At 41.8% G+C, this 288358-nt stretch overlaps 8 protein-coding genes across 15 annotated transcripts; all 8 read left to right on the forward strand.

Moving 5' to 3' along the window:
• Positions 1-14453: 14453 nt before the first annotated feature.
• LOC133414840 (homeobox protein Hox-B9a-like) lies at positions 14454-22927 on the forward strand. The gene is made up of 2 exons (XM_061700510.1): positions 14454-15116; positions 22421-22927. Exons 1-2 carry the CDS (start codon positions 14528-14530, stop codon positions 22654-22656), a joined length of 825 nt encoding a protein of 274 aa, XP_061556494.1. The 5' UTR covers positions 14454-14527; the 3' UTR covers positions 22657-22927.
• An 11346-nt stretch (positions 22928-34273) lies between these two features.
• Positions 34274-41248, forward strand: hoxb8a (homeobox B8a). Its single transcript, XM_061701277.1, has 2 exons — positions 34274-35073; positions 40132-41248. The coding sequence occupies exons 1-2, from the start codon at positions 34641-34643 to the stop codon at positions 40524-40526; spliced, it is 828 nt and encodes a 275-aa protein (XP_061557261.1). The 5' UTR covers positions 34274-34640; the 3' UTR covers positions 40527-41248.
• A 28187-nt stretch (positions 41249-69435) lies between these two features.
• Positions 69436-164433, forward strand: hoxb3a (homeobox B3a). Of its 8 annotated transcripts, XM_061701257.1 has the most exons (6): positions 91386-91484; positions 100248-100442; positions 110228-110510; positions 139168-139234; positions 148681-149378; positions 160229-164433. In XM_061701257.1, exons 5-6 carry the CDS (start codon positions 148802-148804, stop codon positions 161089-161091), a joined length of 1440 nt encoding a protein of 479 aa, XP_061557241.1. In that variant the 5' UTR covers positions 91386-91484; positions 100248-100442; positions 110228-110510; positions 139168-139234; positions 148681-148801; the 3' UTR covers positions 161092-164433. The 8 variants fall into 8 exon arrangements, with proteins under 8 accessions (XP_061557235.1, XP_061557242.1, XP_061557241.1 ...); XM_061701251.1 differs by lacking the exons at positions 91386-91484; positions 139168-139234 and adding an exon at positions 69436-69732; XM_061701249.1 differs by lacking the exon at positions 139168-139234.
• LOC133415303 (homeobox protein Hox-B6a-like) lies at positions 79922-83006 on the forward strand. Its single transcript, XM_061701260.1, is given in 3 exon segments — positions 79922-79957; positions 79959-80454; positions 81905-83006. Coding segments are annotated over 3 exon segments (807 nt in total). The 3' UTR covers positions 82180-83006.
• LOC133415302 (homeobox protein Hox-B5a-like) lies at positions 85415-88937 on the forward strand. The gene is made up of 2 exons (XM_061701259.1): positions 85415-86110; positions 88087-88937. Exons 1-2 carry the CDS (start codon positions 85483-85485, stop codon positions 88332-88334), a joined length of 876 nt encoding a protein of 291 aa, XP_061557243.1. The 5' UTR covers positions 85415-85482; the 3' UTR covers positions 88335-88937.
• Positions 104618-108285, forward strand: LOC133415304 (homeobox protein Hox-B4a-like). The gene is made up of 2 exons (XM_061701261.1): positions 104618-105150; positions 106878-108285. Exons 1-2 carry the CDS (start codon positions 104757-104759, stop codon positions 107120-107122), a joined length of 639 nt encoding a protein of 212 aa, XP_061557245.1. The 5' UTR covers positions 104618-104756; the 3' UTR covers positions 107123-108285.
• A 5516-nt stretch (positions 164434-169949) lies between the features above and the next one.
• hoxb2a (homeobox B2a) lies at positions 169950-173087 on the forward strand. Its single transcript, XM_061700281.1, has 2 exons — positions 169950-170530; positions 171826-173087. Exons 1-2 carry the CDS (start codon positions 170047-170049, stop codon positions 172602-172604), a joined length of 1263 nt encoding a protein of 420 aa, XP_061556265.1. The 5' UTR covers positions 169950-170046; the 3' UTR covers positions 172605-173087.
• Positions 173088-207566: 34479 nt separating this feature from the next.
• Positions 207567-211425, forward strand: hoxb1a (homeobox B1a). Its single transcript, XM_061700895.1, has 3 exons — positions 207567-208359; positions 209229-209575; positions 211213-211425. The coding sequence occupies exons 1-3, from the start codon at positions 207567-207569 to the stop codon at positions 211423-211425; spliced, it is 1353 nt and encodes a 450-aa protein (XP_061556879.1).
• The last annotated feature ends 76933 nt before the right edge of the window (positions 211426-288358 follow it).

The raw sequence follows: 288358 nt of genomic DNA on the forward strand, positions 1-288358 counted from the left end.
TGCCCAAGCGGAATGCAGCTTTGGTGGTCGCTGAAGCAAAAACTTGGGCATGGGAGGAGTTCGTTGAAGCGATGGAGAAAGACTTCTGGACGGCTTTGAGGAAATTCTGGTCCGCCATCTGGCATCTCAGGAGGGGAAGCAGTGCACCACCAACACTATGTATAGTGGGAATGGGGCGCTGGTCACCTCGACTCGGAACGTTGTAAGTCGGTGGGAAGAATACTTTGAAGACCTCCTCAATTCCACCAACATGCCTTCCCATGAGGAAGTAGAGTCTGTGTTCTCTGAGGCGGGCTCTCATATCTCTGGGGTTTAGGTCACCGAGGTGGTTAAAAAGCTCCTTGGTGGCAAGGCCCTGGAGGTGGATGAGATTCCTAAAGGCTCTGGATGTTGTGGGGCTGTCCTGGTTGACACGCCTCTGCAGCATCGCGTGGATATCGGGGACAGTGCCTCTGGATTGGCAGACTGGGGTGGTGGTCCACCTTTTTAAGAACGGGGACCGGAGGGTGTTCCAACTACAGGGGGATCACACTGCTCAGCCTCCTTGGTAAGGTCTATTCAGGGGTGCTGGAGAGGAGGGTCCGTCGGGAAGTCGAATCTCAGATTCAGGAGGAGCAGTGTGGCTTTCGTCCTGGCAGTGGAAGAGTGGATCAGTTCTACACTCGGCAGGGTCCTTGAGGGTGCATGGGAGTTAGCCCAACCAGTCTACATGTGTTTTATGGACTTGGAGAAGGCGTTCGACCGTGTCCCTAGGAGCTAAGAGTAGAGCCGCTGCTCCTCCACATTGAGAGGAGCCAGATGAGGTGGGTGGGGCATCTGATTAGGATGCCTCCCGGACGCCTCCCTGGTGAGGTGTTCCAGGCACGTCCCACCGGGAGGAGACCCCAGGACGACCCAGGACACGCTGGATAGACTACGTCTCTCGGCTGGCCTGGGAATGCCTCAGGATCCCCCCGGAAGAGCTGAATGAAGTGACTGGGGAGAGGGAAGTCTGAGCGTCCCTGTTTAAGCTACTGCTACCTCGGATAAGCGGTAGAAAATGGATGGATGGATATAAAATAAAATACAAAGATTTTCCTGATTTACTTGTGTTGCTTTGCAATAAAACAAAGGGGGAAATAATTTACATTATTTCATCTATGGTTTTACTTGTTCGGCCAGTTTTTTCATCGAAAAGATAAAAGAAATGCTTAATTGCCATTAAGATTATGAGGGTGTACTTTAACAATGACTCCACTGTAAAGAATCCCAAGCTGGACCCAAAGTTTGAGAATCCCTGTTTTATACGGTTAAATACTAATGGCTCGAAAGGAAGCACTGTGAGGTTTTCATGAAAATATTCTTGGAATAGTTTTTATAATACATTGTGCGATAAATAAATCAACATACCTGCTCTTTGTCGCACAATCGTGAGCCTTGGAAACAGCATCCAGTAGTTGACGTTGTCGCTCGTTCCCTCCTTGTACGCTTGTTATTGTTTTTTTCAAAAGCTACACATATTTCTTCGACAGCCGCGCTTGGTTGCGCATTCAGCAACGCTCTCAGCATTTCTACTGTCCATATTTTGACACGATAATCGCATTCACAACACTTTCCACGAGCTCCTGAACGATGTGTTGAAACGCACCCCTTCTCTGTTTGCGGCTAGTGAGCTTAGCTGAGCTAACCAGCTTTAAAAGCTTCAACATGCATGGTTGAGTGAATGGTTGAGTGCCGCGTGTCACACACACCATCCTTATTGATAATTCCTCACTGGCCTTCTTCTCATCTGCCATCCACCAGACAGATAAATATGCTAAATATGCATCAATAAATATGCTTAGAAAGCAACACACACACACACACACGAGCGCAAGCACACACACACGCTCGCACACACACACACGTACTGTGGTGTCTCGTCCAACCACTACGGAAAGGAGTGACGAGATATGTGGCACAGAAATCAAAAGGAAGAAGAAAGTAGCCTTGACAATGTTAATTTATGAGGGGTTGTTAGCGACATTATTCTGGATTAGCTCTCACATTTACTATTCAATGCTTTCACACACACAAAAACTACTGAAAGGCTCTCATAAGGACGACTCAAACACTCTCATCTGCACGAGTCTTGCTCTCATTAACACGACTCAAATGTTCTCATTAACACTACTCAAATGCTCTCATTAGCTTTACTCAAATGCTCTCATACGCACGAGTCTTGCTCCCATTAACACTACACAAATGCTCTCATTAACACTACTCAAATACTCTCATTAACACTACTCAAATGCTCTCTTACACACAAGTCTGGCTCTCATAAACACTACTCAAATGCTCTCATACACACGAGTCTTGCTCTCATTAACACTACTCAAATACTCTCATGAACACTACTCAAATGCTCTCATATGCACGAGTCTTGCTCTCATTGACAGTACTCAAATGCTCTCTTACCCACGGGTCTTGCTCTCATTAACACTACTCAAATGGTCTCATTCTCACGAGTCTTGCTCTCATTGACATGACTCAAATGCTCTCGTTAACATGACTCAAACACTCTCATACACATACATCTTGCTCTCATTAATGCTACTCAAATGCTCTCACACGCACGGGTCTTGCTCTCATTAACACTACTCAAATGTTCTCATACACACGAGTCTTGCTCTCGTTAACACTACACAAATGCTCTGAATAACACTACTCAAATGCTCTCATTAACCCAACTCAAACGCTCTCATACGCACGAGTTTGCTCTCATTAACACTACTCAAATGCGTTCACGCGAGCACGTCAATCACATTCTTGCACAAATCACTGGCACTGTTCATATCAATCATGCTCACACTTGAATAGTGTAAATCTTTTATGAGGTAGTTCAATGCATAAAGTGAAATTATAGAGACGAACTACACACTGCACACAATCAGAGCGAAGTATTTAATGTTTAAAATGTGTATTATTTTGATGATTGTAGCACACAACAAATAAAAAAAAATTCCCCATATTGAAAAAACTAAAATATAACGTCAAACGAAATAGTGAATTAATTCAAGAAATAAAGTGGTTTTTAACGTATAAATTAGGCTGGAATTTGCCCTCTGAAAAGTATTTCAGTGTTTAAGCACTCTATGAGTACTAAAGACAAACTTTTCAATTATATTCTAATTTATTGAGATGTACCTATATTTAAAAAAGTCATGAAATATTTGACTCTGATTGTGTGTAGTCTGAAGTGCATATCTTGACACGAGTTTCACTACGACAATTAAATTCCTTCATTCCCTTTGGTCACCTCATTAGGTACACTGGCACAGGGGAGCTTAAACGCGGCTATCCGGCCATCCTGCCTGCAACGAACTGTATACGTTTCAGACTGTAACGCAGCAGTGTTGAAACTCTGTCTTGAATCCAGGAGTAAACACACGTCAGCTTTAGCCAGAAAGGCACATTTATTCGGCAGCATCCGCGTCCGAATAATGGCATCTCGCTCTTGATTGACGAGCCAGCCTAGCCCTACGTCATACATGACACGGCTTGTGATGGGCCAACCATTACGTCATATCCTACAGCACTTACACATTAAAAGCAGCCATTTTAAATCAATGAAGAAAAGCGTTATTCTAACACAGTAATCAACAAGTATATGACATATATACATTAAAAATATATCTTTGTACTATACAGTATATTTCTATGTAACGCTACTGCTTAAGTTAGGCTTACGATTGTACTTTATGGCTGTTGGTCAATGCCATATTTTATTTTGAAACCACTTACTTTTCAACTCATATAAATACATGCTCACATTCACGCATCAAATGTCTGCACACATACAGGTGAAATACACTCGCATGAACACACACTCACATACCATCCTCAAATCCATTCATAAAATATACTCAAATCCTTTCACATTTCCATCTCAAATGCTCGCATACATGCTTGTGGAAAAAAAAATCTTGGGAGATCTATTTTAAGATAGATAGATAGATAGATAGATAGATAGATAGATAGATAGATAGATAGATAGATAGATAGATAGATAGGTAGATAGGTAGATAGGTAGATAGATAGATAGATAGATAGATAGATAGATAGATAGATAGATAGATAGATAGATAGATGGATAGATAGAGGATTTGAGTAGTGTTAATGAGAGCAAGACTCGTGTGTATGAGAGCATTTGAGTAGTGTTCATGAGAGCATTTGAGTAGTGTTAATGAGAGCAAGACTCGTGCCTCTGAGAGCGTTTGAGTAGTGTTAATGAGAGCATTTGAGTAGTGTTAATGAGAGCAAGAGTCATGTGTATGGGAACATTTGAGTAGCGTTAATGAGAGCAAGACTTGTGTGTAAGAGAGCATTTGAGTAGTGTTAATGAGAGCAAGACTCGTGTGTATGAGAGCATTTGAGTAGTGTTAATGAGAGTATTTGAGTAGTGTTAATGACAGCATTTGCATAGTGTTAATGGGAGCAAGACTCATGCGTATGAGAGCCTTTCAGTAGTTTGTGTGTGTGTGAAAGCATTTGAATAGTAAGTGTGAGAGCTAATCCTGAATAATGTCCCTAACAGCCCCTCATAGTCGTGTGGTAACTGAAAAATACAGCGAGGTAAAAGGAATTACAGCCATGTTTCTTGGAAGTACAACAAATACACACCTCCATATAAACTGTGCCGTGCGTAAATCCAATGCGTTATTTCCTAGTATCGATACAATTGATTAGTTACATTTTTAAAAACAATTTCAATCGATATATTTTTGTTTGGAAGACTACCTTGCTGAGCACTGATCGACCCAGTTGGATTTTAGGAATATGAATTGATATATCGATATAATGAATGAATATTTTGCCTCGGGATATTTTTCATTGTTTTTCTATTGTTTTGTATTGAAATGCAATTAAATGCATTTTCCCAAAGTTAACAACATTGCTGTCTGTGTCAATTATTTGATTCAGTCATCCACTAAAATCCATTTAAATTAAACCATGTTGCTTTTTAGGACAAATATTGTTCTATGATTGAAATACAATTAATCAAGATTAATTGTATTTAAGATTCTATTTATTAGATCCGTTTTTCTAATGGAGTTATTAAGTACTCTTAACTCATAAAACATAAGGATCATCTACTGAAAAAAATACATCTGGATCCAGATGATTTTATTTTGTGCTAAATTTAACAGAACATGTTCCTCAGTGTAAAATATTAGAAACACCTCACAGTGTAATGCAGTACATTTTTACACATTCTCCAGTGTAAATGTTTTGTTTCTTGCCAACATGAACCATTTCAGTAAGCTATTACTGGATATTACATCTTTCTCAAATGTTGTTAGTGTCATGTGTGTGTGTGTGTGTGTGTGTGTGTGTGTGTGCGTGTGTTCCAGGTTTTGTCTTCCTCTCTCTTGTTTCTCACACACCTGCTCCTGTGAGCATCTTCACCACCTGTGCCTCGTTCATACCTAATTACCGATTGTATTTAACCTCGTGTCTCATTCCCACTCGTTGCCAGTTCATTGTACCTTGTCGTCACGTTCCAGCATTCCTTGTCACAGACTCACAGTAAGACTTTGACCCTGTTCCGATTATCGACCTTGCCTCTTTGCCTCATGTTCTTGGATACTGTTGCCCTTCTTGGATTGCCTGCCCGTGTACCGACCTATGCCCGTCTATTAAACCTCTCTTTTTGGAAACTGTCCATTTGTTTTGGAGTCTTGCATTTTTGGCATCCTATCCTCTGTTCCGTTCATGACAGTTAGTCTGGTTTGGACTTCTGGACAGTTTCAGTTTTATCTATGATAACTGCCATGATTTATATATTCATGCATGGTGATTGATAAAGTATTTAATATGATGTTACATATCGAAAGACTGTGGATTGGGCCAAAGGAAACAAAAGTAATGGTGAATTGCTACGGTCTGGCCGCCTTCAAATGCAAAGATTACATCACTTAGCTGCAATACTGTTCGTCAGTGGCTATCCAGGTGGTGCCCAATAAACAAAACAGATAATAGATTATTGTCTGACTTTTTGTGGAAAAATCAGATCTCATTAAAACAGTAGATCACTGAACAGTTAAAGACAAGGGAGAGCACACTTTTTCCACCCGCTTCAATTGTTAACGACACACTAAACCTAATTAGTTTTAGTGCAGTATGATGGTGGTTTAAAGCTAAAGCATTTGACCATTCGTTTAAATTGACAAATATTTTGAATTTTAAATCCACGTTTCTGGCGGAACGGTGGATGACTGGTTTGCACATCTGCCTCACAGTTCGTGGATCCTGGGTTAAAATATGGCCTCGCATGTGTGGAGTTTACATGTTCTCCCTGTGCCTGCGTGGGGTTTCTCCGGATACTCCAGTTTCCCACATCCCAAAAACATGCACGATAGGTTAATTGAAGACTCTAAATTGTCCGTTGGTATGAATGTGAGTGCGAATTTATTTTTATTTAAGGTTTAAAATAATTATCCTGATGAGTTGTTTCTATGTGCCCTGCGATTGGCTGGCGACCAGTTCAGGGTGTACCCTACCTCCTGCCCGAAGATAGCTGGGATAGGCTCCAGCACTCCCGCGACCCTTGTGAGGATAAGCGGCTCAGAAAATGGATGGATGGATGGATAGATGTGCCCTCCGATTGGCTGGCGACCAGTTCAGGGTGTACCCCGCCTCTCGCCCGAAGATAGCTAGGATAGGCTCCAGCACGCCAGCGACCCTCGTGAGGATAAGCGGTGTAGAAAATGGATGGATGGAAATGCATGTTTCTGAGTATATATTCTCAGCAAGCTCTCTTATCACCACATATTAAACTAAGGATACACTTCAAAAGTTAAGTAACACTGAAGTTATACAATTTGGAATTTGGGAAAAATATGCATCTAAAGTCAACCAAAACATCAATCTACCGTCATTTATGACCGATCAGCGAGTTTAAAAAAACGATAACCGATCACCGATCTGATCACAACATGGAGCAATGTGTCTATTTAAATGACCTGTTCCTTTGCTGTATATACTTGTGTAATTAATTGCTCCAAAAATTATATTTACAATAAATAATGTATCTTTGTTCATCTATTAATGCCAGTGAGGCATAGTGACAGACAGAACAAATGAATGGTCTTCTATTAAATAGCAGGATGTACATACAGTAACTAGAATGCTACATAACGTTTTGTTGCTTGCTTACGAGCCGTATCATATTAAAGGTGCGTGAACATACCTCGAGCAAGCCTTAAACGAACGTCCTCTCCTGTCCTGAATACCGGTGACCACCAACACACGTTTTTCCCCATTTTGTCCCTATAATACAGTCATCGCGATCCACTCTTGTTGTCACGCGTGTATCCGGTTGCATTTGACAATATAAAGCCCAATTATCGTAAAAAAACGGGATGCGGTGGTATTGGAATATAAGATTTTATTGCAGTCGTCTGACATAGTGCAATCGGGAAAGAGCAAATTTGTCTTGTATCTGATTCGGGCATTACATGTTGTCTGTCTCGGACCAGTTGTCTGTCTCGGACCAGTTGTCTGTCCCACACCGCCGACATCATTGATCGGATCGGCGAATTATGACATTAAAGCCGATCATCATAAACCCCAACCCTGGCCCTAAACCTAACCATAAAAAACTTTTTTGTTTTTATTTTGTACAAATGTGATACACGTTTGGGATGGTCATCTTGTTACATCAGCGGAGCCTGCCCTTCCCTCGACACAGGAGCCAATCATGTTGCAGTGGAGCATGTCCGGCCTAGAAACTATGTGAGAATCCTAACAATGTGTGTACATCTTGTCAATCCCCATGAGCATACCTCAACAAATGCAAGCTACTTACCAAGTCCTTATGGTCACAAGCTGTGGGTCGTGACCGAAAGAACAAGATCGCAGAATTAGTTAGAATTAGTTTTCCTCCGCAGGGTGTCCGGGCTCTCCCTCAGAGATAGGGTGAGAATCTTGGTAATCCAAGGCAGTCGAGCCGCTGCTCCTCCGCATCGAGAGGAGCCAAATGAGCTGGTTTAGGCATATGGCCCCTGGGTGCCTCCCTGGTGAGGTGTTCAGGACATTTCCCACCGGGAGGAGGCCCTGAGGATGACCCAGGACACTCTAGAGAATATGGGCCAATCCCAATTCTACCCCTTAGCCCTTCCCCTTCATTTTAGCCCTTGGTTTTGCGCTTGGGCGTAAATGAAAGGGTATCCCAATTCCTATGGAAAGGGCTAAAGGCTGTAAAGCCTTTGAAACCAAGTGTGGTCGGGGAGCTCACTTGAAAGCAAGGGGTGTAGGACTCCACCCCCACTGACATGCGAAGAGCTTGCTTACAATACAACCGTTTTCTACAACAGGACACAAACTCCAGAAATAAAAGCCCAGTGCCAAAATGACCACCGTAACAAAATGCAATTATAAAATTCCTTTTTGAGAAATATGAACAAAAACGGCATGAGACTGAAAAATATATATATATATTTTACAGCTTTCCAGTTAAAATCTAGATACTGTTTAAATTTGTAGTAGTAGTAAATTATATTATTTCTGTTTCTTATATATGTACTATATTTTTATTTGTTTGATACATTTCCTATATACATATTTTAAATTTAGCAAATAAAAAATCTGCAATACATAAAAGTAAATAATCACACTATTAACATTATTTCATAATATGGAAATTCTCCCAATAACTGTATGTTCTGTTAATAAGTGTCTTTTTGATAATTGCATGCTTCCGTTTTACCTCCACACCGTAAATTATGAGTTGCCTAACTGATAATCATTGTTCCAGTGACAGTGACAATGAAGTTTTTTTTCTACTCTATTCTTCCATCCATTCATTTTCTGTCCCGCTTATCCTCACTAGGGCGTGCTGGAGCGTATCCCAGCTATCTTCGGGCGAGAGGCAGAGTACATCCTGAACTGGTCGCCAGCCAATTGCAGGGCAAATAGAAACAAACCATTTGTGCTCACATTCACACTTACGGGCAATTTCGAGTCTTCAGTCAACCTACCACGCATGTGTTTGGGATGTGGGAGGAAACCGGAGTACCCGGAGAAAACTCACGCAAGCATGCAGAAAACATACAAACTCCACACAGGCGGGGCTGGGATTTGAACCCCTCAGAGCTGTGAGGCAGATGTGCTAACCAGTCGGTCATCGTGCCGCCCTATTCTATTCTGGTTGAGGTATTTTCTCTTTTGTGTGTGTGTTTACAAATGTCTGCATATGTGTTTTGTGATGGTTTTTGTTGGTGTTATTTATTGGCCGACATTAGGCCATAAAGTTAGTTTGTCAAAATATTTTCCTTCTCTAAAAAATATTTTTCTCGAGCAGATAAAAATATAATATATATATAAAATATATGCAACTTGTCATGTGGTAAGAAATATTTATTATAACCAATTTTAAAATACTAGTCACCAGTCAAACAGACACATTTTATTCACATTCATTTGACACAAGATGGCATCTTGGAAATGTAAACAATTGTCGCATCTGCCTACGATACAGCCAGCAGGAGCTAAGGGGTGTTGACATGTCGTCCTAATTCATAGGGCTAGTTACCCCTTCATCTTGTCCCTCCAAATGAAGGGCTAAGGGGAAGGGGTAAGACGAAGGGGAAGGGATAGAATTGAGATTGGCTCTAAATCTCCCGGCTGGCCTGGGAACACCTTGGCATCCCCCAGGAAGAGTGCTGGACGAAGTGGCTGTGGAGAGGGAAGTATGGTCTTCCCTGTTTAAATTGCTGCCCCCGTGACCCGAAGTGGGAGAAAATGGATGGATGGATGAATTACAAGATGTATGTAATTGTAATCCATTACATTACTGGAAGAAAATGTGAAATTAAAATATAGTTGCTTTTGGAAGTTTCCATGATTACAATTTTAGTTACGTTTGAGAAATAGCCGCAAAAGCTCAATTTTTTTTTCATATCACTTCCTCCTTCTAAAGCCGATGCTTGTGATATGTGTCATTCTACCATCGTCGCAAACATGACATAGTTTTTCCAAGTATGACATTGAAGCGCCATCTTGTGGTGCAATCTTTTAGTTTGTCTGAGATTTTTTAAAAGTTTCTTTGATTTTATTCCACTTTTATTCCCGAAGAAACATCCAAGGGTACTGTTGATGCATTAATTCAAAATGAAATGGTCAATGGTAAATGCATGACGAAAAGTAATCCAAATGTAATTAGTTGTATTACTTTGACAAACTAATTGAAAGAGTTACAATACTATTACATTTCGAACATGGTAACTTTTAATGATAATCAATTACATTTACATAGTTACACAATGCACATAGTTAGCACAATGGTCATTGCACCGGACTATTGCAATATTAGTTGTTCGAACTGCTCTAAGTGCTAGAGGACTCTGCATCTTTTTGCACAATTGTTTTTTGTCAATGTCTTTATGTCCCCAAAGTGTTCTGTAAATTGACTGTTTGTTGTACTAGAGCGGCTCCAACTACCGGAGACAAATTCCTTGTGTGTTTTGGACATACTTGGCAAATAAAGATGATTCTGATTCTGATTCTGATTAATTAATTAATGTATTTATTTATTAACATCGTATTATAAAATTATAGGTTTACTATTCATCAGCACTTCAATATTTGCACATGGGTTAAAATGCTGAATTTCCAAGTATATTACAAACAAAGCGGGTGTGATATATACTAATTCTTCCTGCAGTTCATTGTTGTTAGGGTTTCCCCTCACATGGCCGTTATGACTGCAAACCATGTAAATATATAATCATTGAATCATAGTATTACATATCCACAACAAACTAATGAGCTAGTTTTGAAATTCGAAGTCAAGGAAAATAGTTTGTTCGGTTTTCCAATTTGGTGATAAAGAGTGCTTGCAATACCTCGTTTTTACAAGTGAAGGCAGTTTTAAAGTTTTGGTACAAATTTATGGGAAGAAACGCGAAGTAGACGCACATGATAAACTGTAGCCGGCCACATAAAATGATACGGCGGGCCAGTTCTGGCCTTCGGGCCTTGTTTTTGACAAGGTTGATAACTATAAAGGCAGATACAAACAGGGACATTTTGCTGCAGAGAAACAATGCGATAAGTCGGCCTATTACATTTATTCGTATATAGTGTTTTAGCCCTAACAAAGTGGGACCTGGAAATTATTCTGTCAACATGACAATATATTGTAGGCTACCTTTTTACATCATGTTCACATTTAAAATGTCTTATTATGTATGTTAATATGTCTTATTTATAATTATAATTGTCATAATGCCAAACACTAAAACCGCGACAGTATACAATTTTACCGCTTGAGAAAAGCATTTAAATTAAACGTGAAACCTCCGAAAAATTCTGATGACATTTGAGCGCGTCGGCAATCTGAGGGTTTTATATATATATATATATATATATATATATATATATATATATATATATATATATATATATTTTTATTTTTTATTTTTTTTATTTTTATTTTTTTACGGGGGTCCTTGTGACATCTATTTTCATTAAAGGAGACATTTGAGGGAATCATGCATATTTGACCAATCTGTGTTTTTACAGGTCTTGCGAAAACGAAATATATTTCCTCTCAACTCTCAAAATACTTTCCAAAGTTGAAATAAAAACCACGGTCACCTCCGTTGTTTTGAAAGGCCCAAATATAAATTGATGATGGTTATTTCTTTTTCCTACCTGATATTTTCAATTTCGTCTTTGTTCTTAAGCCATGGATTCAGCTACTAATTCTACTGTAAAGATTCGGCCACGCGCATAATTAAAATAAAAAGCGGACGAAAATTGGGATAATTATTTCAGTTAACAGCCTCCTGCCCGAAGATAGCTGGGATAGGCTCCAGCACTCCCGCGACCCTTGTGAGACAGTGTTCGTGTCACATTCAAATATTCATGATAATACTCAAATATGACTATTTTAACACAGTTGTCTTAATTTTAATAAGCTGATATTGAGATTTTAAAACCGTAATATAGTAACATCCAGCTACCGTATTTTAATAAATTATCTGATCACTTTCTTTCGCTTTCTCTCATTCTCTTCATCTCTCAACGTGCGCGCGTGTGTGTGTGTGTCCTATAAACTACCAGCATGATGTCCTATTAGCCAGACTGAAAATGTAAAATGGTTGCAGAACATTACATCACTTTTCGTAGTAACTTTAGAAAAAAGGGTGTTAACTATGCATCCTTTCTTTTTTAAAAACAAATAATTATATGAAAGTATAATATAGTTACTTTTGTTAATTGTCAAATATTTTCATCAAACATGCGAGGTAACCAAGGGAGCAGGAGTAGAAATATCTTGACTAAATCCCCATAAACCACCGCCTAGGTTAGTAAGATTTTGAATTCGCAGCCCAGCCTATATGTGGTTTGGAGGATGCCATTCATATTTAAATGTCGACCCGAAAAAGAAAATTTTCTTTGGGAGACTGCAGCAAACAAATGTGTCATTATGTGGTATATTTTTGACCTACGTGTTTCCCCCCCCCGTTGACTTAAGCTCGCAAAACCTATTCTTCCTCGTTCATATGGACAAGATGCATAGCCTACCACATATCAAGGGCAAAAGTGTAAATTTCTTCGACTTTCATTTGAGCTTGCCTACCAACGGAAGGTATCAACTTGAGGTGGAAATGGGACTACTAAATCTGAAGGATAGATGCATGGAACGAATTCAATATCAAAGCTAAACGCTTGGAATCAGAAGCGCAACTCACGTTTAACTCGGGCGCCATGTTGCGTTCAATGTCCACTCCTCCTCCTCAAAGCCATGCGTGCCCTCTTCCATTCCCATCATCTCCCCTCGGCAGATCTGAAAGTACCCTCAGCCTTATACATAATAAATAACCACGATGGTCCAACGAGATATGCGGAGCTCACATTTAAGGGCGTCAGATGTAAATGAAAGCCAACATTAGATTTACTGCACAGATTAGCAGCCTGTCAAGATCAATAATTCAAGACCGATCATTTGAGAAAATACGAAGATTTACCATTCTCCTTTGATAAGAAGTCAGCAGCAAGTCCAGAATCAAGTGGGCCCACTGGTCCGATCTTATTGCCCGGCACCAGCACCAGCACCATCACCAAAAAGAAAAAAAAAGATTGTATCCCTTGAATCGGACAGTCAGCGTGATTTCGTGGGCCTTTTATTCCCTTCCACGGGAAAAAAAAATGATATCCCGAAGATTTCCACGGAGATCCCACACCCAAGAGGTGTTAACACGTAGCAGCCTGACCGCTGAGTGAGATGTGCCCTTTTCCCGAGCAGAAATAAGGCTGCAACAATCCCAGTACTAGTGTTTACAGTCTGCACTAGTGCAAGTCATATATCAGCACTATAAAACCTTAAGCAGTCGCCATGAATTTTATTATGGTTTAAAAAAAAAAAAAAAAAAAAAAAAAAAAAAGTTGAAGAAGTGGGTTGCCGGCAAAGGCAAGGGCATGACCACGTGGCCTGATTTAATGGTGCTCGTTAACAAAAATTACTGTTAATATGCCAATAAAACAATGTCCGGGAATTTTTATTTTTTATTTTTTGAAATGCAGATGGTGATAAACCTTGTTGAAGAGGAGAAACAACTATCACGGAAAAAATATATATTTGAATTTTCTTAATTCGAACATGTTCATCGGTTGTATATGAGTTAAACTAACGTATATTATTAGATTTTTTAAGGAAAAGAAGAGGAAATTATGTTAGTTTACCATATTTGAATGACGTGCAACCGAAATTTAAATGCTTTTTATACGTGTATTTTGCCGTGCATTGGTAGTAAAAAAAGTCGTTTTGAAAAAGACTTGTATGCTTCCGAGTCCACTCCGAGCATGCTGTGAGTGCATTTGTTTTGATTTGGATATGAATTAAATAAATCATGAATAAACACGTGGCGGTAGATTTTTAAAAACAACATCAACTGCGCAATTATCCGCCGTCACCCTGAAAAAAAGGTACTTAATTTTCGGTTACACGTAATTAAAAAAAAAACTGATGTAATTTTCCTGTCTTGCCCTCGAAAATAATAAAATAAAATATATTTGTTTAACTTATTTTATGTACAACCCACATGTTCAAACTAAGTAAATTCATATGACTTTTTTTCAGTGTACTCAGTGAAAAAGTCTTCATTTTACCTAAATATTGAAGACGAACTGCCAAAATATTTTGTATATTACATGATATAAACGCGAAAATCTATGTGGGCATCGAGAAGCCAATGTATTCGAGGGGGGTGTGAGAGGGGTTGATTTACGCTCCACGGAAGCTTTAACCCTTTGTCGGAATCGGCCAATCAGTTTCTCTGAGAATGAAAGCTGCAACACTTGTTTCACTGGAGAGCAACTTGCTTAGAAAAAAAAAAGGGGGGGGGGCGAGAGTTGCAGAGAAGGGGGGGGGGGGAGGCAACGAGAGAGGCGAAGTAGCAAAGGGCAGATGAGGAGAAGAAGGGAGAGAGAAATCTCCGAATGTCTATCTCCTTGTTCTCCATTTAGTGAACTCGTCGTGTTTCACAGATAATGTCCGAGAATGTCTATTTCTGGGACTCTGAGCAACTATTACGTGGACTCCATCATAAGTCAAGACAGCGGTGAACTCCCGACCCCATCTCATTTTCCCAGCGTCCAATATTCCGGCTCAAGCTCTGCAGCTGTAGCGGGTGGAAGACAGCCCGGCTCCGCAGCACCGTCGGAGCATCCGATCCCCGACTCGTTTCCATCCTGCAGCTTCCAGCCAAAGCCTCCGGTCTTCTCATCACCCTGGAGTCCCTTCAGTCCGCACCACCATGGCGCGAGCGGTCTTCCGACGGTCTTTCACCCATACCTGCAGACGCAACACGTCCCTTCCACGGACAATCGCTACCTCCGCACATGGCTGGAATCCGCACCGCGAGGCTCCGACGGCTTACCGGGCCAGCAGGGTCTGAGCGGCCATGTGAAACTGGAGCCCCAGATCAGCCACCTAGGCGTGGAAACCGCACCCAAAATGCAGCTGGAGAGCACCACATACATCCTGGAGTCCAGATCCACGGCACCACCGGCCGCCATCCCCGGTGCGGGATTCGGAGAAAACAACGACTCTTGCGAAGGGAGCGAAGACAAAGGGGGCCTAGATCAAAGTAAGTTATTCGGGCAGGAAATAGCACTTTGTAGAAAGACACACGGGGTTTGGGGGGAGAGATTGTAAATGCTTTTAATCCTGCTGTAAAACAAGAACAAAGAGCCAAAGCCACTTTGTGCTCTTTAGGTTTACAGCTACTCACAGCTCATGGCTACAGGAGTTGGTCGCGTGGAACGGACTTCTTCTATCCTATAGAATCGCGACAAAACATTACATGTGATGATTAGGTGCAACATTATCCACCCGCAGAAAGCCCAAACTTCTCAAACTAGAATCTACGATAAATTTAAGATGTATTATTATTACAGATGAATTATTCAATCGCTCGCTCTATCGATGTTTTGTGTGTCTGTGTGTGTGTCTTGTCTGTCTGTCTGTGTCTGTCTGTTCTTTCTGCTTCTCTCTTATTCTCTCCCTGGAACATAACATAGTTCTTGGGAAAAAAAGTAAATAAAAGGTATTTTTTAAATTATTATTATTATTACTAGCAGCCTGGATATATTATTATTATTATTATTATTATTATTATTATTATATATTTTTAAACTAAACCTAATACATCATAACTTGACCCAGGTTCTGTACCTGCGTCAAAGTCACCTGACATTGACAATGTAGGCATAGGAAATGAACAGACAGCAGGTAAAACGCAAAAGTTCGAATCTTTTAGCTTCATCCTGTAGAGTTTGTACAGAATCTCAATATTTGTTCCTTTATCACAAACTATTTTTATCTTAAATATGCATTTTACTCCGTAAAAATAATCAGCCAATTATTGCAAAAAATGAAATGCCCATGGAAAACTTAAAACTTTAAAATGTCAATATTCAAATTTTTGTTTTCAAATATTACCATTATTATGACTATGATTTGTATTATAATGATTGTTAGTGTTATATTATTATTTGTTGTTATTGTTGTTGTTATTGTAGCAGCAGTAGTATAGTATAGTAGCAGTAGCAATAGTAGTAGTAGTAGTAGTTGTCAGTGTTGGGGAGTAACTAATTACATGCAACAAGATTACATTATTTAATTGGAATATTTATGTAGTTGTAATTCATTGTATTACTGGGAGGAAATGTGCAAGTGGCTTTTGTAAATTTCCATGATTGCAATTTTAGTTACACTTGAAAAATAGTCGCAAAAGCTCATATTATTTTTCAAATCACTTCTTCCTTCTAAAGCCGTTGCTTCTATTTGGCTCTCTCTGGTCACAAGACATTCTGCCGTAGTATCAAACATGGCATATTTTTCCAAATATGACCACAAAGCACCAGTTTGTGATGCAGGCTATTAGTTTGAGATTTTGAAAAGATTGGACTCTTGGTTATATCTTTGAACATCCATCCATCCATCCATCCATCCATCCATTTTCTTCCCCGCTTCTCCTCACTAGGGTCGTGGGCTGCTGGAGCCTTCCCCAGCTATCTTCGGGCGGGAGACGGGGTACACCCTGAACCGGTTCGCGCTCACATTCATACCTACGGGCAATTTAGAGTTTCCAATTAACCTCCCATGCATGTTTTTGGGATGTGTGAAGAAACCGGAGTGCCCGGAGAAAACCAACCTAGGCACAGGGAGAACATGCATATATATACATATACAATATGTGTATATATTTATGTATATAACAAAGACACACGTTTTTTTAAATTATACACTGTATTTACATGGTGGCACGGAAGTCGACTGGTTAGCACATCTGCCTCACAGTTCTGAGGACCGGGGTTTAAATCCCAGCCTCGCCTGTGTGCAGTTTGCATGTTTTTGGGATGTGGGAGGAAACTGGAGTGCCTGAAGAAAACCAATGCAGCCAGGGGGAGAACATGCAAACTCCACACAGATGGGGCTGGGATTTGAACCCCGATCCTCAGAACTGTGAAGCAGGTGCTCTAACCAGTTGTTCACCATGCCACCAAAATGTAATCACATGTAATTAATTATATTAATTTGAGAAAGTAATTGAAATTACAATTATGTTTTCAACAGGGTAACTTGTAATTGCAACCAACTACATTGTATATTTTCAATTGGCCATGCTTGTTTGTGTCCTGCAACTGACTGACAACCTCTCGTCCAAAGTCAGTTTGGGTAGACTCCAGCTGTGAATCAAATGAGGACAAGCGGTAGGGTTGAATATTGGATGGATGAATATTGGGAGGTTGATCAGTCAGGTCATGGATTATTTTTTATACTTCTTCAAGGCCAAATGATTTTCAAGCATCTATTTGATCCATTTGATCCATCCATCCATCCATCCACCCAGCCATCCATTTTCTTCCGCTTATCCAAGGTCGCGTCATGGGGGCAGCCGCTTTAGCAGGGAGGCCCAGACTTGCCTCTCTTCAGCCACTTCATCCAGCTCTTCCGGGGCATCCCGAGATGTTTCCAGGCCAACGGAGAAACGTAGTTCCTACAACGTTTCCTGGGTCATCCCTGGGGAAGACCTCACCAGGGAAGCGTCCAGGAGGCATCCTAACCAGATGCCTGAGCCACGTCATCTGACTCCTCTCAAACGAGGAGCAGCCGCTCTGACACTGAGGCCCTTTTTTTTCTTCTTAGCAACATAGATCGACCGGTAAATCAAGAGCTTTGCCTTTCGGTTCGGCTCCTTCTCTCCACAATAGACCGATACAGAGTCTGCATTATTCTGCAAAATGTAATTATTATTGGTGGATCAAAACCTAGCCCCTGGAATGATACACTGGATGGGTCCTGCAGCGTCTTAACCATCAGAAAATGGATGGATGGATGTATTTAACTTTTAAGTTAAACTGATTTGCATTTAATCTTTAAGAACTGTTTGTTTTTACAGATAGATTTATCCATCCATCCATCCATTTTCCGAGCCGCTTCTCCTCACTAGGGTCGCGGGTGTGCTGGAGCCTATCCCAGCCATCATCGGGCAGGAGCCGGGGTACACCCTGAACTGGTTGCCAGCCAATCGCAGGGCACTTACAAACAAACAAGCATTCACACTCACATTCACACCTATTGGCAATTTAGAGTCTCCAATTCATGCATGTTTTGGGGATGTGGGAGGAAACCGGAGTGCCCAGAGAAAACCCATGCACGCACAGGGAGAACATGCTAACTCCACACAGGCGGGGCCGGGGATTGAACCCGGGTCCTCAGAACTGTGAGGCTGACACTCTAACCAGTCGACCACCGTGCCGCCCGGATAGATTTAAATGTCCCATATTTTGGCTATTTAGACATTCAAAGAGTGACTACCATGGCCCTAGCATATAAGTGTCAATTTCATTAAAAACAATAAAATAAAATAAAATAAAAAATAAAAAACACCTTAGTTTTGTCCAGAAAAGGCATCTCTGACAGCTACTTCTGTTTGACCCAGTTTTGTATGCGCTTTGTCCAGATTTGGCTAAGACCACCCCCTTTCCTCTGATTGGTTGCTTCCTTGTAGAAGAGCCACTTGTCAGAGCGCACGTTTGTTATGTTAACAGTGCTGGCTCTGGAGCGGAAAAAGAAGGCGGAGTGACGTAGCTAAGATCGAGAAATTCAAATGACCTGATTTTCTCTTGTCAGAAAAGCGTCTGGAACTCAGGAATGCAGGGATGTTTTTAATTACTGAGGAACCATAGAGACAATATTACATCCCAAATACTAGAACAAGTTGGTCTGACAAAATATGTCCCCTTTAAGTAAAATTTTTATTCAACCATTATGTGCCTTGCATTTTAAAGTACAGTTTTTCACATTTGTATATTTAAACACAGTGGTGGTGTTCAAACCGAATAATGGACAGTGCCGTACAATATTAGATATTCTTTTTAGGAATAAAACGTCTGTCTCATCTTGTTGAACACTTAGACCTTCTACGCTACTATATTTTAATGTGGGTCATTATGGTGGTATTACTCAGTGTAGAAAATTTGAGAACCACTGGTCCAGAAGCGTTTTTCACACACACACACCCACACACGCCCACACACGCACACACACACACACACACACACACACACACACACACACACACACACACACACACACACACACACACATATATATATATATATATATATATATATATATATATATATATATATAACGACACAGTTCTGAAGATCGGGGGGTTCCAATCCCGGCCCCGCCTGTGTGGAGTTTGCATGTTCTCCCCGTGTCTGCGTGGGTTTTTCCGGGGAGTCCGGTTGCCCCCCATCCCCTCCCCCCGCATCCCAAAAACATGCATGGTAGGTTGATTGAAGACTCTAAATTGCCCGTAGGTGTGAATGTGTGTGCGAATGGTTGTTTGTTTATATGTGCCCTGCGATTGGCTGGCGACTGGTTCAGGGTGTACCCCGCCTGTCGCCCGAAGGTAGCTGGGATAGGCTCCAAAAAAAGGTAGCTGGGATAGGCTCCAAAGAAATTATGACTCCACTACTGTGTTGATGTAGGGTCATGAGAGAGACTACAGAATGTTCCGATTTAACATAGCATCGGTGTCATACAGAAACGTTATAGGTTTGGTGATTTCCCCAAAGGTATAGCACTTCTCAAAATGGTCACTATACGAGTAGAACAGACCATAAGCAAAGAGCTACCTTTCAATACACCACTCTAATTAAATTGACAATTTGCAACAGATTATTTTCATGTTACTGGTGCTGGGCAACCATCAAGAATAAACTCCAATATTCCACTTCAATCTTTGTGCTGCTGTTACTGTTGCCGGCAGAGCTGGGGAAATTATTATCTCTGAAGTTTATTAAGTTATAAAAGGGTGAACAACCCTATTAATAGGCGTGCTGCCGTTTGTGGTTGGGTGAAATGTACAAGGGTTGGGGGTGGAGAGGGAGCATGATAAAATACGACAGAGAAATGTAATAACATGCCTTGGGATATATGAGGGGTCAGTTTCTCGAATTATTAGGGTGAAATTGCAAGTGGAGGGAGAAAAGAGGCGAGAGATAGGATGCAATGTTAATGCGATCTGGTCACTGTTTCCATGCAAGCTGCATCCATCATGGTGGAGACATGCAGATAAAGAGACATTGGTCAGCAATTGAATTGTTCATGTTGCACAGCCACAGGCTATAGCAGGCTGGTTTATGGGAGTATCGGTCCTTCTATCTACTGTATGTGTCCGTCCATGCCGCATCTCAGCTGGAAATAGGCTTTACTAGCTACAAGAACCTCAAGACACAAATAGAACATCATATTCTCTCTGTCTGCCTGTCAAAAGATTTCCTGTCCTCTCATCCTCAGAACTACACCATCCTCAAAACCGTTCTGTCATCCTGGGTGACAGCCACAGTTGTGGCACAGTTTACACAGTAATGGATTGTTCTAGAAGTGATTATACACAGCTGAAAGCACACACTTTACAGAGCGACACAAGTACTGCACACCCCAGTCTCGTTATCTATCTTCTGGTCACCTCCCTACCAGGCATTATTTTCCCCAAGAAAAAATCAATAACTTACGTTTTCGCCATGTCGGAGGAAATTGATTACGCACCGTATTACAGACGTATTAACTGATTGTGGCCACTAACTGTTGCGGAAAGGTTTAGAGTTGCAACATGTAGCAGAGATAGGAGGCTTCTCTGAGATGTTTCACTACAGTGTGATGAAATTGCATGTTGATTTGTTAAAAACATTTTTAATCCATACACTCTTCTCCTGTTAGGTTGTGTAGTTGACCAATAATTTGTTTTTCTTTTCCTTGCTGTTTCCACATGCATCTTGCCAGTAAGGAATCAATCCTTCAAAATTCTCTAATACTTGAATTTACTTTACTAATCTTCCACCACATAGTTATTATAGAGCAGGGGTGTCAAACTCAAATTTACAGTGGGACAACATCACGGGCCAAACTCAATATTTAATGAAAAATCACTGCGATGTGCATGTTTCCCTTCTCTCCGGAAATGTAGCGTTAAAGTTTATCATATGACAAAAAAAATAAAATTTTGTTTAAATCGTGAATCTGGAATAAACAAACGTTAATATTATAAACACGAGAAATCAAATTTGCGATAGATGACATCAGTGGTATTTCTTTTGTGTATTTAAATAGATAACATAAATTATTCTGTCTCTCCAGCTTATATTTATCTATCTTTTTTCAAAGCCCAACAACAAAACAACACAAAAAAATGAGAATGTTCTTCAATAAAAATCCAAACTTCAAACAGTCCCTGCCTCGGAGTTGATAAAGGGCAATTCAATTATGTTATATTCTTATTTACAGCCACGTTGCTCCGCACACGACAAACAAGTCTGTCTTTTACATTAGTGAACAGACAATCTGCCTCCCACCTGTCTTGTAAGTTAACCGTTTTCCATCTTTTGTTTGGCCATTTTTGGGAAGGGGAAGTGTAAATTTACTCGAGGAGACTGGTAGCATAGTTGCTAACGACTGCAACAGAAAGGGAAGGGGTGCTCGCCGGTGGGATGGGCCAACACACTAGCAAAGCATTCTGGGATTTGTAATATTAGTGGCGCATGTGCTATATACTGGCGGGCCATCTCTAATACACATTTGATCTGGTCTTGTGGGCCAAATATAATTACATGGTGGGCCAAATTTGGCCCCAGGGCGTGAGTTTGACATATATGTTTTATAGGGATAATTGCCTGGACTGGTCGCCAGCCAATCGCAGGGCACATATAAACTAACAACCAGTCGCACTCACAGTCACACCTACAGGCAATTTAGAGTCTTCAATTAACCTACCATGGATGTTTTGGGATGTGGGAGGAAACAGAAGTACTCAGAGAAGACTCACGCAGGCACAGGGAGAACATATTTTCAGAATATTTTCAGAAATGTACACCCCCCCCAATAACACAGTGTGCATTATCATTTGTGTATAAAAGACAAATATCACTTTAAGTATGATTTAAGACTGCTATCAATGGCTATATACTACTGCACATAGTTGATTTAATTTTCTGCTTGCTCTGTTTGAATTCAGAATTCCTTTCTGAATTCAAACAAAGACAATTGGTGTCTTGCAAATATCAAGCAATGGGTGAGAGATCTAAAGGAAGACATTAAAAAACACGGGGACTTATGTGTTTCATTCAAGCTCCAGTTTGAATGCAGTGGTCCTCTAGTGGTGTCAAATAAAACAGCCACTGATATGCTTCTGTCAGAAATGTGGCCCCATTGAAACAATAGTAATCAATTGTAAATATGATGTGTTGTAGAGGAAAACAATGTTGTTGTTGTTTTATCTTAAAGGTGATAAGATGGCTTTCTGCTTTCTTTCAATGCACACATGCAGAATAAGTCTAATGACTTGTATTCCTTGCATACATGTTATTCCTCCAGACGACCCCTCCGCCAACTGGTTACACGCACGCTCCTCCAGGAAGAAGAGGTGCCCGTATACCAAATATCAGACGCTGGAGCTAGAGAAGGAATTCCTGTTCAACATGTACCTGACGCGCGACCGGCGTCATGAAGTGGCCAGAGCACTTAACCTGACTGAGAGACAAGTGAAGATCTGGTTCCAAAACAGGAGGATGAAAATGAAGAAACAGAGAAAGGATCAACCCAAGGATTAACATAATTTGCACAAGCGTGTGCATGCACTTAAACTACCGTACAGATGGACTTGGTCCACGCTCACACTTAAAGAGAACGCACAGTCAACGTTGTATGATTAGTACACTCTAATAACAGTTGGATGAAAAATAACCCAATTTGGTTAAATTCTAACCCAATTACTGGGGCAAAAAGCGACCAACTACTTATTCATGTTATTCATTTGGCCCAACTTCTTGGTTTAAATGAGAAACCCAAATTGGATAAATTAAAATAACCTGACATTGCAGTACAGACCAAATTTTACAGGTGGTGAAATTATCCTTTAATATACTGTGTACTACCAAAAGTTTAGTTACAGTATACTGACTACAATGTAGGGTTACTGAAAAAAAAGCATATTGAACACAGATCTGTTGAAAAGAGGTGAAATGGTCCTTCACCGACAATTACAGTTTTAAAGCACTTCATCCATTTAGACTCAACCAATTTAAAAAACAGCTTCCCAATAAATCCTAAAATTGAAAAATTATGTTGTCGACTGGACTGCTGTACAACAGTATGACAGTATGTGCTGTGTACGTGTGTCATGGTCGCCCACCATACAACTTTTTCAGCGTTGCGCATGCGTGATAATATCCAATTAGGTAACTCAAAAACTCAACAATGGGTTAATTCGACCTATCAATTTGCTGACTCTCTGAAACTTAACCCAAGCAATATGACCTACTCAAAATAACCAGGAATTGGGTTAACATACAGTATTAGCCGTATAACCCAATAAATAGTTAATTTGACCCAACAATTTGGTTACTCCCAGAAAATAACCCAGAAATTCGACCCAACACAAACAACCCAGGAACTGGATTAATGAAATAACCCAAGGGTTTTTAGATTGTAACATGACCCGCAACCTCAAAGGAAATAAGAAAACATGACTGCTGATTCCTTTCTGTTTCATTTCCACCAATGATAATTTTTGTTAGCTATGCCTTACAGAATATCAAGTTTGCAAAGCTTGTGAAAATTTTGAATCATTATGTTCTTGGAAATTGACGGGTACAGTATATCCTCATGGAAAGAGATCATTTGATCTGGATTTGGACAGAACATGACACGTCCATGCACTTTTAGTATTTACTGTCGTGTCACTCGCATCAAGGCGCATGAGGAGCTGAAACCAGCGTTTCACGTGGTCATCAATAACACACATGCAGACTGTGACACTCACTAATGCGAGTGTTTATCTTTTGCATGGGGCTTATTCTTTTTCTAATAATTCCATTAGAAGGGACCAGTTGGCACACGTTGATACATACTCTCAGTTTAGTCTTTGCAATGAACAGATTTTGTGTTGTATCATCTTACAAATGGACAGCTAAAAAGCTGTTGTAAATGTAATCTTAACGACCCGTTCTTGAGTCGCTGCGCCAGGCACTCATTTACATAAATTATAAATTATTGATGTTTCATTTGTTGGAAAATGTAGATTTAAAAAAATCTCGTTGTTGTGAGCCACAGAGGTAATGTGTCAGTCTTTGGTTTGCCCAGGCCACATACAAGGGCTGTTATGTTTGGGGCCTGTCTTTAAAAGGAGATGCTAATTTCACATTGTAGTACAAATGAACCACACATTGAAATAAATGAAATAATCTTTATTCAATGTCACTGTTGCATTTTAATAAAGGCGCTCTATTTTTATACACTAAATATGTTACATCTGCTATGCAAGTAATTTCAAAATGCACCATCAGACTGAAGAAAGGGCCAGTACTTTTAAAGTATATTTATCAATCGCCTTATCAATGTTATTTTTCTGATAATGTCATGTTTGGGGCTGTATAAGTCAACATCATTCAACTAAATCTACACCAGTTTTATTGATCTGAGAGCTGATGAAAAAGGCCATGTTAGAAGGTCATCTTGTTTTATGATATTTGAAGTGTCATCGTATTTAAATGGCATTCGGTGGCAGTTTTACGGGCGGACCATAAACAAGACATTGCAGCGTTGAAGAAAAGGCTCTTGTCCATTACAAGTCTTTACAAAGACAAGCGCTTGATACAGACACTTGATGCACAGCGTCACATCCTATTTCAGGTTTAAATGTTTATGTTGTTGATGCATGCTTCAAATCGCTCTTATATCTCGTCAACTCTTTGTAAGTGGCGGAAATTCGACAGGAAAATGCTTGCAAAAAATTTACCACATTAAAACTGTTTAAGAATGTGATTGTTCTAATTTATTGTACATAACGTGAGTAACTTCTCTTTTTGAGAATGAGTCAAATTGTCTAAATTTGTCCTCTTGAGAAACCGAATCCTAATTTCCTCTTCAAATTGTCAGATTGATTTTTTCTTTTTTCTTTTTTCTTTGGTCTTTTTTTTATCTAAACTATCTGTTCTCTAGTCAGTCATGCTTCTGCATGATGTGATTGAAATTTGAACACTGAGAAGACGGTTTGACTGACATAAAACATTTATTTAATCTAAAGTATACTTTCAATTATTTTCTCCCCTTTAACAATGAGTCATATTTCAACTGTTATGACTGAAGGACAACGTTTACACTTTTTGATAAATATGGATTTCGCCATTATAGTTTTCAATGGGGCAAATGTAATCTATGGTTGACAAGTGTCCCGCTTAATCTGGAGTTAGTTTTCAAGTCCCTTCATGAATGTCATCGTCTTTCCTTTTTCAGTGTTGTCACTTGTTTCTCTAATGCTGAATTTCTATTAAAGAAGAGACTTAATTACGTCAGTGTTTCCTTTGATTGCTTTGCACACAGCTAATTTAATATACAGTAGCTGAAAAGAAATGGGAATGGATTGAGTGTGATCTTTATTAACAACCGGGGGTTGCTATAAATATACATTTCAGAAACCATACAATTGCTTGGTTGCAAATTGAAACAGCCAGTGAAAATAATGCTGCTCCATTTTCTATTCCTCATCAGGTTTTATTTGGTATCTTATCTGTGGGAAGAAATGAGGGGGAGTGGAAAGACGTGGCTGTAAACGACCGCAAGTAAGAGGGAAGGAGAGGATGAACCAGCATGTGTTTAAAATATGTCTCCTCGGTTGCACACTAGAGTTTAAAGGAGAGGGGCGTCTGTTTGGCTGCAACACGAAAAGACTGTCATAAACGCAGCAACCCCCACACGCAGATTATCGGTGCATTCATTCGAGGCATCGTCACCCTTCCACTGGGAGCTTGTGGAAGGACTGAGGTTGTCTCTATCTTGGCTACTGAATTTGGAAGACCTCATCACTTGCAATGATAAGGCCCAAGCAGTGAGTTTCTTGCACATTGCCAAATTATTGCAGGTATTGTAATGAATCTGGGCGAATATTCTTATTCTTATTCTTAGTGTAGAGTGTGCTGTGTGGAGAGATTTTCTCCTTGAGGGATTAAAACAATTAAGTTAATAAAAATGTACAATTATTTTTGGGGGGAATTCAGATTTTATATGAAAATAGTGACTTTTTATTTGAGGAAGCGCATGAGTATACATTTTCGATTCTGTTAAGTCTTGTAAATCATCTTGTGTCATCATCAAGTGCTGGTAAAATGATTAAAATTTAATGCCGTGGAGGCACGGTGAACGACTGGTTACCACGTCTGCCTCACACTTCTGAGGACCCAGGTTCAAATCCGGCCTCGCCTGTGTGGAGTTTGCATGTTCTCCTGGTGTCTGCGTGGGTTTTCTCCGGGTACTCTAGTTTCCTCCCACGTCTCAAAAACATGCATGGTAGGTTGACTGAAGATTCTAAATTACCCATAGGTGTGAATGTGAGTGCGAATGGTGTGATTGGCTGGCGACCAGTTCAGGGTGTTCCCCGCCTCTCACCCAGAGTGAGCTGATATAAGCTCCCGCACGTCCGTGACCCTAGTGAGGATAAGCAGTATGGAAAATGAATGAATGAATGAATATAAATGATTTTATATGGGCAGCACATTGGACTACAGTGGGATCGTCTGCCTCTCAGTCAGGAGATGGGTTTGCTTCCTGTGCTTGCTGTTTCTTCCCACATCCCATAAAAACATGCTTCTTATGTTAATTGAAGACTAAAAATTTTACGTGGGTGTGAATTATTATTATTATTATTATTTTGTCTATATATACCACAATAGACTGACGACAAGTCCAGGGTCTCCCAAAGTCAGCTGGGAAACGGCCTCTTTATACTCGCGCACTCGCGCGGGTGCGACAGCGCCCGCATTGCATCACGTGACCGACGCATTGGGCCGTGCGAACTCTGTGCGGCCCCTATACGACATTTGATGCACACATTGCACGCCTTCTTGATCGATTTTGCAATATAATTAAACGCATCATATGGTCATCTTGGTCCATTGTTCTAGCAGGCACTGTTCCACAGTCGCCATTGTTGTTGCTTTGTTCCTTCTTCCGGAAAGTAAAAACGGCTACCAGAATTGGCCATAAAATGCAGAGGAAACTTTAAGCATGGGAGACATTTATCCATACAAAAACAAGTCGGCTTAAAAAAAATGCTAAATAAGAATTTACCGTTATTGGTAAAATTATTTGAAAATGACCCATGTCGTCTGTGTGTGTGCGTGTGTGTGTGTGTGTGTGTGTGTGTATGTGTGCCTTCTTGGCCCAAAGTTGCATAACAATGTTGGTGAACAACAGACTCTATGTAACCCCACAATGTAAGGCTCAACCAATCAAGCTGCAGCCTTTGAGCGGATTTGCTCCGGTCCCAACAAAGCTATCCCATAAACCATCTGTGCACAGGACAGCAGATGATTGTGATACTTCACTGAGGTCTATAGCAGGGTTGGGGTTTCATTAAATCCAGAAAGCCTTTACTCTGCAGCTGCAGGCCTCCCTCCAGCCTCAGAACAGTGACTGCAAGCTGCTTCACCCCACACCGTGTGTGAGTGGGTGGTTTACTTTGACACATGGCACAGTAAATCTAAGAGAATTCAGCTTCTCACAACAATACACATCCATTTTGAATTAATAAATTGTTGTTATAAAAGCACATCGAGAAGCATAAGAAATACATTGTGGGCATCCAAGGGGAGGGCAGGTCCAAATAATTGTGAGCTAAAGTACCAGGATGAGGCAGCCATTTTGCAATCACACAATAGCAGATAGACAAATTGCATTTCTTTACCGTTATTACAATTGTATAAAGACAAGAGTGTAAAAGGTTTAATGAGTAGTTAGGATCATTTATGCATTTGTATCCGCAGAGTTTGAAGGGCAACACATGTAAATTGTGCAACTGACACAATTTGTGTCTTTACTGTTATGCACTTTTGTCTTCACCGTTATAGATTAAGCATATTTCAATACTGCACCACCATTTGCTCTGTCAGTAAGGATTGCCTTTACCATGCCTAAAATTTTAAATAATCAATGACGTTTTGAAAATGGAACTTTAAAAACTTGCTCAATTAGATTGTGTCTTTACTATTATTGATCAAATTATATGAAAATGACCCGTATGCTCATTGATGATTCTAAAATCTAGACAGCGGTCCATGGTCCCAGATCAACTAAGGGACTAGTTTTGTTGTGATTTTTAAGACATACATGATGTAATATATGTTATTGAAGTCATCATATTAATATAGTCCCTAAAACTGCCTTTCTCTCAAACATGCACACGCTGCCTTTTCTGTAATTTAGTACTAAAATCCATGATGTCCACCATGTTTGGTATCAGGAGCATGCTTATCATCATTTTGAGAATCTAACAGGTCTTCATATTAATCCAAATCAATATCTCTGTGTGTCTACTGATAGCCAGTGTGTGTGGTGTGTAAGTCTTCCTCTTCTCCCCAAACTCTTTTTACGCTTCAGCATCAATAATCCAACAAATATAGAATATTGGCTGTAAAAAATCCAACATTCTGGACTACGTAAACCAAATACTGCTGGCTGCTTTGCACGTTACACCTGTAGTGACACGGACAGAGGAAGGGGTCGGATGCCGTCAAACAGAAACACTACGAGCGCATGTACCAGCACCCCCACATAGCAAAGAAAAGTGTGACCTTAACAAACTTATGTACTAATTTAATAAGTAGACAGCAGTGTATTTGTGTTTTTATTTCAAATTGTGCGTGTACAATGACAATAATGATATATCCATGTTATATTATAATATTATCATATAATTAAATGTACACAATACAAACAAGACAATATGATGAACTCTGTGAGTCTTGAATTTTACTTAATTCAAACATGTCGGTTGCATATGGTTAAAATGTGTTAAACTTACAAATATTGTTTTCGGGGAAAAGAGGGGGGGGGGAATTATGTTAGTTTCCCACATTCATGTTCAACAAAAAAAACTAAAAATTTCCAGGGCAAGAAAAAATAAAATTACTTCATTTGAACATGTATATTGGTTACACATGACTAAAATGTGTTCAACTAGCAATTGCTATTTGATTACTTCCTCGGAAAAAGAGGGGCAAATGACATGTGTTTACCACATTTTAATCATATGTAATAGAAAATTAAGTACTTTTTTCCCAGTGTATAAGTGCCCTGAGATTGACTGGCGACCAGTGTGTTGTCCACCTGCTGGGCTCCAACTCACGCGTGACCCTGAACAGGGTCAGCCCCGGTATAGCAAATACCGCATGACGTTTCACGTTTGGAAAGTTGTGGAAGAGAATCTCGAGATTATTCCTTGTGCGGAAGATTATGAGTTTAATAAATCATACAGTAGGTCTCTGTTGATGACGAACAGTGGCACGGAGTTCTACATTGGGCTTTTGAGTCAAATGAATCCCACTCACGTGCACGCATCTGAGACAGATGAAATTCCGGCTATGAGACACCCAAAGAAGTTTTTTTTTTTTTTTTTTGAAAGCGTTTAAAAAAAAAAACTAGTGCTGGTTATATTTACAATGTATCTCCGCTGACTCATAAAGCGCTGCCATATTTCTAGTCCCCCTCCTTCTTCTCTTGTTTTGCACGCTTCCTATTTTCAAACACGGAAACAAACAGCACGAGAGGAGAAGGAAGTGCAGCACGCACCAGGGGTCTAAAAGGGAGGGGGGGGGGAAAGGGGGGGGGGGGGTATGAAGGTGATGAGGGATGCAGCATTGGATGGTTGGAAGAAGCCGCCGCCGACTGTCGTAAAAACAGGAAGATGGCAGAGAAGAGCAAGAGAGCAGAGAGAAAGGGAATTCAATGCGGTGTGCCGCAATAAAATGATATGACGGCAATAAAAGTTTATAGCGTATAAATTTCTGAAGGTTAAGAACTAAACGGCTGTAAAGCAAACACGCCGAGAGAAAGGGGAAGGCGGCAGTATGGAGACAGACATCAACTGAAAGTATTAGACGAACGCAAAGCCCCTTCTTGATCAATTTTTCCGTGATGAGATTGATGGGAGGAGACAACAAAAATCTTGAGCATGTCATATAGATTCTACACATTCCACCCACTGAAATACACTGCTCTTCATAATGGCAAAGACAAGTGCATAACGGTAAAGACATAAAGAGCTTTATAAAAAAAAAAAATCATGTGAATTGCAGAATTTACGTGTGTTGCCCTTCAAATTGTGGATACAAGCGCATAAATGATCCTAACTACTCATTAAACCCATTTCACTCTTGTCTTTATACAATCGTGTACCGGTAAAGACCTGCAATAGTTGTGACACTTTCATAAATTCCTACATATGCATTCCTATCGCTGAAACACCGTTTATTTTGCTGTCTGCTATTGTGTGAATACAAAATGGTTGTCTCATCCTGGCACTTCAGTTCACAGATCCCTCCGGTGCATTGCAACAACATAATGACAATCTCGTCAGCGGCACTGATGGTGAAGACAACAACAACAAAAAGGACCGTTTGTGAAAGAAGCAAAAATAAGAAACTCTGAACTCTGTTGCGGAAAATGCATATCAAGCAATAGGATAAAAATATCTATATATTCAAACATGGAATTAGTATCTTCAGAAATCATCTTCAACTTCATTTTGGACACCTAGCGGTAAAGACATTTTGGTATTTAAAGTTTTAAAAATATTACTTTTCAATATTTTTTCCTTAGAAACAATTATTTACCTTTTGATAGATAACGGTAAATACTATAGTCTATCAATAAAATGTATTGATTTTCAAAAGGAAATTCCACGGGCCATGTCTTCACTGTTACTGATCAAATGATATGAAATGACCCATACGTAAAGCAGTCAGTGTGTTGCTGTTGTTGTTTTAGAAAAAATACAAATAAAAAACGATGGTCCAATTCTGTGCTGAACTTTTAGGTTGCAGCAGAATGGAGACAAGAGAATCTACTTCCTCCTCTCCCCGTGCTTTCAGTTGGGGGTTTTATGGTTTTGCTGCCGTTTGGCTCTGTGGGGATATCTTTGCAGGCCGCTTGTGTCTGTACGAGTTGCTGTGTTGTGTCTCATGTCCGACCTCCCTTTGTCTACCTCAGTTGCATCCTTACACCGCGAGTCATAAAATCCCCCCCCCCCCCCCCCCAAAGAAAAACAGCCAAGACAGCAAACCCTGAAAGACTGAAACACTGATTGTGCTGTACACGACCCTCACCTTCCGGCCCAGAGGACAGGACGGGCCCCGGGCAAATTCTGGTGCTGCTGCAAAACATGGAAACGTCAGAGGCCATGTCGGCTTTCCAATACATGTTTGTATTTTTGCTATTTTATGTGCTGCTCTTGTGCTCTCTGATTTCACTGTGCTCGTCTGACAAGGACGTAGATTTCCAAAGGCTGAAAACTGCAGGCTCTTCAGATAATGGTAACAATTGCTTTTTACAGTCCGTTTGCAGCCTATAATTTAACAGACTGGCACGTACACGCATTCATGCGCGCACGCGTATAAACATGCACGCGTAAGGTAATCGAATGCGACATATTTTGAATTAAGCACAGTTCTGATTGTCAATTTAAACATGTAATTCGATTGTCATCTTAATATTGTTATTATTCCCATGCTAAATCTATCTTCAAAATTAATTTTAAACAATACTTTGAACAACGCAATATTAGTATTGTAATATTGTTGTTGTTATTATTAGGTTTAGCAAGAGATATTTATATTTTATTTTATTTCATGGATTATCTAATTTTATATCAAATCCATGTAATGCATAAATATTGATAAGATACATGAATTCGTGTTTGAAACAAAATATTGACATTATATAATATATGTATTAATATGCATAATGAGCTAAAAAAAACTAAAAGAAATAGTTAAATGCATTCTCAATGTTTAGGATTTACTTGCATTAAATTATGTATTTCATAAGCATCAGTTTGGCTTTTTCTCGTCATTTCAGAAGTGCATCATCTGCAGGATTAAGGCATACTTTTTGCATGTTAAATACTACTACTACTACTACTACTAATAATAATAATAATAATACATATTTGTTCGATTACGACATTATTAATTATTATTTAAACTTCACACTACACTTTTAATTGAACTGATTACATTCGCAATCATTAATGTAATTGACTGAATCATCTTTTTTCTCTTGAGACCCAAATCACTGGTACTTATCGCCTGCAATCGGAGTAAACTATTTTATTTTAGAGTCGTTCGCGTGATGCATGGAATTGAACTGAAGCAAGATACGGACCCGACTTTAGGGCTCAAATATTAATCAGCCACTTGATGGCGCTCTTGTACCATTATTAAGAGAAGACCCATACCACCCACATTCATACGTTGGTTATTGTGAACGTTCAAACACACGATAATCTTTCTTTCATTTATGTACACAAATCACATTTTTTTCTTCTTTTTTTAGGAGGAGCCGGGGGTGGTAAATAGTGTGCATGGATACATGTATACTAGTATGACACAAAAAAAAAAGAACACTGCAAAATATATATATTTTCTTTAAGTATAAATGGGGAACTGAGAGGAACTGAAAAGCAAATGTGGTGAAATTGTCTATGATGTTTTGTTGTAATGTGTTGTGTTTAATTGTAATATATTGAAGAAACAAACTAACGAACATAAAATCAATTTTCTCCGAATGCTTTGAGGTAACCGCGGACTTCATTTTTTTTTTTGCTGCTGCATGATGAAAATGTGGCAAACTGGCGTAATCGCCCCGCTTTTCTTCGAAAAAAAAATCTAACACATTTTATGCAACCGCTGTACATGTTCAAATTAAGTCAGTTGAAATGATTTTTTTTCAGTGTTGAGAAATCTAGCGTATACTATTGCGATTTACACAGTGCTTATTTCAAATGGGTGTTTGCGACCTTTTTTCCCGTCAGAGCTATATAATCTGCAGTAGATAGATCCACATGTTCAAACTTCCATTTGGACTGATATGAACACAATATAGTGTCACAATGACAATCAACAGAACATTGTAGGGAACACGGATGCTCAAAGAGGACTACATTCAGATGTTGATGAACGATTCAAAGTCTTCCATAATAAATTTACTCCACGCTAAATATTGGGCACTTGACTCTTGCTATCAAGTCAGATGATCGAAACGAAAGGCATCTCACAGCGTCACCCTCGTTAAGGAAGCATCCCTTCGACCACGGCTCACACCTGGACAGGAGGGACGACATCTGCAAGACGAAACGATCATTCAAAGCCGTGGTATTCTTGCTCGGTTAAGGGCATTTACGGCCTCCGCTCGCGCAAAGGGCGCTCCTAACCCCACTTTGTGCTTCTCTGACGTGAGGACGTAAACAAGCAAACACTACCCGGTCAGCTTTATGGGACGTTATAGTTGCTTAAACTGTTTACAGCCGTTTCTATAGCTTATTACCCACCCAGCCCCCCTTCCTGCATGTATATGAAGATCGTATTTATAAAATTAGCAGAATGCAAAATCCAGACCCTGAAGCTCGTTTGTTTCCAAAGCAAAAGCCACACTTGCTGACACATGGGAGAGAAAAGAGGTGTTTGGCAATTAATGGGGACGGAGTGGTCTTAATGATGTAATGCATAGAATACAACCTCTCATCTCCCTTCAATTATATGTTTCAGATTGTATATGTGTGCGCAATTGGTTAAAACTTTGATGAACGCGCGCGCACATAAAATGACTTAATTTTCGGTGGCGCATGATTAAAACTGACGTAATTCCACCCTCTTTTCGTCGAATTTAATCAAATAATATAGTCTATTTAAACACATAAATTATGTTCAACCTACTTGAATGAACTAAATTCGAAGGCCTTTTTTTAATGCACACATTCACGCACACACAATTCTCCTCATTCGCTCTTCTTGCGTCTCTCCATCCTCCCGCTCTCTTTGCATTAGACGCGAGTCAGCCGACGCCAGCGGGGAACTGCAGTGAGTGTGCGCACGCTCGTGCATGTTTGTTTGTGCACGGAGAAGCCAATGGGACGAAGAGCTGATAATAGATGCAAATTATCCTGAAACACACACACTACAGAGGGAGATAGGGAGAGGGGGGATGGAGAGTGACTGAGGGTGTGTGCGTGTGTGTGCGCACGCGCGCGTGTGGTGGTGTGTGTGTGTGCGTGTGAGAGAGAGAGAGAGAGAGAGAGAGAGAGAGAGAGCGAGAGAGAGAGAGAGAGGGGGGGGGGAATATGAAACAAGTCATTTGCAGAAGAGTAAATCACAGAAAAGCCGTTTGAGAGCACGACAGGGTTTCAGCTTTCAACTCTAACGCCGGAATTGTGATGCGCACCAGCCTTTCCTCCTCCGCTTCCCCTTCTCTGGTTTCTCCATCGCTGGATATTTCATGGAATCAGTGTGAAAATTGTTGTTTTTGTGGTGGCGGCATTGTCTGCTCCCGCTCTGGCTGCTTGTCGTCACCGAGCTCAGCTCGTCAGTTGTGGCCGTGAGAGGGAATACCACAACAGACTCTCGCTCACTTTCTCCCTCCCCTCCGTCTCTCTCCGTCTGGTGCTCTTTCTCTAGCCTGAAAACACAACCGAAGCAGACAAACATAACTGAGCGCCGCCGGTCACTTAGACTCTGACTCGAACGACGCGCAAACAAAAGAGCGAAAGATGAGTTCGTATTTCGTCAATTCACTCTTCTCCAAATATAAAAGCGGGGACTCGTTACGCCCAAATTACTATGAGTGTGGCTTCGCGCAGGACCTCGCCGGTAGCCGGCCCACAGTAGTGTACGGTCCGGGCTCCGGTGCCACCTTCCAGCACGCTCCTCAGATCCAGGACTTCTATCACCACAGCGCCTCAACACTCCCCAGCAATCCCTACCAGCAGAGTCCTTGTGCGGTGACGTGCCACGGCGAATCTGGTAACTTCTATGGATATGACGCCCTGCAACGGCAGACGCTCTTCGGGGCGCAGGACGCAGATTTAGTCCAATACAGCGACTGTAAACTGGGAGGCGCGCCGGGACTCAGCAGCGAGGACGCGGAGGGAACCGACCAGAGTCCTTCACCCACGCAGCTGTTTCCCTGGATGAGGCCGCAAGGTGAGAACTTTCTTTCTCGATGTTTCGAAACATTCTCATAAAGTAGATAGGAGAAACTCTAAGACCTCCTTCTCTGGAGGAGAGAGCAGAATATTTGAGAGTGTATGGGAAACAGTGGACAAAACTTGGAAATTCACTATTTAATTAAGGTAATTGGGGCTTCCTGTGTTCAAAGCAGAACACATAGACATGTTTATGGTTTTATTGCCAGCACCGAAACTTGTGAATGACTTCAGGGTTTAAATTGCACCAACCATTCTGTGCTGCCTGGGCAAACACAGAGAAGGGAAGCAGACTATGGAAAGAATGGTGTGTGTGTGTGTGTGTGTGTCTGTGTGTCTTTGTGTGGGTGTCTGTGTGTCTGTTTGTGTGTTGGGAGCAGACCAGAGAAGGGAGAAGTGAACCCCATCAGAAAGTCCCGTCTCCAGCAGATGGGAAATAGTTGTTTGAGGTACAGTACTCTGGAAAACAAAGTCATTTGCATTTACTTAGGTTGAACATGCACGTCGCTTGCACATGATTAAAAAGGGATAAACTGACGAGATTTACCCCACTTCCCCTAAAAATATTACATCATTTTACCACATTTTAATCGTGTGCTACTGATGCATGTAGTTCCAGTTAAGTAAATTCAAAGGACATTTTTGTCAGTGTCAGTACACTGGGGGAAAAGTCCTTTTAATTTATTTAATTCGAACGTGTACATCAGTTTCACAGTATTAAAATGTGTTAAAGTAACATATTATTTGATTGTTTTCGTGGAAAAGACAAGACTATTACGTCAGTTTACCACATTTTAATCATATGCAATCGAATATTAAGTACTTTTTTTTAGTGTATTAGCAACCTTCAAAGACTTGCTTTAGACATGCGGCTCTGACCTGGGTTAAACCTTTACTGCATTTTCCATTTTACGACTTACTTGTGGTTTTCTGAATTATTCAGCTACACGGGGGCCATGCTGCCTGCATGAGAGAGAAGGACGACAGGGAGAGAAAAAAAAAGAAATGAGGTTCCCTTTTAGGTCAGTTTTAGCACACACACAATGTGTGCATTTTTTGTGTGGAAAAAAATCAAGGGGAGCCTCGGAGCTGTAACCGAACTGAATCGTTCTATCAAACACATTGAATAAAGTCATTTAAATCTATTTAATTCGAGCATCGGTTGCACATGATTAAAATGTGTTGAAAGAACATATATCAATTGATCATTTCCGAGGAAAACAGGGGACATTACTTCAGGTTACCACAGTTTAATCATGTGCAACCGAAAATTAAGTACTTTTTTAATTTATAGGAACGATGGCACACTGCCTTTATTGTGAGTCTTTCTGCAAACACTTTGTTTTGATATTATTTGGTTTGGGAAAATATTTCAAGTGACCACCATAATTTTACAGTGTGTTCACTATAGTCACACAAAAAAATATTAATAAAAGCTAAACACAGCATTTTTCCCCTGTTGCCCCAGCGGCTATGATTCATCACTGCTGGTAAAAAAAAAAAAAAAAAAAAGAAGAAAAAAAGCAGTATACAAGCTCACTTACGTTTCCGCGCCCGTTTCACAAGCCTGTGTAAACTGCAGCGCCTTCAAGCAATGTGTTAGCACTTTGTGTCTATTGCCAGGGTTCTCGGTTGTGTGGCTTGTGCTTACGAATTGTCCGGACACCACACGTTTCACGGCTTTTAATATTGATCAAGCAAAGACCGGATTCATTCGAGGAGACCGTAGTTACATTATTAGTCCAGTGATTAATGCTTCAGTGGTGAGAATCAAAACAGGAAAAGGCGCGACATGCTTGCAGCTCCATGCAATGCAGCTTTAAAACGTTCCTGAACTGTGGTGGGAAATTTCACCTTTACAAAATCATAATAATAATAATTCATGTAGTGTAGTAATAACAGCAGACGGGATTGTTGTCTTCTTTGCAGTCATTTTTTTTGTGTTCAATAAATAAGCGCTAAAGGGAGACTTGTGAATGTGAAGACGTCAGTGAATCCCTTTCAAAACTCTTGAGAATGTTCCCCTATTCGCAACCACAGGCTGTATATTTTAGTCAGAATTTGCCATAACGTTAGAACGGGGATAGGGCAACATGTATTCGGTTAGTGTAATGTGTGAGGAGTTGTCCATTCATTGCCACATAAAACATGTTGTCCATCACTTGTACAGGCAATTCTATTCGGGTTGAAGAATTTCTCTTTATTTAATATCAAAAGTGATTGATACTGCACGTTTTGTTCACCAAAACTGTTTTAATGTTAGATCTTTATGATCAGTAGCATATTTTGTCCGTGTGGCGCATTCATTCCCTTTTATGGTAGGCCATCAAAGCGTAGGACAAACAGTTTTATGGAAATATAATCACTCACATAAATGCCCCGTGTGTGTAATCTGTCGGGAGTCGGACGCCAAGCATTCACTGCATGTGTTAATATTCTTTTTTAATATATCCTTTGATGTTTATCGAAGTTGAGAGGGTGTTGTATGAGAAATCATGTTGCGTTTTAAAATTAAAAATGTATATTCCATTTTTGTTTCACTGCCCCCAGTTGAAAAACTGCTCTGTTTAAAATTTACATGAAAGTATCACTGGGTGAGTTTAATTATAACGGGGAGTATTTGGAGTGAAAGCGTATCAGTCCTTAATGCACGTGAATTGTGGGCTCCAGTAAGTAAATTAGTAATTGAAACTAACTGAGAAAGCTTAGGTTTATTAATCATTTACGACCTTAATCTGAAAGTTGTGGTGAATTTAACAGCTTTTCTGCCAGCGCAACGAATCTTGAAAAACCTTCCGCCGGTGGAGAGAAAACAAACCAAATTCCCTCAGCTGCTCATACGTTTTTCATCAATCCGTTTATTACATATGTTGCAGATAGCCCCTTTGTTTACATTTGGAGTACTGTACTGCATTATTTCCACTGGCTGCATGCTGAAAAAAAGTACTCAATATTCGACTGCACAAGATTTTAAAAAACGGTACACTGACCTAATTTCCCCACTTTTCCTGGGAAATACCCAAACAATTGATGTTAGTTTAACAAAAATGTTAAACATGTACAAATCATGTTCGAATTAAGTGCATTCAAAGGACTTTTTTTATCCAGTGGTCCGTTTCGATGTATGGTGTAATGCATGCAATACACAACAATAATAATAATAATAATAATAATAATAATCATGTTTTTCCTCCCACATCCCAAAAACATGCATGGTAGGTTAATTGACAACTCAAAATTGCCCGTAGGTGTGAATGTGAGTGCGAATGGTTGTTTGTTTGTATGTGCCCTGCGATTGGCTGGCAACCAGTTCAGGGTGTACCCCGCCTCCTGCCCGATGATAGCTGGGATAGGCTCCAGCACGCCCGCGACCCTAGTGAGGAGAAGCGGCTCAGAAAATGGATGGCTGGATGGATAATCATCATCATCATCATCGTGAAAAATTAGCATCTTTTGAAGCAAGAAAAGACTGACAATTATTACATAAACTATATATCATTTTAAATAATACAGATACGTAAAAAATATCGTCTTTCATAATTTTAATTCTGCTGTGGACTGATCTCATCTATTAGTCAAAAACGCACCATAGTCTTGCTTAAATAGTCGCTCATGTTAGTTACTATGATGGTAATTTTCATATGGTTTGATCAATAATGGTAAAGACATGGTATATTGAATTTCCTTCTGAAAATAAATTAATTTTACTGATGTGAGTATTTGAATTATTGGCAGTTGTTATCCATCAAAAGGTCATAATTGTTTCTAAGAAAAAAAGTATTCTTAAAGAATATTTTTCAAATTTTATTGCCAAAATGTCATTACCGTTATGTGTCCGAAATGAAGTTTCATGATTTGCAACATTTTCTGAAGATGCTAATTAAATTTTTTGGTATATAGGATTTTTCTCCATCCATCCATCCATCCATTTTCTTCACTGCTTCTCCTCACTAGGGTCACGGGCTACTGGAGCCTCTCCCAACTACCTTCGGGCGGGAGGCAGGGTACACCCTGAACCGGTCGCCAGCCAGCCAAACGCAGGGCACATAGAAACAAACAACCATGCACACTCACATTCACACCTACGGGCAATTTAGAGTTTCCAATCAACCTAATACGCATGGTTTTGGGATGTGGGAGGAAACACGAGTGCCCGGAGAAAACCCACCCAGGCACGGGAAGAACATGCTAACTCCATACAGGTGGAGCCCTGATTTGAACCCCCGTCCCCAGAACTGTGAGGCAGATGTGCTAACAGGTCGACAATCGTGCTGGCAGGATTTTTCTCCTATTCCTTAATATGCCTGTTCCACACACACGCGAATTAATCTTGGATTTTTTTTTTTTTTTTAGGGGGGGTGGGGGGGGTTCTTTTACAAATAGTCCTTCTTTGTCACTCAAGCTGTCTTTACCGTAAATGCCACCGGAGAGAGCCCCGTTATGCTGCTGCAATACACCAGCGGGATCTTTGTGCTGAAGTGCCAGGATGAGCAGCCATTTTACATTTACACAATAGCACTGACGCAATTATTCAATAGCAAAAGCAATTATGTTATTTCCAAAATATGAATGAATATGTATGAATTTGTGAAAGTGTCGGAAGTACTGCATGTGTTTACCATTATTACAATTGTGTAAAGACAAGAGTGTAATGGGAGTACTTAGTATCATTCATGCACTTGTATCCGCGGAGTCGGAAAGGCGACACATCGAAATTGTGCAACTCACTCAATTTGTATGAAACTTTACCATGATGTACTTTTGTCTTTACCTTTATAAAAAGAAGTGTATTTCACCATTTGCCACCACCATTTGCTCTGTCAATCAGGATTGCCTTTACTATGAATGCCTAAAAAAATTTTTCATCAATAATTTTTCAGCATGGGAGTCATTTGCCAATTTAAAACCAAGGCAGCATTAAAAAAAACAGCAAAATTTTATAAAATTTTTTGTACATTTTTGATCAAATTATATCAAAATGACTTATATGGCTTGGAGCATACAGTCTCTAATAATATGTCTCAATTTCTTGTCTTTTTCTCATCCTCCTCCCCAGTAGCTGCTGGAAGGAGGCGAGGCCGGCAGACGTACAGCCGTTACCAGACTCTTGAGCTGGAGAAGGAGTTCCTGTTCAATCCATACCTGACCCGAAAGCGCCGCATCGAGGTGTCGCACGCGCTGGCATTGACGGAGCGACAGGTGAAGATCTGGTTCCAGAATCGTAGAATGAAGTGGAAAAAGGAGAACAACAAGGACAAATTCCCCAGCAGCAAGAGTGAACAGGAAGCGGTGGAGAGGGAGAGGAGGGAGAAGGAGCTGCAGGATGGCGGGGCAGTAGGTGGAGGTGGAGGAGGTGGAGAGGGTGGAGGCGGCGGAGGCTCGGTGCCAGTTGCGGGAACAGCTGGATCACAGGCCGCTTTGAGCGATGATTGCTGTGAGAAAATTCATTAGCAAATGTAGGCTCAAATTGATAATTTGGTTTGAGAGGATTGGGCAAGATGGGCTGAGTTGGGATGGGGTTCTGCCATTTTGTCTGAATTGGGGATTTGGCTGTCCTGCTATATCCACGTTTCAATCGAAGAGACCGAACTTTAGTTTCCAAAACAGCGACTGGCTATCTGATAGGACTGGAAGGGCCTCAGTGCCCAGTTCTGCTGACTGTAAAGAATGGAAAAAAAATGAAAATAAAAGGGAAAAATAATCTAATGAGGGCAGGATTAATCAATCCAACATAGTCTACTTTAGTGAAGAAAAAAAAAAAAAAAAAATGATACAACAATGATAGCTTCCTTTTTTTGTTGAACACTTGTCGTGGAAACATTTCTATATTGTTCGAAGTTTATCATTAACAATTTTATCTTTGGCAGCTGTATAGTTTTTAAGTTAAAATGATGATGGTGCACTTTTTACTGTACTTCTCACTCCTATGTTGTTGTTGTTGTTATGGCGATTGTTATTAACTATGAAGTTGATGGCGTAGCAATTTATGAAATGTCCAACAACATGAAACTGCCTATTTATGCCGCTTTAGTAGGTCGGGTCTCTTTTTTAAAACACTCTAATCGTCGTTTATCGTTTTAGTTGGTTTTTGATTGATGGTGTTTGTTTATGCTGTCTTCCTTTTCTCTTTAGGGATTAAAAGCATGCGCACAGTGCGGTTAATAAAGGGAAAGTACTTATAAATAAAAATGATTTTAAAATATACAAAGTTAATGCTTGGTTTTATATTTGTTTTGAAATTTGGTCACTGTCTTTGATTGGTGAATAGCCATCCTATTTTTAGTCTACTTTAGTCATTAGCTTGTGAACTCAAAGCAATTAACAGTAGAAAAATTGTTCCTTGTCCTTTTTATAAACTCTCATTTCTTTATTATATTTTCTGTCATAACACAGACTGATAAAACTGCAGTTCAAGCCACTTTTAAGAAAATATCAAGCACACACGCACACACTTCTTCCTATTCAAACACAGTTTTATTTATGGCACACTCCCCCAATTATATCGTTACAAGTCTATATAGTCACAGATTTACACTGCCCTCAATCATCATCATACCAAACACTTGCAGCAGGATTGTTTCCATATGGAAGGCTCAAACACAAAAAAACGAGTCGGCTATAGGTTGAAGCATAAAAAAAAAAAAACAACTCCCGATAGTTTAACATATGCAGTAATAAAAGCAGGTATAGAGGCAGTGATTTGTAATTATGCAGGGCTGTACTGATTGTAAAAACTAGTGTACAGTATATTAATTAGTGTGGAACATTTGTTTAAATTTGTAGAAAATGTGGGTGGTCTCAATAAGCACATTATACGAAAATCATGCTCATTTAGCTAACGAAAAAGAAAACGTTACCTTCCAGACCCTCTATCTGAATTGCATATATAGCACAGCATAATGTGTAATTCCAAACGGGTCATTACAAAAGAGTTCCGTTGCTACGGCACCAACATCACCCTATTTTGTACATTGGAACACATTGTCATCTCCCTCTCTCTAACCGGTTTCCACACTGTAGATGGTGCATATTTTATTTCACACTGTTCCTAACGAAACGTTGTAGAACCCCGGTAGGAAAGAGTGTACAGTACACACCAGAGTCCAGTTTTGCATGTGGTATTAGTCCTTCCAATATACAGTATATCTGTGGTGAGCAACGCCCACTTAAATGCTCGATAGTCGCAACACTGAGCCATAAAAACTGATGAAAACCCACTTTTTACACCAACATGTATCCATCTTGTGCAAGGTAAGATGGATGGCTCTATCAATTTGATTCCTACCTTCTACCAAATAGTTAAAGTAATCCTAACAGAGTATTATGGTGCCAATTGTGCCATATGGGGTTTTAAAAAGCAACCAAGTAAGAAATTTAAACCAAGGGAGATCTCTGTTTACAATTAACCACCCATTTTTAAGGATTGCAAAACAATTTTTACCATTGAAAACATGAAAATAGAATAGAAAGACTATGTTTCAGGGCCAAACTGTTACTATCCTAATACCTTCAATAACTGTACAGACAATTTTTACCAAGAGCCTAACATTTTTAAATGTCAACAAATGTGAAAATGGTGACTCGTTAATTGTGTGGCCAACGTAATTTGAAATAAAGATGCACCTCACACATCTAATTTTTAACATTGTTAACTGTCACTCAAGTGGAAAAAGAAGTTAATGACTGTAAAATGTAAAAACAAACCCACAAACATCCAACCATCCATCCATCCATCCATTTTCCGGGCCGCTTCTCCTCACTCGAGTTGCGGGCGTGCTGGAGCCTATCCCAGCTATCATCGGGCAGGAGGTGGGGTACACCCTGAACTGGTTGGCAGCCAATCGCAGGGCACAAAAAACAACCATTTGCACTCACATTCACACCTACGGGCAATTTAGAGTTGTCAATTAATGCATGTTTTTGGGATGTGGGAGGAAACCGGAGTGCCCGGAGAAAACCCACTCAGGCAAGGGGAGAACATGCAAACTCCACACAGGCGGGGCCGGGGATTAAACCCTGGTCCTCAAAACTGTGAGGCTGACGCGCTAACCAGTCGTTCACCGTGTCGCCAACCAACAAACAAACAAAAAAAAACAAGCAAGCAAGCAAACAAATAAAAACTACTATGTCTTCACTTTCACAATACTTCAAATAATTTCGGCTCTATGCGTCATTCCAGAATTGGAGGACAATTTAGGCACCAGCATTTTTGAAAAACGGGACAATTTATGGCTGAAATAAGTATTTTACACATCACTATTTTTCTCATTAAATATATTTCCAAAGGTGCTATTGATCTGAAAATTTCATGAGATGTTGGGAACAACCCAAGTAATCCATAGATACAAAGATATTAGAACAAATAAGATCAGAAATTAAGTTGTGTCTAATAATGTGAAATGACACAGGGAAAAAGTATTGAACACACAAACTCGTAATTATTTAAAGCTTTGTACAAAAGCCTTTGTTTGCAATGACAGCTTGAAGATGCCTCCTGTATGGAGAAACTAATCACATGCATTTCTCTGGTGTGATTTGGGCCCATTGCTTCACACAAGCAGTCTTAAAATCTTGACGGTTCCATGGGCTTCTTTTATGGACCTTGAGTTTCAGTTCTTTCCAAAGATTTTCGATTGGATTCAAGTCAGGTGATTGGCTGTGCCATTCTAGCAGCTTTATTTTTTTTCTTTGAAACCAATTGAGAGTTTCCTTGGCAGTATGTTTTGGATCCTTATCCTGCTGAATTGTTCACCCTCATTTGATTTTAATCATCCTCATAGATGGCAGCAGATTTTTGTCAAGAATGTCTCTGTATATTTGTCTATTCATCCATCCTTTAATAATGTGAAGTTTACCAGTACCATTTGCTGAAAACCAGCCCCACACCATCATGTTCCCACCTCCGAACTTTACTTTTGGTATGGTGTTTTTAGGGTGATGTGCAGTAAGATTTCTCTACCAAACGTGGTGTGCATTATGGCATCCAAACAGTTAAATTTTGCTCTCATCCGATCAGACACTATTCTCTCAGTATTTAACTGGCTTGTCCAAATGTTGTTCAGCAAACCTTAAACAAGCTTTGACATACTTTTTTTCAGCAATGGTGGCTTGCGTGGTGAGCGTGCATACAGGCCATGGCGGCAGAGTGTATTACTCACTGTTTTCCTTGTGACAACAGTACCTGCTAATTCCAGGTCTTTTTAAAGCTCTCCACAGGTGGTCCTTAGCTCCTGGACAACTCTTCTGATTATTCTTTGCAGTCATCTGTCAGAAATCTTGCGAGGAGCACCAGATCGAGGCAAATCTATGGTGGTATATGTCATGTATGGGGAGTAGCTGGATCCAAGAGCAGGTGGAGGCAGATGATGAACAGTTTATTGAGGAAAGGTAATGGCGGTGGTCCTTGGTGGGTTGGCGGTTGTGTGGACAGGTGGCAGGCAGTGGTGAGGACAGGCGGCTGGCTTGGCGGCAGGAATGACGTGGATCAGGAACACGGGGGGAAAACACTGAGAACAAGGAGAAAGGAGTCAAAAAAGGGAATGATGAATAGAATGACTTAAATGAGGTAAATGGGCCTTAGTACCGCTGGAAGTAACTGCAATACTTTGGCGAGGATTTCCTGGAACAGGCAGGCTTATATACCGGTGGTGATGAGGATGATGCGAGACAGGTGCTGAAACCAGACAGGGGAGGGGGGAGAGAGAGAGGACACAAAGCGCCCTCCCTGCTCCAATAATGGAACTGCAGGGCAGTACATGACAGTAACACCCTCTCAACGGACGCCTTCCGGCGTCCTGCCAGGCTTCCCCGGGTGAGCCGCGTAGAAGTCGTCCAAAAGGGTATGATCGAGTATAAGCTTCCGGGACATCCAAGACCGCTCCTCCGGCCCATACCCTTCCCAGTCGACCAGGTACTGGAACCCCCTCCCCCTAGGCCTCACGTCTAGGATGCGCGACACCGTGAAGGCCGGATGGTGGTCAATAATCCGGGGGGGGTGTAGGGTGTTCACCCGGAGGGCTTAGGGCGCAGGTGGAGACAGGCTTGAGAAACGAGACATGGAAGGTTGGGTGAATATTTAAGGACTGTGGAAGCTTCAACTGGACGGAAGGGGGATTGATGATTTTGGTAATTGGGAAAGGGCCAATGAAATGGGGAGTGATCTTACGGGATTCAGTCTGAAGCGGGAGGTTGTGAGAAGAAAGCCAGACAGATTGCCCCACCTTGTATTCGGGCGTCGGGGAGCGATGAAGGTCCGCGAGATGTTTATTGCGTGCGGCGGACCAGGCCAACGCCGCACGGATGTCTTTCCTCACTGCCCGGATTCTCTGGAGATGATCCTTGACTGCGGGGACTGCCACTGGCTGCTCCTGTTCTTTGAATAATGGCGGTAGGTAACCACAGCAAGCCATGAATGGGTACATACTGGTAGCGGAACTGGTGAGGGAGTTGTGGGCGTACTCAATCCACGGGAGGAATGAGCTCCAGGAGGAGGGGATGCGTGCGGCAACAGAACGGAGGGCTGATTCTAGGGATTGGTTTGCCCCCTCCGTCTGGCCGTTGGTTTGCGGATGATATCCTGATGACAAGCTGGCTGCTGCGCCCACCACTTTACAGAATTCCTTCCATACCAGGGATGAGAACTGAGGACCTCTGTCAACAACATCGATGCGAATACCGTGAAGTCTAAAGACTTGCTGGACAAGGGGGTTAGCAGTTTTGAAGCCGGATGGTAGTTTGGGGAGAGGTATGTAATGGACAGATTTGGAAAAGCGATCGACAATAGTGAGAATGATAGAGTTACCTTCAGAAGGAGGTAGACTGCTAACGAAGTGCAGAGCGATATGGGACCAAGGGCGGCTAGGGATAGGCAATGGACGCAGCAGCCCAGCTGGGGGCAGGTGTGAAGACTTCCCTCGGGCACAGACGGAGCAGGCTTGTACGAACTTCCGGGTGTCTTGAACAAGGCTGGGCCACCAGAAATGTTGCCGGATGAACTGAATGGTGTGGGTGATGCCAGGATGACAGTTGAGTTTGGAGTTGTGAGCCCACTGAAAAGGTCAGAGCGTGCAGAATCTGGTACGAACAGGCAGTTTGGAGGCCCAGTCTTGGGATCCGGGTGAGTCTTTTGGGCCTCCTTAACCACCTGTTCGATCTGTCAAGTGGCTGCTCCAACGAAGCACGAGGAAGGAAGAATGGGTTCCGGTTTGTCAGGGCTGGTGGGGGGTGAGTAAAGTCAAGACAGGGCATCTGGTTTGCTGTTTTTGGAGCCAGGACGGATGGAGAGATTGAAATTAAACCTGCTCAAGAAGAGAGCCCAGCGAGCTTGTCGAGGGTTAAGGCGTTTGGCAGAACGGAGGTAAGAGAGATTGTGGTCTGTCCAAATGATTGAATGGTAGTTCAGTCTCCTCCAGCCAGTGTCTCCACTGTTCCAAGAACCATACAATGGCCAGTAGCTCTCGGTTGCCAACATCGTAGTTCCTCTCGGCAGGGGACAGACGATGGGGGGAAAAAAAGGCACACGGGTGAAGTTTCGGTCGTGGGGTCTCGCTGCGAGAGGACAACCCCTGCCCCCGTGTCCGAGGCGTCAACCTCGACCACTAACAGGAGGGAGGGGTTGGGCTGGCAAGAATGGGCGCTCTGGTGAACAGGGTCTTGAGTTGACTGAATGCTTGGGATGCTGCCGGGGTCCATTGAAAGAGGGAGGTGGTGGATGTGAGGCTAGTAAGGGGAATAGCGACGATGCTGTAATTACGGATGAATCGATGGTAGATATTGGTGAATCCAAGGAAACGTTGGAGTTCTTTGTGGGTGGTGGGAGTGGACCACTTAATGACTGCTTGGATCTTGGCAGGGTCGGGTGGTAGCTGTCCTCTAGAGATGCCGTAGCCCAGGAAGTGTACAGAAGAGGTGGAATTCACACTTTTCAGGTTTAACATACAGACGATTTTCAAGGAGCCGCTGAATGACTTACATAGATGTGGTGTTCTTCGGGGGACCGTGAGAAAATGAGGATGTCATCGAGGTATACAAACACGAACCGGTTGAGCATGTCACGGTGGACGTCAGTAATAAATGTTTGGAAAACTGCAGGGTCGTTGGTTAAACCGAATGGCATGACAAGATACGCGAAGTGTCCGAGAGGGGTATTGAAGGTGGCCTTCCATTCGTCCCCCTTTCGGATACGGATGAGGTGGTAGGCGTTTCGTAGATCCAATTTGGTGAATATCTGGGCGTCACAGAAGGGTTCAAACGAGGGGTCGATGATGTGAAGTAGAGATTTATTCTTCACGGTGATATCATTGAGACCATGGTAGTCGATACATGGGCGGAGCGTGGTGTCTTTCTTTTCAACAAAAAAAGAAGTTGGCCCCAACTGGAGAAGAGGAAGGTCGAAATGAGTCCAGAAACCAGAGAGTCATGGATTTGTTCCTCCATGGCCCCTTTTCTCAGGTCAGGAAAGGTTGTAGAGTGGCTGGAGGGAAGAGGGGCCCCCAGCAGCAGATTAATTGCACAGTCAGATGTGCGGTGGGGGGGTAGAGAAATGGCCAGGTCTTTACGAAACACCGGAGAGAGATTATGATATTCTTCAGGGACTCTGGAGAGGTCGACAGGCGTGGAAGAGGGTGGCGGTTTACCAGAGGGAGGAATAGCTGAGAGCAGGCAGTGTGAGTGGCAGTGAGGGCTCCATCCGGTGATGGCTAAGTGTGTCCAGTCTATGGTGGGGTTATGTTTTTTGAGCCAGGGAATTCCAAGGACTAATGGGGTATCAGGGGAATGGATAACAAAAAGTGAGATGTTCTCACAGTGATTTCCTGAAATAAGCAAGATGAATGGCACAGTTTGGTGGGTAACAGGGAAGATGATTCGACCATCCAGGGCTGTGATCTTCTTCGGGGACGGAAGTGGTTGGAGAGGGATTTGGAGCTGGCGAATTATGGCTTCATGAATGAAATTGTCATCGGCACCGGAATCAATCAGGGCAGTGATGGTGTTATGAGCAGAAACTATGATGCAAGCGGGGAACGGTCATGCGAGAAGGAGAGCTTGAGGGAATGGAGGTTTGGCTCACCATGATGCTATCGGGTCTCGGTGAGCCTGGTCTTTTGGGGACACGAGGAAATAAAGTGACCGGATTGTCCGCAGTAGATACACAGCCGCTGGGTGATACGACGCTGACGCTCCTGTGGATCTAGCCGCGTCTTTGCAATTTGCATGGGCTCTTCGGTGTTACGGGGGGTGACGGAAGTGCGGAAGACGGTGCGGGAGGCGGGTGTGAAGGTGATGGCGCGGCGCTTAGAGTGAGAGGGCTTTTGCGAGAGCCTAACTCCCCTCTCTCATATTCGCTCTCGCAGTCAGTTATCCAGACGGATGGAAAGGCTGCAGAGATCTTCAAGAGAGGAGGGCTCGTCCCGGACTGCTAGCTCATTCGTTGGAGTCGGAGTTCATTGGAAAAGGAATCGAATGAGTGGAGTACCGGGGAGGAGTTTTGCCATAAGGAAGTGGACCATTTAGCTGCTTTGCCGCGGAGGAGGTTAGTGACATATGCTACTTTGGATTGTTCGTTGGGATAACTGTATGGTTGAAGGTTGAAAACAAGTGAGCAATTGAGTAAAAACTGGCTACATGCCAGTTTTTACTCTTTGTACAGGAGGCAGGGTGGCTCTGAGGCTGCGGGCTCGGAAGGCGTACTTACAGGTGGAAGTTTGGATAGCATCCTCGAGGAAAGGAGGGATACTTGTTGTGTTAGGGAGTGTAGGGATTCTTGAAGGGTCTTTTCTTGTCTTCCTATGTGGGCTCCTTGGAGAGTGAGTGCGTTCATCAGTGCCTCCGGAGTTGCTGGGTCCATAATGGCCAAAGTATTCTGTCACGTATGGGGAGTAGCTGGATCCAAGAGCAGGCGGAGGCAGATGTAAAATGATGAACAGTTTATTGAGGAAAGGTAATGGCGGTGGTCCTAGGTGGGTTGGCAGGCAGTGGCATGGACAGGTGGCAGGCAGTGGTGAGGACAGGCGGCTGGTTTGGCGTGAGGAATGACGTGGATCAGGAACATGGGGAAAACACTGAGAACAAGGAGACACAGGATTCAAAAAAGGGAACAATGAATAGGGTGACTTACGTGAGGTAAATGGGCCGTGGTACCGCTGGAAGTAACTGCAATACTTTGGCGAGGATTTCCTGGAACAGGTAGGCTTATATACCGGTGGTGATTTGGCTGATTGGAGACAGGTGCTGAAACCAGAGAGGGGAGGGGAGCGAGAGCGAGGACGCAAAGCGCCCTCCCGGCTCCAATAATGGAACTGCAGGGCAGTATATGACAGTATGATTGGATTTCCACTTCCGTATTATGGCCCCAATCGTGCTCATTGGGACATTCAGAATCTTCGATATGCGCCTGTAACCAATGCCATCGTTATGTTTTGCAACAATTAGTTTACGATGGTCTTGAGACAGTTCTCTGCTCTTACCCATCATGAGATGTGTCTTGACTCATACCTTGGCAATGAGACCTTTTTGTAGGCCACCAATTAGGACTGAACTAGGTGATATGCATTTGCACTGACAAGGTGCTGGATTGCTGTTAGATTTTTGATAGATTTTATGTGTTGTCTTGGCTTTCCATGCCTTTTTGCACCTCCCTTTCTTCATGTCTTCAATACTTTTTCCCTGTGTCATTTCACATTATTACACACAACTTTATTTCTGATCTTATCTGTTCTACTTTTTTGCATGTATGGATTACTTGGGTTGTTCACAACATCTGGTGAAATGTTCAGGTCAATAGCACCTTTGGAAGTATATTTAGTGAGAAAAATGGTGGCACGTTAAATTTCAGCCGCTCTATATTACAATTCTTTGGTATGTTTTCAAGAAAAAGAGGTAATAAACCACGATATAATTTGATCTGTCGGGATCAATGATCACTGGTACATACTGTATATGAGCTATTTTACTTTGCCAAATGATATACAGTATTTTGCTGTATTTGGTTTTGATACTCAGGCACCTGTTGATTACATCTACCCATCCATCCATCCATTTTCCATACTGCTTATCCTCACTAGGGTCGCAGGCATGATGAATCCTATCCCAGCTGACTCTTGGCGAGAGGCAGGGTACACCCTGAACTGGTCGCCATCCAGTCACATGGTACACATAGACAAAACCATTCGCACACACATACACACCTATGGGCAATTTAGTCTCCAGTCAACCTAGCATGCATGGTTTTTGAATGTGGGAGGAAACTGGAGTACTCGGAGAAAACCCAGGCACGGGGAGAATATACAAACTCCACACAAGCGAGCCCGGCTTTGAACCCTGGTCCTCAGAACTGTGGGGCAGATGTACTGACCAGCCGCCCACCATGCTGCAAAATAAATCCATCCATCCATCCATTTTCTGAGCCGCTTATCCTCACTAGGGTCGCGGGCGTGCTGGAGCCTATCCCAGCTGTCATCGGGCAGGAGGCGGGGTACACCCTGAACTGGTTGCCAGCCAATCGCAGGGCACATAGAAACAAACAACCATTCGCACTCACAGTCACACCTATGGGCAATTTAGAGTCTCCAATTTATGCATGTTTTTGGGATGTGGGAGGAAACCGGAGTGCCCGGAGAAAACCCACGCAGGCACGGGGAGAACATGCAAACTCCACACAGTCGGGACCGGGTATTGAACCGGGGTCCTCAGAACTGTGAGGCTGACTGACGCTCTAACCAGTTGGCCACCGTGCCGCCCAAAATAAATCCTTTACATTTAAATAACAAAAGTTACATTTAATCTGACTGCAAACTTAATTTAACAATTACTGTAATTACAGTAACAGGGTTGTAAATCAATGCTAATGTAAGAGTTTTTGCTCAAGAGTACATGCTAGCTGTGTTAACTGCAATGCTAACTAATCAAGAGTAATCTTAGCTAATGAATAAAAAAGAACAACTTTGATACAAACAAGATAATATGAGGGACACAGTTGCTTTGGTTTGAGTGACACACTTTCTTCTACCACTGAAAACACTGCAAAAAATAGAACAATGTGAAAAATAAAGGCAGCACGGTGGACGACTGGTTGGAGCGTCTGCCTCACAGTTCTGAGGATCGGGGTTCCATCCAGTTTGGATCTTCTCCCCATGCCCGTGTGGGTTTTCTCCGGGTACTCCGGTTTACTCCCACATCCCAAAAACATTCATGGTAGGTTAATTGAGGACTCTAAATTGCCCATAGGTGTGAATATGAGTACGAATGGTTGTTTGTTTATATGTGCCCTGCGATTGGCTGGCAACCAGTTCAGGGTGTACCCCGCCTCCTGCACGATGACAGCTGAGGTAGGCTCCAGCGCTCCCGCGACACTTGTGAGGATAAGCAGTTCAGATAATGGATGGATGGGATGGTGAAAAATAAAATAAAGGACTTATCTGTAGATCTACCCACGGTCAGAGTTATCCACGGTCAGAGTAATTAGCTTGATGATGTCTGCTGAGTCATTTAGCTCACTTGTTTTCTGTTCCTCGAAATGGCTAAAAACATTCTCATAGCAGGGCTGCATGTATGTTGAGAGACATAATTTTGGAAACAATAGGCACCAGGATACTTCCAGATGGCAAAACACCACTGACCTGAACTGAAATGATGACAAAAACATGTTTGTGGTTATGCTGCCAGATGCTCCCCAAAAGGTTATTTTTTTGTTTTCAGTCCTTCAAAAATTAAGATATAAATTAATTCAGTGGAACCTATGGATGAGGAGGATATTGTGAGTGGATGCTGTAAATAGCCGTTCCTGAGAAGATAGCAAGAGTTGTAGCAACTTCTAAATTGGAACCAAACCTCTATCATCAGGTTTAAAGTTGAAGCATGAAGTGTGTGAAGTTTGAAGTGAGTTTGAGTGAAGCTGAGTAGGCTCCAGCACGCTAGTTATTTCATCATCAAAAGAGCATGTCTGTGCCATTAATCCAAGCAACAGAAAACTTGAGCTAAAGCGATCATAGCCTTCTGAGTTAGATAATTGGGAACGAGACCGTCTACCATTGCCTATCAGATTGTAAGTCAAACTGCTTCATTCATCAAAATAACTATTCAATCATAGGCTAGGCTGATTTACAATTTAGGCCTGCACTAACTGATTAATTTATTATCTTTATGGGACCTCAGGTGTGCTGCATGTGGGTTTTGCTCAATTTGGCTCCAACATGACTCTAATGCTAAAATGATGAAAAAGTGGATACAGGCACTCAGGCATCTTTAATACATAATGGTTATGCCTACATGTTTCGACCGATTGGTCTTCATCAGGACAATGATCAAATGTAACAGACAAACACACCTTTTAAATAGCAGGTGGACAATCAATTGATCACTTAGCCAATCAATCTATGTAAGGTAGGTCATATTGCAAAGAAGGAGCTGTAGGGATCATCAGATCATACTGTGCCAAAGGGGGAAAATACACAATTCACAAAAAGCATAGATCACAAAAAGAAAGATGCATTAAAGAAAACACATGAAGTCAATGTCATCGTTTGAGCCTGGAGCATTTAGTGCAACAAAAGTCTGGATCCAAAAAGTTTCAAGATGTGATCTCCTGTCCTGATCAAGGGTTGGACTTGTTCCAAACCTATGAAATGTAATTGAGAATTGTTATTATATTATGAAATAAATAAAAAGGTCTTGCTTCAGCAAAATCTTGATTGTTAGTTCTGATTGTATATTTATGCAAAGCCAGATTGTCACACAAGCCACGCTTAGTCAATATAAAAGACACCAGGACAAGTGGAAGTGAGACGTTAGACAACATGTGTAGTGTTACAATTGACAGTCTTTCATCTTGAAAAAAAGATTTTGAAGTCAATGAAATAATTTGTATTGAAGACATTACCGAAGTGTGAAGAATTGATATATGTGAAAGTTCCAGTAGATCTAGTGAGCCATTTTTTTTCCCAAGAAGGATGAAGAAGGCTGTGAACCAATTTATTCCTTAGGGTAAGGGCACATTTAACAGAGAAAATCAGTGGTTCAAAAAATACTTCTTTAAGGCTCAGGTCACTGTCATGTGACACTGTAATATCACAAATAAATCGGATGATGCATTGGATGTGTATAAAAGACTGAGTGACAAAAATTGGGCAAGGTTGATAAGTATCCTGATGTTTATTTTTCCTCAGAAGCGCAGCGCGATCAAGTTTCTGTAAGAGAGTGTATGCTTTTGCAATAATGCTGAGATTTTACCCTCTGCTAATATAACACATAGAAATGTCAACTGCCTGGTCTTCAAACACAGTATCACTAATGTTGGAACTGAGACTAACACAAATGGTGCAGCATCAACTGGTGCATGGTGCAGCATCAACTGGCAGCTTCTTCAGATCCAGAATCAGGGGTTTATTTGCATCTCAAGAAGGGGCATTCCTTCGAGGACAACAATGTCCAAATTCTGGACAGGGAGGACCACTGATTAGAAAGGGGTGTGAAAGAAGCCATCTATGTCAAACTAGAAAAGATGTCTCTAGACAGAGATTTGAGAGATCACCTATCACCTGCCTATAACAATGTCCTGACATCTCTCCGTCCAAAGCTCTAACGAGTTGTTTTGACACAAGACAAGAGAACAACTGATTGGTATGCAGGACAATTGTTTCACTAGCCATACGGGGCAACAACAACGCCCTATTGTTGACCTGTGACGTGCACTCTAAAATAGTGGAATAAGGATTAATGTGTGTGCCTGATGGGTGCTTTGTTTGTGCTCATGAAAATTGCACATGAGTGAGTGTTGGAATTTATTTTTATCAAGTATATTCATGTTGGCTGACAAGGTGGAGCCTGATTAGATCATCTGCCTCACAGTTCTGAGGTTCAATCTCCGGCCCCGCCTGTGTGGAGTTTGCATGTTCTCCCCGTGCCTGCGTGGGTTTTCTCCGGGCACTCTGGTTTCCTCCCACATCCCAAAAACATGAATGGTAGGTTCATTGACAACTCTAAATTGCCCGTAGGTGTGAATGTGAGTACTTCTTGACTACATTAGGTTTAGGGTTGGGCTTCGTTTGAATTTAAGCGATTCTGGTCCCGATTCCGGTTCCAAACAATTCTCGATTCCGATTCTTTTAGGCGGCTGGGTAAAAAAAGTTTGCATGGTCTAAATAAAGGGTTTTCAAATATGAACATCCATTTTCTTAGCAGCCCGCAGCATAGACTCAGGGTTCTTGATAACCAGTATCAATATCAAACCGATGAACTAAAAGGCAATGTGTGTAGAACTAACCCAATTGACTTAATATTCCATCCATCCATCCATCCATTTTCTGAGCCGCTTCTCCTCACTAGGGTCGCAGGCGTGCTGGAGCCTATCCCAGCTGTCATCAGGCAGGAGGCGTGGTACACCCTGAACTGGTTGCCAGCCAATCACAGGGCAAATACAAACAAACAACATTCGCACTCACATTCACACCTTACGGGCAATTTCGAGTCCCCAGTTAATGCATGTTTTTGGGATGTGGGAGGAAACCGGAGTGCCCAGAGAAAACCCACACAGGCACGGGGAGAACATGCAAACTCCACACAGGCGGGACCGGGGATTGAACCCCGCTCCTCAGAACTGTGAGGCTGACGCTCTAACCAGTCGCCCACCGTGCCGCTAACATATATAATATATATATATATATTATTTATCTACTTTTTGTGTTTTCCGTTCGTCTTTGGAGACATTATGCGACTCACTTACACAAGGGAAGACTTGCTAAACATTAGGGAGTCTACCCCGGACTTCCTTTCACCAATTTTTGCAAATCCGCTCAGTTTTTTTCCAAGTTACTCACCGGTGGGGCGGCCGCGGTGTACAGCGGGTGGAGGCAAAAGCGATGAAGGGGGAAGCGCGCTGGAATCCAGCTGAAGCTCCATAAGAGAGGATTTCGAATGGCGCTCCTGTCGATTCACCACGTGAATATACGCTCCCTACCCAACAAAATGGACAAGCTTCATCTTCTCACAAAGACCAGTGTAGCGGACACCCCATGAAAAGATGACACCCAGCACCCCAGTCTCCGGCGAGACTCGCTCTTCCTCCCGAGATAGACAACCACGGAGTGACGAGACTCAATTCACATACAGATGCTAAGTGAATCACCAGCCATGATCATCAGAAGCAAGACACAGACATTTGCCTTGGAATGCCAACGCTTAGTGAATTACCAGCACTCGTAGCATCAAAGCGGAGACCAAAGATACCTAGTTCGCACTGGAATGCTAAATTAATTAACTACCACCCCCAGCCAGCCTGGAGAGCCTCACCAACAAAGGCGTCTCCGTACCGCGCCACTTGACCAGTCAAGCTGGGAGTTTGGACAGAGCAACAGCAACACCAACAGGTGTCAGGGAGCCACTGCAGATGCGGGTTCATTAAACAGTCTTTACCGGACTTGGCTGGGAGTTAATATCTTAAGAACTTTACATGAACGCCACTAGTGACTGTATTTCTGGAAACTTGAATGTCTGATGTCGAATCTGTTGTCACCTGAATCGGATGAAATGTTTATCTCCACACCACACAAACACCACACACACAAATAGTAGTGTTCTCAACAATCACATAACATTTGAAACATTCGTTACAAGCATGAAAGTGTCACGTACGTGGTTAGGGCGAGGGCGAGTAACGCAAGGCAAGAACATGTTGGACCCAATTGCAGGGAAGCAGGGAGGCAAGGCAGGAGTGCGGGAGTCTCAAAATAATATTTAATCTTCAAAAAGGGAAAACTGAACAAAGTCCCACAACAGATACCAAACCAAAGTAACAAAGAAACACTTGAATATCTAAAACTGGAAACAAACTATGACCTGTGAGTAAGACGTGGAATAGATCGGGAAAATTACACCTGACAATGACATACCGCAATGATAAAGACAACTGACGACTATGACATGGCAAAGACATGTGACAACGACAATGAACCGACAAGAACTGAAAGAAACCAGGGAACTAAATACAAACAGATAGACGAGACAACGAGGAACACCTGGACAAGACATGAATGGCTGGAGAGAGCTGATTGGTCGACACAAAGTAGACGAGAACAGGTGGACACAACAACTTCATGAGCACACGACAAACATGGAACACAGGAAAACATGGAACAAAACTAAACACAACCCAAACCAAAACACAGACCATGACAGAAAGGGGATGGGTGTGGGACAATGCAAAGCGGGACAATGGTCTCGTTATCTTAAATCCAATAATTAATATTTTATTCCACTAGTTTTAAACCACAAAATAATCCCAAAATGGAAAATTAACACTCAGAGGCGGTGCAGCTCCTCTTTTGGTCCCAAAGGTTGTGGGAAAGGAAGCAGGGAGGGGGTAAAGCACCCCCTTTTGGCTCACGTCGGCCATAAAAAGGCCAGAGCTATGATCTCTGTGTCAGCGCTTGTCTCACCCAACCAACTTGCCGAAGACTGGCCCAGGCAGGACACCCACCTCACCACGAGGTGACGAGGACACATCGGACCATCCCTGACTGCAGAGCATCATGCAAGCGCTCCAAGCTACCCTTTTTGGGGGCCTGAGCTCACCCCGGGGGGGACAGAAGCGGGCACAACGCGCCCGTTCCGAACATCTGGCGAGCCGAGACACCCGGGCTCCGGCCGTCCTGCCTGGGAACGTTTTGGGCTCCTTGTTTCCTTTTTCAACTTCTTTTCCACCAAATCCACCTGTTCCCGGTGCGTATCGGGCTGGCCTAACACTCTGAAGCTTGACCTGCCTGCCTCAAACATGTTCAAGACACATAAGTCCAACATTGTGGTCTACTAAAAGTACAGATTGGTGCATATTTGGGTTTAATTTAAATGAGAACAGGAATCCCCAGCGATATGCATTCACTACACGCTCATTCTACCAATCTCACATCACAAGTCAGTTTCCTTTGCCAAAGTTCGTCTGTACTTTGTTTGTTTTGTGTTTTTCTGTGTTGTTTCCCTGTAGATTCCCCATTAAATTTTCCATAAAATTCACTACCTGCATTCTTGTGTGTGTTTGGATTTGAGGAAAGGGACCCTCTGGCCGTTTAGAACGCTTATCAAAGTTTCATAAAGTGTAGCAACCTACAGATTACGAGACTGATAACAAGGTTTCTCATCGCTTTTCCGAAATTTGATCCACATAAAAAAGTGACGTGGTGCCCCTCTTAATAGATGAAATAGCTTGATTTATAATGCTGTAATTTAAAATTACGCTGAACCGGAAGTAACGCGGGCATTGCTTCCAGCCGATTCTTTTCTCCTAAATTAATTACATTTTTATTTAACCTGTATACGCTACACCAGTAAAGGGTGTTCTCAATGAAATCAATTATATTTTGAACCTTTTATTTCAAAGTGAAAGTATTGCATCTCTGCTTTTTGCAGATGATGTGGTTCTGTTGGCTTCATCAAGCCGTGACCTCCAACTCTCACTGGAGCAGTTCGCAGTTGAGTGTGAAGCGGCTGGGATAAGAATCAGCACCTCCAAATCTGAGACCATGGTCCTCAGTCAGAAAAGGGTGGCGTGCCTTCTCCAGGTCGGGGATGAGATCCTGGCCCAAGTGGAGAGCTCAATTATCTTGGGGTCTTGTTCACAAGGGACGGAAGAATGGAATGGGAGATCGACAGTTGAATCGGTGCAGCGTCTGCAGTGATGCGGACTTTGTATCGATCCGTTGTGGTAAAGAAGGAGCTAAGCGGAAAGGCGAAGCTCTCGATTTACCGGTCGATCTACGTTTCTACCTTCACATATGGTCAGGAGCTGTAGGTCGTGACCGAAAGAACAAGATCCCGGATACAAGCGGCCGAAATGAGTTTCCTCCGCAGGGTGTCCGGGCTCTCCCTTAGAGATAGAGTGAGAAGCTCGGTCATCCGGGAGGATCTCATAGTAGAGCCACTGCTCCTCCACATCGAGAGGAGCCAGAAGAGGTGGCTGGGGCATCTGATTCGGATGCCACCCGGACGCCTCCCTGGTGAGGTGTTCCGGGCATGTCCCACCAGTTCCAGACGTTTTTCTTCCAAGAGGCCCTGAAATCAGGTCATTCAAATTTCTCTAGATTATCTACATCACTAGCGAAGATATCCGCCTTCCCTTTCCGTCCCCAACGCTGTCAACAAACACGTGGGCTCTCACAAGTGGGTCGTCCACATGGAGGCAACCAATCAGAGGAAAGGCCTTAGCCAAATATGGAAAAAGCAGATCGAAATCTGGGTCAAACAGAAGTACATGTGAGAGGGGCCTTTTCTGGACATTAATGACAAAACCAAGGTGTTTCATGAATTGAAATTGACACATATACAAAATCCATGTTAGAGAGTCACTCTTTGGAGGTCTAAATAGCCAAAACACTGGACCTTTAAATGTTTGCAATGTATTTTTTTTTAAACACAAGCTGTGAACCCAGAGATAACAAAGATGACAATGTTTGGGCTTCGTTTAGGTGAGGCACCAGACAAAGCACGGTGAAAAGACCCCTATGATGAACAACACAAATGGATGTAGGTTTCCCTTGCCCGGATTCGAGTCACCGGGGCCCCCCTCTGGAGCCAGGCCTAGAGGTGGGGCTCGAAGGCGAGCGTCTAGTGGCCGGGCCTGCACCCATGGGGCCCCGCCGGGCACAGCCCGAAAAGGAAACGTGGGTCCCCATTCCCATGGGCTCACCACCTGTGGGAGGGGCCATAGGGGTCAGGTGCAGTGTGAGCCGGGCGGTGGCCGAAGGCAGGGACGTTGGCGATCCGATCCCCGGCTACAGAAGATGGCTCTTGGGACGGGGAATGTTACCTCTATGGCAGGGAAGGAGGTCGACCTGCTGTGTGAGGTCAAGAAGTTCAGACTAGATATAGTCGGGCTGATCTCCACACACGGCTCGGGCTCTGGTACCAGTCCTCTCGTCTCTCCCAGTGGACGAGATGGTAGACTCCCCCTTCTTTAGGTGGGCTGACTGTAATTTGTGCCTATGCACCAAACCGCAGTTCAGAGTATCCACCCTTGTAGGAGTCCTTGGAGGGGTTGCTGGAGAGCGCTCCTGCTGGGTACTCCATCGTTCTGCTGGGGGACTTCAATGCAAGCTGAAGAAGGAGTCCTATCGGGCCTTTTTGGCCTGTGGGACTCCTGAGGTAGCTGATGGGTACCGGCTGGCCAAGCGGAATGCAGCTTTGGCGGTTTCTGAAGCAAAGACATGGGAGGAGTTCGGTGAAGCCATGGAGAAAGACTTCCGGACGGCTTTGAAGAAATTCTGGTCCACTATCCAACATCTCAGGAGGGGGTAGCAGTGCACCATCAACACTGTGTATAGTGGGGATGAGGCGCTGCTGACCTCGACTCGGGACGTTGTGAGTTGGTGGGGAGAATACTTCGAAGACCTCCTAAATTCCATCAACATTCTTTCCCATGAGGAAGCAGAGTCTGTGGTCTCTGAGGCGGGCTCTCCTATCTCTGGGGTTGAGGTCACCGAGGTGGTTAAAAAGCTCCTTGGTGGCAAGGCCCCGGGGGTGGATGATATTCGCCCGGAGTTCCTAGAGGCTCTGGATGTTGTGGGGCTGTCCTGGTTGACTTGCTTCTGCAACAACGGTTGGACATTGGGGACAGTACCTCTGGATTGGTGGTCCCTCTTTGTAAGAAAGGGGACCGGAGGCTGTGTTCCAACTACAGGGGGATCACACTCCTCAGCCTCCCCGGTAAGGTCTATTCAGAGGTGCTGAAGAGGAGGGTCAATCGGGAAGTCGAATCTCAGATTCAGGAGGAGCAATGTGGTTTTCGTCCTGGAACAGTGGAACAGCTCTACACCCTTAGTAGGGTCCTCGAGGGTGCATGGGAGTTCGCCCAACCAGTGTACATGTGTTTTGTGGACTTGCAGAAGGCATTCGACCGTGTCCCTAGGAGAGTACTGTGGGCGGTGCTTCGGAAGTATGGGGTACCGAACCTCCTGATACGGGCTGTTCGGTCCCTGTACGACCAGTGTCAGTCTTTGGTGCGCATTGCTGGGAGTAAGTCGGACTCATTTCCGGTGAGAGTTGGACTCCGCCAAGGCTGCCCTTTCTAGGCGCAGCCGAGGCATAGAGGGGGTCCGGTTTGCTGGCCTCAATATTGCATCTCTGCTTTTTGCAGATGATGTGGTTCTGTTGGCTTCATCAAGACGTCGTCTCTAACTCTCACTGGAGCGGTTCTCAGCCGAGTGTGAAGCGGAAAATCAGCACCTCCAAATCTGAGACCATGGACCTCAGTCAGAAAATGGTGGTGTGCCCTCTCCAGGTAGGGGCTGAAATCCTGGCCCAAGTGGAGGAGTTCATGTATCTTGAGGTCTTGTTCACAAGTGAGGGAAGAATTGAATGGGAGCTCAACAGGCGGATCGGTGAAGCGTCTGCAGTGATGCAGACTTTGTATTGGTCCGTTGTGGTGAAGAAGGAGCTAAGCCGAAAGGGAAGCTCTCAATTTACCGGTCGATCTACGTTCCTCCCCTCACCTTTGGTCACGAGCTGTGGGTCGTGACTGAAAGAACAAGATCCTGGATACAAGCGCCCCAAAATGAGTTTCCTCCGCAGGGTGTCCGCGCTCTCCCTTAGAGATAGGGTGAGAAGCTCGGTCATCCAGGAGGGGCTCAGAGTAGAGCCGATGCTCCTCCACATTGAGAGGAGCCAGATGAGGTGGTTCGGGCGTCTGATTAGGATGCCTCCTGGACAACACTCTGGTGAGGTGTACCGGGCAGTTCCCACTGGGAGGAGACCCCGGAGACGACCCAGGACACGCTGGAACGACGATGTCTCCTGGCTGGCCTGGGAACGCCTCGGGATCCCTCCGGAAGAGCTCGATGAAGTGGCTGGGGAGAGGGAAGTCTGGGCATCCCTGCTAAAGCTACTGCCCCCGCGACCCGACCTTGGATAAGTGGTAGAAAATGGATGGATGGATGGGCTTCATTCTTGTTTACATGCATGATATCATATTTGTATTAAAAAAATTATATACATATATTTAACTTTGTCCGAAGACTCCAGCCATAAAGAAATTATAAATTTTACACAGGAAGTCCACTATTCCGTGTTCCACGTTTGTCACGTGACGTTCCGCATAGAGTGAATTGCCATACATCTCAACAGATGTTAGCAGGTCTACTATTAATTACTGTAAAAAATATTAAATACTTTTAACCATATCTTAACCTCAGTGACTAATGACGAGGGGTAATAAACATTGTGTTGCTGATTAACTATTTTCTATTTTAATAAAAACATTTACTGTCACATTAGGAAAAATGGAATCAAACATGAATGTACAGTAATATATAAATGTTAAAACATATTTATAAAACACTCAACCTTTTTCATAAGTGCCAACAATATGGCAGTTCAGCATTTGGTGTCTAGCAGTCTTCATCTTCCCTTAGTGCTGCGTGTCAAACATTACAAACACTTGGATTAGAATTTGCCACACCAGTTAAACAGATACGTCAAATAAAAAACAAAACCTCTTTACAAAAAGCTACAATGAGCCATCTGAGAATCCTATCAAGCCAAAAATAATGAACAAAAAATAAGTAGTAACAAGCTCCCAAAATAAAAGGGGTAACAATGCTGATTATCATTATCATTGTGCTGGGCGATTTATCGCTTTCATCGAATAATTCATATTAATTTGCCAGGATTATTTTTTCTTTTTTTTTTGTGGCTTGCGTAGTTCAAAACATGTAACCACTGACGTGTACTGCTTAAACTAACAACATGGCTGTGAACAGACAGGAGCTAGTTTACAAAAGCACAGTTAGTGTTGTCAAGTTACCAATTTATTTGCCATATTTTCCAACCCCTCTCCTGTCTAGTTTTCAAAAACATGACCCATGAGTTTAATTCACACTGAGAAGCAGACAACATCAGCAGAACCCATGTTTCCATTCTCAACACCGCTTATCCTGGTTAGGGTCGCGGGGCGCGAGAACCCATCCCAGCTGACTTCGGGCATAAGGCAGACTACACCCTGAACTGGTTGCCAGTCAGTCGGAGGGCACATATAGACATGGCCAATCATTCACACTGTCACTGAGTGGGAAGTGAAGCCACACTGCCCGCCCCAAAGTCGGGCAAGTGTACGACTAAACCATCTGTGACTCATCAGCAGAACCATTTTGACATTGTCTTCCATATGACCACAAAGTCATGGAGTCTACCACGCTGAACATTGTCAAAGACATTTGGTGTTCATTTATACATACCATTTTTTTTTCTTAGAGTGCTATGAATTTATTCTAGTGGTTTGAAAACTCAAATTTGTAAGTCAATTTAACTGAAATAACAATTGCCATAACAGTAAAAGTACAAGTTGGATGTCATCTAGCCTTTTAAAGTCACTGTTTTACTTTTACGTTACCATATTTTCACGACCATAAGGCCCACTTAAAAGTCTTAAATTTTCTCCAAAATGGACAAGGGCGCCTTATAATGCGGCGCGCCTTATGTGTGCACTGAGTTCCAAAATCTGTAAATGTTGTTGTGTGACGTTGATGAGCACTCTGCTTGACTGACTGGGAGCATTTCCTGCCGACACGCTGCTTATATAGAGGAAAGGCGGACGTGACTGAGGGCAGCATGCGGACGTTCAAGGGGGAAGGTTGCGTGTGAAAGAGGACGCTAAAGGCAGTAGGTATATAGTGCCGGTATGTAGATTGTGCAAAACAACATTGGTTTGGCTAAGGACCCCCGAAAATGGCACCTACGAAGAGACATGCTTACGACGCACAGTTTAAACTGTAACCTATCAGTTACGCGGATGAACATGGGAATTGATCAGCCGCGAGAGAATTCAAGATCAACAAATCCATGGTTCGGAAGTGGAGGAAGCAGGAAAACGAGCTTCGCCAAGTCAAGAAGACGAAGCTGAGTTTCCGCGGAAACAACGCGAGGTGGCCCGAGTTGGAAGACCGACTCGAGCAATGGATTAATGATCACAGAACAGCCGGGAGAAGCGTCTCTACAGTCACCATTTGACTAAGGGCAATAACGCTTGCAGAAGAAATGAATATCGAACATTTTCAAGGAGGTCCGTATCTGCTTTGACTGTTGCAATGATGCCGGCTTTCGCAAAAGCCGGCATCATTGCTGAACAGCCCCCCCGGCAACAAGAATGACTCCGACAATGACGAGAGGGTACCCGCCATGTTTGATGGAGAACTTGCCCAGCTGTTAATTTCGGATGCAGAAGATGGGGACTTAGATGGATTTGTGGATGAGGGTTGATCAAAAAATAACGTGAGTACATTGTTAAATACTTCAATAAAGTACAACCGAACTCAGTTTTGCTCCCGCTGCCTTTTTAAAAACATACGCTAGAATGCATACGACCATATGTTTTAAGCTAGTTTTACCATGCCTGCGTCCAATAATACAGTGCGGCTTATGTATGTGTTAAATACAGAAATAGACCCCGTAACTGAAACTGCGCCTTTTAATACGGTGCGGCTTATGGTCGTGAAAATACGGTAATCAACTAAAAAAAAGTGAAGCAATCGATTATCTCACTTTTTTTTTTTTCTTTTTCTTTTTTTTTTGTAAGTTCAGGTAACCTATTTGGGTTTGCAGTTGTGGATTGCAATTTAAGTACAAATTCTATTTATTTTGTCACCTTAGGAATGCAAATCACCAAAAAAAACAGGAACTTCTGTAACATAAATAGTTATGAAATCATCAAATTGCCATATCTGAAAACCATTATTAACTGTACTGCAATGTTTTAAGTAAAATTTTTACACTCTTAACAGTATATCCATCCATCCATCCATTTTCTGAGCCGCTTCTCCTCACGAGGGTCGCAGGCGTGCTGGAGCCTATCCCAGCTATCATCGGGCAGGAGGCGGGGTACACCCGACCTGGTTGCTGGCCAATCGCAGGGCACATACAAACAAACAACCATTCGCACTCACTTTCACACCTATGGGCAATTTAGAGTCTCCAATTCATGCATGTTTTTGGGATGTGGGAGGAAATCGGAGTGCCCAGAGAAAACCCACGCAGGCACGGGGAGAACATGCAAACTCTACACAGGCGGGGCCGGGGATTGAACCCCGGTCCTCAGAACTGTGAGGCTGACGCTCTAACCAGTCGCCCACCGTGCCGCCTTAACAGGATATATTAATAATATGTAGAAAAAAATAAAACACTCACAATTTAAACACTCTTTAACCACTGTAAAACTTGAAAACAAAAAAACACTATACCTTAGCATGGATGCTCTGCAGTGGGAGAACAGATGGCTGTGTTAGTGAGAGCAAAGGGGAGAAGAATGTTACTGTAGTTCAACCTAATCATTTCTTTAAACATTTTCTACAAGTGTCGCCTTGGTTGCGTAGCGGTTACTGTCAGTAGCTCAAATATGCCTTACTGCTTTTTTTTATACAACCTCTCCTCTCTTGTGCACACTCTGGGAGATCTTTTATAGCTTTGTGACCTCCATAAAACAACAATTTAGGACTTAGTGAATATTCATTAGTTTGTATTGTGTTTAAAATTCGGGCTTGGGAGAACTCGGGTGGCTCCAACCCTATCCAACCATCTGAAATTGAGTGATACTTCCAGCTCCCTGCAGTTATTACTCATATTCAGTGTTTTACTCAACCCTACTCAAACACTGTCAGCACAAGTCTAAATACTATAGCTTGTGTGTGATCTCTATGGGGACCAACTACTTTTGTAAAAGTTGGCTTTGTGCAACAACAGCTGGCTGGTTGGCTCTTAGAAGTGGGAGCCATATTTACAGCAAAATGAGAGGCACAAGGTCTTGTCACTCTAAGAAGTATCTCAAAGGTACACTGCTTAATAACATTGGGAAAAGTGGGGTAAGAAGCTCCCCTTGGTGAGATGCCCATCCATAATTTCCTTCTGACCACTATGTGGAGCTCATTTTAACCTCAGCTCTTACCTCAGGTCTTTGTAGCCTTATTAAACATTGTTGAGCATAGAACTCATTTTACTGGTCGGCGGGAATCCAAATAACTGGTTTTGAGGTAAGTTGATGTAATATTTTGACCCTACAAAAGAAGCATCTGTGGTGTTTTTCTTTTTTTTGAAAGTATATGAATACACAAACTTTTTTAAAATATTAACTTGACAATTTTATGGAGGGTGATCAATTAATTTGAACCAAAAATATGAAATACTTTTTTTCTGCAATATGTGAAACTGTAAAGGTTTGACTTCATGGGGATGATGCCCCTCACCCATAAAGGGTAAGATACTCCCATGATTTTAAAATAGAACTATAACCTGTGTACTGTACGTGTGTGTGCGTGCGTGCGTATGCATGCACGTGGTAAGGTGTGTCAACTGTTTATGTGAATTAAAATAAAATAACAGTATAAAAAAAATTCAACATATCTTTGTAATTGTGATTTGTCACAGGCCTATAAAAGTCATTTGAAATTGACAATAGTCAAACGGTTGTTTAAAGAAATCAATAATCATTTCTGTATGTGTTGTGTAACATTTGTGTTTCAGTTTAAGTGAGAATGATGTCAAAATTTTAAAATAAAGTTTGATATTATGCATAAATTCCAAGTTTGGATATGACTTGTTAGGGGTGTCCTCCCCTATCGGGGAGGGCATCTTCCTCTGGCATTTGGGTCAGATGCGCCTTTAGAAGATTTTAATTTTGTTTTATAATACTTTTAAAAATAATAATAACTAAGTTGCTGTAGTAGCCCACACATTACAACCATTTTTGTTATGGGCCCCAGATAGACTCTGGTACAAACAGACAAAAAAAATATTACTCAGAATCAGAATCAGAATCATCATCTAAAGGCAAAGTTGTTATTGTTGGCAGCTGAGGTTTTTATTCATAATTAGACATTTCAGTAGTTCACAGATTACCTTTGAGGTGTCAAACTGAGCCTTGATTCGGCAGCAAAACAGAATAGCCAACAGACTTCAGAATTAATCACCATTATCTTTTGCATAATTTTCAATTTTCAAGTTTTGAATGTATTGCTTCCAATCATAGTCACCTAAAAACACATCAACAACACACCAAAGACAAAATGACAAGTTAAGCCATGTAGATCAAATCTACATAGTGGTATTTCGCATGACAGTCAGATTAGTTTGCTGGCAAGAAGGAGTGGGCATTCTATTTAAGCCAATGTGATTTAGCCTGAGTAGAACAAACACATCTCCAACAGTTAGATATAATGAATTTATTCAAAGTTAAGTACCTTTTTTAGTGTGGATGGCTAAAGTCGTTTTAGTAACAGGGTTGTGTGTAAGTTAAAAGACACAATTTAAGATCCTGTGATGTTCAATATACCACTGAGTTCCTTTTTGATCCCATAGTGACTCAAATTCCAGCTAGTATCGGTGATACTAATCCAATATCGATACTTCTGTGCAAATACACCTGTGTGTCTGGTTTTGTGTATTTCAAATCATAGCTTCATAAAGAACAAAAATCATCAAATAATTTTGTTGTTGTTGTTGTTATATAATATATAATATAAACCCATAAGTATACTGTGGCAGCAGTCAAACACTCTTGATATTATTTGGTGACTCAAATTGAAGTTGCCAGTAAATATTAAATAATGAAATGCAATGATAATTACATAAATTTGTCAATACCTACATTTTAGAATAGTAATTTAAAAGTTAAAGCAAGTGTAATAAAAAAATGTGTTTTGCAGATAATGTTATTTTTTTACCCATCTTTTCTAGTAAGTCTCTGTATATTTTTCAAAGTTCACCATGGCTGTTTCATAGGAATTGTTCAATTTAATTTAATGACGCCTATAATCTTTGTCATTCACTTTAAATGATCAATTCTTTAGGAACGCGCCTATTGCTTTGTGGCCGATGGGATGGATTGTAGCTACCAGTAATGCAACCATGCATGATCGATAGAGAATGGTTATTAAACGCATGTGTAAACGCGAGCAACATGTAAATGCATGCATCTGACAGAGTCGGTGACTTGGTGTCCCGGTATGTGCGCCGGAGCTCCAAGAGTACCCAGAGAAAATTCACGCAAGCACGGCAAACTGCACGCATGAGCTAAGATTCGAAACCAGAAACTCTGAAACGTGAGGCAGACCTGCTAACAATCGTGCCACACCCATAATAGGCCTACTGGAGCAATGTATTTTGTCTCTTAGAGTTTATGCATTGCTCGTATAAGCTTATTAGTCTCACTATCATTTCGTTATGTGATTATTGTTATTTTGCGTAAAATCCACTTACAATTGCGAACATGTTGCCTGAGGACCATGGTTTTTCATTTCCCAATTCGCCGTGTTCTAAAATATATTATGAAAAGGGATGTAAGATTCCTGCAACACGTTTTGGAATGGTATTGTTATTATTATTATTATTAGTATTATTATTGTAGTTGTTGATGCTGTTAACTAATATAATGTAATATTAAATTATTATTTTTGTTTTTCATGTTCTATATTTGAAATGTTATTCTTATTCTTATTCTTATTGTCGTTGTTGATTTTGTTAACTAATATAATATCATGTTTAATTGTTATTTTTTTTTTATGTTCCATATTACTTATGTGCAGCAGTTTGTTTCAGCTGCGGTTGTTATTTTAAGAGCTCAGAAAGACATTTCAGGTGAGTTATAAATAATGACTCTGCAGTATATAAAATATGAATACAAGCCAACAGAATTTCTGAACTTTAGTTGTTCAGTGCGGTCAGAGAATGTTACCTCTGCAGAGCCAATCTCCTTGCAGAAACCAGACGCTTTTCCTTTTCGTTGTCTAGCTCCTCTTCGTGTGGAGTTCCAGGCTGCAAACGTGGTTGTTAGCTGACAAGCGGAGAGCGTGGGGGTTTACAACATGTCCTGGCGACTTTATTGCACCCACCAAAGGGCCGTAAACCCAAATAAATGCCGAAAAGGCACAAAGAAACCAAACGAACAAGGCATCGAGTGGCCTGTGTGCGCCTTCTGTGTTGCGCTTCCACTGGTTTAAAATTTAACCTGCTGAGACATTTGCTCGAGGAAGTGTGGCGTCCGTTTTTATACTGACTATCAGATAGGAAAAGTCAACCACGGGTCTTTGAGGAGTCACGGCACAAATATGTCAGTGAATATGTTCAAAGATACTGTAGGCCTACGTGTGTTTATTTTATGATTACATTTAATTGTGGACTGAGCAAATTAAAACGGAATTAAGATGAAAACAGTCATTGAGGCACACCGAGGATGGTAGAATAATAAAGGCGCGGCCTAATTCTACACACAAAATCATTTTCGGACGCACTCCATTAAAATGTGGTAAACTGACATAATTAAATATTAAAATGTAGTCGCATCTCCAATTTGAGGGAGTCCACTTTCTATCTAATGCATGTAACAGTCAAGAATATATGAAAACGCATTGAACCACTACAGATCGCGTGGCGATAGGCCTGTGGGAAGTTAAAATGTTGACGCAGTGCCGCAATGCGAAACTACCTTACATTTACGCGTTACGTGTTTGTAGCTGCAAGCCTGTTTTGACACCACGCACACTGAACTCGCTTTTTAACGTAATGCTTCCCGCCTTGACAAACATATGAGAGGAAAACATTGAAAGAAAAAAAAGACGTTGTTGATTCATTATGCACCAAGAGGCGGGTATATGAATTGATTGGGGAAATTTTATAACGGAGCAACACACTGCTTACATGTTACTGACTACATGTATCGGTCAAGTCGTCCTTTAGTCGCAACAAGCACCGATTTAACCTACATGAATGCATGAACGCCACAACCCTGAACTGACAACACAGCTACATTTTCTACTTTTGTCTTTGTATATCTATTTTCACCATGTGCTGTGGTGTGCATTTTTTTAAACGAATACAAGCCCAGCAATATTTCCACCGGGAGAGAACGGTGACACGCGTCTCTTTCAAGAGCAGAAGATGAAGAAAATGGTGGAGAGGAGGAGTAGACGAGGGAGCAAGAGCATCAACATCGACACAGAATTGCTATAAATTCTTACTTGTTTTATGAAAATTTACAACTTTGTGATACAAGTTTATGAGTGGCCGCGCGCGGGGATTGGCCAGTAGAGTGGTCATGTGGACGCCCTTAACGTGAACATGAACTTTTTATGATTTCCCAAGTGGCTATATTGCTGCGGCAGCGCTCTCCGGCCCGAAACAGCCACCTCTGCCGAGCTCGGCTCCGCGCGTTACCGAATGTCGAACCTAGCTTTGCTTTGAACGCATGGTGCCGATTAAGAATGCTGTGCTTGGAGCCTTGAAGAGATGTTGGCAACAACCCGTGCTACTCCAGACAGCCCTCCTCCTCCTCCTCCTCCTCCTCCCCTCCCTCCTCATCTTGCTCTTCCGGATCTTTGCTCCTGTGTATGGCTCCGCTTACCGTGTGGTCCCGTGCTGTTGCTGCGGCGCAGCGACTTCGCAGGCCCCGTCGGCTGCGATGACAGCGCAGAGGACTTGAAATCCACTCGATCTGAGTCATTTTGTCAAGGATGCTGCTGAAGATAGCGGGGGCGGAGATGTAACAGACAGCATTTTCTGACTAGTGCTCGACAACGTCCTCGTCAAGCTCACCTCAATTAGCATGCATCCGGTAGACATGCGCCACGACTGTCTGGTCTGGTTCCCACATGGTTCCGGGCTAACACGCTTGAGCTGCAGGTGTTTCGGACGACCAAAGGTAAGAGCGCTTGTGTGACTCGCAGCCATGTGTGCTGCATTCACGCTGCTGACTGCCATGTTAAATGAGCAAAACAACCACATAGGTTTGTCCGATTTTTCATGCTTGTGTTTTTTTGCAGCGTTGTGACACATTTTCTGAATTGTGATTAGTGGGATTATGTGCCACCAATTAAAACTGCAATGCTATTTATTTATTTTTACATTTACGTTTTACATACACACATTTGCTGTGCGTGTGTTTTCTAGATTGGCTTCAGATGAAGTAAGTAGGGTTTCTTCAATAACATTGTGCATTCAAACGTGAGACAATTGTTTTGCCGTTTTCTGTCCACAGTTGTGTCTTTTTCAAGCTGCAGCCGTCTCTTTGTCTTTCCATCGCACGTGCGCGTGCGTGGGCGCGACCAGCCCACTTTTATGACTTTGCTTCCCTTCTCATTTCCTCCCAGCAGGTGGCTGGTATTTTATTTTATTTTTTTTACAGCTCGCCCCTCCACCCATCGCTAATAGTCCCCTCATACGCATATCCCACACAAACGTGTGCACAGATAACTCCAGGTTCCAGGTTGTTGTTGTATTTTGCTGGATTAAATATCAAGCCTGTCCTTTTGGCGTGACAATTCCTTTCCTTCTAGTTGTACATTCTGCGGCAATGAAGAAGGATGGCGTCACATGCAGCGCTGTAATATTTGGTATACAGCCAACAACCTTACAATGGTATTACTTACCAATATTGATAAATGCAAGGTTCTTATTTAGATTTTCTCTCTCTCTCTCTCTCTCTCTCTCTCTCTCTCTCTCTCTCTATATATATATATATATATATATATATATATATATATATATATATATATATATAATGCTCAGAAAGATAACACAAAAATATCATATGGAATAGTTCGGTGTATTTATTGAAACGTCAATGTAATATTATAAACGCCACTATCCTGAAAACTCGTTCAAACTGTGAAAAAGAAATACACTTAGGGCTTGGGTGGCTTCAGATTTAAGATAATAATATCAGTGGTGTACAGTTCTCAGCATCATTGAGTATACCTCAGATTTGCAAGAACATCTTGAGTTACTTTCACCATGTGCGTCATTGTTTGCGAATGAGATTCACACAAAAATACTTTTTAACGAACAAACAAACCAATGTATTTACGGCAAAGTTGCAAAAATTAGTACTCTCCAATAAAAGTCATAGGAGCGATGTTTAGACTATATATATATATATATATATATATATTATAATTTTAAAAAGGCTTAATTTCCAAAGGAGTTTCATTTCTGTTCATGCTTTGATGAACACTGTATTTTTTTTAACTCAAGAAACAATATCCTCAAATCTTGTATGCAGTAAAATGAATATATATTCATAAAATAATAATTAATGTCCGTTTGTTGAGATGGAAATCCTAATCACAATGACGCAAACTCATCTGTTGAGTTTACTTTGGATTTGTAATTCGCTTTATTATTAAGAATATCTCTTCACAAGGCTCAAGGATAAATCATGGCTATAAATAAAGGCCTAAATGGTGGCAGGATGTGTATGTATGTGTAAAAATGTAGTTCAGAGCAGTTATGGAAATATAGCAGGTTGCCTCTTTGTATCCGTCATTCTTTCGCCTCTCCAAGGGAAATAGTCTTTTTTTAAAAAAAATGCATTTTCGTTTAGTTTTATGCACACATTGCATCATGCATACCGTAAATAATAACATAACATGAATGCTGGTATGGCCTAAATAATCTCCTCAGATTTGACGTGTTGCATCAAAGAGCATGCAGAGATTTAGTCAAGATCACCGTTTTATTCATATGCACATTCGTACAACCAATATTCATATATCGTCAGTAGACTTGCGTGCACTGAGACAAAACTATCAAACAATACTCCACGTAAACGGGTGCAGAGGAAATGTAACATCCCGGAGTGAGTTTAATCGTATATCACCGGTTTATATTACAGTGGAGCAAACACGGTCTACATGCAATTTTAGAAATCCACGAGCGATGGTCTCACGGACAGCAAAACAGGAAAACGTCACACTTGGCGTGGTAGGCTCGTGAGTATCCTGCAAAATGCTTTGATGCCATCTAGCGTCTTGCTGGTGACAATGTTTAAACTCCTGCACAGACAGACTGCACGCCACGCATTACTTGTGCACTCATGATGATTCAAAGGAACGCTTGCTATGCGGTAGTGTGTGTTATGTTAGTGAGTAATCCGAATTGTAGCGTGTGCTCGCGCGCGAGTGCGTGTGTGTACGGGTTTGCCTGTGTACGCGTGTGTGTGCGTGCGTGTGCGCGTGTAAGCGTGTGTGTGCAAGCGTGTGTGTGCGTGTGCGGGCGCTCGCCTGCATTGTCTCGTCTATGTTGTCAAAGTGATGTCTCTGTTTCAGCCCTCACCGTGGAATGAAGATATTCTAAAATAGGCGAGTATGTATATGCTCATCTAATTTGATTAATAAATAGTAAAGAGATGGCCCACTAAATTTATTTTTGAACATCAATTAATTTGACAGGGTGTACCCCGCCTCTCGCCCGAAGACAGCTGGGATAGGCTCCAGCACGCCAGCGACGCTCGTGAGGATAAGCAGTTTGGAAAATGAATGAATAAATGAATGAGTATTTGAGGGCGGCACGGTGGACAACTGGTTAGCACATCTGCCTCACAGTTCTGAGGACCGGTGTTCAAATCGCCTGTGTGGAATCCCCAAAACATGCGTGGTAGGTTGATTGAAGATTCTAAATTGCCCATAGGTGTGAATGTGAGTGCGAATGCTGTCTTGGTTATATGTGCCCTTGCAATTGGCCGGCGACCGGTTAAGGGTGTACCACGCTTCTCGCCCGAAGAAAGCTGGGATATGCTCCAGCACGGCCGTGATCCTTGTGAGGATAAGCAGTACAGAAAATTGATGGATGGGTGGGTGGATGGAGTATTTGAGTTATTGGCAATTGTTATCTATCAAAAGGTTACAATTGTTTCCAAGAAAAAAAAATATTCTAAAGTAGTATTTCTCAGGCTTTTAATATTTACATTTCTTTACGATTCGGTGTCTCAAATGAAGTTTCATGGTTTACAAGATATTCATCCATCCATTTTCAACGCCACTTATCCTGGTTAGGATCACGGGGCGCTGGAGCCTATGCCATCAGACTTCGGGCGAAAGGCAGAATACACCCTGAACTGGTCGCCAGTCAGTCGCAGGGCACATATAGACACGGACAACCATTCGCACTCACATACACACTGTCACTGAGTGGGAACTGAACCCACGCTGCCCGCACCAAAGTCAGATGAGTGTACCACTACACCATCAGTGACGTTTACAATATATTTTATGCTAATTACATTTTTGGATATAGAGGATTTTTTCACATTGCTTAATATACATTTTCCAAGAAAACTAACACAAATGGACATTAGTGTCTTCAGAGTTTCTTATTTGGTACTTTTACAAATGGTCTTTCTTTGTCACTCAAGCTGTCTTTAGTGTATATGCCACTGGAGAGAGCTTCATTATGTTGTTGTAATACACAGTGGGATCTGTGAGCCGAAGTGCCAGGATGAGGCAGCTCTTTTGCATCCACAAAAAAGCAGACAGCAAAATAAATTGTATTATTTCTGAGATATGAATGAATATGTATGAATTTGTGAACGTGCCGGAGCTATTGCATGTCTTTACCGTTATTATGATTATATGAAGACAAGATTGTAATGGGTCTAATAAGTAGTTAAGAGTCATTTATGCACTTGTATCTGCTGAGTTTGAAGGGCAACACATGGAAATTGAAATTTACATGACATATGTACAATTCACACGATCTTTATTAGCTGATTAGCTCTTTACCGTGATGCACTTTTGTCTTCACTGTTATGAAAGAAGTTTATTTCAGTGAGCCACCACCATTTTGTCTGTCAATGGGGATTGCCTATACTATGAATACCTAAAATTTAAAATCCTCACTGACTTTTGGAAAATTGGATTTTAACTGTGGCTTCTTTAGCATAGTAGACATTTATCCATATAAATCCAAGGTGGCATGAAAAAAAAACAGTTGTCTTTGTTGTTATTGATTAAATTCTTTAAAAATGACCCGTTTATGCGCATGCACAAGGATCATGGCGGTGATGTGTACCCGCTAACCTTTTGTCTTGCTGTTACAGGCCTCTTTCAGTATTTGTTTGAAGTAGACACAGCTAAAGACAGATTGGTGCCTCGCCAAGGTTAGGCTTGGCTGCTGTTACATTATGTTGAATGGGGCGTGAAGCATGCATACATAGAGTGCTCTCGTGGACTGTGGGATTGCGGGCCCTGAAATACAAGTTTAGGGTGGAAAAGTTTCTGCTTGATGGTCAGGGTCGCTGTTTTGATAAACAGACCCAACCAAAGCTCCTGCATGCATGCGTGAATCTTTGCGCACGCTTACGCGTTTGTGTGAAGGGCAGCATGGGGTGGGGCCCTCATAATATCAGAATCAGAATCAGCAGAATCATCCTTATTTGCCAAGTATGTCAAAAACACACAAGGAATTTGTCTCCGGTAGTTGGAGCCGCTCGAGTACGACAGCAGACAGTCAATTGACATAGAATACTTTTGCGACATTAAGACAAAAAACACAGTCACTGAGCAGTAAAAGGTTAACAGTAATGTGGTAATGCCGGGACTATTTATTTTATTTTTTTTGACAATTGTGCAAAAAGATGCAGAGTCCTCCAGCAATTAGAGCAGTTTGAAATGACTAATAGAACAATAGTCCAGTGCAATGACCATTGTGCAAAGGGCGCAGAGACTTCAAGAAATTGATGCAGTTTAAAGTGACAAGTAGTGCAATAATCTGGGACAATGTCGCTTGTGCAAATGTTGCAGATGCTACTCAGGTACATGAGTGGCCAGTATTGGTCAACAACAGATATTGCAACTAGTGCGGCGTGGCGAGACTACTACAGTGAAAGCATGAGTAGTGTATAATTGGCCTGACATAGACGTGACAACATTCTCTCCCCCAAAAATTGGCCGCATGTTGCAATGGAATTTTAAGTTAACTGTTTAAGAAGTTAATGGAAAGAGGGAAGAAGCTGTTGGAATGTCTGCTTGTTTTAGTTTGCATTGTTCGGTAGCGCCTACCTGAGGGAATGAGATGGAAGAGCTGGTGACCAGGATGTGGAGGCTCCAAGAGGATTTTGCATGCTCTTGTCTTAGTTCTGGCACAGTGCAAGTCCTCAAGGGTGGGTAGAGGGGTACTGACAATCTTTTCACCAGTTTCGATTGTCCGTTGCAGTCGGAGTTTGTCCTTTTTTGTAGTAGCAACAAACCAGATTGTGAAGGAAGAACACAGGACTGATTCGATGACTGCTGTGTAGAACTGCCTCAACAGCTTCTGTGGCAGGCCGTGCTTCCTCAGAAGCTGCAGGAATTATATCCTCTGTTGGGCCTTTTTGAGGATGGATTTGATGTTGATCTCCCACTTCAGATCCTGCAATATATGCATCCAAATTCACGTGAGCATAATTTATGACTCGGGATTAAAAATCTGATTTTTTTAACATCAGCATTGAAGACAAATGAATATAAATCCTCGCTTTCCTTTATTTATGCTTTGGTCAGCAGCCAACGCTGCCAGTGGATTTGCTTTGTAATTAGATTACAAGTGTGCAATACATCAAGATACACCGTTTAAACAAATGAAGCCCACGACCAAGCCAGTCTTCAGAGACGAAGGAATATAATGTAACATTATTATTACTAGAGTACTACTACTACTAATACTACTACTACTACTACTACGTACTACGACTACTACTACTACCACTAATAATAATAATCAGCAATTGACTGGTTGACCAACTAGGACTAAAACGTGTCGTATACTTATGTTATCATGAAATATTTTATGTATTTACACGCATCCATTGCATGTCCTCTTGTGGTAAGAGAAACAGAAAAAAACGCCACCAGGCACCTTTGTGGTGCATTGAACGTCCCTTTAATTGTTAACGTGCCCTGGGGTCGGTTTGGTGAGCTGACACAAATACATGTTCATGGTACCGTGAAGGACCTGGAAACGATCAGTATATTACAGAGCAAAAATTCAAGTCAGTAAGTTTTTTTCGGTTTGCTATTAACTGCTGCTACAGGGGGCGTTCATGGCATGCACAAACGCTCGAGCACGAACACACAGGTTTTCTTCTCAGGACCGTTATGCTATGTTGGTGAATATCAAAAATAAAAAGTTCAATAAAATATAAATTGATCACAATAGCCTGTAAATGATTCGTGGCATATTAAAAGAGTTTAGCTCAATGTATCTTTCCCACACACATGGTTGGCAAATCAACATAGAAAAGTGGGATTAAAATGTATTGTGTTGGATTAAACAAAATGGAACAAGTACAAAATATTAGATATACACCGTTTTCGCCGTCGGGTGTTGGGCATGTGAATAAATCCTTTTTCGCTTGCAATGTACAGTAAATCATTTGACAATAATTGTTAGTAAATAGCCTGTCTAAAAGGCGTCGTGAAAACTGCTCAGGGCCACTGCGCAACGAAAAGAGAGTGTGTGTGTGTGTGTGTCTGCGCGCGCGCGCGTGCGTGTGTGCGTGTGTGTGCGTGTTCCACTATTTTTACTGCTTTATGACTGTTATTGACACCTTGTAAAATCCAAGGAATGGGGACAAGTTAAAAAACAGGCCTGTAGCAAACAGCAGACGAACAAATGCGTTGTGCAGCACAAAGAACAACACGCGCGCGCGCGCATTTACACTCACAGACACGCGCGCGCGCGCACACACACCTAGCGACGTGGTGAAAAGAGCAATAAAGCCGTAAAGAAGACCCAAAAGTTTGACTCCGCTGGAATTCAGTGGTCATTAAAATTCTTAGTGTATCTTCCGATGCTTTGAAGTTTCTCTCAATCGACGTTCAACGCATCTGTTTCAAAAGTGAATCATCCTGACAAAATCCAACTGTATTTTCGTAATTAGTTTGGATTTAAATTAGTTGATTTGTTGGATGATGTTTTGTGTAATTGCTGTAATTCCCAAATATATTTTCTTTGATGATTGTGTACTTTATTCAACAAACAAACAAAATTAAATAAAAAGGAACACTAATAACTAATAGTAACTATAATAGGTCCAAATAAATAAATGTGTATTTTTACGTTAGCTGTATAGAACAGGCCAAATGCATGACTATTGTCCTTTTTTCAGGTCTGTCACGTAATATACAGTATATGGTGTACGTTTTCACTCCAATTGATTAGCACAGGCATATTACTTCATATTACGAGTAAAATAAAACAACATTTTGTCTTTTCAAGACGGTTGTATTTTTATTATTATGTCAAAATGTTTTCGTGTAGACAATCGACAGTCTAGCTCTGGAACTTTGTCAGAACCACTTTTCACCCACACAAATGTATTGGTTATTAGCCACGTCTTATTTTTAATTGCGCTCCTTACTTTGACGTGTCCCCCGCCCAACGGGCACTATCCCGCTTTTTACTGTTTTTTTTTTTTTTTTTTTTTAAATGTGGGTGATATTTTACCATTAATGTCATACTCATTACTACTAGTATTTTCTTATGTCATAATGGAATGGTAATGGCACTCGGCCTTTCTTTATCCTAAATTAATTTCCCAAACTCAACTTACTTCAAAAAACACCGGTCCACAGCAGCATATATTTGGAATACTTTTTCAAAAAATAATATACTGATGCACATGTGCCTGCAAATGTCTATCAGCAATGCGACTGCGTGCTACTCAGAAGTTATCTTTAACACTCCACCGTCAAAGCCAGAATGACTTTAATGGCTGTACAGTACTGTATGTAATAGCAGAATGAGCATATAAAAGGCCTAGCCTGTGCGGTCCTCTGCGTGCAGCGTTGGTAGTCATCAATGATTAAACCGCAGTCAGCGCCAACACAATACTGCTGCTTCCCGTTCCCACAAACCAGAGAGGAAACGGAGCGTCCTGCCGTTGCAGGGAGAAAGGAGAGGGAAAGATCGCCAGAGGAGCGAGAAAGGGGTGGGGGCGAGGGTGGAAATGAAAGTTAAAGAGAGTCCCTCCATCTGTCTACATGTGATCTTCCACAGAAAGCAAGGTTTAAACTTATTATCTGACACTCGGCTCTGGCCCGTGTTACTTCGCAGAGCTGCGAGAAAGCATGAAGATACGCAGGAATGGTGGGGGTAGCACACAGTCAAGTAAATGTAAAAATAGAGTCTTTGTCTCTATTTGTCAGTTGTACTGTCTGCAGTACAGCCATTCAGACAAATCGGGGCCTGTGGCGGAACAAAGAGAACGAGACGCAGAATGAGACTGGCTGTATTTATTTCAGAACACGCAGTGCACAGTATTCAGTCACTTTGTAAATGGCAAGAAAATGCACACTGGCTCTTTTGGCTTTCTTATGAACAATGGAATTAAGATATAAGCCATGCCATAGACCCGTAATGGTTATGGCATTTTAATCTATTTCTGAAAATTCTGCATGTGTATTTTTTGACTTGATGCTCAAAACAGAATTCTGACTGTTTTGTTCTTTTACTCGGTTGTCTTCAGTCTTTTTAGCATTCGATCGGTGTCACATATCATCACAATAATTCACTATGGACATAAATCAAACCGGGCGTGCTTCTGTAAGTATAGCACCACATCTGTGGTATATGTGTCAAAGGAGATCCAAACGCAACAATATTTCTCTTCGTGACATTAAAAAACAAAAGAAGCGCCTCACCTGATTCATACACTTCTATTATTTCCTTGTTTACTATAATGGAAAGTCTAAGGCACCCATACACTTTCATGTCGATGCAAACCGACCACAGATGAAGTCCACTTTTATATATTATCACCGACTTGCGCACATCGGGTCACACGCGAGCGCCTGCGTGATATAGTTTCGCTGAAATCCTTTTAATGTGCTATGTATTATTTGCAAAGTGCAAGGAATATGTTTTATTATTCCCATTAAGAAATCCCCCCCTCATCACACACACACCTCGGGGCTGCAGTTCGCTTGCGCTGCGCATAAGTGCGTTTGTCAGCCGCCGGTTGTTATGGGGCCCAACAGACGGGGAGACACAGGGACAAAGAGAATCAATTTAACGCCCCAAAGACGCCGAGTCTGATTGCGCAATGTCACCGGGAACCAGATGACGATTGTAAAAGTAGATTGGAAGAGAATTAGCAAGAGAGGAAGGGAAATTGCAAAGTGCAAATAGAAAAGAGGCAATAGGTACCACCTGCACACACACACACACACACACACACACACAAAGTACTTCATTTTCAGTTGCACATAATTAAAATGTGGTATACCTACGTAATTTCTCCCTCTTTTCCTAGAAAATAATCAAATAATTTGTTAGTTTAACACGTTTTAATCATGTGCAACCGACATGTTCGAATTAAGTAAATTCAAAAGGACTTTTTGGGGCGCGCGCACACACACGCACGCACGCAAGCGCGCGCGCACACACACACATCCTCTCCTCCGCCTTTGAGTATAATGAAAACGAGTGAACGAATGCAGCACGGGAACCTTCCCATTGGTCAAGGTGTGGTCAGGTGTTGCCTGCTTGCCTCCAACTCCCACACCAAAAAAAAGTACTTAATAGTCAGTGGCACGTGATTTAAATGTGGTAAATGGACTTACTATTCCCCTCGTTTCCTCGAAAAAATATCAAATAATATTACTTTCTCACATATAATCATGTGGAACCGATGTGCATGTTTGAATGGAATATGACTTTTTTTCAGTACATATGCCTCTCCTCAGCCAATACCGTTTTACTCGCACGCACACACACACACACACACACACGCTGTCTTTCTGCGTACTCCACAGCGCCCAGACTCCCCGTGTCCCCTCTAACCCTCATCAAGCTCACCCCTCCTCCCAATCTGCGATCAACTAAGTGATAGCAGCAGCCCGTCGAACTGTCGGCTATAAAACACAACAAATCATAAAGTGCAGGCTGGGGAAGCAGATGAAGGAGGACTGGAGGGATAAGCGTTAGCTGTTAGCCGATAGCCCCTTTCGCCTCCTCCTCCTCCTCTTTTTTTTTTTTTTTTTTACCGCGTGCACATTGTTGTTGTTTCTCGCCCCCCTGTCCTGCCCTCTGCTCCTTTCCTCCGTTATTATCCACTTTCTTAGCCTACAGACCTCATGAGTTCCTATTTTGTCAACTCCACTTTCCCCGTTAGCGCTATCGGGAATGGGCGGAGGCGGGCAGGCGGCTGAGTCCTTCTTGGGTCAAATCCCTCTCTATTCCTCTGGATACGCCACAGATCACCCGATCAGACAGTACCCGGGGGCTGCGGCCGTCACCGCTGCAGCGGCGGCGGCGTTCAGCGCGAGCGGAGGTGGCGTGCAGGAGAAGCCCTACCCGGCTGCTGCCTATTACCAACAGGCAACCAACGGAGTGTATGGGGGGCATCGGGCGGCGGCAGGGGTCGGTGTAGGTGCCGCAAGCGCGTGTGACTATGCTAAAGCTGCAGCGGCGGCGGCGGCGGCGAGCTTCTACCGGGACAAGGACTACGCTTGCAGCCTGGAGGAGCATCCAATCGCGCTGAGCCAAGACGGCAAAACGGACTGCGCGAGTTTGAGTGGCAAGGGGGTCTTCGGTGACACCGTGGATGACAAGCAGACGGGATCAGCCCACATTTACCCGTGGATGCAGCGAATGAACGCGTGCAATGGTGAGCTTCCTTTTCTTACTCCAAAGAATCTCCCTTGCACATTTTATGATCCAGGTCATAAAACTGACGTTTGTTTCCTCTTTCAGTTTCTCCCTTTCCTCTTCCTCCTCCTCCTCCTCCTCGCCTTCCTCCTCCTCCTCCTTTTCCTATCCCACGAGTTGTTTTATGATCTCCGTTTGTTGGCCCGTCAGTCACTGCTCGCTATTTTTACTGTCCATCGTAAAACGGGTATGTTTGGGTTGGAAGTCAAAGTGGACACCAAAGCTGCTGCTATACCGAGAAGACGAGAAGAAAGAAATCTGATGATGAAAATGGGCATGTTTTATACGTCTTCAATCAGGCATTATATCTGTCTCTTTTTTTCCTCAGGCGCAATAATAATAATAATAATAATCACCATCATCATAATCTGAACTCAATTTCATATAAATGTCACAACTGAAAGCTACAACAGCTTCTCCCTAAAAATATAACGTTCTGATATAAAGTGGACAAACACGGTGTTGAAAAAGCTTTTTGACAGTGTATTGAGGTATATCAGGAGATGCTGAGCTTCAGATGTTGTCCAAAGCACACGCAATAGAATTTATCCAGTTAGAGTAACTACGAGATATGGGAAAATCTAAAAAAAAAAAAAAAAAAAAAATGTACTTAATCGAATCATCACATTGGTTGCACATGATTAGAATGTGATAAATTGATGTAATCTTTCCCACTTCTCCTCGAAAATAATCGAATAATTTACGTTAGTTGACCACATTTTGTGCAACATGCATGTTTGAATTAAGTCAATTTAAAAAAAATTTTTGTGTGTGTACCACCGATCCAATACAACGAGTGAAAGCCAATGTGTTTGAAAAACAAATGAAAATTTAAGAAACAGAGAACACATACAAACAAATAATTATGAAGTATTAAGAACAATCTTATTGCACACCTCAACTCCCATTAGCACATAAAATAAAACTGCTAGACTGATTAGATAGTGTATATTTTATTGTTCAACATGCCTTCCCTGTTGTCTAAATGCGACTGAGGCCACTGGTTATTTTGGCCTGATTGTTTACTTCCTCATACTGTGCGTATGAAAAAAGGGTTTAATATGATCATGTTTCACATGATTAAAATGTGGTAAACTGACGTAATTTCCCACTCTTCTCCTCGAAAATAGTACAATAATATTTGTTATTTTCAAACATTTTAATAACTTGCAACCGACATACATGTTCAAATAAAATAAAATCAAAGAACTGTTTTTTTTTTCAGTCAACATAGTTGACAATAAGTTATAACCTGAGATCATAATAAATTGTTTCAGATCAGTATAAAATATTTCTGACAACCTCACATGGATCCCAGCCCGACAAATTTAAAGAGAGCTCATCATGTATTGAATGGATTCACTCTCGTCAACGTCCTAACCCTTTCTTCAACCCTCCTTCTCTCTCAGGGGGGTTTGGGAGTCCTGGCAGACGTGGGCGGCAGACTTACACCCGCTACCAGACACTCGAACTGGAGAAGGAGTTCCACTTCAACCGCTATCTCACGCGCAGGAGGCGGATCGAGATCGCACACGCGCTTTGCCTCACTGAGCGCCAGATTAAAATCTGGTTCCAGAACCGGAGGATGAAGTGGAAAAAGGAAAACAAGCTGATGAACTCGTCTTCATCCTCTTCTTCATCCACAGCGAACGGGGTTGAAGAAGAGGAAAAACGGACGGAATAAGCATATGAAGAACAAAATAGACTCATAAAAGGGCAAGAAGACATGAAGACAAATCCATTGTCATTCTCTTTCTTAAAGATCATTCATTCCTCCAACGCCCTTGGTCTGAACTTAAAACTCATGGAAAGTGACCTGCGTTTAATTGCATAGTATTGTTTTACACGAGAAGAAGCAAAGAAGAGTCATACGAACCCCAACTCCCTCATCATGTTGTTCAAGTCCCTTAATACACATCATTTGTATCTGTGTGATCTGAAAGGAGAAAAGGGACGATGCCTGAGATGGTACAGAGAATGTCTATGGGCGAGATGGTGCGTTTTGCATTGTGCGTTTTGATGGTTTAAAACCAATTCGTAAATAAGTCGTCGGCGCAAATGTGCTGTTTAACAACACATTTCATGTTACATTCCAACAAAATGTTATAAGTTATCCCTTTTTATCGTCCTCTCTCTCTGCTAGGCACTTGAATTTTCATCATTTTACTGTGATTATTTATACCCATTATTTACATAGACGTGTGGTAAACTTTTACTCAGACCGATACACAAGATAAAGTGAAGAGACACCAAATCTTATCGGTGTTATGCGGCACTCACATTTAAGATGTACTATATATATATAAAACAAGCAGCTTCAGAATTCCTATACATAATGAGCATATAAGCATCATTTTATACTAACACTTCATGGTTTTACTTTTTTCAAGCAGGGGTGGCAGTGTGGGGGAATAACAAATTGTAGTTATTCCTGAAACTACCTAAAATATTTAGGAATGTGTACATTTAGAAGTTGTTTAATTTATGTTTTTTTACACTGTTTGGTTATCATGTCCGTGTTTGTCAAGTACTTACCAATACTACCTATATGTCCAATAAAGTGTAATGGAAAGTAAATTCAAGTGTGCAAAGAAGTTGCTTTTGTCGAGCATTAATAATAATAATAATAATAATAATCAGGCAGCATGGTGACCGACTGGTTAGCACATCTGCCTCACAGTTCTGAGGACCGGGGTTCAAATCTGGTCTCGCCTGTGTGGAGTTTGCATGTTCTCCCCGTGCCTGCGTGGGTTTTCTCCGGGTACTCCAGTTTTCTCCCACATCCCTAAAACATGCGTGGTAGGTTGTTTGAAGACTCTAAATTGCCCGTAGGTATGAATGTGAGTGTGAATGGTTATTTGTTTTTATGTCCCCTGCGCTTGGCTGGCGACCAGTTCAGGGTGTACCCCGCCTCTTGCCCGAAGATAGCTGGGATAGGCTCCAGCAGGCCCGCGACCCGCGTGAGGATAAGCAGTACGGAAAATGAATGGATGGATAATAATCACAGATATACACCTGAAATATATATGTAGTGGGGGTCTGATCTAATTGATGAGCTGTCCGATGAGGCGAAAGTTGACCTGGCCTCGAGCCGACCAGGCAGACACGTCACCCATAAACACACACTTCACCCAGACAAAGTGGACAGTGTCCTTCTGACCCTTTGAACCATACTTGTCCCCTGCGTGACCGGCATACGTTCCATCCCGCAGGACAGGACGCTCGAGTTTAATTAGTGCTTGACGCATTTTTCTTCCTTTTTTTTGGTTTGTTTTTTTTTGGTTTGTTTTTGTTTTAGTTTTAGTTTCATAGTTACATATCATCATCGCCATAACGAGATGAAAATGAAACGCAAGTTACTTGCAGTCCACTCCACTGTCATAAGTATAAGCGGTATGCGAAAGTAAATTTGTTCCCTTAAAGAGCGCGCGTCCAATTGGTGGTCTGCTTTGGACATGCAGCTCATTTAATGTCTCAACCCATCGAGAATGATGTATAGTCTTGTTCACTTGAAGGATATTGTACATGCCAGTTAAAAATGTAAAATTTGTCAAGGGAACAAAACGTCCGAAGTATGAGTCAGACCGACATTAGGCTACCATGGGCAAAAACAATTTGCAAGCAAGAAATAAGACTCAATTCATGCAGTGAGTTATTTTTATTTGTTTTTAATGGTAAAATGTGTAGGCCTGTGGATCTGGTAAAAACATTTACGTCAACATCAGTGCATATATCTTAGATCAATGTTAGAAGATTAAGAGCACGAATGTGCACAGTTCACAAAAATCTAAATCTCCCACTGGTAACAAGAGTTAGGCGGCACCAGTTTTGGGAATTGAACTCCCAACACACAACAACCCACCATAAGGACTTTGTACAGGATATTTCTGTTAATATTTTAATTCATATTACAGTATATGGATTATACTTTTCTTTTGATTGGTTCAGTCTGGGCTGTCCAAACTTGGGAAAATAATTCTTTCTCAGAAAGGTATTCCACGTGATGTGGTATTCTCGATTTCATTCAGGGAAGCTTGGCCTTCGCCTTTCGATACATAAACTTCAATGACCTGAACCAGTTTTGTGCGTATGAAATTTCTGGCATGGAATTTGTTTTACACCTTTAGGATTTCCATTCTAACTTTCAGTATTTGTGATAATAGACGTCAAATGATCTGAAAATCTTCATATGCTCTCGCGTTTGAGAAGATGACACACATTAATATCAGAGTGCAGATTGCGGGTTAGTTAGGATACAGCTCCAGAGACTCGAAGGCTCTGGGATTGAACTGAACACATTTCCATCCGTCTGGGTGTCACAGATCAGGTTAAACATTTTTCCCTCCGTTGCGGCAGCAGACACAAACAAACCAAATAAAGAAAGACGGACTGAATCTCTGACTAAACAGACTCCATGCGGTAGTGAGTCACAACTATACAAAATCAAATTAAAACAGTAACAAATATAAAACAATAAAATTTTCCTTACTCGTTTGGCAGTCAAGACAAGCAAGCATTTTTAAACTTATTTTACCCTTAATTCTATCACTAATTCACGCCTAAAGATCAGTTAGCAGAATATCCCTTTCATTTTAATCGCTGCAATAAATTCTAAGAGCAGTAGGTGGCACTCGGAGCTCAGCAGCAGCAGAAGCGTGAGAGTGACAGAGAAGGAGGGAGCGCTTGCCCCCGCCCACGCCTTTATCATTACAAACCTCAGAACATGAATTACCTATCCACAGTCATCGGCTAGAATTTACGAGGGGTCAACAAAACCACGTGACTGCTCTCTGCACCCTACCCAACCCATTCTCTCAAACACGGACTCATCACCCCACCCCCATATTTGGACGGCGCATACAGAGCTAAAAACCAAGTACAGTGCATCGCCATAATTCACTAATACTGTACATCATAAATCGATGAAAGTACCCGCGCTATAAGGACCACGAGGAATCCCACAAATTAAGACCCCCAAATCACCTAAATGAGCTCTTACTTTGTAAACTCGTTCTCAGGGCGCTACCCAAATGCCCCCGACTATCAACTGTTAAATTATGCACCCGGCAGCGGTGCATTGAACGGCGGGGCGTACAGGGATTTTTCCACGGCCACCATGCACCATGCGACTGGCTCTTACGGCTATGGCTGCAACGGTATGGACCTGTCGGTCACAAGCCGGGAAGGGGTGAACACCAGTGCCTCAAACACAGAAGGACACGTCGGGGGAGACTGTCGGAACTTTAGCCCCGTGGACAGTGAGAGGAGTTTCAGGCAATCGTCCAGCGGTTCCATCGCCTCCGTCAGAGACAGTAAGCAGAGTAGTCGGAGCTCGTCTCCCCGCTCGGAGCAACCAGGAAGCGGTCTTCTTAGCATCTTTAACCTGCCCTCGACCACGTCCGGCGGGGGAGCTACACAGAGATTTGCGGAGCTGAACGAAAAGTTACCAGAAGCGGATGAGATGCAACACAACACGCGGGATAGCGGCGATGGCATAACACAGCCTGCACAGAAACACGAGTGCGGACAGGCGGACAGTTCAAACCCGGGATGCACGACGGGCAGCGAGTCGCCCCAGATATTTCCATGGATGAGAAAGCTGCACATCAGCCATGGTACAAGATAGTCTATTTTTCCAGCAGAAACCGTGGCAAACACGCATTGAGCGCGCAAACTACACTGAAAAAGAGAGGACTAAATTGAACAGATACATCGCTTGCACGTGTTTAAAATGTATTAACCTAACATATTATTTGATTATGCTCGAGGAAAAGAGGGGGAAATCACATCAGTTTACCATTTAAATCAAGTGTACCTTTGTTCGGTGGATAGCCTACTGAACAGTACAAATATTCAGCAGACCTGTTGCTGCTTTTATTCAAGGAAAACCTGATTCTTGATTCTAATCCTGTTTCGATTTTTAGATTTTCATGGCTTTGAAAAAAAAAATTAACTGTGGCGTTTGTAACATACAGGTGGCGCCTTAATTGTTTCTTCTTCGAATGGGGTTCGTTTTTATTCTTATTTGTTGATATAGTAAGTCAACAAGCCATGCATTTTATTAATCATGAAACGTTCGTTTTGCGCTTTTGTCATTTATTCATTGTATTTAGAAGCCAGCGATGTGAATCGTTGCCGCCGTCTTTCTAGTTTAGAAAGTTCCACAAAACGACAAAAGTGTCATAAATCTGCCAAGGTAGCGACAAGCCGGGCAGTAAAACCTACGGGAGAAGTGCAGACAAGACGCAGCCGGGTGGGAAAGGAGGACAAAAAAGATTGAGGCCATGCAGCATGACTTTTGAGGTTGTTGCTTTGAAAATGAAAGCTTTATTACGTGGGGCACTTAATTAGGGACGTGAGGCAGAAGATGGGGCATTAACCCCCTCCATTGTGTGACGGTGAAGTAGAATGACATAAAGGCGAGGCCTTTAGTCTTGGGAGAATTCAATACAATTTGGAAAGGGGTGCTGTTTGAAAGATGTTTCCAAACCCTTTTGGGAGAATGCATGCTGATATGTGCGTGGATGAGCCTACATATACTAGTGGTTCTCAAACGTTTTACATCAAGTACCATCTCAAAAAATTATCGGCTCTCCAAATGGCACCATCATGATCAACATTAAAATACAGTTGTATAGTAGGCCCAAGAGTGAGTCAAAAACGACTCAGAGGTTTTATTCCGAAAACGTTGATACGGTTCTATTCCAGTGCAACATTATTCACAGTTCAATCTGAACATTAATACAGTTCTTAAATAAAGGAAAATAAAACTATTTAAATAAGGGATCAGTTTGAATTTACAGTGTTCCCTCAGTATGTCACGGTTCACTTATTACTGATTCAGTGCATTGCAGACTTTTTTATTCACATTGTGCATAATTTGCCAATGTCACTGGATTTTGAGTGTATGCTGTATGTAATGTATTTGTAAAATAAACGCTTCCAAGACTAAAACATTGAAACTATAAAAAAACAAAAGACAAATTCATTGAAGCACATATTACAAGAAATAAAATGTACATCATGTATTGTACTGCTGTGCATTACTGTATGTTTTATAAGAGTATGGTAGAGGTTAATAGGAGTGCGGGGAAGATTAAATAAGAGTCTGTGGAAGTTCATACATCTTTTAAATATGTATAGTAAAAAAAATGTGGTCACGATTTCATGGATTTCACCTATTGCAGGAGTGGTCCGGAAACTAACCCCCGTAATAAATGAACTGTATAAAGAAAAACTCTCAATTAATGTAGGAAAACAAACAGTTGTAAAAGATTTAATGCAAATGTATTGAAGTTAAGCATTTAATACAAATGAACTGTACTTCACAAAGTGCTACAATGGATTTTTAATTTTTTTTTTTAAACCAGGGTAAAATTATGCACCGTTTGAATCTTTCATTCAGTGATTCTTTCACCTACCACTACAGGGAGCCCGCGTACCACTACTCCTACACTACAATTTGAGAATCACTGTTGTATACAGTTTAAAAGTAAATTATTGTGTTTCGTATTTATATATTTCCTTTAACACGCGTAACGTGTTGCTACTGCTAACAACCTCCAACTGTTTGTCCGCTCCTAACCCTCAGATATGACGGGCCCCGATGGGAAACGTGCACGGACGGCATATACCCGCTACCAGACACTCGAGCTGGAGAAGGAGTTTCACTTCAACCGCTATCTCACGCGGCGGCGGCGTATCGAGATCGCACACACGCTTTGCCTCACCGAGCGCCAAATTAAGATTTGGTTCCAAAACCGAAGGATGAAGTGGAAGAAGGACAACAAACTGAAAAGCATGACCCTTGGCTCTGCTGGTCCAGCCTTCCAACCTTAGGAATTAGCATTATTATTAATATTAGTTTTAAACACCCTTATTTTAATGGGATATTGTTTTTATACATGCTTCAAAATGGGAGAAACTGAAGACAAAAACATCAACAATAAAAGCTACCAATAGAGGAAAAGGAGCAAAGAGACTATAGGGACTCCACACCAGACTCCAAGACATACTGTATTCAGTATACAAATATACAACACATAATTTGTAACCCAGTACTATATTTCAACACAGCACTTTCATTTCTTCGGCATGGTGGACTACTGTGTTTTAGATAAACGTTAAGCTATTAATGTGGTACTTGGTAGTGCGTTCTTGTGTTGTCGCTTTGAAAAACATCCGTCTTCATGGTAGAACACAAAAAGAAAAAAATATCTTACATCCTATACTTAATCATAAATTTTGTATAGCTGTTGCTTGCTATAAATTGTTAATGTCTAGTGCGAATTTGAACGTCTTTATTGTAAGTTATTTGCGACTACAGCCAAACCGTGTCTAAATAACACCATAGTTATACGCCATTAAAATCTGCTCTGGAGTTTTTGTTACTGTAAGCGTGTGTATACGTCACCATTTTTTTTTTTTTACTTTCAACTATTCATGTAATTTTGTCCTGTACCAATTCAAATCAAAGCATTTATAATTGTCATTATTACTGTAATTATGGGACCTATATGTTTCAGTAAAGTACATTTTGAATGTATGGCTGCTGTATCCTTAGCACCTGCTAAACAATTATTTTTAGTATTTTCTGTGTGAAAAATATACATGCTGTCCGACAAAAATATTGTGCTGTAGTTTGGAGTATAGTGTAGAACTGTAAAACTCAAAATAGGTCACTCTCAGTATGAATAAACAAAGGCAAAATGTATACCTTTCTTACATTATCAATCAGAATTGGGCATTATCTTATTAAAGGCAGAATATTTGATACAGCAATTGTATTGGATCGCATTGGATTGTTCTAAAATGCAGGTAGGTGAGTGTGGGTCTTCTAACCTGATGGTCCTCAAACGTTTTACACCGATTACCACCTAATGTTTTTTTTTTATCTCCCCGTACTGCCATAATGCCGATCATTAAAATACAGATGGGTAGTGGGACTAAGTGTTCATCAAACAAGTTATTTCTAAAAAGTATATTTAATATGATACACAACTGTAATACTGTGCAGTTTGAACATTAGTGCTGTGCTTCTATATAGTAAAATAAAAATAAAAACCTGCTACTTGAGTAATTACTCAATTAAAATATTGCACATTAAGGTTAAATAATCATTGTACCTCAATAAATGTTTAAAAACAAACAGTACCCAAAGATTAAATGTGAATGTTTGAATACAACTGAATTGTACACTGAAAAATGTCCTCTGAATTTACTTATTTTGAACATGTATATCGGTTGCACATGATTAAAATGTGTTAAACAAATCAGTATTATTTGATTATTTTCTCTGAAAAGAGTGAAAAAGATGCCAGTTTACCCCATTTTAATCATGAGCAACCAAATATAAAGTAATTTTTTTGAGTGAATTTGGGCAGGGATTATTTAGCATACCACTAAAGGGAGGCCACCTACCACCAGTGGTACTCGTACCACATTTTGAGAATCCCTGTTGTAACCCAATAGAACAAAATATTGATAAACAAGAACTTGCACACCAAACGTGCCCCAACATGACATCATCAACGTTGAGGATTGTGTAAAATATCCTTTGGAGCAGGGGTGTCAAACTCATTTTTGTCTCTGTCCGCACTGTAGTTATGGTTTCCCTCAGTGAAAGGTTTAATCACCAAATAATATTATTACCATGACACAACAAATTGAGGGATAACTAGTTTTGAAATCAGAAGACAAGGATAATAGTTTGTTCAAGTATTGTTTAAGTTATTGTAGAAGAAGGGTTTGGTAACAGAAAAATGCAATATCTCAACATTATTGTTTATTATGATGACAATTTGGAATTTGGGTACAGATTTTAGCAAAAATCACAGAAGTTGACGAGCATGATTTGCTTTCCCGGGCCACATAAAATGATGTGGCGGGCCGTATCTGGCCCCCGGGCCTTGAGTTTGACACCTATGCTTTGGAGCATCATGCCTTTGCCTGTTTTGCTAAAAAAAAAAAAAAAAAAACACGCACACAAAAAACAACTAAGCTAGTTGTAACTTTTGTTTTGCATTACTGCTTTGGTCTGGCCTATTCTGAACTGCACGATCACACTCTCCTTCTACAAATAACCCTCAGCTGATGTCATGGAACGCATAGTTTTATCAAATAGCAGAGGACGTTACACCTGAAATATATTTTTTGAAATTGTTAGGTTTTTTTTTCTTTCAAAATGTTAACTGTTTCAATGCCCTACTTTTGACCCAGAAACTGTACCTCTTTCTTCAGCAGTTTCACAACCCATCATCAAACAAGGTGTTCCAAACATGCACAGAGCAGTGACAAATTTCGTATCTCCTCAACAGATCTGACAAAAAAACTACGTGCTGCAGACGACTTGTTCTAAATTCTGAGGCAACGCTAGTAAATTCACCTTAGCTGCTATTTCGGCAGTAAAAAAACAAAACCTTCAAACTCACCAAGTGATGTATTACAGTATATCCTGTCTCCTTTTGTTTCCTGTTTTTTTTCTCCGAGATTCATCCGTACACAACCGACATTCCCGACCTCCGTTCTATGCGCTCGTGAATTGAGATATTTCCATGCTCTGCTTTAGGTCGCACCATAAAAACGAACGCAGCTTTGACATTTACATGTCAAACAGATGAGTGCTTTTTATCTTCAAGTTGCATCGTAAAGTTCAGGCCTGCACGGCCTCAGACTGATACCGCTCACTGGCTGTCCTCGGGTCACGTGGGGTCCATAAAGCTAGTTTTATGGTTTCGGGGAGTTGACATTGTACAATATATTTCACATTCTAGAAAACAAGTGACGGTTTAACTGCTTCTCGGGGATCCTAAAAGGGGTCAGTAAAGTAGAATCAGAGCAGCATTGGGAGGGAAAGCGGAGAGCGAGCACAGGCCACGCAGGATGGGCACTTCTCGCGCTCGGGTGCGCGCACAGACTCGGTGGTTTGGCCACGGTCGCTGTGGATGCTGGGAAAAATATGCAGGAGCACGGCCGGAAAGAGGGCACAACGTAAGTACTGTTCATACGTTGATCCTTTAGAAAAAGCAAAGAGAGCTGGGTTTGATTTCAATGCCACTGTGTATCAGATCAATCCGTTGTTAAGACTATGTAGTGCGTGATGTGCACGCGCGAATTTGTGCGTGCATCCTTTGTATGTGTCCAAAAAGTACGAGTGTAAGTGCACGTGATGATGAATTCTCACTGGGACCAACAGACTAAACATTTAAAACAGAAGGATCATACAGTGCATATTTGTGTCTGTATGGCAGATAGACTAAAGTTGAGCAAAAATGTTTAACACACGGCAGTATAGCCTGCACTTTCAAGTTGAATGTACAGTACATGTAACGTTAACATTTGTTTCCTAATCCTATACCGCGGTGCCTTGCAGATCATTAGGTAATACACATTCATTAATATTATTAAGATATACACTGAAAATGACCTTTAAATGTACTTAATTCGATCATGTACATCTGTTGCACATGTTTAGAATGTGTTAAACTAACATATTATTTGATTATAGGAATAGACGGGCTCTACGTCAGTTTACCACATTTTAATCATGTGCAACTGAAAGTTAAGTACTTTTTTCAGTGATATAAGTAGATAATTGCGTTTTAAATGACGTACAATTCTTGTTACATTCAAAGCTGTTGTTTTGGTTGGTCATTCTAAGTGTCCAAACGTGCGCATAAAATTTACACTAATGCTGAAATTTTAAACCATACACTTCGAGGATATCATAATAAATGATACTAAACTACAAAAATGCCAAGGTTTTTTTTAGAATCACGGAGGAACTAAATGCCAATAATTTGGGCAATTATTTAATTTATTAAAGACAAAAAAAGGACGTGAAATGTCAAAACAGAACATTTTGCAGTTTAAATAATTGTCAACGAAGAATGTAGTTTGAAAATGTATTTTAAGTTAATATTGGTGGATAATAATTCCGTAATTATTTGGTGTAAAAAGATAAAATTACATGTTACGTGTGACTCTGGGAGACATTTCTAGCGACCGGTCACGTGGCACTGTCGGGAAGTCTCACCATGTCAATTATTCACCCTTAGGTGGCATTGTGACTGCTCTCATTTTCTCTGCGCAATAGCAATTGAACGCGCAGCAACATAATCGTTATTTTATAATAATTATCATTATTTCTTCCTATTGATTTCCATTGGAATTCAAAATTCCCAATATATCAAACCAACTCCGTTTACGTATCACATTCCAGTTCAGACGAAAGATGAAAGGAGTGGAAGTAAGCAATATTGCTTACGTCCATCTACTGTCTTCAGTCAACAAGACATTAGAGGTGTCCTCATGCTTATTATATTGCCTTTTTGCTATGTTCTTTCAGCTTGTGGATTTTAAATACAGTTTTCCACCAGCCTGACAGGTATGCTAAACTTTGACATTCTCACATCAGTTTGTGGAAAAGTTTTGTTTGTGGTCGGGTTTATTTGGTATCAATAGTCTCACAAAGTCACCACGAATTTGTATTTTTTTTCTAGTCTTACGTTGGAGTCCATTGTTTAGTACAGCACGAGTTCCCCAATTCAGTAAATGGACAGAACAGAAAATACAAAAGAGGGCAATGGTTGTGTCGGGAATTGTAGGTTGGGTCTGCCAGGAAATTTTGCTTCAGTAAACAGGAAGGCAAAAACACCCTTTTGCCTTTTTTTTCCAACTTCCTCTTTTCAATGATGATACAGGAACCCCCCATAACAGGCATCCCCCGTTCCCCATGGAACATACATGGAAACAAATTACACACACACACCACAGACACACACACACGCGCACACACACACACACACACACACACACACACACAGACACGCACAATTGGTTATTTTTTAAATGAGACGAGCCATGTCACGAGAAGGCGTTGGAGCAGCTCTTGTATATGCTCTTGTGTGTGTGTGTGTGTGTGTGTGTAATTTGTTTCCGTGGTATGTACACAGGCAGCTCCACCCTGCAGAACTGCTTTTCCACTATTATGTGTATTATGTGCATAGGCTGACTTGCTCCTTTGAGCCTGTCCACACACCACAAGGCACTAACCCTGGGCTTCACAGGTGATGAAGAGTGGGGTGAGTAACAAATATGACTTGGCCCCTTTTGTTCTTTGTATTGCAGAGGTGTGTATTTGTCTGGACACTCCAGAAGCTTTTGTGGAGGAGTGATCAAGGAGTGTATTGTTGTATTTGAGAGACGTGTACGGATACAGGCAAATGACCTGGGAATGTTGATCAGGTTGCAGCCGTTTTTTTCCCCTTTGACCATTATTTGATGGTTCATGCATCTTTGTTATTTGCTGGACATCCATAGTAAAAAAAAAAAAAAAAAAAAAAAAAAGTCTATTTGTTAGAGACACTCATTCATCCCTTGCGGAGTGAACTTTACCCAACATCCAACACAATCACACAACTTGCTTTAAAATATTCCACTCCAGTATCCTAGGATTGCTTTCCTTTTCTTCTGCCTACGAATGACGGCTCATGAATAATGTACGAACAGGAGTCACTGCGAGGTCACCAGACAGGCTGCAGCCTGCACTGCTCATGCGCAGACGTGGGAGGAAAGGCCCATTAACCTCCTCCCATGTGTGTTTGTTTATGTCACTTACACGGTGCAAAGAAAATACCCTAACAACTCTCTGCTTTTGTTTGTGCATCAGTGTTTCTAATTTCCAGGTCACAGGGAAAGGAAGTTTACTGCAGACAAACAAATTACATCCCAGACCAGTTGGACAAATACATACATATCACACAGATTTGTAAAACAAAGGAGGGCACACATTGAACACAGAAATCGTAAATGGGTAGTGATTGTTGATGGTGGCAATACGTATGCGTGGCCATTTCTGGTGCTATGTTCAATACAGAACATTCTTTTTCCCAACCAGCATTTTTACGTTAGAAAAACCTCATGGCACACCACCAAAGGCGATACTAGGATCAGAGTTTTAGAGCTGCTGAGAGCTGGGAGGATTTGAGTGCAACAAACCGTTTTTGAAGCGAGAGGGTGCTGTATTTTTGTTGTTGAAATATTACCCTTCAACCAAGTAAATAAAGGGGTGCTTAAGCACCCTCAAAAACAGGATAGAACCCTACTGTTAAACAAAAATGTCACAAAGTGTGAATACGGAAATACAGATGATCAGTCTGGAGTAAGAATATAAAACTGTCATATTCTGGGTCTCATATGGGGTTGTTACAAATACTTGTGTTGCCATCCACTTTATACCCTAATCCAACCAATCATTTATGCATACAAGGTATTTGGTGGGATTTTGATTCTGTAAATTGGTTGTCTCTTGCGTCACTGTGTGCTGAGGAATACCCAGAGAATGCAGCTTTCCCCCGCCGCCACCACAGACCGCTTGGGATGGGGAGGACAGGATGAGCATGTCCGTAAACCTGTTACTACAGATAACCTTTACCGCTAAAGTCCACACACGTCAGACTGCATGTCGTAAGAGTTATGTAATTATGTCTTGAAGTGTGAAGTGCTGGGTTGCAAGTAACTGTATAATACAGACCGATTCTCGGTTAAATCGACTGACTCTGGTGATCGTCTCCAATGTAAAACTTTGTAATGCCGCAAGCCATTTATTCCCCCAGCCTCTCTTCCTGCCCAAGGAAAGAACCATATAGTACTCAACCTTATTATCAGAAGCGCCTGCTTGGGGCCTCGCCTTCTTCAACTATAGCCCGCAGCAGAAGGTTCAAGGAGTTGAAGGGTCAAAAGTTTACCCTCGTGCGTTGGTTCCGCCCTCGCCTCTTCTGTCCTCTCCGCACACTCTTCTCCACCCAACTGCTGTGTGCCAAGCACAAAAATGGGAGGGAAGCAGAGAGGTATGGAGGAGGTACAGATAAGAGAAATGATGACAGGAGCCAAAGGAGAGGTGAATACATGACCTTCGTTTTCCAGCATATATGCTACTGCTATACAATGTCCAGACTGAGTGAATGTCCAGACTGAGTGAATGTGGGGGTGGATGGAAAGCAAGAGAGGTAAAATTGAGCGGTTAAATGTAGAGATCGAGAGGCTATAGGGTGACATGGAGGTGGTTTGGTGTGAGGGTATGCAGGAGTTGTAAATTTTGGTGACACCTGTTAACATCTGTACTGTGTAAAGCTAGGCTGACACATGCATATATTTTCTTGTAGATAAAAGCAAGTATTCTTATTATTATTATTAATAGTAGTGGTATTAGTAGTAGTAGTAGTCGTAGTAGTCGTAGTACTCCTAGTAGTAGTAAAGTGGACTCCAATCCACGGGGATAAGGACGGGGCCTGACTGCAAATATCAAAAATCGGCAAATAATTGACCCCCATTATAATTGCATTGAAGAAAAAAATAAAAATAACCCAAAGAATTTTTGAATAAGCGGGGATATACCGCCGATAAGCCTTTTTGGCATTGCTCAAATATAGGGGAAAAAAAGAATAAAAATGCTGGTGGCGAACTGCGAATATGCAGGGGTCCACTGTATTCAGTCTATATTTGTGGTTTGGAACCCTGCATTACTCATACCACTACTATAGTACTCAGAGAGGTATTCATATAGCATATATTTTATGTGGACGGCACGATGGGATCTCTTCACCCAACGTCAATTGAAAGCTCTAGTAATTTCATGCATCTGCCAACTATCCGTTTTTTTGTGTATCGCAATATTCCTCTTCTTAGTCATTTTCATAGGGGGAGCAAAATTATGAATTATTATACTAATAGATTTTTGTCGTTTAGCCACCCAAGTTAGCTTTGTCATCTGTAAAATGTAGAATGCTTTGTTAAAAACTAGGCTACTTTGCAGAGGAAGCCGTTTTTCCTCCTTGTTCATCCTGAGTTCACTATCGATTGGGTTAGGTTGTATAAGCGCTTCCCTGTAAGTCTGTAACCTGAGTGATAACCAATCAATAGGAATGTCTTTTATGTAGACCCTTCACAGGGATGTACAGTCATGGGAGGCAGAGCTTCTTCACCAGTATGTGAAGAGGAGAAAAAAAATAGAATAGCACTAAAAATGATTACATAACACTCTTTTCCATTTTAGTTATCTGCTCTTTGGTTTATATTATTATCCATCCATCCATCCATTTTCTGCACTTCTTATCCTCACCAGGGTGCGCTGGTGCCCATCCCAGCTATCTTCGAGCGAGAGGCAGGGTACACCGTGAGCTGGTCACCAGCCAATCGCAGGTAACATATAAACAAACAACCATTCACACTCACATTCACACCTACGGACAATTTAAAGTCTTCAATTAGCCTAACATACATGTTTTTGGGATGTGGGAGGAAACCAGAGTTCCCAGAGAAAACCCACGCAGGCACGGGAGGACATGCAAACTCCACACAGGCGGGGCCAGGATTTGAACCATGGTCAGAACTGTGAGGCAGTCACCGTGCTGCCTATATTATTATTATTATTATTATTATTATTAATATAATATTTTTAAAAATGATTGTTGCATTATTATTATTATAATTATAATAATAATTATAATAATAATAATAATAATTATTATTATTATTATTTAAACCAAATAATGTCCACGGGCGGCACGGTGGACGACTGGTTAGCCAGATTCAAATCCGACCTCGCCTGTGTGGGGTTTGCATGTTCTCCATGTGCCTGTGTGGGTTTTCTCCAGGTACTCCGGTTTCCTCCCACATTCCATAAACATGCATGGTAGTTTAACTGAAGACTCTAAATTGCCCGTAGGTGTGAATGTGAGTGTGAATGATTGTTTGTCTCTATGTGCCCTGCAATTGGCTGGCGACCAGTTCAGGGTGTACCCCGCCTCTCGCCCAGAATTAGCTGAGACAGACGCCAACATGCCCGTGATCCCAGTGAGGATAAGCAGTATGGAAAATGGATGGATGGAAAATGTCCATGATTTCATTATTAAAAAAATTGAATTAGCATATTTCCTTTACAAGACATGGGTGAGAGCAGCCAGCCTCACACCAGATTGCGCAAGAAATAGCACGCTTCAACAGCACCATCTATTGGTAGAATCATTGTACTAAAACAGAGGAGGCAATTGGAAAGTGCCTGTTCTGTCTCTCTTCACTTCTCCTGTATAATGTTTTCAGACACTTCTAAATGCATTCTGATTTTTTCACAGTCAGGCTAATGTATTTAATATTTTATGTTAGATATTTAGTTCACTTCACACACACAGTTCGTTCACAGTTTACTTCACACAGTGGTAGGCAGCCTCCTAAAGAGTGACTGTATCAGCCACACAGAAGACGAAAGACTGATGTCATCGGACTGTATAGCTCACAAACGGTGGGCAATGAATGCCAAAGAGCTTCTCATCTTTTGGGCTGATAAAGGTTTGATCTAAATTCTATCCTTATTTCCTGATAGAATTAATACATCCTCACTGTCTTTTTTTTTTTTTTTTTTTTTTTGTCGCAGCGTTCGATTCGACTCCTACTGTGAAGTTTACAGGCACACTAGCAGCGTAAACCTTTTTGTGCTTTTCAAAATAAAATTAGATAAAAAATTATAAGATAATTTAATAAGTCATAATTTGGTGATCCAAATTCACGAAAACCTAGTCGTGAACTTAAAAACAAAACATATTTAAAATAACAAGAACAAAAAACGTAATATGACTTTTTCTTCTTTCTTCAAATTAAGCCTACAATTTATTTTGAAAATGACTCGGGATGTACTGTGATGGACATGAAGATCTAACTGTCGATCGCGAACGACGTGTTGGTTACGCATGATTTAGACGGAGAGACTTCTGAACCTCAAACCAGTCAAGGAGGACTTGTACGTTTCAACTCAACTTTATTTGTACAGCACATTAAAAACAGCCAAAACTCTTTCAAAGCACTGTACAAACAAACAAAAATAACAACAATAATACAATCTTTTAAAAAATCGTCTTGGTTTAAAATACACCATAGCTGCCTTGACTTTGGAACTTTGCATACAGGAGGTGCTGAATTTTATTTCATCCCTTTCCCTCCTGTTGCACGTTGTTTGAACCAAAACTGTGTCCTTCAACAACTTAAGGGTGTCATATAGATGTTACGATCGCAGCGTGCATGATTCACTCACGTTTGCTACCAGTTGAGTTTGCAAGTAAACAAGCAACAGGAAAGTAACAGAGATACATTTAAGACAATAAACGTTATAAATGTGACCTAAAATTAGAGAAGATTATGTAACAAATAATAAAAAATGTAAACAAAAAAATTGACTGAACTTAATTGTTCTTATTCTTTAGCCTGTGAATATTCTCATTCATCCAGGTCATTTCATTCTCAGAACAATAAATTGATCGCAACTGGACTGTTCTGGTTGTCTTAGAAGACACCTCACCTATCACTTGAGCAGGCTTCATCAAGTCATGCACAAGCACTATTTTGTTGAACAGTGTGCTTTTTAATTTTAGAGCATTTAATTGGTACAATTTTGAATGTAATATTTCGGTATAGACCTAAATGAATTTTTTTTTTTCGCACAATACTTAGTAGTATAATGAGTATCCCTTTAAATAAGATACAATGGCTAATAAGATCTCTCTAAACCACTCATGGAAATAGCGTTCTTTATGGCCAAATATTATGTCTGTAAAAATAATGCTGCTAATTTTCATTTTTTTCAAACATTTGTTAAAGTCTGGCTGCAAATTAAATTGCAAATACGCAATATGTTTTGGCTCATAGATTTATTTTTAAATCTGTCTCTCGTATGAAAGCCTCCCACCATGAACATCACTGCACGTTCCATCAAAACTTCACAAGCTAACCCTAAAAGCATCGTGACTTTTTTTTTTCTTTTTGTTACCGAACATGCGATTAAATGTGCACGATACATCAGTTTGAGGAAATGATAATAATAACAAGATCAATGTTGCCAAATATGTAAAGCCAAATGTTTGAACATCTGGATGCAGATTCAAATCAAAACGAATGAAAGTTTTTTTTTTTAAACTCCAATTCAAAATCCTCCTGCTAAGTTATATTTATATTAGAAAGAAGCTTGATTGCAACACATTTTGCTCGTTATAAATATTTACACTCAATGTTCTACTCGATTGTTGAGCCATCGTGTGTCATTAATTGTTTCACGACAAAAGGAAATGAAAAATGATATCTAAAGAGAAGAAAAATCTGTTTTGGAGAGCAATATAAAGACCAGCCCACCCCCACCGCAGCCATTTTTTTCTTCAAATTAATGACTCCCAACTCAATTTGCTATGACGGGGGGAGCGAAAATCACAATGCCAGAACGAGGGAGTAAGCGAGAGAGATGGGATAAGTGGCAGAAAGAAAGGGTGCGGAAGAGGGAAAGAGGGGGAGGGTGGCTGGAGAGAGGTGGGGGGGGGGGTGGAATGGCTTTTGCTCGGGGTGAACGGTAGGTCAGTTGTCACACCATGACGCGCATCGTCCGTTTAACAAAGCGTGTACCATACCGACAGATTAATAGGAAAACTTGAGACCACGCGCGCGCGCGCACGCACACGCACAATGTGAGTCAATGCCTTGGAGAGCACACAGTTCTCAGCAGCCCTCAGCCCCATACAGCTTGCATTAATAGCAGGGAAATTCTGCAAAGGGACCTGCGATACCTTCGGGTTTGGGGAGTGGTGTCGCAATAGTCCTGGATTTGCCTCACCCGGATGATTTCAAGGTCATCAGTCTGCAGTGGCGTCTTTTTCTTATGCGTTTGAGGGGCTGATTGTGTGGAAAATTACAGCGATTTCCCATCTCTCCCTCTAGGCGCCTTCTGGAGACTTTGGGGAGCCCGTGGCGTCGCAATAGATGGGAGAGAATGCGTGGTGAGAACAGCGGAGTCGCTTTTGCGGATCACGAAAACGAAAAGGATGACGCGTTCAATAAAAAAAATGGGACATGATAAGATGATGGAAATTGGCTAAAAGTGGAACTGCAGCTGGATCAGAGGGCTACAGAAGAGTGAGTATACTATAAACAATTTGTTGTATAGAGGGAGGGTGGGGGCGTGGGTGCCTGCGCGTGCTTGGGTATCAGGTGGTGCAGGTGGTGAGAGGAGGGGATACCACGTGCTGCAGAACCGCTCTAGAATCTCTCCTCCTCTCTCCTTTTTTTTAGGGCGTCTGATGATTTATGTGTAACCTATACCTGCGCAATCACAATAGTGTTACATACCAGTTCGAATTATATTTTCTATAACACAAAGTCATTGCAAAATAAAAAATAATATTAAACAAGCATTATCCCCTATCATTTGACTTTCACAAACCACGTTTTATATATCACTGTTTTATATTTAATTTATTATTATACGTTTTTCAAAGATAGGTTTGCAGCTATGGTTTGTGCTTGTTATTAATTGTTTCCCCAACTGGCCCAATTCATGGTATGGCCTGTGAATGTCTCATTTTTCTTATTCTTGCCGTCACACATGCATAACAATAGAACTGGGAATGAGCCTTGGTTTATTTTTCGAACGATATTTACCGTTGCCCCTGCTTTGTCCTCTGAATAATATTTCAGAACATAGACAGGCCCAGTCTTAGCAAATAATAAGATCTATTCTCTTTGTCTCAATTCACTGTCATTTATTCATTTACATTCATTTAATAATAATATTAAAAAACAGATGTTATAAGCATCATGTGGCCTTTCATTTGGCCTCACTAAATGTACTGATATCTTGATGCTGTTTTATTTTCGTGTTGCATGATTGAATTACACATTTTTCTACTCCACACAAATATTCACACAAAAATAAAATGCTGTTATATTAATCGCATACAATACAATAATACCACAAATTTCCCACAAATAGAGGGCGTAATTAAATAAGTTTATTGCAGTCCATTCTTTCTTTCTTAATTTCATGTTTGCATAACGAATGCATTTATTTCAGTTCACCAAATAAGCTCGTGTTTCTGAATGACTTGGGTAGCTCAGTGACCTCCATGTGAACTACGTTGTGCAGTCTAAACAAAGGCTGCTGCTGACAAACTTGACATGGGCAGGGGAAGTGTCACAGTCACACTCAACACACCTTGATCGATACCTGGGTTGATGGCAGAGCGAGAGGTCAAGTTGAATACGCCCACACCTGAGAATAGAATAGAATAGAATAGAATGGCATATTTGATGCAGTGAAACAATGGAAAAACTTGAGTCCTTGCTGCTTATTGTTCAGTTTAGTGATGTATGATCTACTGTTAAAGAAAACGGAGAACAGCAATGCTGCCAAAGCAAGGGATCAATATCAAATGTCACAAAATCAATGTGGGAACAGAACAGGAGCAGCCTATAGCACACACACATTTGCTGGAATACAAACAGAGAAAACCAAGCACCGATGACTACATTACAATCTGAAAGAAAGACAAAAAGATAGAAATAAATAAATAAAGAGAAAGGTGAACAATCACCACTTATAGTTATTAGCTAGTATAAATTAACTTTGACAATTGGCTCTTCAACTTTACAACCAGAGCTTAACTATTTTCTATGGGCCAATGTTTCAAAAATCCATTCTTTTAGGAATAAATTTTTGTGTTCAATAAAATATCATGATTATTCATTCATGCATCCATCCATTTTCTGTACCGCTTATTCTCACTAGGGTCGCCGGAGCCTATCCCAGCTGATCTCGGGCAAGAGGCGGAGTACACACTGAACTGGTCGCCAGCCAATCGCAGGGCACATATAAAAAAACAACCATTCGTACTCACATTCACACCTAGGGCAATTTAGAGTCTTCAATCAACCTAGCATGCATGGTTTTTGGGGGGATGTGGTAGAAAACTGGAGTACCCAGCGAAAACCCACGCAGGCACGGGGAGAACATGCAAACTCCACACAGGCGGGTCTGGGATTTGAACCCGGGTCTTCAGAATTGTGAGGCAGACGTGCTAACCAGTCGGTCGCCTTATTATTACTATTATTATTATTGTTGTAGTACTGTATAATAAAAACACGTACAATTTTTTGTTATGATTACTAATTATAATAACACTTACAGAATTAATAATGACATTATTTATTGGTAATTAATTGCTTTGCATAGTTGCGTTACATATTATTGGTTATTCTGTTGCCCTGGTAACATTTCTCATAATTAAATTCTGCATACATCAATTTCTACCCTCACCCGATGATTTATTTGTGCTTGAGTGTTTAGGAGGAATCATAGCATCAGGTGATGGATCAAGCAGGCAATTTTTATCTTATATTTTTTTGTATCATGCAACTTGTGGTAAAGGTTCACAGTCTCTTTCGACAGTAGAAGTACAAAAAGTGTACACTTAAGTGCCTCAAGTTAAGACTGAGCCCATAAGCAATACACTGCATAAACCTGCATGAGAGACTCTGTCTTCTATATCTACCCTGTAGATCCGGATTTGTGTCCAAATCTTAAAAGCAATCACAAATTCGCTTCTAGGGGAGTATATAGTAGATTCATACACGACGGCACCGATGGACACAACAATGTGAGAATGGCAAAAGAGGCCTTTAGATGCAGATAAATAGGCCTCAAGAGAAAGTTATCAATGATATTTGTCCAGAATTTAAAAAAAAATCCTTCCAATTGTTGGTCAGTTTTTGTTCTTTTTGTTCTTGTTATACTTTTTCGATGATACACCATTTCAACCATTCCAAAGGCCATCCCCTAGTAGACCTGGACTCTCTCTATTAATGATTTGTCGAGTTGAAAAATGATGCGGTCGTCCGTACTGCTCAGCTGGAGGGATCGGTGTGTGGTTGTGTAGCGCGCACGTGTTGGGGTGTAGTTCTGAACAGTACATTTTTTTTAAACAAAGGAGTTGGATGTCTCCATCATGTAAAATGAAATAGCATTTGGAGCCACATTAAAACTGTTTGCTACATTCTGCAATTATTGATGTTCCTACAGCATATGTCGTCTTATTATTAGTATTGTATAAAGTTAAAAAAAAAAAAAAAAAAAAATAATTTCATTGTAATCATGTGCAACCGATGTACATGTTCGATTAAGTAAATTCTAAAATTCTAAAATGACTTTTGCAGTGTTGGTATCGTATGATTCGATATCAATATACCTGACCATATACTGTGCAGATTCAGGCCATTTATGACGCTGTATTAATTGAAATGTTAATTGTCCAAGGGCAAAATCTTCCGAGTGGAGGTGTGGGTGGGAAGGCAGCTTTGTTGACATTGAACTGAGATGTGGAATGACCATGTCAGTGGTACTAAAATGTGTGTGCATGTGTGTGTGTGTGTGTGTGTGTGTGTGTGTGTGTGTGCGCGCAAAATTAAACCGTTGCAGTATTTAAGTGTTGCAGTTAATTGTGGAACAAACACGTTTGTTGCTAATGAAAAGGTCTGCTTGTGAATTTTCTATCGATCCCAAACTAGATATAGATATGTCTGACACGGCTGTTCGGTGGCAGCACAACAGTACACTATGCATTTTCCTTCTGACACATCATCACTGACTGCGATTGGCTGGCAACCAGTTCATGGTGTACCCCGCCTCTGCCCGATGACAGCTGGGATGGGCTCCAGCACGCCCGCGACCCTAGTGAGGAGAAGCGGCTCAGAAAACGGATGGATGGATGGACACATCATCACTGGTTTACACCGGGAAAAAAGTCATTTGAATTGACTTAATTCGAACATGTCGGTTGCACAAGATTGAAATGTGTTGAACTGACGCATAATATTTTATTATGAAAAATGGAAAATGCATCATACCCCATTTTAATCATGTGCAAACGATGTATATGATGAAATTAAGCACAGGATATAAAAAGAATGATTTATTTTGAAATTGATTATCAATCTATACAGGCAATTGGTAATCAAGGAATTCTCTGCGGCACACATTTCATTTGTGCTTTGGTCAAGTTGATGAGAAGCAACAATTTGCAACTCGTGATTTCCTTTGAGCACAACGAGTCTGTTATTGTTATGCCTCCGGCTACTTTTGGGGCAGCAAGCGAGAGGTGGCGAGCGGGGAGGGAGACGAGACAGGATTGGCAAGACCTGCTTGTGAGTGCACACAAAACCAGACCTTACGACGGTGCGCGTGCGGGGGTCGTATGGACCCATAATCTCGTTTCCTCGTCCACAGCGCGTCCGTGCCATTGGCTCGCTGTAGTCACGTGCCCTCTTAACTTTGTTCACTTGACAGAAAAGTAGGAGGATTCGTCGGAACAGGAATGAGCGACGACTAAAGGGATGAGATGTAAATGTTCGTTCTTTATTAGATTCAATTCCACATAAAGAGTGGCATTAACGGTCATGAGCTCCTATTTGATCAACTACGTGGACCCCAAATTCCCACCCTGCGAGGAGTACTCACATAGCGACTATCTACCCAGCAACTCTCCGGACTATTTGGGCTCCCATCGTCATGAGCCCGCCGCCTTTCAAGCGGACGCTACTCTGAAGAATCCCCAGCATCGCCGGCAACGAGCGGAGCCGCAGTACGCACAGTGTCAGCCCGCCTCGGAGGTGATGCCCCCTCGCGTCCTCGTCATTCCCCCGATTGGCGTAGAAATGCACCGTATCCCGGAGCATCGCCGGGACTCGGTGATACCCAGCCCGCCTCCGAGTGAGCAGCCACCTCCCAGTCCAAACACTCAAAATGACCCCGTGGTGTATCCGTGGATGAAGAAAGTTCATGTAAACATTGGTAAGTGTCGCGTACAAACTTCCCTCTACCCCCTCCCCTCCCCCTCGCTCCACGCCGTCACAATCTACGGCTTCCTCTCGGTTCGACTTCGACTAGTAGTCCTTCGAGATTTACGATCGTCTGTTTGCGCGGCCAACATAATTACACCCGCCATAAATTTTTATTACACCTCTACGCCGAAGTGCCTTTTGAAGTCCGATCGCAGGCTCGAGTCCTTGCTTTATGACAAGCCACACGGAACTCATAAGTTAGGTTTTATGCTGTGGTAATTTGATTTTAAGTGGTAGGTTTGTATAAACTGTGCGCTCCACACTGTCGAGCCTTTCTCCCCCACTCCATATTTCGGGGAAGGGGAAGTTTTATGGCAGCTGAAATATTCCTGTTTATGGAGCCCGCTGTAAAACACTAATGCAAACGCAAATACCTCAATCTATTTTATCTTTTCAGTGTTGTTGTTGCCTGGTTGGCTGTACGCTGTTTGTTCGCTCGAGGATGTAAATACAATTTTAGCCAGTATTGTCTCCACGTGCATGTTGGACACAGTGCATATATAATGTGATGTTAAACAAATTTCTTGTTCAGCTTTATTCAATCACGATAGCGCCCCCACCTTTACGCCTTCTCTGTTATACAAGGCAGGCATTTGAGGCGCTTATCGCTTCCTTTGTTGGGCCCATCAACATATCTCTCATTCCGAAGTACAGGTACATCGTGGCGCAGGTCTCAACCACCAAATGTACCTTTGACCTTCATTTTCGGATCAAATCACTGCATCTTTTGTCACTGTGTCGGGTTGGGGTGGCGGTGCGGGTTCTGCTTGCTCGGGGGCATTAAAGAGCACGTGACCACATGCATGTAACATTGTCTAGACAGAAGCATTTTTTAAAATTAATTGAAATAATATCGTGACCAATTATATTATTTATATTATTATTAAGAATCGTAATATTTCAACCTTCACAAATTCGCACATTTATTTTCATCATACGGATCTCCTCCTCTGCATTTAACCCATCACATGCTGCAGCAAGCACGCACTTGTATACTAATTGTCACTTTGTTGGCTTTTTTTAAGTAGACAATGGTCAAACCTTTTTGAATGTATCCGTGTTCAATTATTTCATTTTTTTGCAGTGAGCTTATACATTGTAGTCAATATAACTCAACATTTGTAGTATATATAATTTCACCACTTGTAAACTTTAGTCTCTGTGTTTCATAATGTATGAAACAACAGCTACAATGTTGGGTTATTTTAATTAACCCAATTTGGGTTTCTCATTCAACCCAAGAAGTGGGGTCAAAAAGTGACCGACCATCACTTGGGTCAAATGAATAACCCAAGAAATTGGGAGAAATTAATAGCCTAATTTTTGGGTGAAATTAACCAAAGTGGCGGTCGGTCCCTTTTTGACCCAGTAATTGGGTTCAAATGAACCCAAATTGAGTTATTTTTATCCCAAAAGAAGCATGGGGCGACTGCGGATGCATCTGGGGAGCTCAATTCACCACAACCCTGTGTGCAGGGATAATAATAATAATAAAAATAATAATAATAATAATAACACGTATTATTATTATTACTATTCTTCTTCTTATAATTATTATTATTATTATTATTATTAGTAGTAGTAGTAGTAGTAGTAGTAGTAGTAGGAGTAGTAGCAGTAGTTGTAGTAATATTTGTTGTTGTAAATATAGTAACACGTTAATTTGTTCTCTCACAGTGAGTTCAAACTACACAGGAGACGAGCCAAAGCGCTCTCGGACTGCTTACACCCGCCAGCAGGTTCTGGAGCTTGAGAAGGAGTTCCACTACAACCGATACCTGACGCGCAGGCACAGGGTGGAGATAGCACACACACTGTGTCTGTCAGAGCGCCAGATCAAAATCTGGTTCCAGAACCGACGAATGAAATGGAAGAAGGATCACAAATTGCCCAACACCAAAGTCCGGTCTGGGAATAACTGAAGCGCCCAAGCTTTAACTGGCTCCACCTGACCACCTAGAAAACGAGCCCATCTGCTCTTTGTTGCATTTCTGCCATCCAAAACAACAAAGCTGTAGATAAAAACTGTGGACTGGAATAACCATTACTGACTTAAGCCTGTTTAGCCTGTTTATCTTCTCGATAAAAAGCTTGACTGAAAGAAAACACAAAACGATGATGTCCCACCTCAAATGTCCATTGTCCAAAACATCATATTTTTTATATTTTGCGTATAATCCACTTTCACCCTTAATTTAATTCAATAGCAAAACAATCATGTGAGTTTTCTTTTCCTGTTCCAAGAGAAATAAATTGTTTCCCAGTTTTCATCTTTAATAACCAAAATTTGTCATGTTCATTCTGTGGTTACAAAGCTGTCTGAATGGGTGATTGGATTAAACATGGTTCTGGCGTTAGGCCTGTGGTTTTGCCAAACTACAAGCCCGGACCTATACAGCCACGTAACGGAACTATCTTTACATCAATATATATCACACTATGTGAATATACAACAAAACATGAAAGATCTGACATTTTTTCCCGCACAAATGTAACTAACTCTTCCATAGTGAAAAAAAAAAGGTTTATTAGTCGAACGTTTAAAATGTGTATGGTATTTATTGACCAAATAGAGATTTTTTAAACATTTAATTAAATTTTCAATTCACAGTATTGATAAAAAAAATACTTACTTTTTGATACCGAGACTGAAAAGGAGCACTAGTTGCTGATATTTAACACAAACTGCTTGAGGCGTGGGTAGGATTAGTTATATAGGTATTAATTAAACAGTGTTTATAGAGAGGCCCATAAAGATGCTTATTCGCAATATAAACCAAGTATGCACTACAAATACAGCGCTATACAATATTACCTCAGCTGCACTTTTCATTTAATGAAGTGGCACATTTTCAGGCATTCTTATTTTGGGTATTACGTTGTTATATAAAATGCGCACATACTTTGTCTGTCCCCTCCCCTTTCATTATGCTGTTTATCCCAAGTGTTTTTTTAATGCATGCTATTTTATTTATATTCCAAAGATCTGTTTCTAACGTTGGTGTTGGCAATAATAATAATCATAATAATAATAATAAACGTGTTGATCTTATTACCTCATGGATCGAAGTTGCTCATCTGTGTTCGTATGCTATTCTTATCTTGCAATGATTTGTAAATAATCAATACATACAGAATAAATTCTTGTCTGAAAATAAGTTGTTTCCCAATATTCTCTATTTTCCTCTCAGAATTTATAAAAAGTCATTTGAAATAAATTAATTCAAACATGTACATCGGTTGCATATGATTAAAAATGTGTTTAACATATATTGTTTGATTATTTTCGAGGAAAAGACGGGAAAATTACATCAGTTCACCAACTTATAATAATGTGCAACCGATGTACATGATCAAATTTTAGACTTTTTTTGTGTGTTTTTGCTGATATTGTGTACTGATTATTATTTCATATCAGTTTTAAAAATGGGAAATACTCCACTTTTGCCTTGATAGCTGTCATCTAAAACAAATGCAATGCTGAAATACTGTGGGTGTATAAAGTACATGCAGTGCATTGTTCCATTTGATTTCAATGTTCCCAACAAACCAAAAAAAAACGGGTTGTTTTGAGTTATCAGCTGCTCACGCTGATTAATTTTGCCTTGCCGCTAGTGATCTTGGTACATTACGCCCTGAAATCTCGTTTTAAATCACAAACCGTCCCTTTGTTTTACCCCCTTTCTCTCTTTAATTTAACGGCAGTGTGCAGCACATTGACACACTGAACCGGGCCGACCCACTCCTTTAATTTCCATCTACAGGATCATTATAAAAAAGAATTTGGTTGTGGGCTTTCAATGTGTTAATGAATATAATTTCTGCACAACTGTTTGTTCTCATTCCCAGTTTAAGTGTTGTGTGCGCGTGTGTTTTTCCCTCTATAATGTAAAAAGGGAGAGGGTCGGCACCATAGCTCAAACCCTGACAAGCAAATAGATAATCAACAAGACGAATGACTTCTTTTGTAAGGCTCGGCTCCTGTATTAATTTTCATTTTCTTCTAGAGCAGGTATCGAAAAATAAAGAGCAAGAGAGGGTGCGGGGTGAGAAAATAGAATTCCTCTCGATGAACTTTAAACTAAAAATGTGCCCCCCAAATTGGTCCACTCGTATTCCTCGGCCCAGAGAAGATTTCCCATTACATGTTGGCTGATTTCTCCCCGGGCCCCTTGCCAAACAGACTCCCCTTGCCCATTTATCTATTTTCTTCCATATATGAAAGCCTATTTCACCGTAAAAAAAAACACGCCCTGTATCAAACAGGACGCATACATGTGTTCAAACATATCGAGAATGGGCAACAAAACAAATGAGAATAGGTTTGCATATATAATTTTTAAAAAGTCCTTTTAAATTACAGTACTTAATTAGAATATGTCGGTTGCACATGATTGAAATGTATTAAACTAACGTAGATTATTTGATTATTTTATAGGAAAAGGGGGACATTTTTATGTTTATGAGATTTTAATCATATGCAACCGAAAATCGAGTAGTTCCCCCCCACTCCCTCCCAGTGTACTTGGATTGCCGTTTTATGCACCTTTATCTTTTATGGATGTGTGACAATTAAATACGAATTGACTGCGCTAAATAACAGTAGCAATTTGCTTAAAATACTTTTTAACTCATTCTACTTGTTGTAATTGTACCTCATTTTATTTTTACGTTTAAAATACACCCCGCCATATTGTCAAAATATATTCTCACAATCCTGCACCTCAGTATTTTATTCAAGCTGAAAATAAATTATCATCTGTGTTATGGTACACCCATAACGCAATTAGATCCATTGAAGCCTTAGCTTTAGTTGTCACCCCGCTACCAGCCGGACCTTCTGTTGCATTAAATGTGGGAATATTTTAGTGAGGATGCCCTCGGCCTGTGAAAAGTTCACCACCATTACTGTGGAAACAGGAGAGAGAGGACGGCTCCTGCAAGAAAAATGTGAAAATTATACAAGAAATAATCATTAATCACTTGTTATTCTTAAACCTTCTTCTTTTTCTATTGTCGTCTCGCAGCCTCCTACCATGCAGGCCCCTTCTGTCAGGAGGTGCGAGGGGCCAAGGAACAGAGGAGCAGAAGAAAAGAGAAAGAAAACATCTTGGAAAACAACCCCCTCCTCCAACACACACTTAACACTCAAGAAAGAACACTTTTTTCTACCCACCCATTCAGAGGCTATTTTTTACCCCCTTCGAGAGTATAAGAAAGAAAAACAGTTTTCCTTCTCATTTGAAAGAAGACACAGATAGGGAACTCAAGAAGATGGCTCAGAGTTTGCAAAATGAGGTGCTTTCCAAGGTAAGGCCTGGAAATTCCATTTTAACATCTCCGCTCTTGTATTTTGGCTTTCTCGGTTGTTCAGTGTGGCGTTTTAATGGTTTTATTGCCCTCTGGTCATTTGGTAGGATCAGAAGAATGGCTGTGGGGGATTTGGGCTATTTTTTTTTTCAATAGAACTTTTGCAGGAGTGTGTGTGTGTATGTGTGTGTGTGCACGCATGTGTGTGTGTGTGTGTGTGTGTGTGTGTGGCACAGTTGACGGCCTGTTTGTTTGTTTTGTTTCTATTCAGTGTTTATGTAAAATGTTCCACCCACCTTTGCGTCAAAAGCGTCACTTATATATTTGTTTGACACTCACTGGGCCTGTAGGTGATTGAACATCTGTTTTATTGCATAAATATATGCCACTTAGTGCCTATGTTAATGTGAATTTGATGTATTGTTTATATATACACACTTTGAATCACAGGCGGCAAATATACCACGCATAATACCACATTTTTCTTTGAGATGGTATTTTAAAATTGTTGTGCTTCAATGAATAGAGAGTACAGCGCTGCACTTTATGCAAATGACCTTTGTTTTATCGAAAGTCCCATCGGGGTTACTTTTGAAGCAAAATTTGCCCCCGAGCAAACCTGTCGGAGTCTCATCACTTATGTTTGCACTGGTGTAAAGATTTACCTGATCACTGACCTAATAGCAATCTGTGACACCTTTCAAACATCTATCTGCGGTTAAGGTAAATAAGCTTGTGTGGTCAAAATAAATTGTGTGATTAATCTGAGTTAATACATGATTAATTCCATAATTTTTGTGTGATTAATCATGCTTTAACGCTTTAATATTTACAGCCCTAAATAACAAGCAAGTTAAGAAAAAAATATTGTATTTTTTTTTTTTTTTAAATGGCTGCAAACGATCGCGGGACTGGCTTTCTTCGGCCTCTGTTATCTTTTGAGCAGAGTTGCTTCTTGACCCGGGAAGAAATCAATCTGACAAGAATTAAAAATAAAAGGGCAGAAGCCCTGATCTGTCTCTAGGGGATTGAAGCCACGGCTCAATTCAATGCTCGGAGAAGTGAAAGAAACAAATGGAAAAATATGCTGGCAGCACAGTGAGTTGTGGATTGATGATTGTACAGGGGCTGCGGACAAAATGGGTTCAAACAGAGGACACGTTTTTCTGACCGATGAGGTCGAGTGACTCTGAATCAAGAGGCTGACCTGTGGTTATCCCCCTCCCTATGTTACCCGCATTGACCTCGCAAGGGTTCTGCATCCTCCGCTCATTCGGACATTCCCAGACCTCCCAAGCCCCCCGGCCCCTTAGTCATAACATGCCGGGTTTAGGGCACTGTAAACCACGGGCAGTCAGAGACAAACTGCCATGGAAGCCAGTCACCTTTGGAGGGGTCAGATTCAGGTCACAGTTAAACAGCTAGATTGATGGCACAGAAATACGCTTGATAAAAAAAATAGACAAATGTGGTATATATATATATATATATATATATATATATATATATATATATATATTGCTCAATTCAATTTTATTTATTTACCACTTTAAAAACAACTGCAGGTAAAATAAGAAATCGACCATGAAACATACATGTAAGACAATTAAGCATAACTCAAAGTATATGCTGTGTTGAAAGACAATGAATGAAAAAATGGGTTTTTAGACAAGTTTATGATAAAAGAAAAACATAAACAAGATCATCATCCTGATGTTGAGTGTACAGCAGTGGCCAGATGTTTTGCCAATAACTCGAATTTATTTTCACTAACTGTGCTGCATCGAGTATACAGTGGGTACGGAAAGTATTCAGACCCCCTTACATTTTTCACTCTTTTTTATATTGCAGCCATTTGCTAAAATCAATTAAGTTCATTTTTACATTAATGTACACACAGCACTCCATATTGACAGAAACAAACGGAATTGTTGAAATTTTTGCAGATTTATTAAAAAAGAAAAACTCAAATATCACACAGCCATAAGTATTCAGACGCTTTGTTCAGTATTTAGAAGAAGCACCCTTTTGAGCTAATACAGCCATGAGTCTTTTTGGGAATGATGCAACAAGTTTTTCACACCTGGATTTGGGGATCATCTGCCATTCCTCCTTGCAGATCCTCTCCAGTTCTGTCAGGATGGATGGTGAATGTCGGTGGGCAGCCATTTTCAGGTTTTTCCAGAGATGCTCAATTGGGTTTAAGTCAGGGCTCTGGCTGGGCCATTCAAGAACAGTCACGGAGTTGTTCTGAAACCACTCCTTCTGTATTTTAGCTATGTGCTTAGGGTCATTGTCTTGTTTGAAGGTGAACCTTCGGCCCAGTCTGAGGTTCTGAGCACTCTGGAGAAGGTTTTCGCCCAGGATATCCCTGTACTTGGCTGCATTCATCTCTCCTTCGATTGCAATAAGTCGTCCTGTCCCTGCAGCTGAAAATCACCCCCTCAGCAACATGCTGCCACCAGCATGCTTCACTGTTGGGACTGTATGGGACAAGTGATGTGCAGTGCCTGGTTTTCTCCACACGTCACTTAAAATTAAAGCCAACAATTTCTATCTTGGTCTCATCAGACCAGAGAATCTTATTTCTCACCATCTTGGAGTCCTTCAGGTGTTTTTTTAGCAAACTCCATGCGGGCTTTCATGTGTCTTGGACTGAGGAGAGGCTTCCGTCAAGCTACTCTGCCATAAAGCCCCGACTGGTGGAGGACTGCCGTGATGGTTGACTTTCGAGAACTTTTGCCCATCTCCCGACTGCATCTCTGGAGCTCAGCCACAGCCTCTTTGGGTTCTTCTCTACCTCTCTCACCAAGGTTCTTCTCTCCCAATTGTTCAGTTTGGCCGGACGGCCAGCTCTAGGAAGGGTTCCGGTCGTCCCAAACGTCTTCCATTTAAGGATTATGGAGGCCACTGTGCCGTTAGGAACGTAAAGTGCAGCAGAATTTGTTTTTGTAACCTCGGCCAGATCTGTGCCTTGCCACAATTCTGTTTTTGAGCTCTTCAGGCAGTTCCTTTGACCTCATGTTTGTCATTTGCTCTTACATGCACTGAGCTGTAAGGTCTTATATAGACAGGGGTGTGGCTTTCCTAATCAAGTCCAATCAGTATAATCAAACACAGCTGGACTCCAATGAAAGTGTAGAACCATCTCAAGGATGAAGAAATGGACAGCACCCAAGTTAAATATATGAGTTTCACAGCAAAGAGTCTGAATACTTATGGCTGTGTGATATATTAGTTTTTCTTTTTTAATAAATCAGCAAATATTTCAACAATTCTGTTTTTTTCTGTCAATATGGGGTGCTGTGTGTACATTAATGAGGAAAAAATGAACTTAAATGATTTTAGCAAATGGCTGCAATGTAACAAAGAGTGAAAATTTTAAGGGTGTCTGAAAACTTTCCGTACCCACTGCATGTTTATGGGTCATTTTCATATAATTTGATCAATAATGGTACAGACACTTTTTTATGCCGCCTTGGTTTTATATGGGTCAGTGTCTCCCATGCTGAACTGTCAGCCAAGTCCTATATGAAAAAAAATATTGCTGGATTTGAACCCCGGTCCTCAGAACTGTGAGGCAGATGTGGTAACCAGTCATCCACCATTCCACCTTATGTATTCATATTATAGGAAATCCTGACTGACAGAGCAAATGGTGGTGGCCCATTGAAATACACCTCTTGCATAACGGTAAAGATATAAACAGTTTCATAAAATTTGTGACTGCACAATTTTCATTTTGCCCTTCAAACGCTGAAGAAACAAGTGCATAAATTATCCGAACTACTCATTAAACCCATTCCACTCTTTTCTTCATGCAATCGTAATAACGATAAAGACATACAATATTTCTGACACGTTCACAAATTCATACATATTCAATCATATCTCAGAAATAACACCATTCATTATTTTCTCACAAACTTGTTCACAAAGAGGTTAACCTCACCCCATCTTTGCTTGTGAAAGACTGAGCAATTCAGGAAAGCTCCTTTTATACCCAATCATGGCACCCACCTGTTCCCAATTAGCCTGTTCACCTGTGGGACGTTCCAAACGTGTTTGAGGAGCATTCCTCAACTTTCTAAGTCTTTTTTTGCCACTTGTCCCAGCTTTTTTGGAACGTGTTGCAGCCATAAAATTCTAAGTTAATGATTATTTGCTAAAAACAATAAGGTTTATCAGTTTGAACATTACATATCCTGTCTTTGTAGTGTATCCAATTAAATATAGGTTGATTGTATTCTGTTTTTATTTATGTTTAACACAACGTCCCAACTTCATTGGAATTGCGGTTGTATATAACAAACTACAACCATGCAAACAGTATTCTTCAATAAATACCTTCACGGCATATGTGTCTACTGTATCCAAAAGGTCACATGCAAGGCAAGTAGACGAGCAAATACGTATGCATATCACAAGTCGGAAAAGGGCCTTGACGTGTGAGTGCTTATGGGTCGAGTTCATGGTCCGCGCAAACTGAGCTCAAACACACTATATGCAGTGGAAACAGTTACATATGCCCCTAAATGGGCTGGGAAGTCTCACTACGCTATGCTAATTGACAAATTGCTGGACAAATGGCCAGCTCTGTTTAGCCCCTTTTTACACTCGCTGCAGAAGCATTGGCCAACAAATGTATTATTATGAGGAGCACTCAGAGCCTATAGGAGGTCATGGAAGTGGCGCGGAGGCTGCAGGAGGAGGTCGTCATGAGAGAAATATGCTTGCCAGGTTTTTCTGTGAGAGAAAGAGACGGGAGCAAAGCAAGCAAAAGTCTTTCAGCTATTGAAAAGGAAATTAAGAATATTTTATATTGCAGCCAATCAAATTTCATGTGATGTATTATTTGACTCTAAGACATTTGTTAAACAGTACCACCCTGTGTCATCCCTGGGTGAGGATGATTTGGGCTGTCCATTCTTCAAGGAGAGCTTGAGGTAATGTACCTGAACAAGTTAAATGAACGAAAGTTCATGAACTAGTTCATATTTTGGGCAAACGTGAACTGAACTTAGTGGATTTCTGCCTGAACGTTACTGAGAACGCACTCATTCTGGCACCTGTGAACGGTTTTCAAACGTCAGTTCATCTTCATTCAAGAGTGCCAGGTTTTGTTAGGGACGTACAGGACGAAACCGGTATGAAGACACTATATACGAGCCTTCATGTTTCGGGGGATAAACGCCGTATTTGGCAAATGATTCAATGCTGCCATGCATGGCAGGCACGTCTCAGACGTGTGAGAATTCGAGTGCACTCATATGTCATATTGTGTTGCGTGTTTTTGTTTGTACATTAAAGACAAAATTCCCATTTTTGTTTAAATTCCTAATTTTAAAGAAGACCAATCAAGTAACATGTTTTTGAGATTGTAGGGTGAAAGCTGCACCTGGCTATAGTGGACTGAATGGGTGGCAACAATAAGGAAATGAAAGGCCAGTATTTTGAGGGAAATCGCTCATCAGCAACAGATTGGGAAAAAAAGAACTATGCACTTATTCCTTTTTTAAATGGTGAATTTTGCTTAAAATGATGAGTTATGAACTATGAACTGAACTTGGTCATTTTTGGAATGGTAAACTGAACCTTGAACGAGATAGGTGAAGAAAATGAACTTTCCCAACCCTGACCACACAGAATTATTTTAGAATTCTTATTTCAGATTATTGTTTAGTAACCATTTCCTGTGTCCGTAAGGTCTTACAATGTAACACTAAATAAAAAATAAAATAGTGTATTGTGCCCTTTGAATACTTGCTAGTCTCCTCCCTCATTACGGTTTTTCTTTGAGTGCCATTGTTTGCATTTATATGTAGAGGAAATCCAGAACTGCTTGACAAAATCACAAAACCCAAATGTTATGCGTTGCATGCTAGTATAACTTGCCAGTGCATATTTTGGTTGATACAAATAACAAAAAACATTAAAAAAATTATCAGTATTGCAAGCAAATTGGAAATTTAAACTGTCAGTGATGCTACTGTGGATGGAAGTACAGTACTGACCTATTATATAGTAATCAGTCTTAATTTGTTATGATTTGTTTTGATCCAGGCAGGCAGGCATCATCATGCAGCAAAATTACTAACAGCATGCTACTTTAAATGATGAAGTACTCCGGCAATAACTGCATCCGGCAGCATAAAATGAGAATTAGATATATTTTATAGATCATTGTGATTTTTCCACCGGGTAAGTGGGCAAGCACAGTGATTAGTATGTCTACCTCATAGTTCTGAGGTTCACGTTTCCAATCTCAGTTTGGGCCTTGCTGTCTGGAGTTCCCCTTGCATTCTAAAAACATGCATGTTAGTTTAATTGAAGATTACTGTATATTGTCAGTGATGCCAGGAACACATTACTCCAAAGTTCATCCATTTCGAGTAACAAGCAAACTAACTCATTACTTTTCCTGTGGTTACTTTTGAGTCACCAGTGTCTCTCACCAAATACTGATTTGCAACTGGGGACTCAAAAAACCACAGTCCAACCATTCAATAGTATTTAACTGTTTACACACACCACTGATATCGCAATAAGCAGCAGAAAGCAATTGGGAGATGATTGTTGATTCTACAATGCACAGTGACGGTGCACTACCATAAAAGTCCAAAGAAATGCACAATTTCACAATAGCCACACTATTTTGTTATTTTCCTTTGTAAAAAGTGTATTTGATTGTTCTTACTTTTTTATTTACACATTAAGAATACAGTTTTACTGGCATGTTAAGTGCGCAATGCGTTATGGGTGAATTATTCATACTGAAGTGCACGGTCATAAATCGGTCATGGAGATTAAGGACTGACTCACTGAAGGACTTACAATACTTATCTTAAACAATATTTACAATGAAAAGTGAGAAGTTTCAAGTTCGTCTGTAGTCCGGACTTGAGCTGGTTTAACTCGCTGCACGGTCCTTCTCCCCTCTGTCAATCACCCACAGCTTTGATAGTTAAACATTTGCATAATCTTGTCACCTTTTCTCACTCTTCGCATCAAAATTACAATGGTGTGAGCAATGGCGTGTGTGTGTGTGTGTGTCTGTGTGTGTTTGTACTGTATGTCCCCAATATCAAACCGGCACTCACTTTAACATTTACGAACACACACTAACAAACGCACACACACACACACACACACACACACGCACACACACACAGAGAGAATGGTGTGCTTGTTTAGGTACTTACTGTATTGTGTTGGCATGTCAAGTCTCCACTAAGTTGCTCGTTTAATGTGGCTTCAACTACACTAATATTGAAGTTATTGGTTCTTGTTGATGACATCATTCTGTAATGTGTGTGGCATACTTTACCAAGTAATGGGTACGGTTAAGCTCATGCTTTTTTTGTACTGTGGATAAGTGATATTCCTACCACTTGGCAGCAAATGAAAGTACCTAAAAAGTTACTTTTTTCTAACTTAGTTACTTTTGAAATCAAGTAATCAGTAAAGTAACTAAGTTACTTTTTCAAGGTAACTGTGGCAACACTGTATAATGTCAGTGAATGTGGGTGTAAATGCTTGTTTTTGTACTGTATGTGCCTTGCGATTGACAATTTGATAGGCAACCAGTCCATGGTGTACTTTGCCCCTTCCCCGAAATCAGACTCGGATAGGTTCCAGCTCACCCAGGACCTGAATGAACAAGCGGTATACAAAATGAATAGAAGGAGAAGTGGACTCATGGGTCATTTCAAATACTGGCACGCATGCGAAATTCGATTGTGAAATGATCAGTATGTGGATGATTATATACAACCCCAATTCCAATGAAGTTGGAATGTTGTGTTAAACAGAAATACAAACAGAATACAATGATTTGCAAATCATGTTGAACCTATATTTAACTGAATACACTACAAAGACAAGATATTTAATGGTCAAACTGATAAATGTTATTGTTTTTAGCAAATAATCATTAACTTAGAATTTTATGGCTGCAACACATTCCAAAAAAGCTGGGAAAGGGCTTCAGCTGTTCAACCGACCAGGGTCTCCGTTGTCATATTTTACGCTTCACAATGGGCCACACATTTTCAATGGGAGACAGTTCTGGACTGCAGGCAGGCCAGTCTAGTACCAGCACTCTTTTACTACGAAGCCATGGTGTTGTAACACGGGCAGAATGTGGTTTGGCATTGTCTTGCTGAAATAACCATGAAAGAGACGTTGCTTGGATGGCAGCATATGTTTCTCCAAAACCTGTATGTACATTTCAGCATTAATGATGCCTTCACTGATGTGTAAGTTACCCATGCCATTGGCACTAACACATCACAGATGCTGGCTTTTGAACTTTTCGTCCTTGACAGTCCGGATGGTTCTTTTCCTCTTTGGCCCGGAGGACACGACGTCCACAATTTCCAAAAACAATTTGAAATGTGGACTCGTAAGACCACAGAACACTTTTCCACTTTTCATCAGTCCATCTTAGATGAGCTCCGGCCCAGAGAAGCTGGTGGCGTTTCTGGGTGTTGTTGATAAATGGCTTTTTCTTTGCATAGTAGAGTTTTCCAGTTGCACTTACGGATGTAGCGCCAAACTGTATTTACTGACATTGGTTTTCTGAAGTGTTCCTGAGCCGATGTGGTAATACATTTACACATTGATGTCGGTTTTTGATGGGACGTTGGAGCCTATCTCAGCTGACTTCGGGTGAAAGGCGACCCTGAACTGGTCGCCAGTCAGTCGCAGGGCACATATACACACTGACAACCATTCGCACTCACATTCACTCCGTCACTGAGTGGGAACTGAACCCACGCTGCCTGCACCAAAGTCAGGCGAGTGTACCACTACACCATCAGTGACATCTCAGAAATAACACCATTTATTTTGCTCTCTGCTATTGTGTGAATGCAAAGTGGCTGCCTCATCCTGGCACTTCAGCTCACAGATCCATCTGGTGTATTGCAGCAACATAATGAGTGTCTCTCCAGTGGCATTGACGGTAGAGAGTGACAACGATAGACTGCTTATAAAAGAACCCCCCTCCCCCCCAAAAAAAGGAACTCTGAAGACACTAATATGCATTTTTGTTTCTTTTCGTGGAAAAGCCACATAAAGCAAGAGGAGAAAAAGCCTCTATATCCAAAATGTAATTTAAAATTGAAAATTCAGTGGGCCACGTCTTTACTGTTATTGATCAAACTATATAGAAATGCCCATATATTCATATTGCACTGCATTCAGTCATCACTAGCTTTTGCTACCCAAAAGTAAAAACCGACATTTCATAAAATTAGCTGCTGAAACTGTTCAGTTAATAGTTGAATAAAATTTGTCATGTGGACACAAAAACATAACTGCTCATAAAGTGTGGTAAAAAAAAAAGTTTGAAACATATCTTGCCTCGGCTCCCCATTTGACAAAGACTGTTGTGTGGGAACAATTGGTCTATACTCAAATATTGTCCATCGTGTCCTTCGTAGTCACGTTGGACTGAGCTTCGGTGGTTCTTCCTCGCCCATCAGACGACTCAATTCATGAAACCGGCCAGCAATATATTTTAAAAAGCAGTTGTTGATTTACGAGCGGCAGTAAAAAATAATAATTTAATAACAAACAAGATGTCAGAGCTTGGTAAATCATTTAATCGGCCCCTGTTGCAGTGTCTTTCTTATAATAATAATAATAATGAGAATGATAATAATAATAATAATAATAATAATAATAATAATCATCATCATAATCATCATCATCATCATTATCATAACTATTATTACGAGTATGATGATGATTAATAATAATAATAATAATATGTATTATTATTATAATAATATTATTATTATTATTATTATTCACCAACAATTACTTCAATATAAATCTAATAAGCATCTTTGGCAAAAACTCATTTTATAGTCCTTCTTCATTCTAACAAAAAGACATTTTAGGCTTTTCTTTTTGTACTAATAAAGAGAATAATGGTTAACGAGAAGGAAGACCGAACCTGTCCTAATCCATCACGTACGCCACGAGACCGCATGATTCTTAACGTTTGAATATCACTTCCATTACTGGCGCTTGCTCTTGTTCAGCGTTTATCACGTGTACTAAAAACGGATGCATTTTATTGTCATTGTGGTCAAACAACGAAATTCTGACGAAAACACAGACGAATGGAAGACAATATTTGCATATCTATTTTAATTAAGAATATAATCTATTCAAACGTAACAGCCAGCTAAGGTGCAATATTAACATTAAATCGACAAGAACAACACGATATTACTTTTTGGTACCTGATTCTTAAACCAAGCAGCGTGATTTGGTTGCAGTAATTATTTTTTAAGGATTGATGTTGTATAACTTGGGTTTTCAATGCGTCAATGTGGCACATTTGCAGAATTAATTCGTATAACTGTTGTCAGGCCGCCCAGGTTCCTCTCCTGCATACTTATCTTAGCTGTTCAAACTCCTGAGTGCTATAATTTATGGCCATCATTACAGACGCCATCATCATCACTGCAAATGTTTGATTTCAATCTTGTTGTGGGCAGAACAGAAAGGTGCCATATTGCTCTTTGTGTGCATTTAATTAAAGGTTTAATAGAAACGATAACTCCTTCTATCCAAATATGTATTTTTTTAATTGCACAATGCATTTTCATTTTTCTCCCCTCCAGAATACAAACGTTTTCTAACTGTACTGTTCAAGGTTATTATTTAACATCGTGACAACTGTGTACTCTGTATGGTGGGCTCTGGTAGTCTCTCTCGTTTGACCTTGAAGAAATGTTTGCTTGAAGCAGCAAGGTTAACTTCTCTATCAAGCTCCATTGTTGCATGCATTAGAACTCTGGAACTACGCAGAACACATGAAGACCTAATTGGTTAAATCTCGCCTCTATTGTTGCGGCCCTGCATGGCCAAGCGTCAGGACATTTGTGTCTCCCTATTGTTTCTTTGTCATTCCCCGACCATCTTCGTTTTTGTTGATCACCCAAACATGGCTGTCGCTATTTTTATATGCGTTGCTACTTTGCGCTTGAATTACTCAGCTCGTTGCCTCTGAAGCGACGGTGAGTCAATTACCTAAAAATTCAGTATAGCATTTGCAATAATTTTCACGAATGACAACATATGTAGGCAGCACCGCATTTGCAAATATTGAACAATTCCACATTATCTACAAGAAGACGAAGTCTTTGTGACACTGGAGTGTTTTGTAACCTCAGGATGTGTGAAATAGACAACAATAGCAATGTCACAAACTAAGATTTCCGATTCAAACAGATATTTTGAAATAGCACCCATAGGGCAATTTAAGGAACTCATCTTCCTCTGTAGACGTAATATGAAATATGAATGTAAAGATGGTGAAGTCTTCTTCTTCTTCTTCTTTTCAGCGTGGGACATTTTTTATTCCTTGGCCCGCACGTTTCTTTGACAACCCCCCCCCACACACACACACACTGAAATGTTATCACAAGTGCTCCACTATTGTTTGGATTTAAATTTTTATGCCAAGTAGCACAAGAAATGCGGTTCTGGTCCCCAGAAATATAAAGTGTATTCCCAGTATGTCACATTTGCAGAGGTTGTAGAATTTATATTCATCTGTCAGAAATATCACGCCAGGAAATGGCGTCTCGCCTGCCTGCGTGTTAGTGTCGTGGAAAATTAAACTATTATTTTCAACAACAAAAAAACAAAACAAAAAAACGGGGAGAGTACAAGCCCCCTCAAAGCAGAGGGGGGAACCGAGAAAGGAGAAAAGGGACACGAGAGAGAGAGAGAGAGAGCGTTAGAGAGAAACAGACAGACAGACAGAGAGAGAGAAAGAGAGAAAGAGAGAGAGAGAGAGAGAGAGAGAGAAGGGGGCTGCAATATAACAAATTTGGACGGGTGTGCGTCTTGCGGGTCGTTGTGGACACAACGTGAGTATTGCGGAAGAAAGAGGAGCTGCGTGCGTGGGGGGGATACCTGCACGCTCCTTCGCCGTCGCACTGCCCTCGCCTGCATCCATCTCACTGGCTCATTTTTTAAACACCTTGGTAAATATCCCCCCCAAATAACAACAGTGATGTTTTTCCTCACCGTGCATGTTTCTGTCGTGTTGATCACCCATAATCATAATCATCATCATCAGCAATTCAGTGCAATGAATGTTAGCCGATGGCTGTTTATAGTTTAAGAAGCACTTTTATATTCTTCTTCATCTTCCTCCCATCACTTCCTGTCTGCCTCTGCATTCCTCTCTCTGTCCATCCCTCCTCGTTCTCTCAACCCCCCTCTCTCTCTCCTTGCTTTTTCTCCCTGTCAGCCAGCAGCCAGTTACTTCTCTTGATTTATAGTGAGGTTGGGTGTCAGCGTGCGGCCGCGCCTGCCATTTTGTGTTTGCGAGGGAGTGCTGTTGTTTATGGCGTTGCACGTGATAAGTCGTCGAGAGATGGTGTGGAGGAAATGACGGCCGATGGAGCGGCGATACATTGGAGACGTCGGAGCAGAATGGCTCCTCTTTCGGGTCTCCATATGCCTTCATTTTCTCCATGCCTTCACATACGGCCCATGCCTTTTTTAATCTGCATTTGATTAGCTCAAAGCTTTGTCTTTTTCTTGGGAGCTGTAGCACCAGGTGTTGAATTTCTGCGCTGAGCAATTAACTGAAAATTAGGTTAATTTTGACACACAGTGGAAGCCCCGTCTGCCGTGAAATCTCAACAAGAGTATTTCATCTAGCTGAGAGTTGTGATTGAGTCCAAGTTACTGCTAAAGATGTATAAAGCATTCTACACTGGGAAAAATAGTAATTCATTGTCGTTTGCGCATGATTAAAATGTTGCAAACTGACGTATTGTGCCCCTATTTTCATCGAAAATAAATAATATTCGTTAGTGTAACACATTTTAATTACATGCAACCGATATACATGCTCAAATTATGTAAATTCAAATGACTTTTTCAGCACTAGAAGTTAATTTTCGGCTGCACGTGATTAAAATATGGTAAACTGACGTAGTTTTCCCCTCTTCCTTGAAAATAATGCAAAAATATATGTAGATTTACCACATTTTTGTCATGTGCAACCTACATGTTCGAATTAAGTAAAGGACTTTTCTCCCCTGTGTAATAGCCAACTAACTGCGATTTTTCATAAAATGATATACGCACATGACATTCTATGCACTATAGGAGACCTCAGTAACATTATTTTAGAATCAAAATAACCAGTGGTGTGTTAAAAACAAGACTGAAAACAAGAATCTCGTTTTATTTTAGAAGACGTTTTTTTTCAAGCCCTCTTTCTGTTTACGCCCAAAAAAAAATTATTTTCTTTTTTAAATTTTTTTTATGAGGCTACATGGAGATGAGGCTGGTATCAGAATGAGGGCGCAGTCCGTGTTTACGCCATGCGTGGATTTAATGACGTAAATGCTTAGCATTATTATTATTATTTATTCATTCATTTATTTTCCGTACAGCTTATCCTAACTACGGTCGTGGGTGTGCTGGAGCGTATCTCAACTATCTTCGTTTGAGAGGCGGGGTACACCTGAACTGGTCGCCAGCCAATGGCAGGGCGAATATTATTACATTTGTGCTTATTCTACTAATAGCTGTATAGAATAATAATAAATAAATAAATAAATAAATAAAAACAGTTGTACAAAACGTGTATAGCATCAAGTTGTTTTATTAGCAGGATTTCACTGTAATTATACTTTATAATAGTCATAATAAAACACATTAAGCATGGCAATTAAATAAAATAATAATGGGGTCGAGATTGCTTTACAATACCATTTCTAAGGGATTCTTCTGTACATTCCCGCCAACCCCATCCAACTCCATTAGTCTTAACCGATGTAAACAAATTAGAGTTGATCCGCAATTTCCCCGTCACATATTGATGGCAATGCATGGCAGCATGAGACTCAGCTTTAGAAAATGTGAATTCCTCCTGTCTGCCGCCGTGTAAAATATAACATCCCACCTTATTTGTGAAGAGAGAGTATTCCTTACACGTTATCATACATTATAAAACATCTTTTTTTTTTTTTTTTTTTGCTTTTTGTCAGTGTTCATCAGTATTCGCCATACGACTGTATAAAATGGGAATCGATGCATTATTTATTTATTTATATTTTCGAATCAAGCGCGTGTAAGTTTTTACTCCACCAGAGTAATGGGCAGCAGCAGCAGCTCACTTGTCTTATCTAATCCTAAGGCATGTGCCTACTTTTAAGTGTGTTTGGTCTGGAAAGATAGTGCCAAATCCACGTAAAATATTTCAAATATTTGAAGAAACAACATCACTCTGCGTGCCTGACACATCCATTACCACCTAACAGCTAAGGGGGTAATCAAATCTCGCAAGGGGTATCACCATTCACAACTCTCCGCATCCACAAAACACTAGTTTTGTAGTTGGTATAGGTTGGTGCGTTTTCATGGTTGGTTGTCGCGGAACGAAAAGTAAGAGGCGACCCAAATTAAACTAATAATGCTGTAGGAAAAAAAGGAATCATGACATAGGCCTACTTTAAATGGAAGATATATGATGCATAAATAATAAAATTTGATACGTTGATTTATATTTTGTAATTTGTGGTCAAAGGGCAGGTTAATAAAACTCACACATTTGACAGACAGGGAAGACCCCTGCACGCGAAACGACCCTTCCCATTCACGAAGCCATATTGTCTTCGTCATGAGTATGACTTACATTTGCACTCAAGTGAAGTTCCATTGAAAATACGCCTTGCAAACATCATGAGCACTACAATTAAAGTAAATTAAATTACAATTAAAGTTTGGCGGATCAATGTACAGTCCACGTATGTCTGGAAATAAACGGATATTTTAAAACACTCAAGACACAATAACAAAGACAATGTAATAATAATAATAATAACTTCAATTTATACATCTATAGGAAAATAATAACAAATAGTACAGTTCTGGTTAATTCCAGCAAGAGTACAAGACAAAATTGTGCTTGAATATAAAAGAGAAGTAAAGAAAGTAATTTGAAAAAAGGGAATTGAACAATCAGACTTCGAAAGAGTCAAACATAAATCAGACGACAGCAAGGCTCCGTAAGCTGTTGCATGTCAAATGATGAAAATTCACCATATTATCAAATTCATTACAATAAAAATATAAACTTTTCCCTGCTGCTGAAAATAAATCACCATGAAATAAATACAGTATCCCTTTAAGAATTGTAAATACATCAAACGAGATAAGTTAACAATTGTTAAAATCTGCAAAATCAGGTTGGTTTATTCTGTTTTTTTTTTCAAGCATGTATATGTCTTCATTTATACGTATTTTTTATTACTATTATTTTTGTCTTTGTCGCCCTCTCCTTGTGTCTGTATTTTTTTTCTTCTTCCTGTGGCCGTGGGGGCGAGTCTATACGCGCGGGAAGATAACGCACACAAAACATACTACAAAGACAGACGGACTGACAAAACCAAGGCCATGTTTTAGCAGTCGAATTGTTCCTCTGCCGCAGCATGCAAAACTAAATCCTAACAAATTAAGTACGATCTCGAATATACGACTATAGCTGTTGTGTAATCATGCCGCCGTGAAAGTAATTATAAGCGAATATACAACGTTGTTGATACTATTGTTAAGTCAGTTGCTAAATGTCAGAGTAGTTGAGTCGATGTAAGATCATTTTAATCATTAATTTGACCTTACCCCCCCCCCCCCTCCCCCCCAATTATTATTTTGATTATTCATATTTCTGGTCCTGGTTACATCCGGTTTTGTATTAAATTGTATTGTATTTTTACTCTGAAAGTGCTATTTTAAGCACATATTTGAGGAAGATGCCAATAATTTCCCAGTAGTAAAAATCTTTGCCCACCCCCCTCTCTCTCTCTCCACCACCTTCCTCCTCTGCTGATTGCTCTCAGTTTGACACCATGTAATAACCAACATCTGGGCCTCATGCAGGCAAGACAGACAGGCAGGTCAAAACGCACCTCACTGACCCCCTTGGCCCACCTCAACTACACTACCTTATTGGACAGTGACAAGGAACCAGAATCCCCCGCCTTCTCCCCGACTGTTTAGGCATTTCTTGGCTCTCAGTCGGCTGCTTGGTTCAGGAACAGTTCACTCAGTCATTCCGGTACATCCCGCATACGCAAGGGTGAAGGGACAGATGCAGGTTAGCAGGAATTAGATGTTATGTAATGGTCGATATGGATGATATTGTTAAAAAAAAGTCACAGATCAGCATTGGGGGCGAGTGCATACGTCAGGGTAAGGAACTACAGACCAAGAAAAGATGTCTGCATTCTCGAAGAAGAGACCAAGAAAGTGCATCATCAGTTAAAAAAACGTATACATGTAATATTTTTATTCAGCAGACTCAATTGAAATCATATATTGTTATCTCACTGGTGCACAAATATTCTGGGAATAAGAAGCTGAGGTAAATGCTGCAGCGCAGAGCAGGAAGAGTGCGCAGAAAGAGCGCCTGCGCGCCTTTTTTTTTTAGGGGAGCAGAAAAAGGGGCCCAGACATAGCAGACCACATCTGCTTGTGAACAATCGAGAAGAATAGCAATGCCAGCCAGCAGCGTGCGCGTAGAAATACGCACTGAAAATCCATCCACGCTTTCCCAAAAGAGACCGCGCTGCTGTCTTTTTTTCAAATTGTGTTCAGAATAGACTTGATCCGTTGAAATCGTCAACCTCACCCAAAAGAGATCCACAACAAGACAGGGTGCAGATACGTAAGTTGCGTTTTAGTCATTCTGTGTTCTGCTGGTGTGTGTTTCCGATGCATCCCGATGCTCTGGAGCTCACTGAGGAGGCGCCACTACTGGACAAGAATTTGGTTCCCTCTATGTGTCTCAGTTGAGCCTTCTGAAGACAGATGCCTGCAGGATAGGTAACAAAAAAGGGGTGTGCAGCCTCGCCATTCTCTCTCTCTCTCTCTCTCTCTCTCCTCTCTCTCTCCCTCTTTTGCCCTCCTGTATTGTTTGTCGAGAGAGAGAGCGAAAGAGAGAACACGGGAGAGGGGAAGTGAGAGAACGTGCGTGTCGTATTCAATGGGACTGGGCAGCCAGGTGAAACAGATCCATAGCCGCACAATAACCAGGTTTACATGGTGCCTTGTATCCCGGTTAGAATTGGCTTAGAAGCCCAAACCGAATGAAAATGCTCCACAAACCTCACAATCAGAATAAACAGGTCGAATCCAAATGGAAATTCATAGGGGTGGACTATTCATTTTGCCAAACTGATCAGAAGTACATTTTCGTCATTTAAACCATTCATTGGAATGTTACGCTCTGTTTGCGCATGCTCCACCTTGACGTGAATGTGCCTTGATGTCATCCTTTACTCATTTGAAAATGTGGCGGCTTCCAACCAGAGCTGGTCTAGGATGAAGATGTTTTTAACTGCAAACCCCAATTCCAATGAAGTTGGTATGTGGTGTAAAGTGTAAATAAAAACAGATTATAATTATTTGCAAATCCTTTCCCACCGATATTCAACTGAATACATTACAAAGATCAGATAGTTCATGTTATAACTGATAAACGTTATCCCCCCCCCCCCCCCCCCCCAACACATTCCCAAAAAGCTGGGAAGGGCAAAAAAAGACTGGCAAGTAAGGAATGCTAAAAAACAAACAAACACCTGTTTGGAACATTCCACAGGTGAGCAGGTTAATTGGAAACAAGTGAGTGTCATAATTGGGTACAAAAGGAGCATCCCCAAAAGGCTCAGTTCTTCACAAGCAAGGATGGGGCAAGGTTCATCATTTTTGAACAAGTGCTTGAGCAAATAGTCCAACTGTTTAAGAACAATGTTTCTCACTGTGCAACTGCAAGAAGTTTGGAAATTTCATTTTATACGCTCTATAATATCATGAAAACCAACTTTGAATGCCCATGACCTTCGATCCCTCAGGCAGCACTGCATTAAAAGTGGCATCATTGCTTAAAGGATATTGCCACATGGGATCAGGTACACTTCGTCTACAAATGCAAGTTAAAACTCTACCATGCAAAGCGAGAGCCATATATAAACCACACCCAGAAAAGCCGCCACCCGGCTTCTTTGAGCCCAAGCTCATCTGAGATGGACTGACGCAAAGGGGAAAAGTGTGCACTTCAAATTTTTTTTGTAAATCATGCACGCTCTGTGCTCTGGAACAAACAGGAAATGTACCATCAGGATTGTTATCAGCGCAAAGTTAAAAAGCCAGCATCTGTGATGGTATCGGGGTGTCCATGGCATGGAGATTTTGCACATCTGTGAAGGCACTATTAATGCTGAAAGATACATACAGGTTTTGGAGCAACATATGCTGCCATCCAAGCAATGTCTTTTTCAGGGACATCACTGCTTATTTCAGCAAGAAATTGCCAAGCCACATACTGCAAATTTTACAAAAGTGTGGCTTCATAGCAAAAGAGTGTGAGTATTAGACTGGCCTGCCAGCAGTCCAGACCTGTCTCCCATTGAAAATTTGCGGCACATTATTTGGCGCAAAACACGCCAACGGAGACTGCGGACTGTTGAGGAACTGAAGTTGTACATCAAGCAACAATGGCAAAGAATTCACCCTACAAAGCTTCAACAATTAGTGTCCTCAGTTCCCAAATGTTTACTGAGTGTTGCTAAACATGCCCGTTTCCCAACTTTTTTGAAACATGTTGCAGGCATCAAATTCAAATTGAGTCAATATTTGCAATATTTGCATTGGCTTTTCAGTTTGAACATTACATATCTTTCATATCTATCTATCTATCTGTCTTTGTATTGTGTTAAATTGAATATAGGTTGAAATGGATTTGCAAGACATTGTATTCTGTTTTTAGTTATATTTTACACGATGTCCCAACTTCATTGGAATTGGGGTTTGTACTTTGGTTGTTGGTTTATTCATTCATTCATCTTACCTACCGCTTATCCTCACTAGGGTCGCGGCCGTGCTGGAGCCTATCCCAGCTAACTCTGGGCGAGGGGCGGAGTACACCCTGAACTGGTCGCCAGCCAATCGCAGCCACATATAAACAAACAACCATTTGCACTCACATTCACACCTACGGGCAATTTAGAATCTTCATTTAACCTACCATGCATGTTTTTGGGATGTGGGAGGAAACCGGAGTACCTGGAGAAAACCCACCCAGGCACGGGGAGAACATGCAAACTCCACACTGGCGAGGCTGGGATTTGAACCCCGATCCTCAGAAATGTGAGGCAGATTTGCTAACCAGTCACCCGCTGTTCCACCCTGTTGCTTTAGTAAAAGTGTAAAAAAATTTGCAACTGATGACTGACTGCCATCTTGATCTGTAAAATGGCTGATCTGATTAAATTGAGTTGTATATGTTAACACCAGATCAGAATAGATCACGTCACATGTAAACAGTTGACGTGAGATCCATCCATACATTTACTGTACCGCTTTATCCTCACAGGGGTCACGGGCGTGCTGGAGCCTATTCCAGCTATCTTCAGAGGAGATACACCCTGAATTGGTCGCCAGCCAATCGCAGCGCACATGTAAAAAAAAACAACCATTTGCGCACACATTCACACCTAAGGGCAATCTAGAGTCTTCAATCAACCTACTATGCATGTTTTTGGGATGTGGGAGGAAACCGGCGCGCCCGGAGAAAACCCACGCTGGCACGGGGAGAACATGCAAACGCCACACAGGCGGGGTAGGGATTCGAACCCAGGTCCTTAGAACTGTGAAGCAGATGTGCTAACCAATCGTCCACCGTGCCTCCTTTGATGTGAGCTCTTAAATCTTATTGATTTCAATTGGTATGACAAATAAGTATATAAACCCGGCTAACGATTTATGATGGTTTGGGGCGATTGTTTACCCTCAACTTCCACTCCACTCTTGTCTTCCCTTTGTCTCTCATTCTGTCCATCCTCAACTTTCAGCAATGTGCTTCCATTAAGGAGTCACAAGTTCAACTATTGCTAAATTTTAGAGGTTTTTATGTACAAGTTTGTCATAGAGTTACAATATATAGCTCCGTAGTTTTGTTGGTTTTGGACATTTTTGTCTAAGCATCCTGATCTGATTTTCATCAGTGACAATATATGGACAGAAGACCAATCAAAGGGGAACGATACAAAATACGGCTGCAATGTTTGAAATACAGTACGACAGGACTGATTGACTATGCTGAGATCCATGTATAGCAGCTTTATCCTGTTATTTATGTCTTGATACTTGGCCCTTCTGCCAGTGGGCCAAATGGTTTGATTAAATCACCATTACCGTTTTTTTTTTTTCCTGCCATTTGAGGAACATGCTGATGGCTCAGGGATAATCAGATAATCTTAGCTAGTGAGCTTTAGTCTTCACTCTGTGATGCTTTTTCAGAAGCCTGCACCAATACTCCATCAGCTTGATAATTTCTTTCAGTGGGGCTACTGTGTTAACGATCAGAAATCAGCTGCATGTATGAGTGTTTTTTTTCTGCACAACACAACAAACTGGATGGTGACACCAGTTAGTAGTTAGTAGTGTCAGTTAGTCACAACCATGAAGTTCACTGAAGTCAGAAAGATGTTCTGATGAAACCCTTATATGTCGGTTATATAAAAATTACAACGCATTACTTTTTGTTGACTTTACTGTTCATAAGAACTAATTGGCTCATTGCAAACCTTATTATTGGTGACAACTCTGCCACTCTACTCTGACAAAACTGGTGAATCGGACACTTCTCATGTCTCATGTTTAACCCCCACAGCCTACACCCTTCTTTAAACCCCCAACACACTCATTCTCTCTTTATCTTGCTCCATCTCTTTCCATCTCCCCTTAAGTCAGGGCTTCCTTTGAGTTTGAGGTTAAAGATTAGCATCTCTGATAAAGATTAACTCCATCAATGGAAGGTGCTGATGGCATGGATATCCAGCCCGTGATTGTTGTTGACCAAGGGGTGAACATACTGGGGTTGCGCCCTGCCTACAGCAAAAATAGTCTGTCATGGTGGTAAACTGATTGCTGAGCCTAAGGTGTAATGGAAAATTCTTGAGTGGATTGCAAAACGCAACATTAAAGGCTCACCATATGAGTTGAGGAGTTGTTTTACTTCATCCAAAAAGAGTTGAAATTATTCAGTACACAGGAATATTTTCGTTAGAGAATGCAAGATCAATTGTAGTTTACATTGGTGACATCTTAAGTTTGACATCGTTTTTTTTTTTTGCTAAATACATGCTAATGCTGCATTACAGACTCCTGGGAAATAGTAAATATCTAACTTGGAACTTGTGAGTCAGTCAAAAGATTGCTGATGACTTGAGGTCATTATAGTTGAACATTATAGTTGATGCTGCTGAAAACTATAAATCTGCTGACAACAAACCTTTTTCATTTGCCATCTTCATTCTGCTTAACATTTTACCAAATTACTTCATTCAGACTGTCCTTATATAAAATATCTTCGCAGAAATTCCCTTTCAAAACCAGCTTTTTATAAATGCTAATAGCCCACAATTAACTTATATAATTAACTTAACGATATATATATATAAAATGATGTTCCCTGCTAATACCCAACATGTTTATCGAGATCATCAACAATCTTTTGACTGACTCAAAAGTTCCAAGTTAGATACTTCCCAGCAGTCTGTAATGCAACATTATCAAACAAACAAACTAAGTCAAACTTTAGTTGTCAACAATGAAAACTACAGTTGATCTTGCATTCTCTAAAAAAATATTGAATCACTTCAGCTCATTTTGGATGAAGTAAAAAAACTCCTCAACTCCTATAGTGAGCCTGTTATGTTGCATTTTGCAATCCACTGAAGAATTTTACACTTTAGGCTTAGCAATCAGTTTACCACCATGTCAGACATTTTTTGCTGTAGACACATGTACAGTATATATAACAATGGGCACTGCCATTGTTGTGTGATGTCTAATTTATCTCAGTGATGTCGCATCTGAAAGATACCATTTTATCAAACAAGCTTCAATTCACATGCAGGTTTTCCAAAAGTGCTAACTTGTAGTGTGTTGGCTCTATAATTTAGATTTGTTGTGACATAATGGCACATCCACAGACATTTTTGGGGGCAGGTGCTCAAGCCAAAAAAGGCACCCATCACCAAAATTATTCATACTATTAAGAAAAAACAGTAGTATATATTGAACTATATTTATTTATGTTAACACAATCAACACAGTCAATAAAACAACTATTAACAATGGAGGTAAAGGTAAGCTAAAGTTATTATAAAAAGTGTTCAACTCAATTGAAAAGAAATTGAGAAAAGAAGTAATAATGAACAACCGTGATAATGTGATTACACAAGTGAACACATCCTTTTATAAATGGGGATGTCGGTGTGTTCAGAATTAAGCAACGACATTCAAACTCATGTTAAATGTGGGTCAGCGCACACCTGCCACCATTTAAAGTGCCTCTCATTAACCCCAAATAAATTAAGGTGGGAGAATAATGTACAATTCTACCAAGAACTCAAATAAATGCCCCTCAAATGTGAAAATACTTGGGTGAAATTGATGATCGAGGATCAATTTATTTCATTTATTTTTTTAAATATAAAAATGAATTTTAAAAAATGGGTTGCAGCAAAAAGCGCAGGTGTTTGAGCGCTACAGGGGTCGAAGTGTACACGTGCCTGGTGACGTGCCTTAGCCGACCTCTAACTCATAGGGACATCCAGTTTGATTTTTTTTTTTTTTTTGTTATAGCGTAATTCCACAAAATATATTGCAAGCTGCATAATTTGCCTGTGTCACAATCAATCACAAACATCAGGTACAATGGCAATATTTGCATAGCAAAACAATGCAAGAGCAACAAACTATATAGCTTTGAGTTAAAACCAAAAGTGTAGTGAAATAAATAGACAGAAGCAGGACCAGACAGATGTATACACTCCATTTGCAGTGCACATGGCTTTTGAAAAAAAGTGTTGAAAAGTGCTTGTGTGTCATCTACCGGTGGGAGGAAGAAGGAAGGAGATGACATGTAGCACAATGCAAGGATTGTCATCGCTTCCCATTTAGTGTGTCAGTGTCTGTGGTCATGGTGGTGATGCTGCATGACTGTTCAACCTCATTAAACTTCAACATTTCCAAATGGAAAACAAACTTTAAATACTGACTTTAGTTTTGGGAGCTTATTATAGAGTTGTTTTTGGTGGCCGAAAGGTGTCAGGATATTTCTTTATGGGTCCTTTTCATATCATTTGATTATTAGCGGTAAAGACATGGCCCACTGAATTTCCTTTTGAAAATTAATTAAGTTTACTTCTGTAAATATTTGAATTATTGGCAGTTGTTATCCATTAAAAGTTCAGAATTGTTTCAAAGAAAACAAATATTCAAAATTCATATTTTTTAAACTTGCCAAAATGTATTTACCATTAGGAGTCCAAAATACACCCTTGGCAGGGTCCTCGATGGTGCATGGGAGTTCGCCCAACCAGTCTACATGTGTTTTGTGGACTTGGAGAAGGCGTTCTACCGTGTCCCTCGGGGGGTCCTGTGGGGGTTGTCCCTGATACTGGCTGTTCGGTCCTGTACGACCGGAGTCAGAGTTTGGTCCGCATATCCGGCAATAAGTCGGACTCATTTAAGTAAGTTGGACTGCGCCAAGGCTGCCCTTTGTCACCGATTCTGTTCATAACTTTTATGGACAGAATTTCTCGGTGCAGCCGAGGCGTAGAGGGGGTCCGGTTTGGTGGCCTCAGTATTGCATCTGTGCTTTTTTCTGATGATGTGGTTCTGTTGGCTTCATCAAGCCGTGACCTCCAACTCTCACTGGAGCACTTCGCAGCCGAGTGTGAAGCGGCTGGGATGAGAATCAGAACCTCCAAATCTGAGACCATAGTCCTCAGTCGGAAAAGTGTGACGTGCCCTCTCCAGATCGGGGATGAGATCCTGCCCCAAGTGGAGGAGTTCAAGTATCTTGGGGTCTTGTTCACGAGTGAGTGAAGAATGGAACCGGAGATAGACAGGTGGATCGGTGCAGCGTCTGCAGTGATGCAGACTTTGTATCGATCTGTTGTGGTAAAGAAGGAGCTAAGCCGAAAGGCGAAGCTCTTGATTTATCTACGTTCCTACCCTCACCTATGGTCACGAGCTGTGGATCGTGACAGAAAGAAGAAGATCCAGGATACAAGCGGCCGAAATGAGTTTCCTCCGCAGGGTGTCTGGGCTCTCCCTTAGAGATAGGGTAAGAAGCTCGATCATCCGGGAGGATCTCAGAGTAGAGCCACTGCTCCTTCACATCGAGAGGAGCCAGATGAGGTGGCTGGGGCATCTGATTCAGATGCCTCCCGGACACCTCCCTGGTGAGGTGTTCCGGGCACGTCCCACCGGGAGGAGACCCCTGGGACGACCCAGGACACGCTGGAGAGACTACGTCCTTCGGCTGGCCTCGGAATGCCTCGGGATCCCCCCGGAAGAGCTGGATGAAGTGGCTGGGGAGAGGGAAGTCTGGGCCTCCCTGCTAAAGCTCCTGCCCCCACGACCCAACCTCTGATAAGTGGTAGAAAATGGATGGATGGATGAGTCCAAAATAAAGTTTCTTGATTTGCAACATGGCGGCATGCTGAACGAATGGTTAGCACATCAGCCTCACAGTTCTGAAGACCGGCGTTCAAATCCCGGCAATATTGGCCTGTGTGGAGTTTGCATGTTCAACCCGTGCCTGCATGGGTTTTCTCCAGGTACTCCAGTTTCCTCCCACAGCCCAAAAACATGCGTGGTAGGTAAATTGAAGACTCGAAATTGCCCGTAGGTGTGAATCTGAGTGCGACTGGTTGTTTGTTTCTATGTGCCCTGCGATTGGCTGGCGAGCAGTTCAGGGTTTACCCCGCCTCTTGCCCAAAGATAGCTGGGATAGTCTCCAGCATGCCAGACCAACTTTTTGTAGTATTTGGGATGTAATATTGTCTCTATGATGCCTCCGGAAAAACATGAAATATGAATTTAAATTATTCACTCATCCCTGAGCTACAATGTTTTTCTGCCAAGAGGCCTGAAATCAGGTCATTCAAATTTCTTGAGCTTATCTACGTCACAAGCAAAGATCTCCACCTTCCCTTTCCATTCCCAAGCCAGCCCTGTCAACTTAACAAAGATGTGCTCTCACAAGTGGGTCTACTACAGAGGCAACCAATCAGAGGAAAGGGAGCGGTCTTAGCCAAATATGGAAAAAGCGGATACAAAACTGGGTCAAACGGAAGGTGACAACTGTTTTTTTTTTAAATGAAATTGACACTTTTATACGAAGTCCATGTTAGAGAATCACTGTATAAAGGTGTAAATAGCCAAAACTATGGGACCTTTAACATGCTTTTTCCATGAAACTAACACAAATGCTTCTTAATGTCTTCAGAATTCCTTCTTTGGTTATTTTACAAACGGCCCTTTTTGTTACTCAAGTTGTCTTTACCATTAATGCCACTGGAGAGAGCCTCGTTATCTTGTTGCAATACTGTGCGCTGAAGTGCCAGGATAAGGCAGCCATTTACATTCATAAAATAGGAGACGGCAAAATAAATGGTGTTAAAAACGAATTTCTGAAAGTGTCTAGGCGGCACGGTGGCTGACTGGTTAGAGCGTCAGCCTCACAGTTCTGAGGACCCAGTTCAATCCCCGGCCCCACCTTTGTGGAGTTTACATGTTCTCCTCGTGCCTGCGTGGGTTTTCTCTGGGCACTCCGGTTTCCTCCCACATCCCAAAAACATGCATTAATTGGAGACTCTAAATTGCCCGTAGGTGTGACTGTGAGTGCGAATGGTTGTTTGTTTCTATGTGCCCTGCGATTGGCTGGCAACCAGTTCAGGGTGTACCCCGCCTCCTGCCCGAATGACAGCTGGGATAGGCTCCAGCACGCCCGCGACCCTAGTGAGGAGAAAGCGGCTCAGAAAATGGATGGATGGATGAAAGTGTCTAAAGTATTGCATGTCTTTACCATTATTACAATTGTATAAAGACAAGACTGTAATGCTTTTAATAGGTAGCCAGGGTCATTTATGCCCTTGTATCTACAGAGTTTGAAGAGCAAATTGTAAATTGTGCAACTCACTTGATGTTTATGAAGATGTTTAGGCCTATAGGCTTCTTTACTCGCGCCGACGGCGATGGCGTTGACGTCACTGCGGCTATCTCGCACGCAGTTTGCCTTTATACTCAAGCGCAACCCACGCGCACTGTTTTGAAAGTGTGCTGCAGTTCTCCTTCAAGTCGGTGGTGTCGCTACGGCTGGTATTGGCTTGGACGCCACAAGGTGGAGTTTCCTCGGCATTTTGTGGTAGCCGTTTTTACTTTCGTTTCTGTAACAAGGAACAAAACAACAACAATGGCGACCGTGGAACAGAGTCTGCTAGAACAAATGGACGTAGATGTTAATTAGACGTTCAATTATGCTGCAAAATCGACCGAGAAGGCGGCGTAGGTGCTATGTGGAACCGGGAGGAACGCATATACATCATCACAGCATGTTACTTAAACGGACCAATCACGAGAGATTATCTCCATGGCATTCTACGCGCAGCAATATTTTTGCCGTGTGCGCGTCTACGCGAGGGGCCGCGCGACAGCGGGAGTTTAAGGAGGCCTTTATGCCTTTACTGTGATGCACTTTTGTCTTTACCGTTATAAAAAGAAGTGTACTTCAATGGGCCGCCACCATTCGCTTTGTCAATAAAGATTGCCTTGAGTATGAATGCCTTACATTTTAAATCAGCAATAACTTTTTGAAAATAGGACTTTAAGTTTAGCTATTTCAGCGAGAGATTTACCCATATACAACCAAGCCGGCATAAAAAAAAATGCTAAATTAGATTTTTTTTTTAAAAATATTTTTAACAAATGTCTTTACCATTATTGACCAAACTGTATGAAAATTACCCGTATAATGACAAGGTGGAGGAATTACATATTTTCAATATTTTTGTGAAATAGAAGACAAATATTGGAAAATCAGGAAAAGAATGAAATCCAAGCCAAGGTATTGTTTAAAACTATCCTTCAATCGTTCAATGTTTTTTTGCACTAAGAGAAAAGTGATCACATCGCATTCAGAGACAATATTAGAAAAGGCTTACTAAAAAAATAAAGTGTACTATGGCAAATAGGATGACGTAAGATTGGAAAGAAAAGTTGCTAATATCATTAAGGGGAAAAAAGCTATTCATAACGTTTTATTTAAACAGGCATACAAACCCTCCGTCTCTATTTTGTTGACATTTTGGCTCATCAGATGTGTGACCGTGGAGGCGGCCTCCTTCCTTTGTCTCGGCCTCCAGGCTAGTTGGCTAAGCTAGTCGGGCCTCCATCATTCTCTGCACAACTTTAGACACGTCCACTCTGACTGCTTGTTCCGAGTCTCCAAATTTGCGGCGTACGCAAGGGACACACTGTGAGAAAAGCCCGGCTGATGATGCGATGGAGATGGACGACAGCCAGAGCTGTGCGTGAGTGTATGGGCGGAAACAATAAATAACTTTTTGTGGTAGAAACTTGCAGAAGTGGTTGTATAGTGGTGCTGGTATTATGAAGGTCGGGAGAGCCTTGCTTTTGATTTATGAGTTTTGGGGAAGCTGTCGAGCGCCACTCGAGAGGCAGAGTGGGACAGCGATTTTATTCCATCACATTGATAGTAAAATCTGCAATGCAACATCACTACGTGCAATAGAAAAAAAGTCATCGGAATGTACTTAATTCGAACGTGTACATCGGTTGCACATGATTAATATGTGTTAAAATGTTGCTTTACTTTTTTTTTTACTTTTACATTAATTTTGTGATTATTTTCAAGGAAAATAGAGGGAAATGACGTCAGTTTACCAAATGTTAATCATGTGCAACTGAAAATGAAAGAAATTTGCAGTGATGAACAATGTGGACACTACTGCACATTAATCCACATTTTTGCAAAATTTAAACCCCAACACAGTTAATCAAAATGAGCACCACCGATACTTTCTACAATTATTGTGCTCTACAAAAACGAAGATTACGGCAGATTAAACGTGAATTTGGTGACATTATTCATGGACTGTGGATGCATATCTGCTTGGAAGCAGCGCCCCCCCCCCCCCCCCCCCCCCCCCCTCAAATCTGATATCTCCACATTGAGGACGGCTGACGGTTAGAATAATTGACTGAGGTTTAGAAACATTTGTAAATCACTGTGATTAACGTTTTCGCCTATTAAATGTTAATTAAAATAGAAACGAAGTCTTTGTTTTTGTTTTTTTTTACAAAACGAACTAGGGTTTTTTTTTTTACGAAACGAATTTGCATCAGAACTTTTCACACTTACACACGCACACACACTCACACTCACACATACACACACACGTTTTAATTTATTGTATTGTTTATATATATATATCACTTTCGATGATGGGACGGTGAATGCATCAATTGGGGACTACATCAATGGTTTTATGTAATTAATACAATGTTCAGAATCAATAAAGTCCACTTCGATACTTAGTGCAGCTTTATCTGCTCATGTTGCTTGGTTCCGGGATATGACAGTGGGGTATAGTTTATGGTCAGGATACCTGTCAATTAAACTACACTAGGATTCTGTTCTCTATTGGATTTGCAAGATCTTATAATGCCATGTCCCCCCCCCCCCCTCCCTCCTTTCCTCTATTCCTCCACTGTCTCCCCCCAACACCAGTTTTTAGGAGATTTGAGGAGGCTGCCCTTTTCCATCAAAATACCAGGATTTAGAAGATTAGCTCTCGGTAAGTTTCACCCCGTATTTTTTCTCCAACAAAGTTAGAATCTATTGCCATGGCACTCTAAATGTGTTTATGTCCAGTATGTAAGCCATGTAGACTTACTAGTGCTCGATGTTTAAAATAGTTTCAGAATAATACTTCCAATGCATTATGTATTTGTTTGCGTTGTATTTTTTTATTAACGTAAAAGTCAGTTCGAACACTGTTCAAATGCAAAATGTGTCAAATGTAAATTCCTACAATATGATTTATATAACAAAGACTATCTCCATATTGTCCTTATTAGGTTTCCAATATATTTAACACGCATTTATACAAATGTAAAGCGGTAAAACAGGCACAGAAATATTCCTAAAATCGTTCGAAATGGTATGTAAATATATAAGGTTTGGCACTGGGAGGACGTTTCAGCACTTGGATCAGGATAACTCAGCCATAATAAGAACTCGTGAAAATATTGCCCAAGAAATGCATTCATATACTTTTCAATCGAAAAGTATATGAATGCACAAGACCCCATTTGGAGGTTTGTTAAATCACACATATCGATGCATCTCCTTGTGTGGGCTCCTTGAGAAAACCACATTATTTCCCGAGGCACTATGAAATGTTGGATCCGCGACTCACAAAACATTGAATTGTTCAAGAAAAAGAAAAATCAAGCGCCATTCTTCGCACTCATTGGCGTGCATTTACAAGCGTGCACAAGTAAATCCCCTCTGGATGCACATCTCTCCCCCACACTGTTGTACGGTGTGGAAAAATGCTGATTATATGTTTGGTTAATGAGTAACGTGGTCTTAGCAGATCCTTCAATTGGCACAAAAGGCTTCGTTGAATCAAAACGTTGCAGACTTGCACATTTTCGGCTCCCACCTTCTTCCACCTACACGGAGCTCATCCTCTCATTTCAGCTGCCAACAACAAATGCTCTCTGCTTTTAACTCGGTCTATATTCACACTCACACGCACACGTACACGAGCGCGCGCATGTGAGAGATCTCATAAATCTTACCTGAATCCAAACGTCCCCCATAATAAAAAAAATAGAGGGGAGTAGAAAAGAGATAACGGATTGGATTCTGAGCAGGCTGTGAGAATGTGTGGTTGTAGTATACAATGCTCCTTTTTATTTTTATGTTTGAGCTCATTTAGTTTGCTGCTATATTCTTTACAAGCAGATTCAAATTCTGTCTACACTTAATGAGTGCTCTACTCTAGAAGATGTTGTTTTCTGTCACACCTCTTTTGGTGTCTTTATTCATGCATGCTATTTTGCATTGTTGTAAAGGGAGATGATAACAACGACTTGTGTAATAATCACTGATAGTGTGATATATATTCACATTAGTGCCGTGCAGGCCTGAATGGGTTAATTTCCCCCTCAGTTATGGTGTGAATGAGAGTGTGAACGGTTGCCTGTTTCACTATGTGCCCTGTGATTGACTGGTGACCAATCCAGGGTGCAGTTTGCTATATCCTGAAGTACAGGATATAAAGAAAATGGATGGATGGTTGAATGGAAATACAGGATCAATACCAGGGGTGTCAAACTCATTGTAGTTCAGGGGGCACATACAGCCTATTTTGACGTCAATGGGACTGGACCACTAAAATCATACCATACTTAATATAATAATGAACAACAATACGTTTTCCCTTTGTTTTAATGCAAAACAAAATGAGTACATTCGTAAAATCTTTCGATTTGATGACATTGAAAAAATCATTTTACAAAACAATCTCAGATTTCTTTAGACAACCCCAATTCCACTGAAGTTGGGATGTGGTGGTAAACATAAATAAAAACGGAATACGATGATTTGCAAATTATGTTCCACCTATATTTAATTGAATACACGACAAAGACAAGGTACTTAATGTTCCAACTGTTTTTAGAAAATTATCATTAACTTAGAATTTTATGGCTGCAACACGTTCCCAAAAAGGTGGGACAGGGTCATGTTTTCCACTGTGTTACCTTTTCTTTTAACAAGATTCAATAAACGTTTGACACGAATCGTTGAAGCTTTGTAGGTGGAATTCTTCAGCTGTTGAACAGTCCGAGGTCTCCGATGTCGTAGTTTAAACTTCATAATGCGCCGCATATTTTCAATGGGAGACAGGTCTGGACTGCAGGCAGGCCAGTCTAGTACCCACACTCTTTTACTACGAAGCCACACTGTTGTAATGCAGTTTGGCATTGTCTTGCTGAAATAAGCAGGGGCGTCCATGAAAAAGACGTTGCTTGGATGGCAGCATCTGTTTCTCCAAAACCTGTATGTACCTTTCAGCATTAATGGTGCCTTCACAGATGTGTAAGTTACCCATCCCATTGGCACTAACACAGCCCCATACCATCACAGATGCTGGCTTTTGAACTTTGTGTCCATAACAGTCCGGATGGTTCTTTTCCTCTTGGGCCCGGAGGACACGACGTCTACAATTTCCAAAAACAATTTGAAATGTGGTCTCATCGGACCACAGAACACTTTTCCACTTTGCATCAGTCCATCTTAGATGAGCTCGGGCCCAGAGAAGCCGGGAGCTTTTCTGGGTGTTGTTGATAAATGGCTTTTGCTTTGCGTAGTAGAGTTTCAAGTTGCACTTCCGGATGCATTGGTTTTCTGGAGTGTTCCTGAGCCCATGTGGTAATATCGTTTACACATTGATGTCGGTTTTTGATGCCGTGCCGCCTGAGGGATCAAAGGTCACGGGCATTCAATGTTGGTTCTCGGCCTTGCCGCTTCGATGCAGTCATTTCTCCAGATTATCTGAAGCTTTTAATGATATTATGGACCGTAGATAATGAAATCCCTAAATTCCTTGCAATTGTACGCTGAAGAACATTGTCCATGAACTGTTCAACTATTTTCTCACGCACTTGTTCACGAAGAGGTGAACCTCACCCCATCTTTGCTTGTGAATGACTGAGCAATTCATGGAAGCTCCTTTTATACCCAATCAGGGCACCCACCTGTTCCCAATTAGCCTGTTCACCTGTGGGATGTTCCAAACAGGTGTTTGATGAGCATTCCTCAACTTTCTCAGTCTTTTTTGCCACCTGTCCCAGCTTTTTTGGAACGTGTTGCAGCCATAAAATTCTAAGTTAATGATTATTTGCTAAAAACAATAAAGTTTATCAGTTTGAACATTCAATATATTGTCTTTGTAGTGTATTCAATTAAATATAGGTTGAACATGATTTGTAAATCATTGTATTCTGTTTTTATTTATGTTTAACACAACGTCCCAACTTCATTGGAATTGGGGTTGTACATGTGTGCATAATAACTGATCAAAGTAATTGTAGTTTAAGGCACAACACTTTAAGTTGCTGATATATGTAATTTAAAAAGATAGTATTCATCCATCCATTTTCTGAGCCGCTTCTCCTCACTAGGGTCGCGGGCGTGCTGGAGCCTATCCCAGCTGTCATCGGGCAGGAGGCGGGGTACACCCTGAACTGGTTGCCAGCCAATCGCAGGGCACAGAGAAACAAACAACCATTCGCACTCACAGTCATGCCTACGGGCAATTTAGGGTCTCCAATTAATGCATGTTTTTGGGATGTGGGAGGAAACCGGAGTGCCCGAAGAAAACCCACGCAGGCACGGGGAGAACATGCAAACTCCACACAGGCGGGGACGGGGATTGAACCCCGCACCTCAGAACTGTGAGGCTGACGCTCTAACCAGTCGGCCACCGTGCCGCCAAAAGGATAGTATTGTACTTTAAAATTAAATCAATTTATGAAGACCTAGGAATTATTACCATTCCATTGTTTACGTGAGCATAATTAATTAATTCATTCATTTTCCACACTGCTTATCCTCACTATGGTCGCGGGCGTGCTGGAGCCTATCCCAGCTGACTCTGGGCGAAAGGTGGAATATACCCTGAACTGGTCGCCAGCCAATCGCAGGGCACATATACCTGTAAACAAACAACCATTTACACTCACATTCACACCTACGGGCAACTTAGAGACTTCAATTAACTTACCATGCATGTTTTTGGGATGTGGAAGGAAACCAGAGGACCCGGAGAAAACCCACGCAGCTACGGGTAGAACATACAAACGCCACACAGGCAAGGCCGGATTTGAACTCGGGTCCTCAGAACTGTGAGGCACTAATCAGTACTAACCAGTCGTCCACTCTGTCGCCCATGAGCATAATAATTCTCAAAATTATCCTTAGTCCTCACCACCACAATTTCTTCTGTATTTTTTCTACTTGCAGATTCATCCTGGGGGCCGGATTGTACCCCCAAGCGGTCCGGTTTTAGCCCGCGGGCCGTAGTTTTTTTCAAAAGGGAAAAAGAGTGTTCCTGTTAACTCAGCAGTGTACTTTTATTGCTCTTATGTAACCAAACACTAGCAAATAAATGGCGACAAACAACTCAACAATGAGAACGTCTGCAGTCTATGTCACGTGTCTCATAAAACTAAATACGTATATAATAAACCACAACATTAAGGCCAGCTTCACAGTGAGATTCAACACAGATCCAAAATTCTGCCTTGCTCTAATTTCCAGCATACAACATACTGAGAATGTTATTTAATTTTTGTCTCTTTGGTGTGCATACAACGTCACACGCTGTGTCAATGAAAACCGACTGTCATGATCCTTGTAAAGGAAGAAGTAGCACATATAGCAACCAAATATGTGGCATTCATGGATATGATGTTCAGCAGCACACAAGGAGCCTAGTGTATACATTCGTCAGTTTTTCCCCCACTAGGTCATAGATATTGCATTATATGACGTAACTATAACGCTCATTCATTATTTTTCCGTTTTCGTCAAAATGATCTGCAATCTGAACGATGCACCAATTCAAATGAGGGCTAAAATGTAATAGGATGTTGGACTACAGCTCACATTTGTATGTGTTAAGTGTATTTAATTAGATGGCTTTTTTCGGTGTAGCAAACAAACAAACAAACATTTTGTAAATATCAAAGTCCCAAAACATTTTCATGGATGAAAGTGTTCCCTGCTCAGTTTGTTCCATTCAAAAACCAGTTTAGATTAAAAAGGCCAAGTGTGAACTCTTCTTACCAGCAAACAACCTTGTTATTATGTTCAAAGGTGTAATTATAAGTAAGTTATAAGTATATAAATTATAAGTATCCAATAATAGCTGCATTTTCTAGCATTCGAGCCTATAAAGTTGCGTGTCCGTGCATGCACCGGATCTGTAGCTGACGGTATAAAGTGAAAAGCGTTTCTTTTCTTGGAATCAAATGAAACGGAACAAGCATTACATTTAGTAGTTGAAATGCCTTCATGTTCAATTGAACATTATTCTGTGAGCGAAGCTTAGCTACATGGTGGGGACCCGGGATATCATATTTTTGGTTCATTTCAGACAGAGTCAACGTGGAGTCAACAACAACAATTCCACTTCACCAATTTATGTACTTATATGTACAGTATAGTATATATAGTATATCACCACTACAGCACTTTAAAAAAAACATTCTTTTTTTGGTGTGGAAGCGTCAGTGAGGCTGGAGCACAGATCGAGAGGTGCAGTGAGACGTTCAGAATACCCAGGGAGAGATCGGAGAAAGGAAATAAAAAAAAAAGCCATGATAGTTGAATCATAAATGCGCTCCAATTTGTGTTGCGGGTTTGTTCCTTCGGGCTAGCTGTGTTGGGTGGTCTGAGTGATATGCACTGAAAAAGAAAGACATTTAAGACTATTGTTATCAACCAGCAGCGGTGCAAGCAGGCAGGCAGCGTTGGTACTGGAGTGGAGGGGAGGTGGGCGGGTGGGCGCTCGGTTGGGGGGTCTCGAGCAGGCAGCAGGCGGGCTCCCGGTAAGCTTGTTCAGTTTAGCAATAGCCTGTCTGTAGGCTATCAGACCCTGTGCGTTAATTCCACCTGTATTTCGACCCCCTTCCATCACCGACATCTTGCATTCGTCCACCTCCCTCATCCGCTGACCGTTCATGTCACACGGCGTCCGGCTTGCCGCCCTCCGCGGCCGCTGGCGCCAGGAGGAGGTGGTGGTCGTGTTGTGGTGGCGGTGGTCTGCTAGGCGAGAAAACATCGGTGAAGCTTGCGCAGAAAATCGAGGAGGACCGGGAAACGCCAGGATTCTTCACAAATTTCATTATTTAGCATGCTTAATGAAAAGACTCAGTGACGACTCATCTGTTATGCGATTTTGCTGGGTCCTTTCGGGATTATACCGGGACCGCCGGTGCTAATAAAGGTAAGCATGCCCCACCACGCAACGGGCAGGCCAGGCGCTAAATCACAAGCGCAAACAGCAAAAGCAGAAATATCATGAGTTGGGGGCTGGCTCGGTTATTTATAACCCGTATGACTTCAATGCCGGTTCAACAAGAGTTCACTATATGCTTTAAACTGTTTTACCCCCACCCCCAATCTCCCGCCACCTTATTCTACATGCTCTTTTTTTCTCTCTTCTCATATTTATCTTCCAGTTTACACTCATTCACTCCCTGTGATTTTTTTTTACAAAATATATATATTACCAGTGATGACTCATATATTTTTTTTCTTTGGGGTTCCAGCATCCACGTAGAGCTAAATTTATTCATTTATGTACCCTGGGGCGGGGGGAAAGTCATTTTAATTGATTTAATTCGAATATGTACATCGGTTCCACATGATAAAAATGTGTTAAACGAACATGCTGTATATTATTCTATTATTTTAAAAGAGAATACACTAAATGATGTCACTTTACCTAATTTTAATCATGTGCACCCGATGTACATGATCAAATTATTTTTTTCAGTGTATTTATTTATTGTTGCACATAGTATTTTTTCCGCCCCCAATTCTTTTTATTGTTTTATGACACGTCAATAGCATGCAGCACATCACCACAACACTGATCTGCAGAGTATTTTATTGTTTATGTACTAAATGGAATTACCCCTTTTTTGTCGTAATTTGAAAACATCCCATATTGTTCAAAAATATATACTTGCTTCCCGTCTCCCATCTTGCACGGTGCGTCATGGCAGGCGCCATTTGTAATTTTATATCACAGGATGAAACAGTTACTGGATACCAAGGACGACCTCTCCCTCCCGTTCTCTCTCTCTTGTTTTGTTTGGGTGTCTGTGTCACTATGAGTGTATTATTCAGGGAGACGTATCAGAAAGTTGGTGATTGTATTAAGCTCTAGCCCTTACAAGCCAGGGGCAGAGATATTACGTGGCCCGTTTTAATGGTGAAACAGCTATGATTTAATAACATAGTCCTCCTACCCTCACTGCCATGGTCTCGCTCTCTTTTTTCTCCCCCCTCTGCTTGCGACTATTCCTCAGAGTAAATAATTAGGATTCCAGCTTGTCAAGCAGAAGATAAATGGGTGACATGTGTGACGTGCTGAGAGCCAGAGAGGGACTGGACTGTGTCATCTCCGATAAAAAAAAAAAAAAAAAAAAAAAAAAAGAAGCATGCAAATAATAAAAACACGAAGTTTAAACAAGTGTAAAATTCGCAATTATTAATTTGTTTTTCATTTGTTGGTATTTCATAGACTCATACCCTCTTTGTGGCTTGGTATCTCAATTTACTTTAATACTGATGATGTATATTTTCTTTACAGAACATTTGTCATGTACTAAAACGAATCACAATTAACATCAGTGCAATTTTAATGAACAAAGAATTGGTTCCGAAGTGCATAATACAGTTCCTGTATTATTCCGCTGTACCTCCTTCGATACAATATTAGCTCCAGGGGAGGAACGAAAGCTATCTATCTATCTATCTATCTATCTATCTATCTATCTATCTATCTATCTATCTATCTATCTATCTATCTATCTATCTATCTATCTATCTATCTATCTATCTATCTATCTATCTATCTATCTATCTATCTATCTATCTATCTATCTATCTATCTATCTATCTATCTATCTATCTACCAATCTTCACTGAAAAAGTACATTTTCAGTTGCACATTGATTAAAATGTGGTAAACTAATGCAATTTCCCCCTCTTTTCCTAGAAAAGAATCAACTAATATGTTAGGTTAACATATTTCATTCATGTGCAACCGCCATGTTCGAATTAAATACATTCAAATGTCTATGACTATTTTTCACTGTATCTGTCTACCGACCTACCTACCTATCTATATCTACCTGTCTGTCCGTTCGTTTGTCTGTCTGCTTGCATGCCTACCTAATACCTAGCTAGTGTCTTTATAGCTATTTATCTCAATATCTATATATATAAAAAAATCAATGATATAGATTCTGCAATAAAAAAAACATAATTCAATGCATGATCATGATGTCTGAATACATTTATGTTACATTATATAAACATTAAAATATGTTACGTTAAGTGTGACAATGACAGCATTTAAATGAGCACCAATGAGGCAAGAGGCAGGCCTCAAATCCAATGCTACACTGAAAGAAATAGGCTACCTAAATGTTAGAACACAGCCTACGTAGACTGACCAATTTTCCTCCAACATTACACAAATTTTCACAGTCATTATGAATAACAACAGAGGGACGAGGATATATCTTTATCATAAAACAAAAACCTCAAAGAGCATGATTTGCAAAGACTGAATCAGTGCAAGGAAATGTGTCCTATAGCAAATAATGTGTCTTACATCAATGAATAAAAAAACACACTGGATGTGTTTACTTGAATTTAATAGTTAATGATACAATTTTTAGTTTTCATTTTCTTGCTGATGTTCCAGCCATCCATTATCTAAGCCATTTATCCCCACAAGGGTCGCAGGAGTGCTGTAGCCTATCCTAGCTATCATCGGGCAGGAGGCGGGGTACACTCTGAACTGGTTGCCAGCCAATCGCAGGGCACATATAAACAAACAACCATTCACACTCACATTCACACCTACGGGCAATTTAGAGTCTTTTTTGGGACTTTTTGGGATGGGGGAGGAAACCGGAGTGCCCGGAGAAAACCCACGCAGGCACAGGCAGAACATGCAAACTCCCCACAGGCGGGGCCAGGGATTGAACCCCGGTCCTCAGAACTGTGAGGCAGACGCTCTAACCAGTCGGCCACCATGCCGCCTTGCTAATGTTGTTACAATATTATTTCAGAAATACTGTGTTATATTTTAAGCATTACTCATGCATTAATGTCCCCCTGATTTAACATTCAGTCTTTGCCTACATAGTGTGTGTGTAAGTGCATTTGTGTATGTCTTTTTATGACGTCTCTCTCTCTGTGTGTGTGTGTGTGTGTGTGTAAAGAAAGAGGTCTGTCCTCCTCATGCCCCCTCCACTAGAGCATCTGCAGCCTGTGCTCTGGCTCAGAAGGGCGGGAGGGGTGTGGGGGGCAGGAGGTGAGGGAAGAAAAGAGCAGGTTTCTTTTCATGTCATGGCGCCTTTCAGTGGCAGAAGATGGATTTATCTCTCTCATTTCTTGTTTCTGTTTTTCCTAACCTTTCAGGTCAGATTGGAGGGGGTCATTGGAGAGACACTGTCACGTGACCCCTGGTGCCAAATGGTCTTCCGGCAGTGGTTTTCAACAACGGCCGGAGCTAAAGAAGACATTGCTGCATTTCTCAGACATGCAGAAGACAACATACTACGACAACTCAACTCTTTTTGGTGGCTATGTGTCCTATCAGGCGCAGGGGGAAACAACTGCACCTGCCAACGGCTTCGGGGGCTATGAAGTCCCGGGGTCTCATCATCTACCAGCCTTCCAGTCAGGAACCCATCTGGATGTTGACTCTTACCACCGATCCTCCTGCTCTTTGCAGTCATTAGGTGGTAGCAGCGGGCACCACCAGCAGCAACAGCTAGTTAAAAACAAGGAGCCGAATGGCAGCTGCATGAGGCCCACCCTGCCACCTGAGCACCACACTGGCTCTAAAGTGTCCCCGCCATTGGCCCCCAATCCAAGCGATGGTAGTACCGGAGCTCAGCAGCCAGGGAGCAGTGCTAGCACCTCATCAGTCCCCAAATCAGGCCCCAATCGGTCATCAAATTCCTGCTCCTCCACATCATCCTCCACTTCCTCCTCCTCCTCCTCCTCGCTACCCCCCAACCCAGCATTGGCCAAGCAGATCTTTCCCTGGATGAAAGAGTCCCGCCAGGCAAACAAGCAGAAAAACTGTTCACCCAGCAACAACTCGGGTAACGGTGTGTTTTATCCATCTTTTTCATTGTTAACACTCTGCAAACTAGCAACCAAATAATTGAATATCTTTTGCGCTTCCATCCTCCTTTCATCAAATGTTTCCATCTTCTAAAAGTCCTTCCTTAAAAGCAACTTTTTTCACCTATTATCTTTCTTTGCTTTCCCATCAACACATTTTATTTTGATTCATTACTATTATGAAAAAGCTAATAATTATTCTAAAGTATCTATAAAATAAATAAATAAAATATATTACTTTTAGCCTAGATATATTTTCTATACACCCAGTCAAGTAAATTACTTGATTCTTGATTTAATGACACATCATTGCCATTTTGCTAGAATCTGAATGGGTTCCCTAGCAGAAATACAAACATACAATCCTTTTATAAAGCCTGCCTCTTTATTATGTCAAGCAACATTCTCCTAAAATTTGCATTCAGCACTATCTTTCCAGTAATGTGTAGTTAAATGAACTAAATGTGAATTTTAGGCCATATGTGCACGATTTCTGCTCATATTCTTTCTGCTACCGCTGTTGTTGCTGCGGGGGTTTGTCTTTCTGGCCAAGATGTAATTTAGCTGCCCATGACCAGTAACAGGACTTTTGTCTCTTAATAACTGCCATGGTTATCAAGTGGTGACAACTAATATCAGGAGACACTATGCTCTAGCTGCACAGTATATTGTATCCCCATCTAAGAATGCAGGGTTTATATTTCTGCCTCTGTTTGATGCAGAGGTTAGAGTGCCAACAAATTGTACTCAAGTAAGATTACTTTTACTCAGGTAAAAGTAAAAAGTAGTCCTCCAAACAGTTACTTGAGTAAGAGTAAGTACTCAATGAAAAATCTAGTCAAGTGCAGAGTAACTCTTGAGTGCCTTACTATTTGTTTAATCAACTGAACAAAAATATAGAGTATAATTAAGTAACTTCAGATATTCTACAACAGTATCAAATTAACTCAATGGCAGCTAGTCGATAGAGAGTGCTCTTTTGCTGCCCCACCACTCACGGTTGTCACCACATTACATGAAAATAAAATCAAATAAAGATGTAATAATACAATAAGAATATTTCCAAAAACATTTATATATGTGGCACAGTGGATGACTGATAAGCACATTTAGCACATCTGCCTCACAGTTCAGAGGTCATTGGTTCGTACCCAGGCTCTGGCCTTCCTGTTTAGAGTGGGTTTTACTCTGGTTTCCTCCCAACTTCCTAAAACACCTGTGTTTGATTAATTGAAGACTCTAAATTATCCTTAGTTTTGTTTGAATGTGAGTTTGAATGATTGTTTGTCGATGTTTGTCTATTGGTGCCCTGCAATTGGCCATTGACCAGTCCGTGGTGTAGTGTGTGAGTGTGTGCTTATATGATGTAAAATCACGTAAGGAGGCTCAACTTCAAAATTTTATAATTATTGTGGACTATAATCGTAAAAATAAGCACACAAGTCACCTTACCCTCATTGTTGGTGACATAAAGTAATTTCACAGCCAAACACGGCGCCTGAAGACAGCGGGACGGTAGGAATAAGTCGAGGTAGAGAGATAGTTGGCACTGCCCCATTCACTATTATCAAGTTACCTATGAAGCCATGTTGTCTCTGGTGAAAGTTTACAAAACTATCCTTCATAAAATGCGCACTGAAGAGTCGGGTGGTGGTTTGCTATTCAGCTCACTATCTTCATGTGTCTTCTTTTTATTTCCTAATTTTTTTGAGAGCTTAAATAACATCACCGAGCTGTTCTGTAAATTGAGGCATCCAGTGAAGACGAATTTTCGGGGTGTAGTCATCGTTAGCTTGCCAATTGCATGCTGGAATTGTAAATGTGCCTTGTTATAGATGCGAACCACTGCTAACTCACAACTGAGCAGCATAGCATAACAAAACAACGTCAAATACCAATCAGCCACAATGCGCCAATATATTAGAGCAGTATATGGATGACTTTGGACTTGTTGACATGTGGCGGCTGAAAAAAACGTACAAAAAGAGAAGAGACATTTTTCTCGTCGGTTCACTGCTCTTTCTCAAGAATATTTTTTTTTCTCTCAAACAATTCGGCAGCTCAAATAATTACCTGCAAAATACATCCAATCATCATCAGTGACCACGCACCAATTTCTCTCAATCTAAAAATTTTGTCAAATCCGGGACCCCGACCAACATGGTGCTTTAACACGTCGCTATTGAAGGACCTGGACTTTGATTCTTTCATGAGGAAGGAATGGGACGAGTTTTTGAAATTCAATGACTCCCCAACCATACCCCCATCTCTGCTGTAGTAAACCGGGAAAGCTGTATTGAGAGGTCGAGTCATATCATACAAGAAAAAACAAAAGATACGCTTAGAAACCAACATCAAAAGCCAAAACATCAATTAAACGCCATCTCATCAAAAAGAACAGATTTTCTACAACAACAGTTAAGATACACTAACTTTGAGTACAATAAGATTTATTATTGTAGGAAAATTTATTGCGAATCAATTTCACCGCAATAAAGAAAAGTAATTAATTGACTTTTAAAAAAAAATAGCCTATTTGCAATATTCATCAAACCTCTTGCTACCGGTATACGTCAGAATGCTAATATTAAAGGTATCTGCTCACCAGTGACAGGACACAAAATCAATCTGTATGATGATGATATTCTTCTTTATTTACAGGAACCCAAGTATTTTCTTCAGGAAGTCTTCAATCTCATTAAAACATTTTCACAAATATCTGATTACTCTAACTGGAAAAAAAAAATCAACATTACTCCCAATAACAGAAAACTCATGGAATCCTGCAGATCAAATCCCAGATTACCCCATTCCTATAGGAAACATTAAATATTTAGGTATTAATATTTCGCCAAAACTCACAGAGCTAACCAATCTAAATTACACACAACTTCTGACTTAAAACGCTGGAATAACTTGCCTATATCACGACTGGGAAGAATAGCCACAATAAAAATGAAAACCTTACCTCAAATAAACTATTTATTCTCAACGATTCCATTTAAGACCACATTTAAATGGTTTCAAACATTAGATTCTGCCATAATACATTTTTATTCAAAAAATAAGAAAAATATAATTAGTTTAGGCGGCACGTTGGGCGACTGGTTAGAGCGTCAGCCTCACAGTTCTGAGGACCGCCGGGGTTCAATCCCGGGCCCCGCCTGTGTGGAGTTTGCATGTTCTCCCCGTGCCTGTGTGGGGTTTCTCTGGGCACTCCGGTTTCCTCCCACATCCCAAAAACATGCTTGGTCGGTTAATTGGCAACTCTAAATTGCCCGTAGGTGTGAATGTGCGTGTGAATGGTTGTTTGTTTATATGTGCCCTGCGATTGGCTGGCAACCAGTTCAGGGTGTACCCCGCCTCCTGCCCGATGATAGCTGGGATAAGCTCCAGCACGCCCGCGAACCTAGTGAGGAGAAGCGGCTCAGAAAATGGATGGATGGATGGATGGATGAATTAGTTTTAGAGTGAGGCCTAAATGCTCCCAACTTTAAACACATTATTTAGCTAACCAATTACAATATCTCATCAAATGGATGCACCACAATGAGGTGCATCTTTCTTGGCTAAAACTGGAACAGATAGATTGCAACAACATCAAACTCCCAAAACTCCCATTTATTTCTTAAATGCCATAAATGCTTCAAGAACCCAATAATCGCATCCACCTTAAAAAAAAATTAAACTGGAAAAACAAACAAGCTATTAACATCAATCACTGGCTAAATCTAATCATAGAATATATTGCGTTAGAAAAAAATAACAGCGGAACGAAAAAAATCAATTACACAGATAGCTGGTCACCTTTCCTTCCATCCATTCATCCATTTTCTAAGCCGCTTCTCCTCACTAGGGTCGCGGGCGTGCTGGAGCCTATCCCAGCTGTCATCGGGCAGGACGCGGGGTACACCCTGGTTGCCAGCCAATCGCAGGGCACACAGAAACAAGCAACCATTCGCACTCACAGTCATGCCTACGGGCAATTTAGAGTTGTCACTTAACCTCCATGCATGTTTTTAAGATGTGGGAGGAAACCGGAGTGCCTGGATAAAACCCACGCAGGTTCGGGGAGAACATGCAAACTTCACACAGGCGGGGCTGGGAATTGAACCCCCAGAACTGTGAGGCAGACGCTCTAACCAGTCAGCCACGTTGGTCCTCCACTCTGGCTACTGGCTGGAATGTGGGGGGAGTCCTGGGGTCGGTGTTGCAGGGCTGGGAGGGGCAGCCCTCTTTGTCGGTGGTTGTCCTGCCTAATGGGCCCGACCTGCAGGAGCCATGCCTCTTAATCACTCACCTAGCACACACTCACACCATCCATCCATCCATTTTCTGAGCCGCTTCTCCTCACTAGGGTCGCAGGCGTGCTGGAGCCTATCCCAGCTGTCATCGGGCAGGAGGCGGGGTACACCCTGAACTGGTTGCCAGCCAATCGCAGGGCGCATAGAAACAAACAACCATTCGCACTCACAGTCATGCCTACGGGCAATTTAGAGTCTCCAATTAATGCATGTTTTTGGCATCTGGGAGGAAACCGGAGTGCCCGGAGAAAACCCACGCAGGCACGGGGAGAACATGCAAACTCCACACAGGCGGGGCCGGGGATTGAACCCGGGTCCTCAGAACTGTGAGGCTGACGCTCTAACCAGTCGGGCACCATGCCGCCACACTCACACCACTCACTGTAAATATTTTTCTCACTAGTCACATCTGGGAACACATACTATACATATCCAGGGGTTCCTGAGGGACTGGAATGGGGTCGGGAGGGTATGGGTGTCAGACTGGGTTTCAGTACGTCAGTGATGTTTCCCGGTCCGGGTGCCCCCTCCGCCCTGCCTACCGCCCAGGATTTTAATGCATAACACACACTCATCCCCATTTCTTTTAATGCACCGCATACACCCATCTCTGGGGGGCAGTGAGTCTTGGGGGGGAGGGGGGGGGGATTTAGCTGTTAGGCAGCAATGGCTGGAAGTCCTGTCCCCCCCGGCTCACTGGCCTCTCCAGATTTTGGAGGGGGGGCACTGATACACAGGGTAGGGCGAATTACTGCTAGTCCGGGACCTGGCAGCCATAGTAACAGGGGTGTGGGGGTTCTCACAAGCTTCATGATGGTGCTCCTGAGGCTGGGCCCCCCGGGCTGGATGACTGCTTGTCGTTGGGGCTCTCCTCTCATCATCTGCAGCTGCTTCCTTTCCAACAAACAAGGGACACCGTCCCAACCTTGGGTTGGGCAGGGACTGGCTTCATCGTGAGCCCTGCAGGTTATGGGGGCGTTTTGCTCTCCTGGGGGTGGCGGTAGCGGGGCGTGTGGGGTGGTGGGGGTGTGTGGTTTGCTGGGGGTGTGGCATTGGGTCCCTGCGGCCACCTCTGGGTGGCCGGTTGTCGTGGTGCCTCGGTGAGGCCAGCGGACTGCCCTGGGTCCATCGGTGGGGTGTTCTCGGGTGGACGCAGGGCTGTTCTCGGGTGGACTCCTGTGCCCGATACCGCCTCTTGATTGATTGGGTGGGGTCCTCAGGCACAGCAATTACAGAACACTTCTGTCAGTCATTGTGCATGCGAAACGGTGTCAATGCACTTGCTTGTGTCTGCAGGCACACACCCCTGGGACTTTTTTGCTGGGTGTGGGGCCACTAACCTATTGCGACAAATAACTCATGAATATGCAAATTGCTTGGGTATCCCCTCACTCACACTGTGGTCCTATAGATGCTTATAATTTACATAGTGACTCCCACCACACTTCAGTTGTACAGCCGGGTTCACAACCCTTGTCCTGCATGCGTCTTCTCCTGTCCTTGTCTTGTCCTATCTTGTCCTGTCCTTCCCTTCCCTTCAAACATATTTAATGTATTTAGAAACAAAATACAGATTTTTGCTTAGTTACACTTCAAGTTGTTCTTAATAACAAACAATGTTAAAGCTAGCGGCTGGAGACCTCACAGCGCTGTCAGACAGTCTTGTTTACATTATCATTTTTGTAGTCTGTGTTACTGTTGTACCCAAATGTTTTTGCTGTACGTTTTGCAGCAAGGATAAATTAAAAAGTTACAAATTAAGGTTCTGAACGATAAACTGATACGACTAGCTAGTCGTTCATAAAGGTGTCAGATACAGCTGTGTCGGTAGCAGACTTCTAAATCAAAACGTATCATCCATGGATCGTTAGTTGAATTAAGTTTAGAGGTATGGATCGGCTATCGCGAGACAAGGGGCTCTTTCGGAGACAGGGTATCTGCTGCGGGGCGCAAATGCCGGCGGATTCTGATTTTCGTGCAAACGCAAGGCTTGCTTCACGTGTTTGTCGATTTTGAAGACCGGTCTGCACCAAATTGGGCGTTCAGGCACAGAGAAGGTATGTCCTTGGAGATGCGCCCGGTGGACTGAAAATTTGGTGGCAAAAAGTCTGTCTAAATGTACGCCTACTCACACCACATCTAAATCTTGGTGCAAGCAAGGTAGACCACTGGTCTAACACGATTTTGGTGAATTTGATTAGGGCACAGACAGACAAATACTAAGGTCCATGGACATATTTAAGTTGCCAGCAGTTACCACCAGCTCATTCTGTATTTAACAAGGGTACCCACTCCATTGTCTGTTGCCACACCAAGAATAGTGATGCTCCACTCACGCACGGATTGCTGTGATTATTTATTGTCCTCTTCTGCACAGAGATGTCTCTGTCGAGACTACTATTGTGCCACATTTAAAGGCAATGAGAGGAGTTGCTCTGATTGGTGGCAAATTAAGTCGGCTGTAAACACATCCATAGTGGCGCAGCTTGTCCACCCGCAGATCTGCTGGGCTGTGCTGGTCTGTCCATCCGCAGAGCCGCTGGGCTGCGATGTTCTCCAAAATCTCCAACACAGGCCTGCACCTGGCACACAGTTACGCCGCCCTCTGTGCCGGATTAACATTATGTTCGCAACCCAAAGCAGAACAACTACTAGTAACATGGCCGACAATGACAACGAAAAACAAATAAAAATGGATGTCAATATTGATAATAGCACCAGCACGAGTGGATGATTTTCAATACACCAGGAAATTAAAAATCCAAAATTTGGAGCGTCTTTGGATTTTATGAAAGAAATGGACAACTCAATAAAAGCCATGGCAATTGTAAGTTATGCCGACCAGCTTGTACTTTAAGTACTAGAACAAATGTTGACTTTCATGCAGTTAAAATCAAGTAACAAGCAGGAGCATGCTAATGTTGGTAGCACACAGTGAAAATGTTTACCATTATTACAAACTATTTCATGCAACTCAGCCACAATTTAACACGAGTAAGGAAATCACCGCTCCAGTAACCTGTTTCCATCGCCAAGGACTTGTGTCCTTACAATGCGATTGAGTGGGAAGGATTTCAGGACTCGAGAGTCAACTCTAGATCTAGTCTACTTTATTCTACTGCAGGAGTTTAAAAAATAAGATGAAGTCGTTATATTTGAGAATGGGTATATTTTTGTATTTATTTACAGTCTACTGTACAAATTGTATTTTCTGACCCTATTCAACAAAATGATGTTCATTCAAGCAAGCCTTTTGGAGTCCATGTCTAAAAATAAATACAAACCCCAATTCCAATGAAGTTGGGAAGTTGTGTAAAATGTAAAAAAAATAATAATACAATGGTTTGCAAATCATTTTCAACCTATATTCAATTGAATAGACTTCAAAGACAATATATTTCATGTTCAAACTGGCAAACGTTATTGTATTTTTTGCAAATACTCACTAATCATGAATTTGATGCCTGCAACATGATCCAAAAAACCTGGGACAGAGGTCTGTTTTCGACTGCGTTACATCATCTTTCATTTTAACAACACTCAATAACCGTTTGGGAATTAATTAATTCTATATAATATATAATATAATTAATCACTGAAGCTTTTTGGTGAAATTCTTTCCCATTCTTGCTTGATGTACAACTTCAGTTGCTCAGCAGTCCGCGGCCTCCGTTGTCGTATTTTGCACTTCAAAATACACCACACATTTTCAATTGAAATAGATCTGGACTGCTGGGAGACCAGTCTAGTACTCACACTCTTTTACTACAATGCCAGACTGTTGTAAAACATTGAAATAAGCAGGGACGTCCCTGAAAAAACCTTGCTTGGATGGCAGCATGCTGTATGATTCTCCAAACCTGTATGCGCCTTTCAGAATGAATGGCGCCTTTACAGATGTACAAGTTACGCATGCCATGGGCATTAACACACCCCATAACCATCACAGATGTTGGCTTTTGAACTGATAACAATCCCGATGGTCATTTTCCTCTTTGGCTCGGAGGACACGACGTCCAATTTGAAATGTGGATTCATCAGACCACAGCTCACTTTTCCACTTTACGTCAGTCCATCTCAGATGAGCTTGGAGCCCAGAGAAGCTGGCGGCATTTCTCAGTGTTGTTGAAATACAGTATGGCTTTCACTTTGCATGGTAGAGTTTTAACTTGCATTTAACATGTACACTGATAATATACAAGTACTCACATCCATATATCTTTCATCCTTTGTGTAGAATGACTAATATTAGTGCCATACTAAGTCAGAATTGAAACGTTATTGGGAATCCCACTTGATCTCTTGGGAAGACATTCCCTGCTGCCATATGATTGGCTCCTACATACAGGCAGGACTGCATGCAGCGCCAATCATATTGCAGCTGGGCTTGTTATGATCTGTCTGTCTATCTTTTATATCTCCCATTTGGCCAGAGTGGACACACCAAAGGAGCAGCATTGAAGTGATGCAATGTGGCAAAAACTGTATAATTATTTTTAATTTTATGTCATGCCCGTATAATAATATGGAGTGCTATTTTTCCTAATTACAATGCACATTACAATTTTTTGTTTTTGATTTATTGGGGAAGGCTGGAACGGGTTAATGACATTTCCCTTCATTTTACTGAAAACTCCACCAGCTGCCAATGCTTTAACTAAAACAATAATAAATCAATAGACATCTACCTCACAGTTCCGAGGTCTCGGGTTCAAATCAGGCCTCCCTGTGTGGAGTTTGCATGTTCTCCTCGTGCCTGCATGGGTTTTCTCCAGTTACTCTGATTTCCTCCCACATTCCAAAAACATGCATGTTAGGTTAACTGAAAACTCTAAATTGTCTGTAGGTGTGAATCTTAGTGTCGTTTGTTTGTATGTCCCCTGTGATTGACTGGTGACCAGTTCAGGGTCTACCACGCCTCTCGCCAGAAGTCAGCTGAGATGGGCGCCAGCACACCCTGGCAAGGATAAGCGATTAAGAAAATGGATGGATGGAATAGTAAATCAAATCTTTATTAAAAAAATACAAACACGAGAAACACACTCATGAAACAACACAATAGAGCCACAAGGGAGAGAATAGAAAACATGTTTTCTCATGTTTTTTTGTAGGCTGAAATTTTTGTAGGCTGAAATTTAGACCTTTTGAGGCAAACACAGATGACAGCGCATGACGTAGCTCTTATTTTTTGTAGTAAACATAGATTGAATGTGAGTCCAGGGGTTTTGTGTCTCTTCTGACTGCGAGTCGCATGCCGTTGCTTTGTCCGTTGTTTCTGCCATGCTTCACGTAAATACGTCCATCCATCCAGCCATCTGTCTTCTTCCTCTTATCAGAGGTCACGTCGCGGGGGGCAGCAGCTTTAGCGGGGAAGCCCAAAATTCCCTCTCCCAAGCCATTCCGTCCAAGCAAGCCGGGGGACAGTCCATCCAGCGTGTCCTGGGTCATCCCCGGGCCTCCTCTAGATATAACAGCCCTGGAACACCTCACCAGGGAGGCGTCAAGTGGGCATCCTAACTAGATGCACAACCCACCTCATCAGGATCGTATCGATGCATAGGAGCAGCGGCTCGACTCTGAACCGCTTCTCACCCTATCCCTAAGGGAGAGCCAGGATACCCGCGGAGGAAACTCATTTCGGCCACTTTTATCCACGATCTTGTTCTATCAGTCATTGACCCACAGCTTGTGACCAAAGGTGAGGGTAGAACCGTAGAGCTACCGGTAAATTGAGAGCTTCACCTTTCGGCTCAGCTCCTTCTTCGCCACGACAGGCCAATACAGATTCCGCATCACTTGCAGACGCTGCACCGATCCGCCTGTCGATGTCTCGATCCATTCTTCCCTCACTCATGAACAAGACCCCAACATACTTGAACTCCTCCACTTGGGGCAGGATATCATCCCCTACCTGGAGAAGGCACTCCACCATTTACTGACTAAGGACCATGGTCTCAGATTTGGAGATGCTGATTCTCATCCCAACATCTTCACACTCGGCTGCGAACCTCTCCAGTGAGATTTGAAGATCATGGCTTGATGAAGCCAAGACAATCGCGTCATCTGCAAAAAGCTTAAATGACTCACTTTGAAAATGTGTTTCTGTTTGGTCATGTGTCTGCTTGGCTGTGTTTTATTGGTGAAATGGAGTCAAATATCACTAGTGGTTGGAGTCTCTTCAACAAATAAAAAAAAAAAAATGAGCAGCAAAAATATATAGATAGAAATCTAGGTAGCAAGCAGAATGTAGCTCAATGTAGCAGGGTAAAATAACTGTTTCTTCTTAACGAAAAAACGTAAACAGTATGTTGCATTAAAACTACTCTGACAGGTAAAATTTATCCAAAAAGCTACTTAAGTAAATGTAAGAGAGTAAATGAAGTGCGCTACTACGCACCTTGGGTCAGAATTCATTTCATCGTTATTTTGCTTGTGTTCTGTCTCTTCCATACAGCTGTTATTTTTATATTTGGATGTCACTCTTATTACCCTGTTAAGCTACCTCAAATAACTTCTGCCTGTCTCAGCAGCATCAGGTGGAGGTGAGAGTGGTAGTGGCGGAGAGAAGAGTCCTACTGGCGGGTCATCAGCATCATCTAAGCGAGCGCGTACAGCGTACACCAGTGGCCAACTTGTTGAACTGGAGAAGGAGTTTCATTTCAATCGATACCTATGCCGTCCACGGCGTGTGGAAATGGCCAATCTGCTCAACCTGTCTGAGCGGCAGATTAAGATCTGGTTTCAGAACCGACGCATGAAGTATAAAAAGGACCAGAAGTCCAAGGGATTGAGTTCTAGCTCAGGAGGGCCTTCACCAACTAGCTCACCGCCTCTGCCCATGCAATCCTCTGCCAGTTATCTCAACTCAATGCACCCAATGGTTGGGGGAGGTGGGTCAGCCTATGATGCCCCATCTCCTCCATCCTTTGGTAAACCTCACCAAGGAGTGTCTTACTCCATGTCCACTGCCTACTCCAATCTCCCAATGAAGGGCTGCCCTCCACAACAGAAGTATAGTCACCAGGATCAAGACTACGGTGACCCACATCCTCACCATGGCCTAGTACAGGCCAACAGTACCAGCTTTGGAACACCCACTAACATGCAGGATAGTCCAGTCTATGTGGGGAGTGGCAGCTATGTGGAACCCATGTCTGGCTCTGGACCCTCCATGTATGGCCTAAATCACCTTGGGCCCACACCATCCCATCACCAAACCATGGAATACAATGGTGCAGGGCCTCTGTCAGCCACGAACCAGCATCATGTGAGTGGAGGGGTACCCACAGGTTCCTGCGACCCACCCACTCATGCAACGTACACAGAGCTCTCGGCGCACCATACCTCGACTCAGGGCAGAATCCAAGAGGCACCCAAGCTCACTCACCTGTAGCATTGGTAAGAAAACGAAGGAAGACCACACAGAATAAGTAATGTGACTCATTAACAGGCTGAACTAACACTTGGGGACTCACCTACACGAAAAGGGATGTCGTTAGAGATCGAAAAGAGACAGAGAAGAGCAAGTCAGTGGTTTATGTTTTGCAGCCAATTATGGGCTCAATCAATGTATAGCCCTATATTCTACCCATTGCTGTCAGCAATATGTCAATGTATTTTACTCTTGGAAAAGCACTTACTGTAATTTGTTTTTATCCATTAATCATGAATGGAAAACTCACGCTGTACCTCTACAGTCTTTAAATTTATACAGAAAGTTAGGAGCAGGCAGTCCCGTGAAATAGTGGGTAGCATGTCTGCCTCACAGTAGGAGATCTGAGTTAATCCATTGGCACATCTTTGTGTGGAGTTTGTATGTTCTCGCCGTGCTTGCTTGAGTTTTCTCTGGGTGCTCTGGCTTCCTCTCATTTTCCAAAAACGTGCTTCTTAGTTTAATTGAATACTCTAAATCAAAGGTGTCAAACTCAAGGCCCAGCCAAATCCAGCCTGCCACATCATCATATGTGTCCCGTGAAAGCCAATCATTTGCATCAACTTCCCTGATTCTTGCTAAAATCTGTACCAAAATTTCAAATTGTCATATGTCATAAATAATGTTGAAATATTGCAAAAATGTTTTGTTACCAAAACCCTTTTTACAGTTACTTGATGGAGGTGGGAGGGTTTAACAGTAACCCTGTTTAATGTGAAATGGAATGCAATGCCCTACCTCGGCAATATCTTTTGTATTTCACGAATACCGACGGTGAATATCAAATATTGTGGAATCATTGGGAAAATGTCGATGCGCCCTAAACTGGAAGTTGCGTAATAAAATGAGATAACTAGAGGTAAAGAAATTCATTTTCCTTATCATTAACTGTAAACATTTATTCTACTTGTATAAAAATGGATATACATATAATACGTTGATATAACTGTAATTTCTTTTTTCATTTTCATTATTTCACATTTGTTCTTTTGCCCCTCACGCCCTGTATTAACCAGTGCCACTGAATATTATGATGAGGTCATGAAATATTTATATGGTTTCACAGTCAGAACAGCCCTCTGAGGGAAACCGTACCAACAATTTGGCCCATGGCAAAAATGAGTTTGACACCCCTGCTCTGATTGGTTTATACGTGTGCATTTTTTGTGTCAATTGTTGTTTTGACTATATGTGCTTGCAATTGACAAGCGACCAGCCTAGGGTGCTACCCCACCTCTCGCCCAAAGTCAGCTGGGATCAGCTCCAGTTACCCACAACCCCAATGAGGACATGATATAGAAATGAATAGATGATAGTTGGGAGAAAATTGGCATAGTATTGTACTGCAATCTTGACTACAGTCAGTACTTAATGACGAAAGGACAAAAGACCCCTTTGTTTTTAATTTGTCCCATACAAAGCCTATGTCTAAAGCCTAAGCCTAGACACCCCACAAGACCCATATAGAAACAGGTCTTCCAGATGAAATAGTGTAGAGTGTTTAATGGGAATTTAGTGAGTTGGCTAGAATAATGACAGGAAGGTTTCTTCCCCTGTAGGCAACACGTTGTCATCTGAGCAGAGTGTGTAGAGCTCTTGTAGAGAGGAAAGAATAGCTGGCACTCTTCACTCTCGCCTGTCCAGTAAGTGCATAAAAACATTGATTCATGATCCTCTAACTGTCTCTTTTCACCTCCTGCCGTAAAAGTCTGTGTGGATCCAGATGGAATCACTAACCCATTGTGTTCTATATGTCACAACAGCACATGCCCTCTGACGGGGCAACAATTTTCTATGATTCTCTTGATGCATCTGTACACAAACCCAACACCTACAATCACTTCTTCTCCCACTCCAACTGTTTGGAAAGCTCCAAGGCGTTGATCCCCGAGAATGACATGCATACAATGTCTTGCTAAGTACTTCAGCATACCACCCTCTGTGCACACAGCAATGCTAAGCTAGTTTCCTGTTGTTGATAAATGTGCAGTCAGGTAACACCAACTGCTGACATTGTTAAAACGTTTACTACCTTATTTTCGCACATCGTTGATACAGGGTATAGAATTGAGAATGCTATCTATTTATGGTTATGCCCATTGTCTCCCTCTCCTTCACTAATGGAAGGGTTTACATAAATAGGAGGCCATCAATTCTTTTATATATACTTTTGTGGTTTTTTTCCCTTTGCAAATCTTGACTTTTAAAATGGATACAGGGTATATATTTGAACAAAAATGTTTGGACCAGAAATGTGTGCACATTTTTTAAAAAAGGGTTTATTCGTTTGAACCATCCGTTAGAGTAGTTTGGGACAATACACAAAACATAAAGAACCCTTTCTTTTTTAAAAAAACAATTAACTTAGTGTTAAAAGCATTTCGTGTGTCTGGCCTACTCTACACTCCTTGATGTTATGGAAATATACTCATGTTTTTTAAAAGTGCAATTTACACAAATGCTTTTGCATCTGGGCATCATTATTGCACTTACAGTTTACATTTTGAAGTTTAAGGTAAAAAAAAAAATAATGTTTAGATAAAATGTTATTTTGAAGGAAGGCCCTTCAATCAGAGTTTTTCGCAAATGTGCGTTCAAGTGAACATTCATTAAAAAAATATTTATTTGTTGTAGCCAGTTTTAAAAGATTCTCTCTCTGCGTTATCATTATTTATCCGTCATGTATTTATATTGAGAAAAAATACCGTACTTTTCTCGCATTTACCTGTTATGAAAGAAAAAAAAAGCATTGTGTTTCTTCTTTGTCAATTGTACTGAAGTTACATTTTTAGTTCTTGTAGTTTGATAGAAAAGAAGTACTTTTTAATTTCTACAGTAACCCTTGTACATAAATGTCTTGACATGTACAAGGAAAATGGCAAGGATGGGGATTGGTAACCCATCCATGCATACTGTAGAATTTTGACAATGTATAGGCTGGGGGGGAAAAGAACAAGACTTTTTGGAGAACAATGACTTCTTTATTTGCCTTTTAGCAACTTTTTATTTAATTGTTTATAGAGTTGTCTGTCCAGCAATTCCTTAATAAAATGTTACTTTATGCAGAGTTTCATTTACTTTTTCAACATCCTCTCAGGCAGAAAACTTGAATTCAGGCTTTTAAAGCAAATATTCCCAAATTCACTAAATTATCTAAAAATGGAGTGACTCTCTAGGGTCAGGTCAGTTAATACTTTATTAATCTGGTGGGAAATGCTGTTTTCTAGCATCAGCTGATCAGAGACAGTAGATAAAAACAAGTAGGTGTTAATCATAAAAAAGAGCAAAAGGTATATTAATGCAATCAATGAAAGAACAATTGAATTCCATTGAATTCTAGAAGGCGGCACGGTGGCTGACTGGTTAGAGCGTCAGCCTCACAGTTCTGAGGACCCGGGTTCAATCCTCGGCCCTGACTGTGTGGAGTTTGCATGTTCTCCCCGTCCCTGCGTGGGTTTTCTCCGGGCACTCCGGTTTCCTCCCACATCCCAAAAACATGCATTAATTGGAGACTCTAAATTGCCCGTAGGCATGACTGTGACTGTGAGTGTGAATGGTTGTCTGTTTGTATGTGCCCTGCGATTGGCTGGCAACCAGTTCAGGGTGTACCCCGCCTCCTGCCCGATGACAGCTGGGATAGGCTCCAGCGCGCCCGCGACCCTAGTGAGGATAAGCGGCTCAGAAAATGGATGGATGGATGAATTCTAGAAAGGATCTATTGTTTGCAATCAGACTGGGTCAGCTCTATTGTTGCTTTGGTACTGTTTCCCCTCTCCTGTCCCTGTACATCAAATCTTTTGATTCTTACATGCATCTAGGTTAGATGCCATATGCAAGTTGATACTTGACGACAGGGGCAATTCGAGGATCAGAGGCTTTTGGGTGCTGAACTCCTGGTCAGGCAAGATAAATTTCAGTTTTGTACATTTTGATGCAATTTCAATCCCACGTTTATGAAAAAGAAGCATAACACTTTTGGGGAAAGTCTGTGACTACACCATCAAATCTGGTAAATGTTATTTAAATGTTGACCGCAAGCAAAAGAGGAATGGATGGGATTTATAAAACCAACATATGGTAACCCTACTAATTTCTGGGGGTCTGATAACTCGTTTTGATACAGCTGCACCTCTACATACACGTTAATAGTATGTATTTCTAGCTGAGTACTAAAAATGCCCAAAATTGACCTCTGACTTTTTGGGGGGACTTTTATATGAAATACAATGCACAACATGTCAAACACATGAACAGAAATTGCCTTTTGTGAATACTTGGAATACTCATGTAGAAAATGGTCTCTTTGCGCCTCCCTCTCTCTCCTCTCTCTCCTCTGTCCTAATAGGAGTTATCCATCCAGTCAGTTAAGCTTGTAGTTGCTGAGATCTGAAATGTTTCTGAGCAAGAAAAATATGCCAGCTAACTCCGATTAAACAACATAAACTGTGAGCTATGGTTAAATGCAGCAAAAATGGGGAATGGTACTATACTAGTGTGTTTGTAATGAGTGGAAGAAGTTTAGAAATGTTCCACATATCCTGGTTTAAACCAGGTACTTATACCACGACGCTTTATCACTGGAAGGCAGCATATTACTTTGTGCAGAAAGCACGCTAAGGGTTAGGGAGAGGTGGGAGGGATTGGATGGAACAAGCCATTTTTGAGGCAAGGGGGGCTGGTGTATTTTTGTTGTTAAGATATTACGTTTTAAACAAAAACTATGTAATACACTTTTCCAGCTTGATTAAAAGGGACATCAGTACAGTAAAATATAAAATAAAAAAACTAATCTCTAAAATTTTTGTGGTGCTGTTATTCAATTTAAGGGTGCTTGAGCACCCCCCAAAATGGGCTAGAAATGCCTATGCTTGACGATGAGCTAATAAACAATAACTGACTGTAATTTGCTTCTATTGCAGCATGACAGATGTATTCACCACATTCAGGAATATATGCATACATAATATTTATTTGTCCAATAATATTCAATTGAACACAACCTATTTTCTATGTTACATATAACAGCTGCTATGGGATTTTTCAGTATGTACTCTTCCTTAGTTGGTTTCATCTTTAAACCAACTCATGATATATTTTCTCCTGCAACTTTTGTCACTTGTGACATTTATTATCTTTTCTTTTCAAAGGGCAAATAGTTTTTTGTTTTAGCAGCAAAGGATGTGATACATGAAATAATGCAACGAGGAGGGTGAACAAAACAAAGTATCTTTGTACAAAACGTTTTGGACAATGCTCTCATATACTCTCATATATACATATATATATACAATACATTCATGATTATGCTTCCCTTTCTTGTCGGCTCCTCATAAATTATAAATTATACCCACAAACTGTGTCAGTGCTGGCGTTAGTGCTTTTTTTTTCTAGCTAGGAAACATTTCAGGTGATCAGAGACAGCACCACTGCCCTCTGTTTGAATTGGTATGTAAGAAGTTAGTTGTTGTGTCATGTACTGTACATTTGATAATATTAAAGCTAAGGTGCTACTATATGGCTGACTGACTCGAAGCCCATTGTAATTATTAGCCCGAGAGAGAGAAACAGAGAGAGAGAGCGAGAGAGAGAGGGAGAGAGAGAGAGAGAGAGAGAGAGAGAGAGGAGTTCACATATTAGTATTCAAAGTACAGTGGAACTAGTGCTTTGGTGCAATACAGGCAGAGAATGGGACAGGCGTATTTCTAGGTGATAGATTTACAATATGACTAGATCAAATTCCAAAAGACAAGCGGCCATGTTGTGATGGTTCTATCTATTATTTATTGTGCATAAAGTGCTGGCAGAGAGAAAGAGCAGCATGGCTCTGAGGAATACAAACACAAATCTCTGGAGTCTGGAACATATTTTTGGTACAGTTTTCGTCAAGCCGTTGGCCTTTGGCAACAGATTTGGAACTAGGAAGCACACTCATTCCTCATGGCTAAAAAAAACGCATACTGTTATGGAGAAGTGCTGCTTCAGCAAAATGAGTCATGTTCTCCCAGAAATTAGGGTTACAGTACGTTTATTTTATGATTCCAATCCATTCCTCTTTTGCTGTGGCTCAATATTTAAATAACCTTTATCAGATTTGAGGGTTTAGCAACAAACTTTCCCACAGGGTGTTGTGCTTTTCTTTCGGGAATATGGGAATGAAATTGTGTTAAAATGTTCTTTTTTTTTTTTAACTTGCCTGGCCTGGAGCTCAACATCCCTAGACTTCTTATCCTAGAATCGCCCCACGTTGTAGCGTTTGTCTCCTGTGTTATTATAATAATAATAATAATAATAAAAAACCTGGCACACGCTATGAGGTGATTACGTCTGAAGCCTCACCCGAGATTATTTCCCTCTCTCTCTTTCTTGCCCCCATTTCTGAGAACGCAAGACTTGAGACATAAATCAGCATCCATAAATAACGGCCGTACTTCCCTTTACATTTTCGTTGGACTAACAGACAATAAAAACACCAATAAGCAGAGATTGGATCTAATTTATTGCCTCATAAAAGCAGACAGAGAACTTGGCTTCAGCTTCAGCCGTTACTGAAAAAAGAGACGAGCTGAGCCATGAGTGTGCTCTCACAGGCCGATGCATGTCACACGAGTCCGGAAAGCTTTCAAACAGTCAAACACTTTTTTTTTTTTTAACCAAATCTCGTTTTTATTCGTCAGCTGTTGTTATACGTTTTGTATTGTGTAACATGCTATCACATTCGCAGTGCTTTTTTTTTTTTTTTTAGCAACGTAGGTTGGATTGAGCAATACCATTCCATCCATCCATTGTCAACACCGCTTATCCTGGTTAGGGTCGCGGGGCGCTGGAGCCTATCCCAGTTGACTTCGGGCGAAAGGCGGACTACATCCTGAGAACTGGTCACCAGTCAGTCGCAGGGCACATATAGACACGGACAACCATTCGCAGTCACATTCACACCGTCACTGAGTGGGAACTGATCCCACGCTGCCCGCACCAAAGTCAGGCGATTGAGCAATGTCAGTTTAAATAAATAAATAACACATGTTCAAAATTTATTTTTTCAAATGATCAACTTACCATTATTAACAAAGCAATGCAAAAACAGAAACCGAAATGTAAATCTGATGTGTTCCCAAATCTGCTAGTACCAAAGAAAAACGTCTGCTTTCTACCAAAATCCGAGTGCTTGTGCATGTGCAGTCAAATCCAGCCTACTCTTTGCCTGCTTCTCAATGGCCCTCTCTCCCACACACATTTTTGCCTTTTCTGTTTTTTTTACCCTCAGATAAAGAGGTGAAGACATTTTGTATGCAAACAAGGTGGTAGGCTTCAAGTGTTATAGTTTATGCTCAATATAATATTAGAATAAAACATGCATGATACTTTCGCAGTGAATGTTTATAATACAGGGGGAAAGGGGGAGTTGATTGGAGGTTTTATTTAGGGAAAGAGGGGCTGCGTCAGGCTCTGCAGTCAGAGAAAGATTGATCACCGCCACCCACCCGGGGTTCCCTAGGCCTTTCCGAAATATCCTAGCGAGTCTTCAGTTCAATTTTTTTACAAAGTGTCACAATTTGTAAATTAATCAAATACTTTCCGAAATGTCCACTGATATCATGGCCACTGCCGTTAACTTAATGTGGCTGCTCATATTAAAGTGTTTTCTTTCTATACTGAACAGGGACGTCCGTGCATGTGCACACCCTTCATTTGCAGACCGACCTCGCGGTGAACTCCCTCAGTAAACACATCAAACATTTTTAACACACACTTCACACTGAGAAAGGGGGGGGGGGGGGGCTCTGTAACTCACTATGAACTATCGAAATATTTTGAGAAGATGCATGGATTCTAAAATCAAACACACATCTAGTAGATTTACCTTAAAAGAAAATTTAAAAAAACGAATTTGACTCGACTCAATTCGAACGTATACATCGGTTCCACATGATTAAAATGTGTTAAACTATCATATATTATTGGATTATTTTTCGAGGAAAAGAGTGGGAAATTACGGTATCAGTTTGTTACATTTTAATCATGTGCAATCGAAATAATAATATGTATTTCCAGTATAGGATAGTTTTACGCACTAATGATTCTAATGAAAACATAAAGCAAACATGATCCATTTACACACAAACATTTACCGTCTTTTTCACAGAATTAAATCTATAGCCACACTGCTGTCTGTCCAAAACGTAATCTAAAATAATCCCAACACGGTCACTAATTCGGTAATTCTCTGCCTCTGTCACACTTTCTAAGATTATTTTTACGAGATGTAGATCGTATTTTTGAAGGAGCGACGTTGTAAACGGTGTTGGCGGTCTTCGAAAGTGAACCGTCATCGGCCATATAGCAAACAAAATGTTCCAGCGATGCTCTATTGTTTGCGCCTCACCGAGCTGAGATGCACCCACAGGTCGCCTACACTGTCCACATGGCTACCGGTAGCCTTTAGGTTTTTTTCTCGCCTTTGAATCTAACCCCTGGCGTGACAAAACAATAGCAGCATTTTCTCTTATAGTACCATTTGCCACATTTTGTGCTCAATAATTATGCAGCTTCCCACAGTCAACGCCGCCGCCAGGCCTAGGCGTCTAATTGGTTGTTTTGTGTCACGTGATCAGGAATTGGCTGCATTTTCACCCCACAGTTCTTCAGTTTATCCTTCCCAGGTCCCCATACGCAAGTAATATCACCAATATACACAATTATTATATTGCCACACGCATTTACGCTATCGAGGCCGGAGCTTGCAAACTCGCGCTATTTTTTTATTTTTTTGTTTAATTTAAGCTGTTTCAGTGCTGTAGGAGTCTGCATGATTGTGTACGTGCGGTGCGTGTGTGTGAGTGTGTTTTGCATTTTATTTTTGGGAAGGGGTTGTTCGGGGGTCTCGTCGTTAGGCAGTGATATTGGTTTGAAGGAGCTATGAATTTTGAATTCGAACGTGAGATCGGTTTTATAAACAGCCAACCGTCGCTAGCAGAGTGCCTGACGTCCTTCCCTGCCGTCCTGGAGTCATTTCAAACTTCATCAATCAAGGAGTCGACAGTAATTCCGCCTCCCTTCGAGAACACCATCCCCAGCCTCAGCCCCTGCACAGCCAGCCAGCCAAGATCAGCTTCAAGGAACCAACAGAACCGGAGAACCTCTGTTAGCAATGGCCTCCAGACGCACCAGCGACTCCCCCAGCAGCCCTGCCCGCCTGGCCAGGCCCCCACCCCGAACGCATCCTCTACCGCAGGACCGCCGGCTCAGGAGTTCCCCTGGATGAAAGAGAAGAAGTCCTCCAAAAAATGCCCCAAAACTGCCAGCACCTCCGGCAGCGGTGGATCCACCGTCCAATCCGCCTCTTCGTCTCCGTCACCGACCGCCTCCGGGTACGCTTCTGCGGGCATCGAGTCACCCACAGGTCGGTGTAGCCTATGCTGGGGTGTGGGTATGTTTGTGGTTGGGCTGTGAGGGATGAGTTGCATGTGTTTAAATTGTCTGATTTCTCACCGCTTATCTCCACATCAAATATTGCATCAAATGTATAACATGGCATTGTCTCAAGCACAATGTTGAGTCCAATGTGCGTCTTGTCTATTGCGGTGATGCTGGATCAACGGGGGAGCCAATTTTACACCACCGCATTATGCTGTGCGCTGCCTTGCACGCTTTCATTCATTGGGCATTACATGGCCACATTTTAACTATATTTTAAGAGCGGTATTACGTTTTGCATTAAATAGGCCTACGATGCACGTAAAATGTCCCAAAATAAATGTGATGGAAATATGACACATCGTGCAACGTGAATGAATGTTATTATTTCGTAACAGATACTCCTCCAGGATATAACCAATTTTATGTTTAAGGTAGCCATATTGGATTCCGATATAATAATGGCGACAAAACATGGTGGGGTGGGGGTTGGGTGTACTATTGACACCAAGTAAAACGTGGATAGCCTTGAATCCTTTATGTGGTTTACTTCCAATTAAACCCCAAATGAATTTCATATTTCTTTGTTATATGAACACCCAAATAGTACGCTGATACGCGTTCGCACACACACGCACACGCACACGCACGCACATCCACACACACACACCCGCTACCCCCCCCCCCCCCTCCCCCTCCACCACCAACACACACACACACTGTCTTTGTCTGGACAAATTCGCGCGCATTGTTTGTATTGGTTTTAAGCGGTTATGATTTATTTTGAGATATACAAAATACTCACATTGCAACTTGCCTTTCCCCGCACTTTTCTCCGTATGCTTTGATTTATTTAATCTCATCTCTCCGGATCTGATTTCACACAGTCACTCACTGTTGGCGCACTGCCCTTAGAGGAGCCTTACCTGACATTATAATTTGTATTTGGCTCAACGATTCGCTTTATGCATTTTACCGTTATTTTTAACTTATTTTATTTTTATTTTTTTTATTAATTGCATATAGGCTCCGAGACAGTATTCAGCGGGCGCGTTTTATCATTAATTTGGGTGTTTCTTTTCATATAGAAGATCCGAGGGGGTTCGCCGCCTGAAGTTGGAACGGCTTATTTTGAAGGCTGGAAATTGTGCATTTAATAATATTTTAGTGGCTTCATGAAATCTCTGCGGAGATGATGATTTGACGCGCATTGTAATATTAAAAGCACGACGAAATCTATAGATGTAGATTTGTCCTTCATTTATCTGCTCTCTCGTTCAGATCCACATCAGGCTGGTCTGGACGTCGGAGGAGCGGGGTCCCGTCGGCTGCGCACCGCCTACACCAACACGCAACTACTGGAGCTGGAGAAGGAGTTTCACTTCAACAAGTATCTTTGCCGACCTAGACGAGTGGAGATTGCCGCACTTCTGGACTTGACCGAGCGGCAAGTTAAAGTTTGGTTCCAGAACCGGCGCATGAAACACAAGCGGCAGACGACGCACCACCGGGATGGGGGTGGCGATGGGGGAGGAGGATGCCAGGAATCCGGCGAGCCGAGTTGTATTGAGCCGCTCGAAGGGGCCGATGCTTCATCACCGTACTCAAGCCAGCCGCTTGAGGCATCTGGCACCGGGGAGTTATCAGTCGGCGAGGCGGGGAGCAGTAATCCATCTTCAGCCGCCCACACCCGTGACAGCGGGGACAATGTGCTTCCCACGCTGGTGGAAGGAGGCCTATTGACTCGCCCGGACCTGCCAACGCTGTCGAATGCATCTGGCTCCTGTGACTCTGCTGCCAAACATCCCTCCCCGGAGCCGTTGACCACTAAAAGCTCCACCGATAACACGAACATAAGGCTTCTCGAGCAGCCAGACTCTTCCATCCCCTCCTCTTCGGCCTCCGCTGAGCTCCCCGACCTGACGTTCTTTGACGGGGACTCCTGCATGTCACCCAGCCTTCAGAGTTCCCTGGACAGCCCGGTGGATTTTTCGGAAGAGGACTTCGACTTGTTCACAAGCACACTGTGCACCATGGACCTTCAGCATCTCAACTTCTGAGGGTTTAAATCATAATTAAAGCATATTAAACGAGGGCTCTCAGACAGAACCTATATTGTTGGGGGGAAACAAGGTAACATTCCTGAATTTATTTCAGATTGAAATTTCAAACTTTGATATTTAAATATATATTTTTCATCCCTTTGCCAGTATTATTTTGACACGCACCATACAGAGGTAAAAATACGGGCGATGACAAGATTTTTATCATTTAAATATCAAGTTTAACTTTTTTGTGCCCTCATTTTCAGGAATATGAACTTAGAATTAATATTTATTATTCATTAGAATTTTTAGAATGTGTGGATTTTTTGGATCCAAACTTCTCAGGAACTGCTTGGTACCGCTGGACTGCTCTTCGAAAATCTTAAAATGAAGAAATGAACAGCAAAAATCTCTTGCTGTGACCCAGAGAAGAGGGAAGGCGTTTTGATGATTTGAGTTTTAAACCCTAGTTAATTTATTCAGATTCTTTAAACAATGAGAAACAAATTATTTATTGTATACATATTTTCATAGTGGAATACTAATATGATAATAAAAATACAAATACATCTACGAAGTGGCTTGTGTTTTTTTTATTTCTACGGTGTCATTATATGGTCAAATAAAGTCATAATTGTAGACAAATATTTGCTAAATGTTTTTATTAACCTTTACAGTTTGTAAGATTTAGGTACAGTACTTATTAAACTATCGTATTATTATTATTATTATTATTATTATTATTATAATCCATCCATGTATTTTCTGTACCGCTTATCCTCACTGGGGTCGCGGGCGTGCTGGAGCATATCCGAGCTATCCTCGGGCGAGAGGCGGTGTACACCCTGAACTGGTCGGCAGCCAATCATAGGGCACATAGAAACAAACAACCATTTTCACTTACATTATCAACGGCGGGCAATTTAGAGTCTTCAATGGAACCTACCTCGCATGTTTTTGGGATGTGTGAGGCAACCGGAATACCTGGAGAAAACCACGCAGACACGGGGAGAACATGCAAAGTCCACACAGGCGCGGCCGGGATTTGAACCCCGGTCCTCAGAACTGTGAGGCAGATTTACTAACCAGTTGTCCACCGTTCCTCCATTATTATTATTATTAATAATAATGTTATTATTATAATTATTAATGGTAAAAGTGCTTTTTCATTTCACTAAATGCTTCTTCACTGAGAAGGTTTTATGGTTTTCTCACACTGCACAGTTCACATAGCTTGATAAATTTTAAAATCAGATTGAAGCAATTATAATAACAGGCTGTGGAACCGGTTTGTTCTAATTTTCTTATACTACAATGGGGGAAAAAAATCATTCTTATGATCATATACATTGGTTGCCGTTGATTATAATGAAGTAAACTGACATTAAAAAAATCCATTACGCTATAAAACGTGGGAATTTGCTGTGTTCTCTATACGCTTATAATAGTAGTAGTAATAGAGTGGTTAGACAATATATGTTATAATATAGTTTGTATTGTAATCATGGGTGGCATGCGTTGCTCGCCACGAGGTAGCAACATCTTGCAGCCTTTGAGAATCTAATGTTATGCAAACTTGGCTGCTGCCCTGCTGCAGAGTTAAAATGGCGCTGCAGACAAAGCAGGATGCAAACAATGAGCAATGGCAGCCATTACAGGACAAGCTGTGTGCGGGTGCGCGTGCGCCTGCGTGAGTGTTTGTGCTCGCGTGTGGGGGTGGGGAGAGCGAGATGGAGAGAAAACGTATTATCCTTGTTATTACTACTGGAATAGTATTGACTTACTTACTACTACTACTACTATGAGAACACTTCTACTCCCACCACCATCACCACCACCACCACTAATACTACTAAATAAAAAAAGTACTTCATTTTCAGTTGCACATGACTAAAATGTGGTAAACTGATGTAATTTCTCCCTCTTTTCCTAAAAAAATAATCATATGACACGTGCAACCGATGTCCATGTTCGAATTAAACATGACACGTGCAACCGATGTCCATGTTCGAATTAAGTAAATTCAATGCACTTTTTTTCCCCAGGGAAAGTACTTCCTTTTCAGTTGCACATGATTGAAATGTGGTCAACTGACATCATTTCCCCACTTTTCCTCGAATATAATCAACTAATACATGTTAGTTTAATGCATTTTAATCATATGCAACCAATGTACATGTTCGAATAAAGTAAATTCAAAGGATGTTTTGTCAGTGTAGTACTACTACTACTACTACGACTATAATAATAATAATAATGATAATAATAATGACAGGGAATTGTGTAATTCCTTACACACTGAGTTATCTGAGTATACCCAGCTTTAGGATGATATATTTGAATAGGACAACAATATACAAGACCAGGAAAGAATGTACGTGTTCGAATAAAGTAAATTCAAATGAGGTTTTGTCAGTGTACGACTACTACTGCTACGAATATAATAATAATAATAATAGTGGCAGCACGGTGGACGACTGGTTAACACATCTGCCTCACAGTTCTGAGGACTGGGGTTCAAATTCCAGTGTGTGGAGTTTGCATGTTTTTCAAATGCTTGCGTAGGTTTTCCCCAGGTACTCCACATCCCAAAAACATGGGTGGTAGTTTGATTGAAGATTCTAAATTGCCCATAGGTGTGATGTGAGTGTGAATGGTTGTTTGTTTATATGTATGTACCCTACAATTGGCTGGCGACCAGTTCAGGGTGTACACCGCCTCTCACCCGAAGATAGCTGCAATAGGCTCCAGAACGCCCGTGACTCTAGCGAGGATAAGCGGTACAGAAAATGGATGGATGGATGGATGGATAATAATAATAATAATAATAATAATAATAGACAATTGTGTTATTCATTGCACCCTGAGTTATCTGAGTATGTCCAGCTATAGGATGATATATTTGAAGTGAATACAAAGCATCAGAACAACAAGAGACAAGACAAGGAAGTACAGTCAGAAACTATTTAAAATATTTGTACATCATTTGTATATGTCAGAACATTAAGTGTTTCTGTTCAGCTACACAATGTTGGATTTGTTGAATTTTCCTTTAAAGGATTATGATCAGTATAACAAATTATATATAAAAATTCAGTTTACAATCCAGTAGCCTGACTAAGAACATAACACAGACCATGAAATTTAAAGATAATAATACAAAGCAGATGTTGAGGCTTACTCCGATTTCTCTGTGATACTGCACTATATAGTGATGAAACGTTTGATGTAAAGAAGGGAACATTTTAAAACATGACATAAATTTGCCACATTTTAATCATGTTCAACCAATGTATATGTTCAAATTAAGTGAATTCAAAGGACTGTTTTTTTTTTCAGTGCAACTAGCCAACTAGTACAAAGTACCGTAGATAATTATATAATGATTTGGTAATCTAAGATATTACAAAGCAGTAGAGCTCAATATGCGTTCATTATTTCGCAAAGGGTCACTGTTGCTGTTCTTACCTGATGTATATGCATACATATCTCACTTTACAAATGGTTCCATGCGAGTGTGTGTGTGTGTGTGTGAGAGAGAGAGAGAGAGAGAGAGAGAGAGAGAAAGATTGGTTATGTGTGTTTCAATAATCTTGCTCTTCTGGCTGTCACCGTCTGTCGGCTGGCTGCCATGCTATAATATGTAGTCCTTTATCTCTTGTACCACAGTCATCCTCACTATTATGATTTCAGCCTGGGTGTGTGCTCTGACATAACTCAGGTGTGACAGATAACCCACTTAACAGGGGTGGCAAAAATAAGTGAACAGTGTATTTTTCTCATCCGCAGTGTCAAGAGGAAACTTTCGACACTCAGACATGGAAAGATTTTGGCCGAAATACTTGATTAAATCTGTCAATCAAAGTTAATCAATGTTGGGACGACTGAAAAGCAATCTTGATTGGCTGGTCATACTGGCAAGCTGCACTGGTCAAAGCACTGCACCACCACTTTTATAATAATCACCTTCTATAACTGCCATGAAAATTGGTTAAATGTATATATTGTAAATACTTAAGATTTATTATTTCTTGATCATGTTTTCCATCCTTTGAGCCAAAAACTAATAATGGGGTTGAGGACTCAAAATTATTACAAAATTACATCAACAGTGTTGATCAAAATTATACTGAAAAGCAAAGACCTTTGAATTTACTTAATTTGAACATGTATGTTGTTGGCAAATAATGTGGTAAAATGAAAATTTTTGAGAAGAAGATGGCTATATATATATGTATATATATATATATATGTATACTTTTTTTTTTTTTTTTTTTAAACCTGTCCTGTTCAGCTTCATGGCCTTCCAGATACTGGATCTGTATGCCTTTGTGCTGGAACAGTTTGGCTGTGCAACAGGGGAGTTTGAAATACTCTCTCTGCTTGTTTTTTAAAAAATATTTTTAATTATTCTTATGTTTATTGAAAATGCAGCCGGACATAAAAGGGTTTTAGGGGACAGACAGAGGGATAGAGTGGACAAGGGGACTATGGGTGAGAACCACAGCAGAACAATAGCGAGGCAGTCTAGATATTTGAACACAAGTAACATGACAACAGTCATTTGTTGATTGGGGGGTGGGACAACCCAGGGGGGACAACCAGGTGAGGACATGTAATAACTAACCAAGAGAACAAGATAAGAGAGGACAGAAAAGGGCAGGCCAGAATGTGAGAAAATGAGCAAGGCAGTGCTCCAGATGAATGGTACAGTGGGATTCTTTTCTGGTGTCTAAAGACCCGCAACAACCTGTGTTTTGATGTTTGTATAACCTGTGTTGTTAGTGATCCCAGCACAAGTAATTGCTTATGCCTTTTTTTATGCATATGCGTATTAGTGAATGAACACCATATCCCATGCATGTTACTTAACTGGAATTGCTGAGTCGGCACATCGAGGAAGGGTGAGCCACCACCCCCTACAAGGGTTGGGCCGAGTCAGAGAGCACGTGCAGAAGGGGACCCAACCAGAGGGACGCCACCTACCACCCATGACCCAAGGAGGTCCCGAGCCCTACCGAAGCGCCCTGACCAAACTGTCCCAAAGGGAGGGGCACGGGCACCGGACCACCTCCCCCATGCTCCCATGCACCCCCCCTCCTCCGTGGCCCGACAACCAAAGGGGGGGTGGGGGGAGCGCAGGGTCCAGGAGTCAAGCTAAGAGCAATGTGGAAACCCATCACCCAGCCTATTACTATCATTACCAGGTCCCCGACTGGCAACCGTTATCCCTGTACTGTGATTGTGCGTGGTGGGATGTAGTGCATTAAAATTGGATAAACTGGTATGGGCGAGGCGAGACGGTCACAGGAGAGTACTGACCCGCAACTGTTACCCCCACCCAGGCCAACCAGCACCCCAAGGATGTGCTAATGTATGTAGTGCATTAAAAGTCCGCGGGAGAAAGGCATGGCGGGCCAGAGAGCAGTGCGGAGTGCAGGGACACCTGGCCGAGTGTCCTCCCCAGCCCGATCCTGCCCTCCCCCCACAGACGGGTGTATGATACATTAAAACTGGTGGACCGGCAGAGCAGTGAAGTTTGGGGAGGTGGGGAGCTTTAGCAGGGACACCCAGACTTCCCTCTCGCCAGCCACTTCATCCAGCTCTTCCTGGGGGATCCCAAGGGGTTCCCATGCCAGCTGAAGGATGTAGTCACTCCAGTGTGTCCTGGGTTGTCCCCGGGGTCTCCTCCCGGTGGGACGTGCGCACTTGTATAAGGGATTTTGTTCTTTCGGTCACGACCCACAGCTCGTGACCATAGGTCAGGGTAGGAACGGAGATCGACCGGAAAATCGAGCGCTTCGCCTTTCAGTTTAACTCCTTCTTTACCACAACGGATCGATACAAAGTCCGCATCACTGCAGATGCTGCACCGATCCGCCTGTCGATCTCTCGTTCCATTCTTCCCTCACTCGTGACCAAGAACCCAAGATACTTGAACTCCTCCACTTGGGGCAGGATCTCTCCCCCGACCTGGAGAGGGCATGCCACCCTTTTCCGACTGAGGACCATGGTCTCAGATTTGGAGGACCTGATTCTCATCCCAGCCGCTTCACACTCAATTGCGAACTGCTCCAGTGAGAGTTGGAGGTCATGGCTTGATGAAGCCAACAGAACCATGGTCCACTCCTGACGCCATGTCCCCCACTCGGACTCCATGTCCCCCTCCCCCGGAACATGAGCAAAGTTCTGTCGGAGGTGGGAGTTGAAACTCCTTCTGACAGGCGATTCCGCCAGACGTTTGGGCCTGCCACATCTTCCCCCACGATCGAAGCCAACTCACCACCAGGTGGTGATCAGTTGATAGCTGCGCCCCTCTCTTCACCCGAGTGTCCAAGACAAGCGGCCGCAAGTCCGATGACACGACCACAAAGTTGATCATCGAACTGCGACCTAGGGTGTCCTGGTGCCAGGTGAATGTGTGGATTACCCTTATGCTTGAACATGGTGTTCGTTATGGACAATCCGTGATGAGCACAGAAGTGCCTCCCAATCACGCCCTTATAGGTCTGACTGTCATTGCTCACGTGAGCATTGAAGTCCCCCAGCAGAAAGATGCAGTCCCCAGCGGGAGCGCTCTCCAGCGCCCCCTCCGAGAACTCCAAAAAGGGTGGGTACTCTGAACTGCTGTTTGGTGAATAGGCACAAACAACAGCCAGGACTCGTCCCCCCACCCGAAGGCGGAGGGAGGCTACCCTCTTGTCCACCGGGGTGAACCCCATCGTACAGGCGCCGAGCCTGGGAGCAAGAAGTATACCCACACCTGCTCAGCGCCTCTCACCGCGGGCAACTCCAGAGTGGAAGAGACTCCAACCCCTCTTGAGAGGACTGGTTCCAGAGCCCAAGCTGTGCGTGGAGGCCAGTCCGACTATATCTAGTCGGAACTTCTCAACCTCACACACCAGCTCGGGCTCCTTCCCTGCCAGAGAGGTCTCATTCCACGTGCCTACAGCCAGCTTCTGTAGCCGGGGATCGGATCGCCAAGGTCCCTGCCTTCGGCCACCGCCCAGCTTGCACTGCACCCGACCCCTATGGCCCCTCCCACAGGTGGTGAGCCCATGGGAAGGGGGACCCATGTTACCCTTTCGGGCTGTGCCGGGCCCCATGGGCGCAGACGCTCGCATTCAAGCCCCACCTCCAGGCCTGGCTCCAGAGGGGGACCCCGGTGACCCGCGTCCGGGCAAGGGAAACCAGTGTAAATTTTTTTGTCGTCATCATAAGGGGTCTTAGAGCCGTGGTTTGTCTGGTCCCTCACCTAGGACCTGTTTGCCATGGGTGACCCTGCCAGGGGCATAATGCCCCAGACAACTTAGCTCCTAGGATCATTGGGACACACAAACCCCTCCACCACGATAAGGTGAGGGCTCAAGGAGGGGACTTTTCAAATGTGTAAAATACAAATTTGCAAGTAAAGTCAACTTGAGTTTCCTATTTCACTGGGCAATCTTTCAGTCTTTGAGAATAGTTACTTATTTGAATTCTTAAATTGTTTTTTATGAGTAGATGATACTTCCTTTTCAAAAATATCTACTTTACCCATTTTAAAAATGATTTTCTTGTTTTTTCTACATTTAATTGGCTTTTTGGGAGCGGCACGGTGACCGACTGGTTAGAGCGTCTGCCTCACAGTTCTGAGGACCCGGGTTCAATCCCCGGCCCCACGTGTGTGGAGTTTGCATGTTCTCCCCGTGCCTGCGTGGGTTTTCTCCGGGCACTCCGGTTTCCTCCCACATCCCAAAAACATGCATGGTAGGTTAATTGACAAATTTAAATTGCCCGTAGGTGTGACTTTAAGTGCGAATGGTTGTTTGTTTATATGTGCCTTGCGATTGGCTGGCAACCAGTTCAAGAGCAAAACATTGGACTATTTTGTGCAGGGTAAAATACAATCTCAAGACAATCAGGTATTCTAGAGTGAAGTTAAAGCTTGGTCTCAGTTGCAGGTCATGGGTCTTGCAACAGGACAACAAGCCAAAACATGCAGCTAAAAACACCCAAGAATGGTTAAGAGCAAAACATTGGAGTATTCTGAAGTGTCCTTCTTTGAGTCCTGATCTAAATCCTATTGAACATCTGTGGAAGGAGCTGAAACATGACGTCTGGAGAAAGCACCTCTCAAACCTGAGACAACTGGACCAATTTGCTCATGAAGAGTGGGCCAAAATAGCTGCTTTACAGGTGCAGAAGTCCAAAGTTGAAAGTTACAAAAATCGTTTGGCTGCAGTGATTGCAGCCTGAAAATGTTGTGCAACATAATATTAAGGGTACCATCATTTTTGTCCAGGCCTGTTTCATGAGGTTTTTAGAAAAAACATATAATTCTGTTGAACCACAATTCAAAAGCAATGCCTGATTTTCATTGGTTAATTTTCTCTTTTTTTTGTTTATCATTACTTTTGTCAAATTGAAGTTATTTGTGACCACTTTTTTTTCTTTCATTAAAAGATGGGTACACACACACACACACATACACATGCACAGTTTACCATTTACTGTTTACACTATTACCTTTTAGTCCTTTATAAATTATTTTCACCAAAGTAGATAAGATGTCAAATTACAGCTTGGGCCTCAATTGTGTTGTCCTTTAAAATAGGAGATTCAGTTCGGATATAGAACGCTACTACGCAAAATATAAAAGCAACATTTTGCGAGTACCGTATTTTCACGACTATAGGGCGCACCGTATTAAAAGGCGCAGTCTCAGTTACGGGGTCTATTTCTGTATTTAACACGTACATATGGCGCACCGTATTATTAGGCGCAGGCTTGGTAAAACGCTAGCTTAAAACATACGGTAGCATGCATGGACGCTAAAACAATGTTTTAAAGATGGCAACGGGAGCAAAACTGAGTTCGGTTGTACTTTATTGAAGTATTTAACAATGTACTCACGTTATTTTTTGATCAACCCTTATCCACAAATCCATCAAAGTCCTCATCTTCTGTATCCGAAATGAACAGCTGGGCAAGTTCTCAATCAAACACACCAGGTTCGAGTCAGTCTCGTTGCTGTGCGAAAGCTCGAACAACAGTGCAAGCAGACACGTTAGCCCCAGTATCCACAATCCATTCACAAATTGTGGCGTAACTCGCCCAGCGCTGTCTCCTTGTCTTAGTAAAGCTGTGTTCGCCATCTGTCATCCATGGCTCCCACGCCGCTCACTTCACTTTGAACGCCCTGTTTACACGGATGTCCAGCGGTTCGTCATGCCTCCCGGAATAATGGCAAGCCCCGAGTTATTGCACTCAGTCGAATGGTGACTTGAGACGCTTATCCCGGCTGTTCTTTGCTCATTAATCCAAGGTGGCCCGAGTTGGAAGACTAACTCGGGCCACCTTGCCTTGTTTCCGCGTTTTGTTTTTCTTTTTTTTCCCGCGGAAACTCAGCTTTGTCTTCTTGACTTGGCGAAGCTCGTTTTCCTGCTTCCTCCACTTGCGAACCATGGATTCGTTGATCTTGAATTCTCTCGCGGCTGCTCGAGTCCCATGTTCCTCCGCGTAACTGATACCTTGCAGTTTAAACTGTGCTTCGTAAGCGTGTCTCTTAGGTAGGTGACATTTTCGGGGGTCCTTAGCCAAACCGATGTTGTTTTGCACAATGCACACCCGGGAAATGCTCCCAGTCAGTCAAGCTGTATATATATATGTTTTAAAAAAACCACCCCGGCGCTATATACCTACTGTGGGCGTGGCTTTAGCGTCCTACTTCATGCACCCTTCTCCTGTCCTCAACCACGTCCACTTTTCCTCTGAGTAAGCAGCGTGTCGACAGGAAATGCTAAAAAAAAAGAAAAAAAAAGAACAGAAAAAAAACACCCCGCCGCTATATACCTACTGGGGGCATGGCTTTAGCGTCCTACTTCACGCACCCTGCCCCGGTCCTCAGCCACGTCTGCTTTTCCTCTGTGTAAGGTAGGAAATGTAAAAATTCAAGATTTTCATTCAGTCTCTTCCAAACAGCTCCTCCCTTCTTCCTGTACAGACTTAATAGGAAAGAATATTAATATGAATATAATATTGGAATGAAAGTACACATTTTCCCACAAACCCTAGGTACTGGTGCACGCTCATACAATGTGAAATAATTTTTTCATTGTCTTTATTCCAATATGTATAATGCGCTGTATTGACTTTTGACCGTTTTACGTGTTTTTTTTTTTTGGGGGGGGCACATTATACATGAGAAATTACAGTATTTGTTTTTCAAAATGTCTACTAATTGTTTGCTACTGGTAGCTGGCCATTACTAATTTATAGGTATACTATTATATCCAGAAAAACAGTCACCAGATTTGGAGGTACACCAAAATCATGTTTTCTCATTGTTTTGCGCAAGATAATCCTTATTCTTTTCAGATTATGTTGGGAAATCCCTTTACCACCACATTTTTTAAATTTTAAATTCAGATGAGATTTTCTGTGGTTCTGACAAAATGTTCCTCGATTTCGGTGTTGAAAAATCACACGTTTATAGGATTCGGACACGATGAAACTGTATGGACGTGATTCACTAATATTATTATTCTTGTTTTCTGTAAAGTTTGAAGAAAATTATGACGATGCGTTTGCCCTCTGTTTGACCCGGAAAATGAGATGGCTTGAGCAGACACCATTGAAATATCTGAAAATGGCCTGTTTAAACATTTCATTTTCAACTATTAAGACATTTAAGACAATTTCTGGGCAAGAAAACGGGGGCCAATTTGCGATTAAAAAGTGGCAGAAAGTCCTTGATCCTTATTTGATTCTTACAAAGTACGGCTCATTTTATTCATTATTTATTTATTATTATTATAATAATAATTATTATTATTTATTTATTTATTATTAGCATTATTTATTTATTACTTATTATTTATTTATTCACTCCTCTATGCAATTATGTAGTTTATTTTGATGCAGATTTCTTGAAATTTTTAGTTACATACCATAATGTCTTGTGTATAATGCGCACCTATTTTTAATACGCACCCCCAAAGTTGACCTCAAAATTCTGGAAAACTCTTTTGCCTATGTATAATGCATTTTACAATGCATGATTTTGCTTCTACCCATATGATCAAAACATGAAGTATTTTCTGTATTAGTGTTTTCAAAGAAATATTCTGAAGTTAAGCACTTTATTTGAACACGTAATACTTTCTTTTTATTTACTTCCTCTTATTTTGAAATTCACAGCCCTACTTTTCCATCCATCCATCCACCCATTTTCTACCGCTTATCCGGGTCGGGTCGCGGGGGCAGTAGCTTCAGCAGGGAAGCCCAGACTTCCCTCTCCCCAGCCACTTCATCCAGCTCTTCCGGGGGGATCCCAAGGCGTTCCCAGGCCAGCCGAAGGACGTAGTCTCTCCAGCGTGTCCTGGGTCGTCCCCGGGGTCTCCTCCCGGTGGGAGGTGCCCGGAACACCTCACCAGGGAGGTGTCCGGGAGGCATCCAAATCAGATGCCCCAGCCACCTCATCTGGCTCCTCTCGAGGTGAAGGAGCAGCGGCTCTACTCCGAGATCCTCCCGGATGACCGAGCTTCTCACCCTATCTCTAAGGGAGAGCCCAGACACCCTGCGGAGGAAACTCATTTCGGCCGCTTGTATCCAGGATCTTGTTCTTTCGGTCACGACCCACAGCTTATGACCATAGGTGAGGGTAGGAACGAAGATCGACCAGTAAATTGAGAGCTTCGCCTTTCGGCTTAGCTCCTTCTTTACCACAACGGACCGATACAAAGTCCGCATCACTGCAGACGCTGCACCAATCCGCCTGTCGATCTCACGTTCCATTCTTCCCTCACTCGTGAACAACACCCCGAGATTCTTGAACTCTTCCACTTGGGGCAGGATCTCATCCCCGACCTGGAGAGGGCATGCCACCCTTTTCCGACTGAGGACCTTGGTCTCAGATTTAGAGGTGCTGATTCTCATCCCAGCCGCTTCACACTCGGCTGCGAACTGCTCCAGTGAGAGTTGGAGGTCACGGCTTGATGAAGCCAATAGAACCACATCATCAGCAAAAAGCAGAGATGCAATACTCAGGCCACCAAACCGGACCCCCTCTACGCCTCGGCTGCGCCTAGAAATTCTCTCCATAAAAGTTATGAACAGAATCGGCGACAAAGGGAGTCCAACCCTCACCGGGAACCAGTCTGACTTACTGGATATGGGGACCAAACTCTGACTCCGGTCGTACAGGGGCCGAACAGCCCGTATCAGGGGGTTCGGTACCCCGTATTCCAGAAGCATCCTCCACAGGACTCCCCAAGTGACACGGTCGAACACCTTCTCCAAGTCCACAAAACACATGTATACTGTGTAAAAGGATGACGTGCTGTGGCAACCCCTAAGGGGACGAGCTGAAAGAAAAAGAATAATAATAATTTATTGGCCTCAACAATTTCCGTTTTCATATACAAATTTTAAAGGCCTTTTTCTTTAATCCATAATCTAAATATAAACCTTGAATTACACCATAAATCTTCTGTGCCGTGCCTGCAATGACCACAAGTGACGTCCATGGGTCATAACTCTTTCATCCTGTAAACGTGACACCTCTTCATAATTAGTAGTGATGTTACGAGGTGGGCGGCACGGTGGACGACTGGTTAGAGCGTCTGCCTCACAGATCTGAGGACCTGGGTTCAAACCCCGGCCCCGCCTGTGTGGAGTTTGCATGTTCTCTCCGTGCCTGCGTGGGTTTTCTCCGGGTACTCCGGTTTCCTCCCACATCCCTAAAACATGCATGGTAGGTTAATTGAAGACTCCAAATTGCCCGTAGGTGTGAATGTGAGTGTGAATGGTTCTTTGTTTGTATGTGCCCTGCGATTGGCTGGCAACCAGTTCAGGGTGTACCCCGCCTCCTGCCCGATTAAAGGCTGGATAGGCTCCAGCACGCCCGCGGCCCTAGTGAGGAGAAGCTCGGAAAATGGATGAATGGATGGATGGATGGGAAGGTATTTATTGTGTTCCAAGAAAGTAAGGTACATTAAACCCTCACTGGGAGAGGAAAATTACTGTACCCCAATTGACATAATCTTGCTCTTGAATTAATCACTTAAAAAAAATGTTGTTAAAAATGCTGTTATTTCTAAATAAGCACTTTCTAAGTGCTCTGCTCGCTGAAGCCCATGTCATTTTCCGAAAGTGACAGAAAAACCCTATACAACCTGCCATAACAGTGACGATGAACATTTTACGCACAGAGTACGTTCAAAAATAATATATTTTAAACTTTATGTCAGGAAATTACTTGGTCAAACATTGTTTTGTAATACATAGTCATTCAAAAGAGCCAGTAAGATGTAAAAATTCATTCATCCATCCATCCATTTTCTGAGCTGCTTCTCCTCACTAGGGTCATGGGCATGCTGGAACCTATCCCAGCTATCATCGGGCAGGAGGCCTGGTACACCCAGAACTGGTTGCCAGCCAATCGCAGGGCACATACAAACAAACAACCATTCGCACTCACATTCACACCTACGGGCAATTTAGAGTTGTCAATTAACCTACCATGCATGTTTTTTGGGATGTGGGAGGAAACTGGAGTGCCCGGTGAAAACCCACGCAGGCACGGGGAGAACATGCATTGAACCCCGGTCCTCAGAACTGTGAAGCAGACGTTCTAACCAGTCGGGCACCGTGCCGCCAATATAAAAATTCAACGCATCACATTTGTGGTTAAGATACAGCTGCCTGTGATTATACAAATGGCCAGCAGGTGGTTTAGTGTGCACATGAAGCATCAAGAAATGAACCATGACTCGAACCAATGGCTGAAGTGTAACGATGATTCATGAAGTATTTGTATTTTTTTAAAGTTAATTAAAAAAAAAAAAAAAAAAACATACAATAAACAGATTAGCACCGTGACCATACATATCCTTATTGTACAAAAGGTTTATGTTTGTTTTTTACCCTCTCAATTTCTTTGTATATTTGTATTTCCGGCAAAAAATATTTTTTTTAAATGATAAAAATGTATGTGTTAACAAAGGTGCACAAATTCTAAGGGCACTGAGTGGATCGCAACTGGACTGCAACCAGAATAGTGATCGATTTTCAGTGCCCTGAGAATGAAATTACCACAATGAATAAGAATATTCACAGGAAAGTCGCACAAATAAATATGAACCTGCTGATTTACATATATTTTGTTCACTGACGTTCAGAAAATTCTTGCAACAAGATCGCATCATATTATGTAGCTTCAACATTTCAAAAATATAAAATAAAAATTGTTTTTAGTCATATGGTACCAATTATAAGACCCAATTTTATTTCTTGAATCCAAATAATTCTTATCCAGATATTTACAAAGTAGCCTGAATTTCACCCATAAAATTAGTGAACATAAACCAATACATCCAGATATTTAGTCAATACGAATCAGTTTAATCTAGATAATTAGTTAACAGAAATCAATTTCATCTACATAATTAGTAAATATAAATGAATTTAATCTAATTAATAAGTAAATCTAAATCACTCAGATATTTGGTAATCAAATTACTATTTTCAGATACCTAGTAAATATAGTACTAATCAATTTTCCCTGTAAAATCTATTTTGACTTACTCAAAATTCGCTATATTTTTATTCACTCATTCATCTTCCGTTCTGCTTATCCTCACTAGCGTCGCAGGCGTGCTGAAGCCTATCCCAGCTATCTTCGGGCGAGAGGCTGGGTACACCCTGAACTGGTCGCCAACCAATCGCAGGGCACATATAAACAATCAAGCATTCGCACTCACATTCACACCTACGGGCAATTTAGAGTCTTCAATTAACCTACCATGCATGTTTTTGGGATGTGGGAGGAAACCGGAGTGCCCGGAGAAAATAAAGAGACCAACATGCAAACTCCACACAGGCGGGGGCGGGATTTGAACTCCGGTCTGAACTGTGTGGCAGATCTGCTAACCAGTCGTCCACCGTGCCGCTCACCATGGTGGTAAAAGAGGGAAGCTATTTTTCTGCACAACACTCCATAAAAGTCGTCCACCATTACGCTAAAGCTGACCCTGAAATATCAATAGCTCCATATTACCCCCAGTACAGTTGTGATTTATTTTTAGTTTGTGAATGCTACAGTTCATTCATTCATCATCTTCCGTTCCGTTTATTCTTACTGTGGTCCCGGGCAATCAATGCGACTGTTTGTTAAAAAAATAAAAAATAAATAAAAAATAAAAAATAAGTCTTGCTCTGAGGAGACGAGACGAGCCAGCACGCTCTGCGTCATAAACGATACGGCTTCTGATTGGCCGATCTAAACGTCATATCCTACAGATCTTACAAATTAAAATATTTCATAACACATTAATCAGGGAAAGCGTTATTTCAACACAAGAATCAACAAATATAAGACATATTTACATTATAAATATATATCTTTGTACTATACAGTGCTTGAGTGACCCTTACTATTGTACTTTATGGCTGCTGGTCAATGCTATATTTTATTTTGATATGGCCAAAAACCAGTTCATTTTCAAAGAGTTAAAGACATGCTCATACCTCAAACGCCGTGCACGCATCCAGGTCAAATAACATCGCATAAACATTATGTCACATCCATTCACACACCATACTGAAATGCATACCAAAAATATACTCAAATCCTTTCACACATCAATCTCATATGCTCTTATACATGCTTGTGAAAACACTTTTTTTTCTTTTATTTCTTTTCTTTTATTTATTTAAAGATAGATAGTAGATTGATAGAGATAGATAGATAGATAGATAGATAGATGGATAGATGGATAGATGGATAGATAGATAGATAGATAGATAGATAGATAGATAGATAGATAGATAGATAGATAGATAGATAGATAGATAGATAGATGTCAAAATTTGCTCAGGCAGCACGGTGAACGACTGGTGAGCACACAGGTGTCAAACTGGTGGCCGGGCCGCCACGTCATTTTATGTGGTCCGCGATAGTGTGCATCGACTTTGTGTTTCTTGCTAAAATACAAAATTTCAAATTGTCTCCACTTTTAAAAATATGGAGATATTGCAAGCATTTTTTGTTATCAACCCACTTTTAAAATAAAATTGATTCATACTGCAGCTGAAGTTTTTTTACTGGCTTTTGATTTCAAAAGTAATTATCCAATAATTTGTGTATATGTAATAATATGAGGCAATCATACATTCATATGAGTTTGCAGCCATAACGGGCCTCCGAGTGGAACGATAACTGCGATGTGGCCCGTGACAAAAATGAGTTTTGACTCACCTGGTTATCACATCTGCCTCACAGTTCTGAGGACTGGGGTTCAAATCCCAGGCCCCACCTGTGTGGAGTTTGCATGTTCTCCCCGTGCCTGTGTGGGTTTTCTCCGGGTACTACAGTTTCCTCCCACATCCCAAAAACACGAGTGGTAGGTTGATTGAAGAAATTGCTCGTAGGTGTGAATGTGAGTGCAAATGGATGTTTGTTTCTATGTGCCCTGCGATTGGCTGGCAACCAGTTCAGCGTGTACCCCACCTCTCGCCTGAAGATAGCTGGGATAGGCTCCAGCATGCCCACGACCCTAGTGAGGATAAGCGGTACAGAAGATGAATGAATGAAAATTTGGTCAATTTAATATTTTTTCCCAAATCAAAATTTTATTTTTTATTTTTTTTTAATTGACAATATAAAGTGTTGAAAATAATTCTCTCTTCAACGATGCAATGTTAATGACTCAACAAACATGCTGTTTTTTTGGTTTCCTGAAAAGTGATTTTGGAGATGAGAGGACATAGCCCAAAGACTGCAATACACAGTATTATTTTATACTGTGTAGCGCTGTTATCATGTTTTTTTTACTTACTTTATACATTGTCACCTTTTGTTGGCATCAGAATAATGATAATTATATTTCATTATTGAAATTGTCGTGGGTGTGGAATCGTATTATACTAATAAAAGTTCTGTATATTTTAACCGGCGGCACTGTGCACGACTGGTTAGAGCATCTGCCTCACAGTTCTGAGGACCGGGGTTTAATCCCCGGCCCCACCTGTGTGGAGTTTGCATGTTCTCCCCGTGTCTGCATGGGTTTTCTCCGGGCACTCCGGTTTCCTCCCACATCCCAAAAACAGGTGTGAATGTGAGTGTGAATGGTTGTTTGTTTGTATGTGCCCTGCGATTGGTTGGCAACCCGTTCAGGGTGTACCACGTCCTCCTGTCCGATGATAGCTGGGATAGGCTCCAGCACGCCCGCGACCCTAGTGAGGAAAAGCGACTCAGAAAATGGATGGATGTATGGATATATTTTAACAACGTTAAAACGTGGACAGATTATAAGGAACCCTTTCCCAGACAATGCACACCAGTCCTCCATGACCCGCTGCGCACTCAATAAAAAGTTTAGCAAAGTAGTCAAAAACCATTCATTTCCATTTTCAACACCGCTTATCCTGGTTAGGGTCGCGGGGCGCTGGAGCCTATCCCAGCTGACTACGGGCGAAAGGCAGACTACACCCTGAACTGGTCGCCAGTCAGTCACAGGGCACATATAGACACGGACAACCATTCGCACTCACATTCACACCGTCACTGAGTGGGAACTGAACCCAAGCTGCCCGCACCAAACTCAGGCGAGTGTACCACTACACCATCAGTGACAGTCAAAAAACAATTAATGCAATATATATCGTACTGAAGGACAGCACTCGTGACTATATTAAGTTATAATTTACTTTAGTATGGATATAAATATTTCAACACAATAGTTTTAAATATTCTTTCTCTCCAAACAGGCATTTTGATGGCAACCAGAAGCTGGTCAGGTAGCGATTCATTTTTCATGGCTGTATGGATGCCTACAGTCAGAATATCATATACAGTACCTACAGTGCTTATCCAACAACAGAGCGTCAAGTGCCTTGTCATTACTTTTAGGAGGGATAGAGAACTTTGTCTGTATGGATTCCATGTCATCTGCAAAGGTTGAATTGAGGAAAGTGGATCCTTAGTTTAATTTGCTGTATTTGATCAGTTTCTGACAATGTTGCATTTTTTGGGGGTACAATAATGCTCTTAGGGTAACAATAGTTAAAAAAAACATCCACCCTATTAACCATACCGCTTTGTTCAGTGTTGCAGTGAACTGGAACCTATCACAGCTCTAAAAACTAAGACTCCAAAAAAGGAAACAAATATATTTTCTGATATATAAAGTCTACACAACCACTGGTCAAATACCAGGTGCGAATAAAAAACCAAAACAAAACAAAAAGACAGAGAAAATGTGTTGTCCCATTGTTAAGAGGATGTGGAGACTCGTACAAGCACACTTAATTTTACAGATTGTGTCAAAAAAAGTATTAATCACTTTTTCAAGGGTTGTTCTTGCTAATTTTTAATAACAAAGCTGGATTCTATAGATTTATTAACTCTGTATTTTAACGTTTGAGAATAACATGTTCATGCTCGGCCAAACCATATGTGTTTCCTAATACAAAGTCAGACTTCTCTTAAAACAGTTTGTAAGAGGCATGTAATGGCAACTTGATGCAATTAACGCACGTGTTGGCAGGAGGGAATATAGAAGAAACAGTCATCCTCTACTTGATGAAGGAACTGGATAAAAGGAGTTTTCGAAAAGCTGAAAGGTGGTACCACAGATGCTCCTGTTGTGGAGGCCAAGATTTTCTCAAGTTTGGATGGCCCCTTCTTCTGCACTGTTAGTCGGTTAAAGTACATATATACAGTGGGGCAAAAAGTATTTAGTCAGCCGCCAGTTGTGCAAATTATCCCACTTAAAAAGATGAGAGAGGCCTGTAATTTTCATCATAGGTATACCTCACCTATGAGAGACAAAATGAAAAAAAAATCCAGAAAATCACATTGTCTGATTTTTAAAGAATTTATTAAATTATGGTGTAAAATAAGTATTTTGTCAAAAACAAAAGTTCATCTCAATACTTTGTTATATACCCTTTGTTGGCAATGACAGAGGTCAAACATTTTCTGTAAGTCTTCACAAGGTTTTCACACACTGTTGTTGGTATTTTGGCCCATTCCTCCATGCAGATCTCCTCTAGAGCAGGGTTGTTTTTCTGCAAAGAGACCAGGACGACTGATCCGTGTAAAGGAAAGAATGAATGCGGCCATGTATTGTGAGATTTTGAGTGAAAACGTCCTTCCATCAGCAAGGGCATTGAAGATGAAACGTGGCTGGGTCTTTCAGCATGACAATGATTCCAAACACACCGTCTGGGCAACGAAGGAGCGGCTTCGTAAGAAGCATTTCAAGGTCCTGGATTTGCCTAGCCAGTGTCCAGATCTCAATCCCGTAGAAAATCTTTGGGGGGAGTTGAAAGTCTGTGTTGCCCAACAACCGCCCCAAAACATCACTTATTTTCCACCATAATTTGCTAAGAAATTCTTGATAAATCAGACAATGTGATTTTCTGGATTTTTTTTCTCATTTTGTCTCTCATAGGTGAGATATACCTATGATGAAAATTACAGGCCACTCTCATCTTTTTAAGTGGGAGAACTTGCACAATTGGTGGCTGAATACTTTTTTGCCCCACTATATATATATATATATATATATATATATATCCATCCATTTTCTGAGCTGCTTCTCCTCACTAGGGTCGCGAGCGTGCTGGAGCCTATCCCAGCTGTCATCGGGCAGGAGGCGGGGTACACCCTGAACTGGTTGCCAGCCAATTGCAGGGCACATACAAACAAACAACCATCCGCACTCACATTCACACCTATGGGCAATTTAGAGTCTCCAATTAATGCATGTTTTTGGGATGTGCAAGGAAACCGGAGTGCCCGGAGAAAACCCACACAGGCGGGGCTGGGGATTGAACCCGGGTCCTCAGAACTGTGAGGCTGACGCTCTAACCAGTCGGACACCGTGCCGCCGATCTATCTATCTATCTATCTATCTATCTATCTGTCTGTCTGTCTGTCTATATCTATATCTATATCTATATCTATATCTATATCTATCTATCTATCTATCTATCTATCTATCTATCTATCTATCTCTCTCTCTATATATATATATATATATATATATATATATATATATATATATATATATATATATATATATATATATATATATATATATATATATATATATATAACTGAATTTGGGGACTTTGAATGTTGGGACTATGACAGGAAAATCTCGGGAGTTGGTTGACATGATGATTAGGGGAAAGGTTGATATATTGTGTGTCCAGGATACCAGGTGGAAAGGCAGTAAAGCTAGAAGTTTAGGGGCAAGGTTTAAATTATTTTACCACGGTGTAGATGGGAAGAGAAATGGAGTAGGGGTTATTTTAAAGGAAGACTTAGCTACGAATGTCTTAGAGGTGAAAAGAGTATCAAACCGAGTGATGAGGCTGAAACATGAAATTGAGGGTGTTATATATAATGTGATTAGTGGCTATGCCCCACAGATAGGATGTGACCTAGAGCTGAAAGAGAAATTCTGGAAGGAGCTAGACGGAGTAGTTCTGAGCATCCTCAGACAGAGAGAGAGTCGTGATTGGTGCAGATTGTAATGGACATGTTGGTGAAGGAAACAGGGGTGATGAAGAAGTGATGGGTGAGTTCGTCATCCAGTAAAGGAACTTGGAGGGACAGATGGTGGTAGACTTTGCAAAAAGAATGGAAATGGCTGAAATGAACACTTTCGTCCTAAAGAGGCAGGAATATAGGATGACCTACTAGAGCGGAGGTAGAAGCACGCAGGAGGATTACATCTTGTGTAGATGATGTCATCTGAAGGAGGTTACTGACTGTAAGGTAGTGGTAGGGGAGAGTGTGGCTATACAGAATAGGATGGTGGTGTGTAAGATGACTCTGGTGGTGGGGGGGTTGATTAAGAAGACAAAGGCAGAGCAGAGAACAATGTGGTGCAAGCCGAGAAAGGAAGAGTGTTCGGCGGCTTTTCGAGAAGAGGTGAGACAGGCTCTCTGTGGACAGCTTTGAGAAGACTGGACTTCTACAGCCAAGGTGATCAGAGAGACAGGCACGAGAGTACTTGGTGTATCTTGTGGTAGGAAATGGGAGAAGGCGACTTGGTGGTGGAACCTCAAAGTACATGAAATCATACAAGGTAAGAGGTTAGCTAAGAAGAAGTGGGACACTGAGAAGACTGAGCAGAGGAGAAAGGAATTCACTGAGATGCAATGTAGGGGAAAGGTAGAGGTGGCAAAGGCCAAACAAGAGGCATATGATGACATCTATGCCAGGTTGGACACTAAAGAAGGAGAAAAGGGTCTATACAGGCTGGCCAGACAGAGGGATAGAGATGGGAAGGATGTGCAGCAGGTTCGGGTGATTAAGGATAGAGACGGAAATGTGTTGACTGGTGCAAGTCGTGTGCTGGATAGATGGAAAAAATACTTTGAGGAGTTTATGAATGAGGAAAATGAAAGAGAACGAAGAGTAGAAGAGGCAAGTGTGGTGGACCAGGAAGCGGCAATGAGGAAGGTGGAAAGATTGACCAGGTTGGATATGATTAGAAATGAGCTCATCAGAGGGACGGCCAAGGTTAGATGTTTTGGAGACAAATGTAGAGAGAGCAGACTTCGATGGTTTGGACACATCCAGAGGAGAGATAGTGAATATATATATAATAATAATAATATATATATAGGATGATGAGGATGGAGCTGCCAGGCAAGAGAGCTAGAGGAATACCAAAAAGAAGGTTGATGAATGTTGTGAGTGAAGACATGTGGGCAGGTGGTGTTCGAGAGGAGGATGCAGGAGATAGGCTTACATGGAAAAGGGTGACACGCTGCGGCGACCGCTCACCGGACAAGCCGAAAGGAAAAGAAGTAGTAGTAGTAGTGTAAGCCAATGTGACATCATAAACAGTTTGAACAATAACAATAATATGAGAAAATAAAAAAAAAAACTACTGAAAAAATTATTCATCGAAACATAAGGTAATATAAAATATTGTACCGGCATGTTTGAAAAAAACCTTGTTCTCCATGATGAAATGCTACTGTATTCTATTAAAAGTTTAAATCAAATGTACTGTTATAAACAAATGTACTGTACTGGATTAAAAACATTAAGTCTCGATAACATTATGCAGTGAACATTTAATTTACTTTCAGTACCAATAGCGGTACTGGTACCACACTTTGAGAACTATTGCTCCAATTGGTACACCTGTGCTATATATCCAATTTAACCCATCATAAATATCAGCATAATGTATCCATACAATTTATACAGCTTATCCTATCTATCTATCTATCTATCTATCTATCTATCTATCTATCTATCTATCTATCTATCTATCTATCTATCTATCTATCTATCTATCTATCTATCTATCTATCTATCTATCTATCTATCTATCTATCTATCTATCCATCCATCCATCCATCCATCCATCCATCCCTCCATCCATCCCTCTATCCATCCATCCATTTGGTTGATTCTATGGTCTGTTTTGTGTTCACTTCCCGTTTTATTTTGTAATTGTCTCAACTCGTTTCCAGTAACGTGCACTTACCACATGTTTCTTGCCATTCTGATTGTCTTCCCTGCAATGATTGTTTCCATCTGTTCCCCATTACCTTGTGTGTGTTGCAATACATTGTCTGTGTTTCCTTTTGTCATGTGCTAGTTTGTCTTTTCTGGTGGTGGGTCATATTTTATCGATATATAGTGGGTACGGAAAGTATTCAGACCCCCTTAAATTTTTCACTCTTTGTTGTATTGCAGCCATTTGCGAAAATAATTTAAGTTTATTATATTCCCTCATTAATGTACATGCAGCACCCCATATTGACAGAAAAAAAATGAATTGTTGAAATTTTTGCAGATTTATTAAAAAAAAACCTGAAATATCGCACAGCCATAAGTAATCGGACCCTTTGCTGTGACACTCATATATTTAACTCGGGTGCTGTCCATTTCTTCTGATCATCCTTCAGAAGGTTGTACACCTTCATTGGAGTCCAGTCGTGTTTGATTATACTGATTGGACTTGATTAGGAAAGCAACACATCTGTCTATATAAGACCTTACAGCTGACAGTGCATGTCAGAGCAAATGAGAATCATGAGGTCAAAGGAACTGGCTGAAGAGCTCAGAGACAGAATTGTGCCAAGGCACATATCTGGCCAAGGTTACAAAAGAATTTCTGCTGCAGTTAAGGTTCCTAAGAGCACAGTGGCATCCATAATCCTTAAATGAAAGACGTTTGGGACGACCAGAACCCTTCCTAGAGCTAGCCGTCTGGCCAAACTGAGCAATCGGGGGAGAAGAGCCTTGGTGAGAGAGGTAAAGAAGAACCCAAAGATCACTGTAGCTGAGCTCTAGAGATGCAGTTGGGAGATGGGAGAAAGTTCTAGAAAGTCAACCATCACTGCAGCCCTCCACCAGTCAGGGGTTTATTGCAGAGTGGCCCGACGGAAGCCTCTCCTCAGTGCAAGACACATGAAAGCCTGCATGGAGTTTCCTAAAAAAAACACCTGAAGGACTCCAAGATAGTGAGAAATAAGATTCTCTGCTCTGATGAGACCAAGATAGAACTTTTTGGCCTTAATCTTAAGCGGTATGTGTGGAGAAAACCACGCACTGGTCATCACCTCGTCCAATACAGTGGCAATAGTGAAGCATGGTGGTGGCGGCATCATGCTGTGGGGGTGTTTTTCAGCTGCAGGGGCAGGACCACTGGTTGCAATCGAAGGAAAGATGAATGCGGCCAAGTACAGGGATATTCTGGACAAAAACCTTCTCCAGAGTGCTCAGCACCTCAGACTGGGCCGAAGGTTCACTTTCAAACAAGACAATGACCTTAAGCACACAGCTAAAATACCAAAGGAGTGGCTTCAGAACAACACAGTAACTGTTCTTGAATGGCCCAGCCAGAGTTCAGACTTAAACCCAATTGAGCATCTCTGGAAAGACCTGAAAATGGCTGAACACCAACGTTCACCATCCCACCTGACAGAACTCGAGAGGATCTGGAAGGAGGAATGGCAGAGGATCCCAAAATCCAGGTGTGAAAAAACTTGTTGCATCATTCCCAAAAAGGTGGCTGTATTAGCTCAAAAGTGTGCTTCTACTAAATACTGAGCAAAGGGTCTGAATACTTATGGCTGTGTGATATTTCATTTTTTCTTTTTTAATAAATCTGCAAAAATTTCAACAGTTCTGTTTTTTTTCTGTCAATATGGGGTGCTGTGTGTACATTAATGAGGAAAAAAATAATTAAAATGATTTTAGCAAATGGCTGCAATATAACAAAGAGTGAAAACTTTTAAGGGGGTCTGAATACTTTCCGTACCCACTGTATATATATATTATGGTTAGGACCCAACAGCAGAGAAGAGCAAAGCAAGTAAACGTATAGGGCAGGCCAACCTGCGGATCAGGAGCCGCATGCGGCTCTTTGACCAGTTTCCTGCGGCTCTTACGTTCACGCCACACGATAATGCCTGTTGTTAGGCAACCCGGAAACACTCGGAACGGACTACACAATTTCCCCTTATGAAAACGCTCCATATAAACACCTCAATCGGAATAAACAGGCCAAATTTGAATGACATTTCATTTTGTGGCACGGTGGACTACTGGTTAGAGCATCTGCCTCACAGTTCTGAGGACCGGGTTTAAATCCCCGGCCCCGCCTGTGTGGAGTTTGCATGTTCTCCGCGTGCCTGCGTGAGTTTTCTCCGGCACTCCGGTTTCCTCCCACATCCCAAAAACATGCATGGTAGGTTAATTGAAGTCTCTAAATTGCCCGTAGGTGTGAATGTGAGTGCGGATGGTTGTTTGTTTATATGTGCCCTGCGATTGGCTGGCAACCAGTTCAGGGTGTACCCCGCCTCCTGCCCGATTAAAGGCTGGATAGGCTCCAGCACTCCCGCGACCCTTGTGAGGATACGCGGCTCAGAAAATGGATGGATGGATTTAATTTTGTTTCACAGGGATGGAATTTTCCTTATTTCAAACCGTCCATCCATCCATCCATTTTCTACCGCTTATCTGGATCGGGTCTGGGACGCCCAGACTTCCCTCTCCCCAGCCACTTCATCCAGCTCTTCCGGGGGGATCTCGAGGCGTTCCAAGGCCAGCCGAAGGACGTAGTCTCTCCAGCGTGTCCTGGGTCGTCCCCGGGGTCTCCTCCCGGTGGGACGTGCCTGGAACACCTCACCAGGGAGGCGTCCGAGAGGCATCCGAATCAGATGCCCCAGCCACCTCATCTGGCTCCTCTCGATGTGAAGGAGCAGCGGCTCTACTCTGAGATCTTCCCGGATGACTGAGCTTCTCACCATATCTCTAAGGGAGAGCCCAGACACCCTGCGGAGGAAACTCATTTCGGCCGCTTGTATCCGGGATCTTGTTCTTTCGTTCAGAGCCACAGCTCATGACCATAGGTGAGGGTAGGAATGAAGATCGACCGGTAAATTGAGAGCTTCGCCTTTCGGATTAGCTCCTTCTTTACCACAACGGAGTGATACAAAGTCAGCATCACTGCAGACACTGCACCGATCTGCCTGTCGATCTCCCGTTCCATTCTTCCCTCACTCGTGAACAAGACCCCAAGCCCCAAGATACTTGAACTCCTCCACGTGGGGCAGGATCTCATCCCCGACCTGGAGAGGGCATGCCACCCTTTTCCGACTGAGGACCATGGTCTCAGATTTGGAGGTGCTGATTCTCATCACAGCCGCTTCACACTCGGCTGCGAACTGCTCCAGTGAGAGTTGGAGGTCACAGCTTGATGAAGCCAACAGAACCACATCATCAGCAAAAAGCAGAGATGCAATACTGAGGCTACCAAACCGGACCCCCTCTACGCCTCGGCTGCGCCTAGAAATTCTGTCCATAAAAGTTATGAACAGAATTGGCGACAAAGGGCAGCCTTGGCGGAGTCCAACCCTCACCGGGAACGAGTCCGACTTACTGCCGGATATGCGGACCAAACTCTGACTCCGGTCGTACTGGGACCGAACAGTCCGTATCAGGGGGTTCGGTACCCCATATTCCCGAAGCACCCTCCACAGGACTCCCCGAAGGACACGGTCGAACGCCTTCTCCAAGTCCACAAAACACATGTAGACTGGTTGGGCGAACTCCCACCCTGCCGAGGGTGTAGAGCTGGTCTACTGTTCCACGGCCAGGATGAAAACCACACTGCACCTCTTGAATCTGAGATTCGACTTCCCGACGGACCCTCCTCTCCAGCACACCTGAATAGACCTTACCAGGGAGGCTGAGGAGTGTGATCCCCCTGTAGTTGGAACAAACCCTCCGGACCACCACCCCAGTCTGCCAATCCAGAGCCACTGTCCTCGATGTCCACGCGATTTTGTAGAGGCGTGTCAACCAAGACAGCCCCACAACATCCAGAGCCTTTAGGAACTCCGGGCGAATCTCATCCACCCCTGGGGCCCTGCCACTGAGGAGCTTTTTAACTACCTCGGTGACCTCAAACCCAGAGATAGGAGAGCCCGCCTCAGAGAACCCACACTCTGCTTCCTCATGGGAAGGCGTGTCGATGGAATTGAGGAGGTCTTCGAAGTACTCTCCCCACCGACTCACAACGTCCCGAGTCGAGGTCAGCAGCGCCCCATCCCCACTATACACTGTGTTGGTGGTGCACTGCTTTCCTCTCCGGAGACGTCGGGTGGTGGACCAGAATTTCCTCGAAGCCGTCCGGAAGTCTTTCTCCATGGCCTCACCGAACTCCTCCCATACCCGAGTTTTTGCTTCAGCGACCACCAGAGCTGCATTCCGCTTGGCCAGCCGGTACCCATCAGCTGCCTCAGGAGTCCCACAGGCCAAAAAGGCCCAATAGGACTCCTTCTTCAGCTTGACGGCATCCCTCACCGTTGGTGTCCACCAACGGGTTCGGGGATTGCCGCCACGACAGGCACCGACCACCTTACGGCCAGAGCTCCGGTCGGCCGCCTCAGCAATGGAGGCGTGGAACATGGTCCATTCGGACTCGATGTCCCCCGCCTCCCCCAGAACATGAGCAAAGTTCTGTCGGAGGTGGGAGTTGAAACTCCTTCTGACAGGGGTTCTGCCAGACATTCCCAGCAGACCCTCACAATACGTTTGGGCCTGCCACGTCGAACCGGCATCTTCCCCCATGATCGGAACCAACTCACCACCAGGTGGTGATCAGTTGACAGCTCCGCCCCTCTCTTCACCCGAGTGTCCAAGACATGCGGCCGCAAGTCCGATGACACGACCACAAAGTCGATCATCGAACTGCGACCTAGAGTGTCCTGGTGCCAAGTGCACGTGTGGACACCCTTATGTTTGAACATGGTGTTCGTTATGGACAATCCGTGACGAGCACAGAAGTCCAATAACAGAACACCGCTCGGGTTCTGATCGGGATGGCCGTTCCTCCCAATCAAGCCCTTCCAGGTCTCACTGTCATTGCCCACGTGAGCATTGAAGTCCCCCAACAGAATGATGGAGTCCCCAGCAGGAGCACTCTCCAGCACCCCCCCCCCCCCCCCCCCCCCCCCCCCCCCCCCCCCCCAAGGACTCCAAAAATATACCCCCTCTCTCCACGCCATGCAGTTTGGTTTCAGATCCAAGCATTCCACTGAAATGGCTACATGCCTCTTCATTGAGAAAATAAAATCTTCTCTCGACAAGGGTGGAGTTGTAGGGGCGGTGTTCTTGGACCTCAGGAAAGCTTTCGATACAGTAAATCACTTTGTTCTTCTTACCAAGCTCTCAAAATTTAACTTCTCTCACAAAGCTGTGAGCTGGATTGAATCATATCTGCATGACCGAACACAATCTGTATCAGTTAACAACTGCAGATCAGAGTCTCTTAGGCTAACCTCTGGAGTCCCTCAGGGATCAATATTAGGCCCCCTTTTATTTAGTCTTTATATCAACGATTTGCCCACTGTTTGTTCTGAAGCAGAGTGCGTAATGTATGCAAACGACACGGTTTTCTTTGTTCATGGTCGCTCCAAAGATACTGTTGCTGCTAAACTCACTAATACAATGTCCTGTGTCACAACTTGGTTGCAGGAGTGCTGTCTACAGCTAAACGTTTCTAAAACTGTAGGCATGTATTTCACTAAAACAAATAGAGTATCACCTGACCCCGACATACTTGTTAATGGAGAAAAAATGCAAATTGTCAGCCAATACAAATATCTTGGGTTAATAATAGATTCACAGCTTTCCTTTAAAGCCCATATTGACAAATTGTGTAAAAATATCAAATTAAACCTCGCAAATTTTCGTGCAATTCGAAATGAAATGTGAACTGAAGCCGCAAAAATTTACTTATATTCAATGATTCTTAGTCACTTTAACTATTGCATAACCAGTTGGTCCCAGGCTGGTCAGAATGCAAAAAAACCATTGGAAGTTTTGTACAAACAAGCAATTAAAGTGATGGATAAAAAACCAAGGCACTATCATCATTGTGCAATTTAAAAAAAATACAGTCTTTTAAACTGGGACAGTCTTCACATATTTGTAGATTTAAATTTGATTTATAAAATACTGCATGATTTGGCTCCAGCTCCTCTGGCTGAGTTCATCAGCCAAAGAAACAGCTCTGAGCGTGTCACTCGAGGCTCTGTCAGAGGTGACTGTCTCATTCCTCTGCGCAGGAGCACTTTCAGTAAGTCAGCCTGGTCAGTGAGGAGCGCTGGTGAGTGGAACTCAGTACCTGAGGAGGTTAAACTGCTTACATCATACAAGGCCTTCACAAAAAAACTGAAAATGTGGTTAGTTAACACCTATAGCTGCCAACACTAAAAGACAAGTATGTTATGATGTTTTTTTTTTTTTTTTTTTTTTTGTTATGATCAAATGATTTGTGGTTTTATTCTCTCTTAATAGTAAGTCTTTATGTATCCTGTTTAATATTATATTGTCTTGTAGATGTATTTTACTGCTTTTTTACATCATGGCCAGGGGACTGCAGATGAAAACTAGCCTTCTGGCTAATTCTGGCTTTTTTAACCATGTGTATTTCATGTGTTTTATGAAATTGCATTGTCCCCTTTCAAATAAACTGATTAACAACAATAACATACAGACATACAGACATACAGACAGACAGACAGACAGACAGACAGACAGATAGACAGATAGATAGATAGATAGATAGATAGATAGATAGATAGATAGATAGATAGATAGACAGATAGATAGAGGGTGGCCGTGGCCCAATGGTTAAAATCCTCACCTGACACGATGGGGGAAGATAGGGTGGCCGTGTCTCGATGGTTAAAATCATCATCTGACACTTCATCCAGCTCTTCCGGGGGGAATATGGCGTTCCAAGGCTAGCCGAAGGACGTAGTCTCTCCAGCGTGTCCTGGGTCGTCCCCGGGGTCTCCTCCCGGTGGGACGTGCCCGGAACACCTCACCAGGAAGGTGTCTGGGAGGCATCCGAATCAGATGCCGCAGCCACCTCATCTGGCTCCTCTCGTACTCTGAGATCCTCCCGGATGACCGAGCTTCTCACCCTATCTCTAAGGGAGAGCTCGGACACCCTGCGGAGGAAACTCATTTCGGCCGCTTGTATCCGGGATCTTGTTCTTTCGGTGACCATAGGTGAAGGTAGGAACGTAGATCGACCGGTAAATCAAGAGCTTCGCCTTTCGGCTGAGCTCCTTCTTTACCACAATGGATCGATACAAAGTCCGCATCACTGCAGACGCTGCACCGATTCGCCTGTCGATCTCCCGTTCCATTCTTCCCTCACTCGTAAACAAGACCCCAAGATTCTTGAACTCCTCCACTTGGGGCAGAATCTTATCCCCGACCTGCAGAGGGCACGCCACCCTTTTCCGACTGAGGACCATGGTCTCAGATTTGGAGGTGCTGATTCTCATCCCAGCCGCTTCACACTCGGCTGCGAACTGCTCCAGTGAGAGTTGGAGGTCACGGGTTGATGAAGCCAACAGAACCACATCATCAGCAAAAAGCAGAAATGCAATACTCAGGCCACCAAACCGGACCCCCTCTACGCCTCGGCTGCGCCTAGAAATTCTGTCCATAAGTAGTAGTAGTTAGTTATGAACAGAATCGGTGACAAAGGGCAGCCTTGGCGGAGTCCAACCCTCACCGGAAACGAGTCCGACTTACTGCCGGATATGCGGACCAGACTCTGACTCCGGTCGTACAGGGACCGAACAGCCCAAATCAGGGGGTTCGGTACCCCATACTCTCGAAGCACCCACCACAGGACCCCCCTGAGGGACACAGTCGAACGCCTTCTCCAAGTCCACAAAACACATGTAGACTAGTTGGGCGAATCCCATGCACCGTCGAGGACCCTGCCGAGGGTATAGAGCTGGTCCACTGTTCCACGGCCAGGATGAAAACCCCACTGCTCCTCCTGAATCTGAGATTCAACTTCCCAATAACAGAACACCACTCGGGTTCTGATGTTCATAACAATAAAGGTGATTTTTCTTCTTGGAAAGATAAAATTCCATCCATCCATCCACTTTTAACACCGCTTATCCTGGTTAGGGTCGCGGGGCGCTGGAGCCTATCCCAGCTGACTTTGGGCGAAAGGCGGACTACACCCTGAACTGGTCGCCAGTCAGTCGCAGGGCACATATAGATACGGAAAACCATTCACACTCACATTCACATCGTCACTGAGTGGGAACTGAACCCACGCTCCCCGCACCAAAGTCAGGCGAGTGTACCACTACACCATCAGTGACCAAAAGATAGAATTCCAGTTTTTATTTCATGGGTTTTACATCTATGTGTTAAACAGCACCTTTTGTTCGAAGCCACCCACTATTCAAGTGAGTATTGGAACAGACATTATTCAATTAACTTAAAGTAAATAATATTTAATATTTGGTGGCATGACCCTTACTTGCAATAACTGCATCAAGCCTCCAACCCATTGACTTCACCAGACTGTTGCATTCTTTGTTGGAAATGCATTTCCAGGCCTTTACTGCACTCTTTTTCGATTTTTGTTTGTTTCTGGGGGTTTTTCCCTTCAGTCTCCTCTTCAGGAGGTAAAATGCATGCGCTATTAGATTAAAGTCCGGCGATTGAATCGGCCAGTCTAAGACCTTTCACTTTCCCCCCCTGATGAAGTCCTTTGTTGTGTTGGCAGTGTGTTTTGGGTTATTGTCTTGTTGCATGATGAAGCTTCTCCAGATTAGTTTGGATGCATTTGTCTGTAAATTGCCATGCATGCCGAAGCCATACCATTACCTCCACCATGCTTCACAGATGAGCTTTCTTTTTTTCTTCCTCCATACTTTGGCCTTTCCATCAATTTGGGAGAGATTAATCTTTACCTGATCAATCCATAAAACTTTGTTCCAAAACTTCATCTTTGTACTTCTTTGCAAAATCCAATCTGGCCTTCTGATTCTTTTTGCTGATGAGTGGTTTGCGTCTCGTGGTATGGTCTGTATATTTCTTCTCTCGAAGCCTTATTCAAACAGTGCAGTGTGATAACTTAACCCCTCCCCTGTGGAGGTTGGCAGTGATGTCACTGACTGTTGTCTTTGGGTGTTTCTTCACAGCTCTCACAATGTTACTGTCCATCCGACTGACCGTCCGGAAGTCGTTGCCGTGGTAACGTGTGTATCCGGTCGCGTTTGAGATAACAAGATAAAGCCCAGTCATCGTAAAAGAGGAGATGCGGTGGTATCGGAATACAAGATTTTATTGCGGCCGCCATATTTAAAGGTATGTGTGTAAACAATGATGTCACCGCACATTTATGTCAAAACAGCACACACAGAGCAGCAATTCACACATTTGGATTCATGGTTAACATGACGAAAATTAATTTCCAATCGGTTTGAAATACTTCCCATGGGCTCACCACCGGTGGGAGGGGCCATAGGGGTCGGGTGCAGTGTGAGCTGGGCGGTGGCCGAAGGCGGGGACCTTGGCGATCCGATCTCTGGCTACAGAAGCTGGCTCTCGGGACGTGGAATGTCACCTCTCTGGCAGGGAAGGAGCCTGAGCTGGTGTGTGAGGTCGAGAAGTTCCGACTAGATATAGTCGTACTCGCCTCCACACACAGCTTGGGCTCTGGTACCAGTCCTCTCGAGAGGGGTTGGACTCTCTTCCACTCTGGAGTTGCCTACGGTGAGAGGCTCGGCGCCTGTACGTTGGGGTCACCCCGGTGGACGAGAGGGTAGCCTCCCTCCGCCTTCGGGTGGGCAGACGCCTGTGTAGAGTTTGCATGTTCTAATTACATCTCTACTTAAATCAGCATCATAAAATTGCAGTATTGCCATAGGTCTGTTGGCCACAGTAAGAAGTCAAATTTCATTTGAGAGTAAACAACACATTGCTGTTGCAAAATGGAGATTACTGATTAAAGCAGGTTCCACAGCTAGAGTGAAGAGTGAAAGCTTGCATAAACAAAGCAATAACTACACAACTTATCTTGAATCACTACAGGACTTTTAGAAATCGAGGTAGAGACATAATTAACCTAACCTTTTAACCTCAGTTTCTTTCCGCCCTGTAGTCACTTCACCACCCAGACAGTTGTGTGGGTGTCATTTAATCTTCGTCTTGTACTAGTCTGTTCCAGCATTCTTCCTGCCCACTTATTTTGGTCTTCATCCTTTCATTCACTGTGATCATTAACCTCCATCCTTGTTACCCACCCACACCACTTGTCATGACTTACAGATACTGTATACTGGTGGCGACATAGCGTTCTGTTTGCTGTCAAGCCACTCGCCAGAGCTTAAAGAATGATAATTGTCAGTAAAAATAAGCTATTTAAACAGGGAAACACCTCTTTAAATTAAGAGTATGCTGCCCATGGTAGACATTTGCAATGGTATAGCTCTATAAAATAACTATTAAGCTGATACTTAAATCATACTATGCATCCATCCTAAGCAAGCTTATAAAAAGTGCATTGAGATGCACAATGATTAACTATTGTTTCACACAAATACACAAAAAAGAAGAAACAGAATGACATCCATTATTTCTGTCCTGCTGGATGAAAAGTATCTGGTTAACCAGAAGGCCTGCTGTCTGCCTTAATCTCATTGCAATAACAGATCAGCAAATTCATTTAATTAGCAAACAAATGGTCAAATGTCTACCCTTTCATTGAAAATCACAAGTGCCCCAATGCAATTGTTTAAAATGAAAGAGATTCCCAAAGGTTTGTGATCATCCCCTTCTATGACACCTTCATAGAATTCATAGAATTTTCATCAATGGAAAGATTATCAGTGTTCTGAGAAAAAAAAACAGCAGAGGCAATCATCAAATCAATGAGAGATTTATGAGTTATAAATCAGTGATAAAAAAAAGTGCTACAAAGAACAAAAAGGAAAACATTTTGAAGTACAGTTCGAGTTTCAGTTACATGCTGAGTGATCTGAAGACAATCTGAGCGACTGTTTAAGATGCTTTAGTAAAATGTAAAATAGCTTAATGTCGCTTAATGTCAGAAAACTTTTATCATTTGTCATCAAAATTTATGTGGACAACTCTCTTTGTGCCCACTTCAACCCACTGCAAATATTGGAACAGTCGCCCCAATATTTTAGATTTTATGGATGTTAAGCGTTTTTCCTCATTAAGCAACGTAAAGCTTTTTCTGTATAATGAGCATCTAAGGAGAGGAAAAATGGTTACCGTTCATAAAATCCAAAATATTAGGCAGGTTGTTCTAATTTTTCAGACGTTGAAGGCTTTTGGAGAGATGTCCACATACAGTTTGGTGACGATTCATCGCAGATTTCTGATGTTCATCTTTTTTACTGTTAAACATTTTAGACTGTCCCCAATCTGATCTGGATTTTGCCATGGGGTTAGGAAATCAGTGGATTAGCCACATGCTGGCAGACAGTTGTTTGAGAATATTTGAGATGAACAGCTGGCACTCAGTCATTAAATTCACTAGAGCAGCATCTCCATTGCAGCTGCATTGGTATCCTTGACAATAATTTTTTTTCCACTTAAAGGGTGTCTATCTATCTATCTATCTATCTATCTATCTATCTATCTATCTATCTATCTATCTATCTATCTATCTATATATATATATATATATATATATATATATATATATATATATATATATATATATGTTTTGATCTGTATTTACAAGTCAAGATCTACAGTATATCTATTTAGCATACAGAAAATACTATATGTACAGTAAAGGGATGACGAGTAAGTAGAGCTACAGTATCCAGCACTTTGCTTTACATGTGGGTCGAATGTTTCTGTTATTTTTGAAGAGCATTTTTGCAATGAGGATGCCTGAGAACAGCAGGCCGGTTCACAGATCCTCTTTTATTCACGCACCTTCTCTTTGCGGTGACAGATTCGTGCTGATATCAGATTGATGGGTTGGTTTGATTGAAGTTTCTTTGTCGCGCTAATGTCACTGCGAGTGATGGATGAGGCGCGTGCGCAAATATAAACGCGCGCACGAAAGTCCTCCCTGTTCTCCCAGTCTCTCTTTCACGCTCACACGCACACGCATACGCTGGATCCTTTGCCTCGTCCACCGGCCAACAAACTTTTGGACATTTTGGTCACCCTAGGCGACGTGACGACAAGTCATGTGATCCGGGCGTCGGTAAGAAAAGAAGTGACACGAAAAACAGAGGGGAGACGCAAAAGATGAAAGCCGAGTGTGAGACGAAAATAAATTACAGGATTGAAGAAAACGGACTATAACCTGTGTGACCACGAAGAGGTGACTCGACTCTTTTCTATCCCGTTGCTTTGTTTTACAGCGTCACCGAGCCTCAACGATTGAGGCCTGCCTTTTGCATAAACATATACATACGCACGTACACGCACACAACGCACCTCAACCGTCAGTTTGGGGAAGCAAAGTATCTGCTGTCTTTTCTCTATTTTTGACACTTTTATGATTTTGATTAAGAGGGTAATTCGTTTTCTTAGACAGCAAGGTCTTTTTGAAACAATATCTTTTTTCATTTTAGATTTTATTTTTTTATTTTTATTTCGAATCTTTGTCCCATAGAGTCTGCATGGACACATCGAATATGAACTCATTCATGCAATATTCATTCAGTAATCCATCCTATTCTAGACCTACATCTGGATACCATCAGCATTTGCTTCACCATTCTTTGGATCAGCATCAAGGTTTCCAGCTGACCAGCGACAAAGTCCACTCGGGCCACTCCACTCCCCAAGTTCCCAGCACTGTGTCGAGAGGTTCAAGGCAGTATAGTGTGGATGCACGCTTGCACGTGAGCTCTGTCGGTGGAGGACCAAATGAGACAACAGGACCAGCCCAGCATCATCAAGAAGCCCCTCATCACGAGCATCAACAAACAAATAATGGCTACTATCATCACCTTCATGACACACAAACTGGATTATTGTCTTCCTATCATAACGGAGGTACTGTCAATAACGGGGCCTATTTGGAGCAGGCCTGCACCACAAACGCTGACTACATCACAACGACAGGGCCTGACAACTCCATCCAACCTCAATATTTAATGGACGAGCCAGTAACATCGACTTACTATCATCAGTCAACATTTTGTACCTCGGCCCCCACCGTCGGTCCAAACTATGGGACCCTAGCCGCGGCCTATTGTGGGCCTCAGGGCGCCCTGGTCGGTTCCCATTACCCGCCTCAGGTTAGCTCGGGTCCCGACGCCGCGGGCTATTTGGGACTCGCACACGGGGGAGGATACGGAGAGCTACCTTTATCTGTGGAAAGAGAGAGAGAGGACGAGGACACTCAGCAAGCCGGACGAGGACAAACATTTGACTGGATGAAGGTGAAGAGGAATCCACCTAAAACAGGTGTGTGTGTGTGTGTGTGTTCTGAAAAAAATTCCTTTGAATTTCACATCAGCTGCACATGATTAAAATGTGTTAAGGTAGCATATATTATTTGATTATTTTCGAGGAAAAGAGGGGGAAATTCCGTCACTTTACGACAGTTTCATCCTGTGCAACCGAAAATTAAAGCACTATTTTTCTTTTAGTGATGGGCGTCTGGCATTGAAACTGTCAAAGTTAGGGACCTCAAAGAAACATGGTAAAAGTCTTATATTTTAAGAAAATACGAAACAAACGGAAAAAAAACTCGAGCCATGAAAATGTGATCATAATGTTTGAATAATCTATGCCTAACGTTTTCTGTTGGATGTATAGTTAACTTTTTAGACAAATGCTTGAAACTCTCATTTTTCATTTCGTTAAGCATGACTTGAATAAAAAAATACTTCCAACGAATGATGACGTTTATTTAAAATATGCATGATTTAGATTTGGGCACCACTATTGTATAAATAAAATGTATACTCTGTGTTAATCAACATCTCAATATTTCAATTTCATATGAGACAAAGTGAATTAATATGTGGTCGTTACAGTTTTATACATAATGGCTACAACAGGCGCATTCGATGTACACCCTGCCCCCACATACGTCCATAAGCACACAGCCACAAAACACATTTAAAAAGGCAAACAAAGAAACAAATGGGGTGATCTGCATGTTTTGTGGCTTTTTTTTGTGCAGCACGAGGCCTCCGAATTGCGCAAATGACTCATATATCTTCTATACAACGGTGCACTTATGCCCTATCAGCATTTATGCAGTATTGTCAGTCTACATAAAACTAGTCAACAGCGCATAACGTATAGTTTGTTTTTCTTCTATTCAGTTAAAGTGTCGGACTTCGGCCTGGCTGGTGCCAACAACACCCTGCGCACCAACTTCACAACACGGCAGCTCACAGAATTGGAAAAAGAGTTCCATTTTAGCAAGTATCTGACGCGGGCACGGCGAGTGGAAGTCGCCGCCACACTCGATCTTAACGAGACGCAGGTGAAGATCTGGTTCCAGAACAGGCGCATGAAGCAGAAAAAGCGCGAGAAGGAAGGAACGTCCACGCCGGTGCGTCCATCCTCTTCGGGTTCGTTTAACACCAGCAGTGGATTCATCAAGGAACTGGAGGAAACGGACCAATCCTCTGCATCCACCTCACCAGACGCTTCTCCACACTCCCGAGTAGATGCAGCAAATGCACCAATGCTCATTCGGAGGTGATATTTCGACGAAATTATGCCGAGGAGAACAACTGACTACTGACAGCGTCCAAATGGAGTTCTTATAATAGATATTTGTTTTTATGTTTTTTTATTTTTTGCAAGTTATTTTAGTATGCTTCATCATAGTCTCTTTGTAGCCAAAGAGCTCAGAGCATCAACGTTTCCCCCAATTCTTTGAATTGGGACACACTGAATGATTTACATGCATGATTTATTCAATTTGTTAGTTAGATTCAGGGATTGAATAAAGCTTGCATTTATGAGACAGAAATGCTGCAAAAAGGCTGGAAATTGCATTTCCCTACTGAGTCCGGGAAGTAATTTCATTGCCTTTCATTTGTCTCGTGAGAGTCACATTTGTATGGCCTGACTCGAAAGAATGATGCCGACTGAATAAAAGTCACCCATCAAAATAATAAGATCTTCAACTGAATCACAATACCTGTGTGAACTTTTAAATAAGCCAAATGACTGAGTTTTATCAGTCTTCCTCAGAAATTATTGTCTTTTATTTTCTATTACAGGCTACCTCAAATAAATATTCATCTGTCAATCCAAGATTGCAATGTTTTTACTCTTTGTCCGGAAAATACATACATTTTTTAAATTGAATTAATTGCAACGTGGACGGCATGGTGAGCGACTTTTAGCACATCTGCCTCACAGTTCTGAGGACCCGGGTTAAAATCTGGCCTCACCTGTGTGGAGTTTGCATGTTCTCCCTATATCTGTGTGGGCTTTCTCCAGGTACTCCAATTAACTCCCACATCCCAAAAAAAAAAAAACAAACATAACTTTTTTAAACAACTTTTTGATTTTGCCATACGATGTGATTACAATGCTATACGTTATACGAGTTTAATGTCAGTTTTACTGATATAGCTCAACAGAACAAGTTTCAGCACGATCCTCTCACTTTTATATATATATATATATATATATATATGGATGGATGGATATATATATATATCCATCCATCCGCTTATCCTCACAAGGGTTGCGGGAGTGCTGGAGCCTATCCCAGCTATCAACGGGCAGGAGGAGCGGCTCAGAAAATGGATGGATGGATATATACATCCATCCATTTTCTGAGCCGCTTATCCTCACAAGGGTCACGGGAGTGCTGGCACCTATCCCAGCTATCAACGAGCAGGAGGCGGGGTACACCCTGAACTGGTTGCCAGCCAATCGCAAGGGCACATACAAACAAACAACCATTTGCACTCACATTCACACCTACGGGCAATTTAGAGTCTCCAATTCATGCAGGTTTTTGGGATGTGGGAGAAAACCGGAGTGCCCGGAGAAAACCCACGCAGGCGCGGGGAGAACATGCAAACTCCACACAGGCAGGGCCGGGGATTGAACCCGGGTCCTCAGAACTGTGAGGCTGATGCTCTAACCAGTCGTCCACCGTGCCGCTATCTTAAATCCAATAATTAATATTTTATTCCACTGGTTTTAAACCACAAAATAATCATAAAATGGAAAGTAACGCCAAAAGGCAGTCCAGCCCCTCGGTGGTCGTGAAGGTGGTAGAAAAGAAGGGGGTGGGGGGGTAAACCCCCCATTTTTGACCCTCTCCGGCCATAAAAGACGCCGGAGCTGGGATCAGAAGAGAAGCTTTTGGGAGTTTTGATGGAGAAGTCTTCCTTTGGTCTCACCCTGACCAACTCGCCGACGACCGGGCCAGGCAGGAAGGACGCCCAACTCACCCGAGATGGCAAGGACACATGGGAGGATCCCTGGCTGCAGAGCTTCCTGCAAGTGCTCCGAACCACCCTGCTTGGGGGCCCGAACTCAGTCTGAAATGGAGACGGACGCAATGCGCGCGCTCCGAACGTCTGGCAAACAGAGACACCCGAGAGACGTCCTGCCTGGGAACTCGTTGGCCTCCTCCTCTTCCTCCTTTTTTTCCATCCTCCCTTCCGTCAAATCCACCTGTTCCCGGTGCGGAACGGGCCGGCCGAACACTCGGGAGCCTGACTCGCCTGCCTCAAACGTGTTTCAGACACGTAAATCCAACATTGCGGTCTACTAAAAGTACGGATTAGTTTATATTTGGGTTTATACTAATGAGACCAGGAGTCCTCAGCCATATGCATTCACTACACGCCCATTCTGCTCATCTCACGTCGCAAATCCCTTCCTTCACCAATGTTCGTCTGTACCTTGTTTGTTTTGTGTTTATCTGTGTTTTATCCTGTAGAAACCCCCTTTTTATTATTAACTTTTCTATCAAATTCAGCACTTGCATTGATTATGTGTGTGTTTGGGTTTGGAACGAAACCTCTAAAAAGTCTAGAACTCAAAGTTTCTAGAATCTAGCCACCTTCCGATAAGAGACTGATTAAATAGGTTTGTCGTCATTTTGCCTCAAGTTAAATTTCTAAAAATATGACGTGGTGCCCCTCATGTATATCAAATATCTTGATTTATAACGCTGTAATTTAAAATTACGATAACCCGGAAGTGACGCAGGCGCCGCTTCCAACTCATTGTTTCCTTCTAAATTAAGCACAATTCTTATTTCAAACATAAACGCTACACATATATACAGTGTACACGGAAAGTATTCAAACCCCCTTTCATTTTTCACTCTTTGTTATATTGCAGCTATTTGCTAAAATCATTGAAGTTATTTTTTTCCTCATTAATGTATACACAGCACCCCATATTGACAGAAAAAAACGGAATTGTTGATATTCTTTTTTAGATTTATTAAAAAAGAAAAACTGAGATATCACACAGTCATAAGTATTCAGACCCTTTGCTGTGACACTCATATATTTAACTCGGGTGCTGTCCATTTCTTCTGATCATCCTTGAGTTGGTTCTACACCTTCAATGGAGTCCAGCTGTGTTTGATTATATGGATTGGACTTGATCAGGAAAGCCATACACCTGTCTTTATAAGTCTATATCTATACACCTGTCTATATATACATGCAAACTCCGGTGTGGAGTTTGCATGTTCTCCCCGTGCCTGCGTGGGTTTTCTCCTGGGCACTCCAGTTTCCTCCCACATCCCAAAAACATGCATGAATTGGAGACTCTAAATTCCCCATAGGTGTGAATGTGAGTGCGAATGGTTGTTTGTTTGCATGTGCCCTGCGATTGGCTGTCAACCAGTTCAGGCTGTACCCTGCCTCCTGCCCGAAGATAGCTGGGATAGGCTCCAGCACGCCCGTGACCCTAGTGAGGAGAACCGGCTCAGAAATTGGATGGATGGTTGGATAGTCTGATGAGACCAAGATAGAACTTTTTGGCCTTAATTCTAAGCGGGTCCTGGGATTGAACCCAGGCGGGGCCGGGGATTGAATCCCGGTCCTCAGAACTGTGAGGCAGACGCTCTAACCAGTCGTCCACCGTGCTGCCTGAAGCTTGTAATTTCCCTTAAATTATTAGGCACTTATATTGTAGTGTGGCAAAGTTGCTGTGTTTACTCACGACCGTAAATTCAAGCTGATGGGTGGTAGTCTCTCTCTTGAAGTGGGTCAGGAAGGAAGCCAACAGATTTGGTTTCAGATGAAAAAGATGTAGAAAAATAAAAAACAAAATAAAAGAGGTGGGAGAATAAAAATGGCTGGGTGTGACGACTTCACCTTCAAAAATATTCAGATGTATGAAACTCTGCGTACTCATGAATCCAAGCAGATTTCCTTCGTACATACCAATCAACGTGGAAATGAGCGCACGTTGGAGTAGCCGACTCCTCCCTGTCCACGCCCACATTTGAATATGCAAATCATATTTAAATGAACCCTGTACCTGAGATGCCAATCTCTGCATGATCAGAAAAAAAGGAAAATGAGCAATGTAATGAAGAAAAAATATTTTTCTGAATGTGAAGTTGCTCAATGAAGTGGAGGCACACAAGAAAATCCTCTTTGGCACGCTGTCCTACGGCGTTAACAACACTTGAAAGCGGAGTGAATGGGACAGCACGTGTGCGGCTGTCAATGCTGTGGAGACAGAATAGCGCGCACACGCTGAACTAAAAAAGAAGTGGCCAGACATTAAGGTGGATGTGAAGTGGAGGACAGCTGCCCACCGCCAAAGTGTGGCCAAAAAAAGGCGGAAGAATCGGCGTGGAGGGCCTCACCCCATTCGAGGAGAGAATCGCTGCGATCATGGTTGACGCTGCGCTCTCAGGGATGATGGGAGGGCATGTGGCTCACTCTGATCACCCCACAAGGTTAATTCCATGTATTTTTAGAACTCATTACAAATGTGTTCAGACAGTAACCTACACTCAGCCCTGTGAGATAAAGGTTCATGCGTAAATGTTGTATGTGTGGTATTTGTAATAAATCTCTTGAATTCAAATAGAAGCACATCAGCATATCAAAGAGGATATCAAAAACTTTGACTCCTTTTTTATTACTCAATTTATTATTTTAATACACAGGAGGACACACACACTGACAAAAAAAAAATGTTTTTTTTTTTTTTAGGAGAACAGGGGGAAATTTTGTCAATTTAAACACTTTTTAATCATGTGCAACTGATGTACATGTTCAAATGAAGTAAATTCAAAGGACTCTTTTTTTCAGTGCATGTACTGGAGTCACAAAGTGATTGTGAGGGCAACAGGCAGCATAAATGATTGCCTTGATCAATTTATAGGTGTCCTCACAAATATCAGTGGTTCATTAAATACACTGCTTAACAAATGAATTCTCAGTCATTGCCTCAATTGCATTGTTGAAATCAAATGTTGCCGGGCATGAATTGTTCATCAGTGCTAATTATTCATGTGTCTCTTGTGTGCGGATTTATGAGAACAGTTTCCCAGCATCACCTCTAAGTGTCGCCAAGGCACCAAAAGCTGCAGAAATGTGCGTACGCCAGCCATGCAGCTGGCGTGAGGCACCGCACATTTCTACAGTCATGTCACTCTTGATACATCTGAACTTTTCCGTGAAAAAGAACGGACGCCACGTTTTTGTGCGTACGCACCTTTTGTACATGAGGCCCCTGGTACCTTCGTAGTAGCTGCTCTGATCGCTTAGCAGAGGCCCACGGTTAGGCTGGGAAGCCATGTCGGTTCTATCCCGGCTCGCGAGGTAAGGTGAGAGGAAAATCACAAGACGAGGAGAAGGTGTGAGTTAAAAGTTAAATACCCCAGAGGCTGTGGGGAAGAGGTATTGCCGACTTGGAGAAGACCACATCTGAATCTACAAATCTGATCAATTTGATCAAATGGGTTTACAATTAATCTAAAACACTCCCAACTTTGTACTCTCACGCATAGAATCATTTTTTAAACTTTGGTCGTGAAAGATCGGTTGCTTATTGTTCAATACAACATTTTGTACTGTTTGATTTCAAATCACGAGGAACAGTTTTCAAAATCTTGCAGAAGACCTGTAAAACTGACAATAGTGACTCAGACACCAAGGCATACATTTGGAATATTTCTACAGAGTTTGTAAGATATCAAAATGGACATTTTATCTTCCAAACATCAAAGGCGAGTCCATGGGTTGGAGCTTGCAGTTTCTCTCAACGCCAGTTGGTGGCGCCATACGTGCATGTTTGAGTATTAACCAATTAGTCTTGTTGGAGGGAGGGTCCCTCAACCTTTTGGTCGGAGAATGAGTCTTTTGAAGCCAGGAATCAAGATTTGACGGGAAGTTGCTAATTAGATAAAGGTCCACCTGACGTACACCAGGCATTCTCCTAGTGGCCGTCTCACAGAAGGGCAGCGTGGAGGAATGGGGTTATCAAGTGGTTGGGAGTCCCTGTGGCACCTCCAATTGCGGGAGCATATCCGCTACAAAGGTATAAGGTGAAATTAATTATAGATATGATAAACAAGCATTAATGGCAAATGCATAGCACATATGTTTAGGTACAAGTGTTGTTCTGCAATGCAACAGTATAGCTACTGTAGCATTCTTATACTGTGCCGCCCAATGACACATTTTATACATTTGTTATTTAAGAATGAACTTTGTATCTTGACTTTGTAATCAAGCGTATGCATTGCTGCGATTGGTCCTGTATCTTTCTTAGATGCGGTGTTACAAAATTTGAGTACGCAAGAAGACCTTTGTTCCCCAAAGCGGTCACTGAAGGTTCTCTTGCTTTCCTCCTGTTAGGAGCTCAGTATATCTGTGGTGTAGTATGGTGACAGAATCCTTCACTTCAGAAAGATTTGCTTTTCACTACACAGCAGCTGCATGTTAAAAGTTCCATCCATCCATCCATTTTCTGAGCCGCTTCTCCTCACTAGGGTCGCGGGGGTGCTGGAGCCTATCCCAGCTGTCATCGAGCAGGAAGCAGGGTACACCCTGAACTGGTTGCCAGCCAATCGCAGGGCAAATAGAAACAAACAACCATTCACACTCACAGTCATGCCTACAGGCAATTTAGAATCTCCAATTAATGCATGTTTTTGGGATGTGGGAGGAAACCAGAGTGCCTGGAGAAAACCCACGCAGACACGGGGAGAACATGCAAACTCCACACAGGCGGGGCCGGGGATTGAACCCGGGTCCTCAGAACTGTGAGGCTGACGCTCTAACCAGTCGGCCATCGTGACACCATGTGAAAAGTTGAGAAATAAATTAAAAATCTTGTGGTCCCTTTGCAAATATCTCGATAGAAGAGGAAATTGACATATATACACCGAAATATGTAGGAAAAAACAGAAACTATCATCATCTGATGAAGATCATGCATAATATTGTTATGTTGTGTGAAAAATATGGTTAGTCAAATGGATAAAGAATTTATTGAAATATTCATGAAGTCCTTAAGATGATGATGTCAGCACATTAAAATGAGATGCTGAAAATTAAGCTCTCTTTGGATGCCATTTGGCTCTTTGGGAGGTGTCAAATAAATATGAAAAAATATGTCAACGCTATCTAATTTGATAAAACACTGATTATTGGCATTTATTGTTTAACAGCTCAAGTATGTTTGCAATCATGAAATTTCACGATTATTATTAACAATTAATAATAGATTAATTTACTTTTGGATTACACAGTAAGTTTATTGTTTTTCAACATGGTAATTCCCTCTGGTTGGCTGGAACCCTTTGGTCCCACCCTTCATCTTCATCTTCGTCGTCATCTTCCTTCTCCAGGCACCCCTGCCCATACTAAGTTCCAGCTGGAGTGGGTCACTGACTCGCTGGTTGCAGGATGTTGCCTCCCTGGTTAGTGGCTTGCCCCTGAATCAGGCCCTGTTGGCGATTGCGGGCCCTTTGCTCTCCCGGGGGTGGGAGGTGGGGGAGGAGTAGGGGTGCGATTGTCGCCGGGTGGCAGTGATGGTTGGCTGGGTGGGCGGCGGGTTGGTCCCGATGTCCCTCTCTTGGGGGCTAGTCAGGGTGCCTCGGTGTGGCTGGTGGACCATCCTGAATCCCAGGGCATGTGGTGTCCTCTCGATTGGATCCCCCATTAGGTGGGCACCCTGGCCCGGCTACTCTTCCGGTCCTCATTGTGCCAGCACACAACTCCGGACTCACATACAGTACACTGTTAGGCATTTCATAGGGTTTTTACAGCACAATTCAACACTGTTGCTAGTAAGTTACTGTAAAAAATAAAAATAACAATAAATGAATCGTCTGAGTTGGATTCTGGAGTCTGTACCACTTCATACATTTTTCTCATCCATCAGCTGCGAATCATTCCAAGTATTGAGCAGTATTTGCTGTTGATTAGTTTACCTGAATAAGATAACATTCTGTGAAAGCAGCAATCTGCTCCTTTCTCTGAACCGCTGCAATGAACTTCCTTTTACACCTGGACGCTAAATTAATTCACATCCACCCTGAGCCAGCCTGGAGAGGCTCATCAACAAAGACTTTTCTTTCCGCTAGTGCTCCATCCAATGGAGCAATGGATGGAGCACTCGCGACACCCACAGGTAGTGAAAACTGCAACCCCGGATTAACTAATCACAATCTTTACTGGACTTGAATGTTATTGAATATTGTAAGAACTTTACATGAATGCCACCAGTGTTACCATTGGAATAGCGCCACTAGTGATTGTATGTCTGCAAATTTTAATGTCTGATGTCAAGTCTGTTTCTCAACTGAATCAGATGAAATGTTTCACCCCACACAAGACAAATGCCACATTGCAAATATTACAGTGTTGTCAACAACCACATACAATTGAAACACTTGTTACATGGATTAAAGAGGATGTGCGCGTGACAATGCAAAGCTGGAAAATTGTCTTGTTATTTTAGAGCCAATTAATATTTTATTCCACTGGGTTTAAACCACAAAATTAATCCTAAAATGCAAAAGTAACATTCAGAGGCGGTCCAGCTTCCCTTTTGGTCCTGCAGGTGGGGGCTGAACATATAGGCCGCAACCCCCTTTGTCGTGGGCTCTTTCTTGTTTGACCAACTTGTTGAAGACTGGCCCAGCCAGGACGCCCAACCGCGCACCACAAGGTGGTGAGGACACATAGGACCCTTCCCCACCGCAGGGCATCCTGCCAGTGCTCCGAGCTACCCTTTTTGGGTGCTTGGGCAAACCCTGTGGGGACAGAAGCGGGCAGCACACGTCCGCTCCGGAAGTCTTGCGAGCAGCGACACCCGGGATCTAGCCGTCCTGCCTGGGAACTTTTTGTTTTCCTGCTTTTTACCCCCCTTCCTTCTGTCCGCCAAATCTATCTCTTCCCCCATGTGGACCGGACCGGACCGGCCAAACATTCGGAAGCTCGACCAGCTTGGCTGAATTGTGTTCAACACGCGTGAGTCCAATTTACGGTCTACTAAAAGTACAGATTAGTGCATGTTTGGGTTTAAATTAACGAAAACAGGAACCCCCAACTATATGCTTTGTCACTACACGCTCATTCCATCCTCACATCACAAGTCAGTCTCCTTTGCCAATGTTCGTCTGTCCTTTGTTTTTTGTTTCCTGCATTGTTTCCTTTGTAGATTCTCATGTTAGATCTCATTAAATTTGCTATAAAAAAATCACTACCTGCATCAGTTGTGTGTGTCTGGGTTCGAGAAAAGACCTCCGGCTATCGAGAACTCTTATCTAATTCATGTAGCAGCCTTCAAATTACGAGACTGAGAAAAAAAGGTTTGTCGACACTTTGTCCTGAAGTTTTATACATCTAAATGGTGACGTGGTGCCCCTTTAAAAGATAAAATAGCTTGATTTATAATGCTGTAACTTAAAAATACGCTAAACCGAAAGTGAACGCAGGCGTTTACCTTCCTTCGTATCTTTTCCCAAATTAATTACATTTTTAGTTAACCCTCATATCCGATACACAGTGTATATATGTGATGGTGTTTATTGACTAATAAATCTCAGAGACATGCAATAGTAAGTATGTGTTTGTGGCTATGACGTCAACGTCAACTACGCATGGTGTCCTTTCTTTTGCATTCTAAAGTCCCTACAGGTGTTTCAGCATTGAAAAATACTTCCACCACATACTGATAGCACTGCCTTGCTCACTAACCCTATCCTGTCCTGCCATGTCCTATCATGTCCCCCCTGCAGTCTTGTCCTATTGGCTAGTTGTTGCATCCCTTCCACAAAGGGTGTACCTTTCTTTATACTGAGATAAGAATGACACTCTTAATGTGATGTTATTGTAGTTTATTTTATTCAGCTATTGTTCTGCTGTGTTTTTGTATCCTTTTTTCCCATTTCTATTCTGTTCTCTCTTTGCCAATAAATAGCACAATACAAACAACCACCGAGGGAGAATTTCAAACATCCCTGTTGCACAGAAAAACTGTTCCAGGATATAAAAAGGCGTACAGATTGACCATTCTGCATGACCATCCAGCTGGACAGGACAGGCTAAAAAAATTTCTTACCATCAGGTGTGTAGGCAACTTTTCAGAAGTGTGTGTGTGCATGTGAGAGGGATGGGGAGAATTGTTCAGGAGTAAGCCAAATTTTGTGAGCAAAAGAAATATTTAACCATTAAGTATGGCAATTCGGAACAGATTCTCATTTGCAATGCCGATCTGGCTGGAGACAGAAGAATAAAACTCAGCAAAATAGAAGCAAATACAAAAAACAGTGCAATGTGATGTTGTAAAATATTTCCATAATATAACAGTTACATATTTATATAATACATTACATAACATCATAGCACATCAATAAAAGGTTCATAACAGGCTCAAAACAGCCACGATATGTACAGTATCCTCAATAACTTTTTAATTGATAATATTAGAATCAATTAAGTGAGGTTTATTATTTGTTGCAGCGTTTTCCTGTCATTTGGGGCAGAATATTGAAAAAAACAATTGATCAAAAGTAGTGTGGACTTTGGAAGTGAAGAAGTTAATAAAAATGCTGGAACGAAGAGTGCGTGCCGTGGTATGCATGTTGAGAGAGATTGAGATTGTCATAAGAGGCGACAGATTCAGAAAATTGGTGGTGTGCTCACTAACCCCCTGCAACTATGCCCCTGCACCATTGAGTTTGTAATATACAGTATTGCAAAAATACTGTATGTTATCAAAAGACAATGCAGCCCTATGGGGGAGTGGCACAAGCCAATGCAAACTGTAGGCCAGTCCCAAACCTGGATAAATGCACATGGTTGCGTCAGGAAGGGCATCCATCTTAAAACCTTCGCTAAACAAATATGAGCAATCATCCAAAGAATTCCATACCGGCATAGGTGGGTAGTAACGCATTACATTTACTCCGTTAAATTTAGTCAAGTAACATTTTGAATAAATTGTACTTCTGAGAGTAGTTTGAATGAATCATACTTTTTACTTTTACTTGAGTATTTATGTGAAGATGAATCAAAACTTTTAGTCCTTACAATGATCGACATGCCACTAGCTACTTTTATTTATCCACGCGTGTGCGAGCTATTTTTAAACTTCATCGACTTCCGCATAGGGTGCCTGTTATGCCAATCCAACTTTACCACAATGACGTTTGGCTGAAGTCCACCAATCAAACGACACAAGGCAGTCACATGACCGTCCGTGCATAGGGCGCCCTTGTATGGGGAGAGATATGTCTCAACATTATTTTCAAACCCACAAATATATCCGCGATTCACACGTGTTCTTGAAATCCACAAATATATCCGTGATTTACGTGTTTTTCAAATCCACAAATACATTCGCGATTTGCACGTGTTTTTCAAATCCACAAATTATTTGCATGTATTTCTCAAATTGACAAATTTATCCACGATTTGCATCCATCCATCCATCCATTTTCTGAGCCGCTTCTCCTCACTAGGGTCGCGGGCATGCTGGAGCCCATCCCAGCTGTCATCGGGCAGGAGGCGGGGTACACCCTGAACTGGTTGCCAGCCAATCGCAGGGCACTGTCATGAACGGAACAGAGGATAGGACCCAAAAATGCACGACTCCAAAACAAATGGACAGTTTCCAAAAAGAGAGGTTTAATATACGGGCATAGGTAGGTACACAGGGAGGCAATCCAAAAATGGCAACAGTATCCAAAAACATGAGGCAAAAAGGCGAGGACGATAATCGGAACAGGGTCAAGTCTTACTGTGAGTCTTTGACGTGGAAACAAGGACTGCTGGAATGCGACAACAAGGTACAACGAACTGGCAACGAGAGAGAATGAGACACGAGGTTAAATACAAGGGGTAATTAGGGTGAACGAAGCACAGGTGGTGAAGATGCTCTCAGGAGCAGGTGTGTGTGAAACAGGGGGAAAAAAAAAACCGGAACACACACCCATGACAGGCACATATAAACAAACAACCATTTGCACTCACATTCACACCTACGGGCAAATTAGAGTTGTCAATTAACCTATATAGATATATAACCTATATATATATATATATATATATATATATATATATATATATATATATATATATATATATATATATGTATGTATATATATATATATATATATATATATATATATATATATATATATATATATATATATACAAATGATAAGTCATGATAAATGCACATACAACAAATATGTATTTATATATATACATATATATATATATATATACCTGTATATATACCTGCATATATGTGTATATATATTTGTATGTATATATATGTATATGTATATATGTGTATATATATTTGTATTTATATATGTATATATATATATATATATATATATATATATATATATATATATATATATATGCATGTATATATATATATATATATATAGATCGATAGATAGATAGATAGATAGATAGATAGATAGATAGATAGATAGATAGATAGATAGATAGATAGATCGACAGATCGATAAAGATGCACTGAAAAAAATAACAAAGCTGTCATGTTTATTTTTTATTCAAATTGTTGATAAAATGATAGTTTGTGATTTAAATGTTTTTTTTACTTTAAATTTACAGCTTGGCAGCGAATTGAAGTCTTACATTTTGACCAAAGAGTTTAATTTAATTGACTATGATTTGAGCATGCATTGCCGAATTTGACAGAAGGAGTGACGTTGACATTAATAAAAAAAAGTAATAAACTTTGCATTTTGGTAACATTACAGTTAGTTTAAAGCTATTTATGTTTTTAAAGTGATGTCCTGGACTGGACGTAATATTCACCCCTTGATTCCGACGCATGATTTTTCGGAGAGTGGACACAGAAAAAAATAAACTGCATAAATAAAAAAAAAAGTAATCTGTCACATTTAATTTTAGCTTTGATTAAACGAATGCAGAGCAAGAGCTAATGTTTGACTAACATTGGTAATTTTTGTTCCAACATTCAAACATGGTTTACATGAAACAAAAACTTTCAGGTTAAAGTTTCAGGATACACTAAATGAATCATTTTTATTTAATGAAAGCTCAAATATTAAATGTGATGGATTACTTTCCATTTTTTTAAGTTATGCAGTGTCTGTTTTTTTCAGTGTACATGACAGCAGTTAACAACCTAAATTACTTTACACAACTAATGTGAAAAAACAACAAAAACAAAAACATTGTTTCCCCAGAAAGTCTATCAGGATGTTATGCTGCTGAGGTCAGGAGAGCTTTGGGCAAAGGGTTATCAGGTCAGACATTCCCCTGTCCAGTGTTGAGAAAGACCAGGGGAGAAGGAGGAGAAGAAGGGAGATACTGTATATTTTTACTGTTGGATTGCACAGTCTACTTAACGTTATGTGCAATAATTTTTTAACATTTTTGCTTGGGAATATTTTGTCTTAGTTAATGACAATCGCAGTAAATTACAAGGAAAATACTACAGAATAAATTCAACATAGGAGAAGAAGAAGAAGCCGATTAATGACATTCAAACTGCTAACTGTCTCGACTCCAAAATACTGTGGACTCACTTTTACGCAGTCACTAAGTTATTTAGGCATATGTGTGTGTATGAGTGAGAGAGATATTTGATAAGGAATCATGGTACATACAGAGACAGACAGCCATTCACATTCACATTCACACAGTCACTGAGTGGTAACTGAACCCATGCTAACGACACAGAAGTCAGCCGTGTGAACCACAAAACTTTTAGTGTGACAGAGAAAAGAATATCCCATATTTGTATGTTCAATGGCCTCCCTTATCCCATGTCTCTTCCAAAAGTGCACATATGCACACGCATACATAATGTACAATGGTGTTGAAAGAACACGGTACAAAAGTTGTTTACCTCAACCTAACACAGCATGCTCATTTTGTTGGGATGAACAGGTCGTGTTCGGGCAAATGTGAGACAGAGAAATGGCACATGGACACATGCTACACAAGGTCTAATTTCACTTGATGAACAATTATGTTTAGTCACTGATGGTGTAGTGGTACATTTACCTGACTTTCGTGCAGGCAGTGTGGGTTCAGTTCCTACTCAGTGACGGTATGAATGTGGGTGTGAATGGTTCTCAGTCGCTCTATGTGCCCTGCAGTGTTGTTCATGAAATAGTTCATATTTGGGGTGAAAGTGAATTGAACTTAGTTCATTTCTACCTGATAAACGTTACTGAGAGCATGCTCATTCTGGTGTCTGTGAACGGTTTTTGAATGAAATAATTCGAGTGGCCTATTTTTTTAGGGACTTCCAGGACAAAATCCGACTGAACACGCTGTATTTGACCCTTTATATGTCGAGGGATAAACACCGTATTTGGTAACCCATTCAGTGCGGCCGCCATTCATGTTTGCATTGCAGCTGTAAGTATGCGGGGTGCGTTGAGGGACACAGTCAATGGGAGCTAATGTGTTCGTTGGTACATAATTGTAAAAATTATTTACTAGGAAAATTATTATTTGTGTCAGTAGTTAAAACACTATATGATCACACTGTCATAATATGTAATTTATTTTGTTTTTATAATTGGAATAAATAAGAAAAGATTATGTTAATATAGTCAGCCAGAGCTGCATGAAATGCAGTTATTAATGTCCTTTCACCATCTTTCCTGTCATACTGTGTTCCATGATTTGTTTTTGTTTTTTGCACATTAAGGACAGAAGCCCTGATTTTGTTTTAATTCCTCTGTAGCGTATATTGGTTTGGATAAAAACGTAATTAATTTAGGAGAAAAGAATAAGTCGGAAGCGACGCATGTGCTAGTTCCGGTTTCGCGTGATTTTAAGTTTAAGCGTTAAAATCAAAGTATTTTATCTCGAAAAGGGGCATCACGTCTCTTTATAGATGTGTAAAACTTCAGGACAAAGTGACGAAAAACCTGTCTCGTAATCTGAAGTTTGCTACAGGAATTATATAAGAGTTCTCGATAACCAGAGGTCTTTTGTCGAATCCAAACAGAAAAATAATGCAGGTAGTAGACTTTTATAGAAAGTTTAATGAAATCTAACACGGGAATCTACAGGGGAACAATGCAGGGAAAAGCAAAACAAAGGACAGACAAACATTGGTCAAGGAAGCTGAACTGATGTGAGGGTGGAATGAGCATGCGCGGTGACAATGCATAGAGCTGGGGTTCCTGTTCCCGTTAATTTAAACCCAAATATGCACCAATCTGTACTTTAGTAGACCACAAATTGGACTTACGTTGCGTGAAACACAATTTCGGCAAGCTGGTCGATCTCCTGAATGTTTGGCCATTCCTGTCTGTACGGGGAACAGGTGGATTTGACGGAAAAAGGAGGAAGAAAAAAAATGAAAAACAAGAAAAAGAGTTCCGAGTGCAGGGCGGCCCAAGCCCGTGGGTGGCGCTGGTCACAAGACGCTCGGAGCAGACGTGCGCTGCCCGTTCCCTTCCCAATGGAGCTTCATCCGTGAGCTGCCCATGCACCCGCACGGGTAGCTCGGGGCACTGGCAGGGTGCCCTGCGGCAGGGAAAGGGCTGATGTGTCCTCACCACCTTGTGGTAAGAGATGGGGCTTCCTGGCTGAGCCAGGCTTCGGCAAGGTGGTCGAGGGAGTGAAAACCAGTGCCAAAAATGGGGGCTTTATGGCCTTATGGCCATTATGCCCAACCAAAAGGGGGTCCACCCACCCCACTCCATGCAAGGAGTGTTTCAACATTATGTCGTGCCTGATAACACTTATTGTTTGTTTCAAGCAATATGTTTTTCCTCATGTTTTTTAAACTGTAGGGTGAAAGCTGAAGCTGGCTACTAGTTTGGACTGAATGGGTGGCAACAATGGGGAAATGAAATGGGAGTATTTTGAATGTAATAGCCCATCAGCAACATATTGGAAAAAAAAGAACTATGAACCAGATAATTTTTTTGAACGGTGAACTGAACTCCCAATTATTTCACTCTGTAGTCAGCCTTTTGCCAGAATTCAGCTGGGATAGGCTCCAGCAGCCCGTGACCCTGAACAGGATAAGCAGTGCAGAGAATGGATGGACAAATATGTTTGGCATGTCATTATTAGGTAATGGGCAAATCATGCAAAATGCATTAACTTTCATGATTCTTGCTAAATCTGTACCAAATTTTCAAATTGTCACAGTATGTAATAAATAATAATGTTGAGATATTTCAAGCATTTTCTTTGTTACCAAACCCCTTTTTACGGTCCTTGACTTTTGATTTTAAAACTAGTTTATCCATCAATTTGTTGTTAATGAAAAGGTGGTAAAATATTTATATGGTTTCACAGTCATAACAGACCTCTGTGGCCCAGAATAAATATGAGTTTGACAACAATTTTATTTTAAAGCAGCCCTTCTGTTGTATATTTGCAATAATTATGTATTTTTCTTTTAAATATCTTCTTCGTCTTCTTTTCCTTTCGACATCCTTTTCCATTTAAGCCTATCCCCTCTATCCTCCTCCCTAACACCAAGTCCCCTCATGTCCTCCGTCACTACATTTATAAACCTTTTAGGTCTACCTCTAGCTTTCTTGCCTGGCAGTTCCATTCTCATCACCCTTCTACCAATATATTCACTCTATCTCCTCTGGACGTGTCCAAACCATCAAAGTCTGCTGTATCTAACTTTGTCTCCAAAACATCTAATCTTGGCTGTCCCTCTGATGTGCTCATTTCTAATCCTATGCAACCTGTTCACTCCTTGAGAAAACCTCAGCATCTTCATTCATTCATATAATTATAACTTCTTCATTGTTATCAAAACCTTTCTTAACGGACTGGCTGAAAGAAAAAATATTCAACTGCTTTAAAGTGTTTGAGGTGTCCATAGTTACTAAATACGCCTTTAAACAGCTACACGCTAACAACACCACTTACAATTTTTATCTGATTTCATGTGTGGTGGAGAGAATTTAATTACTGTGAAAGAAAAGGTACATATAAAAACCCTAAAACTAATGATCTCAAATGCATATTTAATAAATATTATAAGTGGCTTGGTTTGGTTAGTGTGAAGAGGACAGTATCAATCTGCCCTATTACTTCTTGAGGGCCAGAAAATGACCACAAAATTCCATCTATCAACAACAGTTTGACCAGGCAAACACCTTTGAGAGTAGCATGTGGGAAAACATAGCCATTATAAAACCTGGGGTTGTAAGGTTAGAAGAGTATCTCAGTTTTATGTCAGAATACAACCATGATTGAGCACTCTTCTCTTCAGTTGGAGGCACTCAATCCTTTTAGAAGAACATCATATTTGTCCCACAGGAGAAATTCAATTTATGGCTTCAGTTGACACTTGAGGACTTTTATTTTATTATTATTGTATATATTTCTACAGTTGTCAGGTCACCTTTAAGGTTATACCTTCCTTTTTTATCATCCTCAGAGTTGCCAATGTTGACCTGATGGTATAAATTAATTATCTCTTATTTGACTCATCGCAAAAGGTGGGTAACAGGTTAACTGTCATTGTGTTCAAAGAAGCGAACCTATTCTATATTAGTTCCACAAGGGAAATTAAAATGCATAGTTTTCAGAAGTTTTCATTGAGATCAATCATGTTCTGAGAATTTCTATTGGAAATCAGCACCTATACCAATACCAGAATAGGTGCCGATTTCCAGATACTGTACATCTGTACTAGTAGCTTCGGCTGGTTGAGCGGATGCAGACCTAGCTGCCATTTTGAACCGGGACTCCCCTAGTCATTTTTTCCATTTACTTGTATTGAGGTAAGTTTTTTGGGCTCAAATAAATTAATCCTAACACTTTGAATTATTTTCCAATTTTGACACGGATCGGTTTGTTACAAACATCAGACATGCAGTTATGATACAAGATGTGGGTAATTTTATAATCGGGGCTTTCATACGAAATTAATTTGCTTTTAGTCAAGCAGTACCTGAAGTACAATGATGCCGCAGTATTGTGTGGCTTATTGTTGCACAAATGAGAGCAATGCCAAGAGCATATCATGCAAAAGTACCTTTTATAATTAAGTTTGAACAATACGTTTATCCCTGTTTGTCCTGAAAAAAATATTTGAGTGCAACTGTAAGTAATAGTCCAAGATTTTGAAATACTAACAGCCAAAGCATTAGGCTAATATTAGGCTCTGTTTGCACAAGCTATGAAATCTGAACAACCTGTTATTTATACTGGGTCTCAAGTTTCTTTTTAAATTGATAACTCAAATGAATCCAAATAAATTAACCCTTACACTCAGGAGTTGTATGACAATGATATGAGGGGAAAGTGTTCTCTTTTTTATATTACTATATATTGTCAACATTAATTTAATCCCAGCCTACTTTTAAAATGTTTCAAGGTTTCCAAGAGAAACACAGGGCGGCGGTGGAAATTCTGTTATTGTGGGTTGAAGACAAAGGTGGGTTGGGGGCGGGGGGAGCGGGTTCTTCACCAGAAAGATATGAGGAAAGAGAATTGAGTGTGGGGACTGAGTGTCCCCACACTCAGAATTGAGTGTGGGGACTTTGAATGTTGCGACTATGACAGGAAAATCTCGGGAGTTGGTTGACATGATGATTAGGAGAAAGGTTGATATATTGTGTGTTCATGAGACCAGGTGGACAGGCAGTAAAGATAGAAGTTTAGGGGCAGGGTTTAAATTATTTTACCATGGTGTAGATGGGAAGAGAAATGGAGTTGGGGTTATTTTAAAAGAAGAATTGGCTAAGAATGTCTTGGAGGTGAAAATAGTATCAGATCGAGTGATGAGGCTGAAACTTGAAATTGAGGGTGTTATGTATAATGTGATTAGTGGCTATGTCCCACAGGTAGGATGTGACTTGCGTTGAAAGAGAAATTCTGGAAGGAGCTAGACAAAGTAGTTCTGAGCATCCCAGACAGAGAGAGCGTCGTGATTGGTGCAGATTGTAATGGTCATGTTGGTGAAGGAAATAGGTGTGATGAAGAAGTGATGAGTAAGTACGGCATACAGGAAAGGAACTTGGAGGGACAGTTGGTGGTAGACTTAGCAAAAAGGATGGAAATGGCTTTAGGGAACACTTTTTTCCTGAAGAAACACGAATATTGGATGACCTACAAGAGCGGATGTAGACGCACGCAGGTGGATTACATCTTGTGGAGATGACATCATCTGAAGGAGGTAACTGTCTGTAAGGTAGTGGTAGGGTAGAGTGTGGCTACACAGAATAGGATGGTGTTGTGTAAGATGACTCTGGTGGTGGGGAAGATTAATAAGACAAAGGCAGAGCAGAGAACCATGTGGTGCAAGCTGAGAGAGGAAGAGTGTTGAGTGGCTTTTTGAGAAGAAGAATCACTTTTTATTGAATTATTTCACATGCACACGAAATTTGTTTTCTGCATTTTACCCATCACAATGAACACATACACATGTTAGTGGAACACACTGGAGTAGGGGGCAGCTGAAGCGCCCGGGGAGCATTTTGGGGTATCAGTGTCTTGCTTAAGGACACCACAGCCGTGAGTCCAGGGGATGTTGGGGGATGGTCCACTCAGGGTCTTGAACCTAGGTCCCCCACGGTGGCAGGCGATGAGCTTAACCATTGGGCCACGGGTGCTCGTGGTGAGACAGGCTCTCGGGGACAGGAGGAGCTTCCAGAAGACTGGACCACTGCCGCCAAGGTGATCAGAGATACAGGCAGGAGAGTACTTGGTGTATCTTCTGCCAGGAAAGGAGAGAAGGAAACTTGGTGGTGGAACCTCACAGTACAGGAAATCATAAAAGGAAAGAGGTTAGCAAAGAAGAAGTGGGACACTAAGAGGACCGAGGAGAGACGAAAGGAATACATTGAGATGTGACATAGGGCAAAGGTAGAGGTGCCAAAGGTCAAACGAGAGGCATATGATGACATGTATACCAGGTTGGACACTAAAGCAGGAGAAAAGGGTCTATATAGGTTGGCCAGACAGAGGGATAGAGATGGGAAGGATGTTCAGCAGGTTAGGGTGATTAAGGATAGAGATGGAAATGTGTTGACTGGTGCCAGTAGTGTGCTGGACAGATGGAAAGAATACTTTGAGGAGTTGATGAATTAGGACAATGAGAGAGAAGTAAAAGTAGACGACATGGTGGACCAGGAAGTGGCAATGATTAGTAAGGGTAAGTTAGAAAGGCATTAAAGAGGATGAAAAATGGAAAGGCAGTTGGTCCTGATGACATTCCTGTGGAGGTATGGAAGCATCTGGGAGAGGTGGCTGTGGAGGTTTTGACCAGCTTGTTCAACATAAATCTAGCGGGTGAGAAGATGCCTGAAGAATGGAGGAAAAGTGTGCTGGTGCCCATTTTTAAGAACAAGGGTGATGTGCAGAGCTGTGGGAACTCAAGAGGAATAAAGTTGATGAGCCACACAATGAAGTTATGGGAAAGAGTAGTGGAGGCTGGACTCAGGACAGAAGTACTTGCGAGTATGGCTTCATGCCTATAAAGAGTACCACAGATGCATTATTTGCCTTGAGGATGTTGACGGAAAAGTACAGAGAAGGTCAATATTGACACCTTTTTTAAGATAATTCCTGACCTGCTCCAAGTGCAGCGTTGTATCTGCACCTATTGATTACGTAAATCAGGATCACTTGGAACTACTTTTTAATCTATATCAGGGCTTCTAGTATGGATTCCAAAATGGAATATATATTTTTTTTAAAGGAAGTCAAAGATACATTTCATCTGTCATATACAAACCCTTTCCAAAAAATTTTAATATCATGGAAAAATGTATTTATTTCATAATTCCATTCAAAGAGTTACACTTCCATGGATCATAGATTCAGGGCCCACAATTTAAACAATTTCAAGTAGTCATTTGTTTATTTATACATAATTTGCGCTTCCAGCTCATAAACCCAACAAAATCAGGAATTCAAACAATTAGAATACTGTGAAGAAATCACCATTTACGTTTCAATTTTTATAGAAAAAAAAGAAAGAAATTAGTCACATTAAATAAATCAAAATATGGTACTTTCAAAACATTATGTTAATCTTCAATACTTGATTGGGAATCCCTTTGCTTTAATCACTGCCTCAATGCACTGTGACATTGAGGCAATCAGCCTTTGGCATTGCCTGCGAGTTATGGAAGCCCAGATTTCCTTGATGCTTGCTGTCAGTTCTTTGTAGTTTTTGGGTCTGGTGCCCCTCATTTTCCTCTTGATAATACCCCATTAGATTCTCAGTGGGGTTTAGATCCGGGGAGTTGGCTGGCCAGTCAACCACTGTGATGGCATGGGCATCAAACCAGGTTTTGGTGCTTCTGGTGGTATGGGCAGGGGGCAGGTCCTGCTGGAAGATGAAATCTGCATCTTCATTCAGATCCTCAGCAGAAGGAATCATGAAGTCCTCTAAAACATTCTTGTAGACTGTTGCGGTTAACTTGGATTAAAGAAAGCAGAGTTCACAGACACCTGCATTGGACATTGCACCTCAAATCATGACTGACTGTGGATATTTCACACTGAACCTCAAGCAACTTGGATTCTGTTCTTCACCCGTCTTCCTTCAAACCCTTGGACCTTGATTCCCGAATGAAAGGCATACTTTCATCGGAAAAGAGGACCTTGGACCTCTGGCCAACAGTCCAGTCCTTCTTCTCCTTGGCCCAGTTGAGACGTTTCCTACATTGGCTCAGGCTCAGAAGTGGCTTGACCAGAGGAACCCGACAGTTGTAGCCCATCTCCCGGATGAGTCTGAATGTGGTGGTTTTTGCAGCTGTGACTCCCACCTCATTCCACTCTGATAATCCATTGAAGCCCACGGTCATCCCTTTTGCTGGTGCATCTTCTCCTGACACATTTTGTCCTTCCACTAGACTTTCCATTAATATGCTTGGACACAGCACTCTGTGAACAGCCAGCCTGCTTAGCTATGAACCTTTGTGGCTTACCCATCCTATGGAGGGTATCAATGATGGTCTTCTGGCCAGTTGTCAAGTCTGCAGTCATCCCAATATTGAACCCAACTGAGACAACTGAACCAAAGTGAAGCAATTAATGACACTGAAGCAATTAATGACACCTGGGGAAACTTGTTGTTGTTGAGTGAATGATTATTGTGACAAAGCATTTGAAGTTATGTTGCTAAAGTAGTGCTGTGAAAATGTCCTGTTGTCACAGTTGTTCAATCACCTGCTGTGTGAACGAGACAAACTCCTTGTCTGCTTTCACATCTGCCTTTTGGGGCAGGAAACCGCAGCATTTTGAGGCTCAGCAGTTGTCTGTTTCCCCAAAAACGCAATGAAATGAAACAGGGTAAACAGTGGACTGGTCACCAGCCCTGTGACTGGCTAGCGACCAGTTCAGGGCATACCCAGCCTCTCGCCCGGAGACAGCTGGGATAGGCTCCAGCAAACCCGCGACCTTAGTGCGGATAAGCGGAACGGGAGATGAATGAATGAAAGAATGGTCACCAGCCAATTGTGTCATGAACCGAACAAAGGTATAGGACCCAAAAATGCACGACTCCAAAACAAATGGACAGTTTCAAAAAAGAGAGGTTTAATATATGGGAAGAGATCAGGTACACAGACAGGCAATCCAAAAAAGGCAACAGTATCCAAAAACATGAGGCAAAAAGGCAAGGTCGATAATCGGAACAGGGTCTAGTCTTACTGTGAGGGTTAGGAATGCTGGAATGCGACGATAAGGTACAACGAACTGGGGAAGAGAAAGAATGAGACATGAGGTTAAATGCAAGGGGTAATTAGGGTGAACGAGACACAGGTGGTGAAGATGCTCTCAGGAGCAGGTGTGTGTGAAACACGGGGAAGACAAAAACCGGAACACACACCCATGACAAATTGCAGAGCACATATAGATACAAACATTCACACTTATGTTTACAAACCCCAATTCCAATGAAGTTGGGACATTAAGTAAAACATAAATGAATACAGAATACAATGATGTGAATATCCTTTCAACCTATATTCAACTAAATACACTATAAAGACAGGATATTTCATGTTCAAACTGATTAAGTTTGTTTTTTGGAAATATGCTCTCATTTTGAATTTGATGCCTGCAACACATTCCAAAAAAGGCTCGGGCAGAGGCAACAGAAGATTGGGAAAGTTGACGAATGCTCAGAAATCACATTTGAAACATTAATTGGAACTGGTTAATTGGAAATAAGTGAGTGTCATAATTGAGTATAAAAGAACCATCCCCGAAAGTCTCAGTTGTTCACAAGCAAGGATGGGTCGATGCTCACCACTTTGTAAACAACTGTGTGAGCAAATACGCCAACAGATTAAGAACGTTTCTCAATGTACAATTGCAAGTAATTTAGGGATTTTGTCATCTACGATCCATAATATCATCAAGAATCAGAGAATCTGGAGAAATCTCTGCACGTAAGCAGAAAAGCCTAAAACCAACATTGAATTCCTGTGACCTTCGATACCTCAGACGGCACTGCATAAAGAATTGACATCGATGTGTAAAGGATATTGCCACTTGGGATCAGGAAAACTTCAGAAAACCATTGTCAGTGAACACAGTTTGTCGCTACATCTACAAATGCAAGTTAAAACGTTACCATGCAAAGCAAAATCCTTATATCAACAACACTCAGAAACGCTGCCGGCTTCTCTGTGCCCAAGCTCATTTGAGATGGAATGATGTCAAGTGGAAAAGTGTGCTGTGATTTGACGAGTCCAGATTTCAAATAGTGTTTAGAAATCATGGACATCGTGTCCTCCGGGCCAAAGAGGAAAAGGACCATCTGAATTGTTATCAACACAATGTTCAAAACCCAGAATCTGTGATGGTATGTGGGTGTGTTAGTGCCCATGGAATGGGTAACTTACACATCTGCGAAGGTACCATTCATGCTGAAAGGTACATGCAGGTTTTGGAGCAACATATGATGCCATCCAAGCAGCATCTTTTTTAGAGACATCCCTGCTTATTTAAGCAAGACAATGCAAAGCCACATTCTGCATGTGTTAAAACAGCATGGCTTGGAGTAAAAGCGTGCAAGTACTCGACTGGCTTGCCAGCAATCCAGACCTGTCTCCCATTGAAAAAGTGTGGTGCATTATGAAGTGCAAAATACGACAACAGAGACTCCAGACTAGTGAGCAACTGAAATTGTACATCAAGCGAGAATGGGAAATAATTCCACATACAAAGCTTCAACAATTAGTGTCTCCAGTTCTCACAAACTTAGCGAGTGTTTTTAAAAGGAAAGGTGAAGTACACGGTGGTAAACATGCCCGTCCCGGCTTTTTTGGGAAGTGTGAAAAATTAATGCATATTTGAAAAAAAAAAACAAAGTTTATCAGTTTGAACATTAAATATATTGTCTTTGTAGTGGATTCAATTGAATATACAGCAGCTGAAATAAATATTTAACAACTCACCATTTTCCCCACTAAATATACTTCCAAAGGTGCTATTGACCTAAAGATTTAACCAGATGTTGGGAACAACCCAAATAATTAATACTTACAAAGAAAGTAGAACAAATAATATCAGAAATTAAGTTGTGTGTAATTATGTGAAATGGAACAGCGGAAAAGTATTAAACACATTAAGAAAGGGAGGTGCAAAAAGGTATGGAAAGCCAAGGCAACACCTAAAATCTATCAATAATCAAAGAGCAATCCAGCCCTTTGTCAGTGCAAATGACACGGTTGGGGCCCTAATACGTAAGTGGAAAGCCAATAATACCACAACAAATTTACCTCGATCAGGTGCTGCTCACAAGATTCCTGACAGAGGAGTGCAAAGACTAATCAGATGAGTTGTACAAGAGCCAAGGACCACCTGTGGAGAACAAAAATAACTGGAATTAACAGGTACTGTTGTCACAAGGAAAACAGTGAGTAATGTACTGCGCCGCCATGGCCTGTGTGCACGCTCACCACGCAAGACCCCATTGCTAAAAAAACAAACCATGCCAAAGCTCATTTAAAGTTTGCTGAACAACATTTGGACAAGCCAGTTAAATACTGGGAGAATATAGTCTTTTCGGATGAGCGCAAAAGGGAACTGTTTAGATGCCATAATGAAGACCACGTTTGGAGTGGAAATGGCACTGCACATCACCCTTAAAACAAAATACCAACAGTGAAGTTTGGAGGTGGGAACATGATTGTGTGGGGCTGCTTTTCAACAAATGGTACTGGTAAACTTCTCATTATCAAAGGAAGGATGACTGGGCAAATGTACCGAGACATTCTTGACAAAAATCTGCTGCCATCTACGAGGATGATGAAAATGAAATGAGGGTGGATATTTCAACAAGATAATGATCCAACACATACGGCCAAGGAACCTCTCAATTGGTTTCAAAGAACAAAAGTAAAGCTGCTGGAATGGCCCAGCCAATCACCTGAATTGAATCCAATCGATAATCTATGGAAAGAACTGATACTCAAGGTCCATAAAAGAAGCCCACGGAACCTTCAAGCTTTGGAGACTGAAGAAGGCCAGAGCTGAGCTTTGACTCTCAAACCTCAGAAGGTACAGCTAGTGTTCAGGTTTTTCCGATTCATTTAGTTTAAATTCATGAGGTTACCTTCCAGAGCACATTGGTGTAGTGTTAACCCGACTATGACAACTACTTTGTTTGACTTTCTCCTTTTGTTTCCAGACAGCTGTGTTCTGTTTGTACATAATTTGCTAACACATACCTGTTTCCCTCTTTGTTTCCAGAGTTCTTAGTGTCCATTGGTCTCTAGATGTTATCAATAAAAAAATGGCGCCAAATGGCCAAATATTCAGCCATCCATCCATCCATTTTTCATACCCCTTATCCTCACTCATACATAGATAAGGAAGTGATGGAATTGCAAAATCATTAATTCATCAATTCATTCTTTTTTTTTTCTGTCTATATTGTACATCATCACATTAAATATTTGGAAATCTTAAATAATATGTTTTAGTGCATGTTTGCAAATGTAATGTAAATAAAACTGCATAAAGACCAATTATTATTCAGTTTGATTTTCAATTGTGTAGAATATGGAAACTAAGTGGGGAAATTAATGCCTTCTCTCACACAAAATATTCATAGACAATCGACTTTGAATTTGATATTTTTCAAGATTCATTAATAACTGACTGCTAAACAACATGATATATTTTTTTATTATTTTGGGAGGGTCAACATTTCTTCTTTTCCTTTCGGCTTGTCCCGTTAGGGGTCGCCACAGCGCGTCATCCTTTTCCATGTAAGCCTATCTCCTGCATCCTCCTCTCGAACACCAACTGCCATCATGTCTTCCCTCACGACATCCATCAACCTTCTCTTTGGTCTTCCTCGAGCTCTCTTGCCTGGCAGCTCCATACTCATCATCCTTCTTCCAATATACTCACTATTTCTCCTCTGGACGTGTCCAAACCATTGAAGTCTGCGCTCTCTAACTTTGTCTCCAAAACATCGAACCTTGGCTGTCCCTCTGATGAGCTCATTTCTAATTTTATCCAACCTGGTCACTCCAAGAGCGAACCTCAACATCTTCATTTCCGCCACCTCCAGCTCTGCTTCCTGTTGTCTCTTCAGTGCCACTGTCTCTAATCCATACATCATGGCTGGCCTCACTACTGTTTTATAAACTTCGCCCTTCATCCTAGCAGAGACTCTTCTGTCACATAACACACCTGACACCTTCCTCCACCCGTTCCAACCTGCTTTGACCCGTTTCTTCACTTCCTGACCACACTCACCATTGCTCTGGACGGTTGACCCCAAGTATTTAAAGTCCTCCACCCTTGCTATCTCTTCTCCCTGTAACCTCACTCTTTCCCCACCACCCCTCTCATTCATGCACATATATTCTGTTTTACTTCGGCTAATCTTCATTCCTCTTCTTTCCAGTGCATGCCTCCATCTTTGTAACTGTTCTTCCAGCTGCTCCCTGCTTTCACTGCAGATCACAATGTCATCTGCAAACATTATGGTCCACGGGGATTCCAGTCTAACCTCATCTGTCAGCCTATCCATCACCACTGCAAACAGGAAGGGGCTCAGGGCTGATCCCTGATGCAGTCCCACGTCCACCTTAAATTCTTCTGTCACACCTACAGCACACCTCACCGCTGTTCTGCTACCCTCGTACATGTCCTGTATTATTCTAACATACCTCTCTGCCACTCCAGACGTCCGCATGCAGTGCCACAGTTCCTCTCTGGGTACTCTGTCATTGGCTTTCTCTAGATCTACAAAGACACAATGTAGCTCATTCTGACCTTCTCTGTACTTTTCCATCAACATCCTCAAGGCAAATAATGCATCTGTGGTACTCTTTCTAGGCATGAAACCATACTGTTGCTCGCAAATGCTCACTTCTGTCCTGAGTCTAGCCTCCAATACTCTTTCCCATAACTTCATTGTGTGGCTCATCAACTTTATTCCTCTATAGTTGCCACAGCTCTGCACATCACCTTTGTTCTTAAAAATGGGCACCAGTACACTTTTCCTCCATTCCTCAGGCATCTTCTCACGCACTAGAATTCTATTGAACAAGCTGGTCAAAAACTTCACAGCCACCTCTCCTAGATGCTTCCATACCTCCACAGGAATGTCATCAGGACCAACTGCCTTTCCATTTTTCATCCTCTTTAATGCCTTTCTAACTTCCCCCTTACTAATCATTGCCACTTCCTGGTCCACCACACTTACCTCTTCTACTCTCCCTTCTCTATCATTTTCCTCATTCATCAACTCCTCGAAGTATTCTTTCCATATAGCAAGCACACTGCTGGCACCAGTCAACATATTTCCATCTCTATCCTTAATCACCCTAGCCTGCTGCACATCCTTCCCATCTCTATCCCTCTGTCTGGCCAGCCTGTATAGATCCTTTTCTCCTTCTTTAGTGTCCAACCTGCCATACATGTCATCATATGCCTCTTGTTTTGCCTTTGCCACCTCTACCTTTGCCCTGTGTCGCATCTCAATGTATTCCTTTCGCCTCTCCTCGGTCCTCTCAGTGTCCCACTTCTTCTTAGCTAACCTCTTTCCTTGTATGATTTCCTGTACTGTGAGGTTCCACCACCAAGTCTCCTTCTCTCCTTTCCTGCCAGAAGATACACCAAGTACTCTCCTGCCTGCTTCTCTGATCACCTTGGCTGCAGTGGTCCAGTCTTCTGGAAGCTCCTGCCGTCCACCGAGAACCTGTATCACCTCTTCCCGAAAAGCTGCACAACACTCGTCCTGTCTCAGCTTCCACCACATGGTTCTCTTCTCTGCCTTTGTCTTCCTAATTTTCCTCCCCACCACCAGAGTCATCTTACACACCACCATCCTATGCTGTCTAGCCACACTCTCCCCTACCACTACCTTACAGTTGGTAACCTCCTTCAGATTACATCGTCTGCACAAGATGTAATCCACCTGTGTGCTTCTACCTCCGCTCTTGTAGGTCACCCTATGTTCGTGCCTCTTCTGGAAAAAAGTGTTCACTACAGCCATTTGCATCCTTGTTGCAAAGTCTACCACCATCTGTCCCTCCAAGTTCCTTTCCTGGATGCCGTACTTACCCATCACTTCTTCATCACCCCTATTACCTTCACCAACATGTCCATTACAATCTGCACCAATTACGACTCTCTCTCTGTCTGGGATGCTCAGAACTACATCATCTAGCTCCTTCCAGAATTTCTCTTTCACCTCTAGGTCACATCCTACCTGTGGGGCATAGCCACTAATCACATTACACATAACACCCTCAATTTCAAATTTCAGCCTCATCACTCGATCTGATACTCTTTTCACCTCCAAGACATTCTTAGCCAACTCTTCTTTTAAAATAACCCCGGCTCCATTTCTCTTCCCATCTACACCATGGTAAAATAATTTAAACCCTGCCCCTAAACTTCTAGCCTTACTGCCTTTCCACCTGGTCTCCTGGACACACAATATATCAACCTTTCTCCTAATCATCATGTCAACCAACTCCCGAGATTTTCCTGTCATAGTCCCAACATTCAAAGTCCCCACATTCAGTTCTAGGCTCTGTGTTTTCCTCTTCTCTTTCTGCCGAAGAACCCGCTTTCCACCTCCTCTTCTTCTTTGACTTCGACCCACAGTAGCTGAATTTCCAACGGCGCCCCGCAGGTTGACGCCGCCGGTGGCGGACGTTGTTAACCCGGGCCACGACCGATCCGGTATGTAATTCTTTGGATGAACGCTCATATTTGTTTGGCAAGGTTTTAAGGCGGATGCCCTTCCTGACGCAACCCTCTGCATTTATCCGGGCTTGGGACCGGCCTACAGTTTGCACTGACTTGTGCCACCCATAGGGCTGCATTGGAGGATCAACATTTCTGATTATGGAAAAACAGACATCAGACATCAAATACTGAAAAAACTAGAATATCTTGACAAACATCTATTTTATGTTCTTCATTACACTGTCTTTCCTTCTTTTGTTGTATTATTAAGTTGCAAAGGTATGGCACCGGGCATGGTGGACGACTGGTTAGCACATCTGCCTCACAGTTCTGGGGACCGGGGTTGAAATCCCGGCCCCGCCAGTGTGGAATTTACATGTTCTCCCTGTGCCTGGGTGGATTTTCTCCGGGAACTCCGGTTTCCTCCCACATCCCAAAAACATGCATGGTAGGATTATTGAGGACTAAATTGCCTGTAGGTGTGAACGTGAGTGCGAATGATTGTTTGTTTCTATGTGCCCTGCGATTGGCTGGCGACCAGTTCAGGGTGTACCCCGCCTCCCGCCCGAAGATAGCTGGGACCCTAGTGAGGATAAGCAAAATAAAGAATGGTATGGCACAGCATGTATGGCCTGACATCCTGTCCTGACAACATTACTGCCACATTCCAACTGTGTTTATGTACATGAGCTAAAGTGAGTTTGGGTGTTTGGGGGAGGGGGTTATTGTGATAGCATAGCTCCTGGGGTCAGTTTCTTTTGGCTTTGTTGACCTTTCCTCAGGTCGCAATAGGGTTGGGCCAAAAAACGTTTGACAGTCCTCTTTACCTCACCTGACCTAGCCTGTAACCAGAATTGTGAATGAATTATGAATTATGCAGCGTGTGTTTGTGTGCAAATGCAGGTCAGAGAGTTAAGGGTTGTATGGAGGACAGGCACAGGTGACGCCACAGCTTGTCTGCAGCACGGCATGATGGGAAATATGAGAGCAGAGGTGGAGAGTAAGAGAGGTCAACTTGTCATCACCAGCGTGTGGGTTATCCAAGATGGAAGAAAGACAATCCATGGGGGTCTGTTCAGGAAGTGGCAGGATAGAAGAACAATGCAAGTCAGATAAGTGAGAGAAGAGAGGTGGATGTGTTTGTAACAAACAACCTAAAATAAATCTAACTAATGTAACTTTGGACCAGTAACCATAACCTGTTTATTTGCATTATTGCACCAGATTTATAAAGAAACAACGGCATAAAAATGTTTATGTGTGTGTGTCTGTGTGTGTGTGTGTGTGTGTGTGCACTAATCTGAGCGTATGAGTGTGTGCGTGTTTGTGTGTGTGTGTGTGTTTAACATATGCAGTAACTCTCTTTTTTTTGTTTGTAACCCATTTTGTTACATTACAACCTCTAATTTCAATTATTTTTGAATCTGACTTTTATTTAATGGATCTACACAAAATAGTCTGTTTTAAAGAAAGAGAATGAGAAGTACATGTATAAAAAAAGAATTAGAAATAAATACAAAACTGAAATAGCAAGAGGCACAGCTAACCGAACACAGTCATGAAGACCTAGGAACTCTCCAAACAAGCCAGGGACAAAGGTGTTGAGAAGTTACAAGTGAGGGTTGGGTTAAAAAATAAAAATAAAAACAATTAAAATATTTGATGATCCATAGGAACCCCATCAAATCCATCATAATCGAATGGAAATAATACGGTACCACAACAAACCTGCCAAGGGATGACTGCCCACCAAAACTCACGGGTCAGGCAAGGAGGGCATTAGTCAGAGAGGCAGCACAGAGATCAAAGTTAACACTGGAGGAGCTACAGAGTTCCACAGCAGAGGCGGAAGTATCCATCCATAGCACCACAATAAACTGTGCACTCTATAGAACTGGGCTTTATCAAAGAGTGGCCAGAAGAAAGAAGAAGGTGCTCTGGTCAGATGAGACCATCAAGGAAAACTGGTAGACAACCAACACATCTCATCACACCAAAAACACCACCCACACAGTGAAACATGGTGCAGTGAAACATCATGCTGTGGGGTTGTCTTAAAGCAGTGGGGACTGGGAAACTGGTTTGACTTGAGGGAAAGATGGCAGGTATGAGTTTCCCTCAAGACGAACCATCACAAGAAGGAGACACGAGTTGTATGAAAAAGAGAAGATTACAAAAGACAACTTTACAACATGCACCCTCTCTTGCTCTCACTGGGGACGACTGGACATCATTCGGTAACAATAATTACCTCGGGGTTACAGGGCATTATATTGATGAACAGTGGGAGCTGCATTCTCATGCACCGGCTGTAAAGAAGACACGAGAGACATTATGGTGAAACGTGTGCGGGACACTTTATTGCAGTTGCATAGCAGTCGAATGTGTCAATTAAAGTCACCACACTCAGCACAGACATTGCAAGAAACACTGATGCGAGACATCTGCCTTTTGAACATATACTCTGCTTAGAGCACAGTCTCCAGCGTTCTGTTACAGCTCTCTACATAACAATGCAATTGACAATGTCCTGGTCAAGTACAGAAAAGTTGTGGGGCACTTTAAACACAGTCCAGCAAATGCTGCAGAATTAGAGCAACGACAAATTGAACATGGACAAAAGAAGGAGTCGCTTATGCAAGACATTCCAACCAGATAGAATTCAACTCTGGGCATAAAAAGCATAATCAGAAACGAACAGCCACTGAGGGATGTCCTCACCGCACACCAAGATGCAATGCCAACTACAGCTGAAATTGACAAACTGCAGATGTTGGAAACACTATTTGAGCCTTGCAGGTATGTTTTACATTACATTTCTCACTATCTTGTCTGAGTGCATGTCTGAGAGCAAGTGTCCAATGTACACTGCACAGTATTTTTATGTGTGCCACATGAATATACCGACAATTTTTTGTTGTGCACAGGGTTCGTCCCTACACATTTTTAAGATGAAATTGAAGCACTTACTGTATAAGGGTCATAAAAATGTTTCCAGCACCTTGTCACTGGGTGAAAATTCGGATTGACATTATACATACGGTATACTTATTTATTTATGATTATTTTATCACTTTGTTATCATCATGTGTATTGTATTATGCTGTAAACATTTAAACACTTTTATAAATTATACGGTCCTAGTTTACTTAGAGTTATAATGCCAAGCACTTTTCAGACCTTAAAGACACAACATTGAAATTCTGACACCGGAAGGCACCCTGTATGTTTACTGTAAGTGAATGTAATTTATTTGGACTTGTGGAGTTGATTTTCTGTTGCAGGTATGTGACTGACCATTTGGGGGGAGATAAAGTATGTTACATGCTCTGTGGCTCTGTCTGCATTTTTCTCAGGTAATGGAAAGTTCAGATGATGACCCTACATTTGGATAAGACCTGGAGGCACTCAATGAAAATGCCAGCATTGCATATTTTAAGATTGCTATTGCAATGGACCCGAGATTCAAGGACCCCAAGTGTATATCCCGAGCTGAGAGGAGTGAAGTGTGGGCCTCAGACACCAGCTTAAACAAGTAAAAGATGTTTTTTGCAGAGAAACCTGTGGAAGAAAAAACTTCTGAGCCACTAAAGAAAACGTTAAGCCGATTGGCTGCTTCTTCTGAGTCAGATTCTGAAAAGGATGAAGACTCAATTGAGAACAGTGTGCGTCGATACAGAGTCCCTCGCTTTGTCTGGTCCCTCACCGAGGGACCAGACAAAGGGAGGCTAAAAGACCCCTATGATGAAAAATATTAATGGATTGAGGTTTCCCTTGCCCAGACGCAGGTCACTGGGGCCCCCCTGTGGAGCCAGGCCTGGAGGTGGGGCTCGAAGGCGAGCTCCTGGTGGCCGGGCGTGCACCCATGGGGCCCGGCCGGGCACAGCCCGAAAGAGTAACGTGAGTCCACCTTCTCATGGGCTCACCACCTGTGGGTACCAGACCTCTTGAGAGGGGTTGCACTCTCTTCCACTCTGGAATTGGATACAGTAAGAGGCGCCGAGCAGGTGTGGGTATACTGATTGCTCCCCGGCTCGGCGCCTTTACATTGGGGTTCACCCCGGTGGGCGAGAGGGTAGCCTCCCTCCGCCTTCAGGTGGGGGGACAGGTCCTGACTGTTGTTTGTGCCTATGCACCAAACAACAGTTCAGAGTACCCACCATTTTTGGCACTCTAGGTCACAGTTCGATGATCGACTTTGTGGTCGTGTCATCGGACTTGTGCATGTCTTGGCCTCTCGGGTGAAGAGAGGGGCGGAGCTGTCAACTGATCACCACCCGGTGGTGAGTTGGCTCCGATGGTGGGGGAAGATGCTGGTCCGAGTGTATTGTGAGGGTCTGCTGGGAATGTCTGGCAGAATCCCCTGTCAGAAGGAGTTTCAACTCCCACCTCTGACAGAACTTTGCTCATGTTCTGGGGGAGGCAGGGAACATCGAGTCCAAGTGGACCATGTTCTGCACCTCCATTGCTGAGGCGGCCGACCGGAGCTGTGGCTGCAAGGTGGTCGGTGCCTGTTGTGGCGGCAATCCCCGAACCAGTTGATGGACTCCAACGGTGAGGTATGCCGTCAAGCTGAAGAAGGAGTCTGTCAAGTGGGTTGCCAAGCCACATGAAGTGATGGAGGGAAAGGTAGTGATTGGCTTATGTAGCTGGGTTCATGTGAGTGAGCTCAGCCCCAGTTGCAATTCCTGGTTTAACCACCAGAGGTAGCCAAACCAAATTTACATCAGGATTATGAGTCGTCAGTTCAAGCAAACGTCTTCTTAACCACCATAGGTCGCCAAACCTATTTTCAGGCCATGATTAAGAGTCGCCAGTTCAAGCATAAGTTATCTTAATACCCTTATACTATCAAAATCCATATCATAATAAACATACACATTCTGGTGTCAACAACATTTAAATCTAATTAATATTATATCATTAATGTAGTTTTGATGTATATGCTCTCTTTGATGTTCTCCTATTTTAGATCGTTTGATACTGAGTACATCAAGCTTAGTAAAGCTGTTTTACCTTATTCTTACTTTTGTATTAGACAAAGCTTGGAAACGGCTTTTGTGCAAAGACTGTAACCTGTGTAGAATTGTCGCTCTCAGACGAAGCAGCACATGATGTACTACAAAGACAAGAACAACCTGTTTAATGCATGAGGGAATTGTATTCACATGAATGTTTATACATTAATTTTGACATATGACATATGCCCATTTATTGCATACTGGTTAGAGATTAACATGGTGTTATTGAATGTATTATTTGAGTTATATGCTTGTAACTGAATGGATTGCTGAATACCTATTTGAGTGAGCAAATGAGGGTTGAAGTCAGGACACGCTAGAAAGGGAAAATGCAAGGTACTTTCAGGACACGCTGGAAAGGTACTTTCAGGACACGAAAGGTCGTAACAGAACATTTTAGAAGAAGGGGGGGTCAAAGCCCAACCAAGCTTATAAAAAGCCTTACACGCAAACGCACAGGGCTCTCTTATCCATCAAAGGATAGGGAGACGCACACTCTTCTCTCTCGCAATGACGGGGGACATGCTGACAGGAGGAATTAATCAGGCTACTTGGAAGGCTTGTCTATTTTTTTGGATTTTCCTCCTTAATTGGGTAAGACTAAAAGAATATTATAATAAGGTAATTATAAGGACCGCCATCGACATTGCGTGAATAGGGAGAAGGGCTAGTCAGCGGTTCAGAGATTCTTATTTTCCAAAATACCTTATTATTAATTAGGCTCAGGGCTCTGTAGGACTTGATCACCCCTTAAAGCTCACTCAAAAGGATATACTTGTTTTATGATTTTATATTTTTAACTATTTCAATTTCTTTTCATTTTTGTTATTATTATCATTATTTACTCGATTACGTACCCTTGCTGTCATATTATTATCATTATATCTTTTAATAATCACTATATTAAAAACCTTGATTTAATTATTTTCTATCTTTGTCATTCTTATAATATGAGTAGTCTCATACTTACCACTCAACCTCTTATAAGTGAATGAACGTCGACGACACTAATATCACCGTGTCGTAATACTATCCCAAAAAGTAACTTATCGATATCACTTCGGCTTAATACAAAAACAAATCCGTACGGTCCTAACAAGGATTGTTAAATTTACTAGGTCAATGACAAGTGCAAACGATTCATAGAGATGGAGCTGCTGTAAAAACGGAGCGCTCACATTATTGTCCTTTCACTCGGTACGGTTACTCATCAAGGGGTGATAAGTGAGAGCAGACCGGATTGGCTCCGTAAAACTAAAGGCAGTTAGCACACCTAGGCGAATTCATCTCAACACCGGCTTAAAAATGCTCCCGCTATACAACGGGGGCAATTGACCCTTTAAACGGAGAGTCGGTCAGGACATTTCTCCCGATTAGTCCTGCGGATAAGCGGAATTTGACAAGTCCTATCGGGCCTTTTTGGCCTGTGAGACTCCTGAGGCAGCTGATGGGTACCGGCTGGCCAAGCGGAATGCAGCTTTGGTGGTCGCTGAAGCAAAAACTCGGGCATGGGAGGAGTTCGGTGAGGCCATGGAGAAAGACTTCTGGATGGCTTTGAAGAAATTCTGGTCCACCATCCGGCATCTCAGGAGGGGGAAGCAGTGCACCATCAACACTGTGTATAGTGGAGATGGGGCACTGCTGACCTCGATTCAGGATGTTGTGAGTCGGTGGGGAGAATACTTCAAAGACCTCCTCAATTCCACCGACACGCCTTCCCATGAGGAAGCAGAATCTTGGTTCTCTGAGGCGGACTCTCCTATCTCTGGGGTTGAGGTCATCGAGATGGTTAAAAAGCTCCTCGGTGTCAAGGCCCCGGGGGTGGATGAGATTCGCCCGGAGTTCCTAAAAGCTTTGGATGTTGTGGGGCTGTCCTGGTTGACACGCCTCTGAAACATCGCATGGACATCATGGACAGTGCCTCTGGATTGGCAGACTGGGGTGGTGGTGCCCCTTTTCGTTGTTGTTTTCGTCCTGGCCGTGGAACAGTGGACCAGCTCTACACCTTCAGCAGGGTCCTCGAGGGTGCATGGGAGTTTGCCCAACCAGTCTCCATGTGTTTTGTGTACTTGGGGAATGCGTTCGACCGTGTTCTTCGGGGAGTCCTGCGGGGGGGTGCTTCTGGAGTAAGGGGTACCGAGGGTCAACGAGAGTCACGGGCATGCTGGAGCCTGTCCCAGCTAACTACAGGCAGGACACCCTGAAATGGTTGCCAGCCAATCACAGCTAACCCTATATATATATATCCATCCATTTTCTGAGCCGCTTCTCCTCACTAGGGTCGCGGGCATGCTGGAGCCTATCCCAGCTGTCATCGGGCAGGAGGCGGGGTACACCCTGAACTGGTTGCCAGCCAATCGCAGGGCACATACAAACAAACAACCATTCGCACTCACAGCCACACCTATGGGCAATTTAGAGTCTCCAATTAATGCATGTTTTTGGGATGTGGGAGGAAACCGGAGTGCCCGGAGAAAACTCACGCAGGCATGGGAAGAACATACAAACTCCACACAGGCGTTTGGGGCCGGGGATTGAACCCAGGTCCTCAGAACTGTGAGGCTAACGCTCTAACCAGTCGTCCACCGTGCCGCCTGTATATATATATATATATATATATATATATATATATATATATATATATATATATATATATATATATATATACAACCCCAATTCCAATGAAGTTGGGACGTTGTGTTAAACATAAATAAAAACAAAATACAATGATTTGCAAATCATGTTCAACCTATATTTAATTGAATACACTACAAAGACAAGATATTTAATGTTCAAAGTGATAAACTTTATTGTTTTTAGCAAATAATCATTAGCTTAGAATTTTATGGCTGTAACACGTTCCAAAAAAGCTGGGACAGGTGGTAAAAAAGACTGAGAAAGTTGAGGAATGCTCATCAAACACCTGTTTGGAACATCCCACAGGTGAACAGCCTAATTGTGAACCGGTGGGTGCCATGATTGGGTATGAAAGGAGCTTCCCTGAATTGCTCAGTCATTCACAAGCAAAGATGGGGTGAGGTTCACCTCTTTGGGAACAAGTGCGTGAGAAAATAATCGAACAGTTTTAGGACAATGTTACTCAACGTATAATTGCAAGGAATTTAGGGATTTCATCATCTTCGGTCCATAATATCATCAAAAGCTTCAGAGAATCTGGAGAAATCACTGCATGTAAGCGGCAAGGCCGAAAACCAACATTGAATTCCCGTGACCTTCGATCCCTCACTGCAACAAAAACTGACATCAATGTGTAAAGGATACAACCAAATGGGCTCAGGATCACTTCAGAAAACCAATGTCAGTAAATACAGTTTTGCGCTACATCCATAAGTGCAACTTGAATCTCTACTATGCAAAGCAATAGCCATTTATCAACAACACCCAGAAACACCGCTGGCTTCTCTGGGCCCGAGCTCATCTAAGATGGACTGATGCAAAGTGGAAAAGTGTTCTGTGGTCCGAGGAGTCCACATTTCAAATTGTTTTTGGAAATTGTGGACGTCGTGTCCTCCAGGGCCAAAGAGGAAAAGAACCATCCGGACTGTTACGGATGCAACGTTCAAAAGCCAGCATCTGGGGCTGTGTTAGTGCCAATGCTATGGGTAACTTACACCACTCTGAAGGCACCATTAATGCTGAAAGGTACATACAGGTTTTGGAGAAACATATGCTGCCACCTAAGCAACGTCTTTTTCATGGACGACCCTGCTTATTTCAGTAAGACAATGCCAAACCACATTTTGCACCCGTTACAACAGCATGGCTTCATAGTAAAAGAGTGCGGGTAATAGACTGGCCTGCCTGCAGTCCAGACCTGTCTCCCATTAAAATGTGTGGCACATTATGAAGCGTAAAATACGACAACGGAGACCCCGGACTGTTGAACAGCTGAAGCTGTACATCAAGCAATAATGGGAAAGAATTCCACCTACAAAGGTTCAATAATTAGTGTCCTCAGTTCCCAAACGTTTATTGACTGTTGTTAAAAGAAAAGGTGATGTAAAACACTGGTAAACATGACCCTGTCCCAGCTTTTTTGGAATGTGTTGCAGCCATAAAATTCCAAGTTAATGATTATTTGCTAACAACAATAAAGTTTATCAGTTTGAACATCAAATGTCTTTTCTTTGTAGTGTATTCAATTAAATATAGGTCGAACATGATTTGCAAATCATTGTACAGGAAGTCCTCGAGTTACGACGTACTCTACCTATGACGTTTCGACTTTACGATACCCGTGCCTCGTCTGCCATTTTGTCCCCAGCACCATAGTGTTTCTGCTTAGCTAGTGCATAGTGCTTGTCTGTCTTCGCCCTCCTTTTTTTCTCACATTATGGCCCCAAAGAAGAAAGCTGGGTCTTCTAGTGATGCTGGTCCAGCCAAAAGAAAAGCAATTACCATGGAAACGAAGCTGAACATCATAAAAAGATCGGAGAAAGGAGAGACACTGACGAACATCAGTAAAGACTTAGGCTTCAGTCGGTCGACCATGGCGACCATTATTAATGACAAAGCCCGTATTTTAGCGCACGTGAAGGGTTTCGACCCTTTGAGGGATACAGTGATCACGAAGCAATTTTCTTCGATCCTTGCCGAGATGGAAAGATTACTTACGTTATGGATCAAGGATCAGAATCAACGTAGGCTTAATATCAGCCTAATGCTCATTCAGGAAAAGGCACGGTGTATTTTCCAAACTTTGAAAGAGCAGAAAGGCAAGGATGCTGAGAAGGAGGAATTTATAGCTCCCACAGCCTCCCCTCCTTCTTCCCCATCCACCTCTCAGCAGTAATGGTAAGTACGGATCTTATTTTTTTTAATTTGAATGTATTTTAGTTTCTTTGTACAAAGTATTTTGACGTAAATTTCAACTTTAACGCTGAAATCCGACTTACGTGGAAATTCGGAGTACGTCGCCAGCGTAGGAACGGAAATCGAGGACTACATGTATTCTGCTTTTATTTATGTTTAACACAACATCCCAACTTCATTGGAATGGGGATTGGTATATATATATGGTTGTTTGTTTCTATGTGCCCTGTGATTGGCTGGCAACCAGTTCAGGGTGTACCCCGCCTCCTGCCCGATGACAGCTGGGATAGGCTCCAGCACGCCCGCGACCCTAGTGAGGAAAAGCGGCTCAGAAAATGGATGGATGGATGGATGTTTATTGAAAATGCAGCCTGACAGAAAAGGGTTTTAGGGGACAGACAAGGGGAATAGTGATGCGAACCACAGCAGACCAATAGTGAGACTCTAGATATTTGAGCACAAGTAATATTACAACAGGCAAATCGTGTTCCTATTTGTGGATGGGGGGAGACCTGGTGAGGACAAGCAATAACTAACAAAGAGAATGAGATGAGAGAGGACAGAATGTGGGAAATGAGCAAGGCAGTGCTACCTGTGAGTTGATATGTTACTATAATCTGTGTTGTTATTTATGGTCCCAGCACAAGCAATTAAAGCCTATAGCGTGTCTATCGAACTTATTAGTGAATGCACACCATAACACATGCATGTTAGTCAACTGGTGTACAGAGTTGCTGAGCCTGCACTTTGAAGAAGGTTGTGCCTGGCCCCGTCCACCCACAAGGGGGGGCCAAGCCAGCGAGCCCGTCCAGCAGGGGACTCAACCGGAGGACGGCATCAAACCCCCAGGACCCTGGGAGGTTCCCAGCCCAACCGAAGCATCCCGTCCAGTCCCAAAGGGAGGGGCATGGGCACCGGACCCCCGCCCCCCCCCCCCCCCCCCCCCCCACCCAGCGTGCCGTACCACTGCCACCCCCCCGGAGATCACAGGGGCCTCACCCGCCAACAATGTCCAACGCAGGAGCCAGCCACCACCCAAAAATGGTCAAGAGCCCGCCAAAAGCGAGCCCATTTTGAGCGCCCGTCGTGAGCAAGGACGGCCGAGGGCACCAAGAGAGGGGAGAGGAAGGTGGGGCCCAAAGTGGGGGGTTGGGGGGTGGAGGTCGGTCAGGCCCCAGGAGCCAAGCCAAGAGAAATATGAAAACCCACCACCCACCCTATTATTATGGTTACCAGATCCCCGACTGGCAATCATTATCCCTGTACCGTGATCGTGTGTGGTGGGGGGACTAACTCTGGATCTTTCAGTAGAGAAGTATTAAAGGTTGGAGAAGGTATCATGTTTGATTTAAGTTTGAGGCAGGGAGAAAATTGGAGTGTGATCGCTGATTATTATTGGATGTATTTTGGAAGTGCTGTTCTGAGCAATTGAGTTATTTGTAAGAAAATAGTCCATTTTAGAGGAGTGGTGTACTGAAGAAAAAAACGTTCCCTTTATGTCTGATTTTTTTCTCCTCTCCATATGTCGCCAAGTCTGAAATCGTGCATATAGAGTCTTCATCTAATATTCGGGAAGACTGTGATTGTTCGGAATTTCTTTAATTTGAACGGTCTATAGTTGGATTAAGTGCTCTATTAAAGTTGTCACCTATAATAATTGTTGAATTCCAAACATAGGAGGGTTTTGGTGAAGTCAGATGAAGTAAATATTTGTTTCTTCTTTTTAGTTTGAAAAAATTGACCACTTCCAAAACTTCTAGTAGTACAAAGAATATGTCTTATTCCTAGGCAGCTGGTCTAAGCTCATAAATGCACAACAATTAAATTAATGTTTTAATGTCACAAAATGCTAAAATGATGGTTAATTGAAGTTGCACAAAGGCTGTTCATGCCTTTTTTAAATTAATGCCTTTAATAGCCAATGTCAATTCCATCCATCCATTTTCTGTACCGCTTATCCTTACTAGGGTTGCGGAGCCTATCCCAGCTATCTTCGGGCGAGAGGCAGGGTACACCCTGAACTGGTCGCCAGCCAATCGCAGGGCACATACAAACAAACAACCATTCGCACTCACATCCACACCTACGGGCAATTTAGAGTCTTCGATCAACCTACCACGCATGTTTTTGGGATGTGGGAGGAAACCGGAGTGCCCGGAGAAAACCCACGCAGGCGGGGCTGGGATTTGAACCCCCGGTCCTCAGAACTGCGAGGCAGCTGTGCTAACCAGTTGTCACCATGCCGCCCCAATGTCAATTTAAGAAATAAAAACTGTTGATTATATAAAAAGGAAACCAGTTTGTGTTCCGTTATTGAGTGAATGGTTTTATTTTCTTTTGGATTCATAATTGCTCTTTAACCAAGAAAAAATATAGTTTATCCAAATACTTGATTCTTATCATTAGGATACTAAAATATGTGTTAGCTGCACCCCTACATTCCACACCCCCTTATATTGTAGTATTTTTATTGTTTAAGAAAAGCCCTTGCTTTGGGTTCCTGTGCGATTAACCTGCAAAACATTGTTTCTCAAATCTTGAAAACTGATCCTCAAATGAACAAATGATTAGAAAAAGTCCTCCTCTGAAGAAAAAATAATATTTTGAGCCTTATAGTAGAGTAATATAGACCACTGGTTCTCCGCTGTTGTCACTGTATGCAGTGTATGAGATAAATCATTAATACAATTTAGTATATAATTAAAAATAAAATTAAATATCAGAATCAGAATCATTTTTATTTGCCAAGTATGTCAAAAACACGAGGAATTTGTCTCTGGTAGTTGGAGCCGCTCTAGTACAACAGCAGAGAATTGACGGAGAATACTTTTGAGATGTAGAAAACCCAGTCACTGAGCAATAAAAGGTTACCAGTAACGTGATAATGCCGGGACAATTTTTGTTTTTTGTTTTGACAATTGTGCAAAAAGATGCAGAGTCCTCTAGCAATTAGAGCAGTTTGAAATGACTAAGAGAACAATAGTCTGGTGCAATGACCATTGTGCAAAGGGCGCAGAGACTTCAAGAAATTGATGCAGTTTAAAGTGACTAGTATTGCGATAATCTGGGACAATGTCTCAATAACTCCAGCAAACCATGGTGAGAGCCATTATACACTAATGATGAAAAGATGGAACAGTGGTGAACCCTCCCAGGAGTGGCCGGCATGCAAAAATGACCCCAAGAGCCGAGAGACGGCTCATCCAGGAGGTCACAAAGGAACCCAGGACAACGTCGAAAGCTGTGGTCCCCAACCTTTTTTCTGCCACGAAGCGGTTCATGGAAGTACATCTATTTTGCAGACCAGCAACTATCCATCGCTGGTGGGGTTTGGGGGCGGTGGGGTGCTGACAGACATTCCAGAAGCTAATTGCTGACAGGGACAGGCTCAATTCCACATGAGTTTACCGATATGAAGCTAATCATCAACGGAGGATGAAACAGAGCAAGATAGGATCATGAGACAGAGCGAGATAGGATCATGAGCCATGCAGTGCTTCTGTTGTGTGGTGGGAATAGCTATGCAGTGTTCCAAATCTTTGAAGACTCTCTTTCAAATAATTGTTAAACAAACCAGTAGAACCCTATCAATGCATCCGTTTTCTATACACCTTATCCTTGTTAGGGTCAGAGTTGAGCCAGAGCCTGTCCCAGCAGACTTTAGGTAAGAGGTTCACCAGCCAATCGCGGGCAGACGAACCACCGTTCACACTCGCATTCCCACCTATGGACAAATTGGACTCCTAACATGCATGTTTCTGTAATGTGGGAGGAAGCCGGAATACTCAAAGAAAAATTTTGCAAGCACGGGGAGAACATACAAACTCCACAGAGGAAAGCTAGAGCCAAGATATAATCCCAGACCCTCGAAACCATGAGGCTAACCTCTATCATTTCCTTTCTATTTTTTGTGATCTTTGTTTGCATTTCCAAGTTCTGAAAATGTACCACGGAGCTAACTTCTTTTTGGTCTTTTTTCAGTTACACTGAATCGATAGCTGTATGCCATGGTCTGTCTTTTGGTTTGGGTTGTGTTTGGTTTTGTTTCATGGTTTCCTGTGTTCCATGTATTTCATGTCTTGTGTCATGGTCCCTGTTTTGGTTTGGGTTGTGTTTGGTTTTGTTTCATGTTTTCCTGTGTTCCATATTTTTCATTTCTTGTGTGCTTATTTAGTTATTGTGTCCACCTATTCTCGTCAACCTTCTACCTTGTGTTGACCAATCAGCTCCCTCCAGCCACTCGTGTCTTGTCCTGGTGTTCGTCGTTATCTTGTCAATCTGTTTGTATTTAGTTTCCTGGTTTCTTTCAGTTCTTGTCGGTTCATTGTCATTGTAGTATGTCATTGTCCAACCTCTGTGTCACACGTCATAGTCGTCTGTAGTTTCAGTAGTCATGTCTTGTTTCCAGTTTTAGGTTTATTCAAGTGTTTCTTTGTTACTTTGGTTATCAGTTGTGGGACGTTTTTTAGTTTGCTTTTTCCATGTTCCTTGTTTGCCTTTTTTGGAAATTAAATATCATTTGTGAGACTCCTGCACCCCTGCCTTGCCTCCGCTTCCCTGCACTTGGGTTCTCTACTTCCTTGCCTCCAGTGCCTTCAAAAACCAAACGTGACACTGTACTTGCCATAGGTTTATAATTTTGATCGGTACTAAGACCACCATCAATATCATTTATAGAGATAATAAATGGCTTTGAGATTAAGTTAGGAGCAGAAGCCTCCTTATATTTAGAGACATTATCTGATACAAATCTACAGTACATAGGAAAAACAGGTTTGTCACTTGACGTGGTAAACTAGTAGTGATAACGTGAAGAGAATAACCTCCTTTTCCACGTTCATCATCACGTAAACTCCATGACTTTCATGTGTATCAGAGTTATTGGTGAGTACACATTTAATTTCCATCCAACCATTTTCTGTACAGCTTATCCTCACTAGGGTCCCAGCTATCTTCGGGCGAGAGGCGGGGTACACCCTGAACTGGTCGCCACCCAATCGCAGCACATTTCATTTATTAATTAGTTTTGGAATGGAGATTATGCCATTTTTAGATTGGGAGACAATAACGGTATAAATTGAGTCTTCAACAGTCTCCTTTCCTCAGTTAAGCATCCATAAGACTCAATGGGGTGGTATTTCATGTTATTTACAATGAACATCCATCCATCCACCCACCCATTTTCTGAGCCGCTTCTCCTCACTAGGGTCGGGGGCGTGCTGGAGCCTATCCCAGCTATCATCGGGCAGGAAGCGGGGTACACCCTGAACTGGTTGCCAGCCAATCGCAGGGCACACAGAAACAAACAACCATTCGCACTCACAGTCACGCCTACGGGCAATTTAGAGTCTCCAATTCATGCATGTTTTTGGGATGTGGGAGGAAACCGGAGTGCCCGGAGAAAACCCACGCAGGCACGTGGAGAACATGCAAACTCCACACAGGCGGGGCCGGGGATTGAACCCAGGTCCTCACAACTGTGAGGCTGACGCTCTAACCAGTCGTCCACCGTGCCGCCGGCCTGAAATGAACCCATTCAAATTTCTCAAGCTTCTCTACATCACTAGCAAAGATCTCCACCTACCTCTCTGCCCCTGAGCCAGCTCTGTCAACATAACAAACATGCGTACTTTCACAAGTAGTGAGGGTTGGGTCTTCTACACAGAGGCAACCAATCAGAGGAAAGGGGTCTTAGCCAAATATAGACAAAGCAGATACAAAACTGGGTCAAACAGAAGTAACTGTCAGTGGGACCTTTTCTGGACACTAGTACAACAAGACCAAGGTGTTTTCTTTAAATGAAATTGACACTTTTATACTAAGTCCATGTTACGGAGTCAGTCTAAATAGCCAAAATATGGGACTCTTAAGGTAAAACAATTGTGAAGTATGACCAAAAATTCATTCAGACCCCTTGGTACTCCCTATTGGTTAGCAAAGGAAACACTTGATTTCTGTAAAGCTACAGCATATTTCCTCCTCTTTAAAGCAGCCTTGCCAGCAGGAACAAATGCATAGAGAGGCAGGTGAACCCCATGGTGGAACATATCCTCAGGGTTATGTGGCCTTGGCTCCATTCATCACTTGGCTGACACATTCCTGCTGGCTGCCTAAGGCTCAAACCCACACAGCAAAGCTGTTGTGCTACAACAAAGTGCCATGTGGTCACATTGACAACCCAGTTCACCCCAGTCCCATATATTTAGTTCTCTTAGCCATAGGTAAATAACACTATGAATTTAAAATTTTTTGGCTGTTTTATCAGAAATGTTTATTATAATGTAGAAAGTTCCACATACAGTACTGGTACTGTGCAAAAGTCCAAGGCAGATTTGTTGTTTTAGCAATTCCATGACCATATTTTACAAACATATAGAACTAAACAGTCACTCAGTGGAATGCAGTCCTCCGCTAAGGCTAAACTGTTGACAAATGAAAAAAAAAAAAAAGAAAACAATGCGAAAAAAATATGGCGCATCATGTTAATGTGTCCATCTGTTTCTTTTAGTAGTAGGCTCGTTTCTGGTTCATGTAGGGTAACTAAGAGAAGGGTGGTCCCCATTATGATTCTGGAGGGAGAACTATTCTTTTGACACCATGTTGACTGAACATAGGTGGCATACATTAATGTGTAACCGACCTTGAAGAACAGAAAAACAGTTTCCCAATTTCTGATACTACAGGGATCAAAGTGTGAAGCTCAAACTGGAGTCATTAATTTAGCAATAGAAAACAGAAGATAAAGCATCCACGTGGAAACATCATTTTATACAGTATATTACATAAGGACAGTGGCACAGCATGGTTTGGGCAATTATTGCACCCTTTAACCTGTGAATTTATTTTAATCCATAGGTCTGTTGCACTAGTCCAGCATTGATCCTTAGTTATCAATTAGGGCAGACATTTCAAACTCAAGGTCCACGGTCTGCATCCTTCCAATTATAATCGGACCATGAGATAATTTTAAAAGGACCACTTATACGACAACTCTCATAATGCACCACGGCAGATGTTCAGCGAGAACTGACAGTGTTAAGTAGAAGACTACATGGATCAGTGGCAAGACAGTTAGATTTGACTCTCTATACCAAATGTCTTGGCTTCTGATTCAAGACCACTATACTCTCACCTGAATCACTTACCTCACTTTTGCGGGCCATCATTATATAAAACAACAAAAATTGACATGATGGAAACCTCAGTATATGAAGGGTAAAATACTGGGAGATCTCATACAGTATGTGGCTGTATTGCCATGACTGAGAAGGATTTTCACAGGTCACAGGTACTGGGAGGGCAGTCAGCTGTCAGAAGTAACAGGTAAGGTAAGTGAGGTAAGATAAGTAGCACCAAGTGATCCACAACCGTTTTGCACACAAAGTTTTGTACCAGTGATTTGAAAGGTATCCTTCCATCCATCCATTTTCTGAGCCGCTTATCCTAACAAGGGTCACAGGAGGGCTGGAGCCGATCCCAGCTATCTTCGGGCAGGAGGCAGGGTACACCCTGAACTGGTTGCCAGCCAATCGCAGGATTTGAAAGGTAAACTCTATAAATTCATATATTTATTATTTTTAGCACGGTTAGGGTTAGGGATATTTTTTTGGGGGGAGTATTTTTACAGTTAAATAACTTTTCAAGTTTTTATTCATGTTTATACCCTTTTCAATGAACGAACACAATCGTTTGTCAACCTTCATTTACTTCAGATTTCAAAATAAAATTTCCCATAAGAAACAATTGGAGATAGAAATAGAAGACTAGCCTGAACATAGAATATTCTATATACATGTACTATTTTTCTACTACTGACTATATATAACTTTATAAAAAAAACATTTTAAAATTATAGCCTCTAAAATATAAAGGTATTTCAGACTGAAACTAAAATCTACCTTTTAAGTGGTTTAGTACAGCGAATCTGTTCAGGCTTCAAGCTTTCAAAGTGTCTATCGGTCATGTGTCTAAAGGGGAGGAGGAGACTCTCTGTCCCTAAGGTCTGTTAGTGTGCTGTCTCATCAATAACTTCATATTGACAGGTGAAAAAAAGACACACAGAGGCAGCACACCCCCACAGTGTGACGCCTTTCAAAGCCTACAGGAAATGACTGAGGTTTCAGGTTAAGGAAAGGAGTCTTGTGTCTGTAGCGCTGTTTCTGAGCAGGTGGTAAGTGCAGTCTCATCTGCCTTGCCGTTTGTCAAGCACTCACATAGACAGTAGCAGCATTCTGGGCAGGTGTGTGTGTGAAAAGAACACACAGTGGACATCTGCCTTGTATTCATCGAGTCGCTCTGGATTGTGAAGTGAAACAAATCTTTTGTGTATTTTTACGCAGACTATCAAAGACAGAATCACATTATCAGTGAATCACACTCACAGCCAAACGATGAATTGATATGATTTATGATGAATTAAAAAAATCATAGATGAGGCACTCGAGAGTTAAAAATTGTTATGGAACAAAAGATGAAAGAAGATAAGTGCAAGGAGATGGGGATAGGATGATATAATATTTCTGCAACTAGTGGCCAGGTGGCCATTTACAAACCCCAATTCCAATGAAGTTGGGACGCTGTGGAAAATGAAATTAAAAAGAAATACAATGATTTACAAATCCTTTTTAACTTACATTCAATTAAATACATTACAAAGACATTTAATGTTCAAACTGCTTAACCTTGTTGTTTTTTGTAAATATTTTGATTTTGATGCCTGCAACACGTTCCAAAAAACCTGGGGCAGGGGCAACAAAAGACTGGGAAAGTTGAGGAATCCGCAATTGCAAGTAATTTAGGGATTTCATCATCTACGGTTCATAATATCATCAAAAGATTCAGAGAATCTGGAGAAATCACTGCACCTAAGCGGCAAGGCCGAAAACGAACATTCAATGCCTGTGACCCTCGATCCCTCGCGTGGCGCTACATTAAAAACCGCCATCATTGTGTAAAAGATATTGCCACATGGGCTCATGAAAAATTCAGAAAACTATTGTACCCATTGAGTTATTCGCTATATCTCCAAATGCAAGTTAAAACTTTACCATGCAAAGTGAAGGCCACCCAGAAACGCCACTGACTTATCTGAGCCTGAGCTCATCTGAAATGGACTGACCCAGAGCAGAAAAGTGTGCTGTTGTCTGACGACTCCACATTTGAAATTTTTTTTGGAAATCACGAACGTCGTGTCCTCCGGTCCAAAAAGAAAAAGGACCATCCAGATTGTTATCAGCGCAAAGTTCAAAAGTCAGCATCTGTGTATGGGGTGTGTTAGTGACCAAGGCATGGGCACCATTGATGCTGGTTCCTGCTTATTTCAGCAAGAGAATACCAATACTGCACGTTTGAGAACAGCGTGGCTTCCTAGTAAAAGAATGTGAGTACTAGACTGGCCTGCCAGCAGTCCCGACCTGTCTCCCATTGTAAACATGTGAAGCATTATGAAGCGCAAAATACGACCACAGAGGCCTCGGACTGTTGAGCAACTGAAGGTGTACATCAAGCAAAAATGGAAAATAATTCCACTTACAAAGCTTCACCAATTAGAGTTCTCAGTTCCCAAATGCTTATTGTTGTTAAAAGGAAAGGTGATGTAATACAACGACAAACATGCTCTTTTCCCAGCTTTTTTGGAACATGTTGCAGGCATCAAATTCAAAATCAGTGAATATTTGACAAAAAAAAAAAAAAAAAAAGGTTTATGAGTTTCACATTCAATATTTTTATATATATATTTTTTTTTACACTACAAATATCTTTGTAGTGTATTCAATTGAATATAGGTTGAAAAGGACTTGCAATTCATTCTATTATACTTTTTTTTTTACATTTTGCACAACTTTCAAACTTCATTGGAATTGGGGTTTGTATTTACTCAACTGCAAATGGGTGAGGTGTCGTATTCGAGAGGACTCATTTATTAGCAGGGAGGCCTTTATTTATACAAATGAATTTTTGGAATACTATTAAACAATGAGGCGGCACGGTGGACGACTGGTTAGAGCGTCAGCCTCACAGTTCTGAGGACCCGGGTTCAATCCCCGGCCCCGCCTGTGTGGAGTTTGCATGTTCTCCCCGTGCCTGCGTGGGTTTCCTCCGGGCACTCCGGTTTCCTCCCGCATCCCAAAAACATGTATTAATTGGAGACTCTAAATTGCCCGTAGGCATGACTGTGAGTGTGAATGGTTGTTTGTTTGTATGTGCCCTGCGATTGGCTGGCAACCAGTTCAGGGTGTACCCCGCCTCCTGCCCGATGACAGCTGGGATAGGCTCCAGCACGCTCGCGACCCTAGTGAGGAGAAGCGGCTCAGAAAATGGATGGATGGATATTAAACAATGATAGCAGTATATTACAACTCATGTAAAACTAAACCCGACATTTTTTGCCAAATGATTGCGTGGTTCTGGTGGAGGTTCTTTCTTTTTTTTAAATTATTAATTTGTTCACTGTATGAAGCCGACACAAAGCAAGAAATATTTTTATGAACATCTTCTAATGTCAAAATACTAGTGTTGTGCTCAAGACCACACTATCTGAGACCAGAACTCACAGAGAACAAGACCAAGACTTTTGGGAGTCGAGACTGAGTCAAGACCAAGACCAAGATAAACCGAGAATGATTAAGAAATTGAAAATCCAATTTAAAAACCATGACAAGTTTAAACAGTGAGAGCATTGTTTCTTTGATCTTCTTTTTTCTTTTAAATACATTTAACAGCCAAAAACATTGTGTCAGCAACTCTTTCAAAGTACAACACCTCAAAATCTCATCTCATTAATTTTTTTCAACAAAATTCCTGCAAAAAATAAATCTTTGTATTCATTTAAAAATAAAATGTGAGTGTAAAGACAGTTTATGAGTGCTGCTAACGGTGTACAAAAAGTGGAAAAAAATAGCAGGTTTGGCATAAGCTACAGCCAATGTGTAATATGGTTAACTAAAGCTAATTTAAGGTGGAATTAATTCCTGTTTCCAGAAATATTAATCTCAGAAGGACAAAATTAAACTCGATGGTGTTGTTTACAGTTAATGTTATCTTACCTGTGTTTGTTTCCTTTTGAGATGCTGGCTAAAGTTTAATGTTGTGCTTGCCGTTTCAGTGACTTGAAGACCCCAGGGCCCAGATTTATCAAGCGTGCATACATCCAGAAGTGTGCATAAAGCGTGCATATGAACATTTCCACGCAAAGAATGGGATTTATCAAATTGGATTTATGCGTGGGGACCTGCATAAATTTACACACAGCTCTGACCATGCATACACAGAAAACCTTTTGATAGAACAGTGAAACTACAAACGGAACGGACTAACAGGGTCAAAAAAGTCTTCCGAGTGCACATCCAGCTCTTGTTGTCACTGAGACTTGTGGCAACTGGGACATTTTAGCAGGAGATTGGAGACATGCGGTATTTTGTAATCAACATTAAGCCGACTCATGCTGATGTGCAATTATTTCCTTAGCCACAATTTACATCCAGTTGCCGTACAGACTTCCCCAACAAGCTCAAATTAAACATCCATCCATCCATTTTCTGAGCCGCTTCTCCTCACTAGGGTCGCGGGCATGCTGGAGCCCATCCCAGCTATCATCGGGCAGGAGGCGGGGTACACCCTGAACTGGTTGCCAGCCAATCGCAGGGCACATAGAAACAAACAACCATTCGCACTCACATTCACACCTACGGACAATTAAGAGTCATCAATTAAACCTAGCATGCATGTTTTTGGGATGTGAGAGGAAACCGGAGTGCCCGGAGAAAACCCACACAGGCACGGGGAGAACATACAAACTCCACACAGGCGGGGCCGGGGATTGAACCCCGGTCCTCATAACTGTGAGGCTGACGCTCTAACCAGTCTTCCACCTTGCCACCTCAAATTAAACAAGGGCCTCACAAACATATTGGAGCCATAGATTGCACACGCATTTCAATTAAAGCACCATTACACAACAAATTCAGCGACATGAACAAGAAAGAATTAAGATAAGTGCCAAGGCTAGAAATATTTTTTCTTCTTTGAAGAGCAGTTTTGCTAATCATTTCTTCATTTAAAGAGAAACTTTCTAATTTTGAAGAGCAATTTTTTAACATTAGTCGCACAGCGACCGAAAGCAAAGGTTTTATTAAACAATAAAAATACGATAATGTAACTGGGGGAATTGAATGCAGGACTGCACCTATCGAATATTTTATCAAAATCAAATCAAATTAAACTTCATTTATAAAGCACTTTTAATACAATGATATGCATTTCAAAGTGCATTACATAGTTAAAATCAATCCCTTCCGACCACTCATCCATACAGATATAATACATCCGCACCCCCACACACACTCACAAAATTAAAAATAAGAAAATAATAATGCAATGACCTACGGCTGGGCACAGAGAAAACCAAGTGGAAAGCCAAGTGGGAAACGTCATCTCAGGGACCTGTCTGCACCAAGAGCAGACAGCAGACCATGGCCACTGTGGGCCGCAGTGTAGTGCTGTCGGGGGACCCACATATGGCGACTTGGCAACTGAGGACTCCATGAGGCAGGACCATGGCCACAGTCAGCCACAGCTCCCAGTGCAGAGTGCTCCCTCCAAGGAAACACTGAAAGATAAAATAATCATTAACCGACTTTAAAAAAATAAATAAATAAATAAAACCCGTTAAATAAAAACCTAAGACTGTAAGAAGAAAGTATTTTATATATATCAGTATTGATAGTACCCCTCCTTGAGCCGTCACCTTATTGTGGTGGAGGGGTTTGTGTTTCCCAGTGATCCTAGGAGCTAAGTTGTCTGCGGCTTTATGCCCCTGGCAGGGTCACTTATGACAAACAGGTCCTCGGTGAGGGACCAGACAAAGCACGGCTCAAAGACCCCTTATGATGACGACGAAACATGGACTTAGTTTTCCCTTGCCGCAGGTCACCCGGGCCCCCCTCTGGAGCCAGGCCTGCACCCATGGGACCTGGCCAGGCACATCCTGAAAGAGTAATGTGGGTCCCCCTTCCCATGGGCTCACCACCTGTGGGAAGGGCCAAAGGGGTCGGGTGCATTGTGAGCTGGGCGGTGTCCGAAAGCAAGTTCCTTGGCAAGCTGATCCACGGCTACAGAAGCTGACGTAGAACGTCCCCTCTCTGGCAGGGAAGGAGCCCGAGATGGTGGGCGAGGTCGAGAAGTTCCTACTAGATATAGTCGGGCTCGCCTCCACACACAGCTTGGGCTCTGGTACCAGTCCTTCTTGAGAGGGGTTGGACTCTCTTCCACTCTGGAGTTGCCCACAGGTGAGAGGTGCCGAGCAGGTGTGGGTATACTTATTGCCCCCCTCGGCTCGGCGCCTATTGGGGACTCCGTCGTTCTGCTGGGGGACTTCAATGCTCACGTGGGCAATGACAGTAAGACCTGGAGGGACGTGATTGGGAGGAACGGCCCCCCAATCAGAACCCGAGTGGTGTTCTGTTATTGGACTTCTGTGCTCATCATGGACTGTCCATAATGAACATCCTGTTCAGGCATAAGGGTGTCCACACTTGGCACCAGCACACCCTAGGCCGCAGTTCGATGATTGACTTTGTGGTCGTGTCATTGGAGTTGCGGTAGTTATGTAATGCAGAGCCACAAAATCAGATGGGTTGTGTCCAGTGTCAAAATATTATTTGATAACACCAGCTATGTTTAAATCACCTGTAACGCTCATTTCAAAAACCCTGCCAGACGTCTTCCTGGTCAAAGCGTATAATCCAGTCGTCCCTCTTGTCCAATCAGTGATGAGTATTATCCCCGACCAGTACCTACCTCTCCCGATAGCTTAAAGTCATTGTTTTTTTCTTTTGCTGTTGTGTTTAGTTACTTGTTGTTGTGATTAATTATTTGCTGTTGGGTTTTTTAATTTGCAGTTGTGTTTAATTATTTGGTGTTGTGTTTTTTTATTTGCTGTTGTGTTTCTTAATTTGCCGTTGTGTTTAGGTACAACCCCAATTCCAATGAAGTTGGGACGTTGTGTTAAACATAAATAAAAACAGAATATAATGATTTGCAAATAATGTTCAACCTATATTTAATTGAATACACTACAAAGACAAGATATGTAATGTTCAAACTGATAAACTTTATTTTTTTTTAGCAAATAATAATTAACTTAGAATTTTATGGCTGCAACACGTTCCAAAAAAGCTGGGACAGGTGGCAAAAAAGATTGAGAAAGTTGAGGAATGCTCATCAAACACCTGTTTGGAACATCCCACAAGTGAACAGGCTAAGTGGGAACAGGTGGGTGCCATGATTGGGTATAAAAGGAGTCAGCGCTACATCCGTAAGTGCAACTTGAAACACTACTATGCAAAGCAAAAGACATTTATCAACAATACCCATAAATGCCGCCGGCTTCTCTGTGCCCGAGCTCATCTAAGATGGAGTGATGCAAAGTGGAAAAGTGTTCTGTGGTCCGAGTCCACATTTCAAATTGTTTTTGGAAATTGTGGATGTCGTGTCCTCTGGGCCAAAGAGGAAAAGAACCATCCGGACTGTTATGGACGTAAATTTCAAAAGCCAGCATCTGCATCTGTAATTTTCATGGGGTCCAGACCTGTCTGCCATTGAAAATGCATGGTGCATTATGAAGCGTAAAATACGACAACGGAGACCCCGGACTGTTGAACAGTTGAAGCTGTACATCAAGCATGAATGGGAAAGAATTCCACCTACAAAGCATCAACAATTAGTGTCCTCGGTTCCCAAACGTTTATTGAATGTTGTTAAAAGAAAAGGTGATGTAACACAGTGGTAAACATGACCCTGGCCCAGCTTTTTTGGAATGTGTTGCAGCCATAAAATTCCAAGTTAATGATTATTTGCTAAAAACAATAAAGTTTATCAGTTTTAACATTAAATATCTTGTATTTGTAGTGTATTCAATTAAATATAGGTCAAACATGATTTGCAAATCATTGTATTCTGTTTTTATTTATGTTTAACACAACATCCCAACTTCATTGGAATTGGGGTGGTATGTAGACTGTCTCACTATTGTTCTGCTGTGGTTCTCATCCCTAGTCCCCTTGTCCACTCTGTCCCCGTCTGTCCCCTAAAACCTCTTTTCTGTCCGGCTGAATCTTCAGTAAACATCAGATTAAGTTAATGATTATTTGCTAAAAACAATACAGTTTATCAGTTTGAACATTAAATATTTTGTCTTTGTAGTGTATTCAATTAAATATAGGTCGAACATGATTTCAAAATCATTGTATTCTATTTTTATTTATGTTTAACACTATTTCCCAAGGCACAGATGGAACCGAACGTGTTGCTTCGCCACAAACTGATAACATAGCGGCCGAAATAAAATGCATCCACAGCGCCCCCACCGGTGACGCCTGTAGCCTTAGTACTATTGAGACACAACTTTGGGAATTCCAATACATAGATCACTACCACAATGCACAGCTAATGAAGTAACCAATTTTTGGTCGCTAAGCAACACACTAAGAGTAGCCATTTTAGTTCTCAACGCTTACAGTGTAGCCCAAAACCAAAATAGGCAGACCATAACCACGCTGTTGTTTCTGCTCCTAACAGTTTACGCTCTCACACACAGATTGCTAACATGTTGATGAACGACAGGCCACATCAAATTTCCCCCTCTCTCGACAACTTAACAATGGCTAAAATTCTCCCACATTTGGGACCCCTCGGCTTAATCACAATTGTTCAGTCTATAGCCCTGACAGGCCCCACGAATCCAGCCCATCTCTGGGTTTTCCTTACAAGCGCCACATGTCTGTATGTCAATCCAGAGTTCCAAGAAGTAGCCTTTCTTGTCGCTCGCCCAATCAGATGCCACTTTGCATATTGAGGATGTCACCCGATACCATCTGCCATCTGGCAGTTACAACAGCCAAATTGTGATTTCTAAATTTTTCAAACAACACAAATTCTAATTTGACCCTGAAATGCTTGAACAAATTAAATTTGAAGGAACTCAGGCAATTAACATCACCAACGCTATGATGCCAGAATCCCTGCCTTTCACCTCTTCTTTTTGTTTACTATTTGAGTAGGTTTCACACCTGATTATAGATTTTCCCTTCTTATTTCAGAGTCCCTCTGTTTTGCTAAGCAGCTGAGCTGAATATTTTTTATAGCCCTTTTGTTTCTCCTCCTTTTTCTATTTTTGAAGAATGCTACAAATATTCTTCGTTAATATTAGTGTTAGCTTTTTCCTTTCCTTTCAACTCAGCAATCTATTGTCCTTACAACATAGATACATCTACTGTATACAGGCATCTATATATATTAATATATAGGCACACATAAAGTAGACACCCGTCATGGAAATGCACTATCGCTGTAACGGGGGTGGTATGCACTAAAGTTGTACTCTGGTAACTGCATTGTTGTGTGCGCCTGCCCACCTGTGCCATCTCTCACGGAGTTGCCGCCGAGACCACCATCGAGCTGGGTCCAGCTGGCGAAAGGGGGCGATATGTAGCGAATACGCCATGTTCGACCCCCTCCTCCCCAAGAACAGATGGCCTTTGCATTCCTGCTTCCGGACCTCAGCCAGCCAGGCTCTTTTCACAAGACACAGGAAACCTGGTTTATATCATCTTGAGCCATGAACTGATTGCAAGTCACCTCATGACTTGCACAGCATGATTGGGGGAAAGGAAGTGATTGATGACTGTTGAACAATGGAACACGATCACCCCCCAGTGGTGATTAGAGACAGTGCCTGTGGACATTAGAATGGTATTGAAGAATTGCCACGCATCTATACCTTGACGTCTGTGTCATTAATGTGTCAGTTTTACAGGTCTGGCTGCGAGACTTTGAGAACTGTTCCTCTTGATTTGAAGCCAAACAGTACGAAATTATGTTGTATTGAACATTAAGTAGTTGATTTGCCAAGACTAAAGTTTAAACAATCATTTAATATGCTTGATCTATGAGTGAGAGACAGTTTGAGAGTTGGGAATAGTTTTTTTTTTAATATACTGAGTCTCAACCCCGTACTTAGGGCGTGGCTCACGCAGGTAGAACAAAATTTAAACTGGAAACCCGAGTCGATGTTTGTGGTCTTTTCCCCCCCTCCTCAGTTGGCACACAAAAAGGCCCAACCCTTCTTCTCGAAGCTCTCTTGGCTCTCTGCTCTTTCTAACATCTTTTCAGCTATGGGGCGGCTTTGGCCAACCCCTCCCCCGTCCCCTTTTCTTTTTTCCTTTGTTGTGTCACCAAATGGCGCAAGCGACACCGGACCATGACGGCGGCGTTGTCCGAAGCCTGCCATGCGGCTTCGATCTGTTTTCCCAGCCTTGATCTCTCTGCGGGGCCCCCAGGAAGTCACTTCTGGCAATCTTAACAGTTACCCCCACAGTTGAGAGTAAGAGGGTGCCTGCAATAAGTTCAAACAGCAGGAAAGGTTACGAGCGCACCTCCAACATGACAACAACTTTCTTTTTACATCTCTTTTGTTTTGACTTTTTGTGCATCTTCGTCTTCAACTGAACCTGCCTCCGTTCCTCCTGAGACAACTGAGAAAGACCAGATCCGGTGACCTCCGTCGTGAGTAAAACATTGCAGTGATTACTAGAAAGTACAAATTGGTGCATAGTAATCTGGGGTTTAAGTTTGCGAGCTCACACGAGTCCCAACTTTACTCTCCCTCACTATGATTCAACTCATTTCATGCTCACATTACGAGTTCAGTCATTCACCCTATATCTTCTTCTTTACGAATGTTTCTCTATACCTTGTGTTCTTGGAGTAAAGTCCTTCTGCATTAATTTTTATTAAAGTGAACTCCGACTGCAATAACATGTTTGGTATATACAGTATGATCTCTTTTGACTTGAGTAACATAACAATAACATACAACATTTAATAATCATTATGAGATTTATATATTTTTACAAATCAAAATTTCAACACAGGCCGCCATTGTTTTTTCATCGTAGTGCATTCTGGGTAGTGACGTCAAATGGGGATGTGCCCGACGCCCAGAGTTTTTAGCAGTAGCCACAGTAGCAGCCCCTGGCAGCGATGAACACTGTTCAGCATTTCAGAGCCAGAGTGTGATCAGGGAAAGGAGAGAGAGGAAGACACAAGAAATGAGGATGACGATGACTGTGTGAAGAAACTCGAGTTGGTCATATTCAGTGGTGTATTTGTAGCTACTGCTAAAGTGGTACTAGTGGTGGTACTCTTGTGGTACTCTGGTGGTACTCTTGTGGTACTCTTGTGGTACTCAAACTCACTCTTTGTCCTAGTACAAAGAGTGGTACTCTTTGTACTAGGACAGACCAAGGGCTTCGCCATACCCCTCAAGGTACGTGGCCAGTGCCTCCTGTCTTTCGTGTATTTCTGCTCATCTTTTCGCTTGTCACACGCGGCCGTTTAGGCTCCTTTTGAGGAAAGAATAAAAAGAAAGAATCTGGGCTGAAGTGACGAGAACACAGCCGCGGGTCTTTCGGCAGCTCAACTCTTCCGACCGTATCCTCCCCCTTCCGACCGCATCCTCCCACTGTTTCCTCAACTTTCTTTCTTTGGGAAAGGTATGAATTCTTACCTCCTTTTTTTGCATTCCATCCTGATTGGAAAGTGCATCCAAAAGAGGCGCAGTATGGCATTTTTAACTATTTTCGCTGACGATAAATTGTTCGCAAGTGGATAGCTTAGCTCCGCAGAGAGCAGCAATGTAACAATTTTCCGACAGCCATTCTACGTCATCTTTCCCAGAATTCTTTGCACAAGCTAAAACATGGCGGCGATAGTGTATTAAATTCTTAAATTTATTTTATTTTTTTTACTTATAGGAGTAAATATAGATATTATTATTATATATTATTTATAAATATATTGTAAATATATACCACTGTATTTGAGTAGTAGAGCTCAGTAGTTGTAAAATTAAATGTATTTGTCTTTTCAATTGGAGCTCACTTTAATGTAGCGAGCCTTCTAAGTACTGAGATTGACTGAGCGTTTTCGTGGCTTTTCCTAAAATGTATGAATATAAAAAGAGACGTGGTTCCCTATACGAGACATACCGTTATTCCTTGTGTATAATGTGTATATAAACATCTATGTTGTATAATACGCACCCCCAAAGTTGACCTCAAAATTCTTGAAAACGCTTCTACCTATCTATAATCCATTTTTTACAATGCATGATTTTGCTTCTACCCATATGATCAAAACATGAAGTATTATCTGTATTTTGTTCAGGTTTTGCAAAGATTTTTTCTGAAGTTAAGCACTCTATTTGAGCATATAATCCTTTTTTTAATTTACTTGCTCTTATTTTGAAATTCATAGCCCTACTTTTATTTAGTAAATGGGAAAACACACAGTTGTGCTCATATGTTTGATTAGCCAGGCAGAATGTGTAAGATGGGTACAATTCTTTAGAGAAAACATGAAGGACCAGGTGAAACACATTTTATTTCATTTTAATAGGATTCAAATTAAACGGTCAAGCATTTCAGAAAAGCATTACCATTAAACAAAACATAACCATAAAGAAATTAATGATGGTTGTGGTTCAGTCATCTGGCTATAGCATCTGCCTCACAGTTCTCAGGACAGGGGTTCAAGCCCCGGCCCCGCCTGTGTGGAGTTTGCATGTTCTCCCCATGCCTGCGTGGGTTTACTCCGGGAACTCCTGTTTCCTCCCACATCCCAAAAACATGCATGGTAGGTTAATTGACAACTCTAAATTGCCCGTAGGTGTGAATGTGAGTGCGAATGGTTGTTTGTTTGTATGTTCCCTGCGATTGGCTGGCAACCAGTTCAGGGTGTACCCCGCCTCCTGCCCGATGATAGCTGTGATAGGCTCCAGCACGCCCGCGATCCTAGTGAGGAGAAGCGGCTCAGAAAATGGATGGATGGATGGATGGATGGATAGAAAACTGCTCATTATTTCCACTTGCAGATTCCTAGGTGTGTGGTCAACGCCAAGTTCAGCTGAGCCACAGACTCTGTGGCTGTGCCAATTAGGAAGTGACTTGTAGCTCTTTTTCTTCCCTAACACAAATGTGTTGAGTGTTTGTATAATGTGTCTGACAAATCATTCAATAAAAGTGACAAGGAGAAGACCAGATAATTGAACAGGTATCCTAATTTATTCTGTTTCTTCTTATTCCCATTATTTCTTCTGTGTATTTCTGGAGACTGTCTGGATGCGCTGTGGAGCCATGCTGCCTCTCACAGTTCAGTTTTTGTACTAGGACAGACCAAGGGCTTCGCCATACCCCTTTTTGTGGGGCACGTGCCCCAGTGTAAATGAGCTGTGACCCGGTATCCGGCGCGGACTGCGCATCGGAAGTGCCGAGAGTTTCCGGGTCGACGCAGTTGCAGCCAGAATGTTAAAAAAAGAAGAAGCTTTCTTTACAGTTGCTAGTGTCACCATCCACCACACCGTTTCCCATTCATTCATTTATTTGTAACCGGCTAGCGACAGATGTGTTCCTCCCTCCCCCGCTCGGAGATTATTGATGTGTTCAGAGCAGCAGGTGAACTGCACGCGCGCATGTACGTACATATGCACATATTTGTAAATACATCGAGCTTGCAGGAAGCTCGCACACACTGCACGACAAGCGAGAAGGAACACTCTTGGAAGTGAGAAAAAAAGTGATTCAGAACTGCTTCACGAAACGCCAACACGAGGCTGAAAGCGGGCTAGTAACAGCTGGCTGGTGGGCCCTATTGCTAACAAAGGAGGTGAAATTGGTCCATACGAAAGTCAGAACTCTAAACAGTACAATGACATGTTAGCATGCGTTTTGGAAATCCAGTCATCTTCAGCAAAATAAAAGATAGTAATAATAATAATAATAAATCAGGCGGCACGGTGGCCGACTGGTTAGAGCGTCAACCTCACAATTTCTGAGGATCCGGATTCAATCCCCGGCCCCGCCTGTGTGGAGTTTGCATGTTCTCCCCGTGCCTGCGTGGGTTTTCTCCGGGCACTCCGGTTTCCTCCCACATCCCAAAAACATGCATTAATTGGAGACTCTAAATTGCCCGTAGGCATGACTGTGAGTGCGAATGGTTGTTTGTTTCTATGTGCCCTGCGATTGGCTGGCAACCAGTTCAGGGTGTACCCTGCCTCCTGCCCAATGACAGCTGGGATAGGCTCCAGCACACCCGCGACCCTAGTGAGGAGAAGCGGCTCAGAAAATGGATGGATGGATAATAAATCAATAAAATCAAAATGAAGCAAACGCATCGTTCAAGACTTGTGTTTTGGCAAATCTTTTTCTGACAGAATAAGTAAGGAAAAAAATCTTGTCTTGTGTTTTTTTATTACAAGTAAGAAAGAACTATATCTTTGCAAAAAGAGAAACGGTCGAGAGGAACCGGCAGTTGCTTCTTGCTTCACCCCGTCTCTGAAGAACACAGAAGAACAAGCGCACAGTTCAACTAAAATGGGAGAGAGATGAGGGGAGAAGGAAAGAAAGACCGATTCACACAGTTATCTTAACACAGTTATCTTATCTTGTCTTTGAGAGAAAAGGGAGGCTGGTAGAGCTACTAGGCACATTTGAAAAAAGTCACAAGAACAAAGAACTATTGAAGTTATGAAAATCACACAGAAACTATGGGATAATATAATAAAAAAATATAGACTTTATTTTGTCATAACACTTTAAAATAAATAAAAAGATGACGAAAAAACTGCCGTAGCGGTAAGTAAGTGCGTGTGTGTGCGTGTGTGTGTCTGTGTCTGTGTCTGTATCTGTATCTATCTCCTATCTATCTTATCTATTGTTACATGAGAAAAGTAATAATGCCAGTTTGTCCCAGTCACAACAACCAAGCATCACAAAAGTTCACTGCACATTATAAGCGAACTTAGCTAAACAGCAGATCTGCTAATTAACAAGACAGGGCAAAACATAAACAATATATATCTGAATTATATTATATTTGAATTTATTTACACAGAACAGGTTGCATATATGCCAATACTAGCATTGTTGCAAGAAGTTAGTTCTGTGCTGTCAATGATAAGAATGAGCAGAATCATAAATTCAGTGTTAAATATTAAATTTGATAAATACCTAAATTCTACTGTCAGCTTGGTCTGTCCAAATTAGTAGCTACTGTACTAATTTGTGTTTGGAATAGAAATATATTCTATATCTCCCTGAATTTTCTGGTATAGGCTAAATGTTACATTGACCAAGATGTCAATGTGAAAAGTTGACGTTGTGGCTGTTCATTAATTATTCCATAGAGATTTCACTGTTTCAATTGGCACACACAATTGTTCACTGGCATTAATATATTAAAGCAAGCTAACCAAATATACAGGTACATCTCAATAAATAAAAAGAAGAGATGGTGAATTTGGGGTTAAAATTGTATAAATATACCTGTATATAATTAAAAAGAAATCATGAAATAATTCCCTCTGTGTGTAGTACATTTGTATATTGTGAGTGTCACTTTTTGAATTGAACTACCAAATTAAATTAACCTGTGATCTTGCCTAGTCCCTTTTGAGTTTTTTCCAGTTACTGTCATGGCTGGGCGGAGCCTCCTGGACACACACACTGTTCGGCATCTGTACCCTGTTGCGCTCTGCCCATCCACTCTGTGGATTTTTGGTTATTTCTAAGTTCTTTCAGGTCAACTCTTTTTTTCATCGTTGTTTCATTGTTCTTTCACGTTATTGTTGTTGTTCACCAGTAGGTGCTACCTTGGTTAAAATAAATGTTTTGTGTTGATGCTCAATCTTGGTTGTGTGCTTCCTCAAGCATGCTTGCACCTTCTGTTGATAACATTCGGGAGCTCGTGATTCCTCATCCCAACTGTTAGCTAGGTAACTCGGTACTTGTGAGCAGTTCATTTTCCTGTGCTCTTTAGTCTTTGACCAGCAACCTCACACTTATTCCACAGATAGAGCTAAAATGGCTTTTATAATGAATTTATTCACAGGCAAAGCAGTCGCTTGGGCAATGGCGTTGAGTAACAATAGTTCAGAACTCACTCTCTACCTTCATCTCGGAGATGAAGAGGGTTTGTGATCACCCTATAAGAGGGAAAGAAGCAGGACGCTGACCCTTGGACTTGATATACAACCCCAATTCCAATGAAGTTGGGATGTTGTGTTAAACATAAATAAAAACAGAATACAATGATTTGCAAATCATGTTCAACCTATATTTAATTGAATACACTACAAAGACAAGATATTTAATGTTCAAACTGATAAACTTTATTGTTTTGAGCAAATAATCATTAACCTAGAATTTTATGGCTGCAACACGTTCCAAAAAAGCTGGTACAGGTGGCAAAAATGACTGAGAAAGTTGAGGAATGCTCATCAAACACGTTTGTAACATCCCACAGGTGACCAGGTGGGTGGCATGATTGGGTATAAAAGGAGCTTCCCTGAATTGCTCAGTCTTTCACAAGCAAAGATGGGGTGAGGTTCACCTCTTTGTGAACAAGTACGTGAGAAAATAGTCGAACAGTTTAAGGACAATGTTCCTCAATGTACAATTGCAAGTAATTTAGGGATTTCATCATCTACAGTCCATATCATCAAAAGGTTCAGAGAATCTGGAGAAATCACTGCATGTAAGCGGCAAGGCCGAAAACCAACATTTGAATGCCACCTTCGATCCCTGAGGTGGCACTGCATCAAAAACCGACAATGTGTAATATCACCACATGGGCTCAGGAACACTTCAGAAAACCATCCATCCAGCCATCCATTTTCTACCGCTTATCCAAGGTCGGGTCGCGGGGGCAGTAGCTTTAGCAGGGATGCCAAGAATTCCCTCTCCCCAGCCACTTCATCCAGCTCTTCCGGGGGGATCCCGAGGCGTTCCCTGGCCAGCCGAAAGACGTAGTCTTTCCAGCGTGTCCTGTCGTCTTTCCAGCGTGTCCTGTAGTCTTTCCAGCGTGTCCTGTCCGCTTGGCCAGCCGGTACCCAACAGCAGCCTCAGGAGTCCCACAGGCCCGATAGGACTCCTTCTTCAGCTTGATGCCATCTCTCACCGTTGGTGTCCACCAACGGGTTCAGGGATTTCCGCCACGACAGGCACCGACCACCTTACGGCCACAGTTCTGGTTGGCTGCCTCAGCAATGAAGGCACGGAACATGGTCCACTCGGATTCTGTCTCCCGCCTCCCCCGGAACATGAGCAAAGTTCTGTCGGAGTTGAAACTCCTTCTGACAGGGGATTCTGCCAGATGTTCCCAGCAGACCCTCACAATACGTTTGAGTGCCCACTCCAGCTGCGATGAAGCCGACACAGCTGGGAGGGGGACGATTGAGCCCAGCGGAGCGGACAAGACTGATGCGTTACCAGCTCTGTTTGTACTGCGGTCCTTCAGGATACCAGGTGGCCAGTTGTCCTATCACACAGACATGAGGTTCAAACACCTATCCAGGTCAGCAGCAGGTCAGCAGACCTGGATAGGTGTCGTATTTAATCATCTAATCATTTAATCATCTTTTTTACTGTAGCTACTTTTACTCGTGGATGTTAGGTATCGCAGGGACTCAAAGACTGTGTGGGATGGTTTTGATTTTGTCTTTTATCATTTGCCTTGTGAAGCACTTTGTGTTGCTTTTTAAGTATGACAGGTGCCACTCAAATAAAGGTTTAATTTAATGATTGATGTCGTCTCTTCACTTGTCCGCCAGTCTCTTCAGCTCGATTAAGGAATCTTGTGAGTACTCTGATGTTCAAGACACCCCCATAGAGACTCCGAGTGACTCTGAAAGTAAGAAAAGACTGGAACTGCAAGGGGTCATCTCTCATGGGTGATTAAAACCACTGGGGATTGTTACTCATAGGACCGAGGCGCTGTCTTTACAACTATCTGCCAACCATCGTGAGTCCATCCGGGGTCTTTGTCATGCCATCACAATCTGCCCCAGTAGTCTTGTAGTTAACTTGGTCAAAGCTGCAAAACCCAGACATAAATTGGGACAAACCTCTCATCGAGAATTGGAGAATCTTCTGACATTCGCATTGTCTACAGTGTGCCATCTCCTTATTGCTGCTCCCCGTTTAAGAGGAAGTTGAACAGATAAACCTGACTAACGTGCCTACCAAATATCACGATCTACAGCTGGTCAAAAGTAAGGATAATGCACAATCTCTTCTTCAGCACCATCCTTACGACTGTACTACTGAACGCCTGCCTAATTTCACTCTACCCAGTTCTAGGCTTCATCAGGTCTGCAAATCTGAACAAGAGGCCCCAAGGAACTATATGGATTCTTCGCTCGCAGCAGGTCTTATTCATCTGTCTTCAACCAAGACCCTTTGACCTTGCATTGACTACTGGGGTCTTAATAAAATAACCATTAAGAACAAGTATAGCGATAAGTATTTAACATGTCACCATGTTCACATTAAATATATTTCTAAAGGTGCTGTTGACATAAAATTCACCAGATGTTGGGAACAACCCAAGTTATTCATGCATTCAAAGAAAGTAGAACAAATAATCTCATAAATTAAGTAGTTTAATAATGTGAAGTAACAGAGAGGAAAAGTATTGAACACGCCAACTGGTATTTATTTAATACTTTGTACAAAAGCCTCTGTTTGCAATGACAGCTTCAAGACTCCTCTTGCATGGAGAAACTCGTCGCATGCATTGCTCTGGTGTGATTTTGGCCCATTCTTCCACACAAGCAGTCTTCAAATCTTGAAGGTTCCAGTGGGCTTTTTTTTTTATGGACCTTGAGTTTCAGTTCTTTCCATAGATTTTCAATTGGATACAAGTCAGGTGATTGAGCTGGGCCATTCTAGCAGCTTTATTTTTTTTTTTCTTTGAAACCAACTGAGAGTTTCCTTGGATGTATTTTGGTTCATTATCCTGCTGAAATGTCTACCCTTGTTTCATTTTCATCATCCTCGTAGATGGCAGCAGATTTTTGTCAAGAATCTCTCTGTAAATTTGCCCATTCATCCTACCTTCAATAATGCGAAGTTTAGCAGTACCCTTTGCTGAAAAGCAGTCCCAGACAATCATGTTCCCACCTCCAAACTTTACTGTTTGTGTGGTGTTTTTAGGGTGATGGGCAGTGCCATTTCTCCTCCAAACATGGTGTGCGTTATGGCATCCAAAGAGTTAAACTTTGCTCTCATCAGACCCGACTATATTCTCCCAGTATTTAACTGGCTTGTCCAAATGTTGTTCAGCAATCTTTAAACGAGCTTTGACATGCTTTTTCAGCAATGGGGTCTTCCGTGGTGAGTGTGCATACAGGCCATGGCGGCGGAATACATTACTCACTGTTTTCCTTGTGACAGCAGTACCTGCTTTTTTTCTGGTGAATAATGCAGGGACAAGAGAGCCACCATTTTCATAGAATGATCCAGCCATGGTTGAGTTCAGCAGCTATCAGTGCATCTCTAACAAGTCACCCAAGTTACTCCTTAAGTTAAAAAGTCATAAAACAGACTGACTCCATGTTTTTTGACATTTGCTCGTCAGTGGAGTGTGATTTTCACATTAACATGCTCTAATGCTAACACGAACCACTACGCCCACCTTGGGAAAAGGTGTCCTCCGAGGGGTGGCGACTTCATGGGGCTTTCTATGCCACGAAGAGGCACTTGTGCAAACAATAATCCTCACCAAACCTTTCCTCAATTGTTGATGAGGTATGAATCGTGTAAATGTCAAGTCGTGACCTTCGTGTTTTGGTTTCCATTTCTCTGTTAAATATAATTCACAAAATTTAAAGATAGGTACAGTAGATTGATAGAAGGACGGACGGACAGACAGATACACTGAACACTTCTTTTTGCTCCCATTTTTTTGTGAGCTGGACTCAAAGATCTAAAACCTTTTCTACATGCACAAAAGGCTATTTTTCCTCAAATATTGTTCACAAATCTGTCAAAATCTGTTTTCGTGAGCATTTCTCCTTTGTCGGGATAATCAGAATCATCTTTATTTGCCAAGTATGTCCAAAAAAAACAAACAAGGAATTTGTCTCCGGTAGTTGGAGCCGCTCAAGTACGACAACAGACAGTCAATTGACAGAGAACACTTTTGTGACATAAAGATATTGACAAAAAAAACACACAAAAAACAGTCACTGAGCAATAAAGGGTTGCTAGTTGTCTGGTAACGCTGATACAATTTATTTTACTTTTTTTTTTTTTTTTTTTTTGACAATTGTGCAAAAGATGCAGAGTCCTCTAGCACTTAGAGTAGTTCGACTGACTAATATTGCAATAGTCCGGTGCAATGACCATTGTGCAAATAGCACCGAGACTTCAAGGAGTGTATGCAGTTTAAAGTGACGAATAGTGCGATAATCTGGGACAATGTTGATTGTGCAAATGTTGCAGATACTCCTCAATCAGTGTGCAATTGGAGCAGATGCTACCCTGGCATGAGTGGCCAGTATTGGTCAACAACAGATATGCAAATAGTGCAGCGTGGCGAGACTACTACAGTGAATGCATGAGTAATATATAATTGGCCCCACAGATATGTGACAACGAGCTCAAGTCAAAAAATTGCCAGCATGTTGTAATGGAATTGTAGGTTAGGTGTTTAAGAAGTTGATCGCAAGAAGGAAGAAGCTGTTGGAATGTCTGCTAGTTCTAGTTTGCATTGATCGGCTGAGGCAGCTCCTGTGGCAGGCCGTGCCACAGGAGAAGTCCACGATCATCTCTACAGTCTTGAGCGTGTTCAGCTCCAGGTTGTGTCGGCCGCACCACAGCTCCAGCCGCTCCACTTCCTGTCGATATGCAGACTTGTCACCGTCCTTGATGAGGCCGATGACAGTGGTGTCATCTGCAAACTTCAGGAGTGTGACAGCCGGGTGCGCTGAGGTGCTGTCGTTCGTGTAGAGAGAGAAGAGCAGCGGATAGAGGACACAACCTTGCTGATGCTGCGTGTGGATGAGGTGGTCTCTCCCAGCCTCACCTCCTATGTCCTGCCTGTCAGGAAGCTGTAAATCCACTGACAGATGGCAGGTGAGACGCTGAGCTGGAGAAGCTTGGATGAAAGGAGTTCAGGGATGATGGTGTTGAACGCTGAGCTGAAGTCCACGAACAGGATCCTCGCGTAGATCCCTGCACTGTCGAGTTGTTCGAGGATGAAGTGCAGTCCCATGTTGCTGCATCATCCGCAGACCTGTTCACTCGGTAGGCAAACTGCAGGGGGTCCAGCAGGGGACCTGTGATGCTATTGAGGTTTCCAGCACGAGACGTTCAAAGGACTTCATAATGACAGATGTCAAGGTGACAGGCCTGTAGTCATTTAGACCCGAGATTGCAGGTTTCTTGGGGACTGGAATGATGGTGGAGCATTTGAAACAGGATGGTACTTCGTACAGTTCCAGAGATCTATTGAAGATCTGAGTGAAGACTGGAGCGAGCTGGTCCGCGCAGGATGGGGATACATGGTCTGGACCTGCTGCTTTGTTAATCTTTTGTTGTTTGAAGATGCATCTCACATCCTGTTCGTGGATGGTAAACACAGAAGTCAGAGGTGTGATTGTGGTCGGTGGTGCGGCTGGGTGGGTGTGGGGTGTGAAAGTGTCCTTTTCAAATCTGCAGTAGAAGGTATTCAAGTCGTTGGCTAGTGTGCTATTGTTCTCAGCTTGGGGGGATCGTCGCTTGTAATTAGTCAGCGAATGCATGCCAGACTGATTTAATCGTTAGCGCTAAACTGTTTTTCCAACTTTGCTGCATAGTTCCTCTTTGCAATGTTAATTTCTTTAGTCAGCTGGTTTCTAGCTCGATTATACAGGGCCCTGTCTCTGATCTGATATGCGTCCTCCTTAGCTTGGCAAAGCTGCTTAAGTTTGGCAGTGAACCACAGCTTGTTGTTGTTGAAAGTGCGAAATCACTTTGTTGGTACACAAACCTCTTCACAGAAACTGATATAGGATGTGACAGTGTCCGTATATTCATCCAGGGTGCCAGCTGATTTTTCAAAGACACTCCAGTCTGTGCAGTCTTAACAGCTTTGAAGTTCCATCGTTGCTTCATTGGTCCACGTTTTCACTGTAGGCTTCGCATTTAAGTTCTTGCCTGTACGTCGTTATTAAGTGAATTAAGCAATGGTCAGACAAGCCTAGGGCAGCACGAGGTATAGCATGGTATGTGTTTTTTAGCGTAGTATAGCAGTGGTCTAAAATGTTATTTTCGCTGGTAGGACAGTCGATGTTGTGCTTGTATTTAGGGAGTTCGTGGTTGAGCTTTGTTAAAGTCCCCGAGAATAATGAGGGGTGAGTCCGGGTGTCCCCCCCCCCCCCCCCCAATTTCGTTGACTTGTTCGGCGAGCGTTAGCAGTGCGGCGTTCGTGTTAGCTTGAGGCGGGATGTACGCTCCAGCGAGGATGAATGATGCGAACTCACGTGGCAAGTAGAATGGCTTACAGTTCAAAAACAGCGACTCCAAATGTGGGCAGCAGTGTGTGCTGAGCTCCGTGACGTCCGTACACCATTTTTCGTTGATATAGAAGCATATCCCGCCGCCTTTTGTTTTCCCCGATGATTCCATGTCGTGGTCTGCTGGGTGAATATGGAAGCCGGGAAGCATGACGGCGCCATCGGGTACAGCGTCACAGAGCCAGGTCTCCGTAAAGCACATGGCGGCGGAACGTCCGAAGTCTTTACTGGTCTTTATCAGGAGATGAAGCTCGTCCGTTTTGTTGGGTAGGGAGCTGTTAGATATATTTTAGTAGTTATCATTTATTTGCTTCAGCTTGCATTAGTATTTTGCATTAGTAGCTTGCATTAGTATTTTGCATTAGTAGCTTGCATTAGTATTATGGACAATATTTAGATAGAAAGATGTCTCGCCTTCAAGAAGATGACTCAGCAACATTTGATGGAAGGGCGCCTTGACCAAGGACGTGATCGGATGTGGTCGGGGACGGGACAGGTGTCGTCTGGTCCTATGTTTTGTGTTGTGTCTTAATGCTTAGAACATTATGTCTTGTAGAACCCTCCTATTTTCAAATAAATGTAGGAGCGACGGGGGAGATTGTTTAGAGCGTGTTGAGAGGCTGTAACCTGAACAATCTCCCATGCGCCCTCCTCATGAGTAAAATGACCAACGTCTTCATTCCTTTTGTGTTTATTCATTATAATGTTTGGTGAGATAAATCCAACAGGAGCGTACATTCGCGAGGTGGATCGACGGGAATGCCAATCTGTATCCTCTCTTGCGGAATTTCACCTGGATGCCGGCTCGCTTCCCTCTGTGGCGTCGCCTCTGCCTCCATGCACCGAAAACCGCTGACACCGATCTGGTGAGTAACTTGGGGGGAAAAAACTGAGCAGATTTGCGAAAGTTGGTGAAAGAAAGTCTGGAGTAGCCTCCTTGATGGTTAGCAAGTCTCCCCTTGTGTACGTGAGTTGTGTAATGTCTCCAAAGTCGAACGAAAAACACAAAAACAAAAACAATACTGGAGAGCGCGTAACCGAGGCGACCACACTGGTAGGCGCCATCCCACCTCAGAGGTGTTGGCATATCAAGATGGTGATGAGACAGCATGATTATTGTACAGGTGTGATTTAGGCTGGCCACAATAATAGGCCTCTCTGAAATGTGCAGTTTTGCTTTATTGTTGGGGTCAGAAAAGCAGTCAGTATCTGGTGTGACCACCATTTGCCTCACATAGTGCATCTCCTTCGCATAGAGCTGATCAGGTTGTTGATTGTGGCCTGTGGAATGTTGGTCCACTCCTCTTCAATGGCTGTGCGAAGTTGCTGGAAATTGGCAGGAACTGGAACACGCTGTCGTATACGTTGCTCAATAGGTGACCTGTCCGGGCAATATGCTGCCCATGTAAGAACTGGGATGTTTTCCGCTTCCAGGAATTGTGTACAGATCCTTGCAACATGGGGCCGTGTATTATCATGCTGCAACATGAGGTGATAGTCGTGGAAGAATGGCACAACAATGGGCCTCGGGATCTTATCACAGGATCTCTGTGCATATAAAATGCACCTGTGTTCGTTGCCCATAACATACACCTGCCCATACCATCCCACCGCAACTGTGGGCCACTCGATCCACAACATTGACATCAGCAAACCGCTCACCGACATGACGCCACACGCTATCTGCCATCTGCCCTGATCAGTGAAAACCAGGATTCATCCGTGAAGAGAACACCTCTCCAACGTGCCAGACGCCATTGAATGTGAGCTTTTTCCCACTCAAGTTGGTTACGACGACGAACTGCAGTCAGGTCGAGACCCCGATGAGGACGACGAGCATGCAGATCCGCTTCCCTGAGATGATTTCTGACAGTTGCTGTAGAAATTGTTTTGGTTATGCAAATCGATTGTTGCAGCAGCTGTCCGGGTGGCTTGTCTCAGACGATCTTGGAGGTGAACATGGTGGATGTGGAGGTCCTGGGCTGGTGTGTTTACACGTGGTCTGCGGTTGGGAGGCCGGTTGGCTCTACTGCCAAATTGAACGCCTTTGGAGACTGTTTATGGTCGAGAAATGAACATTCAATTCACAGGCAACAGCTCTGGTGGACATTCCTGCAGTCAGTATTCCAATTGCACACTCCCTCAGAACTTGCGACATCTGTGGCATTATGCTGTGGGATAAAATTGCACATTTCAGAGTGGCCTTTTATTGTGGCCAGCCTATAGCACACCTGTGCAATAATCATGATGTCTAATCAGCATCTTGATATGCTACACCTGTGAGGTGGGACGGATTATCACGACAAAGGAGAAATGCTCACTAACACAGATTTGTGAACAATATTTGAGGGAAATGGCCTTTTGTCTGTGTAGAAAAGGTTTTAGATCTTGGAGTCCAGCTCACGAAAAATGGGAGCAAAAACAAAATTGTTGCATTCATATTTTTGGTCAGTGTAAATGGATGGATTGAGCGATAAAGTAATAAATGGATGGTGTGTTATTTCAGTCGGTCTTCATTTAAAGGGAAAACTAGTCACAGAGAGGCTCACATCCTCCCAAATCAAATGCAGTGCATATTGCCCTCTAGTGGTACGAGTTAAATAGTGTTGTAAGAGGGTTGGAGCATGAGGGATATTAAACCTCATTGTCTTGTTCTCTCCTTAATACTCACCCACAGACAACTACTTGCACATAAACACACTTCAAGGAGGAAATTTACTTTATTTGTTTCATAATTATTTGGTTCACAATTGCCCTAAAAAAAATATATATATATATCACCAATATGAAAGTTTACCATTATTAAAGAGAGAAGAGAATAGAATTGATCACGATCGACCAAGAGCAGCAATTCACGCAACATTACTGCAATCTATACCCAAAGGCCTGTTGCCATAACAACGCTCTGACGAAGGCAGTGCAGGGCGAATGTCAGGGTCACACAGAGTGTGAAGCTGAATAGGATAAGCATGTGTGTTAATGTGTGGTTAGTTGTGTACAACCATATTTAAAATCAGGGCTTAATTAGTTAATGTAACCCAGGTAAATGACCCCACCTGTGAAAAATAAACTAAAATGAAATGCAGAATGGTTATGCTTGTTTTACTATGTTTTTTCTGATTTCCCTTTTTGAAGTGTTTCCGTTTGAATTATGCTGCCTCCACAACTGTGGGAAGTAATACAACAATGAGAAATACAATGGCATCAGAAGAAGCAGGCAAATCAGTGAGCATTTATCTGGCCTCAAAATACAGTAGAAAATGAACAACAGATCATTTGTTTGTCTTCTGTTATAGCACTATTAAGAGCTGAATAATACAGTAGAGCAGATAGTAATCCTATTTCGACATAAATTGATATTCAGCCAAGCGGACCCAAATATTTATAAATGTTCCATACTGTACAAACCTGGCTGTGGATTACATTTAGATTCAAAGTGTTTATTATCATATGATTAGTAGGGAAATATGTCCCGTTTGATGATATTCTTACTTTGCCATCCACATAGATGCCAACATAATCTAAGATATAAAAAAGACATAAAGTGATACAAAGATAAACAATAGTACAAAGCAAAAATAGAGGCATACTATTTAAAAAATAATGGAATGCACCTGGGTTGAACAGTAAATGTGGCAACTGTACAATTTATGCGAAATATGATTGTGTCGGGTATTGTAGAACTTGGGCAGATTATTCAGAAGTAGTATCAAAAGTACACTATTATAAGCTATGTCTTTGTAGACTTCAATTATTAAGTCTGTCAGCTTTTTTAGGAGTAGGATCGCAGTGGTAAAGAGAGTTCTTCAGTCTGACAGTCCTGCATTTCACACTTATACCTCTGGCTTGAGTGTAGAAGTGTGAATAGTCTGTGCTGGGTGTCAGAGGGGTTTTTGAGGATGGAGGCAGCCCTCCTGTGGGCTCTGCAAAAATGCAAAATCTTACCTCGTAAATTTCTTATTTCTAGTGAAAACATCTTACTGTACTTATTGTAAAACAGTTTAGATTTTTCCAATTAAAACAAGACATTTTTCCATTAGTTTCCAGTGAGGTTTGGACTCCATTAGGCCTGCCTTTTGTCACTGGTCCCGTTGATAAATTTTATAGACAGAAATTCTAGGCACTGCTGCCTACGTTGAAGCTGTCCAGTGTGTTGGCCTCAATTTGAACCACTGCTTTTTACAGGTGATTCGGGTTCTGTTGCCTTCATCAGGCTGTGATCTTTGCAGCAAAGTGTGAAGGGTGGTTTTGGATGATAATCACCTAATCTGAGACAATAAGTCTACAGACGGAAAATGAAAGAGTGCCCTCTGTGGATCAGGGAGGAGCTCCTGCCCCAGGTAGAGCAGTTCAGAATATTGTTCATGAGCGATCGAAGAACAGAGCGTGAGCTTGACCGGCAGATTGGTGCTGTGATGCGAACTCTGCACCAGTCGGTCGTGGTGAAGAAAGAGCTGAGCTGAAAGGTGTGGGCATTGTCATTCTCCTCATACTGTACATACAGTATATTTACAAGTTTCATTATATTTTAATGTGGATCTTTAAATGCAGCCATCCATACATTTTTTGTACTTATCTCCTCATTAGGGTCACAGGTGTGCTGGAACCTATCCCAGCTGTTTTCAAGTGAAAGACGGGGTACACTGGACTGGCTGCCAACCAATCGCAAGCCACTTATAGACAAACAAACAACCATTCACACTCCCACCTAAGGACAATTTAGAGTCTTCAATTAACTTGCATGTTTTTTTTTTTTTGGAATGTGGAAGGAAACTTGAGTACCCAGAGAAAACCCACAAAAGCACGGAGAGAACATGCAAATCCACAACCTCTGAACTGTGAGATGGATTTGCTAACCAGTCGGGCATTATCAAATATTTTAGGTCAATTGAAAGACAGTCAGGCTTTGTTTTTATGTTACGATGAAATATATTAAAGCGAGGAAACAATTTTCAGCAAAACATAAAATGATAATAGTGAGCACCTCTTGTTAAGAATTATGTGAAATGGTGTTTATCTGACTTTTTAGCATGTTCAAATTTAAAATTCATGTTGAGTTTGTATAAAAACACCAGGTTAAATGAAAAGATTCTGCATTTTTATAACAAAATTGATGTAGTTGTAATCCATTACATTACTGGGAGATAAAAGCCGCAAAAGCTCGGATTTTATTTTCATATCACTTCCTCCTTCTAAAGCCAATGCTTATGATTGGCTCTCTCTGGTCATGTGCCATTCTACCATAGTCTCAAACATGACATATCTTTCCAAATATGATCTCAAATAATTTATAAGGATCTCCATTAGTTTGTGCTGTAGAAGTTTTCTAATCTTCCTGTGGGGTCCACATATACAGTAATCAACAATACAAATAATAAATTGTGCATTATTTGTATTGTTGATTATACTGTATGTGGACCCCACGAGTACATTAGTACAACACATAATACACCAATACAGTTATAGTTATTAATGAGTCATTGATACAATAGTTACTCAAAATACATGCTACAGAGTTGAACAAGTAAGCAAAATTAACACGAAAGGCACCAATTCTTAATTAAGATATGAAAAAAATACTGTTAAAACAAATAAATATATTTTGATCCTCAAGCAACATCTCACAGATGAAAAGAGTTTCAAATGGACATATTAAAACCAAATGGAAATAATTAGAAACAATTAAAGTTAACTAAAACAATAATGCAATAACCTGACTTTGACTACCTAGTAAGTGTAACTTGAGTTTCTTTTGAAATGAAGTCTTACTTTTTTCTTGGTCACATCAAGTAATTGTTCATTCCATATTTAACTAGCTCTTTTAAGCAATGTTTGTTTTAATTTTTTTCCCTTGACCTTTAAACGGGACATTTTATGGAGCATTCACTTATTTGGGTTGTCATATGAAGCAATATTGTCTGAATGCACATTTGTTATGTAGGTCAGCATGGTTTGGTATGGTGGTTTTCCACATGCTGTACACATGTAATTCAACAAACACATTTTTTATGTACTTACGTTTTGTTTTATTATCAGTTTCTTGTTTGTGTCAAGAGCAAATATGTTTAATTCTAAAGTAATGATATATGGTTTTAAAGGTCCCGTATTGTGACAAACAAACTCTCTCGTATTTGGGATTTAATATTGTCTCTATATATTGGCTGCCGACCAGTTCAGGGTGTATGCCGCCTCTCGCCCGAAGATAGCTGGGATAGGCTCCAGCACGCCTTGCGACCCCAGTGAGGATAAGCGGTACGGAAAATGAATGAATGAATGAATGAATACAAACTGTCTCTTTAATGCCTCTGTAAATATGTGAAATATGAATTAGAATCGACCACGCATTCCTGAGTTCCAGGCGTTTTTCTGCAGAGAGGCCTGAAATTAGGTCATTTGAATTTCTCAGAGCTTATCTACGTATACTCGCGAAGATCTCCGCCTACCTCTCTGCTCCCGAGCCAGCGCTGTCAACATCACAAACATGCGTGCTCTCACAAGTGGGTCTTCTACACGGAGGCAACTAATCAAAGGAAAGGGGACTGTCTTCGCCAAATATGGACAAAGTGGATACAAAACTGGATAAAACAGAAGTAACTGTCAGAGGGGCCTTTTCTGACAAAACCAATGTGTTTTTTTAAAATGAAAGTGACCCTTTTATACTAAGTCCATGTTAGAGAGTCACTCTGTAGAGGTCTAAATACCCCAAATATGGGACCTTTAATGCACTTTTTTCAAGGAAACATCCAAGGGTCCTCTTGATGCATTCATTCAAAATTAAGATAAGTAATTAAAATGTAATCAAATGTAATTAGTTATAACTTCAAGAAAGTACTGTCCAGACTTTGTTTTCTGCTGCTCGGAAATCACTGTTTTACATATATAATATAAAAGTACCATGTATCACATACTGTATAAACAGAACGACAAAGGCTGTTGAAATGACGATTTCAGTCCCGGGAGGACAAACTTGGTGCTTGAGTGTACAGTATTTCTTGATCAACTACTGACCTTGCATGATTATTAATGCATGTCCAGCTGTTTTGGGAGGTATGTGTGGATTCTGGTATTTATCTATTTATTTATTAGACTGATTATGATCCCAAGGGGAAACTATATTTACACTTTTTATTTCACAACACACATAGAAGCACACCACATATGCAGGCATGCAAGTAGAGATGAAACCATAAACAAATTAATGCCACAATTAGTAACATGAGTAAAAGTCACAATTACAGCATCGGTATATTATAATATTGCTAAAATAAATCACAGATACATACACCGAAAATACTGCAACATTTAATTTTGAACACAAAAACATCAAACAGCAACAACACATTTTCCAGGGGTCTGCAACCCATGGCTCCAGATCCGCATGTGGCGGTTTCATCCTTCTGCTGTGACTCTCTGTGACTTTGGAAAATAAATTAGTATATGATTTAAATTTAAATTAGGTAGTTCGATTCTCAAATTATTAATTTGAAAATTATGGTTCAATAGTAAAATTTTATAAAATGTTTTAATATTTTTTACGTCAATCAAAATATGTATAGGCAGACCATGATAAATCCAAGAAAAGTAAAGTTTCGGAATATAACATAACGTTTAATGCTATGTGCTTCATGAACCATAAAAACAAACATTGCTTGCACCTCACAGATGACATCTTACAATCGTGTGAAAATCGCACGGTGGCCGACTGGTTAGAGCGTCAGCCTCACAGTTCTGAGGATAGGGGTTCAATCCCCGGCCCCGACTGTGTGGAGTTTGCATGTTCTCCCTGTGCCTGCGTGGGTTTTCTCCGGGCACTCCGGTTTTCTCCCCCATCCCAAAAACATGCATGAATTGGAGACTCTAAATTGCCCGTAGGTGTGAATGTGAGTGTGAATGGTTGTTTGTTTGTACGTGCCCTGCGATTGGCTGGCAACCAGTTCAGGGTGTACCCCGCCTCTCGCCCGAAGATAGCTGGGATAGGCTCCAGCACGCCCGCGACCCTAGTGAGGAGAAGTGGTACAGAAAATGGATGGATGGATCTTGTCTTATCCGTAGTATCAATTGCAGTTAAAGAATAATAATAAGAATAATTAAATATCTAATTCCCATCTTCCCAGAATAAATTCACACACAGTAGTGTTTTCTGTACATTTTAAGGAGTGTCCGTTGCGGTGTTGCCATGGCATCGCTTAGTATGGCTAACCTTGTCATGACGTCAGCATCAAGTGATTATTGCCACGTTTCCATACAAACAGCAAACCTCGTTTCTCCCTTTGTTTGTTTTTTTCCTCATGGGAGTTTGTCCTAAAAGGTCATAAAAATGTCTAAATTCAACAGAAAAATACTAAACATTAAAGTGCCGTGGCCCAATGGTTAAGATCATCGCCTGCCACCGTGGGGGACCTAGGTTCAAGACCCCGACTGGACCATCCGCTAACATCCCGTGGACTCACAGCTGTGGTATCCTTGAGCAAGACACTGATACCCTGAAACACTCCCTGGGCGCTTCAGCTGCTCCCTGCTCCAGTGTGTTCCACTAACATGTGTATGTGTTCACTGTGATGGGTTAAATGCAGAGAACAATTTTTGTGTGCATGCATCCATGTTCATGACAATAAAAGGTGGTTCTTCTTCTTCTAAAAAAATGGACAGTCCCTTGTCTATAGTGGTAACAGTGTTGAAATTTGTATTGCGAGCTGGCTCCCCACGGTGCGCATGAAATGGGCCAGTCTGTCCATGACTCCCAGGCCACTCCCCCCCCCCCCCCCCCCCCCCCAGTCTGCCTCTGCTTTATCACATTCCTTAAACCATCAAAAGATAGATTAATATGAAAGGAAAAAGGAGGTTGCTAATGAGAGAGGATGTTAGCCAAAATTGGTGAATATTTGAAAGGAAGCTCCCCGGCTCCATTCATTTGAACATACATCCTGGTCACAAACTTCGCTTTTTCATCCACAGGCACATTATACATTATGAATATAGTTTAGTATTGATGTAAAACAACATTTGATGCTTTACATACTATTTAAATGGCTTGAGCCGGGGCGGTGCGGCAGCACGGCTGGCAAACCCAGAAATGTATTTTCACTGTGAGTGAAAGCTTCTTTGGATTTTGATTGAATGTAAATGCGACGTTAAGACGCCGTGGAACAGAGTTTAAATTGCAGTAAAACCAGTGGCCGACCGATCGGCCACTCATGGAAACAGTTGCCAAACCACGCACACTACGCCATAATTCAGTCGGGTTCGGTGGGATCGATCGGTGTGCACCAGCCTTAACCTTAACCCACCATAATCCTAACATTAACCCATCCCAAAATGGTTTAACCCCAACCTTAGTCCAAAACCTAACCATTACAAACTTTTGTTTTGTCATTTTGTACAAATGTGATACATATTTGGGATGGTCCTCTCATTACATTTGCATAGCCTACCCTCCCCACGATGCAGGAGCCAATTATGTTGACGCGGCGCACGTTTTACCAAGAAAGGGTGTGGGTTTCCGAATTATGCGTCAATCTGCGATATGGTACATTCCCTTTACGGTTTGTGTCACTTGTCATTTGCTTCGGCTCTTGTTAATTTGTTTTCTGAAATACAAATTTGTTTAATGTTTTGGTAATTTTTTTTCTGAAATGTAAACTTATTTCGGTTTTTGTTCATTTGTTTTCTGAAATGTAAATCTGTTTCAACTTGTGTTCATTTGCTTTCTGAAATGTAAATTTGTTTTCTGAAATGCAGAAGTGTTTCACAATTTGTTATATTGTTTTGCACTTCCCAGTCACCGTAACAATTGCTTTTGTTATCAACCTGAAATTGACGTAAGACATTAATATCAGTGTTACTACTACTGTTACTACCAACAAAAACAACAACAACCACTGCAACTACTGCTACCACTACGACCTCTGCCGGTATTTATAACTCAAAACAGTTCTAATCATAAAAAATAAAATAAAAATGAAAAAACAACAACAAATAAATCTACTTTGAAACAAATCTGTATTATGTATTATTTGTATGGACTTGTTTTTGTGAATTTAAACAATTACATATATTATTTGTGTGGTAGTGATATTTACTTTTAAACAATTGTGTCCTGTTATTTTGGTTGGTTACAAACTATTGTGCAAATATCATTGTCTCATATGGAGAACTATACCACTACTGCTATTATAGTTATATTGAGTTAAACACTTAAAAATAAATTATTGTTAGAACTGCTTCTAAGATTGATGTGAGAGTGCATTTATAAAACATTTTTTAAATCAGAAACAAGTTATTATTTTAAAATTGGACCATGAATATTCAAATATAAATTCACTACTATTACTACCTATAAAGCATTTTGGAAAGCAAATTCAACGCATGTGTGCATACTACTGAGCTTATTTTGCAATTGACGTGCACAGGGGGTCACCAACATGAGGCCTTCAGGTACCAGGTACTGTAGCCCCCAAAGACCTCATGAGTAGCCTGTAGGGCTGCTCTAAAAAATAGCTCATGAGATGTGTCTATTCTAAAGAAAAATAGCACCACTTACCAGTCAACTGCATCTACCTTTTTTTTGTTGCTACTCTTTTTTTAAATCACACTTGTGCATTGGT

This window comes from Phycodurus eques, chromosome 16 (genome assembly GCF_024500275.1).
Source record: "Phycodurus eques isolate BA_2022a chromosome 16, UOR_Pequ_1.1, whole genome shotgun sequence".
Lineage (NCBI taxonomy): Eukaryota > Metazoa > Chordata > Actinopteri > Syngnathiformes > Syngnathidae > Phycodurus > Phycodurus eques.

Excerpts from the sequence above, each read along its gene's own strand:
- LOC133414840 (XM_061700510.1), top strand. The coding sequence starts at position 14,528 with ATGTCTATTTCTGGGACTCTGAGCAACTATTACGTGGACTCCATCATA. Across the intron at positions 15,117-22,420 it reads CAAAGGGGGCCTAGATCAAA|ACGACCCCTCCGCCAACTGG; the intron begins GTAAGTTATTCG and ends TTATTCCTCCAG.
- hoxb8a (XM_061701277.1), top strand. The coding sequence starts at position 34,641 with ATGAGTTCGTATTTCGTCAATTCACTCTTCTCCAAATATAAAAGCGGG. Across the intron at positions 35,074-40,131 it reads TCCCTGGATGAGGCCGCAAG|TAGCTGCTGGAAGGAGGCGA; the intron begins GTGAGAACTTTC and ends CCTCCTCCCCAG.
- LOC133415302 (XM_061701259.1), top strand. The coding sequence starts at position 85,483 with ATGAGCTCTTACTTTGTAAACTCGTTCTCAGGGCGCTACCCAAATGCC. Across the intron at positions 86,111-88,086 it reads AAAGCTGCACATCAGCCATG|ATATGACGGGCCCCGATGGG; the intron begins GTACAAGATAGT and ends CCTAACCCTCAG.
- LOC133415304 (XM_061701261.1), top strand. The coding sequence starts at position 104,757 with ATGAGCTCCTATTTGATCAACTACGTGGACCCCAAATTCCCACCCTGC. Across the intron at positions 105,151-106,877 it reads GAAAGTTCATGTAAACATTG|TGAGTTCAAACTACACAGGA; the intron begins GTAAGTGTCGCG and ends GTTCTCTCACAG.
- hoxb3a (XM_061701251.1), top strand. Across the intron at positions 149,379-160,228 it reads CAGCAACAACTCGGGTAACG|CATCAGGTGGAGGTGAGAGT; the intron begins GTGTGTTTTATC and ends CTGTCTCAGCAG.
- hoxb2a (XM_061700281.1), top strand. The coding sequence starts at position 170,047 with ATGAATTTTGAATTCGAACGTGAGATCGGTTTTATAAACAGCCAACCG. Across the intron at positions 170,531-171,825 it reads GGGCATCGAGTCACCCACAG|ATCCACATCAGGCTGGTCTG; the intron begins GTCGGTGTAGCC and ends TCTCTCGTTCAG.
- hoxb1a (XM_061700895.1), top strand. The coding sequence starts at position 207,567 with ATGGACACATCGAATATGAACTCATTCATGCAATATTCATTCAGTAAT. Across the intron at positions 208,360-209,228 it reads GAGGAATCCACCTAAAACAG|TTAAAGTGTCGGACTTCGGC; the intron begins GTGTGTGTGTGT and ends TCTTCTATTCAG. Across the intron at positions 209,576-211,212 it reads ACGCTTCTCCACACTCCCGA|ACGCCGGAGCTGGGATCAGA; the intron begins GTAGATGCAGCA and ends CGGCCATAAAAG.